The sequence below is a fragment of the Papio anubis genome, chromosome 20 (genome assembly GCF_008728515.1).
Source record: "Papio anubis isolate 15944 chromosome 20, Panubis1.0, whole genome shotgun sequence".
Lineage (NCBI taxonomy): Eukaryota > Metazoa > Chordata > Mammalia > Primates > Cercopithecidae > Papio > Papio anubis.
In genome coordinates, this window is record NC_044995.1 from 47,940,170 (window position 1) to 48,185,071 (window position 244,902).

At 54.1% G+C, this 244,902-nt stretch overlaps 3 protein-coding genes and 2 long non-coding RNA genes across 10 annotated transcripts; 3 read left to right on the plus strand and 2 right to left on the minus strand.

Annotated features, from left to right (window-relative positions):
• The first annotated feature begins 5,135 nt into the window (after positions 1-5,135).
• CELF5 (CUGBP Elav-like family member 5) lies at positions 5,136-53,436 on the plus strand. The gene is made up of 12 exons (XM_031659073.1): positions 5,136-5,549; positions 28,960-29,011; positions 30,903-31,031; positions 33,056-33,326; positions 33,572-33,654; positions 37,154-37,243; positions 37,327-37,470; positions 40,769-40,831; positions 41,794-41,877; positions 47,099-47,242; positions 49,740-49,907; positions 51,483-53,436. The coding sequence occupies exons 1-11, from the start codon at positions 5,328-5,330 to the stop codon at positions 49,865-49,867; spliced, it is 1,410 nt and encodes a 469-aa protein (XP_031514933.1). The 5' UTR covers positions 5,136-5,327; the 3' UTR covers positions 49,868-49,907; positions 51,483-53,436.
• Positions 53,437-118,202: 64,766 nt separating this feature from the next.
• NFIC (nuclear factor I C) lies at positions 118,203-224,699 on the plus strand. Of its 6 annotated transcripts, none has more exons than XM_003914650.5 (11): positions 118,203-118,319; positions 140,933-141,464; positions 185,333-185,404; positions 193,423-193,497; positions 194,182-194,305; positions 194,973-195,097; positions 209,961-210,086; positions 213,762-213,946; positions 215,045-215,198; positions 217,998-218,083; positions 224,484-224,675. In XM_003914650.5, exons 1-11 carry the CDS (start codon positions 118,317-118,319, stop codon positions 224,499-224,501), a joined length of 1,500 nt encoding a protein of 499 aa, XP_003914699.1. In that variant the 5' UTR covers positions 118,203-118,316; the 3' UTR covers positions 224,502-224,675. The 6 variants fall into 6 exon arrangements, with proteins under 6 accessions (XP_003914699.1, XP_009191401.1, XP_021786221.1 ...); XM_021930529.2 differs by lacking the exon at positions 118,203-118,319 and adding an exon at positions 125,272-125,390; XM_021930530.2 differs by lacking the exons at positions 118,203-118,319; positions 215,045-215,198 and adding an exon at positions 125,272-125,390 and having other exon boundaries at positions 224,484-224,699.
• On the plus strand, positions 122,208-123,553 carry LOC103879896. Its single transcript, XR_640697.4, has 2 exons — positions 122,208-123,095; positions 123,240-123,553. It is a non-coding gene; the product is annotated as an uncharacterized LOC103879896 (long non-coding RNA).
• LOC116271707 lies at positions 191,667-194,123 on the minus strand. The gene is made up of 3 exons (XR_004180418.1): positions 193,835-194,123; positions 193,402-193,528; positions 191,667-191,847 (listed from the first exon to the last, which is right to left on the minus strand). It is a non-coding gene; the product is annotated as an uncharacterized LOC116271707 (long non-coding RNA).
• Positions 224,700-236,538: 11,839 nt separating the features above from the next.
• Positions 236,539-241,806, minus strand: SMIM24 (small integral membrane protein 24). The gene is made up of 4 exons (XM_003914651.5): positions 241,624-241,806; positions 240,340-240,451; positions 239,931-239,987; positions 236,539-237,143 (listed from the first exon to the last, which is right to left on the minus strand). The coding sequence occupies exons 1-4, from the start codon at positions 241,688-241,690 to the stop codon at positions 236,990-236,992; spliced, it is 390 nt and encodes a 129-aa protein (XP_003914700.2). The 5' UTR covers positions 241,691-241,806; the 3' UTR covers positions 236,539-236,989.
• Positions 241,807-244,902: the final 3,096 nt, after the last annotated feature.

Here is a 244,902-nt window from a genome sequence, read left to right on the forward strand (position 1 = left end):
AAAAAAAAAAAAAAAAAAGGAACCTAGGAAGATAGATTTTTACCCTTATCTTACATCTGCCTGCAGCCCAATTTCTTACCGATCAGACCTGATTTCTCTCAGGCCTTAGGGCTAAATTGCCTTAGTGTAGTTCTTTTGAAGAGCTTGGGGAATAAAATTCAGAAAACAGAAGCATCAAGAAGAAAATAGACCATCACATACAACAATGACCACAGGAAAGATGAGGACGTAGACCCTGTGAAGAGCTCCTCCAAAGTGACAAGGTGCCCAGCTTCATTAACAGTTCTTGGAAGGTACATTAAAATCTCAATGAAATACAACTGCACGCCCACCTTAATGACTAACATTTAAAAGGTTGGCAGAAACCAAGCGTTAGTGAAGATGAAGCACTAATAGAGCCCGACATAGGCACAACCCACTTCAGAAAACGATTTGAAGGAATCGATGAAAGTTAAACACACGCCTGTCTTATGACCAGCGCTTCCCTCCTGGGTATGCTTTTTGCATTAAAATATATGGACAAGGCTGGGCGTGGTGGCTTATGCCTATAATCCCAGCACTTTGGGAAGCCAAGGCAGGAGGATCACTTGAGCCCAAGAGTTTAGGACCAGCCTGAGCAACATAGCAAGACCCCATCTCTAATAATAATGATGATAATAATAATAATATTATAATAATAACAACAACAGCTGGGTGTTGTGGCATGCAACTGCGGTCCCAGTTACTTGGGAGGCTGAGGTCAGAGGATCACGTGAGCCCAAGAAGTGGAAGCTGCAGTGACCTGTGATCACACCACTGCACTCCAGCCTGGGCGATAGATTGAGAATCAGTCTCTCTCTCTCTCTCTCTGTCTCTCTCTCTCTATATATATATGTGTGTGTGTGTGTGTGTGTGTGTGTATATATATGGACAAGGCTGGGTGCGGTGGCTCATGCCTATAATCCCAGCACTTTGGGAAGCCAAGGCAAGAGAATCACTTGAGCCCAAGAGTTCAGGACCAGCCTGAGCAACATAGCAAGACCTCATCTCTAATAATAATAATAACAGCTGGGTGTCGTGGCATGCAACTGTGGTCCCAGCTACTTGGGAGGCTGAGGCTAGAGAATCACATGAGCCCAAGGAGTGGAAGTTGCAGTGAGCCGTGATCACACCACTGCACCCCAGACTGGGCAACAGAGCAAGACCCTGTCTCAAAGAAAAAAAAAATGGACAAGACTGTTGCAGAGCAACTTTATTCATAATTGCCCCAAATAGCAAATAACCCAAATGCCCACCCACGGGAGAATGGATAAGCAATTAGTAGTATATTCATGGGACACAACGCTACCCAGAAACAAAAAGGAACTCACCCCTAATACGCACAGCCACATGCTGTTGACTGTGTATTGAATGAAAGAAGCTGGACACAAGGGCGGACCTGTGCTATGATTTCGTTTATATAAGTCCAAAAATAGGAAGCAGTCAATCACATTGATATGTGATGTGCACATGGTGGGGACACCATCGTGAAGGCATACACAAGAGCTGGGGTGGTTACCCCTGCAGGATGGAGGGGGCTGTGCTGCGGTGGGGGGCACTAGGACTTCTGGTGGCTTCACGGTGGCTGCCACTTTCTACTTTTGTTGTTGTTGAGATAGAGTCTGACTCTATCACCCAGGCTGCAGTGCAGTGGCACAATCGCAGCTCACTGCAAACTCCACACCCTGGGCTCAAGCGATCCTCCTGCCTTGGCCTCCCGAGTAGCTGGGACTACAGGCGCCCACCACCACGCCCGGCTAATTTTTTGTATTTTTAGTAGAGACGGAGTTTCACCGTGTTAGCCAGCATGGTCTCGATCTCCTGACCTCGTGATCCACCCGCCTCGGCCTCCCAAAGTGCTGGGATTACAGACGTGAGTCATCGCGCCTGGCCTAATTTTTGTATTTTTTATAGAGATGGGGTTTCGCCACGTTGCCCAGGCTAGTCTTGAAATTGTGAGCTCTAGCTGTCCTCCCGCCTCAGCCTCCCAAAGTGCTGGGATTACAGGAGTGAGCCACTGCACCCAGCCTTACTTTCCATGTCTTGACCCAAGAGATAGTTGTATGGCTTTATAATCATTTGTTACATTGCACTTTTACATGTTCCGCACTTTTCAGAGGGGTGTGTTGGTAATATATCCCAATTACAGTGTTTTACTGCGGTGAAATATTCATAATATGAAATGTACCTTCTTAACCCTTAAAAATTTTTTTAAAAATTGAGATAGCATCTCACTGTCTTGCTCAGACTGGAGTGCAGTGGTGTGATCTCGGCTCATTGCAACCTCTGCCTCCCGAGTTCAAACAATTCTCATGCCGCAGCCTCCCGAGTAGCTGGGATTATAGGTGCCCACCACCACACCTGGCTAATTTTATTTTATTTTTTGTATTTTTAGTAGAGATGGGGTTTCGCCTTGTTGACCAGGCTGGTCTTGAACTCCTGACCTCAGGTGATCCACCCGCCTCTACTTCCCAAAGTGCTGGGATTACAGGCGTGAGCCACCGCACCCAACCCATCTTAACCATTTTTAAGCATACAGTTCAGTGGCATTAAGTACACTCACATTGTTCTGCAATCATCACCACTATCTAATCTTCAAAACTTTTTATTTTATTTTATTTTATTTTATTTTATTTTATTTTATTTTAGAGACAGGGTCTTATTCTATTGCCTAGGCTGGATTGCAGTGTTGCGATCATAGCTCACTGCAGCCTCCAACTCCTGGGCTCAAGTGATCCTCCCGCCTTGGCCTCCTAAAGTGCTGGGATGACAGGCAAGAGTCACCTTGCCTGGCCTCCAGAATGTTCTCATCTTCCCAAACTGAAACTCTATCCCTGTAATTCTCACTCCCCTTGTCCCTCTCCCCACTGGCACCCCCTATCCTCCTCTTTCCATTTCTGACCTGACGTTTCCAGCCTGTTCGTCCTTTGTGGTTCGCTTATTTCACTGAGCATGGCGTTCTCAAGATTCACCCACGTTGTGTCAGGTGTCGCATCTTCTTCCTTTTTGTGGCTGATGCCATCTCCGCTGTAAGTCGCACCATATTAAAATCGCATCCATTCATCTGTATCGGCCTTCCGCCCGGGCGACAGTGACTCTTACTGCTATCAACATTGTTATACAAATGTCTCTGTTCGAGTCCCTGCTTTCAGTTCTTCGGAATATACACCCAGAAGTGGAATTGCTGGGTTCCTTGTAATTTTGTGGTTCGTTGTTGGAGGACCTGTCAAACTGTTTTCTGCAGGAGCCGTACCATTTTACATTCCTACCACAAATATTTTTTCCTTCCTTCCTTCCTTCCTTCCTTCCTTCCTTCCTTCCTTCCTTCCTTCCTTCCTTCCTTCCTTCCTTCCTTCCTCCCTCCCTCCCTCCCTCCCTCCCTCCCTCCCTCCCTCCCTCAGTGCTGGATTAACTCGGATTGTCTACCCTCTGCCTGGTACCACACCAGCAGGTGGCCACTTTAATTAGCTCCTGGCCTGGAGCAGAAGTGGGCACCGGGGAACTCCGCACAGAGTGCCCCTGGGAGGGGAGCAAGCAGGGAGACCAGGGACCATAGGGGCGGGATTTGAGGCGGAACAGAGGGTTTGACAACATCGGGGCAGCCAACGATGATCTCATTTCACAGGTCCCCAAACAGGTCCACTCAGTCCCCTGTGTTCATCCCAGGACCCCTGACCTCCTGTGTGCAATCCCTACCCCACCTCGGGGAAATGTCTTTCAAAATACTTTTGATCTAATTAGGCTTTCAGGCCAAGGGCGGGTTCTCTTGACTTGCTTGTCTCCTGTCTCTGTCTCTATCAACGTCTGAGGTCTCCCACCCCTAATGTCCCCCAATCACAGCCTCACTCTGGGCCACTCCAGGGCTGGCCCCACCCCTCACCTCCCACCCCTAATGTCGCCCAATCACAGCCTCACTCTGGGTCACTCTGTGGGCTGGCCCCGCCCCTTGCCTCCCATCCCTAATGTCGTCCAATCACAGCCTCACTCTTGGTCACTCCCGGGCTGGTCCTGCCCCTTGCCTCCAACCCTACCCCCATCCCTAATGTCATCCAATCACAGCCTCACTCTGGGCCACTCCATGGGCTGGCCCCGCCCCTCACCTCTCCTGATTGGTCCTGATTTTTGCCACCATGCCACACCCTCTCAGGCTCCACCCCCATCCATTGGCTGGTTCATCTTTTGGTCCTCTCAGACCATCCCTTCTCCCTCTGATGGGGGAAAGTGAGGCCCAGAGAGGGGGAGCGCCTGATCCAAGGCTACAGTGCTGGTTAGTGGCAGAGCCCACTGCTCCCTATCCCAGGGCCAGGCCTTCTTCCATCTTTCTGGGACCACTAGTGCCCTCCCCATCCTCCCCACTGGGCAGCCCCTCTGCCCACTCCTTTCACCACACCTTGTCCAGGACTCTCAGCATCTCTTTTCTGAGCTCAGCCACTGACTTTGTTAATAGCTGGGACTCCTCTGTACCTCTTCCTGGGCTCACCCTTTGGGGGAGGTATGTATGCGCAGGGGTAGAAGGGGTGGAAAACACTGAGCCACTTCGACTGTCCCCTCCCAAAACACGGTGACTCCAGCATCCTCTTCTCTTTTTATTTTTTGAAATTATAGTAAGATATACACAACTTAAAATGCACCATCTTAACCTCTTAACCATTTTTAAATGCATAGCTCAGGCCGGGTGCAGTGGCTCACGCCTGTAATCCCAGGACTTTGGGAGGCCAAGGCGGGCAGATCACGAGGTCAGGAGATCGAGACCATCCTGGCTAACACGGTGAAACCCCGTCTCTACTAAAAAAACAAAAAATTAGCTGGGTGTGGTGGTGGGCGCCTGTAGTCCCAGCTACTCGGGAGGCTGAGGCAGGAGAATGGCGTGAACCCGGGAGGCGGAGCTTGCAGTGAGCCGAGATCGCGCCACTGCACTCCAGCCTGGGCGACAGAACCAGACCCGATCTCAAAATAGATAAATAAAAATAAAAATTGCACAGCTCAGTGGTATTAAGCACATTCACACTGTTGTGCAACCATCACCACCATCATCCCCAGAACTGTCTCATCTTCCCAGACTGAAACTCTGTCCCCCATGAAACACTCAGTCCTCATCCCCCTCCCCAGCCCCCAGCACCTCCCCATTTTACTTTCTGTCTCTGTGAATCTGATGACTCTAGGGACCTCCTAGGAGTGGAATCACACAGGATTTGTCCTTCTGTGTCTGGCTTATTTCACTGAGAGTGACGTCCTCAAGGTGCATCCATGTTGCAGCCTGTGTCAGTATTTCCTTCCTTTTCTTGGCTGAATAATATTCCGTTGCGTGGATGCACCAGGTTGTGCAGATCTATGCATCTGTGGATGGAAGCTTGGATTGCTTCCACCTAGTGGCCAACTGTGGGTGGTGCTGCTGTGACCATGGGTATGCCCGAGCTCTCTTAACACCCCCGTTTCTCTCCTTTCCAGGCTGTGCCTTCCTCACCTACTGTGCCAGGGATTCCGCCATCAAAGCTCAGACTGCCCTGCACGAGCAGAAGACGTTGCCCGGAGTGAGTCCTGTGTGGTGTCTGGGGAGGAGGGGACAGGGGATGGCTCTCAGCCTAGGGTGGGAGCCAAGGCTGTTCCTGAGATTGTCTGAATTCTGTGTGTCTCTGGACTCAGAAAGAGGTATGAGGAGCACAGGGATAGAAATCATCATCAGAGTGTGCATTTATTGAGTGCCTACTGTGTGCCGTGCTCTATATTTTATACCAGAGTGGTTGTGTGTGGTTGTGCAGGTTGTGTACTGCACAAGGGCACCTGGCCCAGTGTGTCAGTGTCTTTGGGTTGAGACCTGAAGGATAAGGAAGCATTAGCAGGCAGAGGGCACAGCACATGCCAAGATCCTGGGGCAGGACCATGCCTGTAGTGTTGGAGGAACAGGGAGGAGGCCTGTGTGGCTGGAACAGAGTGAGGAGGTGGAGAAAGAAACGGGGAGAAGGACAGGGGAGGTGACAGGGCTGGTCATTGAAGGTTGTGTGGACCACGGGGAGAAGCATAGACCATGCTGGTTTCTCAGTATAAAAAGGAAAAGGATTTTCCTCGCTTGTCTTTCTGGTGCAAATGGAGCCACAGTTCCTTAACACAAGGGCTTTTGTTTTTTTTTTTTTTGAGGTGGAGTCTTGCTCTGTCACCCAGGCTGGAGTGCAGTGTCGTGATCTCAGTTCACTGCAACCTCCGCCTCCCAGGTTCAAACGATTCTCCTGCCTCAGCTTCCCAAGTAGCTGGGATTACAGGCATGCACCACCATGCCTGGCTAACTTTTGTATTTTTAGTAGAAACGGGGTTTTGCCATATTGGCCAGGCTGGTCTCAAACTCTTGACCTCAAGGGATCTGCCACCTCAGCCTCCCAAAGTGCTGGAATTACAGGCTTGAGCCACTGTGCCCGGCCAACACACAGACTTCTTGATCATTATTTCTGTCTGCAGAGGAGGCTGACCTGGGTGCTGTCTCTGATGAGTCTCTCCTTATTTTTATTTTTTGAGACAGGGTCTTGCTCTGTTGTCCAGGCTGGAGTACAATGGCTCACTGCAGCCTCCACCTCCTGGGGTCAAGTGATCCTCCCACCTCGGCCTCCTGAGTCGCTGGGACAATAGGTGCATGCCATCACACCTGGCTAATTTTTTAATTTTTGTAGAGATGGGGTCTCATTATATTGCCCAGGCTGATCCTGAACTCCTGGCTCCAGCACTCCTCCTGCTTCGGTCTCCCAAAGTGCTGGGATTGCAGGTGTGAGCCAGCACGCCCAGCCAGCACGCTTAGCACAAGTCTCTCCTGGTCAGCTTTGTCCTCTTTGGGTGATCAGGAGTCCCCTGCCCCCAGTGAAGGATGAGTGGTTCACCCTGAGCCAGCTGATCCAGGTCCCCAGGCCATGCCTCTTGATGGAGACTGAAGGAATCACAGTGAGCCATGGTGCCCCACATTGCGAGCTCTGGGGCAGGGAGCTCACCCTTCCCTCCAGAATTCTCAGGGAACTTTCAGCATCCAGGGACATCAGGGCATTTATAGTCTTTGTGCTTGGCTGACTTTAGGAAATCTGACGTGCGCCCTCCAGGGACCTGAGGTCATGGCATGAGTTTGACTTGATTCTCAATGAGCATTGGAAGGTTCTGGGCCTGGGGGTGGCCTCTGCTTCGTCTTGAAGAATAGAAAGCCCCTCTTTTGGGCGTGACGTGATGCAAGTTAGAGCGTGGGGTCTGGTGGCCACATACGTGGGCTCGTTGCTCAGCTCCATCCTTGCTGTGTGACAGTGAGCCAGTGACTTAACCTCTCTGATCTTCAGCACTGGAAGAGAATAACAGGACAGGGTGGGGCAGCAATCTATAGAGAAGGTGCTCAATGGAGGGCTTCATTGGGGATATGACATTTGAGAAGAAACCTGAAAGATGGCATGGAAGGCACTCCAGGTAGAAGGAATAGCATGTGCAAAAGTGATCTAGAGTCTGCGGTAAATTCCCTGAATTCACTCTTCATCTTGGACCTTCTGTGAGTGCTTCCCCAAACCAACCAGAAGCTTAAAAAAAAATACATAAAAAAAAAGAAAGAAAAAAACCCCACAGCCAAACAAAAAATTAAACCAGCCAGAAGCTGGAGGGCAGGTCAGTTCATACAGATGAGTGCCCAGGGGCACAGCAGAGTTCTAGGGACCATAGTAGTTATTTATTGCTGCATAACAAATTATCCCCAAAATAAAGACTTCAAACAATAAACACTTGTTATCTCATAACTACCAGGGGTCACGAATTTGGGAGTGAGTTTGCTGCATGATCCTGGCTCAGGGAGGTTACAGCCAAGATATCAGCAGGAGCTTGTGGTTGAGGAATCTGCTTCCAAGCTGGCTCCCTCTAGTGACTGTTGGCGGGAGGCCTCAGTTTATCACCACGTGGGCTTCTCCACAGCGCTGCTTGAGCTTCCTCACAACATGGCATCTTCCCCCAGAGCACATAATCAGAGCGATCAAGGAGGAAGCCACAGTCCCCTTTAAGCCCTAGCCTCAGAATTACACACCATCATTTCCACCACATTCTAGCACCAGGAGCCCAGGGGTGCAGAGCAGGGTGGGAAAAGGTGGAGGGAGGAATTCAAGGGACAAAGCAACTCAATACTGGACTTGTCCAAGGTTAGGTAGCCTGCAAGCTGCAGAGTGGGGATTTGGACCTTCATGGTCTGACTCCAGAGCCTGTACTGTTGCCTAATTCCTCTAAGTTTAATGAACCACGTTTTTGCATGGCATCAGGTCCTGGGTGGAAGCTGTGGTCCTTCTGTCCAGAGAAATCTGTACATACATGGAGATTTACCAACACTTCTAAGGAGTCCCCCCAGCTAAGCACTTCTCCATCATTCCTTTGTCCTCATTTCCCTGATGAAGGTAACTGAGACCCAAACCCAGTCTCTATTCCACTGTCTGAGGCCTTAGGGACCTTGGAACCAGTTCTATTCCTGTTGGGTGCCAAAGCTGGGCTCTGTACTCTGTTGGCAGCCAGGAGGAAAGATGGAAGAGGGTGGAAGGGCCAAGAGCCATGAAGTCTTGTGCCCTTCTTGCCAGGTTGGTGTCCGGGATCTGAGTCCACTTTGAGATGAGGAGATGCCGCAATCACCAGCAGCTCCTTCTCTGCATCCATCTTGAGGGGCCTCTGTCCTTTCTCCCTGCCTACTCTCCCTGGCTCAGCCCATAAATTCATAGCTTCCATCCATTCATGCACCCTTCCATCCACCCATCACCCATCTACCCATGTGTCTACTTACCTGCCTACCTATCACCCATCTACCTGTCACCCATTCATTCACCCATCTACTCATCCACCTACCCACCCACACATCCATCATCCACCCATCCTCCCATCAAGCCACACTTCCATCCATCTACCCATCCATCCATCCATTCACCCACCCATCTATCCATCCACCCATCCACCCATCTACCCTTTCATCCATCCGTTCACACACTCATCCATTCTTCCATCCATTCATCCACCCATCCATCCACCCATCCACCCATCAATTCATCCATCCATCCATCCATCCATCCACCCACCCATCAATTCATCCATCCATCCATTCATCTATCACTCACTCATCCACCCATCCATCCATTCATTCACCCATATACTCATTGCCTACCCACCCACCCACACGTCTGTTATGCATCCATCCGTTCTCCCATTCAGCCATACACCCATCCATTCACCCATACATCCATCCATCTACCATTCATCCATCAAGTCACTCACTTATCTATCCACCCACCCATATATCCATCCATCTGTTCACCCATTTGCCCTTTTATCCATCCATCCATCCACTCACCCATCCATCCATTCATCCATCTATCCATTACCCATCCACCCACTTGTCTATCCATTCATCTGTCCACCCATCTACCCTTCCATCCATCCATTCATTCATCACTCTTCCACCCATCTGTCTATTAATTCATGTATACATCCATCTACCTATCTATCCTCCCATTCACCCACACATCCATTCACCCATCTACACTTCTTTCCATCCATCCAACAAATTTTTATCAAGTACCTACTATTTACCCCACACTATGCTAAACTCCCATCACCAGTTCTGCGACTGGTTACCTCCTGAGTGACTCCTGTGGCCATCCCCCAGTCCCTATCCCCCTAGACCCAATGGGGCTCAAACTGGCTATGGGACACCCCCGGTTTTTTTTTTTTTTTTTTTTTTGAGACGGAGTCTCACTCAGCCCAGCCTGGAGTGCAGTGGCCAGATCTCAACTCACTGCAAGCTCCGCCTCCCGGGTTCACGCCATTCTCCTGCCTCAGCCTCCCAAGTAGCTGGGACTACAGGTGCCCGCCACCTCGCCCGGCTAGTTTTTTGTATTTTTTAGTAGAGACGGGGTTTCACTGGGTTAGCCAGGATGGTCTCGATCTCCTGACCTCATGATCCACCCATCTCGGCCTCCCAAAGTGCTGGGATTACAGGCTTGAGCCACCGCACCCGGCCGACCCCCCAATTTTTTTTTGAGACAGAGTCTCACTCTGTTGCCCAGGCTGGAGTGCAGTGGCTTGATCTCAGCTCACTGCAACTTCTGCCTTGTGGGTTCAAGTGATTCTCCTTCCTCAGTCTCCTGAGTAGCTGGGATTACAAGCATGAGCCACCACGCCTGGCTAATTTTTGTATTTTTGGTAGAGTCGGGGTTTCACCACGTTGACTAGGCTGGTTTTGAACTCCTGACCTCAAGTGATCCACCTGCCTCAGCCTCCCAAAGTGCTAGGATTACAGGCGTGAGCCATTGAGCCCCCCGCCCCCTGACTCTGCTTTTTTTGAACCAGTTTCTTTCCCTCAGTCCCTGGGCATCAGCTTCTTCTCCTCCCTCCTCCTCGCCCCCAGAGCTCATGGCCCCCACATCCTGCCCTCTTATTTGTTGCCTCCTCTCTGCTTCCACCTCTGTGTTCTCCTGAGTTCAAATCTTAACTTCCCCTCTCCCAAGCTGTGTAATCTTCAGCAAGTGTCTTTCACCTCAAACCTCAGTTTTCCTTATCTCCAATATGGGTAGCACTTTCTCCACCTAACCAGGCTGCAAAGATTTAAAGAAGTGAAGGTGGGGCCGGGCCCGGTGGCTCAAGCCTGTAATCCCGGCACTTTGGGAGGCTGAGACGGGTGGATCACGAGGTCAGGAGATCGAGACCATCCTGGCTAACACGGTGAAACCCCGTCTCTACTAAAAAATACAAAAAAACTAGCCGGGCGAGGTGGCGGGCGCCTGTAGTCCCAGCTACTCGGGAGGCTGAGGCAGGAGAATGGCATAAACCTGGGAGGCGGAGCTTGCAGTGAGCCGAGATCCGGCCACTGCACTCCAGCCTGGGTGACAGAACAAGACCCTGTCTCAAAAAAAAAAAAAAAAAAGAAAGAAAGAAAGAAAGAAAGGTGCAAAGTGGATACTATTTTTGGAGATGTTAAGCCCTTATATTCTGGTCCTTGGCCATCCTTAGTTTCTAAAAATTTCTCACTCTCCAGACACTGACGACCCAGCCAGGGCGCCAACCCCTAAAGTATTCGTGGGTAACTGCCTCTCCCGCCTGGAGAATTTCTATCCTACTTTCAAGATAACACCCGGTTGTCTCCTCCTTCTGCTCATCCCTGACCTCTCAGGGCTGGGGGTGTCTGTGTGTGGCTCTGACTCCCCCCAGATTGGGAGCCCCTCAAGGACAGTCCCTGGCTGAGTCCTCCACACCCCTTCGTTCATTCAGCATTTACTGAGCATCTGACTTATGGCAGAATGAGGATAGCGTACAAACAGAAAATAAGCAAGCCAGTGAGAACAACATTGAGATAAGAAATGGGATGACTTTCAGAGCAATGACTCAGGATGGAGGTTTCATTTATTGCTATTATTATTATTATTAATTTTTTTTTGAGACGGAGCCTAACTCTGTCACCCAGGCTGGAGTGCAGTGGCGTGATCTCGGCTCACTGTAACCTCCACCTCCTGGGTTCAAGCGATTCTCCTGCCTCGGCCTCCTGAGTAGCTGGGATTACAGGCACATGCCACCATACCACACCAGTTTTTGTATTTTTAGTAGAGACGGAGTTTCACCATGTTGACCAGGCTAGTCTCAAACTCCTGACCTCAAGTGATCCACCCGCCTCGGCCTCTTAAAGTGCAGGGATTACAGGTGTGAGCCACTGCGCCCGGCCTTATTATTTTTTTTTCTGAGACAAAGTTTTGCTGTGTCGCCCAGGCTGGAGTGCAGTGGCACAATCATAGCTCATGGCACGATCATAGCTCATGGCATGCTCCACTAATTTTTAAACTTTTTGCAGAGATGGGGGCCTCACTCTGTAGCCCAGGCTGGTCTCAAATTCCTGGGATCAAGTGAGCCTCCTACCTCTGCCTCCCAAAGTGCTGGGATTACAAGCGTGAGCCACCGGATTGTGCCTGGCTGGGAGTTCCATTTAGACAGGGTGGTCAGGGAAGGCCTCTCTGAGGAGATGGTTTGGAGAGGAGGGAGTCGTGCACTCTCTGCAGGAAGGGTGTTGCTGGCGGAGGGAACAGCCAGTGCAAAGGCCCTGAGGCTGGACCATGCCCGAAGCATGTGAGGACCACTGAGGTCAGAGGAGTGAGGAAGAGTGAGTGAGGGGGAGAGTGGGTGGAGGAGAGGGGGAAGAGGAAGCAGAGACAGGACCACCACAGTGAACAGCTTGAATTTTGTTCCAAGAGTGATGGGGACCAGGGGAGAGTAGCAAGCAGAGGAATGATCTGGTTTGATTATTTCCATTATTTATTATTGTTATTATTATTCTTATTGAGACCGAGTTTCGCTCTTGTTGCCCAGGCTGGAGTGCAGTGGCGCAATCTCGGCTCACTGCAACCTCTGCCTCCCGGGTTCAAGCGATTCTCCTGCCTCAGCCTTCCTGAGTAGCTGGGATTACAGGCATGCATCACCACGCCTGGCTAATTTTGTATTTTTAGTAGAGATGGGGTTTCCCCATGTTGGTCAGGCTGGTCTCCAACTCCTGACCTCAGGTGATCCGCCCGCCTTGGCCTCCCAACGTGCTGGGATTACGGGCATGAGCCACCATGCCCAGCCCTGTGATTTTTAAATTTTAAATTTTTGATTAATTTTTTTTTTTTGTAGAGACAGGAGTCTCCCTATGTTGCCCAGGCTGGTCTCGAACCCCTGATCTCAAGCGATTCTCCTGCCTTGGCCTCCCAAAGTGCTGGGATTACAGGTGTGAGCCACTGCACCCGGCTTGTGTCTGTGTCCCTTTGCCTTTCTCTTAGAAGGACACTTCTCATTGGATTTAGGGCTCAGCCTACATCCAGGATAATTTTATCTCAAGATCCTTAATTTAATTACATCTACAAAAGATCTCTTTTCTAAATAAGGGCACATCCACAGGTCCCCAGAGCTAGGATTTGGGTTTTATATATATATATTTTATATATAATGCATATTATATTATATATATTATATATTATATATAATGTATTATATATTATATGTATAATATAATATATTTTTATTTTTTATTTTTTTAGAGACAGAGTATTGCTCTGTCGCCCAGGCTGGAGTGCAGTGTTGCAATCATAGCTTTTTGCAGCCTCGACCTCCTAGACTGAAGCAATCTTCCTGCCTCAGCCTCCTGAGTAGCTAGGACTACAGGCACACACTACCCTCCCTGGCTAATTTTTTATTTTTTGTAGAGATGGAGTCTCACTATGTTGCCCAGACTGGTCTTGAACTCCTGGGCTCAAGCGATCCTCCTGCCTTGGCCTCCCAAAGTGCTGGGATTGCAGACATGAGCCACTGTGATCAGTCTGGATTTATCTTTTGGGGAGCCACCATCGAACTCACTCCAGGGGTGACCACAGAACCAATGGCCAAATGTCAGGGTGACCCAGGGACAGCACCCTGAGGGAGAAGCAGGCAGTCTGTGTGGACGATTTAGTGAAGGGCGGACAGGATGGCTTCTTGAAGGAGGATGGAAGGATTTTGACAGATGGAGGTGGAGATGGGGGTGGGTGGGGACAAAACTTACCAAGATTTGGAGGCCAGAACATGCCCAGCGTGCTGTTGAGTGGGAACTCATGGGAGCCTCTGTCAACTAATGATGGAGGTTAGGTTAGGTAAGGAGGGATCTCAACCGGGGCGATCCTGCCCCTGCCCCAGGACACTGGCTGCTGTCTGTGGACATCTGTGATTGTCACAACTTGGGGAGCACGACTTGGGGAGGGGATGAACCTGCCATGGAGTGGGTGGAGGCCAGGGACCCTACTCAGCACCCTGCAGTGCCCAGGACGGCCCCAGCCCAGAAAGCAATTCAGCCGCAATGTCCACAGTGCCCAGGGGGATAGATCCTGTGTTCATTACTTTGGGGAGAAAGTTGACTCCTCTCACTGCTCACATCAGACACCAGAATAAGCTCCCAACGGGTAGAAACCAGGAGGACCCCAGCTCCTGGGACTCACCTCCTCTCTCCCTCCCCACTCAGGGTGCAGATTTTAATCTGTGCAGCCTCTGGGGACCTCCGCAGGGGAGAGGGTCATGGGACACAGAGTTTCTTGGGGGTCCGTGGAATCCCCTAACCTGGGGAGGGGTCTCAATCAGGAGTGATCCAGCCCCCAGGGGACACTGGGCAATGTCTAGGGACATTTGTGGTTGTCACGACTTGGGGGTGCTCCTGGCATGGAGTGGGTGGAGGCCAGGGACGCTACTCAGCACCCTGCAGTGCCCAGGATGGCCCCACCCCAGAGAACGATCCAGCCCCAGTGTCCACAGTGCCTGGGTGGGAGAGACCTTGCCTAGGAAGATAAGGAGCAGGTGATGTTCTGGAACAGTATTATCTAATAGAAACAGAATGTGAGCCACATATATAATTTAACATGTTCCAGAAGCAATATTTAAAAAGTAAAAAAGAAACAGGTGACATTAATTTTAATAATATATTTCTTTTGAACCCAATATATCCCATTTCTTATCATTTCAACATGCAGTCTCTCTGCAAGCTCCACCTCCCGGGTTCACGCCATTCTCCTGCCTCAGCCTCCCGAGTAGCTGGGACTACAGGCGCCCGCCACCGCTCCCGGCTAATTTTTGTATTTTTTTTAGTAGAGACGGGGTTTCACGTGTTAGCCAGGATGGTCTCGATCTCCTGACCTCGTGATGCGCCCGTCTCAGCCTCCCAAAGTGCTGGGATTACAGGCTTGAGTCACAGCGCCTGGCCATATATATATATATCTTTATTTTTATTTATTTATTGAGACAGAGTCTCTCTCCATCACCCAGGCTGGAGTGCAGGGGCGTGATCTTGGCTCGTTGCAACCTCCACCTCCTGGGTTCAAGCAATTCTCCTGCCTCAGCCTCCCAAGTAGCTGGGATCATGGGTGCCCACCACCAAGCTCGGCTAATTTTTGTGTTTTTAGTAGAGATGGGGTTTCACCATCTTGACCAGGCTGGTCTCGAACTCCTGACCTCAAGTGATTCTTCTGGCCTCAAATGATCCTCCTGCGCCTCAGCCTCCCAAAGTGCTGGGATTACAGGTCCCAAAGTTCTGGGATTACAGGCGTAAGTCATCAAAGACTGGCTAAATATATATGTATTTTATTTTACTTTATTTTATTTTATTTTATTTTTAGACATAGGGTCTTGCTCTGTTGCCCAGGCTGGAGTACGGTGGCAAGATCCTGGCTCACTGCAGCCTCAAACTCCCAGGCTCAAGCAATTCTCCTGCCTCAGCTTCCCAAGTAGCTGGGACCACAGGTATGTGCCACCACACCTGGCTAATTTTTAATTTTTTTGTTGAGATAAGGTCTTGCTACATTGTCCAGGCTGGTCTCGAATTCTGAGGCTCAAGCAATCCTCCTGCCTCAGCCTCCGAAGTGTTGGGACCACAGGTGTGAGCCACTATGCCTGGCCATGATTCTACCTTTTCGTCAATTTTATAAAATGCGCATACAGATCAAGGGTTGCTGATAGAAATTAAATGTCCAGGGTGCAGTGGCTCATGCCTATAATCCCAGCACTTTGGGAGGGTGAGGCAGGCGTATCATGAGGTCAGGAGTTCAAGACCAGCCTGGCCAACATGATGAAACCCCATGTCTACTGAAAATACAAAAATTAACTGAGTATGGTGGTGGCGTGCCTGTAATCCCAGCTATTCGGGAGGCTGAGGCAGGAGAATTGCTTGAACCTGGGAGGCAGAGGTTGTAGTGAGCAGAGATCGTGCCACTGCACTCCAGCCTGGGTGACAGAGAGAGACGCCATCTCGGGGGGGAAAAAAAAAAAAAAGAAATTAAATGTCCAAATCTGTGAGAGAACAATATACACCAGATTTTCAACATTTAGTATGGAAAAATTGGATGTGAAATAGCTCATTAATAATTTTCAAGACCAGGTGTGGTGGTTCTCACACCTGTAATCCCAGTGTTTTGGGAGGCTGAGGCAGGAGGATTGCTTGAGCCCAGGAGTTCCAGACCCACTTGGTTAACATAGAGAGACCCCATCTCTACAAAAAATTTAAAAAACTACCTGGGCATGGTGGCGTGTACCTGTAGTCCCAACTACTTGGGAGGCTGAGACAGGAGGATCACTTGAGCCCACGAGATTGAGGCTATAGTGAGCTAGGATTGCACCACTGTACTCTAGCCTGGGCAATGCAGTGAGACCCTGTTTCAAACAAAAACAAAGAAAAACAAAAGCAGGAGGGGCCCAGAATGGACTGAAGTTTGCTGAAGGCTGTTCTAGACCAGCGCTATCCATGGAACGTTTGCAATGGTGGATACGTTCTCTGCCTGTGCTGTGCGGTGTGCTGATTACTAGCTCCGTGTGGCTGCTGAGCCTTTGACCTGGGACAAGTGTGACTCAGAAACTTACTTATTTATTTATTTATTTATTTATTTATTATAATTTTGAGACAGAGTCTCGTTCTGTACCCCAGGCTGGAGTGCACTGGTGCGATCTTGGCTCACTGCAACGTCCGCCTCCTGGGTTCAAGAAATCCTCTGCCTCAGCCTCCTGAGTAGCTGGGATTACAGGTGCGCACCCACGCCCGGCTAATTTTTGTATTTTTAGTGGAGATGGCATTTCACCATGTTGATCAGGCTGGTCTCAAACTCCTGACCTCAGGTGATCTGCCCATCTTGGCCTCCCAAGGTGCTGGGATTACAGGCATGAGCCACCATGCCTGGCCAAGAAACTGATTTTTCATGTTACTTAGTTTTAGTAAATTGAAATTTAAACCTAAACTACCACATGTGGCTAATGGTTACAGTATTGGACAGTGCAATCCAGCATGTTCTAGACCAGGTGTCAGCTGTTGGGCTACACAGCACTGATCCAGAGTGTTCTAGACTGGAGCCCAGCTACCATATGGGATGTAGACTGTTCTAGACCAGAGAGGTCAACTACTGTATCATGGACAGCAATAGGTCTAGAATATTCTAGACTCAGGGTCTGTGTCATATCGGACAGCACAGATCTGGAGTCTAGAATCTAAAGTAAGAGAAAGGCAAGATTTAAATTTACACTTAAGGGCCAGGCACAGTGGCTCACACCTGTAATCCCAGCACTTTAGGAGGCCAAGGTGGGGCGGATCACCTGAGGTCAGGAGTTCAAAACCAGCCTGGCCAACATGATGAAACCCATCTCTACTAAAAATACAAAAATTAGCCAGGCATGGTGGCACATGCCTGTAATCCCAGCTACTTGGGAGGCTGAGACAGGAGAATCACTCTAACCCAGGAGGTGGAGGTTGCAGTGAGCTGAGATCACGCCATTGCACTCCAGCCTGGGTGACAGAGCGAGACTCTGTCTCAAAAATTTTTTTTAAATTAAAAAAATAAATCTGTGGCTCGCGCCTGTGATCCCAGCACTTTGGGAGGCCAAGGTGGGCAGATCACTTAAGGTCAGGAGTTCAAGACCGGTCTGGCCAACATGGTGAAACCCCGTCTCTTGGGCTGGGCGCGGTGGCTCAAGCTTGTAATCCCAGCACTTTGGGAGGCCGAGACGGGCGGATCACGAGTTCAGGAGATCGAGACCATCCTGGCTAACACGGTGAAACCCCGTCTCTACTAAAATACAAAAAAAAAAAAAATTAGCTGGGCGAGGTGGCGGGCGCCTGTACTCCCAGCTACTCGGGAGGCTGAAGCAGGAGAATGGCGTGAACCCGGGAGGCGGGGCTTGCAGTGAGCTGAGATCCGGCCACTGCACTCCAGCCTGGGCAACAGAGCGAGACTCCGTCTCAAAAAAAAAAAAAAAAAGAAACCCCGTCTCTACTAAACACACAAAAAATTAGCTGGGCATGGTGGCAGGCGCCTATAATCCCAGCTACTTGGGAGGCTGAGGCACGAGATTGGCTTGGATCCGGGAGGCGGAAGTTGTGGTGAGCTGAGATTGCACCATTGTACTCCAGCCTGGGCGACAGAGCCAGACTCTGTCTCAAAAAAAATTTTTTTAAATAAATAAATTGGCCAGGTGCAGCGGCTCACGCCTGTAATCCCAGTACTTTGGGAGGCCGAGATGGGAGGATCACGAGGTCAGGAGATTGAGACCATCCTGGCTAACACGGTGAAACGCCATCTCTACTAAAAATACAAAAAAATTAGCCAGGCGTGGTGGCGGGCGCCTGTAATCTCAGCTACGCGGGAGGCTGAGGCGGGAGAATGGCGTGAACCCGGGAGGCGGAGCTTGCAGTGAGCTGAGATCGCGCCACTGCACTCCAGCCTGGGCGACAGAGCGAGACTGTGTCTCAAAAAATAAATAAATAAAATAAAATAAAATAAATAAATGTACAGTTAAGCCACTACATTGATACATCCAATGATAAATCCAGTTATTTGTCTATATCCATAATATATCACATGCTCTATGTTACTTCACGTAAGGCCCTGCGATAACACAAAAATGGGAGATACAGCAAGCCTGTTCACGAGGGGGAAAATGGGCACAGACACGCAGGGTCACAGTACATCCACATTGTGGGGTTTGAGGTCTCTCTTCAATGGCAGCTCAGGAGTGGCAGGTGGGATCTTAAGCAATGTCCTTCTCTGTCTGGGCCTCAGTTTCCCCAGCTTTCAATAAGAGGCATGGGGTAGACATTGTCCTAATTCCCCAGCACAGCTGGATGACCTCACCTCACTGCCATGTCAGCCTGGGAGGCTGCGGCTGCTGCTAGCCCCATTGGAAAGAGGGGAGACCAGACTTTGGGAGGCTGAGGCGGGCGGATCATGAGGTCAGGAGATCGAGACCATCCTGGCTATCACGGTGAAACCCCGTCTCTACGAAAAATATAAAAAATTAGGCGGCGTGGTGGCGGGCGCCTGTAGTCCCAGCTACTCGGGAGGCTGAGGTAGGAGAATGGCGAGAACCCGGGAGGCGGAGCTTGCAGTGAGCCAAGATCGTGCCACTGCACTCCAGCCTGGGCGACGGAGCGAGACTCCATCTCAAAAAAAAAAAAAAAAAGGAAGAGAGAGGGGAGACCAGGCTGGGCGTGGTGGTTCATGCCTGTAATCCCAGCACTTTGGGAGGCAGACGTGGGATTACCTAAGGTCAGGAGTTCGAGACCAGGCTGACCAACATGGTGAAACCCCGTCTCTACTCAAAATACAGTTAGCCAGGCATGGTGTCGTGTGCCTGTAATCCCAGCTACTTGGGAGGCTGAGGCACAAGAATCACTTGAACCCAGGAGACGGAGCTTGCAGTGAGCCGAGATTGCGCCACTGAACTCCAACTTGGGCGACAGAGCAAGACTCTATCTCCAAAAAAAAAAAAAAAGTGAAACAAGAAGGCACACATAAAAGATGACAGACTATTATCCCATTTATGTTAGGTTAAATGGAAAACAGGCAAGGAAAAAAAGAAAGAAAAAAAAACCACACCTAGTGCTTTAGGGACATATTTATAAATGGCAAAACCATGGAGAATTTTGTTTTTTTCAGACGGGGTGTCACTATGTCACCCAGGCTGGTCTCGAGCTCCTGGGTTCAAGTGATCCTCCTGCCTCAGCCTGCTGAGTAGCTGGAATTTCAAGGGCACACCACCGTGCCCAGTAAAACCATGAAGAAAAGCAAAGGCATGTTACCGACAACCAGACAGTGCCTCCTTCAGCAGAAAGGAAAGGGTTGGGCTTAGTAGCATGGCATGGGGTGGATTCCAGAGGACCAGCTGGGTAGTGGTAATGAGGCTGTTTGTTTTGTAAGTATTTGTGTTCCATGCACTTTTCTGTAAGTGTGTAGTACTTTTATTTATTGTTTATTTATTTATTTATTTTCTTTCTTTCTTTCTTTTTTTTTTTTTTTTTTTTAGACGGAGTCTGGCTCTGTCGCCCAGGCTGGAGTGCAGTGGTGCGATCTCAGCTCACGGCAAGCTCCGCCTCCCGGGTTCACGCCATTCTCCTGCCTCAGCCTCCCGAGTAGCTGGGACTACAGGCACCCACCACCATGCCCGGCTAATGTTTTTGTATTTTCAGTAGAGACGGGGTTTCACCATGTTAGCCAGGATGGTCTCGAGCTCCTGACCTCATGATTCGCCCGTCTCGGCCTGCCAAAGTGCTGGGATTACAGGTGTGAACCACCGTTCCCGGCCTTTTGAGATAGAGTCTCACTCTGTCGCCCAGGCTGGAGTGCAGTGGCACGGTCTCGGCTCACTGCAACCTCTGCCTCCCTGTTTCAAAATCTCGTGCCTTTGCCTCCCAAGTAGCTGGGATTATAGGCGTCTGCCACCACACCCAGCTAATTTTTTGTATTTTTAGTAGAGATAGGGTTTCACCATGTTAGCGAGGCTGGTCTCGAACTCCTGACCTCAAGTGATCTGCCTGCCTCGTCCTCCCAAAGTGCTGGGATCACAGGCACGAGATACTGGACCTGGCCTGTTTCACTTAATATAATGATGATGAGATTCAGGTATGGAAGGCCAGGCATGGTGGCTCACATGTAATCCCGGCACTTTGGGAGACTGAGACAAGAGGATCGCTTGAGCCCAGGAGTTCGAGACCAGCCTGGGCAACATAGCAAGACCCTGTCTCTACAAAAAATAAGAAAACTAGCCAGGCGTGGTGGCTTGCGCCTGGAGTCCTAGCTACTGAGAAGGCGGATGTGGGAGGAGCATTTGAGCTCAGGAGGTTGAGGCTGCAGTGAGCTATTGATGCAGAGAAGACAAGGGCTTATCCTGGGAGGGTTCTTGGCTTCACCCAGGAAAGAATTCAAGGGCAAGCCGGTGGTGTTAGCAGCTTTTATTGCAGTGGCAGTGTAAATAGAGGTGGAGGTCATGCTCTCTGCAGACCAGGACCACCCCATGGGCAGTGAGCCCAGAGCAGCAGTTCAGAAGCAGTTCTGCAGGTGTATTTGTACCCACTTGGTTTTGTTTTTTGTTTATTTTTTGAGATAGAGTCTCGCTTTTATTTTGAGACAGTATCTTCAGACACTCCCACCCGCGCCATGACGGTTTACAAATGCCATGTCAATGTCAGGAAATTATCCTAAAAGTGGAGGACCCTTCAGCTCCAGGAACTGCCCACCCCTTTTCCAGAAAGCTCATGAATAATCCATCCCTAGTTTAGCATATGATCAAGGAGTAACCGTAAAAATAGCCAACAAGCAGCCCAGGTGGCTGCTTTATGCAGTAGCCATTCTTTATTACTTTCTTTTCTTTTCTTTTTCTTTTTCTTTTTCTTTTTCTTTTTTTTTTTTTTTGAGATGGAGTCTCACTCTGTCACCCAGGCTGGAGTGCAGTGGCGCAATCTCAGCTCACACTGTAACCTCTACCTCCTGGGTTCAAGTGGGATTCTCCCGCCTCAGCTCTTCCCGAGTAGCTGGGATTACAGGTGCAGCCACCACGCCCAGCTAATTTTTGTATTTTTAGTAGAGACGGGGTTTCACTATGTTGGTAAGGCTGGTCTTGAACTCCTGACCTGAGGTGATCAGCCCATCTTGGCCTCTGAAAGTGCTGGAATTACAGGCGTGAGCACACCATGCCCAACCCCCACTTTTAATTACATTTAAATTAAGGGGCAGATTATGCAGAAATTTCTAAGAAAAGAGTGGGAAGTGTCCGGTCATTGGGTCATTGCCATGGAAAGGGTGGTACCATGTAGGTGTTGCTGTGGCAACAGTAAACACACGTGGCACCCTGGTGGGCATGTCTCAGGGAGAGCTGCTTCGACTCCATCCTGTTTTAGCTAGTCTTCAATTTGGTCCCATATCTCAGCCCCGCCTCCTGAGTCGAGTCTCACCTCTTACCTCACTATGATCGCACCACTGCACTGCAGCCTGGGTGACAGAACAAGACCCAGAAAAAAAAAACAAAAAAAGAAGAAGAAAGAATCACGCATGTTGCTGTGTGTGTCAGTGCCTTGGACTTCTTCACTGCTGTCTAGTATTCCGGGATGCAAATACATCATTTACTCATCTGTTCCCCTACTGGGAAACACTTGGGTTGTTTCCAGTGTCTGCTGAGACAAATACAGATCCTCAAGGGTGTTTTTTGGTGGACACACATCACATTTCTCTCTCCCCAGGATCATCAGCCTCTGTGGCGAACACCCACCTGCTTAGCAAAGGCAAGAACTGTAGGGTGTGCCACCTTTTCCCGGGAATGCCTGCAGACATGGAGCCAGCCTTTTGGAATGAGAACGGGAGGCTGGTGAGGGGCAGATAGGGGCTGCTGGGGAGGAAGACCCCCTTGGCCTGCCAGCCACGTCTGAGCATGCTCGCTCATCTGAGCTCTTGCTGATGGCTGCTCTGCAGGGAGCTGGAGCACGAGGTTCGCCCCGTGCTGGAAAAGCCCATCCAGGCGGCTCACGTGCCTGCACACGCCCGCACGAGCACAGCCTGGGAGTCGGGGAGGAGCTGGGTCACATGAGACACCAAGACAACCACCGTCTTTCCTGTGCCCTGCTTCCCCCACCCAAAAAACACCTGCGTGTAAGAGTGAACCCTTCTGTCTCTTTATAAGCCAGGAGGTGAGTGACCCAGGTCATTTGCTAACTTTCTGCTTCTCCCCCCTCCTCCTGGCACAGGGGAGCCCCCCTGCCAACCGCCCGGCCTGATACCACTGCTTTCTGAAGCGAGGGCGGCCCCCCCTTTCTGGTTCCCGCACGAGTGTGACAGCAGTGTCCGTGGGGGACGTAGTTTAATCAACTCTCAGCATTCTGGAATAGGATCCGGAATTGAATAACAGAATCCCAGAATAGATCCTGGAATGGACCGTGGGACCCTGGAATCGAGGCTCAGATTCCAGGGGAAGCTGGTGGCTGGGCCGTCACAGCCCCAGACACCACCTCCCATCCCCAAAGCCAGAGCCTGGGGTTCCTGGAGGCGGACAGCCCCCCACACTGGGACAGTGCGGGGAGGGGCAGAGGGTCCAGCTTCTGTCTCTTGGCCAGTGAGGGAGAGACCAGGACCTTTAGGACTTTGCTGTCTCTTTCTTCACGAATCTTGGGGGCTGTGGGACATCCCAGCACCCTCGGCCACCCCACTGCCCTTCTGATTGCCCTGGAAAGAGACGAATTTGTCCGTCTGTGTGTCCTTCACTGCTCAGACGTGGCAGCTGCTTTGAGCAATGTTGCCTTCCCGAAACCCCTCTCTGTGCACACAGGGGTCATGGAGGTGGCCCCCTGGCAGGACCCCTACCTCCCATGCTTATCTCCCCGCGGCAGGACTTGGCCCAGAGTCAAACCAAACCTGAGAATGGGCAAGGGACTTTAAGATGCCCAGTGTCTGACAGTTTGACCTCCCTGGACCTCAGTTTCGTCATCTATAAAATGGGACCCTAGAAGTGGATGTTCGTTTTGTTTTGTTTTGTTTGAGATGGAGTCTTGCTCTGTCACCCAGGCTGGAGTGCAGTGGTTTGATCTCGGCTCCCTGCAACCTCCGCCTCCTGGGTTCAAGCGATTCTTCTGCCTCAGCCTTCCGAGTAGCTGGGATTACAGGCGTGTGCCACCACGCCCAGCTACTTTTTGTAATTTTAGTAGAGATGGGGTTTTACCACGTTGGCCAGGCTGGTCTCGAACTCGTGACCTAAGCCGCCCGCCTTGGCCTCCCAAAGTGCTAAAGTGCTGGGATTACAGGTGTGAGCCACCGCGCCTGGCCCCTAGAAGTGTTTGGAGGACTCTGTAAGGTGAGGCCTGTCAGGTGCTGAGCTCAGAACCGGAGCTCGGCACATAGGCACAGAATAAATGAATGAATAATGAATAAATGAATGAATGATCCTGGGCACGTCAAGCTGCGAGACTCAGGGTGTCGTGTCATCTTTCTGGGCCTGTGCAGACACCAAATTGTAAGACACTGCCTGGCACCAGCTCTTGGGTGACTTCCCGTGCCAGGCACTGTGCCCGGCATGGTCTTGGCTGATGGTGATGGAGCCTGGGTTTTGCTTTCTGAGGAGTCTACAAACCTGTGTATCATTTCCACTGGACCCCGGGCTAAGGCTCTTGGTGGGGAAAGGAGGGTTACAAAGCCCAGTGCCCTTCTGCCCCTGCCTCCCACCGGAGCTCCCCCGAGTGAGGGGCAGTGTGTGTGTTTAGTGGGGAGGGGTCGTAATCAAGGTAACACCTGGGCAAGGCAATGGAAGCAGATGGAGAGAGAGCACGGAAGACTTCAGGGAGGAGGTGGCGTTTGAGGGGCAAGGATGGGGTGCAGCGGGGGTGCGTTCTGTCACCAGCCATGTTCAGGGGGCCATGGCAGGAGGAGTGGGGAGGAATGACTGGGACTGAGCGGCAAAGGGTCCTCAAATGCCAGGATGAAGGGCTGAGCCTCTACCCAGAGGGTAATAGGGAGCCATAGCAGCATTTAGAGCGAGGGAGGGGCTTGGCCTGGGTGTTTCAGAGAGGCTGGACTAGGGCCTAGGTGGGAGGGGAGGAAAGTGAATAGTATCTGGAGCAGCGCAGACAAGGGGTCCACCTTCCTTCCTTCTCTCCACACCACTTAGAAATAACCCATCTGGAGCCTCCCCTGAATCTCTCTCTCTTTTTTTTTTTTTTTGAGATGGAGTTTCACTCTTGTTGCCCAGGTTGGAGTGCAATGGCGCAATCTTGGCTCACTGCACCCTCCGCCTCCTGGGTTCAAGTGATTCTCCTGTCTCAGCCTCCCAAGTAGCTAGGATTACAGGCATGCACTACTGTGCCCAGTTATTTTTTTTTTTTTTTGTATTTTTAGTAGAGTCAGGGTTTCACCATGTTGGCCAGGGTGATCTCAAACTCCTGACCTCAGGTGATCCACCTGCCTCGACCTCTCAAACTGCTGGGATTCCAGGCGTGAGCCACCGCGCCCGGCCCCTCCTCTGAATCTCTCCTCTTCGAAAGGCACAACTTGGCAGATCCGGGAGACTCCTTGGCTGCCCCAGCCTCACTGTGAGAGACTTTTGCAGTCATTCCCATTCCCCACCCCCCAAGGGGCCTCAGTTTCCCCATCTCTGGCATACCCAGGTCAGACAGAAAAGACCCTTTCTCAGTCACCCAGGTGAAGCCCATCCATGCCCACAGTGCCAAGACACTCCCCAGCCCACAGGATCCCTTGGTTGGAGGGATGTCTAGGTCCTTAGGGTACCTCTCCCTTCCCCCTCTCCCTTTCTTAGAGATAGGGTCTGGCGCTCTTGCCCACGCCGGAGTGAGTGGGAGCGATCATAGCTCACTGCAGCCTCAAACTTCTTGGGTTCAAGCGATTCTCCCTCCTTGGCCTCCTGACCTCTCCCTTCTTTCTGGTCTTGGTTTGCCCATCTGTAAAATGGAAATTCATGTTTTCATCTCATTAAGTTGTCTTAAGACTAAACGGGTCAGCAGATGTGGGTATTGCTCCAACATGAAAAATTGTTTCCAACCGCTCCAAACTCCTACTCCTACTCCAAAATTCACTGTGAATTTTTCATCTTCAGTGCAGGCCCAGGATAGCCTTTGGCTCTTCACTCTCCTCTACCCTCGACTCTCCCAGCTCCAACCCTGACCCCATGGGAGAGTTTGTGTCTGGCTCTGTCTCCCCCTCCGCCAGGCTGGTGAAGGGTCCTTCCTGGAGTTCCAAAATTGAACTCAGCCTTGGGGGCCCCAGAACCAGAGAGGCATGGGGCACAGCAGGAATGTTGCTGAAGAAACGGAGAGGAAGGGAAGGGTCAGGGAAGGGACGCGGCAATGGGGAGCCAGAGAAGGTGGAGGAGGGAGGGAGTGCACTCGGCAGAGACCTCGGTGGGACAGATGGAGAGAGGGAGCCGGGAGGAGGTGGGCAGAGCCAGATGGACGGGCAGGGGCGACAGGAGGGGTGGGGTGTGGGGAGACCCAGATCCCCGCCTGGCACGCCTCCTCCCGGCTCGGGCGGGCAGAGCGGGCAGGGCCCGCCTGGGCGTCGGGCGCAGGGCGCGCGGCGCGGGGCCCGAGCGTGCAGTGCGGCGGGTGCGCGCCTGTGCGCCCGGGGCGGCCGGGCGGGCGGGCGGCGGCACGTGGATGCCAGCCTGGCGCGCTTCTCCAGGCCGGTGGGTAAGGCGGGCGCCGGGCCGCGGTGGGGGGACTGCCGGGCCGCGGAGCTCGGCTTTAGAGTGGAGGCCTGGAGAGGAGGGGGCTACTCAGCTGGCTTCTCTGGACCAGACCAGGACCCCCTCTCCCCGGAGCTGACCCAGCGAGGGGGAAGGGACCTCCCATCCCAGTAGGAGGCAGAAGGTCCCAGGCTCTGTGGCGGGTGGGGGAGATGCGGAGCAGCTATACCAGCCCCCCAACCCCAGAACAAGGTGGGGGTGGGAGGGTTCGGTGATGGGGGCAGCTTCTCTCCCCGCGGCCACCCCTCCCTCCCTCCCTCGTCCATCTCCAGAAGATTATATTTAAATATCTCTTTTGTGCAAGGCAGGAGCTGGGCTCGCCCCTAAGAGGCGGTTTCCATGGCAACAACAATTGCCAGCTTCCGTGTGGTGAATCAGCGTTGCCATGGCAACCCCATCCTCATCTGCCCAAGGTGCTGGGAGGGGGGGAGGAGGTGAGGGCCAACGGAGGTGGGGTGGGAGGGGTGGGGGGAGTAGGAGTCTGGAGCTCCTGCAGGTGCCCCCCCATCTCTCTCTACCTCCCCTGGCACCCCCCTCCCAGCCCAGAAGCTGGTCCCATCTGGTTGAAACTATCTCCCTTCCTGCCTCCAGCCTAGCAGGGTGTGGTACCCAGGTGGAAAGGGCCCTGGTGTGTATGCATGGGGGACGTGGGGTGGGAAGGGGGTCCAGCTAGCTGGGTGGGGGAAGAGCATGGAAGTTTTCCTCTCCCAGGTGGTCAGGGTCCCTCTGAGGGTGCAGCTGGGTGGCAGGAAGGTTGGGCTGGGAGGATTGGGGGTACAGGATCAGGGAGGCAGGGGCCTCTCGGGTTCTGGGGCCCCAAAGGCCAAGTTCAAATTGAGGAAAGCATATGCGCCCTGAACATACACTCAGGAAGGAGGGTGTCAAAATGGGAGAGGGTCTTACAGAGGGGAGGGGACCCAGAGATGAGGAAGGGCCTCTGAAGCAGGAGGGGCTCAGAGAGAAGAGGGAAGCTGGGGGCGGGTGGGAGGTGGAAATCCAGAGGGGTCTCTGAGGAAGGGAGTGCAAAATGAGGGGTTGCTCAGAGTGGAAGAGTGGGCATGAAGCTGGGATGGATCTTAGAGAAGGGGTCAGATCACAAGGGACATAGCTTAGTGGAGAGACTTTGGGGGTCCAAAGATGGGGAGGAGGCCTTATGTATGGGAGTGGGTGGACAGATACTGAATCTGGAGGCCAGAAACTCTCACCCATTCACCATGACCTTACACTAATAACTTCTCTCTTAGGCAAATAACAGAAATCTCAATGTTGACATCTGTAGAATGGGGTGAAAATTGCACCTCTCTCTGAAACTTGTTGGGCAGCTATGCTGTGATTAGAAAACCTGGCATTTGGCCAGGCACGGTGGCTCACCCCTGTAATCCCAGCACTTTGGGAGACTCAGGCGGGCAGATCACGAAGTCAGCAGATCAAGACCATCCTGGTCAACATGATGAAACCCCATCTCTACTAAAAATACAATATAAAAAAAAAAAAAAAAAAAGAAAGGAAAGGAAAACCTGGCACTTTTTCAAGTGCATTCTCTGCTGAAACTCAAAAGTCAGATGATTAGACAGAGCACTTTGGAACCCATAGGGCTCAGGGGATGTGGGGATCTATTTCAAGTTTTTCTGACTTGGAAGAAGGTCTGAGAGTAGCACTCATTCCCATTCCAGACGCCTTTCTCTGTTAGTGGAAGTTGGCTACTTCCTTCTGGCCCGTTCTGTTCAGCAGGTTTCTCCAGTTCCTCCATGTGTCCTTCCCCATGTGGGGAGATGCTGTAGTCCCCTGTCTGGAGAGAGACAGAGCAAGACATAGACACTTCCAGCCTGAGGGATAGGGAGGAAGGAGCCCAAAAGAGTGGGAAGAGTCCCTGCATGGGGGCTTTTAAGATGGGTTTTGAAGGTTGAATAGGAGTTTGCCACAGACATCAGGTTGGGAGAAGGATTGTGTCCCAGGACCAGTGGAGATGCAAATGCCTCCCCAACTCTCACATCCCTGGAGCCTGTTCTCAAATATCCAAAATAGCTCATACCTAGGACTTGGTATGTTGTGAGAGTTGGTGCAAGGGAGAATTTTTTGTTTCATTAAATATCATTTTCAATGCCTGGGGTGTGGGACAAAAGTGTCTAGAACAATGAATCCAGACGGCAGGCTGGTCCACTCAGGTATGTCCCCACCCAAAGCTCCTGGGAGATGTGGCTAAATGTAGCTACTTTGGTGTATCAGTCAGCACTGCTGAGTAACAAACTACTCCAGTCTTTGTATTTGTTCTCGATTCTGTAAAGCTTGGTCTGGGCTCAGCTCGATGGTTCTTCTGTTGGTTCTCTTGGGGTCACTCAAGCAGCTGCAGTCAGCTGAGACTTGACTGGGCTTAGCTAGGTCAGGGTGGCCTCACTCCCATGTGCTGACTGTCAGAGAGGCCTCTGTCTCCATGAGGCCCCTCCTCCTCCTGGGCTTATCCACCTGGCAGTCTCAGGGTTCCAAGAGTGGAAGCTACAAGGTCTCTTGAGGCCTAGGCTCAGAACTCCCACAACTTAACTTCCACCACATTCTATGGGTCACAGCCAGTCACTTGGCCAAGTTCAGGTGCCAGGAGTGGGAAAATAGACTCTAGTTTTTGATGGTAGGAACTGCAAAGTCACATCATATAAAGGGACCGGAGGAACTGGGCCTATCACATTTGGGGAAGCAAGGAGGCTTCCTGGAGGAAGGAATATTGTTGGATTTTGAGGGCTAAGAGTTCGTCACACAGTTTCTGCTGTAGGCGGGACCAAGTGTCATTTGCTTTGACTGGGGTGTTAGTGGGGTGGTGGGGTGCTGAGGGCTGGTGGTGGGAGGTGGGCAGGGCTGTCCCACAGAGCTCAGGCAAAACCCCCGCCCACCACACCCCCACTCCTGAGCTTGACTTTCCCCTTCCCCCTCTCTCTGCAGATGGCGCGGCCAATCCAGGTGAAGCCTGCGGACAGCGAAAGCCGTGGAGGTAGTTGTCATCTCTCCGTGGCTGCCTGGTTGGGGGTTGGCGGAGGAATGGGAGAAGAAGGAAAATCTCTTCCTTCCTCTCTCCCCCAAAGGGGCAGTGGCCGAGGCCTGTGGATCTGGGACTGGTCTTCCTGCCCCAAAGCATGCAGCAGTCGCATGCCTGCTCACACACCCCTTGGTTGGGGGAGAGGCAGGTTCCAGAAAGCAGAAGGGGCTATGTCCATAGTTCCCAAGGGAGGATGCAGGGTCTAGCCAGGTCCAGCTGCCTTCCCCTGAGTTACAAATACCCCACTCCCTCCAGGGTACAATAATTGGGGGGCTTCAGACACACACGATGGGGGCCTGAAGGGCTGTGGATTGCTCTCTGGGGTCTCTGTGTGCAAATGTGTTTGTGTGTTTGTGTGTGCATGCTTAAATGTGTGTGTATGAGTATGCACACCTGGCATGCCTGTGTGCAGATGTGTGTGAGTACGTGCACTTGTGCATTTGTGTTTCTGCAGCTGGTGCACATAAGCACACCTGTGTGGTGTGTGGTGGGGATGCCTTCCTGCCTGTGTGCTTGTGCGTGTGCCCAGCCGGTGCATGGGTGTGTTTGCACATATGTGCGTGACTGTTCTAGGCTGGGCATGTGGGCAGACATGCAGGCTGGGGTCAGTGGTGTCTGTGTGGGGCTGGACTTTGGTGTCAGGGCGTGCCCATGGCAGGGGCATACTCGGTTGTTCCCATGGGACCCAAAGCTAGTCATTCTTGGAAATTTGTATATTTCCTCTCCATCTCAAGCAGAGACTGAAAGAGGGCAGCCAGACTTAGTTGAGTGGAGGTGTGGGGCAGTAGTGTTAGGACGCCTAGGTATATGTAGGAGCCCAGTAAAGGCCCTCTGGGATGGGAGCCCCTTTCACACTCTCCACCCTGGCTGCCAGCGTGGGACAGGGAGTAGCGAGGTGGGGTCTGTATGTCTCCATCTTTGTCTCTATTTCTCTGTCTCTCTCTCTATCTCCCTCTGTATCTCTTTCTCCTTTGTATCTTCTCTGTCTCTTCATCTCTCTTATTCTCTCTCCGTCTCACACAGTCTCTCTCGCGTGTGCTCTCTCTTATCTGTCCCTCTCTCTCCCTGATTCTCAGTCTCTCTGCTGCTTTCTCTCTCTCCCTCCCAACCCCATGAGTGACAGCTGCCGAGAGCAGTTTCCATAGTAACCCAGCTCACCGTCCCTGGGAGATGAAGCCACCGCGTTCCCCATTACCAGGGAGCATGCAATTACCCAAGGGGGCAGAGCTCATACAGAAGAGGCTGGCCCAGCCCAGCCCCACCCGTCAGGGGGTCCAGCCTGCCAAGGCCCCTGGTCCTATGAGCACGTGAACCCTCCCTCTATTCCACAGATGGTGACTGCCTGGCCCCTCTTGATCCCGACAAAGTTGGGCAGGGGCCTCTGCTGGGCACCATGAAAGTGCGGGGATCATCAGTGCCCACCTCCGCCTGGCAGGTCCGGGGGGCAGACAGAAAGACAGACGGGACCCAGGCCCGGCGAGGCAGCTCCTAGTCCTAGTACTCGGTGCGGGCTCTCTGAGTGCACCAGAGGGAAAGGTCATCTCCGCTTGGAGGGGGAGCAGTGGAGCAGAGACCCCAGAAGACTGCAGGGAGGGCATTTCAGGCGGGGGCGCCGCCTGGGCAAACGCCCGGAGATGGGACCGTGCAGGGCCCGTGGGAGGGTGGAGAGATCCGGGGCAGGGAAAGGGCGCGGCTGGGTCCTCCCTCGCACGCGCAGAACCGGAGCCGGCAGGGCCCGGGCGCCGCGTCTTCCTGCCCTGCCGCCTCCACTCTGCTGGAGGGAGGGAGGAATCCCGGAGGCCCTCCCGGAGGCCGGGGACTCGGCTGAGGTGGGTGTCGCCGCCCACAGGGGACCGGAAGCTGTTCGTGGGGATGCTGAACAAGCAGCAGTCGGAGGAGGACGTGCTGCGGCTGTTCCAGCCCTTCGGGGTCATTGACGAGTGCACCGTGCTCCGGGGGCCTGACGGCAGCAGCAAAGGTGACTGGCGGGTGCCGGGTCGACAACAGGCGGGCCAGATCTGGGCGGGCCTGGGATGGGTGGGGTCTGTTGGAGGAGCTGACTCTGGGGCGGCACCTGGGAGGGGCGGACTTCCAGGGGTGGAGTCTGTGGGTGAGGCTGCAGGGCGGGAAGCCTGGAGGGGAGGAATTAGGGGTGGATCTGGGGTGGGGCTGGTGGTGGAGCTGCCCTGGATGGAAGCCCTGGAATGGAGGCCCAGGGGTGGAAGGGTGGAGGGGCCATGGAATGGAAGGACTGGCCTTAATGGGAGGGGCCGAAGGAATGGAGAAGGGAAGGAAGGAAGGCACAGACTGGTCCCGCTTGATCCTACCTGCATGCTCTCTCTGCATGCTGGCTCTGGGGACTGGCCCTGAAGAGGGGCGGGGCTGCGGTGGGGTGGGCGGAGATGCATAGGCGTGGCCTTGGGATGGGGCGGGGTCTTGGGGAAGGGCAAGACTTCTCCAGGGGCTGCCTGTGAGTAGGCATGCAGGGGCGTGGCCTGCTAAAGCGGGTCTGGGGAAGGGCGGGCCTCCCCGGACAGAGTTACCTATGCCCTGTGGTCTCAATTCCTCCACCTGACTGTTCGTAGAACTGTTTCCTCCTGGTTCTGTCTATATGATCTGTCCATATGACTGACTGGTGGTCTCTGGTTGTGTCTGCCTGTCTGGCTATCTTCCTGCCTGAGAGTCCAAATGATGGTGTCTGTCGGTCTCTGTCCACAGAGCTCATCATCTGGGACCGACTCCACTCTGGTCTTCTTACCTCACTAGAACTGAATGTGTCCGATGGTTTCAGACCATTGCCTGGTTCTTCATTTTTAAAACTGAGGGCTGGGCGCTGTGGCTCACGCTTGTAATCCCAGCACTTTGGGAGGCTGAGGTGGGTGGATCACGAGGTCAGGAGTTCAAGACCAGCCTGGCCAATTGGGATGGTGAAACCCGTCTCTACAAAAAATACAAACCTAGCTGGGCGTGCAGGCTCTGTAATCCAGTTACTCGGGAGGCTAAGGCAGAAAACTGCTTGAACCCGAGGCAGAGGCAGCACATCACACCACTGCACTCTGCCTCGGGCGATGGCTTGGTGACTCCCAACTCAAAAAAAAATTGAGATGTCTTTCACATCCCACCATATTCACCCTTTTTAAAATGTACAATGAAGTGCTTTTTTTTTCCATTCATAAAGCCGAGTAACCATCACAACTATGTAATTCCAGAACATTCCACCCCTCCCCCCACAATATGGCTGGCCCTTCCATAGTACTCTACCAGTCTGGAGCCAGGTCCAGTGGCTTCTGTCTGTTCTATGGACTTTGTCCGTGGGACCATGTTTGCATTCGCTTGTGTCTGGTGGTCTCTGTATGTGACTGTCTGTCTGCATTAGCCTGTGTCTGGTGGTCTCTGGTGGTGGTCTGTCTGCTTGTGTGGCTCTGTCTGGGTCCGCTCAGGTCTGGTGGTTGATAATTTCCATCTGTCCGGCTGTGGTCAGAAGGGTCTGTCTGGACTGCACGTATCTCTGTGGACTCTGCCCATAGGACAGTGTGTCCAGTGGTCTGTCAGTTTAACTCCGCATATCTGATCATAATTATCTGGACCTTGGTCCCTGTCATTTGTTCTGATGGATGAGACCTCCTCCCTGATGGTTCCCAGCCTTGCACCGTCCATCTGGTTGTGTGCTTCACAAACTCTGTGACTGACTGCCTAATCTCCGCTACCTGGATGGCTGACTGACTTTCTGCTGGACTGAATGAAGAAATGGCGGGCTGGCTGGCTGTGTGGGTGACCGGCTCTTTGTCTAACTCTGTGGCTGTCTGTCTGTGCGATTCTCCTCCATTCTGACCCTTGATCTGGCTGATTGTCCAGCTGTCCGTCTGAGCAAATGGCTGGCTGTCTCTCTGTTATCAACTCTCTCTGTCTGACGCTGGCCATGTAGGTCTCTCTGTCCCCTCTCCTGTGGCCCCCGCTCAGCCAGTCCCGTGACCCCATCACCCTCTTCTTCTCTTGGAGCAGGCTGTGCTTTCGTGAAGTTCTCCTCCCACACGGAGGCGCAGGCGGCCATCCACGCCTTGCATGGGAGCCAGACCATGCCGGTGAGTTGGAGCTGCCCTTGGCCGTGGGGGTGGGCGTGGGAAAGGGGTGAGGGGACAGGGATGAAACAGGCCATATTCCTACCATTGCTGTCACCCAGTAGCCCCGGCTGTCCTTCAGAGGGGGCACAGGTGGAGGCGATAACAGGCCCGGCTGTGGTCCCTGGAGTGGGCATACGCGCGAGCGCAGATGCGTGATGCGAGCATGTTTCCGCTGGCATCCAAATAATCATCACCACTGCGTAATACAAGTGCAACGGTTGGCGAGTGCACTGCCTGGCGTGATAAGCCTGAGAATAAGTACGCACGCGCGTGTGGTGGAGGCGGCCTGACCCAGGTCAATACCACCAGGTGAGCGGTTATGCCGTTAACGGCCAGGCAGAACATGCAACGGACAAGGCAGCCATCAGGCATTAGCAGACACTGGTACGCATTGCAGGCATGTGGATAATAACGCAAGGTTCTGCGTGCGTGACACGTACGCACCAACATGGATGAAGACGTGCGCATCCGGCAGCATCGGTATACATAAGTGTGTGCCTGAGCAAGAGTCATCAGCACAGGGTGATCAGTACATGTGAGTGCTGCAATGCAGGTCTGTTTGAGCATTAGGCCAGAGTGCGTGAGGCATATGTGTACATGTAAGGATGTCCTAGAGGGGATGACACCTGGGTTGGATTTGCTGAGGCCAGGAGAGGCCCTAACAAGAAGAAAGGCTGGGAGGTAGTAACAGGTAGCCCAGAGGAGCCATATAGAAGATGTAAATAACATGAGGATGAAGCCTGGACTCCTCACGGGCAGTGGGGGTCACAGATGGTTTAGAGCAAGAGAGGAGATGGGCCAGGTCGGTTGCAGATATCCCTTTGGGGCCAATGTAGAGGATGGGCAGGGTGCAAGACTGGAGGCTGGGAGGCCAGGGAGGCGGCTAGGCCAAGGTCCAGCTGAGGGAGGAGGAGGCCTGAGCTGGGGCCTAGTGGACACGGAGGAGGGCTGATCAGAAAACAGACAGTAGGGTGAGAATGGATGGGGGGCATGTCGACTCAATGGTTGAGGGAGGGATGGGGATTGGGGACAGGTCCCAGGGTCTGCAGCAGTGAGAGGGTGGGGAAGACCAAGGAGGCATTGGGGACAGCCCTTCCCCTGAGGAAGGAGTCCCCAGGAGCCATCGTCCCCGCATACACATCTCCAAATCTGCTACAAGGAAGATAGGGCCTGAGAGGAAGAAGCCTCCTCCCTCAGCTCTCAAAACCCAGGGGAAGGACTTAGCTCAGCACAAGGGCAAGTGTTCCCAAGCTCAGAGATGTCCCAGGACAGGGCTGGTAGGCGTCTGGAGGAGTAAGTTCTGTATCAAAGGGGGCATGTCAGCGAAACAGGGAGGCTACAGGGTGCATCCTGCTGGGATCCAGCTCATCAGGGAGGAGCTGGTCGAAGGGGAAAAATATTTTCCTTCTTGAGCCCAAAAGTTGGGGTGTGAGCTGGATTGTGGGGGGTGGGAATGGCCTCCTGAGCCCCTGACCCCAGGCCTCTCTCTCTCTCTCTCTTTTTTTTGAGATGGAGTCTTGCTTTGTCACCCAGGTTGGAGTACAGTGGTGCAATCTTGGCTCACTGAAACCTCCACCTCCTGGGTTCAAGTGATTCTCCTGCCTCAGCCTCCTAAGTAGCTGCGATTACAGCCATGTGCCACCACGCCCGGCTAATTTTTGTATTTATAGTAGAGACAGGGTTTCACCATGTTGGTCAGGCTGGTCTCAAACTCCTGACCTCAGGTGATCTGCCCACCTTTGGCCTCCCAAAGTGCTGGGATTACAGGCATGACCGTACCCGCCACTGGCTCTTCTTGACACTGATAACAGGACCTGTTGCAGCGTCCTGACTGCACAGACAGACACTCCCTTGCTCACCGCTGCTTCGACTGCCCAGGGCTGCCTGTTGGTGGATTTCAGCCCAGCACTGTGGCACCTGGACAGCCATGGGGTGGGACAGCAGTCACATGGGTTTCTATCTGTGCTTCAGCAAAGCAGGGCCCCCTGTCCCCACCAGTGGCTACTGTCCGCTGTCCACTGGGTGGATGGGCTACAGGTTCATCTGCCTGCACAGGGCACAAAAATCCGGGGCTGGGGCCGGGCGTGATGGCTCACGCCTGTAATCCCAGCACTTTGGGAGGCCAAGGCAGGTGGATCACTTGAGGTCAGGAGTTCGAGACCAGCCTGGCCAACATAGTGAAACCCCGTCTCTACTAAAAATAAAAAAAATTAGCTGGGCGGGGGTGCAGGTGCCTGTGATCCCAGCTACTCGGGAGGCTGAGGCAGGAGAATCGCTTGAACCTGGGAGGCGGAGGTTGCAGTGAGCAGAGATTGCGCCACTGCACTCCAGCCTGGGCAACAAGAGCGAAACTCTGTCTCAAAAAAAAAATCCGGGGCTGAGCTCCCTTGAACTCCCTGCTAGCTCCGGGGAACGGGGAACAGAGTCAGGATCATCTACTTATCCTGCGTCGTTCCTCTCGTGTGGCTGGAGTCTCACCTGTTCTCAGGTGTGGGTGAGAGTTGGAGGGTCACCCGTCTGTGCCCCAGTTGTCCCTCTCTGGAGATTGGAGTTTCAGGTGTGGAGTGACAATGGCAGGTTCGTCCACCTGAGCCCGCTGTTTTCCTTCGGAAACTGGTTTCTCGCCTGTTCTCAGGTGAGCTGAAGTTATAGGTGTCTCCATCTGTGCCTCCCTGTTCTTCTCCAGCAGCGGGATTCGCCATCTGTTTTGACCGTGTGGCTGACAGTCAGGGCCCCCACCTGTGCCCCATCACAGCCCCCTAGACCTGGGCGCTGCACCTGTGCAGATGCTGCTGGGTCCAGGATGCTGATCTCATCACAACTCGCTGTGGTCTCTGGCTCCTGGGGCTGGGGGCCCGTGGACATGGCCGACAGCCACTGGCATTATGCCCCTCACCCAGGGGGCCTGAGCTAACGGGAATCCAGGGACCCCAGAGTCCTGGCTACCTCCCACCTCTAAGCTTTCCCCTCCCTGCTCGGCCAAGCACTCTGCAGGGTTTCTCCAGCTTCCAGGGCTGCCCGCCGGGACACGACAAGGGAGCGGACCAGGACGCATGCAGTAGAGCAGGGGCTAGGCTGGGCATCCTGACGCCGTCCCTCACACTGCCCTTCAGCCCCTACAGTGCCTACGCCCAGGCTGTGAGTGACCCATGCTTCGGGGTCCGCCTCCATCTCTTCCATTCTCCTGCTCACTTCTGTCGGGGCTCTGCTCTCTTGGCCCGCTCTTCCATTTCTCTCACTCCATCTCCCTGACTCAGGGTCCTCTCCTGGCGTGGCTGAACCCCAACTCCAAATTGAGACTAAACTCAGACCGAGCTCCTGAATCCAGAAGACTGAGCCCTAATCTCACATTAACACCCAGTCTTGGACCGAGCCCCAGAACCTGGCTATGCCCCACATCTAAATTAGGCCCAATTCTGGCTGAACCTCCAAATCCAGAGCGTCCCCAAACTGAGACCTGACCTAACCGAGCTCCACCCTGGCTGAGACCTGATCCCATGTTGAGCCCCAGCTCCTGACTGAACCCTGATCCCAGGCTGAGCCTCAGTTTCTAACTAAACCCTCATCCTAGATGGAACCTTGATCTCAGTCTGAGCCTCGCTTCCTAACAGCCTTGATCCTAGACTGAGCCTTGGTCCCAGGCTGAGCCTCACTTCCTAACTGAGCCCGGATCCTAGACTAAGCCTTGATCCCAGGCTGAGCCCCAACTCCTGACTAGATTGAGCCCTGATCTCAGCCCGACCCTCACTTCCTAACTGATCCCTGCTCCCAGGCTGAGCCTTGATCCCAGGTTGAGCTCCAATTCTGATCTCAGCCTGAGCCAAGATACCCAGCCTGACCTCCTCACTACAGTGCAACCAAACCAAGCCCACTCATAAGCCATGATCTCGGGGGAGATGTCACCCCAACTATGACATCTCTTTCACCCCAGCTCATGCAACAGCAGACAACAACGTCCACCCTGGGCAGCTACTCTGAGTCCCCGGGCGTACTTCACCCTGTCATATCCAGCAGATAGGCGCCGTCAGCCTCAATGGGCTGCCTGCCACACCCATCGCTCCTGCCTCTGGTGAGCTTCCTCCAGGCACCCAAGGATGGGTGGGTTGGGCCAGAGCCAGACTGGCCTCCCCATGACCCTCTTCCACTCTGCAGGGCTGCACTCACCCCTGCTGGGCACCACCGCCGTGCCTGGCCTCGTGGCTCCCATCACCAATGGCTTTGCAGGTGTCGTGCCCTTTCCAGGTGGGCACCGGCCTCTGAAACCCCTGCCTATGCCAATGGCTCCAGTTCACCCAGGTAACTTGTAGACCCCTGGGGTCTAGGAGAGTGGCGGGGCGTAGAGATGGTGTTTCCGGAACAAGTATGAGTACCTACGTCACAGTGCCCAGGGAACAGAAGGGCAGGAAAAAAGGTGTCTTGACTGAGCAGATAAGAGCTGTAAACACAGGAAAGGAGGCCGTGGCAGGGTAGCAACACATTAAAACGGTGCATCTGGATGTTTCTGGGCTTAAATCCCAGTTCAGTGACCCTGGATGGGCTCTTTATGTCCCTGAGCCTCAGTTTGCTTATCTGGGAAATGGGGCGGATAACATCAGTAGCTCCTCATGAGGTTGCATCGACAATTTAATCCGGTGCAAAAGGCTTCACACAGGGTCTCATTCCGTCGCCCAGGCTGCAGTGCGGTCTCACAATCTTGGCTGACTGTAACCTCCGCTTCCCAGGTTCAAGTGATTCTCCTGCCTCAGCCTCCCAAGTAGCTGGGATTATAGGCGCGTGCCACCACACCTGGCTAATTTTTGTATTTTTAGTAGAGACGGGTTTTAACCATGTTGGCCTGGCTGGTCTCGAACTCCTGACCTCAGGTGATCCACCCACTGCTCCCAGCCCATACGTCTTAATTATTCATCTGTATTATTTGGGGGAGATATCAATGCCTGGATTCATTCATTTATTCATTCAATGCAGAATGATGACCCACTTATTTGGGCTGCACCTGCTTTCATGAGGCACAGGTCCTTCCTTTCTCTATGCTACACATACAATTTTAGGGCAGACATCCTCCAACATCTAATTTATGTGAAGTAAGTTATCTGTCTTTTCCACCATGGTGAGAATTTGCTTTAACTTGAGACGAGTCTCATTTCCAGGCTGGAGTGCAATGGCCGGATCTCAGCTCACTGCAGCTCCGGGCCTCCCGGGTTCACGCCATTCTCCTGCCTCAGCCTCCCGAGTAGCTGGGACTCAGGCACCTCGCCACCATGCCCGGCCAGTTTTTGTATTTTAGTAGAGATCGGTTTCACCATGTTAGCTTGTGATGGTCTCTGATTCCCTGACCTCGCGGATCCACCCGTCCCCTCGGCCTCCCAGTGCTGGATTACAGGCTTGATGTTTCTAACTTTTATTTTATTTTATTTTATTTATTTTTTGAGACGGAGTCTTGCTCTGTCACCCAGGCTGGAGTGCAGGGCCGATCTCGGCTCACTGCAAGCTCCCGCCTCCCCGGTTCATGCCATTCTCCTGCCTCAGCCTCCGCAGCTGGGACTACAGGCACCGCCCACCTCGGCCTCAAGGTTTTATAATTTTTAGTAGAGACGGGTTTCACCATACAAAGTTAGCCAGGATGGTCTCGACTTCCTGACCTCGATCCTGGCCTGCCTCGGCCTCCCAAAGTGCTGGGATTATGGCTTGACCACCGCGCCCGGCCCTAACTTTTTATTTTTAAATTATTTTTATTTATTTAGTTTTAAAGACAGTGTCTCACTATGTCATTCAGGCTGGAGTGCAGTGGCGTCATCACAGCTCACTGCAGCCTCCATCTCCGGGACTTAAGCAACCCTCCCACCTCAGCCTTCCTTGTAGCTGGGACTACAAGCATGCACCATCACACTCGGCTAATTTTTAAATTTTTGTACCGACTGGATCTTGCTATGTTGTCCCGGCAGGTCTCAAATTCCTGGGCTCAAGCAATCCACCCACCTTGGCCTCCCAAAGTGCTGGGATTACAGGTGTGAGCCACTGCGACTGGCCTTAACATTTTATTTTGAAATGATTGGAGGTTCACAGGGAGTTACCAAAATACCACAGTGCAGTCCCAGGTACCCTTCACACAGCTTCCCCGATGCCAACAGCTTATCTAATCACAGGACACTGTCAAATCCAGGAAACTAACACTGGCGCCATACAATTAATTCAACTCTAGACCATATTCAAATTCACCATTTATTTATTTAGCGACAGAGTCTCACACTGTCGCCCAGGCTGGAGTGCAGTGGTGTGATCAAAGCTCACTGCAGCCTTGAACTCTCAAACTCCTGGGCTGAAGCGATCCTCTCACCTCTCACCTCAGCCTCCCAAGTCACTGGGACTACATACAGGCATGTAACATTATGTTTGGCTAATTTTTGATTTTTTTTTTTTTTGAGACGGAGTCTTGCTCTGTCGCCCAGGCTGGAGTGTAGTGGCCTGATCTCCGCTCACTGCAAGCTCCGCCTCTGGGTTCATGCCATTCTCCTGCCTCAGCCTCCCGCGTAGCTGGGACTACAGGTGCCCGCCACCACGCCCAGCTAATTTTTTGTATTTTTAGTGGAGATGGGTTTCACCATGTTAGCCAGGATGGTCTCGATCTCCTGACCTCATGATCCGCCTGCCTCAGCCTCCCAAAGTGCTGGGATTACAGCCGTGAGACACGGTGCCTGGCCTTGATTTTTTTTTTTTTTTTTAGAAATGAGGGTCTTGCTATGTTGCCCAGGCTAGTCTCAAACTCCTGGGCTCAAGCGATCCTCCTGCCTCGGCCTCCCAAAGTGTTCGGATCACAAGCCTGAGCCACCGCACCCAGCTGATTTCACGACTTTTTGCATGCACTCTGTGCTCGTGTATGTGTGTGTGTGCAGGGGTGGTTAATTGCCATTTTGTCACAGATACAGACTTGTGTATCTCCCACAAGGAAGATACAGAACTGCTTCTTGCCCGCGAAGTGAACTCCTTCCTGCTACGCCTTTGGAGTCACAGTCACCTCCACTATCCCCTGCCCTCTAGCACACTGTCCATTCGAGCAGAATTTTTTGGTTGAATTTTTCCCCAGAATCATCAACTTTGGTTGATGCCTGGACAACCTCTTCCCTCCCCTTACCCCTTTCCCTAGCGGTAGCAGGAAGGCTACAGCTGGATGGGGGAGCCAAGGGTGTCTGGTGAGCAGACTCATGTGGAGAGGGAGACGGGGCGGGGGATGGGGGCAGGTGGTGATCTGAGGTGGAGGCTGAAGTCCTGGAGAATCCAGGGAGTAGAGAGGAGTTGAAGGGTCCTCTTGGGAGGCAAAGGGGTCGGGACGGGGAGAGGGAGATGGGGGCGATGGTGAACTCTCTCTGGAGTCCGAGAAACCCAGATTCCAGTTCAGCTTCTGCCATTTGCTCTCTGAGTGGCCCTGTGCAAGTGGCTTCACCTTCCTCGGCCTCAGCTTCCTGGTCCTACAGAGGGTTTAGCACTGAGGTGAAGCTGGGCGTGGTGTTTGTTGCTGTCCTTCCGGCTCCTAAGGATCGGGGGTGGATGGAAGACTTCTGCTGCCCCCGCCCTACTCAGCCCATCTGTCTGCCCGCAGCTCAGAGCCCGACTGTGGCCGAGACACTGCATCCTGCCTTCTCCGGAGTCCAGCAGTACACAGGTAGGAGGCAGCCCGCGTGCCCGCTCGGTGGGCCCTGGCCCCGCCCCCGCCTAGGGCCCCGCCCCCAGGGCCCGCCCCGGACTTGTCGTTCTTCTGTGCCTAGCCACGCCTCCTACGTCTGGCCCCGCCCCTCAGGGCCCACCCTTGTCCTGTATTCAACCCCTGGCCCTGTTACTGGTCTCACCCCACCACCACCTATACCCGCAAACAGGACCTTCCCTTGTCCTTTAAGGACAGCGCTTACCCATGGCCTCACTCTCTCATGTTGTGTTGGGGAGAGGGGGTTCCTCTTGACCACTTCTCTGCTTCTGACCCAACCCCAGCTCTCGGCCCTGCCCCTTAGCCTCCCTTCTGCAGCTCCTAGCCCCGCCCCTCACGTCCTGTCTTTACTCTGACCACGCCTCTCTGCTAAAGCCCCGCCCCTACCTCTGGCTCTGCTTCCTAAGGCCTGGCTGTGATCCCGCCCACTGCTGCGGCCCCGCCTCTCAATTCATGGTCCTGCCCACATAGCCCTCCATTAAGTCATGGCCCCGCCCCACTCATGCCCTTCATCCCGGTCTTGGCCTTGACCTCCACTGTGGCTCGCCCGCTTCAAGCAATGGTCCCACCCTCTCTGGACTGTCCTGTAGCTTTGGCCCCGCCCTCTGCTGTGGCCCAACCCCTGTACCCCTCCCCTCATGCCATGGGGTCCGCCCTCACCCCGCCGCGTCTCGGTAATGGCCCTGCCCTCCACCATGGCCCCGCCTCTCAGACAATAGCCCCGCCCCATTTCATCTGTGTTCTTGGCCCCGCCCTCTGACCTGGCCCCACCCCCAACCCTCCCCACAAAGGCCATGATCACACCCACTCCTGCCTTGGCCCCACCCTCTCTTGTGGCCCTGCCCCCTCCCCGCCTAGCCGCCCAGGCCGCCCACGTGGCCTCACGCCCCTCCTCGCCCTATGTCTCGCTCCGGTCTCCGCAGCCATGTACCCCACCGCGGCCATCACGCCCATCGCGCACAGCGTCCCCCAGCCGCCGCCCCTCCTGCAGCAGCAGCAGCGAGAAGGTGGCGGCCGGGTGATTCCTGGCGCCAGTTCTCCTGCCTCTGCCCGCCCCGTCCACCTGCAGGTTTCATGCCTGGCCTGCCTTGGGACCGCAAGCCAGGCGCACCAAAATTAATGGGTGCTGCTTGGAACCCACAGGCCTGCCATCCCTGGGAATCTCCCTCTCTCTTTCCTCCTCCGAAAAGAGAACCATGCTCGCCCCGACCCCGTAGGAATAGCAGTGACTTCCTACCAGCCCTCTCCAGAACCAAGAGTGATTTTCTGGATGTTTTGGAAAGGAAACCCTTTTTGAGGCTGGGGCATGGCACGATAAGGTATCTCAGGTAATGAGGCCTCCCCAGTAAAGCCCAGGCTGTCGAAGGAGGGAGGGATTCGATTCTGGAGTGACAGTCAGGGTTCAAATCCGTACAGTTCTTGCCATGTGCGGTAGCTCCCGCCTGTAATTACATAGCGTCTTGGGGGCCAAGGTGGGAGGATCACTTGAGCCCAGGAGTCCAAGAGCATCCTAGCTTAGCAAGAACCCATGTCTACAAAAAAATAAAAAATTGGCCAGGTGTAGTGGTGTGCACCTATAGTCCCAGCTACTCAGGAGGCTGGGGCAGAAGGATCACTGAGCCCAGGAGGTCAAGGCTGCAGTGAGCTACTATCTCCCCACTGGACTCCAGTCTGGGTGAGAGAGAAAGACTCCATCTCAAAAAACCAAACAAAACAAAAAACAACAACGCCGGGCGCGGTGGCTTGGGCCTGTAGTCCCAGCACTTTGGGAGGCCAGGGCAGGTGGATCACAAGGTCAGGATATCAAGACCATTCTGGCTAGCCTGGGGAAACCCCATTTCTACTAAAAAATAGAAAAAATTAGGCCGGGCGCGGTGGCTCAAGCCTGTAATCCCAGCACTTTGGGAGGCCGAGACGCATGGATCACGAGGTCAGGAGATCGAGACCATCCCATAACACGTGAAACCCCGCCTCTAATAAAAAATACAAAAAAATTAGCTGGGCGAGGTGGCAGGTTTCTGTAGTCCCAGCTACTGGGAGGCTGAGGCAGGAGAATGGTGGGAACCCGGGAGGCAGAGCTTGCAGTGAGCTGAGATCCGGCCACCGCACTCCAGCCTGGGCGACAGATGCAGACTCCGCCTCAAAAAAAAAAAAAAAAGAAAAAAATTAGCCGGGCGTGGTGGCAGGTGCCTGTGGTCCCAGCTACTCGGGAGGCTGAGGCAAGAGAATGGTTCGAACCAGGAGGCGGAGTTTGCAGTGAGCTGAGATTGCACCACTGCACTCCAGCCTGGGCAACAGAGCAAGACTCCATCTCAAAAAAAAACAAAAAACAAAAAGCAAAACAAAACCCAAGCTGGTAACAACCCAAGTGTTCTTCAGCAAGTAAATGGATAAATAAATTAGGATGGAGCCGCACCATGGAACACTATACAGCAGTGAAAAGGGATAAGTAGCCAATCCTTATAATGACATGGAATAACTTCACAGGTAGAATATTGAGTGAAAGAAGCCAGATACAAAAGACTGTTTAAATGAAGTTTTAAAACAGTAGGCCAATCGAGGTGACTCACGCTTGTAATTCTAGCATTTTGGGAGGCTGAGGCAGGTGAATTGCCTGAGCTTAGGAGTTTGAGACCAGCCTGGCCAACATGCCAAAACCCTATCTCCACTAAAAATTCAAAAAATTAGCCAAGCGTGGTGGTGTGCACCTGTAATCCCAACTACTGGGGAGGCTAAAGCACAAGAATCACTTGAATCCGGGAGGCAGAGTTTGCCGTGAGTCAAGATCGTGCCACTTCACTCCAGCCTGGGTGACAGAGCAAGACTGTCTCAAAAAATAATAATAATAAAATAATAATAAAAATTAAAATTAAAAAAATATGGTCAGGTGCGGTGGCTCACACCTGTAACCCTAGCACTTTGGGAGGCCGAGGTGGGCGGATCACCTGAGGTCAAGAGTTTGAGACCAGCCTGGCCAACATGGTGAAATCCATCTCTACTAAAAATACAAAAATTAGCCAAGCATGGTGGCATGCATCTGTAATCCCAGCTACTCGGGAAACAGGCAGGAGACTCGCTTGAACCAGGAGGCAGAGGTTGCAGTGAGCCAAGATTGCACCACTGCACTCCAACCTGGGCAACAGAGCGAAACTCCATTTTAAATAAATAAATAAATAAATAAATAAAATTTTAAAAATAAAAATGAGAAAGCTGGCTAGGTACGGTGGCTCACGCCTGTAATTCAACACTTTGGGAGGCCAAGGCAGGAGAGTCACTTGAGCCCAGGAGGTCAAGGCTGCAGTGAGCCAAGATCACGCCACTGCACTCCAGCCTGGACGACAGAGGGAGACTCTGTCTCAAAACAACACCACCAACAACAAAAATCAAAAACCTTTATCAGTGACATGTTAAGAGAAAAGAAAGATGGGAACCTCATAGAAATGGTAGCACTGTTTTCTACACGTTATGTGGTTTAGAAATGAATGAGACTGGCTGGGCGCGGTGGCTCACGCCTGTAATCCCAGCACTTTGGGAGGCCTGGGCGGGCGGATCACGAGGTCAGGAGATCGAGACCATCCTGGCTAACACGGTGAAACCCCTGTCTCTACTAAAAATACAAAAAAAATTAGCCCGGCGTGGTGGCGGGTGCCTGTAGTCCCAGCTACTTCAGAGGCTGAGGCAGGAGAATGGTATGAACCTGGGAGGCGGAGCTTGCAGTGAGCAGAGACCACGCCACTGCACTCCAGCCTGGGTGACAGAGCGAGACTCCGTCTCAAAAAAAAAAAAAAAAAAAAGAAAGAAATGCATGAGATAAATACCGTACTTGAGCTTGGAGAAAACCTAGAATATGCGCATGGAAACGAGATTGAAAGGGTTGTTGCATGTGAGTGACTGTAAAACAGTGGAAGGAGAGTTGTCTGAAATCAGACAGATAACATGACCCCGGATGGGGAAGGCGCAGCGCACAGCACACTGGCGGAGCTGTCGGAGGGTGTGTGGCATGCGGTGTGTATTTTCTTCTGAAGGTCAGCGCAGCCGGATGCGGTTTTCAGTGGTCGCCGACAGTTTTGGTTAGGATGAAACAGTGCATGAACAAATGCAAAATTCAGGTTATGCTCAAAATTGTTCAGTCACATTGGAACAAACTTGCGTTTCAAAAACAAGCATTGGCTGTGTGCAGTGGCTGACGCCTGTAATCCCAGCACTTTGGGAGGCTGAGGCGGACAGATCGCCTGAGGTTGGGAGTTCGAGACCAGCCTGGACAACATGGCGAAACCCTGTCTCTACTAAAAATACAAAAATTAGCCAGGCGTGGTGACCCATGCCTGTAATCCCAGCTACTCGGAGTCTGAGGCAGGAGAATTGTTTGAACCCAGGAGGTGGAGGTTGCAGTGAGCTGAGATCACACCATTGCACTCCAGCCTGGGCAACAAGAGCAAAACGCCATCTCAAAACAAGCAAAACAAAACAAACAGAAAAAAGACAAGCATTGGCTGGGTGCAGTGGCTGACACCTGTAATCCCAGCACTTTGGTGGGGCAAGGCAGAAGGATCACTTGAGGCCAGGAGTTCAAGACCAGCCTGGACAACATAGTGAGACCCCATCTCTACAAAAAATTAAAAAGTTAGCCAGGCATGGTGGTGCGTGCCTTTGGTCCCAGCTACTTGGGAGGCCAAGGTGGGAGGGTTACTTGAACGTAGGAGTTACAGGCTGCAGTGAGCTATGATGGCGCCACTGCACTCCAGCCTGGGTGACAGAGCGAGACTCTGTCTCAAAAAAAAAAAAGAATTATTTATGGTTGGTATATTGTGTTGTAGTTTAATTATCTGTGGTTTTAGGATATCTGGGACTGGGGACCAGAGAATTTTCTTTTTATTTCGCCTGATTTTGTTTCTGCATCATCTAAGTTTTGAAAATTATCCAAGGTCTGGGGAGTTATCCCTAGCTGGGGCTTGAGAAAGGGAAATTTAAAAAAAAAAATTCTGTCCGGGCGCGGTGGCTCACGCCTGTAATCCCAGCACTTTGGGAGGCCGAGACGGGCGGATCACGAGGTCAGGAAATCGAGACCATCCTGGCTAACACAGTGAAACCCCGTCTCTACTAAAAAATACAAAAAACTAGCCGGGCGAGGTGGCGGGCGCCTGTAGTCCCAGCTACTCGGGAGGCTGAGGCAGGAGAATGGTGTAAATCCGGGAGGCGGAGCTTGCAGCGAGCCGAGATCCGGCCACTGCACTCCGACCTGGGCGACAGAGCGAGACTCCGCCTCAAAAAAAAAAAAAAAAATTCTTTTGGCTAGACACAGTGACTCACCCCTATAATCCCAGCACCTTGGGAGTCTGAGGAAGGAAGATTGCTTGAGTTCCAGACCAGCCTGGGCAACATAGCGAAACCTATACAAAAAATAGCCAGGCTGGGTGCAGTGGCTCACGCCTGCAATCCCAGCACTTTGGGAGGCTGAGGCGGGCCGATCACTTGAGGTCAGGAGTTCGAGACCAGCCTGACCAACATAGTGAAACCCCATCTCTACTAAGAATACAAAAATTATCTGGGCATGGTGGTGTGCACCTGTAGTCCCAGCTGCTTGGGAGGCTGAGGCAGGAGAATTGCTTGAACCCAGGAGGTGGAGGTTGCAGTGAGCTGAGATCACGCCACTGCACTCCAGCCTGGGCGACAGAGCGAGACTCCATCTCAAAAACAAAAAATAAAAAATATTTAGCGAGGCATGGTGTCTGAACACCAGACTTTTACAAATGAGTTTTATTTTGGAGTCTTATTATTATTATTATTATTGCAAAGATATCACCAAGTTTCCTTATTCTTCACACCCAGCTCATCTGACTTTTGTAGATGATCCAGAGTTTGAAGTTTAGGGAGGGATTTTCTGGAGGGTGTACTTCTGGGGGTTTTTGGGTATCTGGGATCAGAGATTAAGGTCTGATGTGGGCTTTGGGGAGTAGGGGATCCCTTGGGTCTTGTCAGTTACCTGGAGTCTGAGGATCATTTTGGTGTGGACTAGCCCAGTGTGAGATCCTACGATGCAGTCAAGGGGTGGGTGTGTCCTGTCTCCCTCCCCAGCCCATATCCAGGCCCCTTCTTTCTGGGTGTCTGGGGCACCCCTCTCCCGACAGCTGGAGAAGCCAGATGCGGGCTCCAGACCTGTGCCCCTCCCCCGGGGGGGTTCGCCTCCTCTCCTTGGGGGCTTTATGTCTTTCTCTCCCCCACCTGCAGGTCCCGAGGGCTGTAACCTGTTTATCTACCACCTCCCCCAGGAGTTTGGAGACACGGAGCTGACGCAGATGTTCCTACCCTTCGGCAATATCATTTCCTCCAAGGTGTTTATGGATCGAGCTACCAACCAGAGCAAGTGTTTCGGTAAGTGGCCTCCGAAGACGCCGCCCCTCCCCATCCACCTCCCTCGCCTGCCCCGGGACAGGGAATGGGAGGGTTTGGGTCAGCCTCTGGACAGGGCCGTGCTGTAACAGTCACATTCACAATCAGAACCAGCATGTGGCCTGGCACATTGGATCACGCCTGTGATCCCAGCACTTTGACAGGCTGAGGTGGGCGGATTGCTTGAGTCCAGGAGTTCAAGACCAGCCTGGACAACATAATGAGACCCTGTGTTTACAAAAGAAAATGTTTTTGGCTGGGCGCGGTGGCTCAAGCCTGTAATCCCAGCACTTTGGGAGGCCGAGACAGGCGGATCACGAGGTCAGGAGATCGAGACCATCCTGGCTAACACAGTGAAACCCCATCTCTACTAAAAAATACAAAACACGGCCGGGCGCGGTGGCTCAAGCCTGTAATCCCAGCACTTTGGGAGGCCGAGGCGGGCGGATGGTGTGAACCCGGGAGGCGGAGCTTGCAGTGAGCTGAGATCCGGCCACTGCACTCCAGCCTGGGCAACAGAGTGAGACTCCGTCTCAAAAAAAAAAGAAAGAAAGAAAAGAAAATGTTTTTAATTAGCTGAGCTTAGTGGCATGTACCTGTAGTCCCAGCTACTCAGGAGGCTGAGGTGCGAGGATTGCTTGAACCCAGGATATCAAGACCAGCCTGGGCAACATAGCAAGACCCCATCTCTACAAAAAATGCAATTAAAAAAAAAATTAGCCAGGCATGATGGTGCACACTTGTAGTCTCAGCTACTCAGGAGATGGAGGTGGGATCATCCCTTGAGTCTGTGAGGTCGAGGTTGCAGTGAGCCATGATCACACCACTGCACTCCAGCCCAGACGACAGAGCAAGACCCTGTCTCATATAAAAAACAAAAACGGCCAGGTGCGGTGGCTCACGCCTGTAATCGCAGCACTTTGGGAGGCTGAGGTGGGTGGATCACAAGGTCAGGAGATCGAGACCATCCTGGCGAACACGGTGAAACCCTGTCTCTACTAAAACCACGAGAAAATTAGCCGAGCACGATGGCAGGCACCTGTAGTCCCAGCTATTCAGGAGGCTGAGGCAGGAGAATGACATGAACCCGGGAGGTGGAGGTTGCAGTGAGCAGAGATCGCGCCACTGCACTCCAGCCTGGGCGACAGAGCGAGACTGTCTCCAAACAAACAACAACAACAAAAACCCCAAAACAACAGAACGAACGTGTATTGAGCACGTACCGTAGGTCAGGCACTTTCCAGCCCAGCACAGCATGAGGCTGACAAAAACCCCTTCCTTTCAGGCAGCTCAGGGGCTTTTTTGCTGCCTGGTAGATCATTCTCCCATGATGGAAATGTTCGATGTGGGAGCTGTCTGATACCAGAGCCACCAGCCCCACGTGGCTACTACACACTTGAAGTGTGGTCAGGGTGAAAAAGAACTGATTTTTTTGGTTTGCTTCTTTGTTTTTGCTTGCTTGTTTGTTTTTGAAATGGAGTCTCCCTCCGTCACCAGGCTGGAGTGCAGTGGCGCGATCTTGGCTTACTGCATCCTCCGTCTCCCAGGCTCAAGCGATTCTCCTGCCTCAACCTCCTGAGTAGCTGGGATTACAGGTGGACACTACCATGGCCAGCTAATTTTTGTATTTTTAGTAGAGATGGGGTTTCACCATGTTGGTGAGGCTGGTCTCAAACTCCTGACCTCAGGTGATCTGCCTGTCTTGGCCTCCCAAGGTGCTGGGATTACAGGCGTGAACCACCATGCCTGGTCATGGGGTGGAGTATTTCTGATGGCCTCTGGACGGAGACTGGAGCAGAGACACTGACAGAGATGGAGAGAAAGAGACGGACAGAGATGATACAGAAGGAGAGGGAGAGGAAGAAAAGACTCAAGACAGATAGACAGAGAGAGAGAGAGAGAAAAACAGAGGCAGCCGGGCGTGGTGGTATGGGCCTGTGGTCCCAGCTACTCAGGAGGCTGAGGCAGGAGGATCTCTTGAGCCCAGGAGGTCAAGGCTGAAGTGAGCTGAGATTGTGCCCCTGCATTCCAGCCCGGGTGACAGAGTGAGACCCTGTCCCCTCTCCACCCCACAGAAAAAAAAGAGAGGGACAAGGACGCAGACATACAGAATCAGCTGGAGACATAGATCCTGGCTGGACAGAGGGCTTGGAAGGAGGCAGGCATCCTCCTGAGGGAAGGTGGGGAGAAGGTGGCCCTCCAGGACCCTCAGAAGCCCCACCAGGCCCCTATACCAGCTGGGAAGTCTCAGCACAGCAGACCCCAAGATAAGGAGTGAGTGCCCCGTCCTCAGAGGTATACAAGTCCAGAGATGTCAGAACAAAGCCAGGGCTGCTGTGTGTCCTCCGCCACACACCCCCTGGCCTGTGCATGCGTGCCTGCTCAGGACCCCGTGAGCCAGGAAGCCAGGGCCACAGCATAGGAACAAGCCGAGGACACCCGCAGTGCCAACCATGGAGGTCCACCCTGGTTTCTGCAGGCTTCGTGAGCTTTGATAACCCGGCCAGCGCCCAGGCAGCCATCCAGGCCATGAACGGCTTCCAGATCGGCATGAAGAGGCTCAAAGTCCAGCTGAAGCGGCCCAAAGACCCGGGACACCCCTACTGACCGCGCCCACAGCCGCCCTGAGGCTGTGGGCATGGCCCAGGTGAGCCGCCAGGCGGCCCCACCCCCGCCCCAGCCCCCCGTCTTGTCTGAAACCCCCTCCCGCGGCCCACTTCATGCTCCAAACCCTCCCCAGGTGGGGTGATGCTTTGAGAGGCTACAAGAAACCTCCGGGTTGGGTTAGCGGGGACAGAGCTGGATGCAGACACCCCCAAACCCCCTGTGGTCGGGGCTGGAGCAGAGGGTGGGAGTGGGGTAGGGACTGAGGTGAGCCAGGGCCCAGCCAGGTCGGCTAGGGAATCCTTCCCGGACAAGGCTTTGAGGGATGAATAGAAGTTCACCTGAGAGGCCAGGTTTGCTCTGGGGGTGGGGGTGTGGTGGGGAGGGGGCTTCTGTCCTGTCCTATGACTCTGTTTTCCCTGCTGAAAAACCCAACACCAGACAAAAAATGTTAAGTGCCCACCCCAGACCCCAAACCCTAAGGTTGGACCCCAACTCGGAACCAGGGCTGGAGCGTGGAAGGTGGGAACAGTGCTCAGGGCCCGGTCCAGTCGGCATTGACAGCTTCCAGTGTCTCCGCTCCATTTCCACAAGTTCCCCTGGGACAAGCAGCCCCTCACTGGGTGTCATTCCTACCCAATGAGTTGATGGAAAAGTGGGATTCGTGCCCCACCCACCATCATGCAAGAAAACAAGCGAAACAAAATCCAGAGTGTATGTTGCCATCAGGGCAAACCACTTTCTCAAGATTTTTTTTGTGGGGGGAGATGAATAGTAAACCTTCTGAGGCCACTGTGGAAACTTGACCGTGGGTCTCAAACCTTCATGAGCCTCATCTGTAAAATGGGCTCAAGAAAGTCATCTTCCCAGAGGCGGCGGAAACGGTCCACCTAGGGAACGGAGCGGGGCGTCTTTTCACAGCCGAGCCCAGAACCCACCCCCTAAAGAGTTCTGGATGATTTGTTGGGATTTTTTTTTTTTTTTTTTAAATCACCATCGCCGTCGTCATCAAAGAGCCTTGCCTAGGGCCTGGCACAGAGTAGGCGCTCAGTTAGAAGCTGTCTGGCCTTTTCACATTCTCCCGGGTCGGCACACACAGATTTGGGAGTATTTAACTGCACAGAACGCACCTTCGGGAACTGCCAACCAGAAGCAAAATCCAAAGCCGCTCTCTGCGCTCCCTTCACTTTTAACTGTCAGTCTGCACTTTTTTTTTTTTTTAAACTGAGCATCTATTATGTGCTAGGCACTGTCCCAGTGTTTGGGGACGCAGCTGTGAATGAACAGAAACGGGGGCCGGGGGACAGCGGAGAAACCCTCTTCATGGACCTTAGATGGCGGGGGGTGGGGAAGGAGAGACAGAAAATAAACAGAAATATCTGTCCCCAGCTGCCAGAGGAGGAGGAGGAAACGGGCTTTGCGATGGTGACATTGACTTCTTTGAAAGCTGGGTTTGTTGGCCTCTGAACTCTGGCCTTTATGGGATCTGTTCTTTTGGAAACGATGGGAGCCTTTGGGTTCCTAGATCCCAGCCTGGCCGGGTGGACTAGGGTGGGGAGGTGGTGTCCACCTGGGTGGCCCCGTTGTCACTCCCTAACGCCCGTCCCTTCTCCCCCAGGTGAGGGGCCTTCCCATCCCAGGAGGGTTTTCTACTTTCAACCGACCCAGGACTTTCCCATAAATTCCAACCGTTCTTTGGACACCAGCCCTTTCCTCCCCTCTTCTCCCCTTGCCCCGCCCCTCTACTGGAGGCCACCCAGAGTGGGGAGGGGCCTTTGGGGGTCTGTCCTGGGGCAGGGGGGAGGCTCCTGAATCGGGCACAGAAGTGTTCACACGCCCCCTGCTTTGGGAAACGCCCTCGCTTCTTCCCCACAAAACTTGGTGACTTTCCCCAAACTAAATCACACCTTTTCCTATATATATATATGCATATATATATATAGATCTATAGACAGTATATATATTTTTTGAGTACGGATCATGGGACCAAACTTTTCTGACTTCCTTCCATCCGAGTAGAGTGACCCTGGGCCGGTCACTCAGCGGGGACATAGGAAGGGCTGATGTTGGCGGGCCCCCGGGCAACACGTACCAGGTGCCCCACCGCCCTCCCCCACCACCTCCCGGCTGGCACATCCCACCAGGAACCCGCCAACACAATATACCTCCAGGACTTTTGGCACCCCCCACCACCGATTCTCCAGGGCCATTGGGCTCTGCCAGCTTCAGTGTCCCTGGTCCTAGCTGCGGCCTCCAGACCCCACCTCGCCCCTTTGTCCCAGAGCCCTGCCCTCCCGGATGGATATAGGTACAACAGAGACGCTCTGGCCTGCCTCAGCCCTTCTCTGCTCCCCTGCCCGAGTCATAGCCTTACTCATGTGACCAGTAGCCCTTAGCTTTCCGTCGGAGGGGGGGGCGGACAGGGCTGGGGGAGCCCCCCCCCCCACCCCTCACCACCCCCTCCCAAGGCCAGGCAGCCATCGTCCCTGCCTTCGAATCACCAGCCTCGAATTTAAGGTCTTGTAACCAGGATTGCCAAGCGTAGCGGAAGACCCTACCTGGACTGGCCAAGCACCCCTTTAACTGGAGATGAACTTGATAATGACCTTCATACCTCTACAGAGATTTTTTTTCTTTTTTTCCGGTCTTTCTGAGCAGGTACAAAGAAGAAAAGAGAAGAAAAAGATGGGGGGAAAGAATCAAACCACAGTGGATTTTTGTTTCCTAGTTGGGAGTGGGGTGGGGTGGGGGGTCTTTGTGGGGTGCCTCTGTACAGCTACCCAATCCGCAACACCCATGTCAAAGCACAGAATCAAGTTCGTTTGGACATCCAGCAAGGCCTCTTACCAAATGAGGCGCCAGATATCTTAACAAGCTCAAAAGAAAAAAACATTTAAAAAGAAAAAAAAAAAAAAAAAAAAGCAAGCATTTCCTTTTCTTTCTACCAAAATGTGTTGACTGACCCGGAGGGGGGGCGGTGGGGTGGGGGGAACCACACAGCAAAAAAACAAAAACAAAAAAAAAAAGAAAAAAAGAAAAAAAATAGAAAAGAAAAAAAAAATCTTCTGAACCAACTTGTTTCGATATTCCAGAGTTTGATAATTGTTCGAGACTCTCCTCTAGCGTGCCTGTGTTCCGTGTGTCCCCGTGTGCAAGTGTGTGCCAATCGGCCTCGAGGGGGCCCCACCCGTGTCCGCGGCGCCCGCCGAGCCCCCGAGGGCCTGCTTGGGAGTGCGTGCTGGTGTGCAGTTGTACGTGTCTTTCTGGTCCATGTTTACTGGCTGTAAATACCATTTTTATACTCCACATCGCAGACCTGCGTGATTTGTACGATGTACTTTATTTCTGCTACAAGTAATTTCATGAAGTTTCAACTTGCAAACTGACTTTTAGGACAAACCAATACACACACACAGAAAAGAAAGCAAAGAACTTGGAACTTTGGGTTGACTTGGTTTGAGTTTTGTGTCAAAGAAGATTTCCCGTGGCTGGAGAGGTCGGTGTTCCTGTTGCGTGATTCAGGTGAGAAGCAGCCAAGCGTCTTAATGTCCAAAACGCCTCTCTTTGGTCTGAAAAGAAAAAAAAAACAACAAAAAAAAAAACAAAAAAAAACAAAAAAAAAAAACCTAAAAATTTATTTAATAAAAGTTTTACTTGCTAAAGGGCTGACTCTCCTCTTTCTTTCCTCTCTCTCTCATCCACACAGACCAGGAGTATTTGGCCCCATCCAGCGCCTGGACTGGAGAGAATTTCAGGTTTAGGGTGAGGGGTGGAAGGACGGGGTATTCAGAGATACCAACTATAGATATAGATACCAGGGGCCGGGCGTGGTGGCTCAAACCTGTAATCCTAGCACTTTGGGAGGCCGAGGCAGGTGGATCACCTGAGGTTGAGAGTTCGAGACCAGCCTGGCCAACATGGTGAAACCCCACCTCTACTAAAAATACAAAAAAAACAATAATAACAAAAGAATGAGCCAGGCCTGGTGGCACACACCTGTAATCCCAGCTACTCGGGAGGGTGAGGTATGAGAATCACTTGAACCCAGGAGTCAGAGGTTGCAGTGAACTGATATCACGCCCCTGCACTCCAGCCTGGGTGACAGAGTGAGACTCTGTCTCAAAAAAAGAAAAAAAGAGATACCAGCTCTAATGATCTGGTATCGGATCTGTCTGCTGAAGCCAGATGTATTTGTTGATCATATTACAGTTTTGTTTTTGTTTTGAGATGGAGTCTCGCTCTGTCGCCCAGGCTGGAGTGCAGTGGTGCGATCTCAGCTCACTGCAGCCTCAACCTCCTGGGCTCAAGCAGTTCTCCTGTCTCAGCCTCCCGAGTAGCTGGGACTACAAGTGCGCACCACCACGGCCGGCTAAATTCTATATTTTTTTGTGGAGATGGAGTCTCACTATGGTGCCCAAGCTGGTCTTGAACTCCTGGGCTCAAGTGATCTTCTGGCCTCTACCTCCCAAAGCACTGGAATTACAGATGTGAGCCAGCAGTTGTTTAACTAAGATCACTCTGGTCCCTGTCCTCATGGAGACAGTCCAGTGGGGGAGAGAGGTACTATAGAATAAACTACAATTCTGGAAAAAATGCAGGTAAAGTTCACATAACAGAATTTACCATTTTATTTATTGTTTTGTTTTGTTTTGTTTAAACAGGGTCTCACTCTGTTGCCCGGCCTGGAGTGCAGTGGTGCTATCTCGGCTCACTGCAACTTCCACCTCCTGGGTTCAAGCGATTCTCCTACATCAGCCTCCCAAGTAGCTGGGATTACAGGCGTGCACCACCATGCCTGGCTACTTTTTGTATTTTTAGTAGACATGGGGTGTTACCGTGTTGGCTAGGCTGGTCTTGAACTCCTGGCCTCAAGTGATCCACCCACCTTGGCCTCCCAAAGTGCTGGGGTTACAGGCTTGAGCCACTGTGCCCAGCCAGCATTTGCCATTTTACCCATTTAAAAGTGTACACTTGGCCAGGCGTGGTGGCTCACGCCTGTAATCCCAGCACTTTGGGAGGCGGAGACGGGTGGATCATGAGGTCAGGAGATCGAGACCATCCTGGCTAACACGGTGAAACCCCGTCTCTACTAAAAAATACAAAAAACTAGCCGGGCGAGGTGGCGGGCGCCTGTAGTCCCAGCTACTCGGGAGGCTGAGGCAGGAGAATGGCGTGAACCCGGGAGGCAGAGCTTGCAGTGAGCTGAGATCCGGCCACTGCACTCCAGCCTGGGCGACAGAGCGAGACTCCGTCTCAAAAAAAAAAAAATTAGCTGGGCATGGTGGTAGGCACCCATAATCCCAGCTACCCAGGAGGCTGAGGCAGGAGAATCGTTTGAACCCGGGAGGCGGAGGTTGCAGTGAGCCGAGATCACACCATTGCATTCCAGCCTGGGTGACAGGGCAAGGCTCTGCCTAAAAAAAAAAAAAAAAATCAAACAGCCAGGTGTGGCGGTGCATGCCCAGCTTTTTGGGAGGCTGAGGCAGGAGGATCGCTTGAGCCCAGGAGGTCAAGGCTGCAGTGAGCTATGATCACGCCACTGTACACCAGCCTGGGCAACAGAGCAAGACCCTGTCTAAAAAAAAAAAAAGAATGTTCAATCATATAACACTGGTTTAAGCATTTTATTTTTTGTTTTTTGGTTTATTTATTTATTTATTTTTAAGACAGAATCTCGCTCTGTCACTCAGGCTAGAGTGCAGTGGCACAATCTCAGCTCACTGCAACCTCCGACTCCCTGCAACCTCCGCCTCCCGGGTTCAAGTGATTCTCCGACCTCAGCCTCCTGAGTAGCTGGGATTACAGGTGCCTGCCACCGCGCCCGGCTAATTTTTGTATTTTTACTTGAGACGGAGTTTTATCATGTTGGCCAGGCTGGTCTCAAACTCCTGACCTCAGGTGATCCGTTGGCCTTGGTCTCTCAAAGTGCTGGGATTACAGGCATGAGCCACCGCACTCAGCCTGGTTTAAGCATTTTGTATGACTTAACTCATTTAACCCGCCCCAACTTCTTGAGGTGTGTTCTGTTAATAATATCCCCACTTTACAAATTAGTGAAAGCCCAGAAAGATTAAGGGACCTGCCTGAGGCTGCACAACAGTGCTTGAAACCTGGCTCTCCGGCGTTCTGTTAGCTGCTGTGTATGGCCCAAAATCAAATGTATTATATCAGAATTCAGGTTAATGTTTGAAATAGGCCAATTTAAGCTTTTAAAATTTAACCCAACGTTGTTAAACATTTAGAATGTGCACCCTTAAAATACACCAATTCAGGGCGTGGTGGCTCACACCTGTAATCCCAGCACTTTGGGAGGCCAAGGCAGGCAGATCACTTGAGGTCAGGAGCTCGAGACCAGTCTGGCCAAAATGATGAAACCCCATCTTTATTAAAAATATAAAAATTAGCTAGGTGCGGTGGCTCACGCCTGTAATCCCAGCACTTTGGGAGGAGGCTGATGCGGGCGGATCACGAGGTCAGAAGATCAAGACCATCCTGGCTAACACGATGAAACCCCATCTCTACAAAAAATACAAAAAATTAGCCAGGTGTGGTGGCGGACACCTGTAGTCCCAACTACTTACGAGGCTGAGGCAGGAGAAAGGTGTGAACCTGGGAGGCGGAGCTTGCAGTGAGCCGAGATCACGCCACTGCACTCCAGTCTGGGTGACAGAGGAAGACTACATCTCAATAAATAAATAAATATAAAAATTAGCCAGGCATGGTGGTGGGCGCCTGTGATCTCAGCTACTTGGGAAGCTGAGGCAGGAGAATTGCTTGAACCTGTGAGGCTGAGATTGCATTGAGCCGAGATTGTGCCATTGCACTCCAGCCTAGACAACAGAGCAAGACTCCATCTCAAATAAATAAATAAATATTAAAAAATAAAAATAAAATACACCAATTCTACCACTGAATGTCTCCTTAAGAATGAGTGAGGATGTGCTTAGGACAGAGGAACACGAGCTATGCTATAAGTGCTCATCTGAGGCATAGATTAAGTGACATACAGGGTGCGTTAGTTAGCTGTTGCTGCTTAATGATTTACGCACTCCCCGGTCTGTCAGCTTAAAACACACATTATTATCTGACCTACACCGTTTCTGTGGGTCAGGAGTCCAGGACTGATTTAGCTGGGTGGTTCTGGCTCAGGATCTCTCATGAGGTTGCGAACTGTCAGCCGGGGCTGCTGCATCTGAAGGTTCGACTCGGGCTGGAAGAGCCACTCCCACGCTGGCTCCCTCACATGGCTGTTGGTGGGAGGCCTCAGCTTTTCGCCATGTGCGAATCTCCATAGTGCTGCTTGAGCATCCTCACAACATGGTGGCTGGTTTTTCCTGGAGTGTGATCCAAAAGAGAGGGGGAGAGAGAGAGAGAGAGAGAGAGAGAGAGAGAGAGAGAGAGAGACTGCACTGACTTTTTGTTTGTTTGTTTGTTTGGAGACAGGGTCTCACTCTGTCACCCAGGCTGGAGTGCAGTGGCACCATCCTAGCTCAGTCCAGCCTTGAAATCCTGGGCTCAAGAGATCCCTCCGAGTAGCTGGGACTACAAATGTGTGCGTCACCACATCTAGCTTATTCTTTTATTTTTTATTTTTTTGTAGTGATGGAGTCTCTTTACTCTTTACAACTCTGGTAGCTTCCTTTCCCCCAAAGCACGCTACAGCCACACAGTAACGCCTTACGTCTATTGACCACCCGCTATGTGCAGCTTGTGATCAACTCTTTTGGTCCTCACCACAACCAACCAACAACGTAGGTTTCGATTATAATTCTCATTTTGCCGATGAGAAAACGGAGGGGCAGGTTTGTGCAGAGGTGAACCCAAGGCCACACAGTTGGTACGTGGTGGAGCCAAGATTTGAACCTGTGCTCTGTTAACCCCTGCCTCGGTTCCCCTCCCTTCTCATTCACTGCAGGGATCACGGTTATAACCCCCTGCTTATGTATGGGCTGGCTTGTTTGATGTCCGTCTACCGGACACAACCTTGCGGGTTTCATGACGGGATGGGATGAGTGTAGTGTATTTGGCTTTGTTTTAATGTTGTGTTTTTTCCTCCAAAATTGTTTATTAATTATTATTAATATTATTATTATTAGTTATATTTATTAATTCTTATATTATTATTATTTATAATCATTATTTATTATTTATTTTGAAACAGAGTCTCACTCTGTCACCCAGGCTGGAGTGCAATGCTGCGATATTGGCTCACTGCCACCTCCACCTCTAGGGCTCAAGCAATTCTGCCTAAGCCTCCTGAGTAGCTGAAAAATACAGGCATGGGTCACCAGGCTCAGCTAATTTGTGTGTGTGTGTGTGTGTGTGTGTATTTTTTTTTGTAGAGACGGTGTTTCACCATATTGGCCAGATTGGTCTCGAACCCCTGACCTCAGCTGATCCACCAGCCTCAGCCTCCCAAATGCTGGAATTACAGACTTGAGTCACTGCGCCCAGCCTGTTTTTATGTTGAGACAGGGCCTCCTTCTGTCACCCAGGCTGGAGTGCGGTGGCACAATCATAGCTCACTGAAGCCTCCAACTCCTGGGCTCAAGCAATTGTCCTGCTTCAGCCTCCCAAGTATCTGGGACTACAGATGCATGCCATCACACCTGACTAATTTTTTTTGGTATTTTTTGTAGTGACGGGGTCTCATTATGTTGCCCAGGCTGGTCTCAAACTCCTGGGCTCAAGTGATCCTCCTGCCTTGGCCTCCCAAAGTGCTGGGATTACAGGCGTGAGCCCTTAGCCTGGCCGAGTTTTGTTTTTCTGTTCCCTGTTGTCCAGCACATCATACCTGCTTGCTATTAATAAATGCACTAAAAGCATAATGGTTGAGTTTAGAACCAGACTGTCTCAGGTTTGAAACCGGGTTATAACATTTAATGGCTGTGTGACTTTGAACCAGCAGCTGAATCCTCTGGGGATCAGTTTCTCTCTCTCTGGAAAATGAGGCCAATCCAGCCCACAAAGCGTTAATATTTATAAAGTCCTTCCTGGCCCGGAGAAAGCACTGCAGAAGTTTTAAAATAAATCAACCCTTAAAAATTCACTTTCCGGCCAGGAGCGGTCGCTCACGCCTGTAATCTCAGCACTTTGGGAGGCCGAGGCAGGCGGATCACTTGAGATCGGGAGTTCGAGACCAGCCTGGACAATATGGCAAAACCCCATCTCTACTAAAAATGCAAAAAATTAGCCGGGTGTGGTGGTGTGCACCTGTAATCCCAGCTACTCGAGAGGCTGAGGCAGGAGAATCGCTTGAACCCGGGAGGTGGCGGTTGCCGTGAGCCGAGTTCCCACTAATGCACTCGAGCCTGGGAGACAGAACGAGACTCTTGGTGTTTTTTTTTTTTTTTTTTGCATCACTTTCCAGATACTTTCTCCCCAGCGACCGACAGGGGACAGCAAAGGCCCATGTCTTCGTTCAGGCTCGGTGCCTTGACTTGAAATGTGCAAGCATTTATTGAGCTCGGAGGGAGTTGGTGAGGGGACTCCCTGGCTTCTCTCCTGGGACGCAAAAGTTGCCCAGTGCAAACCTTCTAGCCTGCAGGGTCGGCCCCGTGCCTCCTCCCCTCTTCTCTCCAGTAACTGAATGTAGTTCGGCTGCCAGGCCTTTGCATGTGCGGTTTCCCCAGCCTGGAACACTCCTTTCCCACCCTGGAGGTCGGAGATGCTGGGTTGGGATGGAGACACTCGTGACCTGCTAGGCACAGGGTATAGCGTTAGCAAAGACAGGTGTCGAAGTAGGAATCACCGGCTGGGCGCGGTGGCTTATGCCTGTAATCCCTGCACTTTGGGAGGCCAGGGTGAGTGGATCACCTGAGGTCGGGAGTTTGAGACTGGCCAGACCAACATGGAGAAACCCCGTCTCTACTAAAAATACAAAATTAGCCGGGCATGGTGGTGCATGCCTGTAATCCCAGCTACTAGGAAGGCTGAGGCAAGAGAATAGCTTGAACCCGGGAGGTGGAGATTGCGGTGAGCCGAGATGGTGCCGCTGCTCTCCAGCCTGGGCGACAAGAGCAAAACTCCATCTCAAAAAAAAAAAAAAAAAAAAAAGGAAGAAGTAGGAATTACCTAGAATCCGAGTTAGAAAACAGAGAGCCCTTCAATCGTGGCCTCGAAAGCCACACAAATGACTGAAGCAGGTTGTGTGGGGGTAAAACTGAGGGCCAAATAGAAGCTGAGTCCCACGACCAAGGGAGCTGGAGTCGCTCACCTCTGGGTCCTCAATATTTGCTGATTGACCTAAGACGTGTGTGCCCTTAAGCCTTGCATTCTCTCTCCAAGCCTCAGTTTCCTCGTCTGTAAGACGGGGCTCATGATATATACATATGTGTGTGCATATACGTGTGTGTGTGTGTATATATGTACATATATACATAATTTTTGGTTGATTGTTTGAGATGGAGTCTCACTCTGTCGCCCAGGCTGGAGTGCAGTGGCATGATCTGGGTTCACTGCAACCTCCACCTCCGAGGTTCAAGCGATTCTCCTGCCTCAGCCTCCCAAGTAGCTGGGATTACAGGTGCACGCCACCACGCCTGGCTAATTTTTGTATTTTTAGTAGAGACGGGGTTTCACCATATTGGTCAGGCTGGTCTTGAACTCTGACCTCGTGATCCGTCTGCCTCGGCCTCCCAAAGTTCTGGGATTACAGGCGTGAGCCACAGCGCCCGGCCGGGGCTCAGGTTATTATGCAAACATCCAGAACTAGGCAGATCAAGATGAAAGATACCAATGATCCTGTCACGTTATAAGGCAAAATAGGATCTCCTCCCTAGTCAGAAAAGGGAACTCTCAGGCGTCACTCCTACTGGATTCCAGGTTTGATAAACATTTATGAAGCACCTACTGGGTACTAAGAGCTGTTGTAGAAAGGTACTGGGGAGAAGGCGGGAACGAAATACACAAAAATTCTGACCACGTCCACAGTGCCTCGCCCCGCCCCACTACTTGCCCCAACCCTCGCAGAAACCGTTTCCAGCCCCGCCCCCAGCCCTGCCTCCTCTCCCCGCCCTCACTTTTCTGAACCTATCAGAGCGAGGTGAAGGTGAGGGTAATCTACATATTCATGAGGGATCAGCCAATCCACAGCCTGAACTCGGATCTGTCTTCAGAGCCTAGGTGATTGTGATGTCAAAAGTGATGCATTACGCAGCCGGGTGCGGTGGCTCACGCCTGTAATCCCAGCACTTTGGGAAGCCGAGGCGGGCAGATCACCTGAGGTCAGGAGTTCGAGACCAGCCTGGCCAACATGGTGAAACCCCCGTCTGTACTAAAAATACAAAAATTAGCCAGGTGTGGTGGCAGGCGCCGGTAATCGCAGCTACTCTGGAGGCTGAGGCAGGAGGATCGCTTGAATCCGGGACGCGGAGGTGGCAGTGAGCCGAGATCGTGCCATTGCACTCCAGCCTGGGCCACAGAGCCAGCCTTCATCTGAAAGATAATGATAATAATAATAAAAACGTGATGCATTGCGTGATTTTTAAAGGTGCAGCAACCTCTCATGGACTTAGTTTGCATATCTGTAAAATGCAGGTTGGGTCGTCAGGGACATAGAAACCAGTGCAGAACAATGACGCTGAAATCGCTTTGCCACCCTGGGTGAAATCCAGGGATCCATTTTGAGCGTTCACTCCATGCCAGGCACTTTACTCCAGCGGGGGCGCCGGAGTTCCCACTTAATGGGAGCTTCAGCACCGGGGGTCGCGGACAGCTCCCGGCTCTGGTCGGAGGGGCTTCGGTGCAGGGATCACTGGGGACAAGGGTCTGAGCTTTTTCTGCCTGTCTGTCCTCCATCAAAGCCTCAAATGAACCCAGCCCTAATCTCTGACAGCTAAGGGGTTGCTACTCAGGACAACACTCTGTCCTTGGTCCCCAATCCTGCTCCTCCTTCGTCGTCTGCATCGCAGCTGATGGCAGTTCCATTCTTCCGGGTGCTGGAACCGAACCTTGATGCTCTCCTGGATCTTTTGTTTCTTGCTCCACTCCAATCTATCAGTAGGTCCTATCGCCCCTGCCCTCATTCCATCCTCAAACGCTCACTTCTTCCTGCTCCGTGGTTGCCCACCTGGACCTGTGCAGTTGTCTCTTCCTTGGTCCTAGGCTTCACCCTCTTCCCCACAGTCTGTCCTCCCTGCAGCAGCCACCAGAGGGGGGCTGTGAGCACCCGAGTTAGGGCCTGTCCCTCCTCTGCCCACAGCACTCCATGGCTCCCACCTTCCTCTGGGTCAAAGCCTCCTTGTGACCTCTAAGGCCCGCAAGACCTTCCTTGTCTCCTCCCTGCCCTGCCCTCCTCCTCTCTCCCCCTCACTCAATCTGTTGAAGCCACACGGGCCTCCTTGTTTTTCCTCAAAATCTGCAAACTTCTTCCCATCCCCTTTCCACTCACAGGACAGTCAGGGGTGAGCAGAAGTGGGAAGTTAGCAGAGGTCTGACTGCACAGGTGTCATAGGCTGCAGGTACCAGGTGAAGATGTTGATCTTTATCTCAAAGGCACTAGGGAGTCATAAGAGGTTTTTTGTTTGTTTGTTTGTTTAGATAAAGTCTCACTCTGTCACCTGGGCTGGAGTGCAGGTGCAGTGGCATGATCTTGGCTCATTGCAACCTCTGCCTCCCAGGTTCAAGTAATGCTTCTGGTTCAGCCTCCCAAGTAGCTGGGACTACAGGTGCACACCACCACACCTGGCTAATTTTTTTTTTTTGTATATTTAGTAGAGACAGGGTTTCACCATGTTAGCCAGGATGATCTCGATCTCCTGACCTCGTGATCCACCCGCCCTGGCCTCCCAAAGTGCTGGGATTACAGGTGTGAGCCACCACATCCATCCCATAAGAAGAGTTTTTAATTGGAGCAGAGGGGGCAATCACATTTGCATTTTTAATTTTCTTTTAATTTTTTTTTTATGTTTTAAAGAGACAAGGTCTTACTATGTTGCCCAGGCTGGTCTCAAACTCCTAGGCTCAAGCGATCCTCTTGCCTTGGCCTCCCAAAGTGCTGGGATTACAGGCGTGAGCCACCGTGCCTGGCCACTTTTCTAGTTTCTTAAGGTGGAAGTTTAGATTATTGATTTGAGACTTTAAAAAATAAGCATTTAATGCTATAATTTTTCTTCTAAACACTGTTTTAACTGCATCTCACAAATTTTGATGTATAATATTTAATTTATTATCATTGAATTTTAAATATTTTCTTGTTTCTCTTATGAGTTCTTTGATCTAGGTTATTAAGAATTATTTGTTTAATTTCCAAATATTTGGAGATTTTTTAAAACATATATGTATGTAAGTGTGTGTGTGCGTGTGTGTGTGTATATATATATATTTGTTTTGTTTTGAGACAGAGTCTCTCTCTGTCACCCAGACTGGAGTGCAGTGGCACAACCTTGGCTCACTGCAACCTCCACCTCCTGGGTTCAAGCGATTCTCCAGCCTCAGTCAGCCTCCCAAGTAGCTGGGATTACAGGCATGCACCACCACGTCCAGCTAATTTTTGTATTTTTAGTAGAGACAGGGTTTCACAGTGTTGACCAGGCTGGTCTCGAACTCCTGACCTCAAGTGATCCACTTGCCTCAACCTCCCAAAGTGCTGGGATTGCAGGCATGAGCCACCACACCTGGACTTTTTACATAATATTTTTGTTATTTTCTTCTTTTTTGGGAGGACAAGAGGGAGATGAGAGAGAGGACAGAGGGAGTGGGAAGCAGGTGGGTGGGGGCAGAGGTGAGAAGCAAGGGGGCAAGTGGAAGAGAGGATGGAGATGAGGGAGAAGTGGGTGGGAGGGACCAGGAGGATGAAGTGAGGGAGCAGGTGGAGGGAGAAACGGGAGAGTAAGAGAGAGAATGGGACATCTAATTTAATTTTATTTTGATTAGAGAACAAAATTTGGATGATTTGAACGCTCTTAAATATATTAAGGTTTGTTGTCTGTCTTATTTTGGTGAATATAATTAAAGAATATGAACTGGGTGCCCATATGGGAGGGCACCCATGGGGGGGTTTCACCTTAATGGCCAGGATAGTCTCAAACTCCTGACCTCGTGATTCTCCTGCCGTGGCCTCTCAAAGTGCTGGAATTACAGGTGTAAGCCACCACGCCTGGCCATTTCTTTTACTTTTAACTTACAGTTATCTTTATATTTAAAGTGAGTTTCTTGCTAATCATAAATTTTCTGGTTTTGTTTGCTAAAAAAAAAGCCTCCATTTTTCTTTCATTTGTGAATGATTTCATTGGGTATAGAATTCTGAGTTGACGGCCGGGCGCGGTGGCTCAAGCCTGTAATCCCAGCACTTTGGGAAGCCGAGATGGGTGGATCACGAGGTCAGGAGATCGAGACCATCCTGGCTAACACGGTGAAACCCCGTCTCTACTAAAAAATACAAAAAAACTAGCCAGGCGAGGTGGTGGGCGCCTGTAGTCCCAGCTACTCGGGAGGCTGAGGCGGGAGAATGGCGTAAACCTGGGAGGCGGAGCTTGCAGTGAGCTGAGATCCGGCCACTGCACTCCAGCCTGGGCGACAGAGCGAGACTCCATCTCAAAAAAAAAAAAAAAAAGAACTCTGAGTTGACAGTCTTTTTCTACTAATACTTTAAAGATGTTACTCCATTGTCTACTTACTGGCATGGTTTCAGATGAGAAGTCTGCTGTTATTCTTTCTCTTTTTCTCTTTCTTTCTTTTTTTTTCCTTCTTTTTTGGCATCTTAGCATTTTTAGTATTATAGGAACCAGGGTGGGCAGGGTGGGGGGTGTGGTGCAGACGGAGGATCCTCACAAAGATCCAGGTGCTGGCCCAGCTCAGTGGCTGCTGCAGTTTTGATCACTGAAGTGACCCTCTTGGGCCTCAGTTCTCGGAGTGGAAAATGTGGCTGGTCAACTGGGCGTCTCTGGTGGGGGCATAGGTTGTGCTACACAGTGGACGGTACACAGCCCAACCCATTGACTGGGCATGGCTGGGTGTCCTGTTTTTCCCCATCTGTCTTTGTCACTGTCTCTCTCTCTAATTCTCTCCAGGGTCTTGCTCTGTTACCCAGGCTGAAGTGCAGTGGTATGATCACGGCTCACTGCAGCCTTGACTTCCTGGGCTCCAGTGATCCTCCCACCTCAGCCTCCCAAGTAGCTGGGACTATATAGGTGCACATCACCATGCCCAGATAATTTTAAAACTTTTTGTAGAGGTGGGGTCTCGCCATGGTGCCCAGGCTGGTCTCAAACTCCTGCCTCAAGCAATCCTCCCACTTCTGCCACCCAAAGTGTTGTTAGAATTACAGCACACCTAACCTGTTATTCTCTCCCAACTCTCTTTTCCTTTTCTGAATGCAGTGGGTCTTTTCTTAGCCCCCTTCTGCTGCCTTCGATAATTTTCTCTTGGCCAGGTGAGGTGGCTCATGCCTATAATCCCAGCACTTTGGGAGGCTGAGGTGGGCGGATCATGAGGTCAGGAGTTCGAGACCAGCCTGGCCAACATGGTGAAACCCCATCTCTACTAAAAATACAAAAACTAGCCGGCCATGGTAACCAGGCAGGCACCTGTAATCCCAGCTACTTAGGAGGCTGAGGCAGGAGAATCATTTGAACCCAGGAGGTGGAGGTTGCAGTGAGCCAAGATCATGCTACTGAACTCCAGCCTGAGCTACAGAACGAGACTCTGTCTCGAAAAAAAAAAAAAAATTCTCTTTATTTTTGGCCAGGTGTAGTGGCTCAGGCCTGTAATCCCAGCACTTTGGGAAGACAAGGCAGGTGGATCACCTGAGGTTGGGAGTTGAAGACCAGCCTGGCCAACGTGGTGAAACTCTGTCTCTACTAAAAATACAAAAATTAGCTGGATGTGGTGGTGCACGCCTGTAATCCCAGCTACTCAGGAGGCTGACGCAGGAGAATCACTTGAATCCGGGAGGTGGAGGTTGCAGTGAGCTGAGGTTGTGCCACTGCACTCCAGCCTGCATGACAGAGTGAGACTCCATCTCAAAAACGATTTTTTTCTCTTTATTTTTAATTTTCTGCATTTTGAATATATGTCTGGATATGTCTCTTAGAGGATATTTATTCTGTTTGGTGTTTTCTGAGCCTCCTGGATCTGTGAAAATTATTGACCATTCTCTGTGAAAACATTCAGCTGCCCTAGTCTTCCTTCTCCTCTGGGATTCCAATTACACCTGTGTTAGATCACCCGCTCTTCACCTGCAGCTCCTGGATGCTCCTAACCTGTCTTTAACGCCTCTCTCATTCTTGCTTATCTTTTTTACAAACAGAGCAGGCTTTGGGCTTGGTATTTGGTTAAAGTATGATAAGGTTGAGGAGGTTTTTACTGCATTTATCTTTGGACCTGCCCTCGACTCACGGCAGGCTATAGTGCTGGGGAGGTGTTATTCTTTTCTCTTTAAATGTATCTAAGTCTTTGAAAACAGTTTGATCCAAAGAAAAATCTTCACTAATACTTGGACACAGACAAAATGAGAAGGGTGGTCTGCGAGTGACACCTAATCTGGACTATTGGTTTTTCAGCTAGGGAAACTGAGGCATGGAGTGGGTAAAGACTTGTAGACCAGGCCAGGCACCATGGCTCATGCCTGTAATCCCAGTACTTTGGGAGGCTGAGGCGGGTGGATCATCTGAGGTCAGGGGTTTGAGACCAGCCTGGCCAACATGGTGAAATCCCGTCTCTACTAAAAATACAAAAATTATCCAGGCATGGTGGCAGGTGCCTGTAATCCCAGCTACTCAGGAGGCTGAGGCAGGAGAATCGCTTGAACCCGGGAGGCAGAAGTTGCGGTGAGCTGAGATCGCATCATTGCACTCCAGCCTGTGCATCAAGAGTGAAACTCCATCTTAAAAAAAAAAAAAGATGTGTAGACCTGGGCCCTCTGTCTTTGGTATTGGGGAATAGGAACCAGGGTAGGGGGTACGGTGCAGACAGAGGGTCCTCACGAAGATCCACGTGCTGGTCCAGCTCAGCAGCTGCTGCAGTTTTGATCACTAGGCTGACCCTCTTGGGCCTCAGTTCTCGTAATGGAAAATGTGGCTGATCAGTTGGGCGACTCTGGTAGGGGCATAGGCTGAGCTACACAGTGGACAGTCCACAGCCCACCCTGTTGACTGGGCACGGCTGGGTGTCTTGTCTTTCCCATCTGTCTTTCTCACTGTCTCTCTCTCTCTCTCTCTAACTCTCTCCCTCTCTGTCTCATTATCTCTGTATCTCTGTCTTTCTCCATCTCTGTTTATCTCCCTCTAAATCTCAGTGTCTCTCCTTGTCTGTCTCTCTCTCCTCTATCTCTCTCTTGCACCCTTTCTGCATGTCTCTGTATCTCTCTTTCCCTGCCTTTCTGTGCATGTCTGTTTCTCTGCCTCTCATCTCTCTCTTTTCGTGTTATGTCTCTCTCCCTCTCTCTCTTCCTCCCTCTCTCCCTTTCTCCCTCTCCCTCTTTCCCTTTTCTCCCTCCCTCCATCCCTCTCTCCCTCCCTCCATCTCTCTCTCCTCCCTTCTCTCTCCCTCCCCCCTCCATCTCTCTCTCCCTCCCTCCCTCCATCTCTCTCTCCCTCCCTCATATATACTCCTCAATAATTAATATTATTAAAAATATTAATGGTTTTGTACTAAGCATGCCACATAAATAACTTCGATGTAATAGACAAAATAGGCACGTCTTAATATGTGGAAACGTAAAACATGTAATAATAATGGACAGCGTTATTAATAAATAAATAAGATAATAATGTAAAGCTCAAAATATGTCGGTCAATAATAAGATTAATAATAATATAACAAGATTAATGACAGTAATGGTCTTAATAAGATTAATAATAGATTAATAGTGTATAGAACGTAATATTAAAAGTGTAATAATAATAAGGTACGTGTCTGGATATGTAATGGATTTGGCAAGTAAATAGCAATAAATTAATAATATGGGACATTAGGACAGTATTAATAACAAAATGACACATAAAGTGTAATAGCAATAAAACAATAATAATAAGATAATGTACTTTAGGACAACGTATGTGCATTTTTAATAAAAATAAACATTAAATGCATAAAACGTGTATAAAATATTAATAAAGATGTAAAATATATGGTTTTATATACATCTTGATCATCGATAATAATAATAATATATCACTCTCTCTGCATTACTCTATGCTAATATAAAATTCGTAAGCATATACCAAAAGTGTAACAAAATACTGCTCCTCACATCACATCTGGTTTAAATAAAATTAACCATATAATAATAATAAAATATATATATAATATATATAATAATAATAATATAACATAATGTCTTGATTAATACTTCCCATTTGGTTTGCCTCCCACATCACCTTCCCACATATACAGGCCGGGCTCTGACCACGCCGTCTGAATGCCTGACTCCAACCCATCTGTGGGAATTAATTGTCTCCCTACAACCCCACAAGATGCTGAGGCAAATTATAGTGGCCAGAGGCCAGGGGGCCTCATGTGGAGGCAGACAAATCCGCTGGGCCAGGCTTTGCCGGCCTCAGCTGGCAGCAAGATGGCGAGCATGGCCTACTGGGGCCAGGAGAGCTCATGAGCCTTCCCCTGGCCCCTCCCCACACACACAGGCTGGCCAGTCAGCACCTTGAGCCCCTCCATCTTGGTGCCAGGATGAAAATACCTTTGTGAAAATCAGCGGAAACTCCAATATTTGCAAAACCCTGACTTTCTATTCATGCATACATTCATGCACTTCAACAGATCTGTTCACTGAATGCCTAGTCTGGAGCCCAAGGCACTGTTCCAGGCACTGAGGCCAAAGCAGTGAATGAGATGCTTTGAGGCCTCAACCTCACAAATCAACACCCCACTGGGGAGGCAGGAAAAATAGGCAGTGGTCATGGTGCTTTGAAGAAAAACAGAAGAAAAGAACCTCAGGGGGCCCCGGAGTTATTTTATTCATTTGTTATTTATTTATTTATTTATTTATTTGTATTTTATTTGGACTGAAGGAGTCTCATGCTGTCTCCTAAGGCTGGAGTGCAATAGGCGTGACAGGCGTGATCTGGCTCACTGCAACCTCACGCCTCCCCAGGTCCAGTGATTCTCCTGCCTCAGCCTTCTGAGTGGCTACATGGGTGCCCACCACCATGCAGCTAATTTTTGTATTATCAGTAGTGGGTTTCTATATTGTGCCAGGTTGGTCTCCTCTCTTGACCTTGTGATCCCACGTGCTTGGCCTCCCAAAGTGCTGGTTCTGAACAAACCTGCAGCTCAGCTATTTTATTTTATTTTGTTTTGAGACAGAGTCAAAAGCTCTGCTCTGGGCTGGAGTGCAGTGTCACGTTCTCAGCTCCTGCAACCTCTCTGCCTCCTGGTTCAACAATTCTCCTGCCTCAGCCTCCTGAGTAGCTGGGATTACAGGTGTGCACCACCGCACCTGGCTAAGTTTTGTATTTTTAGTAGAGATGGGGTTTTGCCATGTTTGCCAGGCTGGTCTCGAACTCCTGGCCTCAAGTGACCCACCCACCTCGGCTTCCCAAAGTGCTGGGATTATAGGTGTGAACCACTGCAGCCACCAAGCCATTGCTATCAATATTGATGATTCAAATGATAGGGTCTCTCCCGTACACCTGCCCTGTCAAGCATTGTGGGTGCATACTGTGTGCACAGCTGAGTCCCAGGGGACGCTGGGGTCCCGGTGAGGGTTCAGACCTGGGTCCTGCCCTCCAGGAGCACCCCCAGGCTGGGGGAGGCCATACTGGATCTTAATTCCTTGGGGTTAGGGCTGGGTCTTGTAGAAACCTTCCTATCGAGCAGAATGTGGCTGCTCACCCAGGCTTTTCAGGGTGGGAACTCAGAGCCTGTGGTCCAGACAGCGGGTGTGGCTGGGTGTCTGGCCTTCCTCTCTCTGTCTCTCTCCAACTTTCTCCCGGTCTCTCTCCCTCTATCTCTGCCCCTCCATTTGTCTCTGTATCTCTGTTTCCCTTTGTCTCTGTCCTCAAGGGTTGGGGGCAATGTCGGGGCTGGGTTTTGACGGATGCATAGGAGTCGCTAGGTTGCGCAAAGAGGAAAGGCGTACCAGGCAGAAGCAAAGGCCTGGAGCTGTAGAAGAACGTGGCATCGTCAGGAAGTGGGAAAGTGAGATGCATTAGCGAGAGAGGGGGGATGAGCAGGAAGCTGGGTCCAGTCTCCGTCGGGTTCTTATGTTGGAGACCACGGAGGAAGGCTGAGAGAGGAGGGAACCAGTCACAGCTGGCACTTTAGGAAGATCCCCCCACAGTGCTGGGGACTGAGCGGAGGAGACAAGACTGGCACGGCCACGTTTCCCAGCACTCCACCCCGTCCTCAGCCCCAACTCCACAGCAAGGTGCCTGGTCCTCATTCACGTCCCACAACAGCTGCTCAGCCTCCATTTCCCTGCGAGCACTCGGAGTGGACACGGAAAAGCAGAGGCCAGAGGAGTTCTGGGCACGCCCTGTCACTGCCATTTCAGAGCTAAGGGGCATTCCCTCCCGAGGGAAGTTCTTCCTTTAGTCTATCTGCAGCCCCTCCTGCTGCCTGCGGGCCAGGACATCCAGCCCACACACACACGCTGGTGACCAGCCCCTTCTCGCCTCGCTTGGGCATACACTTTGTGCTCCATAAATGCACAGCGACTGTTACCTTATGAAATAAAAAGAGATCCCCCGCCCCCCGCCACCCAAACCCCCCAACTTGTCTCTGCTTGGAGGCTGGGAGAAGAAAGGAGAAGATAAAATACCGCCGGGTGCGGTGGCTTGCGCCTGTAATCCCAGCACTTTGGGAGGCCGAGGCAGGTGGATCACGAGGTCAGCAGTTCAAGACCAGCCTGGCCAAGATGATGAAACCCTGTCTCTACTAAAAATACAAAAACTAGCCGGGCGAGGTGGCACACACCTGTAGTCTCAGCTACTCGGGAGGCTGAGGCAGGAGAATTGCTTGAACCTGGGAGGCAGAGGTTGTGGTGAGCCGAGATCCTGCCACTGCACTCCAGCCTGGGTGACAGAGTGAGACTCCATCTCAGGAAAGAACAAAAAAAAATAGTGACAGTCACATCCCCTTTTGTGAGGTTTACATCTTGTCTCACCCTTGTTCTCAGCGATTATTTGCTGTTTTCTTTTTAAAATTATTTATACTTTTATTTTATTTTATTATTTTTTTGAGACAGAGGCTCACTCTTGTCGCCCAGGCTGCAGTGCCGTGGTGCAATCTCAGCTCATTGCAACCTCCACCTCCCAGGTTCAAGTGATTCTCGTGCCTCAGCCTCCCAAGTAACTGGGATTACAGGTGAGCGGCATCACGCCCAACTAATTATTTTGTATTTTTAGTAGAGATGGGTTGGCCAGGTTGGTCTCGAACTCCTGATCTCAAATGATCTGCTTGCTTCGGCTGCCCCAAAGTGTTGGGATTACAGGCGTGAGCCACCGTGCCCAGCTATACATTTATTTTTTGTAGCGACAGGGGTCTTGCTATGTTGCCCAGACTAGTCTCAAACTGAACTCAAGTGATCCTCCCGCCTTGGCCTCCCAAAGTGTGAGCCACTGCACCCGGCCTTCTTGCCATTTTCAAGAGAGAGACTGAAGCCCAGAGAGATCTAGCAATTCATCCAAGATCACACAGCTAGAACACCAACACCAGGCCCCCTCTTTCCAAACCCAGGGGCTTCCTACCCCACCCGCTTCCTGCATGCAGAGAGACCCTTTCCTATCTTCTCTCTCAAGACTTATCCTTTGTACCTTGATTTGGCCAGGTGCGGTGGCTCTCACCTGTAATCCCAGCACTTTGGGAGGCCGAGGCGGGAGGATCACCTGAGGTCAGGAGGTTGAGATCAGCCTGGCCAATATGGCAAAACCCCATCTCTACTAAAAAGACAAAAATTAGCCAGGTGTGGTGCCAGGTGCCTGTAATCCCAGCTACCCGGGAGGCTGAGGCAGGAGAATTGCTTGAACCTGGGAGGCAGGAGAATCGCTTGAACCTGGGAGGCAGGAGAATCGCTTGAACCTGGGAGGCAGAGGTTGCAGTGAGCCGAGATCGCTCCGTTGCACTCTAGCCTGGGCGACAAGAGTGAAACTCTGTCTCAAAAAAAAAAAAAAGACTTACCCCTCCAGGGTCCCATGAAGACAGCCGAGCCCTTCCCGGAGCTAACGGAGGCCTTGAAGCATGCTCACAGGGGCGCCCTCCCGGCTGGCATCTGGGAAGCGGAGGTGGGTGAAGGGGGGTGTCAGTGGGAGGGGTCCCCCTCCCGCCCCAGGCTGCCGGGTCCGGCGCATCCGTCTGTCCCTGATGGAGGTGGTGGGCAGGCGGGAGAAGCCACCCTCCTTCCGGGGAGGCAGGAGGGGGGATTTTCCAATCAGAGCTTGAGCTTCATTCACAAATCCATGGTCCCGTCTGATTGCACCAACGGCTGCTGCACACACACACACGGCCTGTGACAGCCTCCCCGGGCTGTGGGTGGTCACTTAGTTGAGAGTGGCCTGGTGTGTCTCAGATTAACACATCCCAAGCCCTCCTGCCTCTCTCTCTCTCTCTCTCTCTGTCTCTCTCTCTCTGTCTCTCTCTCTCTCTCACTCTCTCGTCTATGCTCTCCAGCTCCCAGTGTCCCTGGCACCCTCCTCCGATTCCCCAGAGAAAAGCCCCTTGTGTGACGGCATCATGGAAGCCTGGTGGCCAGACCTGCATCCCAGGCGGACGGCCCAGCCCGCACTCCGGTCCCCATAAGGCGATTCGGGGCTGCCCTCGCCGTCCGCCCCAGCATGGAGGTGCCCGGGCCCCCCGTGTCCAGCAAGCCGGGAGAAACTTCGGTCAAATGGCAACTGTGCTACGACACGACAGCTAAAATGTGGTGGATGGTGAGTGGAGCGGGGCCCGCTGTGGCCCGGGGCCGGGGGCAGGAGGGGGCGGCCGGCCGAGGAGGCTTCTCCAGCCAGGCGTGGTTGGGGATGGGGGTGACCCCCTCACTGGGGAGCTGTGAAGTCGGGGAAGGTGGTCAGAGGTGGTGAAACCGAGCCCAGACCATGGAGAGGACAATAATTTCTGCTTCTTCCACCTGGAGACGAGTCCAGGGCTGCCCAGGCACGGCTGAGGGCCCAAAAGTGCCCGTTTCTGTGGCCCACGAGGGCACCAGGGTGGCCGTTTCCTTGGATGGTTTTGCAGAGGATCAGGGGTCCTGGAGATGCTTGTGCTGGGCCCAGGGTCTATGATGGGACGTTTTGAGGGTGGGGGGGCCTGGGGAGTGTGAGGCCCAGGGTCTGGGTTGCTGTGTGACCCCAGCCAAGCTCCCGTCTGCCTCTGTGCCCTGTGGTCCCAGAAAACGGGGTGGACACCCTCCCCGCTCTGGCTGGATGATGGCCAAGGGAAGGTGGGGTGGGGCTGTTGCCTACTTTGGCCCAGAGGAGGACTATGGCATCACCCCTACCAGATTGGGCACCCTTCCGGAAGCTTCCAGTGGTGGTGGTGGTGGGGGGTGGTTAAGGCCACGTCCCTTGAAACTGGGACCTAGCCGGATGGGGTAAGAAGCAATTCCGGGGCAGCTCTGGGTGTAAGACAGGGCACAGGTATGGAGCCTGGCTCGGGGCCAGTGTCCACGGCTCTTGGGGTCCACGCGAGACTGTCACACTGTCCGCCTCTCGGTTCGTCGGTCCGTCCAGCTGTCTGGGAGCTGGCCTGTCATCCATAGGGAACCTGAAAACCCGTCAACACGGTTCTGCATCACACAGAGGGGGTTTGAACCTGGGCTTGCTGTGTGACCTTGGGACAGTGGTTTACCCTCTCTGGCCCACAGGTTCTCCCATCAGGGAAATGGTCTGCAGCTTAGACTTCTCAGGTTTCATGGGCAGGTGCTCTGTGGGTTGCCAAGGAAAGTTAGGCCTCGAGGTGGGACATGGCACCTCATGACCTGCTGTGACCTCTCATAGCTGCTGTCTCTGGGGTGTGTCTACTTCAGGTGGGGTCAGAGCATCTGGGATCGTTCCCTTAGTCTCTGAGCACCGAAGTCTTGGGGTTTACAAGGACAGAGAGACCTTTCCCACAGCCCTGGGGAGTGTCATGCATTGGTTTCACTTTTCATTCCTCATACAACGAACATTTGAGTACTCGCTGTACCCCAGGCCCCATTTCTCCATACGGGGGACACAGCAGTGACCCAGATGGAAAAACGTCCCTGCCTTCTTGGGGCAAATGTCCCAGGGCGGGAGACAGAGGATAAAAATATTTGTGCACAAAGTAGGAGTGAACTACGATTGTAGGAGGAAGGTGCTGGGGGCCTGAGTGAGCCCAGGCAATCTGGGAGGGCTTTCCTGAGGAGGTGACATCTGAACTGAGACCTGGTGGATGACAGAATTCATTCAGAAAAGACAAATGGGAAGAGAGTTCCAGGCATGGGACGTGGCATGTGGAAAGGCCCTGGGGCAGGACCGCGCCTGGCCTGTTGGAGGAACAGCAAGGAGGCCTGTGTGGCTGGACCAGAGTGAGGAGGGGGAGAAAGGGAGGAGGAGAGGGCAGGGAAGGGATGGGGCAGGTTGTGCAGACCTGATGGCCTCTCGGAGGACTTGAGCTGTGACGCCGAGGAAGGTAGGAGCCATGGAGGGCTGCAGGCAGAGGAGGGACGGGACCTATTTTATATTTTTAAAGCTTCCTTGGGCTTCTGTGGGGAGAAGGGGTGGGCTTGGGGCTGATGTGGCAGCCAGAGACCAGGGGAGGCTGGGGCGACTTCTAGACGAGGGATGATGGGGACTTGGAGGTGCAGGGAAGGGAGCAGGTTTCAGATGAAAAAAGGCTGGGACTTGGCAATTAAACTGAAGGTCTAGAGAAGTTGAGTGATTTGCTCAAAGTCACCCAGCAAGTGAAGAACAGAGCTGGCAGTGGGAGATGGGCCTGAGGGCAGAGGTCAGAGGCGGGGGAGGTGCTCCTTAGTGAGCCAAGCGGAACTGGCATTTAAGAAAAGGAGAACATTCTGTGCAAACTTGAGGTCTTATCAATAGAGGTAGAAGCTCCAGTATAGGGGAAATTATGGACCCACTGATTAGTCAAGGGGAGGTATCAAACCAGAGTATGTCCAGACAGGGAAAGTGGATAGGGCAGCCTTCAGGGAAAGACTGAGAGACTCAGGGCTTTAGCCCAAGAAAAGAAGATGCCTAGGGGTAGAAATCAGTTCAGCTCTCCAAGCTCTCCCTGACACGTCTCTGGCATTGGTTCAGAGCTGGGTCACCTGGGCCCTCCCACAGCATCAACCACATGTGCAGGGGGTTCCCAAACACAAGAGTGGAAGCAGCAGGACCCAAGATTCAGGTCTCAAAATCTCCCTAGGGCAGAGGATGCTAAAGAGGGCAGAGGGCAGGCCAGGCGTGGTGGCTCACGCCCGTAATCCCAGCACTTTGGGAGGTTGAGGTGGGTGGATCACGAGGTCAGGAGATCGAGACCATCCTGGCCAACACGGTGAAACCCCATTTCTACTAAAAGAAAATACAAAAAATTAGCCAGGTGTGGTGGCGGGCACCTGTAGTCCCAGCTACTCAGGAGGCTGAGGCAGGAGAATGGCGTGAACCCGGGAGGCGGAGCTTGCAGTGAGCCGAGATGGCACCACTGCACTCCAGCCTGGGTGACAGAGCGAGATTCTGTCTTACAAAAAAAAAAAAAAGAGGGCAGAGGGCAGAGCCGGGTGTCTGCAGGGATCAGCTTGACCTCTGTAAGTACTTTCTCTCAAGTACGTGAAAGAAAATGAGGCATCCGTCACAGGAGGCATGCAAGCCTCTATTGGTGGAAATTCCATGCTTTTTTTTCTTTTTGAGATAAAGTTTCATTCTGTTGCCCAGGCTGGAGTCCAGTGGCGTGATAGCTCACTGCAACCTCCGCCTCCTGGGTTCAAGCAATTCTCCTACCTCAGCCTCCCGAGTAGCTGGGATTACATGCGTGCACCACCATGCCTGGCTAATTTTTGTATTTTTAGTAGAGACAAGGTTTCACCATGTTGGCCAGGCTGGTCTTGAACTCCTGGCCTCAGGTGATCTGCCTGCCTCGGCCTCCCAAAGTGCTAGTATTGCAGGTGTGAGTCACTGTGCCCAGTCAGCCCATTCTTTTTTGAGATGGAGTTTTGCTCTGTCGCCCAAGCTGGAGTGCAAGGGCACGATCTCAGCTCACCGCAATCTCCGCCTCCCGCATTCAAGCAATTCTCCTGCCTCAGCCTCCCAAGTAGCTGGGATTACAGGAACCCTCCACCATGCCTGGCTACTGTTTTTGTATTTTTAGTAGAAATGGGGTTTCACCACGTTAGCCAGGCTGGTCTCGAACTCTTGACCTCAGGTGATCCGCCCACCTCAGCCTCCCAAAGTGCTGGGATTACAGGTGTGAGCCACCGCGCCCCGCCCCAGCCTCCATTGTTTTAAATAGAGTGGACCAGGTGATTTTCAAAAGACACCTTTACACTCAGAGCAGCCAGGCTTCCAAGAGGAATAAAGGATCCACAAAGGGTTCAAAATGTGGAACTGGACGGAGAGAGAGGATTCCCGGCAGGTGTTCAGCCTCAGCCTCCAAATCCCAAGGCAGAGTTAACATCTTCCAGAGCCACAGGAGGCACAGCGCAGGGCTCCTGAGACCCTTAGCGCTCATGGAAATATTTCAAGTTTAATTCCTTGTATAACTATGATAATAATGAATATACGGTTATGCATCCAGCCTGGATTCTATCCGTGTGCCTATGCAGCTATGAAAGATAAGTTTTTATAAAAATTAATTAATTATTATTATTACATATTTTTGAGACGGAGTCTCAGCTTGCTGCCCAGGCTGGAGTGCAGTGGTGCATCTCGACTCACCGTAAGCCCGCCCTGGGTTCATGCCATTCTCCTGCCTCAGCCTCCCCGAAAGTAGCTGGGACTACAGGTGCCCACCACCACGCCTCGCTGGACTTTTTGTATTTTTAGTAGAGATGGGGTTTCACTGCAGCATGGTCTCATCTCCCTGGACTCCTGTTCCCATCTCAGCCTCCCAAAGTGCTGGGATTATAGGCGTGAGCTACCAAGGCCCCAGTTAAGTTTGTTTTTTCTGAGATAGAGTTCGCCAGTCAGCTTGGCCTGAGCAGATGATCTTGGCTCACTGCAAACTCTGTCTCCCCGAGTTCAGTTGCATTCTCCTGCCTCTGCCAGCCTCCTGAGTAGCTGGGATTGCAGGCATGCACCACCACGCTTGGGTAATTTTTGTATTTTTAGTAGAGATGGGTTCTCGCTAGTTGGCCAGGCTGGAGCTGGGAACTCCCGACTCAGGTGATCCACCCGCCTTAGTTTCCCAAAGTGCTGGGATTACAGACATGAGCCACTGCACCTAGTCCATAAAAGATCATTTTAAACAATTCTATGTTTTATGAAGGAAAGAGCCCACAGGGCCAGGTGTGGTGGCTCATGCCTGTAATCCCAGCCCTTTGGGAGGCCGAGGCGGGCGGATCATGAGGTCAGGGAGATCAGTTCTGTCCTGGCTAACACAGTGAAACCCCGCTCAGGCCTAGGAAAATACAAATAGCTGGGTGTGGTGGCGGGCGCCTGTAGTCCCAGCTACTCGGGAGGTTGAGGCAGGAGAATGATGTGAACCCGGGAGGTGGAGCTTGCAGTGAGCTAAGATCCGGCCACTGCACTCCAGCCTGGGCCACAGAGTGAGACTCCGTCTCAAAAAAAAAAAAAAAAAAAAGGAGCCCATAAAAGCACAATTTCCCCGGGCCTGGGAAAATCATAATGTAGTGAAGGTCATTCATTTATCTGTTCATTCATTCCAAGAGCAAGTTGTGGCAGGGCAGTCGTTCACAACTGTAATCCTAACACTTGGGGAGGCCGAGATGGGAGGATCGTTTGAGCCCAGGAGTTTGAGACCAGCCTGGGCAACATGACAAAACCCCATCTCTACAGAAAATACAAAAATTAGGCCGGGCGCGGTGACTCACGCCTGTAATCCCAGCACTTTGGGAGGCCAAGACGGGTGGATCACAAGGTCAGGAGATGAGACCATCCTGACTAACACGGTGAAATTCTGTCTCTACTAAAAACACAAAAAATTAGCTGGGCACGGTGGCGGGTGCCTGTAGTCCCTGTAGTCGGGAGGCTGAGGCAGGAGAATGGCATGAACCCGGGACGTGGAGCTTGCAGTGAGCCGAGATCGCGCCACTGCACTCCAGCCTGGGTGACAGAGCAAGACTGCGTCTCAAAAAAAAAAAAAAAAATTAGCCAGGCATGATGGTGCATGCATGTAATCAAGGCTACTCAGGAGGCTAAGGTGGGAGGATCGCCTGAACTCAGCAGTTCAAGGCCACAGTGAGCCATGATTGTGCCACTGCACTCCAACCTGGGCAACAAAGTGAGACCCTGCCTCTAGAAACAGACAAAAAACAAAAACAAAACACACACACACAAAGAAGCCAGGTGCGGTGGCTCATGCCTGTAATTCTAGCACTTTGGGAGGCCTAGGTGGGTGGATCACAAGGTCAGGAGTTCGAGATCAGCCTGGCCAACATGGTGAAACCCGTCTCTACTAAAAATACAAAAATTAGCTGGGCGTGGTGGTAGGTGTCTGTAATCCCAGCTACTCAGGAGGCTGAGGCAGGAGAACGGCTTGAACCCAGGAGGCAGAGGTTGCAGTGGGCCGAGATCCCACCACTGCATTCCAGCCTGGGTGACAAAGTGAGACTCCATCTCAAAACAAAACAAAACAACAGAGGCCAGGCACAGTGGCTCATGCCTGTGGTCCCAGCACTTTGGGAGGCTGAGGCAGGCGGATCAAGAGGTCAGGAGATCGAGACCATCCTGGCTAACACGGTGAAACCCCGTCTCTACTAAAAAAATACAAAAAACTAGCCAGACGAGGTGGCGGGCGCCTGTAGTCCCAGCTACTCGGGAGGCTGAGGCAGGAGAATGGCGTGAACCCGGGAGGCGGAGCTTGCAGTGAGCTGAGATCGTGCCACTGCACTCCAGCCTGGGTGACAGAGCGAGACTCTGTCTCAAAAACAAACAAACAAACAAACAAAAAAACAGAAAAAGAACAAGTCATGTCAGCTCTCCGTGCCTCAGTTTCCTCATCTGTAAAGCAGGTGGAGGTATATACTGCAGAGTCCCCCCTCCCCCCAGTAGGGTCTTTGTTGGAAATCCAATGTGCTGATGACCACGGAGGTATCTTGCAAACCGTGAAGGGCCCTGCCCAGGTCAGGAACTGAGTAATAGTCACAAAGATAAAGCAGGAGAGATTGTGGTTAGATTCCAGAAGGACGTCCGTGGTGGCTCCGCATATGCCGTGAGTGCCTATTACGAGTCCGCGGTGAACCAGAGAGACCCAGCCCTGCCCTTCCTGGGCTTCTGGCCCGGCGCGGAGAACCGTAAAAGAGAAAATGAATAATGCATGAGATAATTTTAAACTGGGAGGAGGATGGTAAAGAAATTAGAAGAGGCAGCCAGTGGGCCAGGAAGGTGACGTTGCAGCGTGAGCCATGTCAACTGACCCGAAGTCTTGGGGCACAGAGGGCACAGCCCGTGCAAAGGCCCTGAGGCAGGACTGTGCTGGTGCGTTAGAGGAATGGCCAGGAGGCTCTTGGGACTGGAGCAGAGTGAGGAGGGAGAGAGAGGGAGGAGGGCAGGGCAGGGAGGGGATGGGCAGGTTGGACAGGGCACTGTGGGCTCCGGGGTGGATGTGGTGTTTGGGACCAGAAATCCTAGCAAGCCATGGAGGGTTGTGGGCAGACAAGGCCTCCCCCATCCACCGAAAGGTTCCCTGTGCCCGTCCGTGAGTGCCACCCACCACCTCCCCTTCTGAGTGCCTGGCGCTGGTGGGGGGCCGCGGGATGCTTCCTCTCCCCAGCCCCCTGGCCCGCGCCCGCCCGGCCGCCGCCCACTCTGCCCACATCTGAGGCGCCTAGGAGCCGGACAGTCTGCCGCAAACCACGGAATGTTTCCCGGAGCGCCGGGCCGGGAATGTCGGCGGTGAAGAGGGGAAGGGTGGGGAGACCCAGAGAGATGGGCCGGGGCGGTGGGCACCGCCACACGAGGGACGCAGAATCATTGTCACCCTCAACCCCAGAGAGGGGCCGCCACGATGCCGCCGCTTTACAGATGGGGAAACTGAGGCACGGAGTGGCGACGCGACTTTCTATGTCCACAGGGTTTGGAAGAGGCAACGCTGGGGTTTGAACCCAGGCTTCCTGGCCACAGACCTCAGGGGCTTGCCCACTAACCCACAGCAAAGAGGTCAGCGGGAACTCTCAGTGAACGAATGAATGAATGAATGAATGGGTTTTGTAAGTGAATGAATGAAGGCTCATTCACTCTGCCCAGCCAGGCCTCCCACCCCAGCCACAGACCAAGCACAACATGTTGAAGCCCACCAGCCGCCATCCTCCAGTTCCTACCACTCCCACTACCATCTGGAAGTCCCTTCTCATATCTGACCTAGGTCTTTCCTCACTCTTTTCTTTCCCAGGGCAGATAAATGGCAAGGCGTTCACACCCTCCCCTGCAAGCCGCTGAGTCTGTCCCTCCAGGAGAAGGACAGAGCCCAGCCACTGCTCACCCCAGAAGTCACTGGAGAAGGGATAGTTGAGGCTCAGAGAGGGGCAGTACTTTTCCCAAGGTCACACAGCAAATTCTTGTGACGCCAGAGCCCTGAACAATTCCTGAACTGACGTCCAATTAGAGTCACAGCCGGCTGAGCCTCCCATATTGTATCTCCTTCAATCCTCCCAACAAGTTGTTGGGGAAGGAACCATTATTATCACCATTTTATAGATGGGGAAACTGAGGCTTGGCAGAGGGCAGCCGCTGCAGGAGGTGCCTGGGAAGCGACCAGGGTAATGTGACCACTCTCTGGATTGGCTGAGCAGAAGGACCAGCTTGTTACTCTGCCACCTGTGATGGGGGGTGAGATGAAGCCATGCTGCTGGGGGTCACATCACCCAGGTGTCGTGTGTCCACCCCAGCCACACGCTAAGTCCTCATAGCAGCCCGGCCACGTGGTTTTGCCCACCTTTGCACCTGGTGGCTTTGCAAGATTCCGTGAACTCCCTAGCAGGGCAGAGACACCTTGTCCTTTGATAGAAACCCACGGGGCAGGGAGAAGCCACTGGCTAGGGGCTCCCTGGAGATGGTGGCATTTGAGGCAGGCCCAGAGGGATGCCAAGCCTTTCAACACAAGAAGGTAGCAGGGAGAGCATTCCTGGCAGAAGGAACTGCTCAGACAAAGGTGTGGTGGTGTGAATGTGCCCGGGTGTGACAGAGCTAAAACGGGGGGCGGGGGGGGCAGGTAAGAGAGACATGCAAAGCCAGGCTGTGATGGGTGGGCCTCAAATGCCAGGCTGTGGAGGTCGAGATTTCTCTCCAGGGCAATAGGGAGCCATGGGAGGTGTTTGAGTGAGCAGGACCAGGGGGACAGATGGGAGAGAGGATCTAAGGGGAGAGTGAGCAGATGTGGAGATGGACAGACCACGGGGAGCCAGGAGGAGGGAGAAGATGGGGCTGATGGCAGTGATCCCTACCTCAGGGATGGGGAGTGATGGTAGAATTGTCCCTGAGATGGGGACATGGAAGGAGGAGGGGGGTTGAGGAAGATGCTGGAGACCTTGAGGAATGTGCTGGAAGAAGCTGAATAAGGGAACGAGATCGCTGGAGTCTAAGATAATGACTAGAACATCTGCGATCAGTGACTGCTTGTGAATTGGATGGAGGGAGGGAGGGAAGAGTAGATAGGTGGGTGGGTTGATGGGTGGACAGATGAATGAGTGGATGGCTAGGTGAGGGGATGGATGGGTGGGTGGGTGGGTGGGTGGATGGATGGATGGATGGATGGATGGATGAATGGGTGGGAAGGTGGATGGATGGATGGAGGGATAGATGGATGGGTGAATGGGAGGGAGGTTGATGGATGGATGGATGGGTGAGTGGATGGATGGATAAGTGGATAGATGAAGGAATATGGATGGATGGATGGATGAATGGAAACAGATGTGGTGGATGGCCAGTGGATGAATGGATAATGGAAGGAATGGATGGATGGATGGATAGATGGATAAATGGATGAATGGAAGGATGGATCAGTGTATGGCTAAGTGAGTGAATGGATGAGTGGAGAGATGAATGGATGGGCTGATGAATGGATGCATGGATGGATGGATGGATGGATGGTGGATGGGTGAATGGATGGGAAGGTGGATGGATAGATGGACAAAGGAATGAAGGGTGTGGTGGGTGGATGGATGGATGGATGGATGGATGGATGGATGGTGGAAGGATGGATGGATGAAGGATGGATGGTGGAAGGATGGATGGATGAAGGAGTGGATGGATGGATGGATGGATGGATGGATGGATAGAGGGATGGACGGGTGGACGGGTGAATGGATGGAAGGTGGATGGATAGATGAATAAAGGGATGAAGGGAGTGGTGGATGGATGGATAGATGGATGGATGGATGGATGGTGGATCGATGGATGGATGGATGGAATGGATGGAAAGGTGGATGATAAATGGATAAAGGGATGAAGGGAGTGGTAGATGGATGGATGGATGGATAGATGGATGGATGGATGGATAGAGGGATGGATGGGTGGACAGGCGAATGGATGGGAAGGTGGATGGATAGATGGATAAAGGGATGAAGGGAGTGGTGGATAGATGGATAGATGGTTGGCTGCATGTGTGGGTGGATCAATGGGTAGGTGGAGCCTGAAGACAGAAGTGGCTGCCCTGAGTGTGAAGGCAAAGGTACAGCCCTGGGAAGCCCCCAGGTCAGGGCCAGGAAGAGGAGATCTGGGGAGGGGGCAGGAACTGTGCCAGGTGCCCCCGTAACTGCCTCTCTGTAAAGTCTCTCCACCCAAGTCCTTTCCTCTGCCCCTCTTCCCCATAAATGGCTTTGGGACTTGGAATCCCCGCCCCCTCCCCGTACCCCACCACACACACACACACACATGGCTCAGCTCTGGGGGGTCTACCGCAGACAAATCAGTGGAAAATTAAAATAGTGCCTGTGCACTGGTGATCGGCGGCTTCAGCAGGGCACTTAATGACCCCTTTCTGGGGATTGTTACCAGCTGGAGGTGGCGGGGGGGCGGTGAGGGTCTTCACCAGCCACCCAATCTGAGCAGGAGAGGGTGGTCCCTGGGAGAGGGGGTGCAGCTCACGAAGCCAGAGGGTGGCAGTGATGACAAGGCTGGGAAGGGCTTAGGCAGGGACAGGGATGACCTTGAGCTCTGGGGATGAACCCACCTGGACCCCTGCACCCCTGTGGCTCCTGCTGGGATGTTCTTTCTCCCTCAGTTTGGCTAGATGGCTCCAGCTCATCTTGTAGGTCTCAGGTCCAATGTCACCACCTCCAGGAAGCCCTCCTGGACTAGGTCAAATCCCCTCAGAGGTATCTGACCACCCTTATCTATAATCCTATTTGCCTGGAGGCCTTGAGAGCAAAACCTCACTTTGCCACATTAACTGTGTGTCCTTGGGGAAGTCACTTTCCCTCTCTGTGCCTTATTTTCCTCATTTGTAAAATAAGGCTGTTAAGAGAATTTTTTTTTTTCTTTTTTAGAGACAGGATGTGACTCTGGCATCCAGGCTGCAGTGCAGTGGTGCAATCACAGTTCACTGCAGCCTCAAATTCCCTGGGTTCAAGCAATCTTCCCACCTCAGCCTCCCAAGTAGCTGAGACTACAGGTGCATGCCGCCATGCTTGGCTAATTTTTTAGTAGAGATGGGGGGTCTCACTATGTTGCCCAGGCTGGTCTTGAACTCCTGACCCCAAGTGATCCTCCCGCCTCGGCCTCCCAAAGGGCTGGGATTACAGGCATGAGCCACCTCACTGGGCCCCTGTTGGGAGGATTAAATGAACAATTGTGGGTAAACTGGTATTTACTAAGCCTTCATTATGTACTGGGCACAGGGCTGAATCTGGTCCTCAAATTCTCAAAATAAGCCAATCAATGTCAGCAAGATGTTCATCCCCATTTCAGGGAGGGGGTCACTGAGGCCCCTGGGAACAAGGTAAATTCACTTAATACCATCATCGTGTGCCTGGACCAGTCCAGTCCCCTCTGCTGTCACCCCCACAGTCTGTCCTTCCCACAGCAGCCACCAGAGGATGCCTGTGAGCACCAGGATCAGGTCCCGTCCCTCCTCTACCTACAACCCTCCATGGCTCCCACCTCCCTCAGGGTCAAAGCCCAAGTCCTCCCCATGGTCCATATGACCTGCCCCGTCTTCTCCCTGCCCTCTCTTCTTCCCTCTCTCCCCACTAACTCTGTCTGCTCCAGCCACACGGGCCTCCTTGCTGTTACTACAACATGCCAGGCATGGTCCTGCCCCAGAGCCTTTGCACAGACTGTGCCTTCTGCTCAAGATGCCCTTCCACCTCCCCTTAGACAAATTGGCTGTGCCTCCTCCATCTGGCCTCAACTCAAATGGCATCCAGGGCACCCATTCCCCAAGGAAAGGTCCTCCTGCTGTAGTGTCTGCCCCGGCCCCATTCTTGTGAACGTAACAGACACACACACATACATTGCAATAATTCTGTATGTGACTTTGCAGGCGTCTCTGTTCCCCACTCAACTGCAGGGAGGGAGATGCTTCTGTCCTAGCCTTCTTGGGGCCTCCAGCACCCCACATCAGAGGGCATGGCTCATACTTGGCACTGAAGGGCCGGGTGCAATAGCTCACGCCTGTAGTCCCAGCACTTTGGGAGGCCGAGGCAGGCGGATCACCTAAGGTCGGGAGTTTGAGACCGGCCTGACCAACGTGGTGAAACCCCATCTCTACTAAAAATACAAAAATTAGCTGGGTGTGGTGGCAAGCGCCTGTAATCCCGTCTACTCCTGCTGAAGCAGGAGAATCGCTTGAATCTGTGAGGTGAAGGTTGCAGTCAGCCAAGATCATGCCACTGCACTTTAGCCTGGATGACAACAGCAAGACTCCATCTAAAAAAAAAAAAAAAAAAAATCTCTATCAGTATGGATTTGTACGGATTAATGTTATACCTTGGTTTCTTTTTTTTTTTTTTTCCCGAGACGGAGTCTCACTCTGTCGCCCAGGCTGGAGTGCAGTGGCCGGATCTCAGCTCACTGCAAGCTCCGCCTCCCGGGTTCCCGCCATTCTCCTGCCTCAGCCTCCCGAGTAGCTGGGACTACGGGCGCCTGCCACCTCGCCCGGCTAATTTTTTGCAGTTTTTAGTAGAGACAGGGTTTCACTGTGTTAGCCAGGATGGTCTCAATCTCCTGACCTTGTGATCCGCCTGTCTCGGCCTCCCAAAGTGCTGGGATTACAGGCTTAAGCCACCATGCCCGGCCTGTACTTTAGTTTCTAATTCAATTCTGTGTATACACGCACACATTTTATATATATATATCCTCAACAACAGCAAACATTAGAGAAATATTTGTGATGTACTTGCAAAAGAATTTTACTGGGCAACAAATATGTAAAGAGTTCCTACAAATCAATAAGAAAAGATCAACTGAAAAAATATGCAAAGGATATGAACACATAACCACAGAAAATACTTAAAAGAAATAAAAATGGACTTTAAATCTGTGAGAAAATGGCCAGGCACAGTGCCTCGCACCTGTAATCCCAGCACTTTGGGAGGCCGAGTTGGGAGGACTGCTTGAGCTCAGGAGTTTGAGACCAGCCTGGGCAACATGGTGAAACCCTGTCTCCACAAAAAATACAGGGATTAGCCAGGGTATAGTGGCTCATGACTGTAGTCTCAGTTGCTCGGGAGGCTGATGCAGGAGAATCACTTAAACTTGGGAGGCGGAGGTTACAGTGAGTTGAGATCACGCCATTACACTCCAGCCTGGGCAACGGAGAGAGACCCTGTCTCAAAAATAAATAATAAAAAATAGATGAGTAAATTGATTAAAATATATGAGAAAATGTTCACCCTGATTCATAGGAAGGTAAATTCAAGTTAAAACTACAATAAGGCGAGGTGTGGTGGTTCACACCTATAATCCCAGCACTTTGGAAGACTTGACACAGGAAAACTGCTTGAGGCAAGGAGCTGAAGACCAGCCAGGGCAACATAGTGAGATCGTGGCTCTATAAATATGGGGTGCGGTGGCTCACATCTGTAATCCCAGCACTTTGGGAGGCCGAGGCAGGTGGATCACCTGAGGTCAGGAATTCGAGACCAGCCTGGTCAACAGGGTGAAACCCCGTCTCTGCTAAAAACACAAAAAATTATCCGGGTGTGGTGTCAGATACCGTAATCCCAGCTACTCGTAAGGCTGAGGCAGGAGAATCGCTTGAACCTGGGAGGTGGAGGTTGCAGTGAGCCGAGATCGCACCACTGCACTCCATCCAGCCTGGGCAGAGCCAGACTCCATCAAAAAAAAAGAAAAAAAGAGCTCGGCGCTGTATCACTTCAATCCCAGCACTTTTGGGAGGTGTCGAGACGCGATCATGAAAGTCAGAGACGAGACCATGTTGGAATAACACGAAACCCCGCCTCTACTAAAAATACAGTGTTCAGTCGGGCTGGTGGTGGCGGTGCTCGTAGTCCCAGCAGCTGGGGAGTAAGCCGAGGTAGAGAATGGCGGGAACCGAGGCGGAGCTTTGGCGAGATCTGCCGTCAGCACTCAGCCTGGCGCGACAGAAGCGAGACTCGCCTCGCACCAAAAAAGAATATCCAGCCACCCAGTCTGTAGCAAAAGTCCGGAAACAAATAGAATAAGCAATTGAGAGGCACTTTTCTTTTTTTTCTTTTCTTTTCTTTTTTTTTTTTTTTTTTTTGAGACAGAGTCTCACTCTGGCTCCCGGCTGGAGTGCAGTGGCGCCGGATCTCCACCTGCCACTGCAAGCTCTGCCTCCCGGGTTCACGCCATTCTTCTGCCCCCAGCCTCCCGTGGCTGGACCGTGGCGTCCACCACCTCGCCTGGCTAATTTTTTTATTTTAGTAGAGATGGTTTTCACTGCGGTTAGCCAGGATGGTCTCGATCTCCTGACCTCGTGATCCACCTGTCTCGGCCTCCCAAAGTGCTGCGATTACAGGCGTGAGCTACCGCGCCCGGCCTCTTTTTTTTTTGTAAGTGATGCATCCGTGCAATAAATCGCTGCAGCATTTAAACGCGCTTGAGTATTAGCCATTCTGATGGCAACCCTCTGAAATTTAAGTGATGAACGGCCGCGATGCCTGCGGTTGTCACTAGAGGGAAGCACATGACCATGAAAACTACTTCCATGACCGTCTCAAATTATTGAAGGGTTTATCCTGTGAGTTTCATTCTTCGGTTTCTTTCTTTTCTCTTTGATTTACCCCATGCATTTCTATCCGTTTTCTTTTTCTTTTTCTTTTCTTCTTTTCTTTTTTTGCTTACAGAGTCTCACTCTGTCTCCTCCCCAGGCTGGAGGCAATGGCGTGATCTTGGCTCATATTGCAACCCCCACCTCCCTGGTTCAAGCTGGTTCTGCCTCAGTCTTCCCAAGTAGCTGGGATTACAGGTACACCATGCTCCAGCTAATATATATATATATATACACCTTTTTTTTTTTTTTTTTTTGAGATGGAGTCTCATTTGTTGTCTAGGGCTGAGTGCAGTGGCGCCATCTTTGGCTCACTGCAAGCTCCACCTCCCGGGTTCATGCTTTCTCCGCTCTCAGCCTCCCAAGTAGCTGGGACTACAGGCGCCCCGCCACCACGCCTGGCTAATTTTTTGTATTTTTAGTAGAGACGGGGTTTCACTGTGTTAGCCAGGATGGTCTCGATCTCCCGACCTTGTGATCTGCCCGCCTCGGCCTCCCAAAGCACTGGATTACAGGCGTGAGCCACCGCGCCCGGCCCACGCCTGACTGATTTTTGTATTTTCACTACAGACAGGGTTTTGTCATGTTGTGCAGGCTGGTCACAAACTCCTGACCTCAGGTGATCCACCAGGCTCGGGTTCCCAAAGTGCTGAGATTACAGGCGTCAGCCACCGCGCACAGCATATTTATTTATACATTTAGTTTGTACGGGGTATTGCTCTGTAGCCCGGACTGGAGTGCAGTGGTGTGATCATGGCTCACTGAAGCCTTGACCTCCTGGGCTCAAGCGATCCACCTCAGCCTCCAGAGTAGCTGTGACTACAGGCTTGTGCCACCTCGCCCGGTTAATTTTTGTTTTGAGTTTTTGTTTATGTTTTCTTTAGATACAGGGTTTTGCCATGTTGCCCAGGCTGATCTCAAACTCCTGACCTCACGTGATCCCCCCGCCTCAGCCTCCCAAAGTGCTGGCATTACAGGTGCGAGCCACTGTGCCCAGCCCCATATTAATTGCTTTGTTTTGTTTTTTTAAGATGGAGTCTGGCTCTGTCGCCTAGGCTGGAGTACAGTGACGCAATCTCGGCTTGCTGAAACCTCCGTCTCCCAGGTTCAAGCAATTGTGCCTCAGCCTCCCAAGTAGTTGGGACTACATGCATGCACCACCAAGCCTGGCTAATTTTTATATTTTTTAGTACAGACGAGGTTTCACCATGTTGCCCAGGCTGGTCTCGAACTCCTGACCTCAAGTGATCCACCCACCTTGGCCTCCCAAAGTGCTGGGATTACAGGTGTGAGCCACTGCACCCGGTCCTGTAATAACTCTTTATAGACATTCAAGCAACAAATAGGAAAGTGTATCTAGTATAAATGTACAGCTCAAAATTGTCCCAAACCAAACACATTTATGATTTGTGTAATCAGGTCCCTGAACTCATCAAGAAAAATGATATTTCTCCTTCCCCCACCACCCTCATAGTCACCCTGATCCTCCCCCTTGGTCTCGAACTTTCCCATGGTTAAGCACCAGCCCGATTTCTCTCTTCATAAATTAGTACAGGGCACAGTGGCTCACATCTGTAATCCCAGCACTTTGGGAGGCTGAAGCAGGAGGATCACTTGAGGCCAGGAGTTAAAGATCAACCTGGGCAACACAGGGAGACCCCAAAACGTAAACATATGTTTATCTCAAATAACAAAATAAATTAATCAATCAGTACTGCCCACTGTGAACTCCATATACACTAAATCACCATAATGACAGGCCTTTTGTCCTCAACATAAAGCTTGTAAGATTCATCTGTGTTGTTAAAAGTTTTTGTAGGTTGAGTGTCAACACATTTTTTCTTGTAAAAGGCCATATCGTAAATATTTTAGGCTTTGTGGACCAGGCAGTCCCTGTTGCAGCTACTCACCTCTGTCCCTGTAGTCAATAGGCAGCCATAGACTATATGTAAGTGAGTGGGTGTGGCCGTGTGTGCCAATAAAACTTTATGTATAAAAATAAGTGGTGGGCTGTGTATTAATCAGGCTTCTCAAACAGAACCAGTGTGGGGTGTTTGTGTGTGTGAGAGAGAGAGAGACAGAGAGAGAGTGATTTTAAGGAATTGTTGGGCGTGGTGGCTCACACTTATAATCCCAGCACTTTGGGAGGCTGAGGCAGAAGGATCTCTTGAGCCCAAGAGTTTGAGACCAGACTGGGTAACATGGTATTCCCATCTCTACAAGATAGATAGATAGATAGATAGATAAATAGATAGGTAGGTAGGTAGATAGATAGATAGATAGATAGATAGATAGATAGATAGATAAAATAAAATAAAATAAAATAAATTTGCCAGTTATGGTGGTACACACCTATAGTCCCAGCTAGTTGGGAAGCTGAGGCAGAGTTGAACCCAGAAGCTCAAGGCTGCAGTGAGCTGTGATCACACCACTGCACTCAAGCCTGGGTGACAGCATGAGATCCCATCTCAAAAAAAAAAAAAGAAAGAAAGAAAGAAAAAGTAAACAAAATTGATTCACTTGATTTGGGGGCCAGCCAGTCCAAAATTTATAGAACAGGGCAGCAGCTAGACATTCAGGTAAGAGTCAGTGTTGCAGACTGGGTACGGTGGCTCACGTCTGTAATCCCAGCACTTCCGGAGGCCGAGGTGGGCGGATCACCTGAGGTCAGGAGTTCAACACCAGCCTGGCCAACATGGCAAAACCCCGTCTCTACTAAAAATACAAAAATTAACTGGGTGGCTGAGGCACAAGAATCGTTTGAACCGGGGAGGCGGAGGTTGCAGTGAGCCGAGATTGCACCACTGAACTCCACCCTGGGCAACAGAGTGAGTCCCTGTCACCAAAAAGAAAAAAAAGAAAAAGAAAAAAAAAAATAACAACAGAGAGTCAGTGTTGCAGCCTTAGGTCCAAAAACTGTAGGGCATTCCCTGCAGGCTGGAAACGATGACTTGGGTTCAAGTGATTCTCCAGCTTAGCCTCCCGAGTAGCTGAGAATACAGGCACCCGCCGCCACGCCTGGCTAATTTTTTTGTATTTTAGTAGAGACGGGGTTTCACTGTGTTGCCCAGGCTGGTCTCAAACTCCTGAGCTCAGGCAATCGCCCGCCTCGGCCTCCCAAAGTGCTGGGATTACTTTGTGAGCCACCACGCCTGGGAAAATGAGGATTTTTATGTTCCGGTCTTGAGGTAGAATTCCTTCTTCTCTGGGAAACCCTCAATGTTGCTCTTACATCCCTCAACTGATTGGACAAGGCCCACCCACGTTACAGAGGGTCATTTCCTTCACTTAAAGGCAACTGACTCTAGACATTTACCACATCTGCAGAATACCTTCAGAGCAACATGCAGATGCCTGTTGGAGCAAACAACCAGTTACCATGGTCTCTCCCCGAAGCCCCATGCAATCAACCATCACAGGCTGGATCTGATCCCGGGTCGTGGTTTGACAGTTCCAGTGTTCACGTGCTCCTTGGCTTACAATGGGACCATGTCCTGATAAACTCATCATATGTTAAAAATATCGTAAGTCGGCCGGGTGCGGTGGCTCATGCCTGTAATCCCAGCACTTTGAGAGGCTGAGACGGGTGGATTACCTGAGCTCGGGAGTTCGAGACCACCCCAGGCAACATAGTGAAACCCTGCCTCTCCTAAAATACAAAAAATTAACCAGGCGTGGTGGTGTGCAACTATAGTCCCAGTTACTCAGGAGGCTGAACTGGGAGAATCACTTGAACCTGGGAGGCAGAGGTTACAGTGAGTCGAGATTGTGCCACTGCACTCTAGCCGGGGCAACAGAGTGAGACTCTATCTCAAAAAAAAAAAAAAACGTAACTCAAAAATGCATTTAAGCCAGGTGCAGTGGCTCATACCTATAATCCCAGCATTTTGGGAGGCTGAGGTAGGAGGATCACTTGAGGCCAAGAGTTCATGAGCAGCCTGAATAACATAATAAAATCCCATCTTGGCCGGGCACAGTGGCTCATGTCTGTAATTGTAGCACTTTGGGGGGCGGAGGCGGGCATATCACCTGAGGTCAGGAGTTTGAGACCAGCCTGGCCAACATGGTGAAACCCCATCTCTACTAAAAATACAAAAATTAGCCAGACGTGGTGGTGCACACCTGTAATCCAGGCTACTCGGGAGGCTGAAGCAGGATAATCACTTGAACCCCAGAGGCAGAGGCTGCAGTGAGCCAGGATGCAGCCTCTTCCTCCAGCCTGGGCTGACATAGGCGAGACTCTATTTTTTTTTTTTGAGGCCGGACTCTCGGCTCTGTCACCCAGGCTGGGCGCAGTGGCGGATCTCAGCTCACTGCAAGCTCCGCCTCCCGGGTTTACACCATTCTCCTGCCTCAGCTCCCGAGTAGCTGGGACTGGAGTGCCCGCCCCCTCGCCCGGCTAAGGGCTTGTATTTTTTTAGTAGAGGCGAGGATTTCACCATGTTAGCCCAGGATGGTCTTGATCTCCTGACCTGTGATCCGCCCATCTCGACTCCCAAAGTGCTGGGATTACAGGCTTGAGCCACCACGCCCGGCCTTCTATTTTTAAAAAGCGAAAAGAAAAAACATATGTTGGAATCATTGGTCTTCGTTCCCTGGGCCTTCCCTTAACAAGAAGAAATGCTTGCCAGAGGCCGAGCAGCAGTGGCTCAAGCCTGTAATCCCAGCACTTTGGGAGGCCGAGACGGAGCGGATCACGGAGTCCAGGAGGTGAGACCCGTCCTGGCTAAGGAGTGAAACCGTCTCTACTAAAAATACAAAGAAACTAGCGGGTGAGGTGAAGAGGTGCCTGTAGTCCCAGCTACTGGGAGGCTGAGGAGCAGGAGAATGGCGTGAACCCGGGGAGGCAGGGCTTGCAGTGAGCGAGATCGGCCACTGCACTCCAGCACCTGGGCGACAGGCCGAACTCCGTCTCACTTTTTTTTGCGCTCAAAATGCACAGCAGGAGGGGCTCAAACTACAGAAATGTATTTCCTGACGGTTCTGGGGGCTGGAAGTTCAAATTCAGCGTTGATTCCTTCTGAGGGCTGGCAGGGGAGAGTCTGCCCCACCCTTCTCTGTTCTTAACCTTTAAGATGACACCTTCATGTACATGTGATGGTCTCCCTAAGTGCATGTCTGTGTCCAAATTTTCTCTATAAGGACACCAGTCTGGTTGGATTAGGATCTGGACTAATGGCCTCATTTTTATTTTGATTCCCTCTGTAAAGACCCTGCCTCCTAATAAAAGTCACCTTCTACTGAGGTCCTGGGGTTAGGACTTCAACATATGAATTTAGCAGGGGGGCAGCACAATTCAATGTATAATCACCCGTTGTCCACATCGGTTTTTGTTTTTGTTTTTTTTGTTTATTCCATTTCCCATTTCCATTTCCACCATTCCTTCATTCCAATTCCATCCTTCATTTCCATCCTCTCCGTCTTCCATTCCCTCCCTTCCTTCCTTCCTTCCCTTCCTTCCCTCCTTCTTCCTTCCTTCCTTCCCTCCCTCCTCCTTCCTTCCTTCCTTCTCTCCTTCCTTCCTTCCTTTCTCTCCTTCCTTCCCTTCCTTTCCTTCCTTCTTTCCTTCCTTCCTTCCTCTCTCCTTCCTTCCTTCCTTCCTTCCTCCTTCCTTCCTTCCTTTCTCTCTCTCTCCTTCCTTCCTTCCTTTCTCTCTCCTTCCTTCCTTCCTTTTCCTTCCTTCTTTCCTTCCTTCCTTTCTCTCTTTCTCCTTCCTTCCTTTCTTTCTCTCTCTCCTTCCTTCCTTCCTTCCTTCCTTCACCTTTCCTCCTCTCCTCCTTCCTTCCTTCCTCTCTCTCTCTTTCCTTCCTTCTTTCCTTTTTTCTTTCTCCCTCTCTTTCCTTCTTTCCTTTCTTTTCTCTCCTTTTCTTTTCTTTTCCCTCCCTCCCTCCCTCCTTTCTTTCCTTCCTTCCTTCCTTCCTTCCTTCCTTCCTTCCTTCCTTCCTTCCTTCCTTCCTTCCCTCTCTCTGTCTCTGTCTTCTTTTTTGAAATAGGGTCTTGCTCTGTTGCCCAGGCTGGGGTACACAGGTATGACCATGGTTCATTGTAGCCTCAAACCCGGGGGTTCAAGTTATCCTCCCTCCTCAGCCTCCCCTCAGCCTCCCGAGTAGCTGAGACCACAGGCATGTGCCACCATGCCCAGCTGAGACCACAGGCATGTGCCACCATGCCTGGCTAATTTTTTTCTTTTTTTTTTGTAGAGCCGGGGTCTCACTCGCTATGTTGTCCAGGCTGGTCTGGAACCCCTGGTCTCAAGCAATCCTCCCCCTGGCCTCAGCCTCCCAAAGTGCTGGGATGATAGGCGTGAGCCACTGCACCCAGCCAAATGTCCCCTTTTCATTAGGACACTGGTTTTTGGACTAGGGTCCCACCCTACTCGGCAATGATGTCATCTTAACTAACTCCATCTGCAAAGACATTATTTCCAAATAAGGTCACCTTCTGAGGTCCTGGATGTTAGGACTTCAGCATATGAATTTAGGGAGGCACAGTCCAACTCATAACCACCCTGTTGTCAATGTAGGGGGTTCTTTTTCTTTTCCTTTTTTTGTTTTTTTGAGACGGATTCTCGCTCTGTCGCCCAGGTTGGAGTGCAGTGGCGCAGTCTCAGCTCACTGCAACCTCTGCCTCCCCAGTTCAAGCAATTCTCCTGCCTCAGCCTCCCGAGTAGCTGGGATTACAGGTGCCTGCCACCACGCCCGGCTACTTTTTGTATTTTTAGTAGAGACAGGGTTTCTCCATGTTGGCCAGGCTGGTCTCGAACTCCTGACCTTGTGATCCACCCACCTCGGTTCCAATCTGGGGCTTTTATGAATAAAGTGGCTATGAACATTTCCATGCATGTCTTTTGCTATATAGATGTGCCCTTCCTTCTTTTTTTTTTTTTTTTTTTTTTTTTTGACAGGGTCTAGATCTGTCACCCAGACTGGAGTGCAGTGGCTCAATCACAGCTCAATGCAGCCTCAACTTCCCAGGCTCAAGCAATCCTCCCACCCCAGCCTCCTGAGTAGCTGGGACTACAGACGCTTGCCATGCATGGCCAATTTTCTTCCCTCCCCTCCCCTCCCCTCCCCTCCCCTTCCTTCTCTTTTCTTGTTTTAGACATGGGGTATCTCTATGTTACCCAGGCTGATCTCGAACTCCTGGGCTCAAGTGATCCTCCAGCTCTGGCCTCCCAATGTGCTGGGGTTACAGGCGTGAGCCACTGCACCCAGCCCAAGCATTGTCGATAGGGATACATACAACATAGGTGAAGTTCCTGCACACAGTAGGACCACAGAGACGCTATCATCATTTGTGACTGGTGCAGGGAATCAGGCAATGAATTGCCCATCAGAGAAGACAAGGAATAGAACAGAGGGAAGAGACAGATTAAAGGTTAAAAGCCCTGGGCGCCGTGGCTTACGTCTGTAATCCCAGCACTTTGGGAGGCCGAGGCAGGCAGATCACCTGAGGTCAGGAGTTGAAGACCAGCCTGGCCAATATGGTGAAACCCTGTCCCTATTAAAAATACAATTAGCTGGGCGTGGTGGCAGGTGCCTGTAGTCCTGCCTACTCGGGAGGCTGAAGAAGGACAATCACTTGAACCCAGGAGGTGGAGGCTGCAGTGAGCCAAGATTGTACCACTGCACTCCAGCCTGGGTGACAGAATGAGACTCCATCTCAAAAAATAAAAAAAAGGCTGGAGGGAGCTGTGTGTTGCCTGGCAGGTGCGCGGGGGGCAGAGATCCCTCCTACCCACCTGTTTCCCCCCAGATCTGTGCCAGTGGGGTCAGCGGGGAAATCAGGAGAAGGAGCTGCTGGTGGGTTCAGTTGCTTTTGGCGTGCTAGGGACAGGTGGCTACAGGGAGAGTGAGTGAACTGTGAGGTGGACCAATACAAGGGCCACCTTGTGGGGTAGTCTGGGGGGTATCTGGGTTCAGGGAGCCTCCACAGCCCCGTCCAGGGGACAGCAGGCAGCCAGGCCCGGAGCTGGGGGTTTGGGGAATCCAGCTACTCTCTCATCCAATCCCAGCTACCACTGCTGGCCAAGGCCGTGACCTTTCTCCCAGATCCTGGAGCTGAGTAACAGTTACTGGAAAAATAAGTCGGCCATCTGGGGGTGGCCACAGCCCCATCCTGTTGGGTCCCCAGCCTGGCTGCTAGAAGTGAGGGTGCCAGGGCTGGGCTGTCTGTCCTATACAGCAGTACCATAGCCACCGATGTGACCAGGCCAGGTACCTCCTCCTCGTCACACTCTATCCCCGCCATGCTGTACTTCCCCCAGTGCAGGAGCCTGAAGTGACGGCCCCACTCCCATACCCGGACACCCAGGAAGGCCTGATGGGTGGGTGGAGAAAGAGTCCCGAGCATCCCTGGCAGCCCTGAATGTTTCCTCTGGCCCTGGTCTCAGAGACGCCCATGTCTGGGAAAAGCAAGTCAGCAACTCGGCCCAGAAGGAGCCTTTGACAGTGACAAGGGCTGCATTTGAATTTCAGCTCTGTCACATTTTTTTTTTTTTTTTTGCAGGGTGACTCTGAGCGGGTCACTCCTTTTCTCTGAGCCTCAGTTCCCTCCTCTGGAAAAATGGGAATAATGGAGCACCCTCATGGCCGGTTTCACAATGCTCAAATGCAATACAGTTGTGCTAAGCGCAGTGCGTGGTCCTGAGGGGGCAGTCAATATACATGAACGGTTCAGCCCTCAGTTGCCAAAGTATGTTCAAGGCACCTGCTGCGGGTCCAGCTCTGTCCTAGACACAGGAGATCCAGCAGCAAACAAAAGTGACACAGACACCTGTCCTTCTCAAGGGGTTGGGACTCCAGGGAGAGACGCAAACTGTGAATTAAAATGTTAATGTCCAAGAAGGATGAATGCTACAGAGAAATGAAACTATCATTAGATCTTATTATTGTTGTGACTGTTACTGTTGACACCAAGTTGATCGTGATTATAGCCCCGATTCCAGCTTCCACAGGTATCAGAGGCATGCAATTATTTAGCACCAACTGCGTACCAGGCTCCAAACACCTGTAGCCCCACAAATTCATTTCCCAGAAGAGAAACCAAGTTCTCAGGTCTGTCCAAGGTTGTGAGCTGGTTGTGTAGGGCAAGCCTGGAAGTGGATCTGCCAGATGGCATGATTCCCGGACCTGCCCCCACCTCCCAGGGAGAGCTGGCATCCTCCCAGCTGGACCTGGCCCCCCCTTGGAGCTTCCCCAACCTGGGGCTACAACTGGGCCCCCACGGGGAGGGAGGCAGCCAGGGAAGGCAGTGGGACAGAGCGAGGAGGGAGCAGAGTGTCTGCCACCCGCCCCCACGGCTGCCTGGGAAACGCCAGGGCCTAATCCTGGCTCAAGAGGACACGTTGTACCAGAGATTATATAAACCGACCTCTCCCTTTGTTTGTTTAATTCTTTCAGGCTTTTCCCCTCATCCTTCTCTCTTTAATCGCTCTGCCAGTGGGGCCAGGGGTGGGGTGCTCCGGGCTAGGCCTCCTCCAGGAGGGAGGGGGCTGCAGACCCAGCACCCCCCACTCTGGCCACACCCCTACCTGGTTTCCCAGCCACCCTCCCCCTGCTCCTCCCCCCACCACACACACCAAGTCCTGCCAGTGGCAGGGGCATGGGGCTGGACAGGCTTGGCCAGTGGAGTGAGTCTGAGAGGCCAAGGCCAAGGGCACTGAGTCAGGCTCAGACTCTGCTGGGCCCCTGGGATGTGGCTTCTCCACTCAGCACTCAGCTTCCTCTTCCAAAAAAATGGGATCTCTGTGGTCCCAACCCCCAGGTTGTTGAGAACACGCCCATGCAAGGAGTGAGCGTGGCCCATGGTGGATGCTGCGTGAGAGCTGCTGCCTGTCCCCAGCCCACACTGCAGACACCCGGGCAACAGTTTCGCCCTCAGACTGGCCCTGGAGCACCGTGACTGGTGGCCAATCGGGCCTCCCGGATGTCCACAATACCCTGTGGGTGCTCTGATGTGGAAGGTTGGGCACCATCACCCAGAGAGGGCAACCAGGGGTGTCTGGCTCTGTGCCCACCCACCGCTGACTCCGAGCCAGGCCCTGGCCCTCACCAAGACCCAGTATTTCCGTCTGTGTCCTGGGGAGGCCAACATGAACCTCCCACCATCAGGGCAGTCCACCCACAGAGAGGCCTGGGTTCCCCTCCTGACCCCTCCTTTACCACCTCTGCCACCTGTGCTGCTTGGTTGCTCTGTGCCTCAGTTTCCCCATCTGTAAAGTGGAGATCATCATAGCAGTCAGACCTCCCCAGAGGATTAATCATGTTAATCTTTATAATGTATTTATTCTTAATTTATATTACTTTATTTTTTCGTAGAGATGGGGTTTTCCCATGTTGCCCAAGCTGGTCTTGAACTCCTGGGTTCACCTGATCCACCTGCCTCGGCCTCCCAAAGTGCTGGGATTACAGGCATGAGCCACCGCACCTGGCTATGCATTTTAGAACAGGTCCTGACATACATTAACATGAAAGTATCCGCTAACTAAAGGAAAATAAAATAAGTAAAAAACGGCCGGCCGCGGTGGCTCACGCCTGTAATCCCAGCACTTCAGGAGGCCGAGGCAGGTGGATCACCTAAGGTCAGGAGTTCGAGACCAGCCTAACCAATATGGTGAAACCCCATCTCTACTAAAAATACAAAAATTAGCTGGGCATGGTGGTGTGAACCTGTAGTCCCAGCTACTTGGGAGGCTGAGACAGAAGAATTGCTTGAACCCAGGAGGAGTGAGCTGAGATCATACCACTACACTCCAGCCTGGGTGACAAAGTGAGACTCAGTCTAAAAAAGAAAAAAAAAAAAAAAATTAGGCTGGGCGCGATGGCTCACGCCTGTAATCCCAGCACTTTGGGAGGCTAAGGCGGGCGGATCACGAGGTCAGGAGATGGAGACCATCCTGGTTAACACGGTGAAACCCCATCTCTACTAAAAATACAAAAAAATTAGCCAGGTGTGGTGGCGGGCGTCTGTAGTCCCAGCTACTCAGGAGGCTGAGGCAGGAGAATGGCGTGAACCCGGGAGGCGGAGCTTGCAGTGAGCCGAGATCGCGCCACTGTACTCCAGGCTGGGACACAGAGCAAGATTCTGTCTCAAAAAAAATAAATAAATTAATTAAAAATTAAAAAAAAAATAAGAAAGAAACCAGGCCCATTGCACACATGGGAAATTGATGTCGATGTTCCCAAAGCAAGTCAGAGGCAGGGCTGGGAGCTGAGAAACCAGGCTGGGAACCTCCCACCCTGCACCCCCATGGAGCCCAGTGGAGGGAGGCTGGGGGCGGGGGACAGAGAACTGAGGTCACGGTGCCAGGTCCCCAGGGGCCCAGGCTCACGTTCCTGCCTGATGGCCGTAAGCTCCCAAACATCCCACTCCAAGCCTCTGCTTCCCTTCTCTGTAAGACAAGCCCCGGGGTGGCACAGGGTGGGTGGGGTGCCGGGGTGTCCGGCCACTCCCAGCCCTTTACATAACCTGCGGCACGGCAGGAAATCAAAGTGCCAACAACTGCCTCCTCAGTAACCGACAGGCTCCCTCTGTAACCGACTTCCTGTCTTTACCCACCCACCTTGGGTACCAGCTGCCTGCTCCCTACCTCCAGTGGCAGAGGGATCCCATCCCTGATCCCAGGGCTTCCTCCCCAAGGAAGGGCCCCCGTACCCTAGGCTGCTCCACCATGCCACCCTGAGTGTCCAGCCAGCTCTGGCCTCAGTTCCCCCATCCAGATATGTCCCTGGGCTGCCAGGACCATCACCCTGCTTCTTTCGGCCATTGGCTGGTAGACTGTGTACTGGCTGCCCCCCAAACTGAGGCTGGAGGTCAGAGGGCAAAGGGCAACAGGCCAAGGAATTCCCTTTTTTTTTTTTCTGAGACAGAGTCTCGCTTTGTTGTCCAGGCTGGAGTGCAGTGGCACTATCTTGGCTCACTGCAACCTCCGCCTCCCAAGTTCAAGCGATTCTCCTGCCTCAGCCTCCCTAATAGCTGGGATTACAGGCATGCACCACCAAGCCCGGCTAATTTTTTTTTTTTTTTTTTTTTTGTATTTTTAGTAGAGACGGGGTTTCACCATGTTGGCCAGGCTGTTCTTGAACTCCTGACCTCAACTGATTTGCCTGCCTCAGCCTCCCAAAGTGTTAGAATTACAGGTGTGAGCCACCATGCCTGGCTAGAATTCCCTTTTTTAATTAATTTATTTTATTTATTAATTAATTAATTTTGAGACAGAGTATCACTCTGTTGCCCAGGCTGGAGTGCAGTGATGCGATCTTGACTCACTGCAACCTCTGCCCCCTAGGTTCAAGCGATTCTCCTGACTCAGCCTCCTGAGTAGCTGGGATTACAGGCGTGCATCACCACGCCCAGCTAACTTTTGTATATTTAGTAGAGACGGGGTTTCACCATGTTGGCCAGGCTGGTCTCGAACTCCTGGCCTCAGGTGATCCACCCACTTCGGCCTCCCAAACTGCTGGGATTACAAGCACGAGCCACTGCACCCGGCCAGAATTCCATTTTTAGAGTGAGAAAAGCAGGAGTTGCCTCTCATCTTGAGGGAGGGAGACTCTGGTTCTTCAGGGCTTTTCAAAGCTGTGGGTAGGGGGTGGAGGGTGCCCCCGCAATGGTGCAAAGAGGAGACCCCAGCCCTACCCTGGAAGGGAGTGCAGGCTTGTGGGGAAGGTCTCTGGGGCAAACTTAGTGACAGCCAGTCATATGACTGTCCCCATTTTATAGATAGTGAAACTGAGGCATTAAGCAAGGCCGCCATCTGCCCAAGGTCCCGTGGTCTGTAAGTGGCAGAGCCGAGATTTGAACCTCTGAAGACATGACTGCCGGGATGTGGGTGGAGGGGTCAGGCAATGGGCCCTCTGTGGGCTCTGCAGGGCTGGAAATCACATCTCTGCACAGACGTGGGTGACTCACTTCCGTGCTGTGACTCCTGCCAGGCATGTTAGCGGTTCCTCTTGGACAGATGGAGAAACTGAGGCTCAGAAAACAGGAGCAGCTTGGGCAAGTTCATTCATGGGATACGGTGAGAGAGGCTGGGCCGGGGAAATACCCTCAGCCGGGAGGACTCCAGAACCTGTAGGCAGCATCGCCACCCTTCATATCGCCCACCTTGTGAGGGCCTAGCACCCCAGGCCTCAGTTTCTCCATCTGTGGAGGGATAGATGCTGGAAGGCTGTGACTGTGACCTCAGAGGCTGGCTCCCTGGGGCTCCGCCAGGCCGGGCATGAGGGCCTGGAGTGTGAGGGCAGGCTCTGGAGAGCCAGGTGATGCCTGTGCCCACACCCACAGTGCCAGGCCCATGGGGCAGAGGGGCTGGGGTAGACTCTTCTGCCATGCTCTGTGGTCTCCTTCCCCTACTGGGCAGGGCCAGGCTTGGTTCCACGTCTTCATCCAAAACTGCATAGCACACCAGCAGGAAAACCAGGGCCAGCTCAGCCAGCCTCCAAAGTCCAGCTCTTTCCACAGTATCCAGAGGGTTTCAGAGAACTCAGGGCACCAGCTCCCTGGCCTGGAGCCCCAATGCCCATGGGCAAAGGGCTGAGCCTCAGTTTCCCTGTCTACTCCACAGGGGCCGTCATCCACCTGCTCATTGCTCTGTGTCTTTTTTTTTTTTTTTTTTTTTGAGACAGAGTCTTGCTCTGTCACCCAGGCTGGAGTGCAGTGGTGTGATCTCGGCTCGCTGCAACCTCCCCCTCCCAGGTTCAAGCGACTCTCCTGCCTAGCTGGGATTACAGGCACCCGCCACCACGCCCGGCTAATTTTTGTAGTTTTAATAGAGACAGGGTTTTGCCATGTTGGCCAGGCTGGTCTCAAACTCCTGACCTCAGGTGATCTTCCCGCCTTGGCCTCCCAAAGTACTTCACTTTTAAGAACATGTAATGTGTCTAGTGAGGGAGAAACATTGGGTAGCTGTCCTGCCCCATGGATCGCCAAACCCAGGAAGTGTTACCAGCTGTCTATCCCTCATTCCTCTTTCTGCTGGGCTTCTCCTCCCTACCTGTGTGGAAGACTGAAAGGGAGGGTTCTAGGGGTGAGCCCAAACAGACCCTGAACCACATCCTGAGCAAGCCCCACCTCCTGGGAGGGCTGCAGGAGGGGTTGGGGGCTTGAATCAGCAGAAACAGAAGCAGCAGCCTCCACACTTGGGATGTGAGTCCCACCATGGTGCCCTACACAGCCTGGGTGCGAGTGTGAGGGGACCTAGAAGGCTGTGTGTTGCATGTGGCCATGGATCCCTGGGACAGACCCCTTTCTTTCTCAGCCTCAGTTTCCCTATCTGTAAAATGGGACAGGCCAGGCACGGTGGCTCATGCCTGTAATCCCAGCATTTTGGGAGGCTAAGGCAGGCGGATCATGAGGTTAGGAGATCAAGACCATCCTGGCTAACACCGTGAAACCCTGTCTCTACTAAAAATACAAAAAATTAGCTGAGCGTGGTGGCAGGCACCTGTAGTCCCAGCTACTCAGGAGGCTAAGGCAGGAGAATGGCATGAACCCAGGAGGCGGAGCTTGCAGAGAGCTGAGATTGTGCCACTGCACTCCAGCTTGGGCGACAGGGCGAGACTCCGTCTCAAAAAAAAAACAACAAAAAAACACTGTCTTTGGGGGCTGTGTGTGAAGAGGTGGCAAGGACAATCAATCCAGGCTAGCCATGGGGGCTGAACCAAGGAGGCTATCCCTGTATCCAACCCAGACGCATTGATCAGGCGCCTACCATGCCCTCTTGTCGAACCCAGGGCAGCCTGGAGAGGTGGGTACAGGGGTTGCCAGGCAGAGGACAGACAGCCCAGGGGCAGGACAGAGACACTGAAGTAGAGGGAGCCTCAGTTGGCCTTGGACTCAATGTGCGACTGTGAGCTGGTGCCTCAGTTTACATATCTGTAAAACGGGGTGAGAAGTGGCTATGTCAGGAGTCATAAGATTGGACTCATCTGTGAAAGTGCCTGGCACATGGTAGGTGCACAATAAACCTGTCATTGTCCTCATCTCCCAACACTGTAACGAGGATATTTATTTATTTATTTATTTATTTCAAAACAAGAGTCTCACTCTGTCACCCATGCTGGAGTGCAGTGGCACGATCTTGGCTCACTGCAATCTCTGCCTCCTGGGTTCAAGCCATTTTCCTGCCTCAGCCTCCCAAGTAGCTGGTACGACAGGAACCCGCCACTGCACCCAGCTAATTTTTGTATTTTTAATAGAGATGGGGTTTCACCTTGTTGGCCAGGTTGGTATCGATCTCCTGACCTCAGGTGATCCACCTGCCTTGGCTTCCCAAAGTGCTAGGATTACTGGCATGGCCACTGCACCCGGCCATGAGGTTAAATGAAGCCTGCCCTATACTCAGGAGACTGAGGTGGGAGGATCACTTGAGCCCATGAATTTGAGGCTGCAGGAAGCTATGATTGCATCACTGCACTCCAGCCCAGGTGACAGAGCAAAACCCTGTCTCTACAAAAATTAAAAAATTAGTCAGGCAGGTGGTGCATTCCTGCACTCCTAGCTACTTGGGAGGCTGAGTCGGGAGGATGTCTTGAACCCAGGAGTTCAAGGCTGAAGTGAGCCATGATTGCACCACTGCACTCCAGCCAGGGCAAGAGAGTGAAACCCTGTCTCTAAAACAGGCCAGGCGCAGTGGCTCACACCTGTAATCCCAGCACTTTGGGAGGCCGAGGTGGGCAGATCACCTGAGGTCAGGAGTTCAAGATAGCCTGGCCAACATGGCAAAACCTCATCTCTACTAAAAAGACAAAAACTAGCCTGTAATCCCAGCTACTCGGGAGGCTGAGGTAGGAGGATTGTTTGAACCCAGGAGGCAGAGGTTGCAGCAAGCCGAGATCACGCCACTGCACTCCACCCTGAGCGACAGAGTGAGACTCTGTCTCAAATAAATAAATATTAAAATTAAAACATTTAAAAAACATAATAAAAAGCCAGCCCTCTAAAGGACTGGCCCATTGTAGCAAGTCAATAAATGTATGTTGAGTGAATAACAAAAATAATGACGCAGCTCCTTCCATGGGCATGATGTCTTCCCGTTTCCAAAACTGCTAGCTTTCTGCAGCTGGGTTCTTAGCACTGTGGACATCTGAGCCAGATCGGCATGTGTGTGCTGGGGAATGTGCTGTGCATGGCGGGAGGTTGCGTAACATCCCTGCCTCCACCTACTGCATGCTAGCAGCAACTCCCCCCGTCCACCCACCCACCCCTGTCCCAGTCATAACAACCAAATATGTCCCCAGACATTGCCAAGTGGCCCCTGGGGGGCAGAATTACCCCGCTGAGAATCACCGCCCAGCATCGTGGTGACTGTTCAAAGTTCCCGTTTAGCAGAAGAGAATAAAGGCTCAGAGAGGGGCAGGTCTAGCCCAGGGTCACACAGCACAGTGGGGTGGAGCTAGCTTCTGCGCTGGGCATGACTCCGGGCACAGCCAAGCAGGGGTGGAGGCCAACAGCTCTGGCCATGCCAGGGTTCCAGGAACTGCCAGCAGGGGCCCAGGACATGCCACTGTTGCAAAATCTGAGGGCGGCATGCTGGCAAGCCTGAGCAGTTGCCACGGCCTCAGCCCCGCGGGCACCGCCAGGAAAGAAAAATGCGACTCACACCTGGGCACCGGGACAACCGGTGGAACCCCAGGCGTGGGATGGCTACCGGAAAGCAGGAGCCAATCAGAGACGGCTGCCTTGCTGTGTGGCCTATCAGAAGATGGCTGCATATGTCCTGGCCAATGAGAATGTCCCAGTGAGGAAGGCCACGCCCCCCAAGTGAAGTCCATTGGCCCCATGAAACGGCTTTGGTCCTAAAATTTCTTCTTCACTCTGTTGGTTGCAGACGCAGGTGAGCTGATGCTTCCTGATGCGTGGGCACTGAGGGTCGATCTGGGAGAGCAACCTTCTCAGAGGTGTGCCCCCAGACTGTTACCACCTACCCAGAGCCAGGATTCTCCTTAACATTTCGATGCCACTTATTAACCCTTTATGTATTTATTTATTAAACAGAGACAGGGGTCTCGCTATGTTGCCCAGGCTGGTCTCAAACTCCTGGCCTCAAGTGGAATTCTCACCTTGGCCTCAAATTCCCAAAGTGCTGGAATTATGGGTGTAAGCCACCACGACCGGCCTCATTAAACATTTACTGAGGCTGGGCGTGGTGGCTCATGCCTGTAATCCTAGCACTTTGGGAGGCCGAAGCAGTCGGATCACGAGGTCAGGAGATCGAGACCATCCTGGCTAACATGATGAAACCCCACCTCTACTAAAAATACAAAAAAAATTAGCCAGGCGTGGTGGCAGGCACCTGTAGTCCCAGCTACTCGGGAGGCTGAGGCAGGAGAATGGCGTGAACCCAGGAGGTGGAGCTTGCAGCGAGCCGAGATCGCGCCACTGCACTCCAGCCTGGGCGAGAGAGTGAGACTCCGTCTCAAAAGCAAAAAAACTAAAACAAAAAAAATTTATTGAGCCTCTGTTACGTGCTAGTCACTGAGGATGTGATGATGAACAAGGTGGATGTAGAATGTAGAGAAACAGCCACATTGGAGGAAAGGCCCTCCAGGCATAGGGAACAGCCCATGCAAACAGCCTGGGGCAGGACAGCACCTGATGTGTTGGAGGAACAGCGAGGAGGCCCCTGTGGCTGCAGCGGAGGGAGGAGAGGGAGAGAGGGAGGAGGCGAGGGCAGGGAGGGACAGGGCAGGTCAGGCAGGGCTTTGTGGCCCTCAGGGAGGACTCTGTTGCCTGGAGGGCGGTGAGGAGCCATGGAGGGTTTTAGGCAGTGGAGGGAAGTGATGTGGGACTGGAGCCAGGTCCTTTCCCTCTCTGAGCCTCAGTCTCCTCATCCATCAAACAGGGGAATGAGAATGCCTACCTGGGGGCCCGATGCAGAGGGGAGGGAAGGACCCCACACAGTGGCCGGCACATGGCAGGAACACAGCTCCCACCAAGGTCCAGCCCCGTCATAGCCCGCCTGGGCCTGTGACGTCCCCTTGGCCCGGATGCCCCACTCCCACCCTCACCCCTGCAAGGCCTGTCCTACCTGAAGCAGCCAGAGGGTGCCTGTGAGCACCTGAGTCAGGGTCCAACCCTCCTCTGCCCGCAGCCCTCCATGGCTCCCACCTCTATCAGGATCAAAGCCCAGGTGCTCCTTGTAGCCTACGAAGCCCTGCACAACCTGTTCTGTCCCCTCCTTGCCCTCCCCTCCCCACTTACTCCCTGTCGCTCACTTTGCTCCAGCCACACAGGCCTCCTCGCTGTTCCTCCACGCCAGGCATCATCCTGTCCCAGGGCCTTTGCACAGACCTGGAACGCTCTTCCCCCCACGCTCCCCATGGCTCCTCCCTTGCCTCCTTCAATTCTCAGCTTCTTAAAATTGCACCCTTGGCCGGGCGTGGTAGTTCATGCCTGTAATCCCAACACTTTGGGAGGCTGAGGGGGATGGAGCACCTGAGGTCAGGAGTTCGAGGCCAGCCTGGCTAACATGGCGAAACCCCGTCTCTACTAAAAACACAAAAAATTAGACGGGTGTGGTGGCGGGGGCCTATAATCCAGCTACTTGGGAGGCTGAGGCAGAATTGCTTGAACCCAGGAGGCGGAGGTTGCAGTGAACTGACATTGCACCATTGTGTTCCAGCAGCCTGGGTGAGAGAACAAGACTCTGTCTTAAAAAAAAAAAAATTGCACCCTTAAGCCTGCCCCACCCGCCTCCCTCTTTCCCTGGCCTCCTTTTCCTCAGTAGGACTCGCAGCACGCTGTCCACTTTCCCTCTGTGTCCTGGTCACTGCCTGTGTCCCCATCTGATTATCAGAGCCATGAGGGCAAGAACTTTGTTTTGTTCTTAGTAGCAGTAACCCCAGAACCCAGAACAGGGCCTGGCACACAGCGGGTGCCCAATAAATGCGGGTACATGAGTTGTTGAAAGGCGGTTGTTATTATCCTTATCCCCTCCGTGTTCCAGATCAGTCCCTGTCTCCCTTTTTGCCCTCCTTCTCCCACTCTAGCCACCCTCCCCAGCCCTGGGGGAGCCCCAGAGGTCCTTTGCGTGGGAGAGGGAAGAGCAGGTAGGACCAGCCACCTCCAGCAGCCTTCAGCCCCTCATCACACCGGCGGCCGAGAAGGAGTCCCGGTGATTTTCTTCTTGAATCAGAGGAGGGGTCGTAAGCCCAGCAATGGCCACACTTGTGTAGGGGGAACTTCATGCCACAAGGTTGCCTGAGCTCGGTTCTGGCCAGGGGCTGTCCTGTGGGATGGCTTCCCTGGAGATGGTGGGGATGGGTCTATGTGGGTGGGTGCAGAAATGCCACGGGGTCCCGACCCCCCACTCAGCCTGTAAACCCAGCTCAGACCATCTTGGTGGGGGTGGGAGGCAAGGCCCTGGCGAGCCCCCTCTTTCCCTATTTCTGGCCCAGGGTCCCCGCCTTTAGCTCTGGACTCGCCACCAGCAAAACCCCGAAACTCCACGAGGTTTTCAACGACGAACAGATGGTCACAGGCGGTGGGGATGGGGGCCGAGCCGAGTCTGAGAGGACCCAGGGTCTGTGGAGCAGTCCTGCTGCCCTCCCAGTGAGGAAACTGAGGCAGGGAGCCCCCCTCCATGCCCCTGTGCCTGGGGCTGGGAAGCCAGTGCCATCCTCGGAAGATCCCCGGAGCGGCCACGTCATAGCTGGCGAGGGCAGCTCCGGGGAGGGCGAGGACCGGGCCCATTGCCATGTCAAATTCCTCCCGGAGTGGTGGGGGAAGAAGGAGACGGAGTGCTTTTTTTGTCTTCCCTTCATCCTCACCCCCCCTCCCCAACTCCACAACAGAATCAAAAGGAGGAGAGAGAGAGCTGTTGGCAGGAAGAAGGAACTGGAGCCAAGCCGAGGCTGGGCTCACCCTGAAAAGTCACACTCTGGGCGGGAAGAGAGGACAGAGGCTCTTCCACCCCCTTCCCAGCATTTTGCAAAAGCGGAAAGGGGGTGGCCCGCTCAAAGGGCATCAGATGCGGCCTTCACGGCCCGCAGCTGGCAGCTGCCACCTCTCCCACGAGTGGCTCGACAGGCTTTCTACCTCCAGACCTTAGCTTGGCCGTCCCCTCCTCCTGGAATGCCTTTCTCGTCTACCTCAGTCTCCTTCCAGGCACCACCTGGGATCTGGACTTCAAGCCCCATGGACCTACAGGGCCAAGAAGAGTCGTGCTGCGGCCTAAGGCCAAATTAAACCCCCAAATCAGTAATACGTAATCGATCTTTTTGTTTGTTTGTTTTTTCTGTTTTTTTTTTTTTTTTTTGAGACGGAGTCTTGCTCTGTCACCCAGGCTGGAGTGCAGTGGCACGACCTCGGCTCACTGCAAGCTCCGCCTCCCGGGTTCACGCCATTCTCCTGCCTCAGCCTCCCGAGTAGCTGGGACTTCAGGCGCCCGCCACCATGCCCGGTTAATTTTTTTGTATTTTTAGTAGAGATGGGGTTTCACCGTGTTAGCCAGGATGGACTCGATCTCCTGACCTTGTGATCTGCCCATCTCGGCCTCCCAAAGTGCTAGGATTACAGGCGTGAGCCACTGCACCTGGTGTGTAATCAATCTTTATTTAAATATTGATATTTCATTCATTCTGGATCTTCTGCAATCACTTTTATCCTTAGAAAGTTTGTGTTAAAACATGAGTTATCAGTTGGGTAAGGTGGCCTCACCCACCCAGCACCCAGTGTCAACCCAGCATTTTGGGAGGCCAAGGCAGGAGGATCGCTTGAGGCCAGGAGTTCAAGACTAGCCTGGGCAACATAGCAAGACCCTATGTCTACAAAAATTTAAAAATTAGGCCGCGCACAGTGACTCACGCCTGTCATCCCACCACTTTGGGAGGCCAAGGCAGGAAGATCACTTGAGGTCAGGGGTTCGAGACCAGCCTGGCCAACATGGCGAAACCCTGTCTCTACTAAAAATACAAAAATTAGCCGGGTATGGTGGCAGGCGCCTGTAATCCCAGCTACTCAGGAGGCAGGAGAATAGCTTGAACCCAGAGGCGGAGGTTGCAGTGAGCCAAGATTGCACTGCTGCAATTCCAGCCTGGGAGACAGAGAGAGACTCCATCTCGAAAAAACAAAACAAAAAAAGAGAGAGAAAAAAAAATAAAATAAAAGAACTCCAGGGAGGGGAAAAGGCTATGCGTGTCTGAACTCTGGCCCAGCCTGTGGAGCTGCGCAGGGACGGAGGGGCCCCAGGCACAGTGGGGCCGGCTGGACTAACCTGGTCATCAGTCTTTGCTCCAGGAGCTTCGGCACTGAGTTTTCAGGGAAGGCACGGCTGCCTCGGTTCCTTCCTAGTGCCAGAGCCCGCTCTCGGGGGCATGACCCCAGCAGATCCGGCCATGCCAGCGGTCCCATTGTGTGACACTGGGTAACCCATTTCCTTCATCTGACGCCTCCTCTATCAAACGAGGTAATAAGGGCTCCCCTGCCTGGCCTGGGGCTGTCTGTGCATGAAATGGGATAATTGCCGGAACCCGCGGCCTGACTACCTAAGCTGTTATTAAGGCTGCAGACCTACCTGTGGGCCTCAATTTCCTCATCTATAAAATGGGCTCATACCTGCTGCTGTTAACCTCTCAGGATTCTGGAGGATTAAGGGGCACCGAGGATGCCTTGCAGAAGAAATGTCTGAAGGCCGAGCAAATTCTGCAAAAGTGGCCACGGTGGCTTTTCTTGTGAGGCTGCTTTCCCCCCACCCTCAATTTGTATAATGTCCCTTGCAAAAGTGTAGAGAAGGAGGAAAAAATATAACAAACAAACAAACAAAAAACAGCCAACACAGCCATTGTTGCAATTTTTTTTTTTTGAAACAGAGTGTCGCTGGGCTGCCCAGGCTGGAGCGCAATGGCCAGATCTTGGCTCACTGCAAGCTCCGCCTCCCGAGTTCAAGCAATTCTCTTGCCTCAGCCTTCCAAGTAGCTGGAATTACAAGTGCGTGCCACCACGCCCGGCTAATTTTCGTGGGTTTTTTTTTAGTAGAGAGGGGGTTTCACCATGTTGGTCAGGCTGGTCTCGAATTCCTGACCTCAGGTGATCCACCTGCCTTGGCTTCCCAGAGTGCTGGGATTACAGGTGTGAGCCACTGTGCCCGGCCCACTGTTGCAATTTTAACCTCTTTTCTCCTGTTCCCAAACCTCATCCGTCAGTTTCTTTTTTCTTTTTTCTTTTTTTTTTTGGAGACGGAATCTTGCTCTGTCGCTCGGGCTGGAGCGCAGTGGTGCAATCTCAGCTCACTGCAACCTCCACTTCCTGGGTTCAAGCGATTCTCCTGCCTCAGCCTCCCAAGTAGCTGGGACTACAGGCGCATACCACCATGCCCCGCTAATTTTTGTGTTTTTAGTAGAGACAGGGTTTCACCATGTTGGCCAGGCTGGTCTTGAACTCCTGACCCCAGGTGATCCACCTGCCTTGGCCTCCCAGAGTGCTGGGATTACAGGCATAAGCCACTGCACCCGGCCATCCATCACTTTCTTTTCCTGCCCTTTTTTGCTGCTAAGAGATAGAAGGTAGAGCCATTGGACCTGAAGATGGGCTTTGTGAGTCAACTTGCCCAAATTCAAATCCCAGACTTAACGTTGGCTGTGTGGCATTGAGAAAGTGCTTCAACTTCTCTGTGCCTCAACTTCCTCATCTGTAGACTGGGAATGATACTATTAGGTTGGTGCCAAAGTAATTGCAGTTTTGGTCAGGCACAGTGGCTCACGCCTGTAATCCCAGCACTTTGAGAGGCCGAGGTGAGTGAATCACAAGGTCAGGAGTTCAAGACCAGCCTGGCCAACATGGTGAAACCCTGCCTCTACTAAAAATACAAAAATGAGCCCACTGTGGTGGCACGCGCTTATAATCCCAGCTACTTGAGAGGCTGAGGCAGGAGAATCGCTTGAGCCCTGGAGGTGGAGGCTGCAGTGAGCCGAGCTCATGCCACTGCACTCCAGGCTGGGCAACAGAGTGAGACTCCATCTCAAAAAAATAAGTAAATAAATATTTTTTGGTAGAGACGAGGTTTTCCCATGTTGGCCAGGCTGGTCTCAAACTCCTGGCCTCAAGTCATCTGCCTGCCTTGGCCTAGTTTTTGTATTTTTAGTAGAGATGAGGTTTCACCATGTTGGCCAGGCTGGTCTAAAACTCCTGACCTCAAGTGATCCGCCCTCCTTGGCCTCTAAAAGTTTTTACTTTTTTTTAGATGAGTTCTGCCTCTGTGGCCCAGGCTGGAGTGTAGTGGTGTCATCATAGCTCACTGGAGCCTCAGCCTCCCTGGGCTCAGGTGATCCTCCCTCCTCAGCCTTCCCAGTAGCTGAGACTACAGGTGCGCTCCACACCCACAGCTAATTTTTAAAATTTTTGTGAAGATGGGATCTCTCTAGGTTGCCCAAGCTGATCTCAAACTCCTGGGCTCTGGCAATCCTCCTGTTTCAGCCTCCCAAAGTGCTAAAATGACAACTATGATCCACCCTGCTGGGTTTTGGTTTTTTACATTGTTTAGTGGTTGAAAGAAGTCAACGTGAAAAGTACATGTGATTCACATTTCAGTGTGTGTAAAGTTTTATTGGCACATAGCCACGTTTATTCATGGCCATGCCGTCTATGGTAGCTTTTGTGCACTAGGGCACACCTGAGCAGGTGCAATGGGGATGCTATGTCCTGCGAAGATGAAAATATTTACTCTCTGGCTCTTTACAGAAAAAGTTTGCACACCCCTGAGTTAATGTATCATGAGCACTTTGAACAATGCTGGGCACAAAATGTGCTGGTATTGTTATTCAAAATGTGTTTCGGGTCGGGCGTGGTGGTTCAAGCCTGTAATCCCAGCACTTTGGGAGCCTGAGGAAGGCAGATCACCTGAGGTCAGGAGTTTGAGACCAACCTGGCCAACATGGCAAAACCCATTTTAATCTCTACTAAAAATACAAAAATTAGCCAGGTGTGGTGGTGCATGCCTGTAATCTCAGCTACTCAGGAGGCTGAGGCAGGAGAATCACTTGAACCCATGAGGCAGAGGTTTCTGTGAGCTGAGATCGTGCCGCTGCACTCCAGCCTGGGCGACAGAGCGAGACTCCATCTCAATAAAGAAAAAATGTGGCCGGGCGCAGTGGCTCACGCCTGTAATCCCAGCACTTTGGGAGGCCGAGGCGGGCGGATCACAAGGTCAGGAGATCGAGACCACGGTGAAACCCCGTCTCTACTAAAAATACAAAAAATTAGCCGGGCGCGGTTGTGGGCGCCTGTAGTCCCAGCTACTCGGGAGGCTGAGGCAGGAGAATGGCGTGAACCCGGGAGGCGGAGCTTGCAGTGAGCCGAGATCGCGCCACTGCACTCCAGCCTGGGCGACAGGGCGAGACTCCGTCTCAAAAAAATAAAAAAAAAAAATAAAAAATAAAAAAAAAATAAAAGAAAAAATGTGTTTCAGGTTGGGCGAGGTGGCTCATGCCTGTAAACCCCACACTTTGGGAAGCCAAGGCAAGGGGATCATTTGAGCCCTGGAGTTCAAGATCACCTTGGGCCACAGAGCGGATCTCACCTCTACAAAAAATTTTTAAAAAATTAGCCAGGTGTGGTGGTGCACTCCTGTAGCCCCAGCTGGTTAGGAGGCTGAGGTAGGAGGATCCCTTGAGCCCAGGAAGACAACGCTGTAGTGAACTATTAATGCATCACTGCACTTCAGTCGGTGACAGAGCAAGACCCTGTGTCAAAAAAGAAATGCACAAAAGTAAAAAAATTATATATGGTTCATACAAAAATTATATGTTGTCCCCTATAAACATCCCATCATAATTATGTCTCCCAGACCACTGACAATTTTTGGAAGCCTCACTGTGCCATCTCGTGAAATGTCCTCCACAGTCCCCTACTGCTGGACACTTAAGCTGTTCCCAGTTGCTAAGATGGAGCTGCAGGAACAGCCTCGCATTTTAAACTAGATTTGCTTTTATGTAACAATCACTTTTACGTCATTCACTGTGTGTTAAGTCCTATCTCTGGGCACTTTGCAAATATCAACTTATTTCATGCTCTCTCCAACTCCCATAAACTCCCCATTTTGCAGATGGGAAAACGGAGGTTCTGTAGGTTGAGGTGACTTGCCCAGGATATGAACTCAGGCTGGACAGCTCCTGTCAATGCCCTGAGACGCCTGTCTCCTTCCCTACAGTGGAGACCCAGGAGCCAAATCACTCTGTCAAAGGGGAACAAAAATTCTTGCTGGGCGCAGTGGCTCACGCCTGTCATCCCAGCATTCTGAGAGGTTGAGACGGGTGAGTTACTTGAGCCCAGGAGTTTGAGACCAGCCTGGGCAATATGGTGAAACACCATCTCTACTAAAAATACAAATATTAGCTGGGTGTGGTGGTGCATGCCTGTAGTCCCAGCTGCTCAGGAGGCTGAGGTGGGAGGATCGCTTGAGCCCAGGAGTTGGAGGCTGCAGCGAGCCATGATCATGCCACTGCACTCCAGCTTGGGAGACAGAATAAGACCTTATCTCAAAAAGTAATAATAATAATTATTATATATGTACATATAATATATAATACATACATGAGATTTTTGAAAATTATGTTGTTTTTGCCTAGGCTAGAGTGCAGCAGTATTCATAGCCATGATCATAGCACACTATAATCTGGAACTCCTGAGCTCAGGTGATCCTCCTGCCTCGGCCTCCTGAATAGGTAGGACTACAGGCCTCTGCATTAGGTTATTTATTTATTTAAGACAGAGTCTCACTCTGTTGCCCAGGGTGGAGCGCAGTGGCACAATCTCAGCTCACTGCAATCTCTGCCTCCCAGGTTTAAGAGATTCTCCAGCCTCAGCCTCCCAAGTAGCTGGGATTACAGGCATCTGCCACCACGCCAGCTAATTTCTTTTTTGCCCCTTTTTTTTTTTTTTTTTTTTTTTTTTGAGACAGAGGCTTGCTCTGTCGCCCAGGCCGGAGTGCAGTGGCCGGATCTCAGCTTACTGCAAGCTCCGCCTCCCGGGTTCACGCCATTCTCCTGCCTCAGCCTCCCGGGTAGCTGTGACTACAGGCGTCCGCCACCTCGCCTGGCTAGTTTTTTGTATTTTTTTTAGTAGAGACGGGGTTTCACCGTGTTAGCCAGGATGCTCTCGATCTCCTGATCTCGTGATCTGCCCGTCTCGGCCTCCCAAAGTGCTGGGATTACAGGCTTGAGCCACCGCGCCCGGCCTCTTTTTTGCACTTTTAATAGAGACAGGGTTTTGCCAGGTTGGCCAGCCTGGTTTCGAACTCTTGACCTCAAGTTATCTGCCTGCCGCATCCTCCCAAAGTGCTAGTATTATAGGCAGGAGCTACTGTGCCCGGCCATTTTTGCCTTTTGCATAGCACAGTCATGAATATCCTGGGTCATATTTCCTGTGGATATTTATCTAGGAGAGCAAAGGCTATGTTATTTGGCACGTGTATGTTCAGTGTTGTGGCTAATGTCAGTCTGTTTTGAGAGAGACTGCAGTGTGGAAGAGATTTGTGTACCCGTGGCTTCTAACACTTGGAATTGTTGGACATTTTAAACTAACGGGTAGTGAAATGGGAGTAAAACAGGGCCTGTGACTTTATCATACATGTCCTGGATTCCTAACAACGTTGGACATCTCTTCATGCATTTGTCAGATGCTTGTGTTTCCTCTTTTCTAAAATGCCTTCTCAGGCTTTGCATATCTTTTTTTTTTTTTTTTTGAGGCGGAGTCTTGCTCTGTTGCCCAGGCTGGAGTGCAGTGGCATGATCTCGGCTCACTGCAAGCTCCGCCTCCTGAGTTCACGCCATTCTCCTGCCTCAGCCTCCTGAGTAGTTGGGACTATAGGCACCCGCCACCACACCCAGCTAATTTTTTGTATTTTTTAGTAGAGACAGGGTTTCACTGTGTTAGCCAGGATGGTCTTGATGTCCTGACCTCGTGATCCACCTGCCTCAGCCTCCCAAAGTGCTGGGATTGCAGGCATAAGCCACCTCGCCCGGCCTGCATATTTTTATTTTGAGTGATTGTCTTTTTCTTATTGGAACTTCATTCTTTTTTTTTAAGAGATGGGGGAGTGGCGGTCTCACTATGTTGCCCAGGCTTGTTTTGAACTCCTGACCTCAAATGATCCTCCTGCCTCACCCTTCTAAGTAAGGAACTGATTCTTTTTAAAAGACTGTATGAGATTCCATCAGAAGGTTTTCCTTTTCTTTATGGCATGCATTCTCAACAAAGGCAAAATTGGTTCTTGGCAGGGTGGTGTGAAAAAATCTTACTCTTTTAATGTACAAAACACAGCAAAACACAGATATACATATAGTATATAAGCAAATATACAGGACATCTATGTTACTAAATTTTCATGTGGGGTGATTAGGAAAAGTCTGAAAAGATCTATGGGGTGATAATGACAAACAAGGTTTTTTTGTTTTGTTTTGTTTTGTTTTGGAGACAGAGTTTCGCTCTGTCGCCCAGGCTGGAGTGCAATGGTGTGATCTTGGCTCACTGCAAGCCCTGCCTCCTGGGCTCACGCCGTTCTCCTGCCTCAGCCTCCTAGGTAGCTGGGACTACAGGCACCCACCACCACGCCCAGTTAATTTTTTTGTAGTTTTAGTAGAGACAGGGTTTCACCATGTTAGCCAGGATGGTCTTGATCTCCTGACCTTGTGATCTGCCTGCCTCGGCCTCCCAAAGTGCTGGGATTATAGGCGTGAGCCACCACACCCGACCAACAGACAAAGTATTTTTATACCAATTTTCATGAGTATATGGCAACAAACATTTTTAGGGGCATACATACCTTTTCTTTTTTGTTTTTTGTTCTTATTTGGTTGGTTGGTTTTGGGTTTGTTGGGATTTTTATCTAGTTTATTTCTTTATTTTGAGAAAGAGTCTCATTCTGTTACCCAGGCTGGAGTGCAGTGGTGTGCTCTCAGCTCACTGCAACCTCTGCCTCCTGGATTTAAGCGATTCTCCTGCCTCAACCTCCCGAGTAGCTGGGACTACAGGTGCCTGCCACCACACCTGGCTAATTTTTGTATTTTTCATAGTGAAGGGATTTAGCCATGTTGGCCAGCCTGGTCTCGAACTCCTGGACCTCAAGTGATTCACCCACTTGGCCTCCCAAAGTGCTGGGATGACAGGCGTGAGCCACCACACCCAGCCCCTGCTGGTTTTTTGAGACAGGATCTCACTCTGTCGCCCAGGCTGGAGTGCAGTGGCGTGATCACAGTTCACTGCAGCCTCAATCTCAAGGCTCAAGCCATCCACCCACCTCAGTCTCCCACGTAACTGGGACTACAGGTGTGTGCCACCATGCCCAGCTAATTTTTAAAAATTTTTGTAGAGATAAGTTCTCACTATGTTGCCCAGGCTGGTCTCAAACTCCTAGCCTCAAGTGACCCTCCCACCTCTGCCTTCCAAAGCACGGGGATTACAGGTGAGCCACTGAGCCTGGCCCATATATATGTTTTCTCAAGTTTAGAATAAGCTCCCAAAATTTAGACCGTAAAATCTGAGCCTGTCTTAGGCCTGTGCCACACAAGTCAAACTGCTTTTACAATTCATACACCCATTCAAGCACTGATGAAACTGCCTGTTTCAACACATCCTCACCAGCACCGGTTTTATCCATTTACAAATCTGCAGTGACTTTGAGGAGTGCCAAAACATGGTAGATTCTTCTTATTGTTTTTCCACCTTTCTTTGGTCTCTGTAAGGCTGAACCTTTTCAATATGTTTGCTCATCACGCTGTCCCTGGGGAATGTTCTAGAGTAGAACATCAAGTTGGCCCCTATGAAAAAGAGGGGGTCCCTTCATGTGGAGGGGCAGAAATTTAGCTGTGTTATAGCCTATAGTTATGCAGAAAGCAGAATTTGCAAGCAGTGCACTTGGATATGTAGCCTAGAGGAATTTCCAGCAAAGTGTTGAAAGCACACGCTTCTTCTCTCTGCTTGTTATAAAATGTGAGAGGAAATAGACAGATTGAGGGAAGAAGTGTGAAGTAAAAAGGAACCAGGACTTGATAATCTGGGAGATTCTAAGCCCATGGAGATCACAAAAGATGCTAAAATTAGATGCTCCCGACCATCACCACTTCTCAACTCGGTGACCTCAGGCAAGTGTCGAAACCTCTCTGAGATGCAGTTTCCTCATCTGTAAAATGGGCTTGATGGTAATAGCACCCACTTCAGAGGGCTGTGGTGAGGGGTAAGTGAGTAGGTTCATGTCAAGCACTTCACGCAATGCCGGGCAGGTGCAGGGGTGACTTCATAGGGAAAATGATGGGTGAGAGGCACTGCATCAGTGCTCCACTGTCTCTACACCCCTCATTACTTCCTGGCTGCTATCAACCCATCCCTCCTCTCTGCTCCTCACCCGCAGGTACCTAATTCCCCGAGGCAGGGGGGGGAGTGAGAATTCAAGCTGAGGATTAGTAGAGGCCGATTAGGGACGGGCGGGAGTAGGAGGGAAGAGGGAGGGTCTCCAACCCACTAACCCTTCCCTTGCCGGTCCTGCCTCAGGTTTGCGGGAGGGATGGGGGCCTGCAGAACCTTGGTACCTGCCACACCCCTGGATAAAGCATTAGGGTCCCTGCTGGTTGACCCCAGGTTGACCCCTCTCTGGGCCTCATTGGTTCCTTCTGAACTATGGGGTGAAGACTGCAGAAATGAAATGGGAAAGCCTCAGCGTCTGAAGATGAGGGCACAGGGTAAATGCCTCGGGGCTGGCTGAGATCTCCTTCGCGTAGACAACACTTACTGAGCACCTACCATGTGGGCAGAGCTGCTGGCATCACCGTCGCCTAGAACTGCTCAGCTCCCAGAGTGCCAGACTCAACTTCCAGAACCCCCAGACTCAGCCATCGCTCCGGAGGGGCACTCCGGGGCCTGATCCTCCTCCTGGGGTGCCGCCTGCTCCCACCCTCACCCTGGGCGTCCTCCCTGGGGGAGCAGGGAACCACTCCCCCAAAGGGGTCCCTGAAATCTTGTATCCCCAGTGTGGGTGTGTGTGTGGGGGGAACTGGGGAAAGACAGAAGGACCATAACAGAACCCCTTTCACCAGTCACCCCCTGCAACCTCCCCCAGCTGCGCCAGACGCAGAGCCGGTGGGGGGGGAGGGGGCGGTGCCTACTCTGCGGCTGTCAGAGGAGGGGGACTGCGGGAGAGCGCTTGGGGGGGCGCTGCGGCAGGCGGTCCCAACCCGCAGAGACTCGAGCGGCAGGGGCGGGGGCGCTGACCCACCTCGGCCCGGCCCCTCCCCCGCTGCGGAGGCCTCGCCATTAATCTTGACCGGGGGAGGGGGCGCCCGCTGCCCCCACTTCCTACGGGGGCCGCTGCGAGCACTCCCCCGCCGCCCCCCGCCTGGAGCCCCTGCGGGACCCGCAGGGGACCCCCGCCCCCAGGTCTGTCGCCCTCGGTGTCGGAGTCTCTGTCTGTGTCCCCGTCTGTCCCGTTTCCCTGCTGTGCGTGTGTGTAGCCGCGTGTCCCCCGGACACCTGCAGTCACCGGCCAGGGCGGCTGGGGGAGGGGTCCTGGGGGTCGGCGCGTGGGTCTCTCTGAGGTCTGGGTGTCTTTCTGGGACTGTGCGTCGGTGTGATCTCGGGGTGTCAGCCCCACAGGCTGCGAGTGTGCGTCTGTGTCGGCCTCCTGCAGAAGGTGTGTGTCCCAGATGCCTCACCGGCTTCAAGCGTGGGTTCCCGTGTGCCCGGCGGACACCCACGGGCTGTGTGTCCGTCACACGCTGTAGGCGCCGCGCGTGGGGATCTCTGCGCGTGTCCGTGTGTGGTGTGTATGTGTCCGTGGCTGAGTCGAGGAGGCCCGGCCCGCCGGTGTCCCCGAGTCGCCTGCGCGCGAGTGTGTGTGTGCGCGTGTGTGTGCGCGCGCGCAGCGGCGAAGGTGGATCCGCTCGCTCCGCAGCGAGCCCGGCCGGGGCCCCTCGACCTGCAACCGCCGCCGCCGCCGCCGTTCCCCGGGCCTCCCCTCGCGGGGGCCGGGCCGGGGATGGAGCCGCAGCCAGAGCCGCTACAGCCGGAGCCTCGGCGCGGAGCAGCCTGAGGCGCGGGCGGCGCGCGGGACCGGGGGGAGGGCGGGCCGAGGGGAGGGTCCTGCGGGCCGGGGGGGCGGGCGCGGCGCGCCCCCTCCCTGGCGCGCTCGCTCCCTCCCCCGCGCGCCCTCCCTCGCCGCCTCCTCCCGCCGCCTGCGGCCCCCCCTCGCCGGGGACCGAGCGCGCTCGCTCCGGCGCCGGCCTCGCCTCCTCGCAGCAGCGCCATGGTACGTCGCCGCACCCACTTTCGTTTTCGCCCGGGGACTTTTTGGGGTGGTGCGTGGGCTCCGGGCGAAAGTTGCAAGGTCTGGGGGGACAGGGGGCGGGGGCCGCCCGGAGGAGGGGCTCAAGGCGGGGACCCCCAGTAGCCCGTAGCCACGGGACCCCTACCCACGATCCCCCCCGACCCCGGCTGGGGGCGGAGCTGGCGCGCGGGGCGCCGCGAGAGACCCCAAGTGGGGAGCCCCTCGCGGGCGCCGCGGAGTTGGCGGGGAGGGCGGGGCTCCCCGGAGAAGGCCCCAGCAACCCCAGGCCGGGCCCCCGCCCCCTCCCCGGGCCAGACCCCAGGCGGGAGGGCGCGGCCCTGGGCGCACGACCCCCGAGGGCGCAGTCCATGGGGGAGCCCAGGCCAAGGAAGGGGCGCACGGCGGGGCGGCGCGGGGGGCGGGGGTCGCGGCGGCCCCCGCGGGGTGCCCCGGCCCGGGCGAGCGCGGCGCGCCAGCTAGCGGAAAATGGCCGCTGCGGAGAGGGGCGGAGAGCGCGCCGCGGCCGCCGCCGGGCGCCTTGAACTTGGAGCCGGGCGGGCGGCCGCGCTCGGCGCCGCGCAGGAGCAGCCGCCCCTCCTGCTCTCGCACCGCCCCCGCCCCGCCCCTCGGCAGACCCCGGCCCGGCTGCCGCGCACACGGGGTCCCCAGCTGGGAGGGACCCCTGGGACTCGGCTGGGCGCGCCCCAGGCCCGGGAGCAGCGGTGGCTGCACTTGGGGTTCCGGTGTCCGGTCGACTGGCGTCTGTGTCGTGCGCACCTCTAGGGGTGCGTGGGAGCCCCTGCGCTCCGGAACGGGCCGGCACTGGCGCCTCGGGGAGCGTCCGGGGTGCGCGCGACTCGGTGGTCGCATACCTGCTGTGGGGCCGCGGGTCCTGGCGCGTCGGTTCCTCCGCTTTCTGCGTCCGCGTGTGTCTGCACATCCACGTGCTGGCGTGTGTTGTTGTGAGCGCCGCCCGCATTGTGCGGCTGCGGGACACTCTTGTGTCTTTGGATAACTGGGCGACTGTACGCGCGTCCCTGCGGGGCGGTGTCGTGAAACTATGGCTGGGCTGCGTGTCCGCGGGGCCGCGTGTCCCTGGGTGACCGTGGGGTGTCCCCGTGTGGGTGTGTGGCGGTTGAGGGGGGTCGCCAGGGAGTGGAGAATTGTCGAGTGGCCGCGTTCCAGGGGACAGTTGGGTGCCGCTCGCTGTGTGCGAGTGACTGGCGCTGTGTCCCCCCAGGGAAGGGTCTGCCTTCCACCCCTGGCCTCGCCTCCCCCAGTTCCTTTTATCCTGTAACTGGGGACTGCCTGGGCGGCGGGGGAAGAGCGCTCCCTCTACCTTTTCAAAACTGTGTCCCTTTACCTCCTCCCTAAGTCCCCTCCACTTCCCCCAGCTTTCGGGGGTCCCCCATCCGCTTGACCCAGGGGGTCCTGGCTGGAGGTTCGGGCGCGAGGTGGCGCCGGGACGCGATCACTCGCCGCGCAGACGTTGCTCGCCAGGGGTTGCGCTTGCGCGGGGACCTGCCCTGAGGGGGGCGGGGCGGTGGGGGTTCCCCCCTCCCTGCGCGGCCGTGGTAGTCCCGAGGGGTGGGTGGTTACAGCAGAACAGGGGTTAGGACGGGCCCGGTGGGTGGCTAAAGAGACCCCTCTTATCCTATGCTAGGGAGAGCCCAGGGACGCCGGGACTGGTCCCGCAGTCCCGCAGTGCCGCCTCCAGCACTTGCCCCCAATGGACCAGAGGCTGTGGGCACAGATAGCTGTTTTCTCACCTCCAGGGGAATCCCCGCCGCTCCCCACTCCCCCCACCACACCCCCTGTGCGTTTGATATAATTTTCTAAATATAAAAACCCCAAGGCCAGGCGGGTGTCTCTCGTTTTCTTCTTGACTTCCCATCATGGGGGGCTGTTTGGGATTTCAAGAAGAAGAGAAAACTCATCCCACAATGACACAGAGACCTCCCTCCACAACACTCAAGGTCACACTTGGGTCGTCACCATCCCCCACACCCACTCCCAGCCTCAGACTCAGCACTCTCCCTCTGCACTCCCGGACAGACGGTGGGACGCCCTGGCCTTCAGCATGCGGCATGCACCTCTGTCCCCATTTTCTGTCCTGTGCACAGTGGGACACACGTGCATGCAGTCATAATTACACACACACACCCCCATGACACTCCCTCACGGTGCCTGTGTCTGTACGACTATGCACACACAGCCACACAGAGACTCACATAGACACACAGGCCTGTCTAGAGACACATGTCACACAGGTGTGCACGGACACACACGGGCAGACGCACTCACGGATACAAACACCGCACTTGCGGGGAGGGGAAGACAACCACATGTCACCCTCCTGCCCTTCCCTGTCCCCACCATGCTTCTGCAGGGCCAAGAGCCCAGCCCCAGGGAAGAGCTGGTTCGGGAGAAGCAGGGAGGTGGCGTGCTGTGTGTCATTGTGATGGTGCATATGTGACTCTGTGTGTGCCTGTGTGGGAATACCAGGAGGGTTCCACTTGTGGGTGTGTGTGTGCTTGTAAGAGTGTGTGGTTTGTGTGGAGAGTGTGTGTGATTGTGGACAAGTGCCCACGTGTTTGTGGTTGTGTCTGCACTTGTGTGGGGGCAGCTGTGTCCCTGTGTTGTGCTTGTGAAGAAGCGTCCTGTGGGGAGTTGGGAGGGTGTATTTGTGACTGTGTGTGCGTCTCTGCTCGCCCCTCTTTGAGGAGGTATTTGAGGTCAGGTGTGGGGAAGGCTGTGATCATGTATGTATGGGTCTGTTTTTGTGTGAATCTGTGTGTGTGTGTTTGTGTCTTTGTATGTGAGTAGGTGTGTGTCATGTGGAGTCTGTGTCTGCAACTGAGTCTGCACGATGTGTGTCTGTGCGTCTCTATGGGTTGTAGTGTGTGGTGTGTGTGACTCTGTGTGGTGTGTGTGTCTTTATCTGTACCAGCCTCAGTGGCCTATCTGACTTTTAACTCACTTGACCTTAACATCCCTTTCTACAGCCTGTTTCTCATCTGTAAAATGGGACCATATGGGACACTTGCAAGGTTCACGGGGAGCTGACATGGTGAGCCCCTTGCTGAGTAGGTGTGGGGCAGGGGGGTGCTGAGTGCACACTGCACTGCTGTATAATCATTTGCCTGCAAGATTTATGTCCTTTATTCTCTGGATGTGGTGGCTGTGGGGTTACCATGGGGGGCTGGGGTTCCTATCTACCCTACCTGAGCTGCTCTGTGAATTGCATTCAACTTTTTAAAAGTTTTCCTTTAATTACTGAAGCCATTAGTGATCATATGAAGACGATACAACTGTATCCAGAGGAAAAAAATCCAGTCTTTCTGATCACCCGCATTTCTGGGTGGAACCCCACTCCAGAATGTTACCATCTATAGTTGAAGCATTTGCAGGAGTGAGAAATACACATTCTTATAGAGGATACATGTGCGTATGTGTATATTTCCATAAAGGAGGTACTTGTGGAAATACTTGTGTGTTTCCATAAAGGAGATATATGTGTGTGTGTGTGTGTGTGTGTATATATATATATATATATTTTTTTTTTTTTTTTTTTTGAGACAGAGTCTCGCTCTGTTGCCCAGGCTGGAGTGCAATGGCATGATCCCAGCTCACTGCAACCTCCGCCTCCCGGGTTCAAGCGACTCTCTAGTCTCAGCCTCCCGTGTGGCTGACATTACAGGCACCCTCCACCATGCCCAGCTAATTTTTGTATTTTTAGTAGAGACAGGGTTTTGCCATGTTGGCCAGGCTGATTTTGAACTCCTGACCTCAAGTGATCTGCCTGCCTCGGCCTCCCAAAGTGTTGGGATTACAGGCGTGAGCCACTACACTTGGCCAAAGGATATATATACATATGTGTGTGTGTGTGTATATATATATGGACACTCTATATATTTTTATAAATACATGTGTACTCTTTAAAACCCTAAATGAGATCTTGAGTTTCCTTGCTGGGTCTACAGCAGTGGGGTCTCAGCCAGGGGTGATTCTGTCCCCAGGGGACACTTAGCCATGTCTAAGGACATTTGTGGTTGTCACAACTGGGGGGTGCTCCTGGCATGGAGTGGGTTGAGGCCATGGACACTGCTCAGCGCCCTGCAGTGCCCTGGATCGCCCCAACCCAGAGAGCGATCCAGCCCCAGTGTCACAGTGCCAAGGGGGAGAGCTTGGTCTACAGCTTCCTGTCCCCCCGCTTGTCTCTTGGGGACATCACCAGTTGGGAGCCGCTGGTTTTACTCAGTTGCATAGTATCCCGGCCTGTGCCAGGATTACTAAACTGGTCCCCCACAGATGGACAGCATGGCGGCTTCCAAACTGTGGGCATTAGTTTTATAGGTGGCAGTCAACTCTTTTGTGCTTCTGTATCTGGGACAATTGCAGAGATGCCGAAGAGTGAAATAACTGTAGAGAGAGTGCTTTAAAAAAAAAAAAAAAAAAAAAAAAGTGAGCCAGATTGTGCTGGAAAGTGCCAGGAGCTAAATCATGCACCCATCTTCCGGGCCCTCCACAGGCAGGTCTAAATCCACCAACTGCCTTTTTAAAGAAACTACGATATACGGTTCCCTGCTGTAACCAGGGGCAGGTATTTGCTGACTCGCCTACAACCCAGAGAGTTAGGAGCTGGCGTCGCCCCATTTCACAGAGGGGAAAGCTGAGGTGCAGAGAGATGAAGCTGCTGGCTGGAGGAGACATAGACCCAAGTATGGAGCCTACGCTGCACTGGCCTGCTGCGTGCATGTAGGGAACCAACTGTGTGTGCTGCGGTGTGTGTGTGTGGGGGGTCCCTTCCCACCCAAACTGGGATATAGGCTGCTGTTCATACACTTGCAGAAGCTTCTCCCTGCAGCCACTACCAATAATATTAACACACCCTTCCCACAGGCTATCTAAAGACTCCAACCTTCCCCACCTTCCGAGATGCGTCCTGTTGCCATAGCCATTTTACAGATGAGGAAACCGAGGTTCCTAGAGGGGCAGTCTGTGCTCTCTAAACTTCACCTTCCAAAGGATTCTAAGCTACTGAATGAAGGTTGCAGGCAGGGTGGGTTGTGCAGGGGAGGGAGGGTGGAAGGCACGGGGTCTGGAAGTCTAGGAGGATTGTCTGAAGTCAACCGCAACTTTTAAATGTCTGTGAATTTTAGATTTCACCTTATACGTGTCCCCAGTGTGTTTTAATAAAATACTGCTTCACGTTATATTGGTAATGTGGATTTCCAGATACACTTCTCACCATTTAATTCAAATGCTCCCCACAGTTGCACGGTGGGTTTAAAACACAGACACAGACACACACACACACACACACACATCTATTTATGGAGTGTTCATGTTGTGCTAAGCACCGTTTGAATAATGTCACCATCAGGCAGAGAGGAGTCTGGGGGGGCGGGGGGGTGCCCAGGGAACCTATGCTGCAGGAATTCCGCTGCCTCCTAGTCTACCTGTCGGGCCCTGGGCAAGTGGCTTCCGTTCTCTGGGCCTCAGTTTCCTCTCCTGCAACACCTGAGGATAATGGGTGCTGGTATCTTCTGTGCTCCTGGTCCTGGGGCACCTGTCCCAGCTTGGTGAGAGGGTATCATTTGTCCTTGGGAAGCTCGGAGAGATGAGGCGAAATGGCCAAGCTTTCTAAGAATGTCTTTAGTGGACATGTGACCGAAGGTCAAGGCTCTGCTAAGGTCATTGTCCCTATCCCCAGCAGTCCTACAGGATGGGCACCTGTAAGCCACTTTATAGGGGAGAGAACCCTTGGGGTGGGAATGAGACACACAGCAACCTCTGAACAAGCCTGGGAGGATCCAGGAGTGAACCGGAGGAGGGTTAGGGCCCTGTCACCAGATGCCCTGGGGGCTCAGACCGAGGCAGGCCAGGTCTCTGCCCTGTTATTCTAGAAGGAGAACAGAATGTGGGCTCCGGGGCCAGATGGCCTGGCTCCAAGCCCCCCTCGCCATACCTCAGTCTTGAGATCTGTGAAAAGGGCACACCCCTGAGGCAGGTGGAAATTATTGGATACCCAGGGGGAGGCTGCAAGGGTTTATCTGGCCAGCTGGAGAATCCGCCTGGACTCCGTCCTCCTGGGGTGCTGGAGAGATAGGCAGGCGAGGCCACCCCGCCCCTGCCCCTTGGGTGCTGAAGAGAGCAAATTCTGGAGCCTCCTGTGTTAGCCTGGGCCCTTCTCGCCAAGGAAGGGATGGCTGCACACAAGCCCCTCTAGCTGGGAACCCGCAGCCCCTGCCTGGCTCTGAGGGGAGAAGGGAGCGAGGGTGCTGTGGGACCAGCAGCTCACCATGCACCCAGAGTCGTACATCTTTAAGGGGAAAGAGGCGCGCTGGCCGGCCTCTGCGCACGTCACTTCTTCATTCCTTCCCTCCCCCCTGGCTCGTTCCTCCAACTTCCCGGCCAGCTCGGGGGTGATGGGGGGGTAGGGAGGGGGGGCCTTAAAAATCCACCTCTGGCCCCTCAATGTCCAGAAACAGCCGAGTACCCCCTCTCCGCTTGATCCGAGTGGGGGTCGCCCTGCAGTCCCGGGGTCCGGTCTAGTGCCCCTGGGCACTGCGTAAATTCGGGAGTGGGGGGTCCTGAGACGTCGGGGGAGGCTCTCCTTTCTCGCTCGCGCCCTTTTTTCCCTCGTTTCTTTGAAAGTTGGGTGTTGAGAAGTGGGAGGTTCGGGGTGGGAGGGGAGATAAATGGGGGGTGGGAGGGGAGAGAAATGGAGGAGGGAGGGGGAGGGTGTCAGAGGGTGGAGAGAGAGAGAGAGAGAGACAGAGACGGGGGAGAAAGGAAGAGAGAGACACTGAGAGAGACAGAGGGAGAGAGGGACAGCGAGCGAGGCAGGCGGCGCGAGAGAGGGAGAGCGGGAGGGAGGAGGAGGGAGACCGAGGGAGGAGGCGGCGAGGAGAGCGCGCCGGCCGCGGGAGGGGGGGCGGGGGGGGTGGTTTGGAAAAATGACTCAGTAACTTCAGCGCGCCCGCTCCGGCCGGCCCTGCGCCTCCCGCCGCGCCCGGGATGTATTCGTCCCCGCTCTGCCTCACCCAGGTACGGTCCTCGCCCGGCCCCCGCCCGCGCCCCCCGCGCCCCGGGCCCCGCGCCCCCCACATCCCAGCCCCGGAGTTTTGAAGCCGGAGGAGGCGGGACGAAAAAGGCGCGCGTCCCTCCCGCCATCCCTGCTCGGGATGCCCCCCCCCCCCCCCCCCCCGGCGCCAAGGGCTGGGGTCCGGTGGGGGGATGGGTCAGGCTGAGGGACCCCCACACACACCCCTACCTACCCTGAACCCCCTAGGCGGGACTCCCGCCCAGCCTCCCCACCCTCGACTCTCGGGACCTCTCCCGGATGTGGGGGCTTGGTCTGCAGATTTGTGCTCCCCCCTACTCCGACGTACTCCCCCCTGACACTCGCAAAGGTCGGGGTGGGGGCTGGTCCCCCTCCAGCAAGGGCTCTGCGGGAAGCCCCCCGCCTGCCTCTGAGAGGAATCTAGGGGGTCATGATTGGACCCTGGGTCTCCCCAGCTGGAGAGAAGGGGACCTCTCATGTGTCTCCCCCATGTCCCCCCACCAAGGTTGTACGGGCCGCCCTGGCCCTGGGCCGCCTTTCCCCCGTTATTGGCCCACGTGTGCGTGGAGGGGGAGGGGGCACGAGAAGTTGGAGGCCCAGGAGGGGGAAGGGTGCTCTGGCGGCCCGGCTCGGTCCCCCGCTTTGCAACGCCCCCCAGCACCATCCCGATATTTTCCCTGCATCGATTCTGGATTCTGTAGCCGCCGCCGCCGGGAGGAGCGGGAGGCCCGGCGCTCCGGGTCTGGCCCGGGCACTGCGGCGCTGCGGACGCCCTCGCCAGCCCGGCACCTGCCCCTGCCCCCTCCCCCTCCCCCTCCCGTAGCCTCTCACCCCTGGCCGCACTCCCAGACTGCCCCGGGGCCCAGCCTTGTGCAATGGCTGAGGGGGTGTATGGGGAGGGGGCGGCCCCCCCCCAACTCCTTCCAGCCCCAGACTCCCCGGGGACCCCGAGGCCTGCAGGTTCCGTTTTCCAGATTGCTGCTTTCCTCCTTATGCTGTGTGTCTTTAGGCTGGAGAGGCTCTGGCCTCAGTTTCCCCTGAAGTGACGTGCGGCTAAGGCTGGTTCTGGAGAGAGGGGCGGTATGGCGGGCAAACTGTAAAGTCCGGGCATGTGGGGGGTGCGATTCCAGCGAGGGCCAGGCCAGTCTTAAGGAGCACTGTGTGGGGAGTATGTGAGTGCCCGGCTTCCGCCCCAGGGCATGGCGCAGTGAGGGACCCCCCCCACGCCAGGCATGGCCCTTGGTAGGGTCTTTCTCACCGGCCCCCTGCAGCCGACAGGGAATGTGGGGGCTGGTGCTGAGGGGGTCTGAGGCCTGTCCTACCTATGATCCCCTGAGTGACCTTGGGTAAGTCCCTGTCCCTCTCCCAGCCTCAGTTTCCCTTTCTGAGCAGCTTTGGGGAGGGGTTCCCGAAGAAGGCATCTCTTTGATGCTCTCCAAGAACAACCAGGGTTGAGTGGGCACGCTGTGTGACCTTGGGCAGGCTTTGAAGTCTCTGGGCTTATGGGGAGACTGAGGTGTCCCCGCTTTGTCCTCGCCAGCTGGAAGGAGCCATTTGGGAGGGCTGAGCGGAGGGGAGGCTGTTCCCAGGCTGGGGAGGTTGGAAGGCTGCCTGCGCACCCTGGAATTCCCCCATCAGGGCTGGTTGGGAGCCATCCTGGTTGCTGGGGTTGGGGGTAGTGAGAACCCCAGTCCAGGCGTTGCTTCAGAGAATTGCTAACTCAGCCTCAGTTTCTCCAGGAATAGGGCAAGGACCAACCAGGAGGGCTGTCTGTGGAAACCAAAAAACGGAGAGGCTAAAAACTAAAAACTATCCAGGGTTGCTGCGTGTAAGAGACAGAGATGAGAAGACAGAGAGGGGCAGAGAGACAGAGGCAAGAGAGCTCCCAGGCCAGGGTGGGGACAGCGAGTCCCAAGTGCAGGGGGCTCCCTCGTCTCCTGTGATTCTCCTCTCTGCCCCTCCCTCCACCCCAGCCCCAGAGTGGAGCTGGGGACCCCCTTTCGGGTTTCTCTTCAGCCTGAATGTAATCCCCACTGCTCCCCCAAGGCCCAGCCTGGTCTGGAGTAGCCAGCGGGGCGGGCTGAGGGACTCAGAAGGACCCTGAGTGTCCCATGCAGGACCCTCCCACCCAAGTCCTGGCTGCCTGACTCAGTTTCCCAAATCACATCCCCTCGTTTCTCTCATCTTGGTCTATTTTTGTCTGTCTGTATCTCTATCTTTCTCTCTGTCTCGCTCTGACACTCTCTCTGTGTCTCTGTTTCTCCCTGTCTCTCCATCTGTGTTTCTCCCTGCCTCTGTTTCACTCCCAGTCACTATTGGTCTCTTTCTGTCTCTCTTTCTCATCCTCTGTCTCTGATGTCTCAGTCTCTCCCTCTGTCTCTATCTCTTCATGTCTATCTCGCCATCCCTTTCTCCTGTCTTTGTCTCTGCATGTCTCTCCGATGTGTCTCTGTCTCTCCGTCTCTCCCTGCCTTTGCCCTCTTTGTATGTCTCTCTGATGTGTCTCTGTCTCCGTTTCTCTGTCTCTCTGCCCCCTTCCTCTCTGTCTCTGTGTGTCTCTCCCATATGTCTGTCTGTCTCTTCATCTCTGTCTCTCCGTGCCTTTCCCCTCTCTCTGTCTCTGCGTGTCTCCCCTTGCCCCCTCTCTCCCTGTCTCTGCATGTCTCTCCTTACTCCTCTCTCTCTGTCTCTCTCCGTCTCTGGGCTTCCCTCTCCCCCCTTTTCCCAGCTAATTTTACAACCTGAGCCCAACCGAAAATAGCTCCCTTTTAGCTGATCCGACCCGGATCCTTCTCGGGAGCCGAGGCTGGTGGAGGGTGGGGGGGCGCCTCAATGCCAGCCCGCTCTGTGCCACCCAGGCCCTGCCCGCTGAGGGGGGGAGCGGGTGCTGGTGGCCCTGGGGCATTCTGGGAGCCCCGGGCCAGGCTCGGCGGTGACTCAAGCTCTTTTTCACTTTTACTCTTAAGAGGAACTGTGTGGAGCCCGCAGCTCCCATAAATCCTGCCGGCGGGAAGGCCGGCCTCCCCGTGTCTGCTCTGGGCCTCCCTCCCTGCCTCCCTCCTGTCGGCGGCACCGCCACGTTATTCCGGGTTTGGGGCCAAGTCCCTCTTGGCTGCAGCGCGGAGGATTCCCCGGGCCACCTCCACCCCGCCGCCCAGTCCCTGCCTCATTCATTCATTCTTTCCTTCATTCCCTTGTCCCATGCCCTCTCAGAGTGGAACATGCTTTGCTGCCATTTCTCCAGCAGGGAAACTGAGGCTGGGAGGGGCTGTCCTCCCACCCCAGACCCCCGACCTTTGTTGGATTTTCTAGATCTTCCTTAAGCATCTCCTGGGCCCCGGGGATAGGAGAGGGTGGGGGAGGCAGCAGGGCCCAGGCCGAGTGTGCGTTCCTAGAGGGAGCTTGGGGGGTGCCTACCAGGAGCAGGGGGCCTGCAGCCCCTCAGGGCTGGGAGAGGGGCTAAGAGTCAGAGAGGGCCAGGGTCTGCCTGAAGCGGCACAGCGGGGCTGGCAGAGCTGAGGTTTTCCATCTGGCGGCTTGGGCAGGTGGGCGCTGTCTCCCTGTGTGCCCCCGACCCGGGGCCTGGTGCCCTCTGATTTACTCTCTACAAGGCGCCACCACTCTCCCGGTGTCTCTCCCTGTCTCGGTTTCTCTGTGTGTCTCTCTCTCTGTTTCTCCCCCTCCCCTCTCTGCGATGGAGGTGCCTCTGCGCGCCAGGGCCAAGCGCCCTGTAAATCACCAAAGCTGGGATTCTGGCAGAGTCAGCATTCTCTCTCTCTCTCTCTCTCTCTCCCCCCCCTCCCTCTCTCCCCCTCTCCCATCTCGTTCTCTTCTCCTCTCTCCTTCTCTGTCTCTCTCTTCCTCTCTCCCCACTTCTATCTCCCTCTCTCCTTCTCTCTCCCTTTCCATCTTTCCCTCTTCCTCGCTGTGTCTCTCCTCCTCTCCCCTCTCTCCCTCTCTCTTTCTTCTCTTTCTCTGTCTCTCTCTTTCTCCCTCCCTCCCTCCCTCTCTCTCTGTTCCTCTTCCTCTTTCTCTCTCTCTGAGCTGGCCTCCCACCCTGTCTCACACCAAATGGATGGGAAGCGCTGCCTGGGCCTCCTGCCCCTGGCCACAGCCCACCCCCCACTCTCCTGCCTGTATCCACACCCACCTCACCTGGGTGCCGGTCTGCCCTGCAACACATAGTGTGCAGGCGCCCATGTCCTGACCAGGACACATCCATGACCACATGCTGGGCGCACACGCGTGCACACTCCCTGACACCCACATGGACGAGGACACAGCTCTGCCTCCCTCGGATCTGCCCTAACGGGGATCACTAACACATAGATCTAGAGTACCCCTCAGATCTGCCTGAAAATCTTGCTCAGGAGGCTCCAAACCCAATATAGTACCTGGTATAGAGTAGGTGCCAAATAATTGCTATAGAGCGGTGCCAAATAAGTGTTGCTGTGCTTGTGATTGTTGCTAAACTAATTCTCCTCTTTCCTGACTCTGGGTGGGTGACCTGCCCCCACCGCCCCCCCGACCCCAGACTGTTTCTTGCCCTGAAATGAAGTCAGCAGAAACCCCCACTTCCTCAGGACTGCCGCAGATTCAGGGAGGCAACGCAGTTCTTTTCGTTTGTTTTTTTTTCTTTTTGAGATAAGAGTCTCGCTCTGTTGCCCAGGCTGGAGTGCAGCGGCGCGATCTTGGCTCACTGCAACCTCTGGGGAGGCAGAACATTTCTGAGGTCCACGGTGCAGGGCTTGGTACTCAGTCGGTGCCCAATAAATACCTGTTGCATGAATGAATGAATGAATGAATGAATGCTTTTGGTTGAGAGGCGGGACTTTGGTCTTCCCCAGCCTCCCGTTTCTCTGCCAACATAGAATAAGAAACATAATGGCACTTTCCTCGGAGACATCACCTTAGTTCAACGCCTGGTACACAGTAGGTGCCAAATAAGCGTTGCTGTGCCTGTAGTTGTTGCTAAACTAGTAATTGCCTGAAACACCCCAGAGGCATTTTCCAATTTCCCTCCCTTCCCTCTGTGTGTATTTGCGCAGCATAAGCCGGGCTTTGGGTTGGGTGACAAGGACAATGGTGACTTGGAAAGGCACGGGCTTGGACCCTTCCCCACTGTGGCATTTCTGTTAGTGTTTCTTTCTTCTTTCCTTCTTTTTCCTCCTTCCTTCCTCCCTTCCTGCCTCCCTCTTTCCTTCCTTCCTTCCTTCTCTCTCTCTCTGTGCCTCTCTCTCTCTCTCTCTCTCTCTCTCTCTCTCTCTCTCTCTCTCTCGGAATCTTGCACTGTCTCCAGGCTGGAGTGCAGTGGCGTGATCTCAGCTCACTGCAACCTCCGCCTCCTGGGTTCACGTGATTCTCCTACCTCAGCCTCCCAAGTAGCTGTGATTACAGGTACGGGCCACCATGCCCGGCTAACTTTTTTTTTTTTTTTTTTTTTTGAGGCGGAGTCTCACTCTGTCGCCCAGGCTGGAGTGCAGTGGCCGGATCTCAGCTCACTGCAAGCTACACCTCCCAGGTTTACGCCATTCTCCTGCCTCAGCCTCCCGAGTAGCTGCGACTACAGGCGCCCGCCACCTCGCCTGGCTAGTTTTTTTTTTTGTATTTTTAGTAGAGACGGGGTTTCACCGTGTTAGCCAGGATGGTCTTGATCTCCTGACCTCGTGATCCGCCCGTCTCGGCCTCCCAAAGTGCTGGGATTACAGGCTTGAGCCACCGCGCCCGGCCTCGGCTAACTTTTGTATTTTTAATAGAGACGGAGTTTCACCATGTTGGCCAGTCTGGTCTCAAACTCCTGACCTCAGATGATCCACCTGCCTCGGCCTCCCAAAGTGCTGGGATTACAGGCGTTAGCCACCGCGCCTGGCTCATTTTGGTGTTTTTAGTAGAGATGGGGTTTCACCACGAGCCCAGCCTCTGTTAGTCTTTTCTCCCTGCCCAGCCCTGTCCAGGGTCTCCCTGAGTATGACCAGCCCTGCGTGGGTACCAGCCTTCTTTACACATGGGGGTGCATGGATTGGGGGGGGATCCCAGAGGCAGAGGATGGGAGCATTGCTTCAGTGGTCTGGATGCTGGAGATGCTAACAGATCAAAGCTATGCCCTCGTGGGACCGACAGTCTAGGCCGGGTCAGGGGCAGGCAGGAAACGAGGTGACCAGGACTCCTTGAGGATGTGGCGTGTAACAAACAAGGGGAAGGGAACCACGTGGGACTTGCAGAGTGTGCATGGTGCAGACCAGGTGTCACTGGGCACTCTGGCCCCAGACTGTTTGCTCAAGGGGCCCAGGAGTGGGGGTGGGGTGTCAGGAGGCCCAAGGACCGGTCCCAGCTCAGTTCCTTTCCGACTGTGTGGAGGATTTCATGCCTCAGTCTCCTCCTCCAGGCAGTGGGCACAATGATAGTCCTCACTTCATAGTAGGCTTTTTTTTTTTTTAATGGAGTCTTGCTCTGTCGCCCAGGCTGGAGTGCAGTAGCACCATCTGGGCTCACTGCAACCTCCACCTCCTGGATTCATGCGTTTCTCCCACCTCAGCCTCCCAAGTAGCTGGGATGACAGGTGTGCGCCACCGTGCCCAGCTACTTTTGGTGTTTTTAGTAGAGATGGGGTTTCACATGTTGGCCAGGCTGGTCTCCAACTCCTGACGTCAGGTGATCTGCCCGCCTCGGCCTCCCGAAGTGCTGGGATGACAGACGTGAGCCACCGTGCCCGTCCCCCATTTCATGGTAGACTTGATAGCTCATCAAATGCTCAGCCTCTAAGAGGCACAGCCTTGCTCCCTGCCTCTTTCCCCCACCTCCTGGGCCCTGTGGCTCAGCCCTCATTGTCCTCCCAGAACATCAACGCACAGAGGGAAGTAGGGGGACCCAGGGTTCATTTTGCTGACTCATTACTTTGGCAGGGAGTTTGAACCCTGTGGACTCGGTTTACCCAAATTCCTCACTGTGGCCCACAAGGCCCTGCCCAGCCTGTCCTTGTCCCCCCCCCCCCAACTCTCCCCTCCTCTCTCTTTCCCCCTTGCTCATTCTGCTCCAGCCACATGGGCCTCCTCGCTGTTCCTCTAACACACCAGGGGTGGTCCTGCCCCAGGGCCTTTGCACGACCCATTTCTCCCTCAGAAAATTTCCTGGCCGGGAGTGCCATCTCTCAAGACTTTGTTCAGGTGTCTGCTCCTGGAAGAAACCTTCCTGGACCACCTCAAGCTAAAAATCACCCCCCACCCCAGAGATTCTCTGGTCCCTCAAACTCTTTTAAATTTCTTCAGAGCACTTTGCCCAACTTGACGTTTTATTACATATTTTGCTGCTTTTAACCATCCATCCCTGCGTCAGATCTAGATCCAGGTGAGGGCCGAGCCCAGGTCCCTGCCAAGTCCTCAGCACCATGCCTGGGGCGGGCATGCAGCAGGCACTCGCTAAATGTTTGTTGAGATAGTTGAACGGCCTCTCTGGGAGCCGCTCACATGTCCACAGGCCGTGATTCTCTGAGCTGGGGGAAGGAGCGGCCCAAGGTTAGAGCCTGATGCTGCTGCCGGATGGGCCTGGGATTGTCCCTGTGACCATGGACGAGTCATCTGACCTGGAGAAGAGGGCATTAGAATTAGGGCTTTGAAGGATGCATAGGAATTTGGGATAAGTGCTAAGTAGGTAATGAGCAGATTCTCATGAAGGATTGTTGAGTCACTTTCACCTGGAAACTTTTGGTTTGGAAATTGGAGTTTCATGTCCTGGTTTGCTGGCCTGGACTTTCAGGGTGGGAGGAGCACAGGGAGGTGAGTGAGGGGCATCGCCCAGTGCATGGCATGGTCCTTCACCAAGGGCTTGGATCCAGGTGTCTCCCTCCCAGCTGCTGCTGCTCTCTTTGGCCAGGAAGTCCCAGTGGACTAAGCTGGGGTTTCCAGGAAAGACCTGGCCTTGTTCCCCTTCTCCCCATCACTTTGCAAGGAACAAGGTCACCAGGGCAAGGAATGAGCTCCCCTTTCTCCAGCAGGCTGCAGTATCCCTTTCTGCCCATTGTACAGAATGAGAGACTGAGGCCTATCTGAGGTGATCTGTTCCCTAGCCATTCAGACAGTGAAAACAGACATTACTGTCACCCAGCCACCTTCTCTGACACGGGGAGGTGATAGAGCTGGATGGTCCTGGCTAGATCTGGGAAACCCTGGGTTGAGAAGGAAAGGCTGCTTGAAGGAGGGGACACTGGAGATAGGGTGTTGAGGGATGTGTAGGAGTTTGGGAGGATTTTCAGCATCTAGCTTGCCTTGGTTATCTCTTTTGCTGGTTTGGGCCTCTGAGGGCAGTGGGAGGTCCCTGGAGAAGAAGTCCTGGTTATTGCAGGTCACATGGGACAAACAGAGTGACAACCAGCCAACCGGGCCCTGCCTCTCACCTGGTCTGATCCCCTGGGGAGGACAAGGGAGGATGGGGCAGCAGGTCCATGACCCAGTTACAAGCTGTTTGTCTTCCTGCCTCTGTAACTAGCCGGGGTCACCACTGACGTGGGCCCCCACCCCTGCCCGCCTCCCTGGCACCTGTCCCCGGAAAGGGCACAGAGAGGGGGAGGAACATAGAGAGGGGAGGGGCAGTTAGGGAGGAGGAAGGGAACTCAGATCTAGGAGGGGCCAGAATGAGAAAAGGAATTCGCAGGAGGGGGGCTCGGAAGTGGGGAAGAACTCAGAGAGAGACAGAGGTTGGGGAGAGAAGGAGTTGAGGGGGCAGTGATCCCTGCCCCCCTCGCGGACGCCTCCCCTGTCCCTTCCAGCAACCTCTTATCACAGCCCCAGTAAGCGCCAGAGCTTAGGTGGCAGCCACAGCCCCAGCTGGACACCATTGTCCGGGCCTCCTGCCCTCCTGGCATCCCCTCCACGGGCAAGTCCTGCGCCGCCATGGGTCCTCTCCGCCGCGTCCCACTGTCACCCCACACACCGCCCCCACCGCCCGGCTTCCCTGGCCAGACCATCTGGGCTCTGGTCCCAGCTCTGCTGACCGGCTGTGTGACACTGTACAAACCGCTCTGCATCTCTGGGTCTCGTCCAGGCAGGGGCAGGGACGAGGTTGGACAGGGCCTGGGCCGGGCCCCCTCCATCTCCCCTTTGCCTTAGCAGGTTGGCTGGGGAAGTGGGGGCAGCGGAAAAGGGCCCTGAGGTCCGGTCCCTGCTGCAGCTGTTACGGTGACTCACGCTTCGGGGGACACTGGGGTGGGGGAACATCGCTGGTACAAGCTGACTCTGGTCTTGCTGGGTGGGAGGCTATTTTCAGAGCTTCAGTAATAGGTGAAATCTGATGTCCCGCCCCTCCCCCCGAAGCACCCCATGGCCGGAGGTGGCCCAAGGGGACGTGGAGCACAGAGCAGGGAGGGTGATCTGGCAGCGGCTGCTCTGCCCATCCTGGCCTGGAAATGGGACCGAGTCCAGCCACATCCGCTGGCACACACAGCGGGAGTCCAGGGTGAACATCTCCCTAACTTCCTGGGACCCCAGCCTCACAGAGAACAGGCTGTTCTGAGAAGGGGACCCATGGCCTTCCAGGGGGTCAGGGCCCTGGTTCTTATCGTCACACCGGCCCCGAGACCCTGTGGGACCTCAGCCAGGTCTCCACCCCTCTCTGAGCCTTAGTTTCCATGCCACAGAATGTGCGGCAGGGCCTCAGGCTGTTCCCCGCTTCCTGGAAGATCGTCTGCGTCAAATGATGATCACAGCAATCGTGTCTGTAGTAATGGAAACACGCCAGTGTCTTGGAGGGGCCGAGGCGGGAGGATCGCTTGAGCCCAGGAATTCGAGACCAGCCTGGGCAACATAGCAAGACCCCCATCTCTAGTAAAAGTACAAAAATTAGCTGGGCATGGTGGCGCACCTGGAATCCCAGTTACTCGGGAGGCTGAGATACGAGAATCGCCTGAACCCAGGAGGTGGAGGTTGCAGTGAGCTGAGATCATGCCACCACCCTCCAGCCTGGGCAACAGAGTGAGACACTGTCTCAAAACAAAAAAAAAAAAAAAGGAAAGAAAATACCCCAGTGCCTTGGGAGGCTGAGGTGGGAGGATCACTTGAGCCCAGGAGTTTGAGACCAGCCAGGGCAACATAGTGAGTGAGACCCCATCTCTGCAAAAATAAAAATAAAAATTAGCCAGGCATACTGGTTTGCGCCTAGAGTCCCAGCTACTCGGGAAGCTGATGTGGGAGAATCGCTTGAGCCTGGGAGTTCAGGGCCCAAGTGACCTAAGATCATTCCAGTGAGACTCCCATCTTTTGTTTTGTTTTGTTTTGTTTTGTTTTGTTTTGTTTTGAGACGGAGTCTCGCTCTTGTCTTCCAGGCTGGAGTACAGTGGCGCGACCTCGGCTCACTGCAACCTCCACCTCCCAGGTTCAAGCGATTCTCCTGCCTCAGCCTCCTGAATAGCTGGGATTACAGATACCCGCCATCACGCCCGGCTAATTTTTTGTATTTTTAGGAGAGATGGGGTTTCAACATGTTGGCCAGGTTGATCTCAAACTCCAGACCTCAGATGATCCACGCGCCTCGGCCTCCCAAAGTACTGGGATTACAAGCATGAGATGCCCATCTCTTACACCAGGCTGAGATGCCCATCTCTTTTTTTTTTTTTTTTTTTTTTGAGACGGAGTCTGGCTCTGTCGCCCAGACTGGAGTGCAGTGGCCAGATCTCAGCTCACTGCAAGCTCCGCCTCCCAGGTTTACGCCATTCTCCTGCCTCAGCCTCCCGAGTAGCTGGGACTACAGGCGCCCGCCATGTCGCCCGGCTAGTTTTTTTGTATTTTTTTTTAGTAGAGATGGGGTTTCACTGTGTTAGCCAGGATGGTCTCAATCTCCTGACCTCGTGATCCACCCATCTCGGCCTCCCAAAGTGCTGGGATTACAGGCTTGAGCCACCGCGCCCGGCCCCATCTCTTAAAAATATTTTTAAAAAGTAATAAAAATAGCCCCGGCACTTTTTGGGAGGCTGAGACGGGCGGATCATGAGGTCAGGAGATTGAGACCATCCTGGCTAACACAGTGAACCCCTGCCTCTGCTAAAAAAAAAAAAAAAAAAAAAAACAAAAATTTAGTTGGGTGAGGTGGCGGGTGCCTGTAGTCCCAGCTGTTCGGGAGGCTGAGGCAGAATGTCGTGAACCCTGGAGGTGGAGTTTGCAGTGAGCTGAGATCGCACCACGGCACTTCAGCCTGGGTGACAGCGAGACTCCCTCTCAAAAAAAAAAAAAAAAAAAATCCCAATAGCAGTGTAAGTTGTAATGACAACAATAATCGCAGCATTAATAACAATGTAGCCCTTTGAGAGCTAGTGGGAGGAGAACAGGTTTCTGTGCTAGGAAGGGATCACCCCTGTCTGAAATGCCCAGCCCAGCCCTGTCAAGGCAGGGAGATGGCAAGTCAGTTTTGCTTCTCTTTCTCTTCTTTCTGCTTGAATTTATTCCGCCTTGAGGCTGAGAAACCAGGTCCCAGATGTTTTAAATTTATTTTATTTTATTTTATTATTATTTTTTTGAGACGGAGTCTTGCTCTGTCACCCAGGCTGGAGTGCAGTAGGGTGATCTCGGCTCACTGCAAGCTCCGCCTCCCAGGTTCATGCCATTCTCCTGCCTCAGCCTCCGAGTAGCTGGGACTACAGGCGCCCGCCACCACGCCCGGCTAGTTTTTTTTTTTTGTATTTTTAGTAGAGACGGGGTTTCACCATGTTAGCCAGAATGGTCTTGATCTCCTGACCTTGTGATCCACCTGCCTCGGCCTCCCAAAGTGCTGGGATTACAGGCTTGAGCCACCGCACCCGGCTATTTTTTATTTTTTTAGAGACAGGATCTTACTCTACTCCTAGGCTGGAGTGCAGTGGCACAATCACAGCTCACTGCAGCCTCAACCTCTGAGGCTCAAGTGATCCTCCCACCTCAGCCTCCTAAGTAGCTGGGATTACAGGCGTGCGCATGCAGCAATTACGCCCAGCTAATTATTTTTGTCATTTTTAGTAGAGACGGGGTTTTGACATATTGTCCAGGCTGGTCTGAAACTCTTGGGCTCAAGTGATCCATCCACCTTGGCCTCCCAAGTAACTGGGACTACAGGCGCGCACCACAAAAATTATGCCCAGTTAATTTTTGTAATTTTTGTAAAGATAGGGTTTTGCCTGCTGGGCGCAGTGACTCACACCTGTAATCCCAGCACTTTGGGAGGTTGAGGCAGGTGGATCACCGGAGGTCAGGAGTTCAAGACCAGCCTGGCCAACATGGTGAAACCCCATCTCTACTAAAAACACAAAAATTAGCTGGGCATAATGGTGTGTGCCTGTAATCCCAGCTACTTGGGAGGCTGAGGCAGGAGAATCGTTTGAACCCGGGAGGTGGAGGTTGCAGTGAGCCGCAATTGTGCCACTGCACTCCAGCCTGGGTGACAGGAGGGAAACTCCATCTCAAAAAAAAGAAAAAAGAGATGGTTTTTTGCCATGTTGCCCAGACTGGGATTGAACTAGGCTCAAGTGATCCGCCCACCTCTGCCTTCCAAAGTTCTGGGATTACAGGCATTAGCCACAGTGTCCAGCAGAGATCCCAAATGCTATGCAGACTCAGTTTCCCTTGCTGGAAAGTGGGAAGAATGGGAGGGGTCTGCCCACACCCGACAGGGAGCCGGGGGCCTCCCACTGCCCCACGTTGCTCTCCAAGGGGCTGCCGTTATTTTCGTGGGGAAGTCAGATATCTGAGTGCAGGTTCCAGTCCACCTCTGCCCCCCATGGCCAGGTTCCCCCTCAAGGCCTCAGTTTCCTCATCTGTAGCATGGGTTTTGTGGCTGCCCTCAGACACCGATTCATCATGATTTGGGAGTAGGTTGAAGTCCCAGCTCTGGCCTGGTCTCAGCGTCTCCCCAGCCCTCAGACTTCCCATCTCCAGAATGGGTCTGCAGGGAACGGGGTGGCCCCTCTCCCAGCTCTGAACCTTCGTGGCAGAGTGTCTGCTTCTCTGTTCTCTGTTTCTGTATCAGCACAGTGGGTTCATGGAAAGGGGAAAGGAGGGAGAGGACTCCACCTGGGATCTCTCCTCCCTCTGATTAATCCTGGTACCCTTTAATCTCGTATCTTTTGATGCAGAAATCCCCCACCTTTCCATCAGGCCCTGACCTCCAGGCGGGCCTAGTGTCTGCCTGTGGACCTCAGCCAGGCCTGTCTGTACATCTGCTCTGTAGGAATAAACTTTTGTACTCATTTTTTGTTTTCCCAAGACGGAGTCTTGCATTGTCACCCAGGCTGGAGTGCAGTGGCATGATCATCTCGGCTCACTGCAACCTCCGCCTCCCGGGTTGAAGCAATTCTCCTGCCTCAGCCTCCTGAGCAACTGGGATTACAGGCATGGCACCACCACGCCTAGCTAATTTTTGTATGTTTAGTAGAGACAGAGTTTTACCATGTTGGCCAGGCTGGTCTTGAACTCCTAACTTTGTGATCTGCCTGCCTCGGTCTCCCAAAGTGCTAGGATTTTTTTTTTTTTTTTTTTGAGACAGAGTCTCACTCTGTCACCCAGGCTGGAATGTAGTGGTGAGATCTCGGCTCACTGCCTCACTGCAACCTCTGCCTCCTGGGTTCAAGCAATTCTCCTGCCTCAGCCTCCTGAGTAGCTGGGACTACAGGCATGAGCCACCATACCCAGCTAATTTTTTGTACTTTTAGTAGAGATGAGGTTTCACCATGTTGGCCAAGCTGGTCTCAAACTCCTGACCTCAAGTGATCCGCCCACCTCAGCCTCCCAAAGTGCTGGGATTACAGGCATGAGCCACCGCGCCCCGCCTCATTTTTTTTTTTTTTTTTTTTTGTGAGTCAGGGGTCTCACTTCGTCACCCACTGGAGTACAATGGTGCAATCTTGGCTTACTGCAGCCTTGACCTCGTGGGCTCAATCGATTCTCCCACCTCAGCCTCCCAAGTAGCTGGGACTACAGGCATGCATCACCATGCCCAGCTAAGTTTTGTTTTTGTAGAAATGAGGCCTCACTATGTCATCCAGGCTGGTCTTGAACTCCTGGGCTCAAGCAGTCCTCCCGCTTTGGCCTCCCAAAGTGCTGGGATTACAGGTGTGAGCCACCATGCTTGACCACCTACCCTAGTTCTTTTTTTTTTTTTTTTTTTTTTTGAGACAGAGTTTCACTCTAGGCACCCAAACTGGAGTGCAATGGCGTGATCTTGGCCCACTGCAACCTCTGCCTCCTGGGTTCAAGCAATTCTCCTGTCTCAGCCTCCTGAGTAGCTGGGATTACAGGTGTGCTCCACTATGCCTGGCTACATTTTTTTGTATTTTTAGTAGGGATGGAGTTTTGCCATGTTGGCCGGGCTGGTCTTAAGCTCCTAACCTCAGGTGGTCCACCAGCCTCGGCTTCCCAAAGTGCTGAGATTACAGGTGTGAGCCACTGCACCCAGCCTTTTCTTTTCTTTTTTTCTTTTTTTTTTTTTTTTTTTTTTTGACAGTGTCTCACTCTATCACCCAGGCTGGAGTGCAGTGGCACCATCACAGCTAACTGAAGCATTAAACTCCTGGGCTCAAATGATCCTCCCACCTCAGCCTCCTGACGAGTTGGGACTATAGGTGCAAACCACCACGCCTGGCTAATTTTTGTTTTTTGTTTTGTTTTGTTTTGTTTTTGTTTGTTTGTTTTATAGAGATGGGGTTTTACCATATGGCTCAGACTGGGTCTCAAGCTCCTGGGCTAGGCAATCCTCCCTCCTCGGCCTCCCCAAGCGCTGGGATTACACGTGTGAGCCATTACACCCAGCCCAAGCCTAGTTGCAATAGGCAGAGAATAGGTCCATGACATCTTTGTTCTCCCAACCTCAGTTTTACCCATCTGTACAATGGGTCCTCCATGAGCTTCCACTTGGCCCCCTTAGCTTGCTCCATCTGTGTACTGGGGTTCGAGATAGGTCCTCCGTGTTCGGGCAGGGTGGCTCACACCTGTAATCCCAGCACTTCAGGAGGCTGAGAGCCAAGGTGGGCGGATCGTGAGGTCAGGAGATGGTGACCATCCTGGTCAACGTGGTGAAACCCCATCTCTCCTAAAAATACAAAAATTAGCTGAGTGTGGTGGTGGGCACCTGTCATCCCAGCTACTCGGGAGGCTGAGGCAGGAGAATTGCTTGAACCCGGGAGGTGGAGGTTGCAGTGAGCCGAGATGTGCCACTGCACTCCAACCTTGGCGATAAGAGCAAGACTCTGTCTCAAAAAAAATAAATAAATAAAAATGATGGTCCTCCACAAACTTCTGCGGTGATTTGTGCCTCTCACGTGGTCTAAGTCTCAGTTGGCTTATCTGGGTGATGGGTTCTTTCAGGTCCCTGATAAACTTCTCCTGGGTCCTCCCGGCCTTCTATGTGCCCCCGGTGGCGTGCACCGATCTGCAGCAATCCCCTGCCCACTTCTGCCCAGCCCCTCCCCCTCTGTGGGTCTGTCCAGGGCCCCTCCGACCTCAGCCTTTGGGGCCGGGCAGTGGGTCTGCTCTCCGTGTCCCTGGCACCCCTGACCTCTCGCCTCTCCGGCCTGCAGGATGAGTTCCACCCGTTCATCGAGGCCCTGCTGCCTCACGTCCGCGCCTTCGCCTACACCTGGTTCAACCTGCAGGCGCGGAAGCGCAAGTACTTCAAGAAGCACGAGAAGCGGATGTCGAAGGACGAGGAGCGGGCGGTCAAGGACGAGCTGCTGGGCGAGAAGCCCGAGGTCAAGCAGAAGTGGGCGTCGCGGCTGCTGGCCAAGCTGCGCAAGGACATCCGGCCCGAGTGCCGCGAGGACTTCGTGCTGAGCATCACCGGCAAGAAGGCGCCGGGCTGCGTGCTCTCCAACCCCGACCAGAAGGGCAAGATGCGGCGCATCGACTGTCTCCGGCAGGCGGACAAGGTGTGGCGGCTGGACCTGGTCATGGTCATCCTGTTCAAGGGTATCCCGTTGGAGAGCACCGACGGCGAGCGCCTGGTCAAGGCCGCGCAGTGTGGCCACCCGGTCCTGTGCGTGCAGCCGCACCACATCGGCGTGGCCGTCAAGGAGCTGGACCTCTACCTGGCCTACTTCGTGCGTGAGCGAGGTGAGGTGCGGCGGGCCTGAGCGGGGCGGCCATGGGGAGGGTGTCTGATGGCGGACGGGGCCTGAGGAGGGTCTGAGGGAGGAGGGGCTGAAAAGGATGGATGTGGTGGTCTGAGGGGGTGGCCGGAGGGCTGCCTTGATCGGGGAATGGGCCAGGAGGGTCTGGGAGGGAGGAGGGGGCCGGGTGGGTGGATGGATGGGGAGGGGTGGCCTGGACAAATAGGTCTGGAGGGAGGGAGGGGCCGTGGAATGGATGGAAGGAGGGAGGAGGCCGTGGTGGATGGGAACGGAAGAGGGAAGTGGGCCTTGAGCGTCTGGATCTGGGTGACACGGGGCCAGGAGGGTCTGAGGGAGGAGGCCGGTGGGTATAGATGTGATGTGGTGGTCTGAGAGGGGAAGTGGGCCTTGGAGAGCGTCTGACGGGGGTGACACGGGGCCAGGAGGGTCTGAGGGAGGAGGCCGGTGGGTATAGATGTGGATGTGGTGGAGGGAATGGAGAGGGTGGAAAAGAGAAATGGAGAGAGGAGGCTGTATATAGATGTGGATTCAGGAAACCAGGTGGTGAGGGCCTGGGAGAATGGATAGGTGGAGAGTTCAGGAGGAGGCAGTGGATATGGATGGGAAACCAAGGGAAAGACGGATGGGATGGATATGGAGGAGGCTGGTGCGTGTAGATGTGATGCAGTGATCCAAGGGGAGAGACGGGCCTGGGAGAGCGTCTGACGGGGGTGACACGGTGCAAGGAGTGTCTGAGGGAGGAGGCCAGTGCATGCAGGGCCCAGGGTAACTGCTGATGGGATGTGGAGGTCAGATGGAGGAGGCAGGCCTAGCAGAGGTCTCAAGTGAGAGATGGTACAAGGAGGTTTTTTTGACGGAGGAGGCGGGTGGGCTATGGTGCTCCAGTGGTGGAGGCAGGATCTCACCCTCACGTCTGAGGGAGGAAGCAGGAAGGCCCTTGAGGTCTTGGGGGATGAGAATGTCCTGGAGGGTCTTGGGTGCAACGGACGGCCTTGCTGGAAGCAGGGATGAGGAGAGGAGAGGGACAGACCATGCCAGCCCTCCAGGGAGAGCCGGGAGAGTCCAGGCACTGCTTCCTGTGAATGCTTGTTGGTTGATCGACTCCCAGACCACGCCAGCAGAGAGGCCTGATGAGCCTGGCCCTGCCAGCGGGCTGTTTGCCGGTGATCAAATGCCTGATGTTGAGACCAGCAAGCTTTGCGGGGGTGAGGAAATCCAAGCTGGCTTCCCAGAGGAGGAGGTGCAGCTGAGCTCAGCTCTGCAGGATGACCAGGCTGCAGTGAACAAGGGGATGCCCCAGGGGGCCTGGCAGGAGCGTGGAGGTGGGAGGCCTGACGCCTGTGCCTCTGGTTCCCGTGCTAAGAGCAGGGTTGGTCCTGTAGCTTCTTGGCTGTGTGGCCCGCTTGGACTTCAGTTTCTCCTGCCTGCCAAATGGTGGAGATGATCAGAGTCCGTAGCTGGATGGGGCTATGGGAGGTTCCAGAAGATCATGCGTGTAGCCACGTGCAGGGTGTCAGCTGCACCCCAAGACCTGAGTGGGTGCACAGCGCCCTTGCCATGCCCACCCAGGCTGTGTCTGGAGCACGCATGAACCCTCACACACCCAGGGGCTGCCAGAGCATGTGGGATGGGTGCATGCCAGACGCAGACCCATGCAGGTCACCAGCCCAACCCCAGCCCAGGCAGCACTCCATAGAAAGAGACAATTGCACAGCCTGAGAGGGAGGGGCGTTTCCCGGAACAAGGGGGACTCTGGGACCAGACTGCCCGTGCTCCAGACAAAGCCCTTCTTTTCCCCAGCTGTATGGACACAACCCTTTTCTGTGCCTCAGTTTCCTCCTTGGTGCAATGGGAGTAACAGCCATGCCACCTTCTAGAGCTGGTGCAAGAGTGAGACAGGGTCACGGGCTCCCAGGCTCTGTGGTGTGTGGAAGGAGAGCAGGGCAGAGTTACCCAGTATTTTTTTTGTTTTTTGTTTTTCCTGGAGACAGGGTCTCGCTCTGTCCCCCAGGCTGGAGTGCAGTGGTGTCATCTCGGCTCACTGTAGCCTCAACCTCCCAGGCTCAAGTGATCCTCCTGCCTCATCCTCCCAAGTAGCTGGGACTACAGGTGCACACCACCATGCCCAGCTATTTTTTAATATTTTTTTAGAGATGGAGTCTTGCTATATTGCCCAGGCTGGCCTCAAACTCCTGGGCTCAAGTCATCCTCCTGCCTTGGCCTCCCAAAGTGTTAGGATTACAGCAGGCAAGAGCCACTGCACCACACCAGTTACCCAGTCTTTTTTTTTTTTTTTTTTTGGGCGGGGGGAGATGGAGTTTCACCCTGTTGCCCAGGCTGGAGCGCAGTGATGTGATCTCGGCTCGCTGCAATCTCCACCTCCCGGGTTCAAGCGATTCTCCTGCCTCAGCCTCCCCAGTAGCTGCGATTACGGACGCCCGCCACCATGCCTGGCTAATTTTTGTATTTTTAGTAGAGAGAGTGTTTCACCATGTTGGCCAGGCTGGTCTTGAACTCCTGACCTCAAATGATCCACTGGCCTCAGCCTCCCAAAGTGCTGGGATTACAGGTGTGAGCCACCGTGCCCGGCAGTTACCCAGTCTTGATCTTGATTCTTTGACCTTGACCTTAGCATCTTTCTCCTCCCCCACTCCCACTAATGAGCAACAAACCTACTGGGGCTGGCTGTGAGGGGGCAGAGAGGTGGGCCGGGCGACTGCCTGTTGGGGGCAGGAGGCAGGGGCCACCGTGGGGGCGGGGGTGCTCATCGCCACGCAGGGCCAGACCTCTCTGCCACCACACATCTTCCTCGCCCGGCCCCGCCCCCACCTCCTCCGCGCTGAGCTGATAAAATTTTGAAGCGAGCTTTCTGCTGCAGTCAGCACAACCTCTGGGCACCTCCCCACCCCCACCCAGCCCCTCCCGCCTCTGCTCAGCAGGCAGGCCTGTGCCCCGGGTCAGGTTGGCCTCTCTGAGTGAGGGCTGCACCCTCCCTCGCCCCCAGCCTGCCCCCTTCGTCCCCAAGGGAATCCCTGCTTCATTTGGCCCCAGCAGGCCACACACCCCCCAGATTGGCCCCAGCAGGCCACACCCCCCCCCCCAGCCATGCCACCTGCCCACTGCGAGTGCTCTATCTCCTCATGGGGGTGAGAGCTGGGCCTGGACTCCAACCCCAGCTCAGCTGCCCACTGGCTGGGTGATCTGGGGCCGGTCACTCACCCTCTCTGTGCTTCATTTCCTTGTCTATAAACTGGAGGGCTCAAAAATGGTTGCCCTGTGGGAAATGTCACGTGCCCAGGGTGAGGGCTCAGTAAACCACCATGAGGCACCGTGAAGACCAGGCATTAGGCATGGGGCTAGGGCCCTCCATGGTTATCGTTACTAACGTTATCCTCTTCAGGATTGGTTTGTTTGTTTGTTTTTGTTTTCATTTTTGTTTTGAGATGGAGTCTTGCTGTGTCGCCCAGGCTGGAGTGCAGTGGCGCGATCTCGGCTCACTGCAAGCTCCGCCTCCCAGGTTTAAGCAATTCTCCCGCCTTAGCCTCATGTGAGTAGCTGGGACTACACACGCCCACCACCACGTCCGGCTAATTTTTGTATTTTTAGTACAGACGGAGTTTTGCCATGTTGGCCAGGCTAGTCTCCAGCTCCTAACCTCAGGTGATCCACCCACCTCGGCCTCCCAAAGTGCTGGGATTACAGGCGTGAGCCACCACAACTGGTCTTGTTTTTTAGTTTTTGCAGAGATAGGGTTTCGTCATGTTGCTCAGGCTGATCTCGAACTCCTGGGCTCGAGTGATCCTCCTGCCTCGGCCTCCCAAAGTGCCAGGATTACAGGCGTGACCCCCTGCGCCTGGCCCATGCTCCTCATTCTGAGTATAATCTCCCACTGCCAGGCCTTTCCTTATGCTGTTCCCTGAACATAGAATGTCTTTCCCATATGGAAAACCCCAACTCTGGCTGGGTGTGGTGGCTCATGCCTATAATCCCAGCACTTTGGGAGGCCATGGCAGGTGACTCTCCTGAGCTCAGGAGCTCGAGACTAGCCTGGGCAACATGGCAAAACCCCGTCCCTACCAAAAATGCAAAAAATTAGCCACCTGCCTGGCTAGAAATTCTTGCCCATTCTCACAGCTGCCCTGTGAGGCAGGGATCATTGCTGTATGTTTTTTGTTTGTTTGTTTGTTTGTTTGTTTGTTTTAGATGGGGTTTCACTCTGTCACCCAGGCTGGAGTGCAGTGGCGCGATCTCGGCTCACTGCAACTGCTGCTTCCTAGGTTCAAGCAGTTCTTGTGCCTCTGCCTCTCGAGTAGCTGGGATTACAGGCAAGTGCCACCACGCCTGGTCGGTTTTTGTGGTTTTAGTAGAGACTGGGTTTTACCATGTTGGCCAGGCTGCTCTCGAACTCCTGGCCTCAAGTGATCTGCCCGCCTCGGTCTCCCAAAGTGCTGGGATGACAGGCGTGAGCCACCGTGCCCAGCCTGCTGTATGCATTTTACAGAGGAGGAAACAGGCTCAGAGGAGGAATCTGACCTGCTGAGGTCACACAGCTGAGACTGGGCCAGGTGGGATTTGGACTCAAGCAGCGTCTACCTCTGCCCTGTCCTTGACACCAGCCTCGTCCTCTGTTAAGTGTCGGAAGGGGATGGGCGGAAATTGTGGTGCGTGAGGGAGCAGTCTGCTGGCATGGTGTGGTCACCTTCTAGCACGGTTGTGTGAGGATCTCACAGGCTGAGGTCTTACATAGGGTCCCCAGGCTGTGGCTGGCCTCAAGGCCTCCAAGCTGATCCTGGCAGTTGTCACCTTGACAGCAGGAGGACTGGCCACCAGCTTCCTTTTCCGAACCGAGAGTCCCCTTGGCTGTGGAGCGTCCTGGCCCAGCCAGAGTGCAGCGTCTGGCTTTCATCAGCCCTGCTGGGCAGCTGAGACCCTGGGATAGATGCGGAGGGAGGGATGGGCATAGGGCCTTGGTTGGCCTCTTGGGGTATGCAGGGTGGATGTCGGTGGAGGGGCACCTGCCACGGGGCTGAAAGCAGCCACCACTTGCAGTGTCACAGGCGAGAGAGGGGGCCGGGCGAAGTGGCTCCCGCCTGTCATTCCAGCACTTTGGGAGGCTGAGGCGGGTGGATCACCTGAGGTCAGGAGTTCGAGGCCAGCCTGGCCAACATGGTGAAACCCCATCTCTACTAAAAATACAAGAATTAGCCAGGCGTGGTGGTGGGCATCTGTAGTCCCAGCTACTCGGGAGGCTGAGGCAGGAGAATTGCTGGAACCCGGGGGGTTGCAGTGAGCCGAGATCGCGATACTGCACTCCAGCCTGAGTGACAGAGTGAGACTCTGTCTCAAAAAATAAAAATTAAAATTAATGAGGGCGTTGGGGCGGCAGGAAAACAAAGCAGGGAGGGACGTGGAGAGGGGCTGGGGGCCACTCTGGATGGGGAGGGCTTCTCTGAGGAGGCATCTTTGAGGTGAGGCTTAAAGGGGGTGAGGGAGCCTGGGGAGGCTGGAGGGAGGGGGCACTGGATGGGTTGTAGCCAGTACGAAGGCCTGGAGCCCAGGAACAGCATGTGGAGCTGGCTGGATGTTCAGGGGGTAGTGAGTGGCGAGGGCCGCCCTGTGGCCTCCCGGTGAGGGTGACCAGCCGGGGATGGGGCGGGAGAGGGTGACCCGGGTGTTCTCTGACCTGCCACGTGCTGGTGAAGGAGGCTGCAGGAACCAGGGCCCAGAGAGGGAAGCCGCCTGCCCGCCCAGGGACTAAACCCAGCCAGGCCTCCCCGCCCCCTCTGGCAGCCCAAGAAACCTGAGGCGCGGGCGGGCACCATGCCAGGGCTGGGTGGAGGAGGGGCTGCCAGGCCCGCCCGCCCCAGCAGCTGCCAGCCCGCCCCAAGCCGCCAGCCCAGATGGTGCCCATCTGCTGACGCCGCCATGGGCCAGCCTCCCGTTCCCGCCTTGCGTCGTGCCAAGCTCCTGCAGTCCAGCGCCTGGAATGGCGCGGTGGGCAGAGCCCGGCCTGGGAAGCTCACAGCATGCCAGAGAGGCTGCCCTGGGTGCCCTGGAGAGGGTGGCAGGAGAAACGTAGGAAGGGGAGGTCCCCAGCACTTCCTGGGTGGAACTGGGGAGCAAGGACCCGAACAGGGATGATGATGGCGGCAGACACACATGGAGTTACCTCTGTGTGCCAGGCTCCGAAGCCACTGTCACCCTAACTGGTTTAATTCTCTCCCCCATCCAAGGAGGAAGGGACTTAGACCTTCTGTTGTGTTCTAGTGGAGGAAGCAGAGACCCAGAGATGGTCAGTCACTTGTCCAAGGTCACACAGCTCCTCAGGGGCAGAGCCGGAATGAGTGTCCAGAACCCCTGTGAAAAAGGGATTGAGGCCGGGCGAGGCAGCTCACACCTGTAATCCCAACACTTTGGGAGGCTGAGGCAGGAGGATCACTTGAGGCCAGGAGTTTGAGACCAGCCTGGGCAACGTAGCAAGACCCCCCCCCCAACACACAACTTTTTAAAAAATAAACCGGGTGTGGTGGTGTATACCTGTAGTCCCAGCTACTCGGGAGGCTGAGAAGGGAGGATGGCTTGAGCCTAGGAGTTGGAGGTTGCAGTGAGCTGTGATCTCGTCACTGCATTCCAGCCTGGGTGACAAAGCAAGACCTCATCTCTAAAAACTGGTTTTTTTTAAAAGGGGTGATTGAGGCCAGTTGTGGTGGTTCACACATGTAATCCCAGCTACACAGGAGGCTGAGGCAGGAGAGTCGCTTGAACTTGGGAGGCGGAAGTTACAGTGAGCTGAGATCGCACCACTGCACTCCAGCCTGGGTGACAGAGTGAGACCCTGTCTCAAAAAAAGGAGGGGAGTATTGAAATCCCTTAAACCTCTTTTCAAAAACAAACGGAAAGTACCCTTTGAGGTTATCTATTGGAAGCCACACCCTCTGAGTCATCTGGATCATACAGTACAGTCTGTGCACACTCAGGGAGTGAAGGAATGAAGGAATGAATGAATGAATGAATGAATGAGGTGAACCCTATGGAAGGGGACCAAGCCCGGGGCCAGGGTGTCCATGAAACTCATCCTGAGCTTGACGGCAGGAGAAAAGGGTCTCAACCTGGGAGTGAGGGGCCTGGGTTAACCACAGTGCTGCCCTGGCTTGCTGTGTGGCTTTGAGAAAAGTCCTGCCCTCTCTGGCCTGGGGTTGAGGGGAGAGGAGGGTGGGAACGGGCAGCCTTGTGGGCCACAGACAGGAGCAAGCCGGGTCCTCACGGAAAGCCTCCCAGCCTCTTCCGCTTTTATTGATCTTCATCCCGGCTGTGGGTTGCCGCGCTGGGGAGACAGAGAGGCCGTGAGCATGGGTGACGGTGCCCGTTTATTTGTACGGTGGACAGAATTTGTGTTTTCGTGTGCTCCAGGCGGTGTGGGGCATATTCTCCTCTTTGAGCCTCTGTAGAATGCAGAGAATCAGAGCTGTGCCTGGCGCGTTAAGGATCGTAGTCAGTGGGCCGGCGCGGTGGCCCACGCCTGTAATCCTAGCACTTTGGGAAGCCGAGGCGGGCGGATCACAAGGTCAGGAGATCGAGACCATCCTGGCTAACACGGTGAAACCCCGTCTCTACTAAAAATACAAAAAAATTAGCCGGGCGCGGTGGCAGGTGCCTGTAGTCCCAGCTACTCGGGAGGCTGAGGCAGGAGAATGGCGTGAACCCAGGAGGCAGAGTGAGCCAAGATCCCGCCACTGTACTCCAGCCTGGGCGACAGAGACAGACTCCGTCTCAAAAAAAAAAAAAAAAAAAGGATTGGAATCTATGGTCTCTGAGAAGCATACAGAAGGCACTCAATAAATGCTCATTTCCTCCCTGGATCCTCTCCCCAACCCCAGGAGGGAAGGAGGGAGGCGCCGGTGCTGCCACAAAACCCCAGGTCTCCTTTTCCCAACCCAGTGAGCCAGCGGGGGCACCAGTGACCCAGGAGTGGTTGTTGCCAGAAGCTGTCACCCTCTCCAGGTGTCTGGACAGCAGAGGGGTTCCTGGTAGCAGCAGCCTGGTACCCCCCAGGGCCGGGCAGCCAGGTGTGTCAGCCGTCTGTCTTTGCAGAGAAGGTGGCTGCCGGGTGTGAGTCGCAGACACCAGCTGATGGTGTATTTATAGCGATGGCAGGAGTCCGCGGGGCACACGTCAGTGGTAAAGGGGCGGGCAGGTGGGGTCCAGCTCCCACAGCAGACGAGAGCCCACCAGGACTGGCCAGGGAGCTGAGCAGAGTGTCAGGGAGAATGAGGGGCACGTTCTCCAGCTGGGAGGCCCAGGCTCACACCCCTCCGCTCAGGAACTGCGTGATGTTTGCCAAGCAGCGTTGGAGCTGCAGGCCTCAGTTTCCTCCCCCCGCAAATGGGGTTGATAATAATGCTGCCCACCTAATAGGGCTGCATAGGATCCAGTTAGTGCATGAAAAGCGTGAGGATAGGGCCAGGTATACAGTTAGCACTCAAAAGTGATTTGTTGCCTGGAAAAGGGAGGGAATCCAGACATGGGCTATAATGTGGATGCACCTCGAGGACGTCACGCTCAGTGAAATAAGCCAGACACAGAAGGACAAATCCTGTGTGGTTCCACTCCTAGGAGGTCCCTGGAGTCGCCAGATTCACAGAGAAAGTAGGATGGGGGATGCCAGGGGCTGGGGAGGGGGCTGAGGAGAGAGAATGTTTCATGGGGACAGAGTTTCAGTTTGGGAAGATGAGAAGGTTCTGGAGAGGATGGTGGTAATGGTTGTACAACCCTGTGAAATACACTTAATGCAGGGTTAATGCCGCTGAACTTAGAAATGGTTAAAAGAGAGGCAGGAGGATTGCTTAAGGCCAGGAGTTCGAGACCAGCCTGGGCAACACAGCGAGACCTCATCTCTACAAAAAATGTAAAAATTATCTAGGCGTGGTTGCACGCACTTGTGGTCCCATCTACTCAGGAGGCTGAGGCAGGAGGATCGCTTGAGCCCAGGAGTTTGAGGCTGCAGTGAGCTATGATCACACCACTGCACTCCAGCCTGGGCCACAGAGCAAGACCTTGTCTCAAAACCAGAACCACTCCCCACAAAAAAATGGTAAATTTACGTTATCTAGATTTTACCACAATCTAAAAATGTAGTTCTAGTTGTGAATAATGACAATAACAAGTAATAATGTTATATATAGGGCCGGCTGCAGTGGCTCTACTAAAAATACCAAAATTAGCCGGGCATAGTGACGCAAGCTTATAATCCCAGCTACTCGGGAGGCTGAGGCAGGAGAATCATTTGAACTGATTCTCAAGTGGAGGTTGCAGTGAGCCGAGATCATGCCACTGCACTTCAGCCTGGGGGACAGAGCAAGACTCCATCTCAAAAAAAAAAAAAAAAAAAGAGAGAGAGATATTATCTCATTTAAATTGCTAGGCACCCCCTATGCTCAATTCACAGATGAAGCAGTAAAGCACAGCGTTGACAAGAAACTCACCCAGGGTTACACAGCTGTCTGCAGGGCAGAGCCGGACAAGAACCACAGTGATGATGGTCATGATAATGACAATAATAACTACTGTGCTGTCACCACAGACACTATTTTTTTTATTTATTGTTGCATGATTATATACGACATGTTGCTAATTATTACATTGTAACATATGTAACTTTTTTTTTTTTTGAAACCGAGTCTCACTCTGTTGCCCAGGCTGGAGGGCAGTGGCGCAATCTCAGCTCACCACAACCTCCGCCTCCCGGGTTCAAGTGATTCTCCTGCCTCAGCCTCCCGAGGAGCTGGGACTACAGGCGCCTACCACTATGCCCGGCTACTTTTTGTATTTTTAGTAGAGATTGGTTTTCAGTATGTTGGCCAGGCTGGTCTCGAACTCCTGACCTCGTGGTCCACCTGCCTTGGCCTCCCAAAGAGCTGGGATTACAGGTGTGAGCCACCGTGCCTGGCCTACGCCTGGCTAATTTTTGTTTGTTTGTTTGTTTGTTTGTTTGTTTGTTTTTGAGACGGAGTCTGGGTCTGTTGCCCAGGCTGGAGTGCAGTGACCGGATCTCAGCTCACTGCAAGCTCTGCCTCCCGGGCTTACGCCATTCTCCTGCCTCAGCCTCCCGAGTAGCTGCGACTACAGGCGCCCGCCACCTTGCCTGGCTAGTTTTTTGTATTTTTTTTTTTTTTTTAGTAGAGATGGGGTTTCACCGTGTTAGCCAGGATGGTCTCGATCTCCTGACCTCGTGATCCGCCCATCTCGGCCTCCCAAAGTGCTGGGATTACAGACTTGAACCACCGCGCCCGGCCAATTTTTGTATTTTTATTAGAGACAGGGTTTTACCATATTGGCCGGTTTGGTCTCGAACTCCTGACCTCAGGTGATCTACCTGCCTTGGCCTCCCAAAATGCTGGGATGACAGGCGTGAGCCACCGCGCCCGGCCTAAATGAGACAATATCTATGAAAAAACTAACCCTTTGCACGTGATGAGTGCTGGGAACTGGTGGGCTCTTTGAGGAGTAGGTCCTACCACCACCCTGCAGATGCCCTTACCCAGCAGAATGCTGGTTTCTGCATGAATGCATTTGTGTGGGGACTCCCGAGATAGCCCCTGAGGGGCCCTCATTCACCCGGGTGGGGCCCAGGCCCTCCCAGAGCCAGTGGGAGGGGGAGGCGGCTTGTTGCACCTGTGATACCCCCCGTTGTGACTGGGCTGCAGTTGTCACCCTGGCCCCGTGCCCGGGAAGCCAAGGGGAGGCTGAGGGCAGCTAGGGACAGCTCCGTGCCCATGGGCCCCTCCAGCCAGCTGCCAGGCCAGCCCCCTCCCTCCAGCTGGGCGTGGGCAGGAAGTCACTGATGGTCAGGGTTGGTGAGGGGTGAAGCAGGGGGCATTTGGGGACACCAGATGTCTTGTCCAGATGGGGAAACTGAGGCCCAGAGAGGGGCAAGGCATTGCCCAGGGTTGCCCAGGAAGGGTCTTGGCTCTTATCCCTTCTAAGTCCCATCTTTATTTTTATTTTTTATTTTTTTGGAGACGGAGTTTTGCCCCATTGCCCAGGCTGGAGTGCAGTGGCATGATCTCGGCTTGCTGCAACCTCCGCCTCCTCAGTTCGAGCGATTCTCCCACCTCAGCCTCCCGAGTAGCTGGGATTACAGGTGCCCGCCACCACGCCCAGCTAATTTTGTATATTTGGTAGAGATGGAGTTTCACCATGTTGGCCAGGCTGGTCTCGAACTCCTGACCTCGTGATCCACCAGACTCAGCCTCCCAAAGTGTTGGGATTACAGGTGTGAGCCACCACACCCAGCCTGAATCCCGTCTTTAGGTCTGCTTGACTGTTCCAAGGCCACCCAGAGGGGTGGTAGGGACAGCAAGGAGGGACCCCAGGGTCTTAAGGCAGAGGATCTGCCGGAGGAGAGGGAGAAGCAGGTTCTGAGGGGAGGGAGGCGTAAGAATCCTGACGCTGAAGTGGTTTCCAGATTCTCCAGGGCACGAGTCCTGAAATCCCCAAGGCCTGAGTTCTAGAATTTCTTCCACTGGGGTCCTGACCACACAGGCGATTCTAGAATACTCCTAGGTGAATTCCAGACCCAGGGGTCCAGGAGAAATAGAATGTTGGCCGGGCGCGGTGGCTCACACCTGTCATCCCAGCACTTTGGGAGACCAAGGGGGGCGGATCACTTGAGGTCAGGATTTCGAGACCAGCCTGGCCAACATGATGAAACTTAGTCTCTACTAAAAATACAAAAATGAGCCGGGCGTGGTGGCGCGAATCTGTAATCCCAGCTACTCGCCGAAGGCTGAGACAGAAGAATCACTTAAACCAAGGAGGCAGAGGTTGCAGTGAGCCGAGATCGCGCCACTGCACTCCAGCCTGGGCAACAGAGTGAGACTCTGTCTCAAAAAAAAAAAAAAAAAGAATTCCTACCACACATATAATTTAATATTTTTCTGGTCCTCACACTTAAGCGTGTAAATTTAAATATACTGGGAGAATTCATTTTAACATTATTTTTTAACATTATTTTAAATAACGTTAATTTTTTTTTTTCTTGAGATAGAGTCTCGCACTGTCGCCCAGGCTGGAGTGCAGTGGTGCAATCTCGGCTCACTGCAACCTCCACCTCCTGGGTACAAGCAATTCTCCTGCTTCAGCCTCCCAAGTAGTAACATTAAAATGTTTAATTTTAACATTATTTATTTAACCTAGGGCATCCGGAATATTACCATTGCAATCCATAAGCAATAGGAAAAATTATTGGCCGGGCACAGTAGTTCACGCTTGGAATCCCAGCACTTTGGGAGGCTGAGGTGGGAGGATTGCTTGAGGTCAGCAGTTCGAGACCAGCCTGGCCAACATAGTAAGACCTTGTCTCTACAAAAACATTTAAAAATCAGCCAGGCGTGGTGGCGTGAACCTGCGGTCCCAGCTACTCAGGAGGCTGAGGTGGGAGGATCGCTTGAGCCCAGGAATTCGAGGCTCCAATGAGCTGTGATTGTGCCACTGCACTCCAGCCTGGATGACAGAGCAAGACTTCAACTCAAAAAAAAGTTATCGAGGTAGTTTATGGTCTTCTTTTTTTTTCCCCCTACACTAAGTCTGAAATTTGGACAGACCAGATTTCAAGCACTGGATGGCACATGCGGCCAGTGGCTGTTGTATTAGGCAGGCCGTGCTAAGACATCTGAGTTATAGAGCCGGGGTTCTCGACGCCCGGGCCACAGACGGGTACCAGGCCTGTGAGGAACCCGGCCACACAGCAGGAGCTGAGCTTCCCGCAAGTGACCATTCTCACCTGGGCTCTGCTTCCCGTCAGATCAGCGGGCGGCTTTAGATGCCATAGGAGCGTGAACCCCACTGTGAACTGCGCATAGGAGGGATCTAGGTTGTGTGCTCCTTATGCGAATCTGACTAATGTCTGATGATCTGAGGTGAGGCAGTTTCATCCCAGAACCATCTCCCCACTCACCCCGTCCCTGGAAAAAAATTGTCTTTCATGACATCGGTTCCTGGGGCCAAAAAAGGTTGGAGGCTGCTGTTCTAGAGAATTCGGAAGATCTCCAATCTCCCAAGTTGGGTTCTTGAAAATGTGAGGGCAAGTTCTAAACCTTCCAAACTGGTTGCTTGAAAATCCAAGGAGGCCGGGCGCGGTGGCTCACGCCTGTCATCCCAGCACTTTGGGAAGCCGAGGCAGGCGGATCTCTTGAGGTCAGGAGTTTGAGACCAGCCTGATCAACATGGTGAAACCCCATCTCTACTAAAAATACAAAAATCAGCCGGGTGTGGTGGTGGGCGCCTGTAATCCCAGCTACTGGGGAGGCTGAGGCAGGAGAATCGCTTGAACCCAGAAGGTGGAGGCTGCAGTCAGCCAAGATCACACCACTGTACTCCAGCCTGGGCAACAGAGTGAGACTCTTAATTCTTTTGCCCAGGCTGGAGTGCAGCGGTGCGATCACAGCTCAGTGCAGCCTTCAACTCCCAAGTTCAAGCACTCCTTCCACCGTAGCCTCCCAAGTTGCTGGGATTACAGGCGCCCACCACCACAGTGGAATTTTTTTTTTTTTTTCAGTAGAGATGAGGTCTCACTATGTTGCCCAGGCTGGAGTGCAGTGGTGGAATCATAGCTCACTGCAGCCTCAATCTCCCAGGCTCAAGTGATCCTCCTGCTTTAGCCTCCCAGGTAGTGTAGTACAGGCGTGCACCACTACACCTGGCTGATTTTTTATTTATTTATTTATTTATTTATTTATTTATTTATTTAATGAGATGGAGTCTCGCTCTGTTGCCCAGGCTGAAGTGCAGGGATGTGATCTCGGCTCACTGCAACCACCTCCCAGGTTCAAGCGATTCTTCTGCCTCAGCCTCCGGAGTAGCTGGGATTACAGGCACTCGCCACCACGCCCGGCTAATTTTTGTATTTTTAGTAGAGACGGGGTTTCTCTATGTTAGCCAGGCTGGTCTGGAACTCCTGACCTCAGGTGATCTGCCTGCCTCGGCCTCCCAAAGTGCTGGGATGACAGGCGTGAGCCACTGCACCCGGCCTTATTTTTATTTTTCATAGATAGGAGGTCTCACTATGTGGCCCATGCTGGGATTTCAGGCTCTTTGAGCTTTCTTCCAAATTGGCTGGGGCTGGAGCAGGACTCCACTGTGGCGGGAAGTATTTCGGCGCAAGGGGAGCAGTTGTGGGGACTGGTAGTGACCCCCAGTTACTGTCTGTTGTGCTTTGGATGCCAGGCACGGGAAGGCTGGCTGTAAGTGTGTGCTCCTGCTGCTGTTATGGGGCCTCGGGCACACCCTCACTGGGTCTGGATCCCAGCCCGTCTACCACCAGGCATCCCTTCCGGTGGGCAGAGCTACGTGAGAACTTCCCACAGGGATGCCATGGCTGCTCGTAGCCTGGAGCTTGCAGAGCTTTTGAGACGGAGTCTCAGCCTGTCACCCAGACTGAGTGCAGTGGCCGGATCTGCTTCACTGTGTTGCCTCCAGCCTGCCTGCTCAGTCTCGGAGTAGCTGGGACTGGCGAGAGCTCACCGCCATCACCGCTGCTTTTGTATTTTTAGTAGAGACCTGGCTGGTTCCGATCTCGACTGCGATCCACTGCCTGCCTCAGTGCTGGGATTACAGGCTTGAGCCACCGCCACCGCCTGCTTGCAGAGCTTTGTTTAAAGGCAGTGGCTGGGGCTGAGTGCAGTGGCTCATGCCTGGAATCCCAGCACTTGTGGAGGCCAAGGTGGGCGGATCACCTGAGATCAGGAGATCGAGACCAGCCTGGTCGATGGCTCAAGCCTGTAATCCCAGCACTTTGGGAGGCCGAGACGGGCGGATCACGAGGTCAGGAGATCGAGACCATCCTGGCTAACACGGTGAAACCCCGTCTCTACTAAAAAAATACAAAAAAAAAAATAGCCGGGTGAGGTGGCGGCGCCTGTAGTCCCAGCTACTCAGGAGGCTGAGGCAGGAGAATGGCGCAAACCCGGGAGGCGGAGCTTGCAGTGAGCCAAGATCTGGTCACTGCACTCCAGCCTGGGCAACAGAGCGAGACTCCACCTCAAAAAAAAAAAAAAAAAAGAGACCAGCCTGGCCAACATGGCGAAACCCTGTCTCTACTAACCATCTACTAACCATACAAAAATTAGCTGGGCGGTGGTGGCACACGCTTATAGTCCCAACTACTCGGGAGGCTGAGGCAGGAGAATTGCTTGAACCCGGGAGGCGGAGGTTGCAGTGAGCCGAGATCATGTCATTACACTCCAGCCTGGTCACAGAGTGAGACTCCATCTCAAAAAAAAAAAAAAAAAAAAGCAGTGACTGTCATGATCGGTTGTGGCATCTAGTGGGAGGCGGGGGTGTCTGCGTGTGTGTTTGGGGTACACTGTGGGGGGATTGCAGGCATATTGAGGGCTTACCAAGTACCTGGCTCATCTGAGCCCTCAGAAAACTACATTATTGGAAGCTGCTTCACCGTCTCACAACGACCCACTGAGGTTGGAGTGATGATTAACGGCATTTAACAGATGGGGAAACTGAGGCCCAGAGAGGCAAAGTCACTGGCCCAAGGTCACATAGCTAAGGAGTAGAGTCGGGATTTAAATCCAAGTCTGGGAAATCCCAGGGCCTGCAGTGGGCACCAGATAAAGGAGCTGTTTGGGGTATGGCAGGGACTGCCCTGGAGCATTCCGGATCCTGCCTTTGGGCCTACAGGGCTTTGATGCTGGTGAGCAGGCCGCAGGTTCAGCCGGCTCAAGGAGCAGCTTCGGGGCTGTAGCTGCGCTGGGGGCTGGGCGGGCCTCAAACCCCTGGACCTGGGGAATCAGGGAGGCGTAAGCTGCATCTGAGGTTGGGTGTCTCTATGCCTCTGTCTCTGTCTCTCTCTCTCTACCTCTGATTCTCCCCAAGCTGCTTTGTCTCAGTCCCTGTCTATTCCCACCCCACCCCACTGTCTCTTCGGCCTTGCCAGTCTCCTCCCAGCCCCCCATCCCACCCAGTGGGCTGCCCGGAGGTGGCGGCAACAGGCAGCTGAATGGGCTTCTTGTTCGTGGCCACACCCGCCCCTTGGGGTCACCCTGGGACATGCCCAGGCAGCGTGGCTGCCTTAAAGGGCCAGTACCCAGAAAGAATGCGAGCAGGGGAGGCTGCGTCCACTCCCAAATCCCACCGGCTCCCAAAGGTGGACCACTCATGTGTCTGTCTGACGGGGGTGGGGAGCTCTGTACCTAGACACCCTGGTGGCTTGGGGGAGGCCTATCTGGAGAAGGAGACGTGATAAGGTTTGGGTTTGACCTTGGATAAATCTCTTCGTCTCTCTGTGCCTCAGTTTCCCTATCTAGATCGGGGGCTCCTTGGAGCCACCCCTGTGGGCTGCTGGGCAGATGGCATATTATCCGGGATTCCGCACACAGTTGACGCTCTTCCTGTGCCCACCGTGCCTTGATAGTGCACCTGCCGTTTCAGCCCAGCATTCATGCGCTGTGCAGACTTGGCAATTCCTTCTTCACCTTGCTCCGTGCATCAGTTTCCCCAAATGTAGAATGAGACGATGGCTGTCTTAGCTTCACACAGAGCTACGCAAGGATTGAGTCGGTCCGTGGAATTAGAGGGTATTAGAGAGAAGGGCCTGAAACACTGCTGAGTGTCACCTCCGCTGGTGCACTTATTGAGCACCAGCTGCATACCAGGCCTTGCTGAGGAAGCTTCACTGCAGAGGCTGCAGTGAGGTGAGAGGGGAAGGCCACCCAGCCTGGATCTCACTCTGGTGTCATCGCCTCCTGCCTCTGCTCAGGGCTGTGCAGCCTCAGGCTGCTCCCCTGCCCTCTCTGGGCCTCAGTTTCACCTTCAGAGCAATGGGAACAGCCCCATCCCTTCACACACTGGAAACCATCACCTTCTGCCTGGGAGGGGGTTGTGTTGTCTCTGGGAATCCCAGGCATCCCCTAGACAGGAGCCAACCCAGAGGCCCTCGGACCCGGGCTGCACCCTGTGACCGCTCCTGGTGGTTGTGGCGCTCCCATGCTCCAGGCCGGCCCCACAGACAGCCCGGGACAGGTTACTGCCGGATGGACAAGCCTGTGCCTCACTGCCTTATGTAACCAGTTTATGCAAGGGCAGCCGGCCCGCTTACATAAGGGGAGGCCGGGCCAGCGCCCAGCTGGGGAGGGGGAGGCTCTTAAAGGGACCGGCGTCCCCCGCGGCTCCCTCCACGGGCACTGGTGCGAATTCATGGGCGAGCTGTGGACCCCGCTCTCAGTAAGGCCGCCATGAATGTCATTATGATTATCTTTGTGGATGTTGTTTATCATTACTATATTCTTTTCCCAGGGCGGGGGTTCAGCTGAGCGGAGGACCACGCCCAGCGCTTGGGCAGAGGGCTTGGGCCGTGGCGCTGGCTCTGGGTGCCACTTGGTTAAATCCCTCTCTCTGAGCCTCAGCCTCCCCTTCTGCACAGTGGAGCAGTGCAGGAAGGCAGGGGGTCCTGGAAGGTCCTGGCCCTGCTGCCTGTTCACCGTGTGGCCTCGGGCAGGTGGCATCCCCTCTCTGGGCCTCAGTTTCCCCATCTATAAAATAGCGCCTGCTCTGTGGAGTTGCTCAGGGAGAGCTGATAAGACACATTAAGAGTTTACATGCCCGCCGGGCATGGTGGCTCACACCTGTAATCCCAGCGCTTTGAGTGGCTGAGATAGGAGGATCGCTTGAGGCCAGGAGTTCAAGACCAGCCTGGGCAACATAGTGAGACCCCCATCTCTACAAAAAATAAAACTTAGCCAGGTGTGGTGATGTGTGCCTGTAGCCCCAGCCACTGGAGAGGCCAGGGCAGGAGGATTGCTCAAGTCTGGGAGGTTGAGGCTGCAGTGAGCTGTGATTGGGCCACTGCACTCCAGCCTGGACGACACAGCAAGACCTTTTCTCAAAAAATAAAAATAGGCCAGGCATGGTGGCTCATGCCTGTAATCCCAGCACTTTGGGAGGTCGAGGCAGGTGGATCACTTGAGGTCAAGAGTTCCAGACCAGCCTGGCCAACAAGGGGAAACCCCATCTCTACTAAAAATACAAAAATTAGCTGAGCGTGTGGTGGGAGCCTGTAATCCAGCTACTGGGGAGGCTGAGGCAGGAGAATCACTTAAACCTGGGAGGCGGAGATTGCAGTGAGCCGAGATCGCGCCACTGCACTCGAGCCTGGGCGACAGAGCACGACTCCATCTCAAAAAATAAGTAAATAAAAATAAAAATAGGCTGGGCACAGTGACTCACACCTTTAATCCCAGCCCTTTGGGAGGCTGAGGCGGGAGGATTGCTTGAGCCCAGGAGTTTGAGACCCGCCTGGGCAAATCCCTGTCTCAAAAATTTTTAAAAACATAAAGAGTTAGGACAGCATGGAATACAGATGCTGTCAGCACTCATCCAGTGGAACCATTTTGCAGCCAATAAATATTTAGTAAGCTCCTACTGTATGCCAGGCACTGCTCCAAGTGCTGGGATACTGCAGTGAACAGGACAGATTAAAAATTCGGCCCTGGCCAGGCGTGGTGGCTCATGCCTGTCATCCCAGCACTTTGGGAGGCCGAGGCGGGTGGATCACGAGGTCAGGAGATTGAGACCATCCTGGCTAACACGGTGAAACCCTGTCTCTACTAAAAATACAAAAAATTAGCCAGTCGTGGTGGCAGGCGCTGAATCTGAGGCAGGAGAATGGCGTGAACCTGGGAGGCGGAGCTTGCAGTGAGCTGAGATCGCGCCGTTGCACTCCAGCCTGGGCGACAGAGTGAGACTCCGTCTCAAAAGAAAAGGCCGGGCTCGGTGGCTCATGCCTGTAATCCCAGCACTTTGGGAGGCCGAGGCGGGCGGATCACGAGGTCAGGAGATGGAGACCATCCTAACACAGTGAAACCCGTCTCTACTAAAAAATACAAAAAATTAGCTGGGCATGGTGGCGGGCACCTGTAGTGCCAGATGCTTGGGAGGCTGAGGCAGAAGAATGGCGTGAACCTGGGAGGCGGAGCTTGCAGTGAGCTGAGATCGCGCCACTGCACTCCAGTCTGGGCAACAGAGCAAGACTCTGTCTCAAAAAAAAAAAAATTCCGCCTTGGTGGAACTCACAGTTTGGTTGAGGTGATGGGCAAAGAACAAGAAATAAATGTTGGTTTAGGCCAGGCGCGGTGGCTCACGCATGTAATCCCAGCACTGTGGGAGGCCGAGGCGGGCCAATCACCTGAGGTCAGGAATTTGAGACTAGCCTGGCCAACATGGTGAAACCCCGTTCCTACTAAAAATATAAAAAATTAGCCAGGCGTGGCGGTATGGACCTGTAGTCCCAGCTACTGGCAGGGGCTGAGGCAGGAGAATCGCTTGAACCCGGAAGGCGGAGGTTGCAGTGAGCCGAGATTGTGCCACTGCACTCCAGCCAGGGCCACAGAGCGAGACTCCGTCTCAAAATAATAATAATAATAATAATAATAATAATAATAACAATAATAATAATAATAACTATCAAAAAAATAAAGAAGGCCAGAGGAAAAGAGAGGGATGGGATGTGCTGGGGAGGTCCCTGAAAGGCTGTCTGAGGACCTGCCATTTGAACTGAGACCTGAGGAGTGAGGAGGAACCAGTTATATGAAGAACTGGGGGAAGGCGTTCCAGGCAGCGGGCACAGCCCGTGCAAAGGCCCTGCGGCAGGACACACCTGGCACTTTGGAGGAACAGTGAGGAGGCCCGTGTGGCTGCAGCAGAGTGAGGAGGAGGAGAGAAGGAGGACAGGAAGGCAGGGAGGGTATGGGGCAGTTTGTGTAAGGCCTGGTGGGCAGTAGGAAGGACTTGGGCTTCGACCCCAAAGTGGGAGCCATAGAGGGCAATGGGCAGAGGAGGCACCGGCCTTGACTCAGGTGCTCACAGGCGCCCTCTGGCTGCTGCAGGGAGGACAGACTGTGAGGGGCAAGGGCAGGAGCTGGGGACCAGAGCAGAGTGGACCGCCCTGGTGCAAGCAGGCAGTAGCAGGGGCAGAGGCAGAGGAGGGGACAGAATCCAGATCAGCTCTGACGGTGTGAGGATTCAGTTGCTCACCTGCGTCGTTTATACCTTATCTGAGTCTGGCTCTTGCTCTCCTTGCCCCGTCTCCTGCCTGCAAGCCGCACCTGCCTGGGCACATGCAGAGAAGGGAGTGGCGCGGCGCTGGTCATGCCCAGGAGCTCTCCTGCAATCAGGACTTGGTTATAGCGGGCAAGCTGGATATGGGTCCTGGTGCCTGGGAGGCCCGTGGGGCTCTGGGCTCCTGCCAGGGTCCCAGCCCCAACCCAGGTACACCACCCCCATGGCACGGTTGTTCTCATTTTTTTTTTTTTTTTTCCTTTTTTTAGACAGAGTCTTGCTCTGTCGCCCAGGCTGGAGTGCAGTGGCGCGATCTCAGCTCACTACACCTTCCACCTCATGGGTTTAAGCGATTCTCCTGCCTCCACCTCCTGAGTAGCTGGGACTACAGGTGTGCACCACCTCACCCAGCTAATTTTTGTATTTTTAGTAGAGATAGGGTTTCGCCGTGTTGGCCAGGCTGGTCTGAAACTCCTGAACTCAAGTGATCCAACCGCCTCGACCACCCAAAGTTCTAGGATTACAGGTGTGAACCACTGTGCCCAGCCTATTCTCATTTATTTTCTTTCTTATTTTTTTTTCCCCTTTTTTGAGACAAACTCACCCAGGCTGAAGTGCAGTGGCACGATCTCAGCTCACTGCAACCCCCGCCTCCAGGGTTCAAGCAATTCTCCTGCCTCAGCCTCCCTAGTAGCTGGGACTACAGGTGTGTGCCACCATAGCCAGCTAATTTTTGTATTTTTAGTAGAGACATGGTTTCGCCATGTTGATGACCAGGCAAGTCTCGAATGCCTGACCTGAGGTGATCTGCCCGGCCTCAGCCTCCCACAGTGCTGGGATTACAGGCTGGAGCCACTGAGCCCAGATGTTCCTTCCTTTTCATGTCTCCTCCTTCCACTCTCCCATGTGCCATCTCTCTGTCTCTCTTTTTCTCTCTGCTTCATCCCGCCCTCTCAACTTTCTGTCTACAAATGTTTATTGAGCACCTAGTCTGTATCAGGCCTTATTCTAGCCACTGAGGGCACAACAGAGATCTAGACAGACAAAGCCTCTGCCCTTGAGGAGGTGACGTTCCACTGGGGAGATGAGCAAACACCCGTGCAGTCACTAAGCAACTCAGCAAATCCATAGGCAATCACTAACTTCCTCTGAAGGAAAAAAAACAGAAGACTGAGATTGAGGGTGGCCAGAGGCTGCTTGAGGTGAAGGAGCTCAGGGTAGACCTCTCTGAGAAGGGAGCATTTGAGCTGAGACCAGGAGAGACCTCAAGGGAGAGAGCAAGCAGTTAGCTGTTTAGACAGAGGGAACAGAATGTGCAAAGGCCCTGAGGCAGGACTGGGCCAGGTGCATTGGAGGAACAGCGAGGAGGCCCCTGTGGCTAGAGCAGAGTGAGTGACGGGGAGAGAGGGAAGAGCGGAGGGCAGAAAGGGGACAGGACAGGTTGTGCTGGGCCTGTGGTCCTAGTACTTCACTTTGAATACTCCCCCAAATCTCTTAAGGTTCCTCATGTTCCTTTCCCTGACAAGCATTTATTTTGCATCTGCTGTATACCAGATCCTATCAGGAGAATCCCAGATATTCATGCAACAAGTTCATATTGGGTACCTAGCGTAGGCTGGGCTCTGCTGGAGTAATCACGCTCATTTGACTGCAAGCATTCATTGAGTGCCAGCTGTGTAAAAGCATTTATCAAGCACCACCTGTGTATTAGGCTGTGGGGAGAGAGGCCACATGAAAGCTTGGGAAGGAGAAAAGTTTCCTTCCACTCCCTTTCAGGTTTGTGCCCTCTGGTTTCCAGCACCCTCCCACGTTCAAGGCAACACTTAAACCTCTGGGTTCAAGTTCTGTTGTCCACTGCGTGGCCGTGAGACCCAGGGCAAGCCCTTTCCCCTCTCGGATCTTCCGTTTCTCCCTCTGTAAAGCAGGGCACTCCACAATCTGATGTGTTTACAACTCGACATCTACTTTTTGCGGCAAGGGAAACTGAGGCACAGCAGAGTGGAGATGCGTCTGTATCTCTTCCTCCCCAAGCAAGACTGGCATGGAGCCCCTTCTCCTGACCCCCCGCCAAAGCCAGGGCGTTTGGTGTTTTTTTTGTTGGAGGCCCAGAGAGGGGCAGGGCTTGCCTGAAGCCACACAGCACCGGGCAGGCCTCAGGATTGCGGAGAGCCCTCCCCTCGGCGCCTGCCCGGGCTCCCGTGTCTTCCTCCTGCCTCCTTTGGCTGGGCCGCCAGCCTTGCCTCCCGTCCTCTGGACTCCCCAGGGGCTGCCCAGTTGGAGACACGGCCCAAGAAATATCAGAAGGAAGGGGAAGCCAGGAGAGGCCTCCGCCTCCTCCCACCACCCCCCGCCGCGCCCAGCTGCCCCCACCCGGTGCCCGACATTGGCAGAGTGTCCTCGGGCGCTTCCGCCTGGCCCTGCCTGCCTCGTGTGGCCACTGATCCCTTCCGGAGCCTCTCCATGGGGACGCCCGTGTGTGCGCTCAGCCCGTGGGCACATGTGGCTCCCGGGGCTCCCCCCTCCACCCCCCCACCCCCTCCCCCCCCCCCCCCCCCCCGCCCCGCCGGGCGCGCCCGCCCGGGGGGGGGTGGGGGGGGGGGGGGGGGGGGGGGGCGCGGGGAGGCCTCGGCTTGGCTGCTGGAGAAGCCAAGAATTTGCTCCAAATGTAAACAGCGAGTTATTTTCAGTCCACTCCCCCCCACCCCGGGTGGCGTTGACACATTTGACATTGGCGGGACCGGGAGGGGGTGGGGGCGAGGGTGTGCGTGCGGGTATTTTTAACCTTGCTCCTCCCATGCCTGGAGTTTGGCTGGTGCCGAGTGGCGTTTAATGGGGAGGGGGCGCGGAGGCGTGGGGGGCCCTGGGTGGCCGTGCGCGGGTGGGCGCTTGGCAAGGCCGCCCTGCTGTTGGTACCACGTGTTTAACCCCTCAGAGGCTGCAGAGGGGCTGGGGGAGGCGGCCCAGGGTCCAGGGGTGTCCCCGAGGCTCCCTCGTCACCTTCTCCTGGTGTCCCCCCTCGCAACCCCACCCAGGAGGACAGGGCCGGGTGCCTGAGGCCGGTGCCAGCCCGCGCCGCCCAGACCCACAAAATGGCCGCCAAGGCCGGAGAAACATCTGGAACAGGGGAAGGGAGAGGCGAGAAAATGGCCGCCAGAGGGATGATGTCATGGGCGGCGTGGCCTCCCAGAGCGTCCCCAGCACGGGGCGAGTCCCTGCCCGCAGGCCTCCGAGCAGGGCCCTGCGGCCTCCAGGGGCCTCCGGACCCACTGCCCAGGCCGGACACCCTCCAAGAGTGACAGCGGGGTCCCCAGGGATCCCCAAAGGCGGCCCTGAGACCTGGGGGAGGGCGAGGCCAGCACTGGGCCTCCAGTCCCAGCAGCCCGATGCTGGGGACGGTCCCGGGGCGGTGGTGGCCGCTGACCTGACCCGCAGGACACCGAGGCGTCCACTAGCGCCCAGGAGGGCCCGGAGCCAGGCCATGGAGCTGGGGGGGGGGCGCCGGGTGGAAAGAAAAAAGAAACTTTTCTTTGAAAGTGATTCCGAAGCAGGTTGGCTCGGGCCCAGGCGGCCCGGCGGCAGGGGAGAGGGAGATGGAAAGTATGGGCCAGACTTGAGGAATGCAGGAAGGACGAGGACGGGGAGGCCCGGGGTGGAGGCCGGCATCCCGGAGGTCACCCCGTCCACGCCTCTCTGCCTCTCGGGCCCCCCAGGTCTCATCCAGATTTTCCTCCCTGTCCCTGGCGTGGGCGGGGAATGCCGAGAACATCTATGGGGGCTTGTGTTTTTTCTTCCTTTGATTTATCCAGACAGGCTCCGGACAAGGGCTGGGCAGGGGTTTTAGGTCATCTGCACTGCCAGGATGTGGAGGCTCAGAGAGGGAGAGTGCTTTTAGTGAGGTCACACAGCACTGACAAAACTGATGGTTGCTTCTCTCCTTTGAGCACCTTGGGGAGGAGGGAGTTCTCTATGGAGGATCAGGGTCTGTCTTGGAATTCCTTTCTATTTTTATTTTATTTATTTAATTTATTTATTTATTTTTGAGGCAGAGTTTCACTCTTGTTGCCCAGACTGGAGCGCAATGGCGTGATCTCGGCTCACTGCAACCTCCGCCTCCTGGGTTCAAGCCATTCTCCTGTCTCAGCCTCTTGAGTAACTGGGATTACAGGCGTGAGCCACCACGCCCGGCTAATTTTTGTATTTTTAGTAGAGATGGGGTTTCACTGTGTTGGCCAGGCTGGTCTCGAACTCCTGACCTCTGGTGATCCACCTGCCTCAGCCTCCCAAAGTGCTGGAATTATAGGCTTGAGCCACCGCACCCGGCCCCTCTTTCTTTCTTTTCTTTCTTTTCTTTCTTTTCTTTCTTTTCTTTCTTTTCCTTCCTTCCTTCCTTCCTTCCTTCCTTCCTTCCTTCCTTCCTTCTTTTTCTTTCTTTTCTTTCTTTTCTTTCTTTTCTTTCTTCTCTCTTCTTCTTTTTTTTTAAACAGAGTCCTGCTCTGTCACCCAGGCTGGAGTGCAGTGACTTGATCATGGCTCACTGTAGCCTCGACCTCCTGGGCTCAAGCAGTCCTCTCACTTCAGCCTCCTGGGTAGCCAGGACCACAGGCATGCACCACCATGCCCAGCTAGTTTTTGGGTTTTTTGTTTGTTTGTTTGAGACAGAGTCTCACTCTGTTGGAGTGCAATGGCATAATCTTGGCTCACTGAAACCCCCGCCTCCCAGGTTCAAGCGATTCTCCTGCCTCAGCCTCCCAAGTAGCTGGGATTACAGACACCCGCCACAATGCCCTGCTAATTTTTTGTGTTTTTAGTAGGGACAGGGTTTTGCCATGTTGTCCAGGTTGGTCTCGAACTCCTGACCTCAAGTGATCCGCCTGCCTCAGCCTCCCAAAGTGCTGGGATTACAGATGTGAGCCACCATGCCTGGCCTATTTTTTGTATTTTTCGTACAGATGGGGTCTCACTATGTTGCCCAAGCTGGTCTTGAACTCCTGAGCTCAGGTGGTCCACCCACCTTGGCCTCCCAAAGTGCTGGGATTACAGGCATGAGCCACCGTGCCCTGCCTATTTTTTTTTTGTAGAAATAAAGTCTCGCTATGTTGCTCAGGCTGGTCTGGAACTCTTGGCCTCAAGTGATCCTCTTGCCTTGGCCTCCCAAAGTGTTGGGATTACAGGAATGAGCCACTGCATCCAGCCAATGTCTGTGTGTTTTTCACTGCTCTGTCCCCAGTTCCTAGGATAGGGCCTGGTACACAGTAAGCGCTCAAGATGGGTGTTTGATGAAAGCATCACAGTTTTCTCCTGAGACTGGGGTTTGCACAGATGCTGGCACAGGATGGGGGCAGAGGCTCGGGAAACGCAGAGCAGGTTGCAATGTAACGACGCACACGGGAACCCTGTGGTCACATTTCTCAGGAGGGACATGAGGAGGCGAAAACTCAAACTTCCCTCACTTCAAGCACAGATTCTGTGCCAGGAGCTGTGGACGATAAACCACATTTGAACAGAAGCCTGAATAAAGCGGAAGGGTGAGCCAGGCAGGCATTTGCAGGGATGGTGTTCTAGGCAGTGCTCACAGCCCGTGCAAAGGCCCTGAGGCAGGACCGTGCCTGGTGCATTGGTGGAACAGCGAGGAGGTCTGTGTGGCTGGAGCAGAGTGAGCGAGGGGGAGAGAGGGATGAGGGGAGAGGAGAGAGGGGGCAGAGGCAGGCTGTGCAGGGCCTTGAGCGCTGTGGGGAGATGGGGAGAACTTGGACTTTTACATATTTGTTTGTTTTTGTTTTTGTTTTTTTGTTTGTTTTGTTTTTGAGACAGAGTCTCTCTCTATCGCCCAGGCTGTAGTGCAGTGGCACAATCTCGGCCCACCACTTTGAACCCTCTGCCTCCTGGGTTCAAGCAATTCTCCTGCTTCAGCCTCCTGAGTATCTGGGATGACAGGTGTGCGCCACCACGCCCGGCTAATTTTTGTGTTTTTAGCAGAGATGAGGTTTCACTATGTTGGTCAGGCTGAGCTCGAACTCCTGACCTCAAGTGATCTGCCCGCCTTGGCCTCCCAAATTGCTGGGATTACAGAGGTAAGCCACCGTGCCCAGCCGAACTTTTACATATTTGTAGACCCAGACACAGTCCAGGGTGCTGGGGACTAGAACAAAGGTTTGGAGAAAGGGCTGGGGAGGGTGTTCCAGAGAAGGAGACGTCAGAGCTGGGCTGCGAAGTATGGCTGGAGGTCTCCTGAGAGGGAGAGGGGCAGGCAAGACAGCATAGCCGGAGCTCAGAGGACTCAGGCCCAGGTCACGTGTATATTCCATTGCCTTCCAGGACAGAGAAAGTTGAACCTTCACCGGGTAATGTTTAAAAATGGCCGGTGACACCCAGTAGCTGGGAATTCCAGGCCCTGGCTTTGGTTCTCTCTTTAGCTGGCTGAGGTTGGGAGGCGGACGTGGCAGCCGGCAGAGCCAGCAAAATTTGGAAGCTGGCTAACATTGGAAAATCAACCAGGCGAACTCACGGTGGCGGCCGATGCTGGAAACCTGGGCTCCGTGAGGTCCAGCAGATGCCCTGCTGGGGCCCAAGTGGACATCCTAGGCCTTCTGACAACCGGCCAGGTTTTTAAATAAGTGTGATTATGGTTTCAGCAAGTCCTGTCCTTTCTACAGCCAAAAGATCATTCAATATGGCCACTCTGCGCAATGCCGGGCCACCCTGCTGGGCCAGGGCGTTGTGTTCAAGCCAAGATTCGCAACACCCGAGAGTCCAGAAGCCACTCGGCAGCCAGAAATTACTTTAAAAATTGCTTTAACTGTGGTAAGACACACATCACACAATTTTTTTTTTCTTGAGACACGGTTTCACTTTGTCACCCAGGCTGGAGTACAGTGGCACTATCTATTGTAGCTCATTGCAGCCTCAAACTCCCAGGCTCAAGCAATCCTCCCACCTCAGCCTCCTGAGTATCTGGGACCACAGGTACAGTACACACCACAACACCCTATATATATGTGTGTGTGTGTGTGTGTATATGTGTGTATATATATATTTTTTGATACGGAGTCTCACTATGTTGCGTCATCCCGGCTCACTGCAACCTCCACCTCCCGGGTTCAAGCAGTTCTCCTGCCTCAGCCTCCCGAGTAGCTGGGACTATAGGCGCACACCACCACACCTGGCTAATTTTTGTATTTTTAGCAGAGACGGGGTTTCACCATATTGGCCAGGCTGATCTCAAACTACTGACCCTGTGGTCCACCTGCCTCAGCCTCCCAAAGTGCTGGGATTACAGGCGTGAGCCACCGCGCCTGGCTGACACCCGGCTAATTTAAAAAAATATTTTGTAGAGATGGGGTCTTGCAATGTGGTCAAGGCTGGTCTCGAACTCCTTGCCTCAAGCGGTTCCTCCCATCTCAGCTCCCAAAGTGCTGGGATTCCAGGTGTGAGCCACTGTACCCGGCCCAGAGACTTTTGAAAGTCTGAAATGGATTGTCTCATAGGCCACATCACTCGTCTTCATGCTGTAGGATAAAACCCAGGCTTCTCACTGCAATGCACACGGCCCTGAGTGGTCCCGCTCCTTTCCCCATCCCTTCCTCTTTCCTTTGCCCACCACGCTGCAGCCTGGGGTCTGTCGCTGCCCCTCCCACATCCATCTTCATTCCTGCCCCATGGACCTTGCCCTTGTCACCAAATCTGCCTGGAACGATTTCACCCCAGCTCTCCACACCGCCGGGCTCCTTCTCCTGCTGGAGAGCCACCGTCACATCCTCGGAGAGGTTCTGCCTGAGTCCTCCCTCCAATGCCGCCCCCAAAGCCATTCCCCCTTCGGCCGGCTTCATCGCCTCCATAGAACCTAGAACCGTGTGGAATGATCTGAGGCTTCCTCTGTGTGCTGGTTCTGCCCTTCTCCCTCCTCACTTCCTTCTCTGCCATCCCCCCAAGGCCTGGCGAGTAGTAGGTGGTCAGTAAACACCTGCTTTGTGAGTGCCGGGTGTGCGTTGACCTCCTAGTCACCAACGGCGGAAGCTTCAGCCACCGGATGCAGGGAGTTGTCCCTCGCAAAGCGGGTGGGTGCTCCCGGGCGGGAAGGGTGGGGCCGGAGCCCACGGCCATGCCTTTGTCATGAGCTAGGACGGACCGAATTTGGGCTTGTGGCCACGGACAGGAGAGAACAGTTTGTCCGCACCGTCAGTGCCATCCAGCGTGCATGGCTGTTGTTGTGCCTCGTGTGTTTGCTTGAGCAAAGGCTACAGGGTGCAGTGACATTCCTGGCTGTCCTTGACACCCCACGGACTGGGAAGTCAAGAGAACTGGCTCTCGGCCAAAGGAGGGTGTCATTCGAAATACAATTTGCTGGCTGGGTGCGGTGGCTCACACCTGTGGTTCCTCCAATGTGGGAGGCAGAGGTGGGAGGATTGCTTGAGCCCAGGAGTTTGAGACCAGCCTGGGCAACATAGCAAGATTGCATCTCTAATTTTTTATTTTTATTTTTTATTTTTTTTGATGGAGTCTCGCTCTGTTGCCCAGGCTGGAGTGCAGTGGTGCGATCTCGGCTCACTGCAAGCTCCGCCTCCCGGGTTCACTCCATTCTCCTGCCTCAGCCTCCCGAGTAGCTGGGACTACAGGCGACCACCATCACGTCTGGCTAATTTTTTGTATTTTTAGTGGAGACGGGATTTCACCGTGTTAGCCAGGATGGTCTCGATCTCCTGACTTTGTGATCTACCTGCCTCGGCCTCCCAAAGTGCTGGGATTACAGGCGTGAGCCACCGGGCCTGGCTGCATCTCTGTTTTTTGTTTTGTTTTGTTTTGTTTTGTTTTTTGAGACGGAGTCTCGCTCTGTCCCCCAGGCTGGAGTGCAGTGGCGCGATCTCGGCTTACTGCAAGCTCTGTCTCCCGGGTTCACGCCATTCTCCTGCCTCAGCGTCCGGACTAGCTGGGACTACAGGTGCCCGCCACAGCACCTGGCTAATTTTTTGTATGTTTTAGTAGAGACGGGGTTTCACTGTGGTCTCGATCTCCTGACCTTGTGATCCGCCTGCCTTGGCCTCCCAAAGTGCTGGGATTACAGGCGTGAGCCACCGCGCCCGGCTTGTTTCGGTTTTTTTTTAAAAGGCGGCCAGGCAGTGTGGCTCATGCCTGTAATCCCAGCACTTAGGGAGGCCGAGGCAGGTGGATCACTTTGAGCTCAGGAGTTCGAGACCAGCCTGGGCAACATGGCAAAATCCCATCTCTCCTGAAAATACCAAAATTAGCCAGGTGTGGCGGGCACCTGTAATCTCCGCTACTTGGGAGGCCGAGTCAGGAGAATCGCTTGAACCCGGCAGTCAGAGGTTGCAGTGAGCCGAGATCACATCACTGGACTCCATCCTGGGCAAGAGAGTGAGACTCTGTCTCAAAATAAATAAATAAATAAAAAGTAAAAAGTAAAAAAAGAAATACAATTTGCCTTGCAGAACCAGGGCTCTCTTACACTAGCATGTGTGTGGTTATCCATGCCAAATGGCGCTGAAAGAGCCATTTGTGTCTCTCTGAGGAGATATTTGAGGAAAGTCCTGAATGAGGGGAGAGAATGAGCCACGTAGATAGCTGAGGGAACAGTGTTCCAGGCAGAGGCACAGCCTGTGCAAAGGCCCTGAGGCAGGACCACGCCTGGTATGTTGGAGGAATAGTGAGGAGGCCCTCGTGACTGGAGCAGAGTGAGGAAGGGGAGAGAGGAAGGAGGGGAAGGCAGGGAGGGAACCGATCGGGCCATGCAGTGCCTTGTGGGCCACGGCAGAAGATGGGATTTTCCCCACAAAGAAGGTGGCAGCCATGGAGGGCTACGGGCAGAGGGAGGCAATGGTCATTTAACTCCTGGAGTTTGGCAAAATGCTATCATCAAAACAGACGTTAACACAAAACCTATAGCTATCCCCTTCCCCTCCGGAAGCTCCTCTGAGCATAGCCACAGAACTGTAAGGTAAGGCAGCGACTGGAAATGCCCGCTTTATAGATGGGGAAAACCAAGGCTCTGGCAGAGGAGGTGACTGGTCCAGGGCCACATGGCCAGATTTGTGCTGGGGCTGGAACTCCATCGAACTCAGGTTTCAGGGTGCAGCCCTCGTTTCCATGAGATATCTTGAAATCAGACAAGTCTGAGACTTGCCACCTCTTCTTTAAAAACCCCAGTGCTTTTTTTTTTTTTTTTTTGAGATAAGGTCTTGCTCTGCTGCCCGGGCTGGAGTGCAGTGGCACAATCATAGCTCACCCACTGCAGCCTCGACCTCCTGGGCTAAAGCAATCCTCCTGCCTCAGCCTCTTGAGTAGCTGAGACTAACAGGTGTGCACCACCACACCCAGCTAACTTTTTTTTTTTTTTAAAGTAAAGATGGGGTCTCCTGTGTTGCCCAGGCTTATCTCAAATTCCTGAGCTCAAGTAATCCTCCCACCTCGACCTCCCAAAGTGCAGGAATTACAGTTGTGCGCCGCCACGCCCAGCCCTCCAGTGCTTTTTTATTATTCTTTTTTATTTATTATTATTATTATTATTTGAGACAGAGTCTTGCTCTGTCGCCCAAGCTGGAGTGCAGTGGTGCGATCTCAGCTCACTGCAACCTCTGTCTCCCAAATTCAAGCGATTCTCCTGCCTCAGCCTCCCGAGTAGCTGAGACTACAGACACCCACCAGCACGCTCGGCTAATTTTTGTATTTTTAGTAGAGACCAGGTTTCACCATGTTGGTCAGGCTGGTCTCGAACTACTGACCTCCAGTGATCTGCCTCCTTGACCTCTGGGGATTACAGGCGTGAGCCACCACTCCCAGCCCTTCAGTGCATTTTAAAGGCTGGGAAAAGTCCTGCGTTGTCCTGAAAACTCAGCGATGCTGAACCTTTTTGACCAGGTTTGGGTAAAGTCTGCTGACGTCTGGCGGCACACGCATAGGAAACCCCCAGTGACTTGATTCACCAGGTCCTTGGCCTGGCTTTAGTTTCTCCGGTGTCCGTGTTTGCTTGTGCAATCATGAATGTATATTGACCAGCACCAGGTGCCAAATTGAACGTCTGGACTGAGCTCAACTGCAGAAGGCAACAAATTTGAGAGGGTGTCTTCCAGGCCAGGAGAACACACACAAACCGCAAACATTTGAAAGCTTGCAATCGACATTGTATAAAATTTGAAAAGATGTTCATTTGTATGTTTTGTTTTTGTTTTTTTTTTTTTTTTGAGATGGAGTCTCTATCTGTCACCCAGGCTGGAATGCAGTGGTGCGATCTCGACTCACTGCAAGCTCCGCCTCCCGGGTTTACGCCATTCTCCTGCCGAGGAGCTGGGACTACAGGCGCCTGCCATAACGCTCGGCTAATTTTTTGTGTTTTTGGTAGAGATGGGGTTTCACCATGTTAACCAGGATGGTCTCGATCTCCTGACCTCGTGATCCGCCCGCCTTGGCCTCCCAAAGTGCTGGGATTACAGGCGTGAGTCACTGCGCCCAGCCTGTTTTTGTTTTCTTAAGACAGGGTCTCAGTCTGTCACCCAGGCTGGAATGCAGTGGTACGATCGTAGCTCACTGCAGCCTCGAGTTCCTGGGCTCAGACGATGCAGTCCTCAGCCCCCAGAGTAGCTGGGACTGCAGGCACAGGCCACCACGCTGGGCTAATTTTTACATTTTTGTAGAGACGGGGTCTTGCTCTGTTGCCCAGGCTGGAGTGCAGTGGTGCGATCTCAGCTCACTGCAGACTCCTGGGTTCAAGTGATTCCCCACCTCAGCCTCCCAAGTAGCTGCAACTATAGGCACGTGCCACCACGCCCAGCTAATTTTATTTTTATTTTTGGTAGAGAGGGCGTCTCCTTATGTTGCCCAGGCCGAATTTCTGACCCCAAGCAATCCTCCCGCCTCGGCATCTCAAAACGCAGGGATTACAGGTGTGAGCCACTGTGTCCAGCCCGTTCAGATGTTTTAAAGAGAAGTGCAGACAAAACTGGGTTGGTGCCTCCACATCCCTCTCTGTGTGATGTTGGGTAATTTTCTTACCCTCTCTGGGTATCCTGGAGATTGTCGGCCCCAGCCAAGGATGGTTATAAGGCATTAAACAATACCTAGGGCAGAGCCTGACATCTGGAACTCATTAAACCATCTCTACACGCAGATGTCGTTGTAATTATTATCAGTGCTATTCTCTCGGTCCACACCCCGACTCACACCTCAGTGGCCCCAGGTGGGGGTGCTCTGAAATTTCTCTGACCTGTGCAGTAGCTGAGGAGGAGGGGCCGGGGGTTCTGCTGGAATAAAGCACAGAGGAGGAAGCTTTGAAGGATTTGTTCTGTCCCAGCTGTCCCCAGTATCACAGTTAGCCACGTGGATGGCAGAAGGGACCTTTGACAGTGGACACAGGGGCTGGAAGGTCCCAGCCTGGGGCTCACTGCAGTCTCTGCCTTCCAGTTTCAAATGATTCTCCTACCTCAGCCTTCCGAGTAGCTGGGATTACAGGCGTGCCACCACGCCTGGCTAATTTTTGTATTTTTAGTAGAGATGGGGTTTCACCATGTTAGCCAGGCTGGTCTTGAACTCCCGACCTCAGGTGATCCACTCACCTCGGCCTCCCAAAGTGCTAGGATTACAGGCATGAGCCACTGCGCCTGGCCTTGGGGCTTTATCTAACTGGCCAGGGAATGGGATTCGAACACCAGGAACCATCCCAAACCGCCAACAAGGAGTCCTAGAGTGAGGGGAACCGAGATCCCTCCTAAAAGGATTCGCGAGATGTCACAGAATCAAAATTACAGCAAGGGCTCAACTGTGAGACCCCAGGGTGCCCGCTTATTGGCTCTAGACCCACCAGCTGGTGTTCTGTGAATTTGATGCCATTGCTGTGTCACTTTGTGCCTCAGTTTCCCCGGCTGGCGATTACCGTCCCCATATGGGGACGTGTCTGCTGCAGAGGAGTTAACGAAGATTTGTAAGGCAATGGAGGCAACATTTGCAGCCCAACCTAGTCAAAGGAATTACTCACTGTGCATTAATTTGTTGTTGTCGTTGTTTGAGACGGAGTCTTGTTCTGTCGCCCAGGCTGGAGTACAATGGCGCGATCGCGGCTCACTGAAACCATCCCCCGGGTTCAAGCAATTCTCCCATCTCAGCCTCCAGAGTAGCTGGGGTTACAGGCATGCACCACCACGCCTGGCTAATTTTTGTATTTTTAGTAGAGACAGGGTTTCGCTATGTTGGCCAGGCTGGTCTCAAACTCCCGGCCTCACGTGATCCTCCCGCCTTGGCCTCCCAACCTCCCTAGCACTTCTGAAATGACCCTCTTAATTTATTTGCTGACTTGTTCATTTCCTGTCGTGTTCCCATTAGAACATCAGTGCCTCGAGGGGAGGGATTCTTGTCCTCTGTCACCGCTGTGTCCCTCGGGCGTCTGGCATCCGGGTGGCTCTCTGCAATCCGTTTGCTGAGTGATCAAAGGAGAGAACTAATGGCAGTATAGTGCAGCTCCAATGTACAGATGAAGAAATCCAGCCTCAGAGATGTGGAAGTACTTGTCCAAGGCCACACAGCCGGAAGCCCGCCAACTCTTTTAGTAAAGGGCCAGTGACACTGTAAACATTTTAGGCTTTTAGGCAGGTGACACGCGGTCTCTGTTGCATATTTTTTCTTTTGTTTACAACCCTTTAAAAATGGAAAAGACAGGCCGGGCACCGTGGCTCACGCTTGTAATCCCAGCACTTTGGGAGACCGAGGCGGGCGGACCACGAGGTCAGGAGTTCGAGACGAGCCTGACCAACATGGCAAAACCCTGTCTCTACTAAAAATACAAAAATTAGGCAGGCGTGGTAGCGGGCACCTGTAGTCCCAGCTACTCGGGAGGCTGAGGGAGGAGAATCACTTGAACCCGGGAGGCGGAGGTTGCAGTGAGCCGATATCGCGCCACTGCACTCCAGTCTAGGAGACAGAGCGAGGCTGCGTCTCAAACAGAAAATTAAAATAAATAAAATAAAATAAAATAAATAACATAACATAAAAATCTTCTAGTTTGCCCATCTAATGTCAGTACCCACAGACTGATTCCAAAACCCTGCACTGAGAATCTAAAATGCTGTCAACCCCAACTCTCATGCTGGGGAGAAAGTGCTTGGTTTTTTGTTTTTTGGTTTTTTGGTGTTTTTTTTGTGTGTGTTTTTTGAGACAGAGTCTCGCTCTGTGGAGTGCGAGGCTGGAGGGCAGTGGCGCGATCTCAGCTCACTGTAACCTCCGTCTCCTGGGTTCAAGCGATTCTCCTGCCTCAACCTCCTAAGTAGCTGGGACTACAGGTGCCCGCCACCAGACCCGGCTAATTTTTGTATTTTTAGTAGAGACGGGATTTCTCCATGTTGGCCAGGCTGGTCTGGAACTCCTGACCTCATGTGATCCACCCGCCTCTGCCTCCCAAAGTGCTGAGATTACAGGTGTGAGCCATTACGCCCCGCCAAGTCCTTGGTTCTTTAGGCTGGAGTGCAGTGGTGCAATCTTGGCTCATTGCAGCCTCCAGCTCCCAGGTTTAAACAATTCTCCTGCCTCAGCCTCCCGAGTAGCTGGGACTATGGGCGCATGGCAGCACACCCAACTAAATTTTTTTTTTTTTTTTGGTACTTTTAGTAGAGACGGGGTTTCACCCTATTGTCCAGGCTGGTTTTGAACTCCTGACCTCAAGTGATCCGCCTGCCTCGGCCTCCCAAAGTGCTGGGATTATAGGTGTGAGCCACCGCACCCCGCTGAGCGCTTGGTTCTTTCTCGACTCAATCCCGTTTTCTTCTGCACAGATTGGGTCTGCCTCTACTCCCCTCACCCCATGCCCCATTTCACCCACTGACCTCTGAAGCCCAGAGATGGGCAGGGGTTTGTCTGAGACCACACAGCAAGAGGGGCAGCAGAGGAGGATGGGAACCCAGATCTGGTTCCCTCCCAGCCTACACCCCTGCAGCCCCCTGGCCCCTGCAAACTTGTATTTTTGTTTTTGTTTTTGTTTTTTTTTGAGACGGAGTCTCCCTCTGCCACCCAGGCTGGAGTACAGTGGCCGGATCTCAGCTCACTGCAAGCTCCGCCTCCCGGGTTCACGCTATTCTCCTGCCTCAGCCTCCCGAGTAGCTGGGACTACAGGCGCCAGCCACCGCGCCCGGCTAATTTTTTGTATTTTTAGTAGAGACGGGGTTTCACCGTGTTAGCCAGGATGGTCTCGATCTCCTGACCTCGTGATCCGCCCGTCTCGGCCTCCCAAAGTGCTGGGATTACAGGCTTGAGCCACCGCACCCGGCCACAAACTTGTATTTAAGCCTCTTCGTTACAGGGGTTTGGAGCCGAGGAAGCCCTGCTGTCTTCTAGTAAATGCTCTCCCTAGACAGCAATCTTTGATGGAGGCTCTGGGAGAAGTTGTTCAGGCCTGTGCATTTATTGAGAGCCTACTGTATACCTGGTGCGGGTATAGGGTTGGGTGGAAGGGTCTTGTCCACTACAGCGTTTCAGAACCCTTTTTTTCTCCCCCATTATTGTCTTCCCTGGCCAGGCAAGGTGGCTCACGCCTGTAATCCCAGTCCTTTGGGTGGCTGAGGCAGGAGGATCGCTTCCGCTCTGGAATTTGAGTTCAGCCTGGGCAACATAGTGAGACCTCATCTCTACAAAAAAATGGTTTTAAAAAATTAGCCGGATGTCGTGCCACAAGCCTGTAGTCCCAGCTACTTGGGAAGCAAAGGCGAGAGAATCGCTTGGGCCCAGGAGGTCGAGCCTGCAGTGAGCGATGATGACGCCATCCTGGGCCACAGAGTGAGGCCCTGTGCTCCATCCTGGGCCACAGAGTGAGGCCCTGTCTCAAAAAAAAAAAAAAAAAAAAAAATCAAGACCATAATTGCCTCCCCCTAAAGAGCCCTTTTAAATATTTTTTCCCTAATCACTCCCCTGTGAAATTTTAATGGCATAGGTATAGTTTATATACCTATATATATATAATATACCTATGCCATTAAATATATATTATATATTATATATAGGTATATAAAGTATACCTATTTGCCATATAGATAGGTATATAAAATGTACCTTTATGGCATGTAGATATGTAAAATATGCCATATAGGTATATAAAATATACTTATGGCATTAAATAAGTATATATATAATATACAAATATACTATATATGTTCTATACTGTAACTATATATGTCTGTACGTTATTATTATTATTATTATTATTATTGAGATGGAGTTTCACTCTTGTTGCCCAGACTGGAGTGCAGTGGTGCGATCTCGGCTCACTGCAACCTCCGCCTCCTGGGTTCAAGCAGTTTTCCTGCCTCAGCCTCCCGAGTAGCTGGAATTACAGGCATGTGCCACCACGCCCAGCTAATTTTGTATTTTTAGTAGAGACAGGGTTTCTCCATGTTGGTCAGGCTGGTCTCGAACTCCTGACCTCAGGTGATCCACCCACCTTGGCCTCCCAAAGTGCTGGGATTACAGGTGTGAGCCACCGTGCCCAGCCTACATTTTTTTAAAAACACAAAATTCTGGCCAGACATGGTGGCTCACACCTGTAATCCCAGTGCTTTTGGAGGCCTAGGCAGGAGAGTCACTTGAGAGACCGGCCTGGGCAACATAGTGAGACCCCCGTCTCAAAACAAAACAACAGCAGAACTTCTGAGCTAGGCAGACAACTTTACTCTGAATCTGACACCAGCTTTGGGAAATACGCTCTGTGCACTGGGCCTTGGTTGACCAACCTCACAAATTGAGCAGATTTAATCAGATGGGGCCAGGAAGTGCTATTTCAGCACAGTAAAAACTCAGCAGATGGAAGCTGCCCACTGGGGTCTGGGGAATCTTGGGGCCTTGGAAGTTAGCCAGCCTGAGACATTATGCACTTACGCACATCTGCTCAGATCGAAAGAAGGTCCATTTTAAGGTTGGGTGTCTACTAAGTAGGTGGAGGAGGAGGAGGAATTATCTGTGCCTCTTTTTCTTTTCTTTTCTTTTTTGTTTTTATTTTGTTTTGTTTTTTGAGATGGAGTCTTGCTCGGTCGCCCAGGCTGGAGTGCAGTGGCGCAATCTCGGCTCACTGCAAACTCCGCCTCCCGGGTTCACGCCATTCTCCTGCCTTAGCCTCCCCAGTAGCTGAGACTACAGGTGCCCACCACCACGCCCAGCTAATTTTTGTATTTTTCATAGAGATGGGGTTTCACCGTGTTAGCCAGGATGGTCTTGATCTCCCGACCTTGTGATCCGCCCGCCTCCGCCTCCCAAAGTGCTGGGATTACAGGCGTGAGCCACCGCACCCGGCCCCTCTTTTCAAGGAAGCAGCCAGGGCAACACAGTGCGCTAGAATGTTCTTTGCTGATGGCAAAATATTCTGTGCTGTCCAACTTGGTCACGACCAGCCACTGTGGCTCTTTGGTGCTTGAAATGTGATTTGTGCAACTGAGCAACTTAAAATTTAATTGTCTTTCTTTCTTTTTTTTTTTTTTTGAGACATAGTCTTGCTCTGTCACCCAAGCTGGAGTGCGGTGGCTCCATCATAGCTCACTGCAACCTCCACCTCCCAGGCTTAAGCAATCCTCCCACCTCAGCTCCCCGAGTGGCTGGAGCTACAGGCATGCCACTACAGCCAGCTAACTTTTGTATTTTTGTAGAGATGGGGTCTCGCCATGGTGCCCAGGCTGGTTTGGAACTCCTGGGCTCAAGTGATCCTCCTGCCTCGGCCTTTCAAAGCACTGGGATTACAGGCATGTGCCACCACGCCCCACCTAATTTTATTTCAGTGTAGCTGACTTAAATGTAAAAAGTCACATGTGGCTGTGACTCTCATACCAAGGGCTCTAGAACATGGGGAGTTTTCAGGAGCCAAATGATGGAAGAACGGTCAGCAGGTGGTTGGGAAGTATTCCCAGGTTTTAGAGATGATTTAAAATGAGACGGCCAGCTGGGCGCAGTGGCTCACGCCTGTAATCCCAGCACTTTGGGAGGCCAAGGCAGGAGGATCACTTGAGATTCGGAATTCAAGACCAGCCTGGCCAACATGGCAAAATCCCGTCTCTACTAAAAATACAAAAATTAGCCAGGTGTGATGGTGGGAGCCTGTAGTCCCAGCTACTCAAGAGGGTGAGGCAGGAGATTTGGTTGAACCCGAGAAGCAGAGGTTGCAGTGAGCTGAGATCGTGCCATTACACTCCAGCCTGGGCAACAGAGCAAGACTCCGTCCCCCCCCCAGAAAAAATTAAATTTAAAAACACATAAATTCCTAGGACTGTAGGAAAAGAAGAAAACTTCCTTAACCCAAGAAAGGGAGCTACAAAACCCCACAGCTAACCCCATTACTTAGTGGTGAGAGACTGGATGTTTTCTCCTGTGATCGGGAACAAGATAAGGACACCACTCTCACCATTTCTATTGAACATTGTACTGGAAGTTCTGCCAGACCAATAAGGCAAGAAAAGAGGCGGGACGTGGTATCTCACACCTGTAATCCCAGCACTTTCAGAGACCAAAGCCAGTGGATCACTTGAGACCAGGAATTCCAGACCAGCCAGGGCAACATCGCGAAAAACCTGTATCTACAAATAATACAAAAATTAGCCAGATGTGGTGGCGTGCACCTGGGGGCCCAGCTACTCGGGAAGCTCAGATAGGAGGATGGCTTGGTCTCAGCAGTTTAAGACTGCAGTTAGCTGTGATTGTGCCGCTGCACTCCAGCCTGGGTGACAGAGCAAGATCCTGTCTCAAAAACAAAGAAGAAAAAGAGATCATCCTGGTTAACATGGTGAAATCCCATCTCTACTAAAAATACAACAAAAATTAGCTGGGCGTGTGGGTGTGGTGGCGGGCGCCTGTAATCCCAGCTACTCGGGAGGCTGAGGGAGGAGAATTGCTTGAACCTGCAAGGCGGAGATTGCAGTGAGCTGGATGGTGCCACTGCACTCCAGCCTGGGCAACGGGAGAACAAGAGCGAGATTCCATCTCAAAAAAAAAAAAAAACAGATACAAAGTAACACCATGGAAGACAGTAACAACAGTGATATCAATCAAATAGCTATAGTAGTGAAGCCACCCTCTGCCTGGTGAAGCGCTGACTATGGCAACCATGGTTCTGGGAGTTTTATTAATCATTCATCACCTTTTTTTTTTCTTTTTTTTTTTGAGATGGAGTCTCACTCTGTCACCCAGACTGGAGTGCAGTTGGTCCGATCTCGGCTCACTGCAACTTCCGCCTCCTGAGTTCAAGTGATTCTCCTGCCTAAGCCTCCTGAGTAGCTGGGACTACAGGCATGCACCACCACACCCAACTAATTTTTTTTTTTTTTTTTTCGGAGACAGAGTCTCACTCTGTCGCCCAGGCTGGAGTGCAGTGGCGCAGTCTCAGCTCACTGCAAGCTCCGCCTCCCGGGTTCACGCCATTCTCCTGCCTCAGCCTCCCCAGCAACTGGGACTACAGGCGCCCGCCACCATGCCCGGCTAAATTTTTTGTATTTTTAGTAGAGATGGGGTTTCATTGTGTTAGCCAGGATGGTCTCGATCTCCTGACCTCGTGATCCGCCCACCTCGGCCTCCCAAAGTGCTGGAATTATAGGCGTGAGCCACTGCGCCCGGCCCCAACTAATTTTTTTATTTTTAGTAGAGGTGAGGTTTCATCACGTTGGCCGGGATGGTCTCGAACTCCTGACCTCTTGAGCCACGCACGTTGGCCTCCCATAGTGCTGGGAATACGGGCGTGAGCCACTGCGCCTGGCCAATGTTTCATTCATTACCATCTTGTCCCTCATAAATAGCTTCCAAGAGAGGGTGCTGTAGCTGTGTCCATTTCACAGATGAGAAGAGTGAGGCGTGGATGCATCTGAGACCCCACTCCCTGGCTGCCCAAATTGCAAGCTCATGCTGGGAGCCACTGTGGGGGCCTGGCACTTAGTAGGTGCCCAAGAAACATTCTTGCTTCCCAGGGAAACATCCGGATGCCAGCTGGACACTGCAGCCTGCTGAGTCCATGTGGGCTCTGCTTCCAGAAGAGGGTCCTGTGCCCACAGCCTGGAGCCCAGACGGCCGGCTGCCCAGGCTGGGCCCTTCCCAACATCATGGCCACCGGTGCCCAGCCTTGAGGCAGTCCAAATGGAACTGGCCAGCTCCGAGGGGCCGCTGGCTGCCCCAGCCTGGGATCGGCTGCAGGGCTCGGGGCCGAGCTGGGCACACTCCCCTCGGCTGCTGTCTGGCCCAGTTGGCCACGGCTGGGGCAGCCTAGCTGGAGGAAGGGCTTCTCTCATCTGTTCCTCTGTTTCCTGATGAGGAAACTGAGGCACCGGGCCTTGCTCCTTTGCTGTTTATGGCACCTTTGGTCGTGGCAATCAGTGGGTGCTGGACACACAGTGTGTGCAAAGCCGTTAGCACAGTGCCAAGCTAACTCCAGAGGCTCTGTGTGCCAGGAAATATCATTGCTTTGATCATTCCCACGGCAACCCTGAGAGTGGTCTTCATTTATTTTCTTTCATTTATTTATTTATTTATTTTTGAGACAGAGTCTCGTTCTGTCACCCAGGCTGGAGTGCAGTGGTGCGATCTCGGCTCACTGCAAGCTCTGCCTCCTGGATTCATACCATTCTCCTGCCTCAGCCTCCCGAGTAGCTGGGACTACAGGTGCCCGCCACCACGCCCGGCTAATTTTTTGTATTTTTAGTAGAGACGGGGTTTCACCGTGTTAGCCAGGATGGTCTCGATCTTCTGACCTTGTGATCCGCTCGCCTCGGCCTCTCAAAGTGCTGGGATTACAGGCGTGAGCCACCGCGCCCGGCCGATTTATTTTTTTAAAACAAGGTCTTGCTCTGTCACTCAGGCTGGAGTGCAGTGGCATGATCACAGCTCACTGCACCCTCGACCTCCCAGGCTCAAGTGATCCTCCTGAGTAGCTGGGACTACAGGCATCTGCCACCACGCCCAGCTAATTTTTTTCTTTTTCTTTTTTTGTAAGATGGAGTTTTGCTCTTGTTGCCCAGACTGAGTGCAATAATGGTGCGATCTCAGCTCACCACAACCTCCACCTCCCAGGTTCAAGCAATTCTCCTGCCTCAGCCTCCCAAGTAGCTGGGATTACAGGCATGCGCCACCATGCCCGGCTAACTTTGTATGTTTAGTAGAGACAGGGTTTCACCATGTCGGTCAGGCTGGTCTCGAACTCCTGAGCTCAAAGTGATCTGCCCGCCTTGGCCTCCCAAAGTGCTGGGATTACAGGAGTGAGCCACCATGCCTGGCCTATTTTTTTTTTTTTTTTTGTATTTTTTGTAAAATAGGGGTCTCACTATGTTGCCCTGGCTGGTCTCGAACTCCTGGCCTCAAGCGATCCTCCCGCTTCGGCCTCCCAAAGTGCAGAGATTACAGGCGTGAGCCACTGTGCCACTACCCCTGGCTTAATCATCATCTCATTTTGCGGATGAGGAAACTCAGGCCTTGAAAGGAAAGTAACCTGCTCAGGAACACAGAGACCCGGGGACTCTCAGAGACAGTACTTGGCTCAGGTGTCTGATCCCAGCACAAAACTGGATAAAATAACCCTGGTGAAAAAGCCCATCGCGGGGCCTGGGAGGGAGAACACTGCTCATGGTTCTGACCCGTAGCTTTCCTTGTCTATGAAACGGATACAGCCAGGCACGGTGGCTCACGCTTGTAATCCCAGCACTTTGGGAGGCCGAGGCAGGTGGATCACTTGAGGTCAGGAGTTCAAGACCAGCCTGACCAACGTGGTGAAACCCCATCTCTACTAAAAATACAAACCTTACCCAGGCGTGATGGCAAGCGCCTGTAATCCCAGCTACTCTGGAGGCTGAGGCAGGAAAATCACTCGAACCAGGGAGGCAGAGGTTACAGCGAGCTGCGATCGCACCACTGCACTCCAGCCTGGGAGACAGAGTGAGAGCCTGTCTCAAAAAAAATACAAAAAAATAAAAGAAATAGAAGAAAGTAGTAACAGGGCGGACTCTCTCATGATTGAAGTCTCCACATGCCCTCAAGTGCTTCAGGAATATGCTCTCCTCACTACCTCCCAGCTCTGATAAGGCCTGGGCAATGTTTGTGCCATGTGGAAGATGAGAACAGGCTCAGGACAGTTAGGCAACTTGCCTGAGGTCACACAGCAATTGCATCCTGGCCTTGGGGTCTGGCTGGTGGGCCAGAGGAGCATGACTCTCTTCCTGCGGCCTTCGATGTTGGTTCCTGCCACCTTTGTCTTTGACCTGGGTGATCCATGGGTGGGGCTGGGGAAGGGGGTCTGCCTGGCTGGGCTTGTCCACCTGCCCCCCAGCTTCAGCCCTCCATGGAGGGGTCAGGGTTCCAGAGGGGGCGGATGTGACTCGTCCTGCATCCAGGCTGCCAGAGCTGATAACGCTGAGCTCAGCGTCTGTCTGCCTGCGCGTCTGCCAAGGAACCTGATTATTTTTAGATAAGATGGAGGGCCAGGCGCCGGGGCAGAGGGAGCACCCAAGCCGGGTGAGCGGTGGGGGCGTCGCCATCACAGAGACCACCCCTCAGCCTCCTCTCTCTGGGGTCTCTGAATGGCAACCCAGGACGAACAGTCGGGTCCCTGGGACTACAGGGGCAGAGGCTGAGGCTGAGGGACCTGACGTCTCCAGGACTCACCTCTCTGGTCCTCAGTTTCCCCGTCTGTAAAACGGGCACAGTGATAGACCTCCCGCATAGGGCTGAGGCGGGGCTGAATGACTGAACCTCATTTTATTTTATTTATTTATTTATTTATTTATTTTGAGATGGAGCCTTGCTCTTGTCGCCCAGACTGGAGTGCAGCGGCATGATCTCCGCTTGCTGCAACCTCTGCTTCCCGGGTTCATGTGATTCTCCTAACTCAGCCTCCCTAGTAGCTGGGATTACAGGACCGTGCCACCACGCCCGGCTAATTCTTGTATTTTTAGTAGAGACGGGGTTTCGCCATGTTGGCCAGGCTGGTCTTCAACTCCTAACCTCAAGGAGTCTGGCTGCCTTGGCCTTCCAAAGTGCTGGGATTACAGGTGTGAGCCACTGTGCCTGGCCGTTTCGGTTTTTTGTTTGTTTGTTTGTTTAATTTTATTTTCTGAGATGGGGTCTTGCTATGTTGCCCAGGCTGGCCTCCAACTCCAGTCGCCCAGACTGGAGTGCAGTGGTGCAATCTTGGCTCACTGCAACCTCCGCCTCCGAGGTTAAAGCGATTCTCCTGCCTCAGCCTCCCGAGTAACTGGGATTACAGGTCCGTGTCACCACACCTGGCTAGTTTTTGCACTTTTAGTAGAGATGGAGTTTCACCATGTTGGCCAGTCTGGTCTCAAACTCCTGACCCTGACCTCAGGTGATCCGCCTCCCTTGGCCTCCCAAAGTGCTGGGAATACAGGCATGAGCCACTATGCCTGGCCTGAACTTCATTTTACAGATGAGGCTCAGAGAGGGCAAGTGACTTGCTCAGGGTCACACAGCAAGAAAGCAGCAGGGCGGGGATTTGAACGTCGGTCTGTTAAGACTCCTGGTGTCTAATTTCTTACCCGTGACTGAGCCACCCCTGCAGAAGCGGAGGGCTTACCCCAGCATACAGGTACACTGGCGCTCACAGGGGCCTAGCTGGTGTCTGCAGGGTGCCTGGCCAGATGTCCGTGACCCTCTAGGGCAGCAGCTAAGGGAAGGGCCCAAGCAGAGACCCCGGGGCCTGGGCGTGTTTCGGGGCCACTATCTGTCTCCATAGCACTGGCCCAGCCCAGGACTGGGGCACCGGCGTCAACACCTCATCTGTTCCTGGGGTGGGGTCTCTGTGACGTCACCAATGTTTCTTCCCTCTCTTTGCAGATGCAGAGCAGAGCGGCAGTCCCCGGGCGGGGATGGGCTCTGACCAGGAGGACAGCAAGCCCATCACGCTGGGTGAGTCTGGGGACATCGTGGCGGTGAAGGGTGGAGGGCACAGCCCTGTCCTTGTCTTTTATTTAGGAATCATTTGCTTGGCACCACTCGTTTTACAGAGGAGCAGACTGAGGCTCAGAGAGGTTAAGGGGCCTGCCCAGAGGCGACCAGGGAGCTGGGTTGGAACCCACGACTGTGAGCTGCCAGCTTCTGGGCTCTGAGGTGCTCAGCCCATGGGAGACCCCGGAGGGTTCTACAGTCCCATGGGATGTTTGGGGGTTTTTGTTTTGTTTTCATTCATTGATTTATTTTGAGAGGGAGTCTCACTCTGTCACCCAGGCTGGAGTGCAGTGGCGCTATCTCAGCTCACTGCAACCTCCGCCTCCTGGGTTCACGCCATTCTCCTGCCTCGGCCTCCCGAGTAGCTGGGATTACAGGCACGCGCCACCACGCCCGGCTAATTTTTGTATTTTTAGTAGAGACAGGGTTTCTCCACGTTCGCCAGGTTGGTCTTGAACTCCTGATCTCAGGTGATCCACCTACCTCGGACACCCAAAGTGCTGGGATTATAGGCATGAGCCACCGCTCCTGGCTTGTTTGTCTTAGAAACAGTCTCACTCTGCTGCCTAGGCTGGAGTGCAGTGACACCATCCTAGCTCACTACAGCCTGGACCAGCTAGGCTCAAGCAATCCTCCCACCTTAGCCGCTCAAGTAACTGGGATTGCAGGTGTGCGCCACTGTGCCTGGCTATTTAAATTTTTTTTGTTTTTGTAGAGACAAAGTCTCACTATGTTGCTCAGACTGGTCTCAAACTCCTGAGCTCAAGTGATCCTCCTGCCTTGGCCTCCCAAAGCGCTGGGATCACAGGTGTGAGCTACCACACCAGCCCTCATGAGATGTCTTAACAGATGGGTAGGACAGTGTAATTCTATGTTGTAGGGATAGGAAGTGGGAAAATTTAGCTCACCTAGACCAGAGCAGTCCCTTCCATCCTAGCCCCCAGCTCCTGCCCTTGTCCCCAACCGTTTGTCTTTCTCACTATGGCCAGAGGATGCCTGTGAGCCCCCAAGTCAGGGCCCATCCCTCCTCTGCCCACAGCCCTCCATGGCTCCCACCTCTCTTGAGGTAAAAGCCCAGGTCCTCCCTGTGGCCCACAGGGCCCTGCACAACCTGTCCCAACCCTGCCCTGTCCTCCCCTCCTCCCTCTCTCCCTCTCGCCCACTCCCAGCCACACAGACCTCCTCGCTGTTCCTCCAGTGCACCTGGCCCAGTCCTGCCTCAGGGCCGTTGCACATTCTCTTCCCTCTGTCTAAACAGCTAACTAACTGCTCACTTGCTCTCTCCAGATCTCCCCTGGTCTCAGCTCAAATGCCCCCTTCTCAGAGAGGTCTACTCTGAGCTCCTTTACCTCAGGCAGCTTCTGGCCACCCTCAATCTCAGCCCTCTGTTTTCTTTCCTTCAGAGGAAGTTAGTGATTGCCTATGGATTTGCTTAGTTGCTTAGTGACTACACGGGTGTTTGCTCATCTCCCCAGTGGAACGTCACATCCTCGAGGGCAGAGAGGCTTTGTCTGTCTAGATCTCTGTTGTGCCCTCAGGGCTTAGAATGGGGCCTGGTGCAGAGTGGGTGCTCAATAAATATTTGTAGAAAGAAAGGAAGGCGAGAGGGATGAAGCAGAGAGAAAAAGAGATGAGAGGATGTGTGAGGAGAGGAAAGAGGCGAGATGAAAAAGAAGGAAGGGGCTGAGTGTGGTGGCACACACCTGTAATCCCAGTACTTTGGGAGGCCAAGGCAGGCGGATCACCTGAGGTCAGGAGTTCAAGACCAGCCTGACCAACATGGCGAAACCATGTCTCTACTAAAAATACAAAAATTAGCCGGGCATGGCAGTGCACACCTATAATCCCAGCTACTGGGGAGGCTGAGGCAGGAGAATTGCTTTAACCCAGGAGGCAGAGGTTGTGGTGAGCCAAGATTGTGCAGCCTGGGTGACGCAGCAAGACTGTGTCTCAAAATAAAAGGGGGGGGGCAGGGTGTGGGGGCTCACGCCTGTAATCCTAGCACTTTGGGAGGCCGAGGCGGGTGGATCACCTGAGGTCAGGTGTTTGAGACCAGCATGATCAACATGGAGAAACCACGTCTCTACTAAATATACAAAAATTAGCCGGGCGTGGAGGCACATGCCTATAACCCCAGCTACCCAGGAGGCTGAGGCAGGATAATTGCTTGAACCCAGTGAGCTGAGATTGCGCCATTGCACTCCAGTCTGGGCAATAAGAGTAAAAACTCCTTCTCAAAAAAACAAAAGAAAAAGCAGGAAGGGGCCAGGGTGCTGTGGCTCACACCTGTAATCCCAGCACTTTGGGAGGCCGAGTTGGGCGGATGACCTGAGGTCAGGAGTTCAAGACCAGCCTTGAACATGGCGAAAGCTTGAATGGTTCAAGCTTGGCAAAACCATCGCTTGAACCCGGGAGGCGGAGGTTGCAGAGCCTAGATCACGCCACTGAATTCCAGCCCGAGGGACAGAGTGAGACTCTGTCTCAAAAAAAAAAAAAAGGAAAGGAAAAGAAGGAAGGAAGAGAAAGCGAGTGGGTGAGGCGTCCTTCTTGGAAGGACCGGAACAGGCGTGCACAGGGAGGCTGAAAGGTTCCCGGAGGTTCACAGGCCTGAGGCCACTCCTCACTGGCCCCTGGTGACTCCTCCGTCTGTGACCCGGGTCCTCCTCGGCCTCCTGTGATCCCCAGACGCCTTTCTCCAAGCCAGATGTTGGAGGGAGGTGGGGGCAACGGCGCTTGGCCTGGTCCCCTGGGGAGCTTGGGCGTCTGGTAGAGGAAATCACGTCCTCCCAGCTCGCCAGGGAGTCCCCCAGAGATGGAGCATAGCAGGCGCTGCACAAACAGGAAACCCCGGTGGGGGGAGGCGGAGGGGGCATGCTGACACCAGCTGGCCAGCTGGGTCAGCAGGAAACGGCTCTGGCCACTTCTTCTGGACACTTGGGGGCCACTGCTCTGTCCTCCTCAGAATGTGTGGCCCTGAACCTCCCAGCACGGGGCAGGGTTCACTGCCTTCACTCAGCAAATGACTGTAACAGGGGGCCGGGTGTGATGGCTCAAGCCTGCAATCCCAGCACTTTGAGAGGTCGAAGCGGGAGGATCACTTGAGCCCAGGAGTTCAAGACCAATGTAGTATAGCAAGACCCTATCTCTACCAAAAAAAAAATACAAAAAATTAGCCAAGCATGGAGGTACATGCCTGTAATCCCAGCTACTTGGGAGGCTGAGGTAGAAGGATCGCTTGAGCCCAGGAGTTTGAGACCAGCCTGGGTAACACAGCAAGACTCTCTCTCTACAAAACGTAATAATAATAATACAAAAATTAGCCAAGCATGGTGGTGCGTGCCTGTAGTCCCAGCTACTTGGGAGGCTGAGGCAGGAGCATCGCTTGAGCCCAGGAGTTTGAGGCTGCAGTGAGCTATGATTGCACCACTGCACTCCAGCCGGGGCAACAGAGCAAAACTCTATCTCCGAAAAAGAAAGGAAAGATTGTAACGGGGGACTGGCGGGGGGTTTGGGTCTGCAGAACCGGACACAGCCATGAGCTCCCTGCAGCCCGTGCTGCCCCCTGGGGAGCGGGAGAGGAACTGCTCCCACCGCCACCCTAAAGCCAAGAGCCTGTCCCACCTCCAAACGGACCAGGCTCCCTGGCTCTTTCCGTTCCAACCCTACTGGCCTGCAACTTGCCAAGTGCGTTTCAACCCGGGGGCCTTTGCACGGGCTGTTCCCAGTGCCGGGAACATCGTGGCCCTCAGGGAGGTGATGAAACATCATCCGCATCAGAGAAGCCAACAGTCACGGGGCGGTTGCCAGGCGCTGTTCTCAGAGCTTTGCAGATTTTAACAAGTTCCTTCCTCTTATCCAGTCTCATCTTGAGGTCTTTGTAAAATGCTGCCATCTCGGCCAGGCTCTCTCTGAGCCCTGGGTGTAAAATAGCCTCCCTCCCCACCCGAGCTGGTTTCCCACCGGCCGCCTGCCTTACCACAGGCTGATGCACCTCGCATTTGACTTAATGAACTTTTAATTTGTAGTAAAATGTGCATAATGTACAATGTATCATGTTAACCATTTTTAAGTGTCCAAGTCAAAGTGCACTAAGTACATTCGCCTCTATGTAATTCCAGAATATTTCCTTTTTTTTTTTTCCCCCCAGGCTGGAGTGCAGTGGCGCAATCTCAGCACACTGCAACCTCCGCCTTCCTGGTTCAAGCAATTCTCATGCCTCAGCCTCCCGAGTAGCTGGGATCATAGTCACATGCCACCACACCCAGCTAATTTTTATATTTTTAGTAGAGACAGAGTTTCACCACGTTGGCCAGGCTGGTCTCGAACTCTTGATCTCAAGTGATTCTCTCACCTCAGCCTTCCAAAGTGCTGGGATTGCAGATGTGAACCGCTGAGCCCGGCCTAATTCCAGAACATTTCATCCCCCCTAAAAAAACCCCGTCCCCATCAGCCACCACTCCCCATCTCCTCTCCCAGCCCTGATGCCCACACATCCCCTTCCTGTCTCTGTGGCTTGGCCTGTCCTGGATATTTCAGAGAAATGGCTCACGCCTGTAATCCCAACACTTTGGGAAGCCAAGGCAGGTGGATCACAAGGTCAGGAGTTTGAGACCAGCTGGACCAAGATGGTGAAATCCTGCCTCTACTAAAAATACAAAAATTAGCCAGGTGCGGTGGCAGGTACCTGTAATCCCAGCTATTTGGGAGGCTGAGGCAGGAGAATCGCTTGAACCTGGGAGGCAGAGGTTGCATTGAGCTGAGATTGCGCCATCGCACTCCAGCCTGGGCGACAGAGTGAGACTCCGTCTCAAAAAAAAAAAGAAAGAAAGAAATGGCATCACACACTGTGTGGCCTTTTGTGTCTGGCATCCCTCATTGAGTGATGGCCTCAAGGTGCATCCATGTTGTACCCTGTGTCAGAGCCTCATTCTTTTATTTTTATTTACCTTTTTTGAGACGAAGTCTTATTCTGATGCCCAGCCTGGAGTACAAAAGCGCGATCTCGGCCTGTAGCTGGGATTACAGGCACCCGCCACCATGCCTGGCTAATTTTTGTATTTTTAGTAGAGATGGGGTTTCACCATGTTGGCCAGGCTGGTCTTGAACTCCTGAGCTCAGGTGATCCACCCACCTCGGCCTCCCAAAGTGCTGGGATTACAGGCGTGAGCTACCACTACTGCGCCCAGCCCGGCTCCTCATTCTTTTTCTCTTTTTTTTTTTTTTTTTTTTTTGAGATAGAGTCTTGCTCTGTCACCCAGGCTGGAGTGCAGTGGTGGAATCATAGCTCACTGCAGCCTCGACCTCCAGGGCTCAAGCGATCCTCCCGCCTCGGCCTCCCAAGTAGCTGGAACTACAGGTGTGCACCACCACGCCCGGCTAATTTTTGTACTTTTTGTAGGGATGGGGTTTCGCCATGTTGCCCAGGCTGGTCTCAAACTCCCGGGCTCAAGTGATCCACCCGCCTCAGCTTCCCAAAGTGCTGGAACTACAGGCACATGCCACCACACCCAGCTAATTTTCATATTTTTTGTAGACACAAGGTTCTGCCATGTCGCCCAGGCTGATCTCAAACTCCTAAACTCACGAGATCCGCCCACCTCAGCTTCCCAAAGTGCTGGGATTACAGGCATGAGCCACCACGCCCAGCATCCTTTTCACGGCTGAGTCCTATTCCAGTGTGTGGATAGGCCATGCTGTGTTTATCTCTTCTTTTTTTTTTTTTTTTTTTTTTTTTTGAGACAGTCTCGCTCTGTCGCCCAGGCTGGAGTGCAGCGACGTGATCTCGGCTCACTGCAAGCTCTGCCTCCCGGGTTTACGCCATTCTCCTGCCTCAGCCTCCGAGTAGCTGGGACTACAGCTGCCCGGCACCACTCCCAGCTAATTTTTTGTATTTTTCATAGAGACGGGGTTTCACCATGTTAACCAGGATGGTCTCGCTCTCCTGACCTCGTGATCTGCCCACCTCGGCCTCCCAAAGTGCTGGGATTACAGGCGTGAGCCACCGCGCCCAGCATCCTTTTCACGGCTGAGTCCTATTCCAGTGTGTGGATAGACCACGCTGTGTTTCTCTCTTCATCTTTTGAAGGGGTATTTGGGTGGCTTTCTGGTTTGAGCTGTGAAGAGTGCTGCTAGGAACACTCGTGGACTTTTGCTGACCTATTAATCTTGGCTGCTGTCGCTCACACTGGACTTTGAGTCTCACGGGGGCGACTGCTTCCGCCTGTGTTATCTCCTGCTGTGTCGGGGCCCAGCTCAGAACCAGACACTGTGGATGCTTAGTAAACGCCTGTTGAGTCCATGAATCCCTCCTACAAGGGCGTCCGAAGGCAGAACAGGGCTGTCCCCAAGCTGTCTGAGGTTGGCCAAGGCTCCCGACCTCTCGGGGACAACTTCGATTTTCAAATCTGTGAAATGGGTCCAAACCACTCCAGTTAAGAGAGGACGATCTCCCTCCCTTTGACATTAGGTAGGAGTGGTGCTGGGGACACGGGGTGGGGAGTTTAACTGCGGCTTGTGGACCCCCCCATTCAGCTCCCCATTTTAACTGACCCATTGCTGGGTGCCAAGCTCTGGTCTAGGTATGAAGGACACTGCAGGGTCGGGGCAGACAGAAATCCCTGCCCACACGGACCTCCCGGTCTGGAGGGGAGAAGAACAAGAAGCCAGAGTATCTCGAAGGGTGACAGTGTGCAAAGCAAGCCAGTCGCCCCTCCCAGGCAGCTGGATGCAGACCTCAGGACGACCCCGACAGTGGGATTGATGGTTTCCACTTCTGCGATTAGGAAAACATGGAGGCTGAGAGAGGGAAAGTGGCCTGCCCCCAGATCATACACCGAGGCAGGTGATGGAGCCAATGTGAGCCCAGGTCTCCGCTCTCCTTTCATTTTGGAGTGCAGTGGCACGATCTCAGCTCACTGCAAGCTCCGCCTCCTGGGTTCACGCCATTCTCCTGCCTCAGCCTCCCGAGTAGCTGGGACTATAGGTGCCGCCACCACGCCCAGCTAATTTTTTGTATTTTTAGTAGAGACAGGGTTTCACTGTGATCTCGATCTCCTGATCTCGTGATCCACCTGCCTCAGCCTCCCAAATGCTGGGATTATAGGCATGAGCCACCGTGCCCGGCCTCCACTCGTTTTTTAAGACGGGGTGTTGCTCTGTTTCCCAGGCTGGAGTGCAGTGGCACAACAATGGTTCATTGCGGCCTCCACCTCTCAGGCTCAAGTGATCCTCCTGCCTCAGCCTCCTGAGTATCTGGGACTACAGGCACGCACCACAACACCTGGCTAATTTTAACACTTTTTTTTTTTTTTTTTTTTTTTTTTTTTTTTTTTTTGAGACGGAGTCTCGCTCTGTCACCCAGGCTGGAGTGCAGTGGCCAGATCTCAGCTCACTGCAAGCTCTGCCTCCCGGGTTTATGCCATTCTCCTACCTCAGCCTCCGGAGTAGCTGGGACTACAGGCACCCGCTATCTCGCCCGGCTAGTTTTTTTGTATTTTTTAGTAGAGACGGGGTTTCACCGTGTTAGCCAGGATGGTCTCGATCTCCTGACCTCATGATCCACCCTTGAGCCACCATGCCCGGCCAATTTTAATACTTTTTGTAGAGATGGCGTCTCACTGTGTTCCCCAGGCTGGTCTTGAACTCCTGAGCTCAAGCAATCCTCCTGCCTCGGCCTCCCACGGTGCTGGGATTCCAGGCATGAGCCACCGCACCCGGCCTGCTGTCCACTTGAAGGCAGTGTTCCACAGCATGGCAGGCCCGGATGAAGGCTGTGTGAAGACCCATGCGGGACAAGGGCCCCCCCCCACCCCCACCGGGGCCCTCCCCATCGGACTGGAGCTGTCATTCCCCCACTGCAGGAGATAGACAGGGTGAACACCCAGGCTCGGGCCAGCCCCAGGAGTCCAGGCAGCCCTGGAGTGTGGAGAAGGGAAATAGGCCCGGCTCAGCCCACTGACCCCACTGTCTTCCTGTTCCAGACACGACCGACTTCCAGGAGAGCTTTGTCACCTCTGGCGTGTTCAGCGTCACCGAGCTTATCCAAGTGTCCCGGAGTGAGTGTTCCCGTCAGCCCAGAGCTGGGTCCTGGAGAGGGGAGGAGGCCGCAGGGAGGAAGGAGCTCACCCCCTCACCCTACTCCTTGTCGTTTCCAGACACCCACTGTGTTATCAAGCCAAGGTTCCTAGAAAGGGAGGGGGCCAGGCCCTTCCCAGAGCCCAAGGTCAGGGCTCCCTCCCACCTCCCCAGGAAACAGAATCCAAATGCTGGATGGCAGCTAAGGAACCTTCTGCCCCAGCATCCTTCCTCCTCCCTGGGGCCTCCACTGTCCTGTCCCAGGAGACCCCAGAGGACCCCCCCCGCTCCTCCTGTCCCCTTGCTTTCCCTGCTGACCTGCTGGGGACCCAGCGAATTCCATCCCACGCTGTCTGAATCCCACCTCAGCAAGTCCTGGGCGCTGTCCTTCTTTAGCCCTGACTGACACTCTCCCTGTCCAGATCCACAGAGCCTGGCCTCGAGCTCTGGCTATGCCTCTGCCTCACAGTGTGCTCTTGGCCTCTCCCCATGACCTTGGTCCTCTGATCCATAGAATAAAACTGGTTTCAGCCACCCTAGGAACTGGGCCAATATGGGAAGGGGATCCCCCTTTGGACTGCACCCAATGGCTTTCCCTACCTCTAAAGCAAACTGCAGCACAGGACACTGCTTCCTGCCTCACTCTCCCCTCTCACCCTCTGCAGCACCTGTGGTGACCGGAACAGGACCCAACTTCTCCCTGGGGGAGCTGCAGGGGCACCTGGCATACGACCTGAACCCAGCCAGCACTGGCCTGAGAAGAACGCTGCCCAGCACCTCCTCCAGTGGGTAAGTACCCAGGTCCTCACCTCTGGGCATTTCACAACCCCATTCATCAGCCCATCCCCTCTGGTCCGAGCTGACTCATTCCTCTCCCTGGAATACCTCTTTTCACAATTCACCTGGCCTGAGAAACTCCTATTCATCCTTCAAAACCCAGCCAGCCCCATGTGCCTCTTCCCCTAGCCCTGACAGCCCACCGTGGGCTCCCCCAGCCTCAAATCCTGCCGGCTCAGCCAGGCCTTAGGACCCCCCCGCCCCCGGAGAATGCAGACACAGGTTCTTGCTGAGATATGCTGTGTGACCTCGAGCGGGTCACATTGTGCCTCAGTTTCCCCATCCATAAAATGGGATCATACCCCTAACAGGCAGTTCTGAGAACTACAGGTGGTCAGGGGATTAGCCAGGCTGCCTGGGTTTTGGTCTCCACCATGCTAGCTTGGTGTCCGACCTCTGCTGAGACCCTCCCTGCCTTGGCCCGGGTGTCCCATCCAAGCAATGGTTGGAACAGGGGTTCATTGGGAATGGGCTGAACGCCCACGGCTCCCGCGATGTCTCGCGGGACCACCTCCCTCGCCCTGCCCACTTAAGGACCGGAAGTAGCAAAGCCCGCGGCCGCGCCCCCTGCCCCCGCGTCTCCCTGGTAACCAGCCTCTCCCCCTCCCTCGCCCATAAGGAGCAAGCGGCACAAATCGGGCTCGATGGAGGAAGACGTGGACACGAGCCCCGGCGGCGATTACTACACTTCGCCCAGCTCGCCCACGAGTAGCAGCCGCAACTGGACGGAGGACATGGAAGGAGGTAGGGCTGGTGGCGGGGGCGGAGCCGGCCTTCCGGTCGGAGTTACAGCGGTGGGAACTACGTCTTCCGGCAGCCACTGCGCGGGCGCCGCAGGGCAGGAAGCCAGCCTGGAGCCGCGGGGCCTCCTGGGAATGGTAGTCGCGTCGAGCTGCGCGTGGCTGGAAGTACGGTCCGGGCTTGCGTTCTCGGATCTCTTTGGTTCTGCTGAGACTGGGTAGGGCAGAGACTGTCCCGTCTGACTTTCCTGCCCTCCATCCGTGAAAGCCACATCTCTGTGGGGTCCCCGAGCTGCAGGATGGGCTAGTAGTTACTCTGATCAACAGGGCGTCTCCTCCTGGCATCTGTCATAGAATCCCTCGTCTGTAGGGACCCTGTTTGTCCTCTTCCCCGCTAGAAGATCCTGAGATGCCGGATCCCTTCTCATTGGGGTCCTTCTTGAAGTTACTTTAAAAAAAAAAAAAAAAAAAAAACCAGGTTCGCATCTCCATGGGATCTTTCTCCGTGTGGTTCTGTAGGAGACTCGTCTCTTTTCTGTAGGGTCTCCATTCCCATGGCGTCCTTTTCCAGGAAGATTTTATCCTCTTGCTTTTCTGTCTTCAGAAGGGTCCTCTCTGGAGTGTCTTTCTCCTTTTCTTTTCTTTTCTTTCTTTCCCTTCCTTCCTCCCTTCCTCCCTTCCTTCTTTCCTTTCCGTCCTTCCTTCTCTCTCTCTCTCTTTTTTTCTTTCTTTCTTTTCTTTCTTGTTTCCCTCTTGTTACCCAGGCTGGAGTGCAGTGGTGCGATCTCCGCTCACTGTAACCTCCGCCTCCCGGGTTCAAGCGATTCTCCTACCTCAGCCTCCCAAGTAATTGGGATTACAGGCACACACTACCACGCCCGGCTAATTTTTTTGTATTTTTAGTGGAGACGGGGTTTCTCCATGTTGGTCAGACTGTTCTCGAACTCCCGACCTCAGGTAATTCACCCGCCTCGGCCTCCAAAGTGCTGGGATTACAGACGTGAGCCACCGCTCCCAGCCTCCTTTTTTTTTTTGAGACGGAGTCTTGGTCTGTTGCCCAGGCTGGAGTGCAGTGGCGCAACCTCGGCTCACTGCAATCTCTGCTTCCCGGGTTCAAGCAATTCTCCTGCCTCAGCCTCCTGAGTAGCAGGGATTACAGGCGCGTGTGCCATCACACCCGGCTAATTTTTGTATTTTTAGTAGAGACGGGGTTTCACCCTGTGGGCCAGGCTGGTCTTGAACTCCCGACCTCAAGTGATCCGCCTGCCTAGGCCTCCCAGAGTGCTGGGATTCCAGGCATGAGGCACCATGCCTGGCCTGGGGTGTCGTTCTTATAGAGTTCCTGTTCTTTAGGGTCAGCAGCTTCACAGGGTCTTTTTTCCATTGAACGCCAGCTTCTTGGGATTATGTGTATTCCCTGTCTCCCCAAGCGCTTTCTCTAAAGATTTCCCTTATTTGGGGTCCCCATCTCCACTACAGTTCTCATCTAAAGAATAGCTTTCACTCTAAGGTCCTGCTCTCTGGCCAGCCGGCACTTGTGACTTTCAGGAAACTGTGCAAAATGGCCTGTGGGCTTGTGTTACGCTGAAGAGGGTGTCCCTGGCATCCATCCTCAGATTCTCAGACGACTTTGTGCCCCTAAATTTTGCAAGCATTACTCTGTGCAGTACCTTATCCTCAAGGGCCCCGGGGGCAGCCCAGTGGATACATGCGTGGGGTCCGTAGTCCACCTACGGGGGTCTGCAGCACAGCCCTTGCAGCCTCCTAGTGACTCAAGGTTTCTGAGTCTCCCTCGCCCTGCCCACTTAGGGACCCGGTTTCCTCATCTGTAAAATGGGTGTGTTAGTACCTGCAGTACTGCTTGCCTGGGGTTGTCATGGGAATTAAGTGAATTAATGCATCTCATGTCCATAAAACAGGCCTGGCACATAACACATAGGCACCCGATAAATGTGGAAATCTGTGGCTTTATTTTTGAGACAGTCTCACTCTAGCCAGGCTGGAGTGTGGTAGCACGATCATGGCTCACTGCAGCCTCAACTTCCCGGGCTTAAGCGATCCTCCCACCTCCGTCTCCTGAGTAGCTGGGGCTACAGGCAAATGTCACTATGCCTGGCTAATTTTTTTCTTTTCTTTTTTTGTTTAAGAGATGGAATCTCACTGTGTTGCCCAGGCTGGTCTCAAACTCCTGGGCTCAGGTGATTCTCCTGCCCCAGCCTCCTGAAGTTCTGAGATTATAGGCATGAGTCATTGCATCCAACTAGATTTGTTTTGTCTCCCTTCTTCCTCTCTCTCCTCCCTGTACCCATGGGGCCTACTTTATTTTTATTTTTGAGACAGGGTCTTCCTCTGTCACTCAGGCTGGCGTGCAGTGGTACAGTCACAGCTCACTACAGCCTCGACCTCCCAGGCTCATGTGATCCTCCTGCCTCAGCTTCCCAACTATCTGGGATTGCAGGTGCATACCACCATGTCCCGTTAATTTTTTTAATTTTTTGGTAGAGATGGGGTCTCACTGTGTTGCCTAAGCTGGTCTTGAACTCCTGAGTTCAAATGATCCTCCCGCCTCGTCCTCCCAAAGTGCTGGGATTCCAGGTGTTAGCCACCATGCTGGGCCCCTCTTTTTTTTTTTTTTTTTTTTTTTTTGAGATGGAGTCTTGCTGTGTCACCCAGGCTGGAGTGCAGTGGCGAGATCTCAGCTCACTGTAACCCTGCAACCTCTGCCTCCCGGGTTCAAGCAATTCTCCTGCCTCAGCCTCCCAAGTCGTTGGGATTACGGGCATGCACCACCACGCCCGGCTAATCTGTATATTTTTAGTAGAGACGGTGTTTCACCATGTTGACCAGGCTGGTCTCAAACTCCTAACCTCAGGTGATCCACCCATCTCGGCCTCCCAAAGTGCTGGGATGACAGGCGGGAGCCACTGCACCTGGCCACCTGTAGGATTTTTAGAAGCAGTATAACATTAGGACTAAGAGGTCAGACTCAGGCATTGGAGAGACCTGGGTTCACATCCCAGCCCTGCCCATATCTGGCTCTGTGTGCTATGTAACCTGGGGCACATCATTTAACTTCTCTAAGCCTCAGTTTCTTCATCTCCACAATGGGGGTGATGTGAATAATTGTTCTTTAGGAACTACGGGAGGAGGAAGGGGTAGGACACGTGTGAAGCAACCGTCTGGCCCATGTGACATACCCGGGAAACGGGAGGTCATCGTTGTCCGTGTCTTTATAACATTCCTGTCTCTTTCTGGAGCTCTCAGACGCATCTGGTTGTGACATTTCAGGTGCGAAGGCCCCTCCCTCCCACAGTGTGGGCTCCCAGAGAAGGAACATCCCTAGAGGGTCTCCATCTCTCAGGGGACCTGCCTCAGTATTTATGAGGTTCTTTTGTTTGTTTGTTTGTTGTTTTTGTTTTGAGATGGAGTCTTGCTTGTTTTGAGAGATCATGCCAGTGCACGCCAGCCTGGGCAACAGAGCGAGACTATGTTTCCAAAAAAAAAAAAAAGGCCGGGCGCGGTGGCTCAAGTCTGTAATCCCAGCACTTTGGGAGGCCGAGACGGGCGGATCACGAGGTCAGGAGATCGAGACCATCCTGGCTAACACGGTGAAACCCCGTCTCTACTAAAAAATACAAAAAAACTAGCCGGGCGAGGTGGCGGGCGCCTGTAGTCCCAGCTACTCGGGAGGCTGAGGCGGGATTCACTCTTGTCACCCAGGCTGGAGTGCAATGGTGCGATCTTGGCTCCACCTCCTGGGTTCAAGTGATTCTTCTGACTCAGCCTCCCGAGTAGCTGGGACTACAGGCGTGCACCACCACAACCAGCTAATTTTTGTATTTTTAGTAAAGACGGAGTTTCACTACGTTGGCCAGGCTGGTCTTGAACTCCTGACCTCAAGTGATCCGCCGACCTCAAGTGATCTGCCCGTCTCAGCCTCCCAAGGTGCTGGGATTACATGCGTGAGACACACCACGCCCAGCCATCACTTCTCATTAACTCTGGAATTGATGAGGCTGTCGGAATGTAAACCGCACGCCTATTAAAGTGAAAGACCACCTCTGTGATGAGCCAAAGCATCCCTGAGAGGAAAACTCATAGCTTTAAGTCTACTTTAGGAGAGGAGAAAGGTGGAAAATAAAGAATCTAGCTTTCAACTGAGAAAACTCAAAAAGAAAACATTTCAAGAGAGAGGAAATGTTTAGAGTCTCTGGAGCTCCATCGGACTTTTCTTCCCAGCTGCTCGCCGGCAACCCCTTCCACTGGGGAAAGACGGGATAGCAATGGGAGAGGACAGAGAGGAAGCCTCCACCAGCTTCTGCTGTGTGATGAGGAATCAGAGAGCAAGCAGGGAATGTCAGAGGAGGTCTGTGCTCCTGCAGCTTCCACTTGATTACCTCAGGGGATGGCAAACTCACTCCCTCCTGAGGGTTGCATCCTCTGTGTAAAGCCCTCCTGTGTGCTGGCCCTACCTGAGGCCCTGGGGACACAGAGATGATCCAACCCACTCCTGTCCCTACCTTCCAGGGGCTAACAGCCTAGGGAGGGAGATGGGTTCTTACCCAGGTCACTACAGCCCAGAGGAGGAGGCACAGAGGACAGTCAGGGGGCACAGGGGGACCCTGATAAAGCCTGGAAGAAAAGGGAAGACTTCCCAGAGGAGGAGAATCAGGGTGACAGCAGTGAGGAGCTCGGGCAACTGGCTTCTCTGCATTTCCAGCTGTGTGACTTTTGGCAGGTTCCTTAACCTCTCTGCCCCTCCGTTTCCTCTGCTGTAGGATCAGGTTGATGGCCAGGTGCAGTGGCTTACAACTGTAATCCTAGCAACATGGCAAGACCCCAACTCTACTTAAAAAAAAAAAAATTAACATGGCATAGTGGCGTACACCTGTAGTCCCAGCTACTTGAGAGGCTGAGGTGGGAGGATTGCTTGAGACGGGAGGTCAGAGCTGCCGTGAGCTATCATCATGCCACTGCACTCCATCTAGGGCAACAGAGAAAGACCCTGTCTCAAAAAAAAGAAGAAGAAAAGAAAAAGAAAAGAAAAGAAAAAAGGCTCACCTATAATCCCAGCACTTTGGGAGGCCGAGGCAGGCAGATCACTTGAGGTCAGGAGTTCGAGACCAGCCTGGCCAACATGGTGAAACACCGTTTCTACTAAAAATACAAAAAATTAGCCACGCGTGGTGGTGGGTGCCTATAATCCCAGCTACTCGGGAGGCTGAGGCAGGAGAATGGCTTGAACCTGGGAGGCAGAGGGTGCAGTGAGCCGAGATCGCGCCACTGCACTCCAGCCTGGGCCACAAGAGCGAAACTCCATCTCAGAAAACTCTGGCTCGATATCGCAGTGAAGAGAAAACACTAGAAGAATTTTTTTTTTTTTGAGACAGAGTCTCACTCTGTCGCCCAGGCTGGAGTGCAGTCGTGCGATCTCGGCTCACCACAACCTCCGCCTCTTGGGTTCACGCCGTTCTCCTGCCTCAGCCTCCCAAGTAGCTGGGACTACAGGCGCCCGCCACCATGCCCGGCTAACTTGTATTTTTAGTAGAGACGGGGTTTCACCACGTTGGCCAGGATGGTCTCGATCTCCTGACCTTGTGATCCGCCAGCCTCGGCCTCCCAAAGTGCTGGGATTATAGGCGTGAATCACGGCGCCCGGCCAAACACTGGAAGAATTTTAACACCCATGGCCCAGGGCTGGACGTAAAGCACGCACTTGGGGTGTGAGAGCTGGGTTTATTATTAATTCGTGGCTAAGCTACAACCGGGATGATTTAAGTGGATTTATCCGCAGGGAAAATGATGGGAGGGCATTCCCAGAAGGGAGAATCGTGGTTTCGGGAGTTGCACTGTGGATGCTTGGGGCCAGATCATCCTCTGGGGCGGGGCCGTCTTGGGCACTGTTGGGTGCTGTGCAGGGTTCATGGCCTCTGCCCACTCTGTGTCAGGAGCACCCCCCCAGTGGTGACAACCGTAAATGTCCCCAGATCTGGCCAAACGTTTTTTGAGGGCAGAGTCTCCCCTATATATGGCCAGTGGCATATGCAAAGGGCCTGAACCGAGCAGGGAGAAGGTGCGTGACCTCTGGTCTGGGCCACTTTTTTTTTTTTTTTTCTTTTTGAGACAGGGTCTCTCCCTGTCGCCCAGGCTGGAGTGCGGTGTCACAATCTTGACTCACTGCAACCTCCTCCTCCCAGGTTCAAGTGATTCTCCTGCCTCAGCCTCCCGAGTAGCTGGGATTACAGGCGCCCGCCACCACAACCGGCTAATTTTTGTGTTTTTAGCAGAGGCGGGTTTTCACCATGTTGGCCGGGCTGGTCTGGAACTCCTGACCTCAGATGATCTAGCCGCCTCGGTCTCCCAAAGTGCTGGGATTACAGGCGTGAGCCACTGCGCCTGGCCTTTTTTTTTTTTTTTTTTTTCTTCCAAATAGCGACTTGCTGTGTCGCTCAGGATGGAGTGCGGTGGTGCGATCACCACCGCCTGGGCTCAAGCATCCTCCTTCCAAGCCTCCCAAGTAGCTGGGACTGCAGGCACTCACCAACACACCTGGCTATTTTTTGCATTTTTTTTTTTTGTAGAGACAGGTTCCCTGTGTTGCTCAGGCTAGTCTTAAACTCCTGGCCTCAAGGGATCCTCCTGCCTCTGCTTCCCAAAGTGCTGGGATGGCAGGTGTGAGCCACCACACCCAGCTGGCTCTATGTCCCTTCCCAACATTTTAGTCCCAGACAGCCCTGCGGAGGGGACTGGCAGGCTCCTCATTTTGCAGAGGGAAACCCCGAGGCTCAGAGAGGTGACGTCACCCGCTCCAGGTCACCCCCGCAGCAAGCAGGTACAGAGGGACACAGAACCACGTGGCCGTTCCCAGCGGCCCCACTCAGGGCACCTCGCTCTCTTTGTTTTATGGGACATCTGCGACGTCCTAAGCTGGGTTATTTCCCCTCCCCGGCAACACTGAGATCTGGGCTGCCCCGGCCATCCGTTGACAAGTGGGGAAACTGAGGCCCAAAGGTCCCACAGCAAGGAAGGGGCAGAGCCCTGAGCTTATGCCCAGTGCTTCCTGGGCCTCTCCCCATCGCTGTGGCCTGCATCGATAAACGTTTCGCAGCCTCTGAAGTCCCAAGGAGGATGCCTCAGAACAGGCCTGGCCCCGGGGCTGGAGTGGAGTTCCTGAGGTTCCCAGCTGTAACCTCATTGCTGGACCGAGGCAAGGGCCAGGGGGCCCAAGGGAAGGGCCAGAGGGGCCGGGGGCATGGAAGGTTCAGGCTTATTGCTGCAGCCTGCAAGGTGGTCCCAGGTTGGGTGCTTCCGCAGAGGGAGGACACAAAACAGGAACCCAGGCGGGCAGGGTCTCTCCCGAAGGTGCCCTTGGCCCCTGGCCACCACCCTGGGATGTTCCTCCTCCTCCTGTTCTTCCTCCCCCTCCTCCTCCTCCTCCTCCCCGGCCTTTCCAGCTTCCTGTCTAGACAGTCCCCAATTAGCCGCTCATTAAGGGGGTTAAGCTGATTAGAGCAGTTCTCCCTTCCTCTGGCAGCCTTGGGGCCTTTTCTCCGGGCAGTGCTCAGCCAGACCCCCACCCTGAGGCTCACAAAGGCCTGGGGTGGATCCTGCCAGGCAAGACCCCCACAGCACGCCTCCAGGCCCCACATTCCAGCCTCTAGGCTCTGCCCGCTTGGGGCCTGGGCCAGGAGTGCTCTTTCTCCTGGCCGCCTCCCCCTGAGGCCTCCCTGCTTACCCCGCTGCGTGGGGTGGAGGGAAGGCGTCTTCGAGCAGCCCCCCGGTGCTTTGTTTTTGCTGCTGGTGTAGCCTCCATTTGAAGGTGACACAGGCCCCATCCACAGGCAGTTACTACACAGGGCAGGGCAGGCAGCCCCCATCCATTCCTCTCCTCTGTCACCCCGGGCTTCCCCCATCCCTTTTTTTTTTTTTTTGAGTCAGAATCTCGCTGTGTTGCCCAGGCCAGAGTGCAGTGGCATGATCTCGGCTCACTGCAACCTCTGCCTTCCAGATTCAGGCGATTCTCCTGCCTCAGCCTTGCAAATAGCTGGGACTGGGACTACAGGCACCCACCACCACGCCCAGCTAATTTGTGTATTTTCAGTAGAGATGGAGTTTCACCATGTTGGCCAGGCTGGTCTCGAACTTCTGACCTCAAGTGATCCTCCCACCTCGGCCTCCCATAGTGCTGGGATGACAGGCGTGAGCCACCGAGCCCGGCCTGCCCATCCCTTTTGGAGCGTGGCCTGGGGAGGGACAGAGTTGGGTTCCAACTCCACCTCCACCCCTGCTTGGTTCTATTGCTTTAGGTGAGTGACTTCTCCCATCAGGCCTCAGCCTCCACATCTGTGAAATGGGTGCAGCTCCTGTAAGCTCTGCACAGGGCAGCTGTGAGGACCACATTATGCGAGGAGGCTGGTGCCTTCACAGAAGGTCCTCACCCAGGGCAGTGCTGCCCCACCCCCAGGGACACTGGCCGGTGTCTGGGGACATCTGTGGTTGTCACAACTGGGGGTGCTCTTGACATGGAGTGGGTGGAGGCCAGGGACGCTGCTCAGCACCCAGCAGTGCCCAGGACAGCCCCTCCCCAGAGAACGAGCCAGCCCCAATGTCTACAGTGCTGAGGCTGAGAAACCTGTGTTAATTAATGTGAAAAAAAAAACTGAGGCTGGGCACGGTGGCTCATGCCTATAATCCCAGCACTTTGGGAGGCCAAGGCTGGAGGATCACTTGAGCCCAAGAGTTTGAGAACACAGGGAAACCCTGTCTCTACAAAAAAATACCAAATGAGCTGCACGTGGTGGTGTGTGCCTGTGGTCCCAGCTACTGGAGAGGCTGAGGTTGGGAGGATCTCTTGAGCCCACAAGATCAAAGCTACAGTGAGCTATGATTACCCCACTGCACTCCAGCCTGGGCAACACAGCAAGACCCTGTCTTTAAAAAAAAAAGTCTGCCCCCCACTCACACCAGAATAAACTCTCAGTGGGGCAGACGGTGTAAACCAGGGGACCCCCAGCTCCTGGGACTCACCTCCTCTGTCCCTCCCACTCAGGGTGTGGATTTCAACATGTGCAGCCTCCTGGGACCTCAGCAGGGCCGAGGATCATGGGACGCAGAGTCTCTTGGGGGTCCATGGAATCCTCAAAGCCTAGGGGTGTTTTACCTAGGGGTGATCCTGCCCCCAGGGGACACTGGGTGACATCTGAGGACATTTGTGGTTGTCACGACTGCAGGGTGGTCCTAGCATGGAGGGTGGGTCCAGGGACACCTGGGAGGCCAGGGACACCGCTCAGCACCCTGCAGTGCCCAGGATGGCCCCACCCCAGAGAACGATCCGGTCCCACATGTCCACCGAGCCCAGAGGAGGCCTTGGTGCACTGTCAACGCCCAGTGGTCACCGCTGTCCTCAGCAGATTCATGACCTGCGTCGGTGCCTCTGTCCACTCCATGCGCCCTGTGTAGGGCCCCCTCCTAACCCCAGACCCTAGAGGCCCAGCAAGAGTGGGCCTTGGCCCCCTGGGGGAGCAGGCATTTCAGTGGGAGATGGGCTTGTTTGTTGAGCACACAGATGGCTGCCCCGACAGGGGTGATGAGGGCCTTTCGTTAAATACAGAGAGGAGGTCAGATGGGCGTGTGTGTTAAACAGACATGAAGAAGCTCTGACGGGGGAGCCCGCGGGCCTGCGTGCTCCCTACAGTCAATATTCTCAGACGGGGCATGCAGGATGCGGGGCGGGGCATACGGATGTGTTCCCTGAGAGGAAAGATGGCCACTGAGATGGGTGGGGGACGCACAGGCCCGCTGGCTGAACAGGGAGGTCCCACCGGGGTCCCAGGCATGCCTGCTGAACAGACGGAGGATGCTTGGAGGCAGGGTGCAGAGTCAGTGTCTGCAGAGCCTGCCGGGAGCATGCTGGGTTATTCTTTCTCGCAGTGCCTGGGCTGCGCTCCCCCCTCCTTCCTGCCCTGCCCTGGCTCCCGCTGGCCCCATCTCAGGAAGCTCTAGCGGTGTCTGCAGGGATGTGGCGGCGGGGGGTGGAGTCTGAGCCAGACTATTTCCATCCAGGACAAGCTGTTCTAGGAAATCCTCCTAAGTGAGCGTCTGACAACCCTAACCTCATTCCCGCCATGGCCTGCGCCTGCAGGGAGCTGCCAGCCCCTACACACACTCATACACGCTTGCACACACACGTGCGTGCTCATTCATATATGCACGCACCTGTGCAAGGCATGCACACATATGTATGCGTGCATGCTTGCACACACGTGTACATGTGCGTGCATGCATGCACGCACACATAGACATGAACATGCAGGTGCGGGCATACAGGTGTGCATGTATTCACATGCACAATGCACACGCATGTGCGCATTCACATGCATAGACATATGCACAGACATGCACGCATGCATACACGTATGTGCGCACACAGGCTTGCACACATACACAGACATGAACGTGCATGTGCAGGCATACACATGCAGGCAACATGCAGGCATGCACACGTGCACAAACGCTCACATGTGTACACACACGTACACAGACATGCACGCATACATGCATCTATGCACATGCGTGCAGGCATACACACATACATGCATGCATATGTATGTATTCACATGCACACGTGCACGGGCATACATACCCACACATACATGCCGATAGGACCAGCCCGGCCTCCCTGCATCCAGGCCACTCTCATTCCTGCCACATCCTCCTGCCCTAGAAAAGCCCCGGCCTGGCTGCTGGGGCCCAGCTTGGTCACAGACTTCATGGCATCCCACTGGGCAGTGGGGCCTCTCTGGATGACTCAGCCTCCATGCCCAGGGCCTCCGGAGTGTTCCCCCGTGAGTGTTCACAGACTGGGCATGAGTGGAGGCGTCATCCTTCCTGCCCCCCGTGTGGGTGTCCTGGGCGCCAGTCTCCTCCAGAGCCGGGTGTTCCCGGGTCCCCGCAAACTGCTGACCTGCTTCTGGGATGTGTCCCGGCGACACCTTCACTCCTCACAGCATGATGTGTGCAGGGCCGTGGACAGCTGGTTTCATAGCGACAAAAGCAGATGAAGAGCTGCGTGTCCCCCCTGGCTGGGTCCTGGATCTGGGCTCCCTCTGGGCTGCAGCCATCAGAGAGGACAGAAGTTCCCTGAGTGGTAACCCCATTCGGGGAAGGATACAGCGATGCTGGGAGGACAGAGGAGGTGGGGACAGGGCTGGGGAGGGGCTGTGCCACACAGATGCCTAGAGGTACCTGTGGAACCATCAGCAGGAGACCCAAAACACGGTGACACCCTCACCGTTTCTCATCAGGGCATCACCCGGGGACACCAGGTCACATTTGGGGACATCCATGGTTGTCACCGCTGAGGGGTGCTCCTGGCATGGAGTGGGTGAAGGCCAAGGATGCCGCTCAGCACCCTGCAGTGCCCAGGACAGCCCTCCACAGAGACCGATCTGGCTCGCATCAGCAGTGTCGAGACTGAGAAATCCTGTGCGAATTATTTGGAAAATACTGAGTTATGTCACTGCTCACACCAGACACCAGGAGAAGCTCCTGACACGGCAGACGGTAGAAACCAGGGGGACCCCAGCTCCTGGGATTCACCTCTTCTCTCCCTCCTCACTCGGTGTGGATTTCAGTGTGTGCAGCCTCCTGGGACCTCAGCAGGGCAGAGGATCATGGGACACAGTCTCATGGAGGGTCCATGGGATCCCCTAACCCAGAGGGTCTCACCCACAGGTGATTCTTCCCCAGGGTACTTTTGGTGATGTCTGGGGACATCTGTGGTTGTTACAACTGGGGGGTGCTCCTGGCATGAAGTGGGTGGTGGCCAGGGACACTGCTCAGCACCCTGCAGTGCCTAGGAGAGCCCCACCCCAGAAAGCAGTCCGGCCCCAGTGTCCGCAGTGCCCACCTGAGACACCCTGGAGATAAGGAACTCCAAGGGCCAGGTCGAAGGGACGCTAAACTCATCACCCTGTTTGGATGGTCTCAGTAGATATGTTTTACCTTCAAAGAAATGTAAAAATTCTTTATAAAACTGTGGCTCTCAGGCCGGGCGCGGTGGCTCAAGCCTGTAATCCCAGCACTTTGGGAGGCCGAGACGGGCGGATCACAAGGTCAGGAGATCGAGACCATCCTGGCTAACATGGTGAAACCCCGTCTCTACTAAAAATACAAAAAACTAGCCGGGCGAGGTGGCGGGCGCCTGTAGTCCCAGCTACTCTGGAGGCTGAGGCAGGAGAATGGCGTAAACCCGGGAGGCGGAGCTTGCAGTGAGCTGAGATCCAGCCACTGCACTCCAGCCTGGGCGACAGAGCGAGACTCCGTCTCAAAAAAAAAAAAAAAAACTGTGGCTCTCTAGGGCACACCTCCCTGAGATTCCGTTTCCAGGGATAGGGTAGGGCCCAGGACACTGCAATTTTCAGGCGAGATGTGATCCTTAGCCCTCACTTGAAAAAGCTTCCCTGGGGCCAGGTGCTGTGGCTCACGCCTGTAATCCCAGCACTTTGAGAGACCAAGGCAAGGGGATCGCTTGAGGCCAGGAGTTTGAGACCAGCCTGGACAACATAGCAAGACCTCGTCTCTAAAAAAAATATTTCCTGGGCATGATGGTGCATGGCTGCGGTCCCACCTACCTGGGAGGCTGAGGTGGGAGGATCACTTAAGCCCAGGAGGTTGAGGCTGCAGTGAGTTGTGATCGTGCCCCTGCACTCCAGCCTGGGTGACAAATAAATTGGCCGGACGCAGTGGCTCGTGCCTGTCATCCGAGCACTTTGGGAGGCCAAGGTGGGCGGATCACCTGAGGTCAGGAGTTTGAGACCAGCCTGGCCAACATGGTGAAACCCCTGTCTACTAAAAATACAAAAATCAGCTGAGTATGGTGGCACACGCCTGTAATCCCAGCTACTCGGGAGGCTGAGGCAGGAGAATTGCTTGAACCTGGGAGGCGGAGCTTGCAGTGATCCGAGATCACGCCATTGCACTCCAGACGGGATGACAGAGCAAGACTCTATCTCAAAAAAAAAAAAAAAAAAAGACACCGCCCCAGAAGGCCAGGCATGTCCACGCCAGAGCCGGGACTCCACCCCAGCCTCCTGGAAATACCCAAAATGGCCCTCTTTGGGATTCTGTGTTCCCACTTCATTTTAAAGACAGGGTGCAAGTGTCAAGGGGCACCCTGACATCTCCCCACTCACCCCAAATAGCAGCAGCAGTGGCTCCTGCAGTAACTAACATTTTTCGAGCTGGGTGGCTGACGTTCCCTCGGAAAGCTGGGCTGAAGGCATCCTCAGAGAATGCCCTGATGCCCAGGGATCCGAGACGGCCGTGGGCTTCACCCACACAGGCACCCCTGGCGCAGTCCTCACAGCTGCCACTCCCACACTGCTCCCGATGGAAATTCCAGAGCTTTACAGAATCCCCTGTTTTATGAAAAGGGGTGGATGTGGCGGCTCACCCCAGGTTGCACAGCCCCATGGCCAGCCGGGGTTTGAACCGTGGACCACCTGCTTCCCCCACACCCAGGGGCTTTCCAGGGGGGTGCCTGGAGCGGAAGGGAAGCCAGTGTTTGGTGGGTGAGCCTATCTGAGTCCATCCATCAGTTTTTGGTTGGTTTGCTTGCTTGTTTGTTTTTGAGATGGAGTTTCACAGTTTCGTTCTTGTTGCCTGGGCTGGGGTGCAATGGCACAATCTCGGCCCACTGTAGCCTCTGCCTCCTCAGTTCAAGCAATTCTCCTGCCTCAGCCTCCCGCGTAGCTGGAATTACAGGTGCCCACCATCACACCCGGCTAATTTTTGTATTTTTAGTAGAGACGGGGTTTCACCATGTTGGCCAGGGTGGTTTCGAACTCCTGACCTCGTGATCCACCCACCTCAGCCTCCCAAAGTGCTGGGATTACAGGCGTGAGCCACCGCGCCCGGCTATCCATCTGTTTTTTCTGTGTTTGAGACAGAGTCTGGCTCTGTAGCCCTGGCTGGAGTGTAATGGCGTGATCTGGGCTCACTGCAACCTCCGCCTCCCAGGTTCAAGCAATTTTCCTGCCTCAGCCTCCCAAGTAGCTGGGATTACAGGCACCCGCCACCACGCCCACCTAATTTTGTATTTTTAGTGGAGACAGGGTTTCACCATGTTGGCCAGGCTGATCTTGAACTCCTGGCCTCAAGTGATCTGCCCACCTCAGCCTCCCAAAGCGCTGGGATTACAAGCGTGAGCCCCCGTGCCCGGCCTCCATCTGTTTCTTCATTTGTTGATTCACTGAGGAAGGTGTGAGGGGCTGAGCTACTAAGCTGGGGGCTGCCGCGGCTTCTGTCCCAGGCAGCCTGGGAGGTAGTAAGGCCCCTGTCTGCAGAGTGATGCCAGCAAGGCACTGCAGAGGGTGGATGCACCTCACTTCAGATCCCGGGAGGCTCCATTCCTTCCTCCCGTGTGGATGAAGGAAGGCAGAGCTGAGCTGGGGCTTGTCCGCGCGCACTTAGCCAGTCAGGGTCTAACTGGGCTTCGGACCTGACTGTCTCTGCCCTCCCTGCGCCTTCTCTAGGGCTCGGGTGACTTCTAGGTGATGGGGCAGTCCTGAGCCTTCCCATTTCTCTGGAAGGAGAGTAGGCAACAGGTGGGAGCGAGGCCCAGGGGCACGTGCTGGTACCCAGCTCTCCATCCCCTGGCCGTGCCGCCTTGGCCAGCCCCTTCTCTGCTCTGAGCCTCCGTTTACTCCTCCGTGTAATGGGCTCACAGCCTCTCCCCTTCAGGATTCTGGAAGAAGAGAAGGCAGGGTGATGAGGCTTCCTATCCCTTTGGAGGCTGGCTTTGGGGAAGGTCCAGGGCTCCTGGGGTGTGACCAGCCTGTGACTCTCTCATCCCATCTCCTCCACAGGCATCTCGTCCCCGGTGAAGAAGACAGAGATGGACAAGTCACCATTCAACAGCCCGTCCCCCCAGGACTCTCCCCGCCTCTCCAGCTTCACCCAGCACCACCGGCCTGTCATCGCCGTGCACAGCGGTGAGCGCCATGGGCCCCTGGCAGGGAGGGGCAGCGGGCCCTGCGCTCAGGCCTCTCACAGCCAGAGAAGTCCCACTGGATGTCTGACCATGAGTCGTATTGCTGTAGCCTTCTAGGTGGGCAGAAAACCACAGAGGTGCCGTAGTGGACAGCGCCCAGGGCCTTGTCCCAGCCCAGCTGAGAGGTTGGACTCAGTCTCTTTGGGCCTCAGTTTCCCCCTTTGTATAAGAAGAGGCTGCAACCTGGGGCTTACCCTTCACCTCACTCCCCTCATCCCCTGTCTCAATCTAATCCCCGCATTCCAACCCCAGACACTGATGGACAGGCAGGATCAGAAGCTGCCAACGAGGCCCGGCGCAGTGGCTCACGCCTGTCATCCCAGCACTTTGGGAGGCCAAGGCAGGTGGATCACGAGGTCAGGGGTTCGAGACCAGCCTGTCCAACGTGGTGAAACCCCGTCTCTACTAAAAATACAAAAATTAGCCAGGCATAGTGGCACGCACCTGTAGTCCCAGCTACTTGGGAGGCTGAGGCAGGAGAACTGCTTGAACCCGGGAGGCGGAGGTTGCAGTGAGCGGAGATCGTGCCACTACACTCCAACCTGGGTGACAGAGTAAGATTCCATCTCAAAAAAAAAAAAAAAGGCTAGGCTCGGTGGCTCACGACTGTAATCCCAGCACCTTGGGAGCCCGAGGCAGGTGAATCACAAGGTCAGGAGTTCGAGACCAGCCTGTCCAACATGGTGAAACCCCATGTCTACCAAAAATACAAAAATTAGCCGAGCATGGTGGTATGCACCTGTAGTCCGAGCTACTTGGGAGGCTGAGGCAGGAGAATCACTTGAACCCAGGAGGCAGAGGTTGCAGCGAGCCGAGGTCACGCCATTGCTTTCCAGCCTGGGCAACAGAGCAAGACCCTGTCTCAAAAAAAAAAAAAAAAAAAAAAAAAAACAAAGCCAGGCACGGTGGCTCACGCCTGTAATCCCAGCACTTTGGGAGGCCTAGGCGGGTGGATCAAGTGGTCAGGAGATGGAGACCATCCTGCCTAACACAGTGAAACCCCATCTCTACTAAAAATACAAAAAATTAGCTGAGTGTGGTTGGCGGGCGCCTGTAGTCCCAGCTACTCGGGAGGCTGAGGCAGGAGAATGGCGTGAACCCGGGAGGCGGAGCTTGCAGTGAGCCGAGATCCCGCCACTGCACTCCAGCCTGGGCGACAGAGCGAGGCTCCGTCTCAGAAAAAAAGAGAGAGACATCTCCACCTCGGCCAGGCACGGTGGTTCACGCCTCTGATCTCAGCACTTTGGGAGGCCAAGAAAGGCAGATCACCTGAGATCAGGAGTTCAAGAACAGCCTGGACAACATGGTGAAACCTTGTCTCTACTAAAATATGAAAATTAGCGTGGTGTGGTGATGCATGCCTGTGATCCCAGCTACTCAGGAGGCTGAGGCCCAAGAATTTCTTGAACCTGGGAGGCAGAGGCTGCAGTGAGCCAAGATCGTGCGCACTGAACTCCAGCCTGGGCAACAGAGCAAGACTCCCATCTCAAAAAAACAAAACAAAACAAACAAAAAATCACCTCCCATGGTTGCCATTGGGATTAAGCGGGACCAATTGTAGGAAGCCTCAAATATTGCTTACTACCCCACATTCTAGTGATAAAATATTTAGTTCTTTACGCAGTCATGCACACAGAGAGGCAGACCCAAATCAAAGCAGTCATTTGGCCCAGGGGTCAGCAAACGCCAGCCCCCCGGCTGCCTGTTCTTATGAATAAAGTTTTATTGGCACACAGCCACGACCACATCTTTGTATATGTCCCGTGGCAGCTCCCACCCTGCCTTGGCAGAGCTGAGTAATTACAGCAGAGACCACGTGGCCAAAAGCCAAAAATATTTACTATCTGGCCAGAGGCTAGGGAGACGGGGGAGTGACTGCTATAAATAGTGAAAATACTAAAAATCACTGAACTGTTTAGAAAGAGGAAAAGGCAGGCATCACAATAGAATATGACTCAGCCATGAAAAGGCACGAGGCTCTGACGCAGGCCACCTTGAGGACGTCACGCTCAGTGAGAGAAGCCAGACACAAAAGGCCACACAGCGTGTGATCCCATTTCTATGAAATGTCCAGGACAGACCCAGCCACAGAGGCAGGAAGGGGATGTGTGGGTGCTGGGGCTGGGGGAGGGGGTGAGGAGTGATGGCTGATGGAGACGGGGTTTACATGCTGGATTTAGGCCGGGCACAGTGGCTCATGCCCGTAATCCCAGCACTTTGGGAGGCTGAGGCAGGTGGATTGCTTGAGTCCAGGAGTTGTGAGACCAGCTTGGACAACATGATGAAACCTCATCTCTACTAAAAATACAAAAAATTAGCCAGGCGTGGTGGCACATGTCCCTGCTACTCGGGAGGCTGAGGCAGGAGGATCACCTGAAGTCAGAAGGTCGAGGCTGCAGTGAGCCATGATCATGCCTCTGCACTCCAGCCTGGGTGACAAAGCGAGATTCTATCTCTTAAAAAAAAAAAAAAAAATCAGCCGGGCGCGGTGGCTCAAGCCTGTAATCCCAGCACTTTGGGAGGCTGAGGCGGGCGGATCACGAGGTCAGGAGATCGAGACCATCCTGGCTAACACGGTGAAACCCCATCTCTACTTAAAATACAAAAAAATTAGCCAGGCGAGGTGGCGGCGACTGTAGTCCCAGCTACTCGGGAGGCTGAGGCAGGAGAATGGCGCGAACCCGGGAGGCGGAGCTTGCAGTGAGCAGAGATCGCGCCACTGTACTCCAGCCTGGGTGACAGAGCGAGACTCTGTCTCAAAAAAAAAAAAAAAAAAAAAAAAAAAAAAATCACTATTCAGCCATTTGCAGAAAGAGCTTACCAACCCCAGGTTTATAGTATAGACCATGGAGCCAGATGGGCTGGGTTCAAATTCCGGGACTGCCACCTGATACTGTGTGGCCTCAGGCAGGTGACACATCCCCTGAAGGCCACCCTGTCATCCTCTGTTAAAAAAAAAAAAAAAGATGGGGCCGGGCGCGGTGGCTCACACCTGTAATCCCAGCACTTTGGGAGGCCGAAGTGGGCAGATCACCAGAGGTCAGGAGTTCGAGACCAGCCTGGCCAACACAGTGAAACCCCATCTCTACTAAAAATACAAAAGTTAGCCGGGCGTGGTGGTGTGCGCCTGTAATCCCAGCTACTGGGGAGACTGAAGCATAATTGCTTAAACCCAGGAGGTGGAGGTTGCAGTGAGCTGAGGTCATACCACTGCACTCCAGCCTGGGCGACAGAGCAAGACTGTCTCAAAAAAAAAGAAAAAACCCAGGCTCGGTGGCTTACACCTGTAATCCCCGCACTTTGGGAGGCCGAGGAGGGAGGATTGCTTGAGCCTAGGAGTTCAAGACCCGTCTGGGCAACATAGCAAGACCTCTACATCTACAAAACTAAAAGATTAAATTAAAACACAGGATAGTATCACAGCCCCATTGGGGTTGCCGTGGGAGTCAGGGAATTTGGGTGTAAATGTGGTCAGTGCAGCTGGGGTTTTTTTTTGGTTGTTATTAAACGCACTGAGATGCAGGCAGGAATCACACCCGCAGACACACAGTTACACGGTCACAGAGCAGACCGGCTGGAGCCCCCAAGTAACCCCCGCTTCCCACTGTCTCCACAGGGATCGCCCGGAGCCCCCACCCGTCCTCCGCTCTGCATTTCCCTACGACGTCCATCCTGCCCCAGACGGCCTCCACCTACTTCCCCCACACGGCCATCCGCTACCCACCTCATCTCAACCCCCAGGACCCGCTCAAAGATCTTGTCTCGCTGGCCTGCGACCCAGCCAGCCAGCAACCTGGACCGGTGAGTCGGGCGGGGCGCATTCGGGCCTCTCCTGGCAGCTCCAGGTGACCTCCCGGGGGCCACGTGCTCACACAAAGGCACAACTTCTGCTTTGAAGGGTCTTGGGGACTCGGCTCTGAAGTCCTCTCCTCTGTCATGCTGGGAAGCAGCTGGATTGGGTCAGAATTGAGATGCTTTCGGATGCCAGGGTTTCAGACACGTCACGTCGCACCCTGTGGGGTCTGGGTAGCACCCACAGGTCCCAGCAACTGCGTGAGTGGTACTCGTGTTAACACAAGGCAGGGAGGGACTGGGCATAGCGGCTCAGGCCTGTGATCCCAGCATTTTAGGAGGCCAAGGTGGGAGGATTGCATAAGCCCAGAGTTCAAGACCAGCCTGGGCGCATAGCGTGACCCTGTTTCCACAAAAAAAAAAATACTTCAAAATTAGCCAGGCATGGTGGCGGGCGCCTGTAGTCCCAGCTACTCAGGAGGCTGAGGTGGGAGGATCGCTTGAACCTGGGAAGTCGAGGCTGCAGTGAGCTCTGATTGTGCCACTGCACCCCAGCCTGGGTGACAGAGCGAGACCCTGTCTCAAAAAGGAAAAAAGATTTGGGGCGGGGGGCAGGAAGAAATTGATTGCAAAAAACCCACCAAACTCAGTTCAAGCGAGACAGCGTTTGCCAGACTCCACGGGAAGCTTTGGGTGTTCAGAGCTTTTCGGACTTTGGAACCACGGGCCGGGCCATGGATGATGGCGGATGATGGCGTGCTCGTAATGAATTAGGAAAAACGCAGAGACCCTGCTGTTAGGAGGCAGTGGCACTGTTTGGAAGGAACTCAGTCGAGTTGGCGTGCAGGGGATTTACGGAGGAGATGCAGTGAGCGTGGACCCAGCAGTGCCGGGCTTTGAATGACACCAGTAAGCGGGCGTCCCTAGGCCCCTCCACCTCCGGCCGTCCTCAGACCCACCAAACCCGCCATGGTCACACCCATGCTCTGGCTCCCCCAGCCTGCCATCCTGCCCGGGGCCGTGCACAGAGCCGGGGGCGGCCGGCGCCAGCAGCCCAAGGTAGAGGGGGAGCCCACCCCTTAACCACGTGTCTCTCTGTTCCCCCAGTTAAATGGAAGTGGTCAGCTCAAAATGCCCAGCCACTGCCTTTCTGCTCAGATGCTGGCACCTCCGCCCCCGGGGCTGCCACGGCTGGCGCTCCCCCCTGCCACCAAACCCGCCACCACCTCCGAGGGAGGAGCCACGTCGCCGACCTCGCCTTGTAAGCACGCGGGAAGTGGTGCCCTGGTGGGGCGGATGTCCGCAGGGGGGCCTGTCCCCTCCCCAGCCCCACTGCCAGGTCAGAGGTCAGGCCCGACCCTGCGGGGCCTGGCGAGTTTGGTGGGTCTCCGGAAAACAGCCCGGGGCCACATGGTTGGGCCCATGTAGGGCTGAGGCAGCCTTAGGGGCTGACCGGACCAAGCCACGGGCCAGGGTGAGAGTCCAGGGTCTGTCCCCTTCGCCGAGTCGCCTGGGGGACCCCGGTGCCCACCATGGGCCATCAGAAACGCTCCCTGGTGTGTCAAGCAGCTGACAGTGGATGTGGATCTCACAGTGGTGGCCCGAGGGCCAGACTCCACCCCCAGACTGGTCTTTTGTGGAAAAGGAGAACGGTTGTTATCATTTTAAAATCAGGACGTTTTACATAAACATTTCCAGAGTTCTGGCTTCTTGGGGAGGAAGGAGCTATGCCAGGCGCAGTTCCTTTGGGTGATCTGGACTGGACCACACCTTTAGATGGGACCCTCTTTGCCTGTCCACCTGACCCAGAAGCCCCTGGGTTGCTGGCCACTGCACCTTCTAGACTTTTCCGCCCTCTGGATGTGGTTCTGGGTGGCCGCTGGATGGCCCCTCGGTCCTGGCATCCTCGTCCTGAGGTCCACCCCGTTCGTCCGCAGTGGCTCTATCCCCAGACTGTCCCGTGACCCCCATGCAGGCTTGGGTGGGTCACCCACCCTCACAGGGCGCCAGACATCTCAGAACCCAGAGACCTCTCCCCATGGGCTCCATCTGCCCCTCACCCCCCTTTTTGAGCATCTCTGTCCCTCACTCTCCAAATGAGACCCCCCCACCCCACCCCACCCAAGCAGTTGGTGGCCGTGGTTCCTTCTGTGCGCCCTCAGCTCCTCTTCCCCCTGCCCCGGCGTTCCTCCCCCCGGCCCCACTGCCTGCCAGAACCCGGGCTGCCTGCCCATAAAAACTGGCTTCTTTGGCCGGGCGTGGTGGCTCAAGCCTGTAATCCCAGCACTTTGGGAGGCCGAGATGGGCGGATCACGAGGTTGGGAGATCGAGACCATCCTGGCTAACACGGTGAAACCCCGTCTCTACTAAAAAATACAAAAAAAACTAGCCGGGCGAGGTGGCAGGCGCCTGTAGTCCCAGCTACTCGGGAGGCTGAGGCAGGAGAATGGCGTAAACCCGGGAGGCGGAGCTTGCAGTGAGCCAAGATCGCATCACTGCACTCCAGCCTGGGTGACAGAGCAAGACTCCGTCTCAAAAAAAAAACAAACAAACAAACAAAAAAAAAACGGCTTCTTCTGAGCACTGGCTGGAGGAGATTGGACCCAAATCCACCCTGGGCTGGAATCCCGCCTCTGCAGCTCTCTCCCTGTGTGACCTCAGGCAGGTGTCTTCCCCTCTCTGAGCCTCAGTTTTCTCAGCTGCAAAATGGGTTCGCCTTGGTGCCCAATTCCCAGGGCAGTGGGGAACAAGCCAGTGACGTGGGTCAGGGAGGCAGGGTGGACGTTCCTCGTGGCGCCTGACGCTGCGTGGTGTCAGGCAGCTGTGGTCATTCTTGCCCGCCGTCCCTGCCTGCTCATCTGTGAAATGGGAGCATTGACTGCATAGGATCCACTCAGGGCTCAGTGGGATCATGCCCAGAGCCTGGTATGCAATAGACACTTAATAAATGCAGGATCCTGCAGAGGATCCACTCAGGGTTCGGTGGGATTGTGCTCAGAGCCTGGTATAAGGTAGACACTTAATGGATGCAGGATACTGTGTAGTATCCACTCAGGGCTCAATGGGATTATGCCCAGTGCCTCGCATACAATAGACACTTAATAAATGCAGGATCCTGCATAGGACCCAGTCAGGGTTCAGTGGGATTCTGCCCAGACCCTGGTATACAGTAGACACTTAATAGATGCAGGATACTGTGTAGGACCCACTCAGGGCTCGGTGGGATTATGCCCAGAGCCTGGTATACAGTAGACACTTAATAGATGCAGGATACTGTGTAGTATCCACTCAGGGCTCAATGGGATTATGCCCAGTGCCTGGCATACAGTAGACACTTAATAAATGCAGGATAGGCATGGATTCCACCCCCCTTTCTCTGCACGGGGGCTCTTAACTGCAAATCTACTCCTACTTTTCCCCCTGAGCCTCGCTGCCTCCAGCTCCCCCAAGCCCCAGCCAGGACAACTTGGGGACCCCACCTGTTGCAGCTTCTTCTCCCCCTACCTGGGTCCCGGCCTGTCTGAAGCCCCCATCCCCGCTGTAGCACCAGGCCGTGAGTTACTCACACGCCGACAAAATATAATCGCTGAGACTGAAATATAAATATGCACATCTGTATGTATGCACACACCCAGCCCGCCCTCTGCCCTCTCCGGGAGGAAGATTAATAAAACGCCCTCAATAATTCATGCACCCCGCGTGGAGGCAGCCCTCAGTGGCAGGACCGGGCGGCCACTGCACACCCTGAATAATTCACGGGCGGTTTTGTGCATTACGGAGCCATCCTGCCTTCCCTCTCAGCAGACACCCCGCCCACCTGGGCGATGTCAGCCGTGACCCCCGGGCCCCTCGAGTCAGGATCCCCGCCTCCCAAGGACCTCGGGCCTTTCAGGGGGGCGTGGTTCAGCCGAGGGAGGGTGGCAGGCTCGGAGGCCCCAGGCACCAGGTGCGGAGGCGCGGCTGCGTGACGCCTGGCGGTGGCCACCATCTCTGGGGCCAGGGCTGCCCCGGCTCCCGCAACCCCTCGCTAATGGGCTCTCGGTCTCTCTCCTCCCTGCAGCCTACTCTCCGCCCGACACGTCCCCTGCAAACCGTTCCTTTGTGGGATTAGGACCAAGGGATCCTGCGGGCATTTATCAGGCACAGGTAGGGGCCAAGAGGCCGGCTGGGGGGGCGGGAGGGGCAGGGCAGTGGGGCCGGCCCGGGGGGCTCAGGGCGAGGAGGGCCTGCTGGGTCCCACGCCACACCCCCGGCACAGGGGCGCCAGCCTCCCACACCCCACCCGGGCCTCGAGCCCCCGCCTGGCCTCTCCCTGAGGCCAAATTTCCCTCCACCTTGGTCCTGGGGGGATGGGGTGTGGCCCCAGACTCAGCCTGTGGGGTCCCCAGGGGCGTCTCCTGGAGACCATCATGGTGCCATCATGGTAGAGCTATGGGACCAGTGTCGTTACCATTTGCTTTCCATTGCACAGATGGGAAAACTAAGGCCCAGAGAGACAAGGGGATCTGCCCAGGGTCACACAGCGCATCACCCCCCGCCCCCAGCCTCCATCCCCCATCCACACTGAGGCCTAGAGGGACCAGCCGGGGAAACCGAGGCAGCCCATGGCGGGGCGTGGGGCCTCCCAGGACAGCATCCGAGCCCCCACCCCAGGCTCCAGCCCACGTCAAAGCCAGTGTGAGGGGTGGGGGCAGAGGGGCTTCGTCAGTAGAACAGACAGGATGGGGCAGGGGCCGGCGTCCGTGTCCATGCTGACCTTCATGATCAGGCGGCTGCAGCCGAGTGAGCGTGGCCGGGGTCCTACCACCCCCAGAAGGCAGGCGGGCAGGCAGGCGGTGGACAGAGGAGGTTCAGAGAGGGGAAGTGAATTGCCTGAGGCTGCATAGCGGTCTAGGGAGTAGAGGCGTGGGAGGGCAGCCTTAGCCCCAGGCCCAGGTGTCCCTCGCCCCCCACCCCTGCAAGAGGCTCTGTGCAGGCCAGGAGTGTGTGAGCGCGTCTGCGGGTTGTGGGTGAGCAGCTGGACCTTTGAGCCTCTGCTGTCTCCCCGGTTTGTGTTGGGGAAAGGGTTGGAGGATGTAGGGGCGGCTGCCGCAGGCCTGGGAGGTCCAGACGCCGAGAGAAACGAGCTCTGGTCTACCCAGCAGCCAAAGAACTGCAGAGCGTGGAGATGTGTGGGGTCCCCAGGGGCCGTGTTCAAATCTTCCGGCCACTGCGGGAGGTTTCCTGATGCACAGCGCACAGGCAAGGGTCAGGGGGCCTCCCCGGGACCCTGCGGGGCTGTCCTGGCTGAGTGGATGGGGTGGGGGAGGGGACATGGCATTCCCCCTCCCTCCCTGTGCTGGATGCCCAGGACGCCTGTAGGCGGCCCCTCCCTCTCCTCCCAGGCTCCACAAAACCAGCCAGAGAGGAAGCAGGGATTGAAGCTGCTTCTGAGTTCAGAGGAGACCCGCGTGCCGTGGGTGTAGGGAATCCTGGGTCAGGAGCCAGGGCTGCAGCCCAGCGCTGCTCTGAACCTCTGTCTCTTCCTCTGGCCTTGGGTACCCACACCAGGAGCCTTTGAAGGGCACTGGGGGATAGAAAGGGCACAGATAGGTTCAGACTTCCCCACACCCCCTAAACATTAAGCACCCTGCCTTGCACCCACAGAGCCCCGGTGAGGGGAGTGGCTTGGTCAGGGCCCCCTGTGAGCAGACATCCAGGACTCCTCGCTTTGGGATTTGGGCCACCTATGACCAACCACCCTCTCCCTCGCCCGGTGCTGATGGAGCCAGGCGTTACCTCTGCCACCTCCACCCCACATCTCTCCCTGCCGGAGGCTGGGAATGTCTTAAGTGGTTCAGAACCCAAACCTAATAAAAGCTGCGGCGGGAGGAGGCCGCCCGCTTAACCCTTCCCCAGCCTCTGCCTTGGACGAAACTCTGACCGGGCAGTCCTGCCAGGGCCCGGGACCCTTCTCAGACTGCGCTGGCTCCAGCCCCACCCCGCTCGAGCCTGGGAGGGGAGGGAAACTGAGGCAGGCAAGGGCGGCATCTTTCTTAGCATCCCTCTCTTGACTGGCTGGACCCCTCTGGGAACCCTGAAGGAATGGGAACAGGGCTGGCGGAATGGGGTGGGTGGGGGGGCACTGGCAGGGGTCTCAGCATAGGCAATGTTGTTGGGGGGGGCGATGTGGGAAATGGCTGGAATGTGAGAGACCTCCGATGGCAGGCGCCAGACAGATGACCTGGGCTGGGCTTTGCTCTGGGGTAGTGGGGAGCCATAGAAGGGTTCAGAGGGAGGGAGTGGCCACCCGCCAGGCCTGGGAGTCAGAACTTTCTGGGGCACAGAGGGGAGGTGACACATTGTCAAGAGGCTCTCAGGGGAGCATGAGTTGGGGGGAAGGCGAGGTCCCCAAAGTGGGTGTCAGGGGAGGGCAGGTCTGGGGAGGACCCCAGCGCTGCTGCCCTGACTGGACTAAGAGCACCCGGGGTGAGGCCGGGCACCGCTGCCTCCCTGCAGACCCAGAGAGAGGGAGGGAAGAAGCAGTGAGAGCCGCTCTCCCCTCTCCCCGCTCCCGCTCAAAGGACCCTGAGCTCAGAGGCCTCTCATTTCCGATTCTGGCCAGTCAGCACTTCTGCCTCCGCCTCCTCTATTCCTGGCAGGGATTCGCTTCCCTCTGCCCCCTCCTCCCCCGAAGCCTGGGTGGGCGCCCCTTCCCCTCTGCCTCTCCGGCTCCCGACACCCCCCAGTCCACAGACTCTCCCCCGATCAATATCCCTCCCTGTGATCAATGCTAATTGATCTCGCCCTGGTCAGTTACCCACCCATCCCCCCTTGTCCTTCCCCATTAATCCCCCCACCGTGAGGCTGAGTGGCTCTGATGCCCCGGCCGCTCCCCTCTGTGATGCCCTCCACGCCCCTACATTTCTCCTGCACGGGGGCCCACGTAAGCAGGTGGGTAAACCGAGGGTGGGGGGCAAGGCAGGCGTTGAGCCACATGCCCGGAGCCACACAAGCGGCTGCAGCCAGGCCAGCGGGATACCAGAGCCTGGACCTCACCCTACACACCCGCTGCCTCGGTCTCCCCTCAGCTGAGTGGGAGGATATGGAGTTGAGGGTACCTCCCCCACCACCATTGCTGGGGCCAGAGCCAGGCAGGAAGGGGAGGGGAGGGAAGAGGGGGAGGAAGGGCTGAGGGGAGGCTGGTCCACCACGGGAGGGTCACGCCCAGAGTCTGTCGGTTGCCAACAGAAACCAGACATGAGGTAATGGCCAAGATGAACTTGAACTTGGCTGGAGGTGGGGCGCTGGGAACCATGGTGGCGCCAGTTCCATGGGCTGGCCCAGCGGCTGCCCGGTTGGAGGGGCTCTGTTGAATGATTGGCCACAGGGGTAGGGGGCAGCCCCGCCTCTAACCTCAGGGGTCTCCCCCGGTCCAGAGGCACAGCCCTCCCCTCACAGTCCACACTGGATGCTCCATCCAAGGTTGCAGTTTGCATTTCCAGTGCAGGAGTCTGGACAGCGGCTTCTCTGCAGAGACTGAGGCCAGAGCTGTCCCCAAATTACATGACCCTGGGTACAGCCCCATGCAGACCTCCCCTCCCTGAGCCTCGGTCTCCCGCCTCTGGAAGGTTGAGAGCCATCCTCAGCTCCGCTGCGCTTAGTGAACTTCTGTGGGGTGAGGGGGGGGGCCATCCGGGGGTCCTGTGACAGGATGGGCCCTGAACGCCCAGGACAGTGCTCAGAAGATGCCAAGGGGGTCCCGAGAGGCAGGCGAGGGGGCTGGCCCTGGGCAGGAGCAGAAACGAGAGCCAGAGTCAGACAGGCCTGAGTTCAAGCTCCCACTCTGCCACTTCCATGCTGGTGACCTCGGGCAAGTTCCTTGACTTCTCTGGGCCTCACTTTCTTCCCGCAAAACAGAGCAGTGGAGGGAGACCTACCCCCTCCTTCATGGGGGGGCTGGGGCCATCATTAAAGGGGAGAAATTTTTTTGTTTTCTCTCGTGTTTTTTTTGTTTTTTTTTTTTTTGAGACGGAGTCTCGCTCTGTCGCCCAGGCTGGAGTGCAGTGGCCGGATCTCAGCTCACTGCAAGCTCCGCCTCCCGGGTTTATGCCATTCTCCTGCCTCAGCCTCCCGAGTAGCTGGGACTACAGGCGTCCGCCACCTCGCCTGGCTAGTTTTTTGTATTTTTTAGTGGAGACGGAGTTTCACCGTGTTAGCCAGGAGGATCTCGATCTCCTGACCTCGTGATCCACCCATCTCGACCTCCCAAAGTGCTGGGATTACAGGCTTGAGCCACCGCGCCCGGCATTTTTTTTTTTTTGAGACTGTCTTATGCTGTCCAGGCTGGAGGGCAGTGGCGCGATCTCGGCTCACCACAACCTCCACCCCTGATTCTCCTGCCTCAGCCTCCCAAGTAGCTGGGATTACAGGCACGTGCCACCACGCCTGGCTAATTTTTGTATTTTTTAGTAGAGATAGGGTTTCACCATGTTGGCCAGGCTGGTCTCGAACCCCTGACCTCAGGTGATCCGCCCACCTTGGCCTCCCAAAGTGCTGGGATTACAGGCGTGAGCCACCACACCCGGCCTCTTGTTTACTTTTTAAAAACATTCTCAAGGCCGTGCGCACTGGCTCATGCCTGTAATCCCAGCACTTTGAGTGGCCAAGGCAGACGAATAACCTGAGGTCAGGAGTTTGAGACCAGCCTGGCCAACATGGAGAAACCCCGTCTCTACCAAAAATACAAAAATTAGCCAGGTGTGATGGCGCATGACTGTAATCCCAGCTACTCTGGAGGCTGAGGCGAGAGAATCACTTGAACCCGGGAGGCAGAGGTTGCAGTGAGCCAGGATCGTGCCACTGCACTCCAGCCTGGTGACCAGAGTAAGACTCTGTCTCAAAAAATCAACAACAAAAAAACTCTTCATGAAGTAAACAAGGCAGCTGGTGTGGTGGCTCATGTCTGTAATCCTAGCACTTTGGGAGGCAGGAGTTCAAGACCAGCCTGGTCTACATGGTGAAACCCCCTCTCTACAAAAAAAAAACAAAACAAAACAAAAAAAACTAGTCAGGTGTGGTGGTACGTACCTGTGGTCCCAGCTACTTGGGAGGCTAAGGTGGGAGGATCACTTGAGCCCAGGAGGTGGAGGTTGCAGTGAGCTATGATGGCACCACTACACTCCAGCCTGGGCAACAGAGCGAGACCCTGTCTCAAAATAAAATAAGATAATAAATTGGCCACAGTGGCTCCTGCCTGTAATCCCAGCACTTTGGGAGGCCAAGATGGTGGATCACTTGAGGCCAGGAGTTCAAGACCAGCCCGGCCAACATGGAGAAACTCAGTCTCTACTAAGAATACAAAAATGAGCTGGGTGTGGTGGGGCATGCCTGTAATCCCAGCTACTCGGGAGGCTAAGTTACAAGGATCACTTGAACCCAGGAGGCAGAGGTTATAGAGAGTCAAGATCACACCTGCACTCTAGCTTGGGCAACAGAGCAAGACTGTCTCATAAATAAATAAAGATAAATAAAATAAAGAAGAAAATGATTTTTAAAATATAAAATAAAGGCCAGGCGCAGTGGCTCACGCCTGTAATCCCAGCGCTTTGGGAGGCCAAGGCGGGCGGATCACGAGGTCAAGAGAGTGAGACCATCCTGGCCAACATGGTGAAACCCCATCTCTACTAAAAATACAAAAATCAGCTGAGTATGGTGGCACACGCCTGTAATCCCAGCTACTCGGGAGGCTGAGGCAGGAGAATTGCTGGAACCTGGGAGGCAGAGGTTGCAGTGAGCCGAGATCATGCCACTGCACTCCAGCCTGGCAAGAGAGCAAGACTCCGTCTCAATAAATAAATAAATACATAAATAAATAAATAATAAAATAAGATTGAGTTCCAGGCTGGGAGCGCGGGCTTACACCTGTAATTCCAGCACTTTGGGAGGCCAAGGTAGGTGGATCACTTGAGGTCAGGAGTTTGAGACCAGTCTGGCCAACATGGTGAAACTCCATCTCTACTAAAAATACAAAAATTATCCAGGCGTGGTGGTGGACGCCTGTAATCCCAGCAACTCGGGAGACTGGGGCAGGAGAAATGCTTGAACCCAGGAGACTGAGGTTGTGGTAAGCCAATATCACTCCATTGCACTCCAGCCTGGGCAATAAGAGTGAAACTCCATCTCAAAAAACAAACAAATAAACAAATAAATAAATAAAATATAAAATACAGTTCCAGATAAACAGATCTTTTTAAGTATAAGTATATCCCCAATGTTGCATGGGCTAGACTTATACTAAAAGAATTCTGTGTTAACCAGAACTCGGGTTTTACTGGGCATCCTGTACTGTGTCTGGCAGCCTTCCTCAGAGATGAAGTCACTTGCCCTGGGTCACCCAGCAGGTTGTTAGAGCCTGGGATGGGGAAACTGAGGTCCCAGGGTTGCAGGAGGTGGGGGGGAGCGTGGGAAGAGGTAAAACATGTCTGCAACAGAGTTTGACCCCTTGACTTCTCTCCCTTTCTCTCTCTCCCCCTCCCCCTCTCTCTGTCGCCACTGGGCCACTCAGTCCTGGTATCTGGGATAGCAAAGGTCTTCTTCCCTCGCCCCTTCTCCATCGTCCCGGGAATCCCAGGGGGCCGCACAGCTGGCCCCCGGCCCACGTTTTCGGTGGAAAATTAGAGTGAACAAGAACACCCCCGCCGACCCCCAGCCCGGCCGAAAAGACAAAACACACAGACGCACACACGCAGGAGGAAAAGAAAAAACAAAGGAAAAAGAAGAAGAAGAAAAACTAAAAACCCACCCAAGCAAGAAGACAAAAGGTAAAGACGCAACGTTTCCAACTCTCGGGACGCCAAGGCCACAGGACTGGAGGGTCAGGCCCCACCACCCCACGGGAGACCCGGGACAAGGGCGTCTTCCTAAATTATTCATCTCTCCGCCTGCTGCTCGGGAAGGACAGACGCCTGCCACCCGCCCGCGCCCCGGAGGCCCTGGCTCTGTCCGGAGACCAGGTGAGCACAGCCTGGAGCCTGTGCCCAGGGCCGACAGGCGCGACACCCAGCAAAGCCACCTCTCCCCGGGCCCCCGCGCCTCTGCCGGACACGGACCGGCCCCCGCCCTCCCCACCGAGGACGCAGCCACTGGGGGGAAAGGGAGACGCAGCGGACCCCGGCCGGGCAGCAGAGACCGCGGAGGCAGGCAGGGTGGGGCAGGCGAGTGGTGATGTCACGGGGGTGCGTGGCGCTTGCTAGCCCTGGCCAGGGGAGGGAGCGAGGCCCAGGCACCTGCTGGCCCTCGAGGGGGCCCTGCCTGCTGTGGGGCCTCCCCACGCGCCCCTCCCAAAGCGCCGGCCGACTCGCTGTCTCGCTGGGGACTCTTTCAGCCCTCGCGCCCGCCCGTTTGGGAGGAGAAGTCTCTATGCAATTATGCAATTGATCCCCCCCCCCCCCCCCCCCCCCCCCCACCCCCGGCATAGGAGGCCCCCCTCACCCCACCTCGCCCGGCTCACACCCCCAAAGGGAGGGACCCACATTGCACACACTGTAAGAAATGCACTTTCCGAAGAAGCGGATGGGGGAGCCGGGACATCCAGAGCTCCCCGAGTTGGGGGTGCCCGTCTGGAGCCCCCCCATCAGCCCCTGGCGGTGGGAGGTGAGAGCGAGTGGTTTAAGTGCCTGATTCCCACCACCCGCCTTTGTCCAGCTGGGACACGGAATGGCCACGGGCCTCCTCCCCCTCCCCTCCAGCCCCTCCACCAGCCCCTCCAGTCACCCTCATCGCCGTACTTCCCCAGAGCTAGAGAGATGGGGCCCCTCCTGCGGCTCCAAGGGGCAGAGCTACGTCACCTCAAGCATCCCAGACTGCTGGGATGGGCTCTGGGGAAGCCGGTGCTTCACGTTCATGTTTATTTTGAGCATTTCCTCCCTTTGGTGCTCTCCCAGCGGCGGGGACTGCCGCCACTCATCGCCTCAAGCGGGCCTCCAGCCGGGGGACGTGCATAACGGCTGGGCCCCCGAGGAGAGAGGAGGCCGACGCCAGCGGTCCCCGCTCGGGACGGGGAGGGTTCTGGGGGGGGTTCGGCGTCGCACCTCGGGGCCCCCTCGCGGCCGTGCAGGGGGCCTCCCATCTGCTAAGCGTTTTTCCGTTGAGCCGCTCCAAAAACACTAAGCTGGGGACGCCAGGTGCCCCCCACCCCGGCTCCCTGGCCCCATCCACACCTCCACCCCCACCCCGGGATCGCCATCTTTAGGGGAGGCCTGGGAGGGGGTGGTAGGTGTTTTAGGGCCACCGAGCTCAAACACAAGGCCCCCTCCCCGGCCCACCCAGCCCAGCCCCAACTGACCTCCATGCCTAGGGAGAATCTCCCCCCACCACGGCCCCCTCCCCACACCCAGGCCAAAGCCAGGGCAGGTCTCCGGGTCTCACCTGCTCCTAGCCTCACCCCCCTGCCCCCGAAATCCAGACTCTCCTCCCAAACTAGCCCCAGGAGCTTGGCGAACCCGCTCGCTCCTGAAGAGAAAGACCCAGGACCCTTCCCCATCACCCCCCCAAGAGAGGTTCGCCATCCTCTGGCCTCGAGCCCTTGGTCCGTCCGTCCGTCTGTCTGTCCTCAGGGCCCCGCCCCCCGGTGGCCCTTGGGGACCAAAGCGTGGGCCGCTCTCCAGGAGGGCGCGCAGGGGAGGGGGTGGTAGGGCTGTGCCATTGGGGTGTCCGGAAGCTTCTCAGCCAGGGTGGGGGTCGTGGGGTTGGGGAGGGGGGCCAGCCGGGCTCCCGAGGGTCAGGGCGCGACGAGAACCAACTCTTTACCTAACTTTGCATGGTGCTTAGTCAAGGACTCCTGCGACCTGGCTCCCGAGGTCAGCTGGCGGCGCTGACACACATGCATGGCAGATTATACCTGGCTCTATCTCCCTCCCCCTCGCCCCCCCCCTGCCCCCCACTTCCTCTTTAAAAAAAAAAAAAAAAAGATACAAAAAAAACACCTTAAAAAAATTCCATGTTTCCTAATTTGCACGAAATTTTCTACCACAAGATGTGCCTTGCCTTCCGAGAATAAGTATTACCTTTAAACAATATCAGCGCACACACATAGCTGCATGTTCTGCTCGTGTAGTTTAAAAAAAAAAAAAGACAAAACAGTGACATGAAATAAAAAATAAAAATTGAAAAGGGATGTATTTCTATTTGTAAAAAAATAAATAAAAAATAAGAAAGTGAGAATCTAAAAAAAAAAAAAAGAAGAAAACCCACACTAAAAATCAAGCCACTGAAAACAATTGCCCCCAGATCTACCCAGTCCCTGGCTGTCCTTGGTCCTGTCTCCCCTCCTGCTGTATTCAGGGGGTGCCCCCTGGTGCTCAGCCTCTACCACCCCCAACCCTGCTCTCGGGTACTCAGAGGGGTCATTTCTGAACCCCTGCCCAGAGGACAGACCTCCAGGGCCCACCTTGGTCCTGGGAAAGGGCTCTCCTCTCTGATTGGTCCCTGGGCCATGGGCCGGCCCCCAGACACCATTCACTGACCCACTGCAGGTTGTCCCCCCAACCGTGGGGTGGCTACCCCACCTGCAGCCAGACTCCCCACTCCTCACTTTTCATGCAGGCTGGCATACCCCTGGCTCAGGGTCAAATGCTGTTCTCACACCCACCTCAGAGGCACCCCCTCTCCCCTGCCCTGTGCACCCCCACCCTTCTTGCCAAAGGACCTCTTTTCCCCTATCCAGAGACCACCCCAGGTGGCATTCTCTCCCACTCTCTCCTTTGTCCCCCATCCCCTGTCTCTGTCTTCCAGCTGTGAATATGAAGGGTATCCGGTATGAAACAAACAGAAACAAAACCTGATATATGCAATATCTGTCTGTCTGTCTGTGTGTCTACCCACGGGCCTGACTCAGCCATTGGAGGCCCAGCCGAGGGTCCGGCAGGGCGCAGGGACAGCCAGGCAGCACCGAGTCACAGGCCGTGGTCCGGTGGCTGACCATGCTGTTGTCTTGTCCTTGATTTTATTTTCTCGTGTTCTTTCTTTTTCTTTTCTTTTGGTTTTTAACTCCAGCTTCCTTTGCTTTTTACTTGACCAAAGATAAGACAATAGCCAGATGGTTAGTGGGGCAGCCAGGCAGGGAGGACCCAGGGCTGGGATTCTCCAACCTTAGGCCATTCCTGCAGCCCTAACCACCTCCGGCCCCTCCCGGGCCCTCCAAGCATCTTGTGTAGGGACCCACGCAGATGGTCCCGTTCATTCACCATGGCCCCCCACCCTGGGGTTTCGGGTGGTCTCCACAGCCACCATCACTCATCCCATGTTTTCTTCCAAAAAGTCACCTCAGCGATCTCCCCAGGCGACACAGAGGGAGAGCCCAGACCACCACAGCTGGCCACGACTTTGCCCTTAAGTACTATCCATTGGCCAGAAAGCGCAGACTGGCTGCGCACAGCATCCATGTAGCTGATTTCTGGTTTTTTTTTTTTTCTTCCTGCCCCCCTCCTGAGCAAATCTGTCTTGCCAGGGAACTGGGAGCAACCAGTGGCAAAGGGAATGGGTGGCACCATGACTATCGGGACCATCGAGCCCCTGTGCAGCCCACATCTGGGGGCCCTGAGTCCTGGGCTGGGCACCACCTTTCTCGCCCCGAGCTTGCCTCCTGGGCTCACTTGGCACCTTGGCCGAGTATAGCAGGCAGAAGCCCATGCCGGGCAGCATGTTGTGGTTGGTTTAGTTCTCCCTGCCTCCCCCCATTTCTTGGAAAAGAGGCACCTTGCTGCAGACAGAATAAGACAAAAACACCAGGAACCAGGATTCCATGCACACCTCTGCAGTTTGGGTTCACAGAAGGGGGTGCTGTCATCCCTGGGTGGAAGAGAGAGTGTTGGTTTGGGGTTTTTCTTTTCACATGTATGAAACTGACATCTTCTCAGACCTTGTCCCACCCTCCTCCCAAAGCCCCGATCACCCACCCCTGCTATGGACACCACACCCATGCCAGGCCCCCCCCAGTCTCACTCTGGGGTCTGCCCATTCTGTGGGAAAGAATAGGGAGGCCTCCCAAATATATGCAAATTGTCCCCATTCCGTGGGGGCACCTGACCCTGACCCGGGTGGAGATGGGGCATGGAGGAGTAGGAAGACCCAGCCCTATTTGTCTGGGGAGAGAGGGATCTGGAGTCCTTCATGCCCAGGTCTGGAACCCAGGTTCTGACCCCAAAGCCCCACCCTGGGCTAGACAATCAGATCGCAAAGGAATGCCAAAGGGGACCCTGTTGGGAGATCCGCTTAGGGGCCAGACCTGGGTCCCCCTGCAGGTCCCCAGGCAGCAGGCAATTCCACCTTCCGTGCCCCAGGACCTTCAGAGACAGCAGCATGCCAGGCACAGACAGACTTGGGTGCATCCCACTGTCCCTTGCAAGAGAGGTCCTGGAGCCGGGAGCAACTGTCCAGCCCTCCAGAAGAGACAGCAAGCAGGCCCCCTCTACACCCTGGCTTCCCCGATGGTACTTCGACCTCCAGTGTAGGGCTCTACTATACATATATATAATTTTGGAATGTGTTTCTCATAATACAGAGTATACAGTGGCTACCTTTTATCTTGGTCTGGATTCTCTCTCTGAGACCCCGGATTTTACTTTCTCTTCGGAGGGCGCTGGGACATATGTCTGTCAATCCAGCTTCCTCCGCATCCTCTCATCTTTCCCCGTTTCTGCCCCATCAGACACTTCCTGAGAGTCTCACCTCCAAACCGACACCACTGCCCATCCGTCGCTCAGTGGTACAGAGTGTGGGGTCAGTCCACCACCCTTGACCTCCCCACAGGGCGAGGGGAGGAGGCGGACCCAAAGCACCACCAGCAGGACTTGTTGCCAGTGATACCAAAACAGACTTTTCCCCAGCAGTGCCTCACATGTCTACTGGTGTAGCTTTGGGATTCTCCTGCCGCCCCCGCCCCGAGTCCCTGGCAGCCCCCTCCCCAAGGCTTTGCTCACACCTGAGACAGGAAGGAGGAAGGGGATCCAACAGGAATAAGGGCCCCAGAGAGGAAGGAAGTCATGCACCCCCAAGCCACCACCTCCCAGCCGTCCACACACATCTCCTGACTGGAAGAGAGCCCTCTGAAAAGGGGACACGGGCTGCCCCGGCCCCTCAACTGCATCCACACCACATCCTCTCATCTTGAGTCCCAGCCAGGCCCCCCCAAAACCAAAGCCCCCTCAAGTTCAGGAGTCCCAGCCTGTGCCCCTAACTTCCTACCTACCTGGCCCCGAGCATCCCCACGCAGAGAAGGAACAAGCAAAGGCTCCGGAGGGACAGGATGGGGCAGGGCATACAGTGGGGGGTCGGGGGGCAGCAGGAAGGAGGGAGGAACAAAACATTTTCCTTTGGGTTTTTTTTTTTTTTTTTCATATTTTTTTTCTTTCTTTTTTTAAACCCTCCTTACTCTTTGGGTGGTGTTGCTTTTCCTTTCCTTTTCTCTTTGAGATTTTTTTTTGTTGTTTCCATTTTGTATTTTACTGATATTACCAGGATAGTTTACTCTCCTTCTGGCTTTCTGCTTACCGCACACCGGATAACACACACGTACACACCCACAAAAATGCTCATGAACCCAACCCGGAGAAGGTTCCGGCTGGGTCCCCCACCCTCCCCACCTCCTGCTACTCCTCCTGACGGCGAGGACAGCAGGGGGACAAGGGGACACCTGGGCAGACCCGCCGGCTCTCCCCACCCCGCCCCACCCCTCACATCATACTCCAATCATAACCTTGTATATTATGCAGCCCTTTTGGTTTTCGCGGACGCGCCTACCTAAGTACCATTTACAGAAAGTGACTCTGGCTGTCATTATTTTGTTTATTTGTTCCCTATGCAAAAAAAAAAAAAAAAAAGAAAAAAAGAAAAAAGGGGGATTCCATAAAAGATTCAATAAAAGACAAAAAAAAAGAAAAAAGAAAAAAATGTATAAAAATTAAACAAGCTATGCTTCGACTCTTTCTGGCTGTCCCGGGTCCTCTTTTCCGTGTCCTGTGTGGGTTGCTGTGTGTCCTTTGGAAAAGTGAGGGGCAGAGGCTGCAGGGAGCTGGTGGGGGGACCCGGAACCCTGTGGATGGGCAGGCTGGGATTCTGAAGGCTTCAGATCAAGTGTCCCCCGGGGGCATTAGACAATGTCTGGGGACATTTGTGGTTGCCATGACTGGGGGATGCTCAAGGCATAGAGTCGGTGGAGGCCAGAGACACTGCTCAGCATTCTGCAGTGCCCAGGACCAAGATTCATCCACACAAGACGTCCACAGTGCCTGGCGGGGAGAGACCTGCTTTGATTTTTTGGAGGAAATAAAAAAAATCAGATTTGTGGCCGGGCGCGGTGGCTCAAGCCTGTAATCCCAGCACTTTGGGAGGCCGAGACGGGCGGATCATGAGGTCAGGAGATCGAGACCATCCTGGCTAACACCGTGAAACCTCATCTCTACTAAAAAATACAAAAAACTAGCTGGGCGAGGTGGCGGGCGCCTGTAGTCCCATCTACTCGGGAGGCTGAGGCAGGAGAATGGCGTGAACCTGGGAGGCGGAGCTTGCAGTGAGCTGAGATCCGGCCACTGCACTCCAGCCCGGGCAACAGAGCCAGACTCCGTCTCAAAAAAAAAAAAAAAAATCAGATTTGCTCCCTGCTCATGGTAGACACCAGGGTAAGCTCCCAATGGGGTGGATGACAGAGACCAGAGAGACCCCCAGCTCCCCCCTCAGGGTGTGGATTCCAATGTGTGCAGCCTCTTAGGACCTCAGCAGGATGGAGGATCATGGGACGCAGTCTACTGGGGGGTCCATGAAATCCCCTAACCCAGGGAGTCTCACCCAAGGGCGATCCTGCCCCGCAGAGGACACTGGGTGATGTCTGAGACATCTGTGGTTGTCATGACTGGGGCATGCTCCTGGCATGGAGTGGGTGGAGGCCAGGGACGCCGCTCAGCACCCTGCAGTGCCCAGGACGGCCCCACCCCAGAGAGTGATCCAGCACCCATCTCCACAGTGCCTGGGGGTGGGGAGACCCACTTTAGATGGTGGCTTTGAACAAGCTTCTGACGCCGGACCTGTCCCAGCAACGCCCCTGGTGGCTGGTAACCTCTTCGCCTTTGTAGGATGGGCTGTTTCACATACCCCTGGGCCTTTGCTCATTCCTGCCTCCCCATCTGTGCAGACCTTTTCACACGGGTGTCCTCCTCTGCGAGGAAGCCTTCCCACCTTTCTCCAGCCTGGTTCCCTCCCGCAGCAGTCTCAGAGCTATCGGTGAATTCCATGAGGCATCTATGGGGCACCCACTCCATGTCAGGCACAGGGGATTCCGCCCCCTCCCTTACGCCTTGGAGTCGTCCAAGCCTGGCACACAGTCGGTGCTCAATAAATGCACAAAATGCCTTCTCTGGCCACCTGGCAAACTCTCAGTCACGGAGCAAAGACTTCCTGAGTACAAGCACTGAGACCCAGCAGTGAACAAAACACTGAAAATCAGGTCTCCTCTTGGAACCTACAGCTTCCTCCAGGTCAGGAAGAACAATAAACAACAAACAGAAGTGGCCGGGTGCAGCGACTCACACCTGTAATCCCAGCGATTTGGGAGGCCAAGGCAGGAGGATTGCTTGAGTCAAGGAGTTCAGGACCAGCCTGGGCAACATAGTGAGACCCCATCTCTACAAATAAACTTAAAAAGTTAGCTGGGCGTGGTGACACACCTGTCGTCTCAGGAGGCTGAGGTGGGAGGATTGTTTGATCCCTGGAGGTTGACGCTGCAGTGAGCTGTGATTGCACCACTGCTGTCCAGCCTGGAGTGCAACAGAGCAAGACCCTGTCTCCAATCAATCAATAAAATAGAAGTAAAAGATGTCAGAGGAGGTAAGTGATGAGTAGGCCATTGAGCAGAGGAAGGGTGGGGGATGGTCCCATCTAGACAGAGGCCCGGAGGGAGGGAGGGAAGGAGCGTCCTCAAATTCTGGCAGAAGTCACAGCCCCTGCAAAGGCCCCAAGGCGGGACCATGCCTGCTTCATTGGAGAAACAGTGAGGAGGCCCGTGTAGCTGGAGCAGAGTGAGGAGAGGGATGGAGGGATGACTGGAGGTTGGGGGGTGGGGGGACGGGGCAGGTCATGCAGGGCCTTGTGGGCCACAGGGAAAACTTGACTTCTCCTCTGAAGGAGGTGGGAGCCATGGAGGGCTGGGGGCAGAAGGATGGGCCCCACATGGTTCCAACACGCCCTCCTCCAGGAAGCCCTCCCCACCTGCCCCAGCAGAGCTTCTATCCCCGATCCCTCCTGACCCAGCCCTGACCACTCATGGGCATGACCGTATCCAGCTCTGTCCCCTCCAGCCCGGGAGCCCCTCCCACATTGAGGTCAGAGAGGGAGGGAGGCTGGGGCCTGGGAGAATCAGGAGTGTGAGCGGGGCTGGGTGCGGTGGCTCACGCCTGCAGTCCCAGCACTTTGGGAGGCCAAGGCATATGGATCCCTTGATTCCAGGAGTTCGAGAACAGCCTGGCAACTTGCTGAAACCCCATCTCTACTAAAAATACAAAAATTAGCCAGGCGTGGTGGCACGTGCCTGTAATCCCAGCTACTCAGGAGGCAGAGGCACAAGAATCGCTTGAGCGCAGAAGGCAGAGGCTGCAGTGAGCCAGTATCTCACCACTGCACTCCAGCCTAGGGAACAGAGTGAGACTCAAAAAAAAAAAAAAAAAAATGTGAGAGGGGACAGGTGTGGTAGCTCATGCCTGCAATCCCAGCGCTTTGAGAGGCAGGCAGATCACTTGAGGTCAGGAGTTTGAGACCAGCCCGGACAACATGGTGAAACCCTGTCTCTACTAAAAATACAAAAATTAGCCGGGTGTGGTGGTTCACCCCTGTAATCCCAGCTACTCAGGAAGCTGAAGCAGGAGAATTGCTTGAACCTGGGAGGTGGAGATTGCACCACTGCACTCCAGCATGGGCAATGGAGCAAGACCCTAACTCAAAAAAACCAAGAGTGTGAGAGACTATTTCTTGGGGAGCTGAGATGGGGCCCTCCATTCTGTCCCCCACTCCAAAACCCCAGGTTGAGCCAGAAAAGCTCTTTGCCCCATGGGCTGCTTCCGTCTTACCCACAAGACCACAAGGCAGGGATGATCCTTTTTGGCAAATGGGGAAACTGAGGCACAAAGAAGCGAGGTAAGGTGCATTAACAGGGCAGCAGGCACACAGATACACGGCCCCACGCCTTCCTGGTGACAGGCACCGAGGACACCGAGGATGGGGGGTCCCAGGCCCCTTCCACGTCCCCCTCCCAACTTCGGTGGCCCCCACCACCCTCTGCAGCGAGGTTTTGGCGCCCCCTTGTGGGCAGACGGGGAACCCCACCCACCTTCCCCATCCCTGCTCCTCTCTGCAGCCAGAAAGGGGGGCTCCAGCCAGGCCAGAGGAGGCTTCTTGTAGAGCAGGGGTTGAGCCGAGGTCAGGGGGTCAGCCGGGGCTGGGGTGGAAATTCAGAGGGGTGGAAACCTAGCCTCCCCTTGGATCTTACGGAAAACCTCGGTCGTGTCCAGCCTTTGGCTACTGAGTGATGAGATTCCTGGCTGGGAGGTGGGGGCCGTCCCAGCACTGCAGGCTGTTGGGTTGGTCACCCCGACTCCCCACCCTAAAACGGGGGCAGGCTTGTGACAACCCAAAATGCCCCCGCAAAAAAATTCCAAATGTGGCCGGGTGCAGTGGCTCATGCCTGCAATCCCAGCAATTTGGGAGACCCAAGATGGGAGAATAACTTGAGGCCAGGAGTTCGAGACCAGCCTGGGCAACATAGCGAAACCCTAGCTCTATCAAAAAATAAAATTAGCCGGGCACAGGGGCTCATGACGGTAATCCCAGCACTCTGGGAGGCCGAGGAGGATGGATTGTTTGAGCCTGGGAGTTTGAGCCCAGCCTGGGCAAGATGGCGAAACTGCGTCTCTACTAAAAACATGTAAGTTAGTCGGGTATGGTGGCGGGTGCCTGTAATCCCAGCTACTCAGGAGGCTGAGGCATGACAATTGCTTGAACCTGGGAGTTGGAGGTTGCTGTGAGCCAAGATCGTGCCACTGCATTCCAGCCTGGGCAACAGAGGGAGACCCTGCCTCAAAAAAAAAAAAAAAAAAATTAGCTGAGTGTAGTGATGCGCGCCTGCAGTCCCAGCTACTCAGGAGGCTGAGGCAGCAGGATTGCTTGAGCCCGGGAGGTCAAGGCTGCAATGAGCTATGATGGAACCACTGCACTCCAGCCTAGACAAGAGAGCAAGACCCTGTCTCTACAAAATATTTTATTTTTTTTTTTAATTTGCAAATGCCCCCTAGCGGAGAATTCCTGACCCCTGCACTCCAGCCTGGGAAACAGAGTGAGACCTTGTCTCAAAAAATAATAACCACCATCCTGGCTAACACGGTGAAACTCCATCTCTGCTAAAATATACCCAAAAAATAGCCGGGAGTGGTGGTGGGCCCTGTAATCCCAGCACTTTGGGAGGCTGGTGAGGCGGATCAGGAGTCAAAGAGATGAGAAACCATCCTGGCTAGCACAGTGAAACCCGTCTCTACAAAAACACAAAAAACTAGCAGGCCGAGGTGGCCCAGGCATGGCCATAGTCCCAGCTACTTGGGAGGCTGAGGCTGGGAATGCGTAAGCCAGGAAGCGGGCTTGCAGTGAGCAGAGATCTAGCCATAGCCACTCCAGCAAGTGACAAGCCAGAACTCAAATCTCAAAAAAAAAAAAAAAGAAGCGGAACCGCAGTGGCTCAAGCCATAATCAGCACTTTGCAGGGGAGGAGGCCGAGGCAGAAGTGGATCCATGAGGAATCAGGAGATGAGACCATCCTGGCTAACACAGTGAAGCCCCATCTCTACTAAAAATACAAAAAACTGTGGAGGCAAGGTGGCCGAGAGCCTGATCCCAGCTACTTGGGAGGCTGAGGCAGGAGAATGGCGTGAAGCCTCAGGGAGGCGGAGCTTGCTGTGAGCTGAGGTCAGACCCTGCACTCAGCCTGAAGCGACAGAGCTGAGACTCCGTCTCAAAAAAAAAAAAAAAGAAAAAAGGTCTTGTTAAGAAATGGTCACTGTGGCCAGACTGAGGCTGGAGAATTGCTTGAACCTGGGAGGCGGAGGTTGCAGTAAGCCGAGATCACACCATTGCACTCCAGCCTGGGCGACAGAGCCTGGGTGACAGATCACTCCATCTCAAAAAAAAAAAAAGAGAAATGGTCATTGTTCGGGGCAAGGTTCAGGGCCTGGAGAAGGTGAGGGGAAGTGGGAGAATAGAAACTGGAAAAAGGAAGTACTAGTCCCTTTCCAAGATATTGCAGGGCCCTGGGGCACCCCCACCCTCCAAGATACAGCTCCCAGGAACAAAGTCACGTGCCCCAAAACGTGGTGGAGTGGGGGAAGGAGCAAAGATTTCCGTGGAGACGGCGCTCAGGGCTCAAAGTCCGGGACTCAGAACAGCAAAAAGCCAGATTGCCGGGGGAGTGTTTAATCTGCCCAGGGCATCTGGGCACCTGTGCAGCCTGAGCCTCCTTATCATCCGCCCAGCCATCATCCCCAGCCCCAAAAGCAGCCTCCTTCCCCAGAGGTAAACTGAGTCCCAAGAGATGACAGGAGCCCTTCCAAAGGGCTCTTATGAATGCTTTAATGCAGGCCATCGGGAAGCAATCCTCAGCTGGGAGTGGGTGCATGGGAGAGGGGAAGTTCTGGCCAGTAGACATCAGGCAGAAAGAAAAGAAATCAGGCAGTGGGTAGAAGCAGGTGGAGCCATGAGATAGTGGAGGATTGTGGGTGTCTCCTCAACCAGGGATGCTCTTCAAGTATGAGAAGAATCGCCAGGCAGGGACCAAGCTCAGGAAGAGGGGTGCATGAAAACCATGTTTGCCCAGAGAGCCCCCATTGAGGGAGGTGGGGTGGGTTCCAAGCCTTCTTCACTTGAGAACACTGTATTCTGAATCCCAGATGGAGTCATTTCACTGGATTCAAATCCAGGGCATTGCTTGTAGGGGGCAGAAGAGGCATCTCTGGGGGGCTGCCTGGAAGAGGTAGCCGGGAATCTTCACATGGCTGTGTTCTTTGGTCTCTCATGGTATCTGGGCTCTTCTTCCTCCAGCTCCAGTCCCAAGTTGCTCTCTCCTTCCTTCCCTGCCTTTTTCTCCTTCTTCCTCTTCTCTTCTTTCTCCTTGGCCGCTTTCTTCTCTCTCTTGTCTTCACTGTAGGGATACAAAGGCCCCAAACCATAATAAGAAACAGGGACACTCCTATTTAATAGTCACTCACTGGAACCAGCCCATGTGATGAGTGTTTTACAAGCGGTATCTCAGTGAATCTTCAAAATAACCCTAACTACGCAGCCTCACGATTTCCATTTCACAAAGACAGCACCTACGACTCAATTGCTCCATGGAAGGAGGGATGGATGGATGGATGGACATAAGCCAAAGGGCCCCAGTTGCCTCTTGGGACTCAGTTTACCCCTGGGGAAGGAGGCTGCTTTTGAGGCTGGGGGAAATGGCTGGGCAGATGATATGGAGGTTCACACTGCATATTCATCATTGCAACTAAGACTCAATTTCTCCATGAATGGATGGATAGATAGGTAGGAGGGTAAAGAAGTTGGGGAATAGATGGTGGAATGGAGTTGGTGGGTGGATAGTGGGTGGGTGGATGGATGATGGAGTAGTTGTATGAGATATTAGGTGGATAGATGGGTGGATGAAAATACAACTGGGTGGTGATTTGGAAGGATGGATGGGTGGGTGGGTGGGTGGATAGGTGGATGATAAATGGATGGAGTAGATAGATGAATGGGTGGGTGGTTGGATGGGTGAGTGGATAGTTGAGTGGGTGGATGGATGATAGATGGATAGGTGATGGATGGATGGTGGGTGAATGGATGGGTGGGTGGGTGGATGGGTGAATGTGTGGGTAGATGGGTGAATGGGTGGATGAATGGATGGATGAGTGGGTGGATGAATTAATGAATGGGTGGGTGAACAGATGGGTGACTGAGTGGGTGAGTGAATAGATGAGTGGGTGTGTGGGTGGGCGGATGATGGGTGGATGATGGATGGATGGTGGATGGATGGATGATGGATGGGTGGATGGATGAATGAATGGGTTGGTGGATGAATGGATGGGTGGGTGGATGGATGAATAAAATAAATGGTTGTGAATGGTTAGCACTGCATGGAGGTTGAATAAATGAATTGGAAGATAGATGGATACATTACAGGAAAGAGAATGATGGAGGGATGGAGAATGGAGAATGGGTGGATGGGAGTATAGATGGATGTATAGATCAATGAACTACTGTATACGTGGATGGATGGATGAGTAGATAAGCAGTTAGGTGAATTGATGGTTGCATGGAGGGAGGGACAGATTAGTAAGTAGATGAGAGGATGAATTGGAGGAAGAAGAGAATGACATATCAATGGATAGGTAGATGGAGGATGGAATGATGCATGCATTGGGGGATAGATCAATGGAAGCTATTATGGATAGAGTAGACGTGGATAGGCGGTTAAGAGTGAAAGACTACATAGTTTGATATAGATGCATAGGTAGGTGGTGTGTCGGTGAGGTAAGACAGATCAATGGGCTAATGGGTAGAGTGGGACTACATTGAGTGCACAAATTAGTTGGAGAATTGCCAAGGACTGCACAGGCAAACCAATAGATGGATGTACCGGTGGATGGTTGGGTGGATGGTGGAGAGACCCAGACAGAGGCGAGAGACAGGTGTGCAGGTGGTCAGATCACAGTGCATCCTGGAGACTAGGAATCCCAGATTTTGCAGGGCGGAGCCAGGTGTGGGCAGTACTTGCTCCCGGAATCCCTCTCAGTGGAAGGTCACTTTGATCCTGGATGGATGGATGGATGGATGGATGGATGGATGGATGGATTGGATAAAATGCGATTGGTGGATGGATGAAACATGGAACTGGATGGGTGGAGCTAGACAGATGGGTGATGGATGGATGGATGGATGGATGGATGATGGATTGATGGGTGGATGAATAGATGGGTGGGTGGATGAATAGATGGGTGGGTGGATATGAATGGATGATGATGGATGATCCGATGTAGATGGATGGGTGTGAATAGATGAAAGTGGGTGGATCGTTGGAGTGGTGGATGGGTTGGTGGATGGATGGGTGGGGGGTGGGTGAGTGAATAGATGGGTGATGGATGGATGGATGGATGGACGGATGAATGACAGATGATGGGTGGATGGATGGGTGGGTGGGTGGATGGGTAAGTGATGGATGGATGGGTGATGAATGGATGGGAGTGATGAATGGATGGGTGAGTGGATGGATAAGTGGTGGGTGAATGGATTAGTGGGTGGGCAGGTGGGTGAGTGAACCTGAATCATTGATGGAATGGAATGATGGATGGATGGATGGGTGAATGGGTGTGTGGGTGAAGGGGTGAGTAGGTGAATGGATGAGTGGGTGGATGAGTGGGTGATGGGTGGATGGATGATGGATGTCTGTATCCCTGAGCTCTTTGTGGGCAGTGTCATAGGAGACTGAGTCCAGGTGGGTCACCCATAGCTAGGCCTTGTACAGACACCTACACAATCCTACACCACAGTCTTCTTCAACAGGTATTTATTAAGCACTTCCTGTGTTCCAGGCCCAATGCTGGGTATGAGGACACAGCCAGGACCAAAACTAAGTTGCCTACACAACTGGAAGGCACCATGTAATGTCTCAAACTTAGTGAATGACTAAGACCGTTCTGCTGGTGATAAACGTGAGTGAGACATGGGGCTGGGGACAGCGTCGCGAAGGCTGGTGGCCAGGCCGGAAACCCCTGAGTGGGGACTGGAAGAGGAGGAGGAGCTGCCAGAAGATAAAGGAAACGTGAAGGTCCCAGGGCAGTAATGTGCTTGAAGGATTCAGGACAGTAAGATTATCAGTGCACACCTGTTCCCCCACCCCGAGGAGGGGCTCACACAGACCCCTGACACCCGCCCGCAGGCATAGTACCTCCCCTCCTGGTATGGGTTGGACTCCATCCTTAACGTGGTCTCCTCGTCCTCAGCCCTGCAGAGATAAAGGGAAGGGTGGAAGGGGGTGGGAGGGGAGTAGGGGGGCAGTAAAGGGAAGGAAGCGGTGTGACAGCCTCAGCCTCTGTCCCAACCTCCCAGCCGGGGCTCATGAACCCCAGGACGCAAGGAAGGGCTGGGCTGCCGGGCCGATTATCTTGGGGAGAGAGGCGGGGGTGCAGGCCTGGGGTCTGGGCTTTGAGAGTAGGGGTTGGAGGAGCAGCAGGGCAATGGGAGACTTTTGGACATAGAGGCTGGTGATGGGGGGACCAGAGAGGGTTGGGAAGCTGGGGGCGGGGGCAGCGCTTTGGGCAGGGCTGTGGGGGCAGCGGGGTGGGGCGGGCTCCCACCTGGCCTTGGAGCACCAGAGGCGGTTGGCCAGCAAGACCACATAGACGATGAACAGGAAGCCGACTACTGCAGCCAGGCCCACGAGCCACGGCTTCAGGCGACGCTCCGTGGCTGCAGGAAGTTGGGGAGGCTCGACTCAGAGGAAGGACAGGGCAGAAGACCCCCATTCCCCCACCACCCTAGCAAGGAGAGAGAGAAGGACACTGGGGGTGCTCCGACAGAGCGGGTATTGGAAAGGGACGGAGCTTCAGAGACCAGGATGGCGTAGGGGGGGTCGGCGGGGTTTAGAGAGGGATAGGGTACCTTATCAGAGTGGGAGGGAGCCTGGGGGCCCAGAGAGGGGAGGGGCTCATAAAGAAGGGGGGCTCGGAGGGGACTGAGTTTACAAATCAGGAGGGCTCCCAAGGGGCGGGGCTTATAATGCAGGAGGAGGCTCAGGGGGAGGGGCTTCTAAAGGAGGCGCTGAGAGGGGAGGGGCTTATGACAAAGGAGGGGCTCAGGGGTGGGGTTTACAGAGGAGGAGGAGCTCAGAGGAGGGGCTTATGAAGGAGGAGGAGACTCAGATGGGAAGGGGCTTGTGAAGAACAGGGTCTCAGATGGGGAGGAGCTTATAAAGAAGAGTCTGGGGGGGTTGGGCTTACAGCAGAGGAGCTCATGGGAGGGGCTTATAAAAGGAGGCGGAGCTCACAAGGGAGGGGCTTACAACAGAGGAGGGGCTCAGGAAGGGGTTCATAAAGGAGGAAGAGAAGGAGGGGCTTACAAAGGAGGAAGGGGCTCAGATGGGGAGGGGCTTGTGAACTAGGGGGCTGAGTGGGAGGGGCTTAGAGAGGAGGCAGAGGCTCAGGGGGAGGGGCTTATAAAGGAGGAGGTGCTCAGAGGGGAGGGGCTTATAGAAGAGAAGGGACTCTGGGAGGGGTGTATAAAGGCGGAGTAGTGAGAAGGAGGGGCTTACAAAGGAGGAGGGGGCTCAGATGGGGAGGGGCTTGTGCAAGAGGCGGGAGCTGAGAGTGGAGCCGAGTTCAAGCCGGGCTCAGCCAGGTGTGCTCAGAAGGGCTGGAGAAGGGAGAGGCTCAAGTGGGCAGTGGGGTGGCCCTTACAAAGGGGGGCAGAGCCCAGCGAGGGGGAGGGTGGGCGGGACTGCGGGGTTTGAGGAGGGCCCCCAAGCCACCCTTCCTCTTCTTCCTGCCCCCTCTCCTCTTTCTCGCCAGGGAAAGTTGGGAGATGGTGATCACCTGACCAACACCCCCATCCCACGACGCCCCCTCCCGCCCCCCTGCACCTACCCTGCTGGGCCTCCGCCGGGGAGAGGAGCAGAAACTCCAGCACCAGAAGGACCCCCAGGGTCTCCATGACGGTCGAGCGAGCCAGCAGCCAGCCAGCGGCGGTCCACAGGTTTGGTGTGGGCGAGGCCCTACCTCCCCGTGATAAGGCACAGGCGGTCCGGGGCGGGGGATGCCTGACACCTGGGAGCGGGGCCCGCCCCTGGCACCATCTGGTTGGGCATCCTGCCCTCCCCTGCCAGCTCCTGCCCCATCGCTCTCCCTTCGGGAGGCCAGACTCTGGACCTGTGTAACAATTAACTGAGGGAGTCCCTCCTCCCTGCACCCTGCCCTGGGGACCATCAGCCTCAGAGCCGCCCCCTCGCGATCCCTGCTACAGGGGCGGAGCTGAGATGACTGCGACCTCCCGTCCCGGCCCAGGCCCCTGCCACTCTGTGCACAGGGAGAACTGACAAATACAACTAGAATATCTTTAAAAGGGTGCGCCCGCCCGGTGCCTCACGCCTGTAATCCCACCACATTGAGAGGCCAAGGCGAGCGGATCCTTGAGCCCAGCTTGGGCAACTTAGTGAAGCCCTATCTCTACAAAAATAGAAAAATCAGCCAGGCGCGTTGGGCGTCTGCAGTCCCAGCTACTAGGGTGTGCTGAAGTGGGAGGATCACTTGAGCCCAGGAGTTTGAGGCTGCAGCCAGTTATGGTCGCACCACTGCACTCCAGCTTGGGTGACAGAGGAAGACCTTGTCGCAAAAGAAATAAAAAGTCACCAAGGCCGGGTACGGTGTCTCACGCCTGTAATTCCAGCACTCTGGGAGGCCAAGGCAGGAGAATCGCTTGAGGCCAGGAGTTCCAGACCAACCTCCTACCGTCTCTAAAACAAAAAATATAAAACTTAGCTGAGCATGGTGGCCTGCACCTGTAGTCCCAGCTACTCAAAGAGACTGAGGTGAGAGGATCGCTTGAGCCCAGGAGTTCGAGGCTGCAGCGAGCTACCACTGCACCACGGCACTCCAGCCTGGGCAACAGAACAAGACCTTGTCTCTAAAAACAAAATTAATTTGAGAGTTGGCTTTTGTGTTCTCAGAGCACACACAAGGCTCCGTGCTCGGCAGTTTCACAGATCGCATTTCCTTTCTGAACACCCCGCGAAATGGTGCCAGTCTCATGGTGCAGAGCCCAGGAAAGTCAAGGTCACACAGCAGGTCTGACCTGGGATTTGAAGCCGGGTCTGCCTCACCCCCAGCTTATCCTGCCTCGCCCAGGTTCTTGGCCCCTGGGGACCCACAGGCAGCCGTGGGAGCACACGGGGACAGGAAAGGTGTGCAGAGGCCACATGCCCGTGGTCCACCTGCAAACCTGGAAGCTCTCACGTGGGGATGCCCCGGAGGGCTGATGACTCAGGATCCAGGCTCTCCTGTCCTCAACTTTGGTCCCTCAGCTGATTAGATAGCGGGCCCTGCCCGGGCGAAGGGTGACCCCACCCCAGCTGACACGGGAGCAGCCATGGCCCAGGCAAGTGGTAGGAAGGCCCAGCGTCGTCATCGCACGTGTGTTTATGAGCGCCTGCTGAGTTGCTGCCACTTCCTCTCTTTCAGAGTTCTGTGGATGACCGCTGAGCAGACAGGCCACTCAGCAGGACCGGGCTCACACGTCCCAGCCCGAGGACGGCCACAGGTCTGCCTGAACAGCCAGGCAGGCATCTATTAACCTCTTACTGTGTATCCCATCCTGTGCAGGGCTTGAGAGGGAAGGAGGCCTTGCTGCTGTCTGGGAGCTCTCCATCTGGTTAGGAAGTCAGGACCACCCCCCAGAGACAAGCCCACCCAGCAGCCAAGGTGGGGGCTGGAGAAGCTTTGGAGGTAGTGGAGCCCAGCAGAGGGGGTGGGGGCGGGACCCGCTTCGGAGATCCTGCCCTCCAAAGTCAGTCAGTTGCCTGGGCTTTTTCTGGGAAAAGCACTCTGTGCTCTGAGACCTCGGCGAAGCCATTTCACCACTGCGTGCCTCGGTTTCCCCCATCTGTTAAATGGGGGCGATCAGCTCTACCTTGGATGACTAAATGAGATACTGCATAGAAAAAGCCTGCTCTGCACAGCAGCAGGTACGCACTAAGGGCTAGGTAAGGTTGGCCGATACTATTACCATGTTTTAAATCGCCCTAGTGCTTCTAGTTCACAGTTTGCTGATAGCTTGGCCGAGGCTGAGCCGAGCAGGCTCTGAGAGTGTGAAAGTAGCCAGCGTCCAACCCCGGGAACCTGCTGGCTGGGGAGGAGAAAGGCGTCCGCTGCGACCAGGGAGCTCAGGATTTGCAGAAAGGGCTCCGGTGCGCACAAGTTCCGTCTACACGACCGCCAAAGCGTCCAGAACCCGGATTCAGGATTCACGTTCACATCAGCTTCCAGAAGGAGCTTCCGGATGGGGGATCCTTGAAGGCAATCGAGGGGCGGCGGGGCTCTGGGGGAGGCGGGGGTTCAGAGGGGGCTGCCCCGCCACCCCCGCCGGCGTCCTCCTCGCCCTGCCAGGCCAGGGCCAGCTGCAGGTCCAGCCCCTCCAAGTCCTCTCCGGTCAGGCTGGGGCGCAGCTCCCGGGGTGCGGCCTCCTGGTCTGGCTTCGGACCAAACATGCAGTCTGCAGCAAGGGGGCTCGTGAGGCAACTCCCCGGCCCCGGCCACCCTCCTCTGTCCCCTCCCCAGCTAGGAGAAGCCCTTGGATCCCCTGACCACCCACCCAGGGTGGTCCAGCAGCAGCCCAGGCTAGGTTTCGGTGGGGGCAGCTCACCGGCCAGGTCGTGGGCAAGGTCTTTGATGAGGTGCCCGACGATGGCGTAGGCCACGGCCACCACCACCAGTGCGGCCAGGAGCAGGTACAGCACGTACCTGGGCAGGCGGATGGTGTCCAGGGGCGGCGGCCGGTACTCCTCGTACAGTGGCGGGGACGGGCTCCAGCCCTCGGCCTCCCCCTCGGCCGCCAGCCCCGGCATGGTGTCCGCCCGGCACAGGGGAGTCCCAGAGGTGACCCACGCAGCGGAAGTATTAAGGGGCTTTGAGCTAAGAGGATTGGGCGGCTGCCCCGCGGCCACCATCTGCCTGGGTTAATCATATTGCAAATCACTTCCGCCCACCGGCAACCCAGCTGCTCAGCTCCAGCCACTACTCTGCCCAGCCATCCCCATCTCGGGGCCTCCGCACCGGCGCTTCCTTCTCCCAGGAATGCCCTGAACAGATTTCCTCCCGGCCGGCTCACTCTCTTCATTCATTTGTCTTTTTAATTCTTATCATTTTATTTAA

What these genes read in the sequence shown, in the direction of transcription:
- CELF5 (XM_031659073.1), top strand. Translation starts at nt 5,328, where the DNA reads ATGCACCAGGTTGTGCAGATCTATGCATCTGTGGATGGAAGCTTGGAT. An exon ending in ATACGCGCGAGCGCAGATGC is followed by an intron (nt 33,327 to 33,571) that starts GTGATGCGAGCA and finishes TACGCATTGCAG; the next exon opens with GCATGTGGATAATAACGCAA. An exon ending in GCAGCAGCAGCAGCGAGAAG is followed by an intron (nt 41,878 to 47,098) that starts GTGGCGGCCGGG and finishes CCCCACCTGCAG; the next exon opens with GTCCCGAGGGCTGTAACCTG.
- NFIC (XM_021930528.2), top strand. Translation starts at nt 125,361, where the DNA reads ATGTATTCGTCCCCGCTCTGCCTCACCCAG. An exon ending in CCCAGCACCTCCTCCAGTGG is followed by an intron (nt 194,306 to 194,972) that starts GTAAGTACCCAG and finishes CTCGCCCATAAG; the next exon opens with GAGCAAGCGGCACAAATCGG. An exon ending in TGTCATCGCCGTGCACAGCG is followed by an intron (nt 210,087 to 213,761) that starts GTGAGCGCCATG and finishes CTGTCTCCACAG; the next exon opens with GGATCGCCCGGAGCCCCCAC.
- SMIM24 (XM_003914651.5), bottom strand. Translation starts at nt 241,690, where the DNA reads ATGGAGACCCTGGGGGTCCTTCTGGTGCTGGAGTTTCTGCTCCTCTCC. An exon ending in CCCGGCGGAGGCCCAGCAGG is followed by an intron (nt 240,452 to 241,623) that starts GTAGGTGCAGGG and finishes AACTTCCTGCAG; the next exon opens with CCACGGAGCGTCGCCTGAAG. An exon ending in AACCCATACCAGGAGGGGAG is followed by an intron (nt 237,144 to 239,930) that starts GTACTATGCCTG and finishes GTATCCCTACAG; the next exon opens with TGAAGACAAGAGAGAGAAGA.